Here is a 288,358-nt window from a genome sequence, read left to right as displayed (position 1 = left end):
GAGGCCAATATTTAAACTTACATCTGACATATGCAGCATCTCAGTGTTACCAAAATGGCGGTGGTCTCTATGTTTAGCATCTCCTTCCTCAAACAATTATCGCCAAATATGACTGTTCTCTGTTGAGCGAAACGCGAATTCTTCTTGAGGACTTACATCTGTCTTTTTATTTTGTAACAAAACCTATCCATAGCCTCAGAAATTACGTACAGCTGTGCATTTCATGTAGTCACTACCTCTGTACAATATATAAACTCTTAATATTTTTCATTACACCTACTGTGTATGTAACAATCTATAATGAACGTTGTATGTAAAAGTAGTCGAGCGGAATGTGAACAAGAGTTACAACTATGACTTTAAAAAGAAACTGATTCTAACATGCATTCGTATCAGTAGAAATCACAACGAGCAGGTTTACTTTGTTGCGAAACTGTGAAAGTCTTATATACTCATACTGGCCACTAGGCATGCTACTGTCGACTGCCTTAAACTTCGGACAGTCGACCAGATATCCATCTAGCTTTTATTTCGAATGAAAATAACACAGACAAAGCTCACATAGCATGATGGACTTATGATGAGCGGTATTGTTATAATATGCTAACCTCAACAAGTTTTCAGTGAAATAGAACTGTGTATTACCAACCTGCAACATCGATAGATATACATGTTCCTCACAGTTCTTTGTGACATATAGTGGTACAATTCGAAATTCTTTCTCATCTTCGTTGTCTTTCACAACCAGAATACTCGATTCCATACACATTGCATATCGCACATAAGCAGAGACATATTGTGCAGTTCAATTTACAGAATACAAACAAGCTAGAAATTATCACTTGAAACAATCATTGTCCTTTGTGCGAACGTTTGTTACTGCAGTTTTATCTTATATCAGTTTGAGCCGTTTTGTGCACACCCACACAGAAAACATTTTATTTTCATTATTTTCATTAAAATTAACGCACAGTTAAACTATTTCTTTTAACGTCCAACTAGACTCCCTTTCTTGAAAAGTCTCTAGTTTCAGTAACAGCCAGGCACTAACATTAGTTGGGTGCCACTCATCATCATTTCAAATGGCGTTAAATTAAATTCTTTGTATTTAGTTACTTTTTTTAGCTTCGCCTGATGTAGGTAAGAGTAAGTTTCAGTCCAGTGAAAATTTTATTTTAGTAGATTGCTTAAGTTGATGCAGAATGTTCACAGAGACTCAAAAACAGGCGTTCAAGAGATGTCTAGCATCTTTGAACCCAAACCGATTAGATATCACACCTCTGCATATTTGACTTTTAAATAGTCATTTAGTAGAAACCCATTCCCAATCATTGGTTGGATTTAATATGATATGGTTTGGAGACAGTTTGCTCAGTATTCCAAACAACAGATGAAATGCAGAGTACAAATAGAATTATTAAATTTGCTCTCAAAATGCTCTCCCACTATTTTTGTAAGACATTTCACTAATACAAATTTAGTGTGTGTGTAAGTCTCAATTTCGATGATATCCACATTGTACAGTCTGCGGCAACTTATCCAGCATTTAGAGAACTCAAGATGGAGTTTGTTCTTTTTCCAGTTGTTGAGATAGTCAAAAAACAATGCTCCAGTCAGATTTTTTTTCCTGGGTGATGACAACCTCTGCTCTCCCCCGTCTGCTTCAGGTTCTGCAACACTGAATGAGAAAAGCATCCATGTGTTGGAGCAAGTAATTAGTAGGTGAATGATGTAGGATTGTTGACAGTGTTATATATCAGACTTAACATTTTGCGGAGTTGTGTGTTTATGTCCAAAAGCATTGAACAATGGCCATGATGGAACAGCATTAGTAACATGCAACTCATAGTAGGTGCCTTGCTTTTGTAACCTAGCTTCTCGCTGACTGAGGACGTCCAGATACCTGTTCTGACAAGTCAGAACATGTTCCACCAAACAAAAGTGCTTAACCAGCAAGTTGAGAGTGTCTATGTCTGCAGATGCTCGTTCAAGGAATAATCATATTTCGAGTCGAATGTGCATCTGCTCTCTGAGACACGTCAGGACTTGCACATTCAAGGAATAGGTAACGCAATCTCAAAAGCATATGAAAGTAGTCTTCGTCTCATCCCCTCTAAGCAGCATAACAAACTAAATTCCGAAAAAGTTTACAACGACTGGCTTTATAGCAATAACAACTATTTTGCGGTTATGTGTATCATGAAATATGTGCGAACATATGATGACACTGACAATAAGTGAGCTGCAACTTCTCAGTTATCAGAGCCATACAGCCTGCCGCCTCCTCTTCACCACCGAACAAGTTCTAGTTGCTGTTGTGTGTGTGTGTGTGTGTGTGTGTATGTGAGTCTGAATTTTATGATACGCTTTTAATAATGCCGAGATGATACAATGTGGGGAAAGGACATACTGCGATTCAAGCAAAACTAGAACGTCCTGTATATGCTGCTGATGCTAGAATTGTGTCAGTTCTCACATCGTCTTCGACCTTCCATTTCCATGATGCTTATGTGTCCATCGCTTCCCAGATGCTATCGATCTTTTCCCTCTAGAATTCTCCATCACGTTGCCTTATGTGCTCATTCCATATCCGGATTCTTCATCAACTCGATCATAACTTCAAAGACGATACATGTTGTTTTTCTGTGCTTCACTATAATTTTGTTCAAATGGCTCTTAGCACTATGGGACTTAACATCTGTGGTCATCAGTCCCCTAGAACTTAGAACTACTTAAACCTAACTAACCTAACGACATCACACACATCCATGCCCGAGGCAGGATTCGAACCTGCGACCGTAGCTGTCACGCGGTTCTGGACTGAGCGCCTAGAACCGCACGGCCACCGCGGCCGGCTATAATTTTGTTAAATGATTTCATAGGTATCAAGCATTCGTCAAAATAATTCCGTCTCTGTTTGCCAGTTTTATGTGATGAGTTTTATGCATTGTTTGTCAGTAACATTATGTTTATCGTGAATATACTGTATAAATTAACGCTAGCAGTTTCACATGCGTGTTTTTCCCATTCACATATTACATGGCTTTCTTTTATGTTAGTTACATCGTGTTTTTACATGCAACAATGTTGTGTGTGTCACTAAAATACAGAAGGTAATGTGCAATGTCTCTAGGTCATTTGTTGAAAATTTAACAGACATTCGCTTGCAATTTAAAGTTCTATACACAATTTCGATAGAATATGAGCAGCGTTGATGACTTTGCAGCAATGTTTTTTATTCATTTTCGAGAATGCAGCTGTGTGTCTGCGTTCAACAGCTGCTTTACAGAGAGAATTTAAAATTGGATCATGTCATTTGATTCTTGTCTGTAGCATGGTGATATTTCTGACAATTTTGTGTAATCTCCAAATGGAAAGAAAATAGGGACGTACGTGGGTCAATTTGTTACAGTTTTGTTTGGTGTTTGTCTGTAACCGAATACAAAATAGCTACGTATCAGACAATTTGTTCCAACTTGACTGTAGCATGTCAATGCATGGGGGCAGAGTATCATGAAGTCTTCACTGTGGCACAGGATAAGTTAGCATCATTGGCAGAAGATGATAAATGTTCTGCACCACAAGATAAAAGCTGTTTTTAAGCTAGCGTGAAGTCGCTATAATGCTTGACTGACTCTGAAAATTAGTTGAAAATGGGTAGTTAAAAGCACAGCAACCGTTGTTTCTTACGTATTTGAATATTGCTATTATTGTGAATATGTTAGCTTTATCAGCAGAAGATGACGAATGGTTTGTAGTGCAAGGCGAGGTTTTTCATACCATAGCATGAAGCCACTGGAATTTTTGACGGACTCTGAAAATAGTTTGAAAGTGTGTAGTTGGAAATATGGAGTTGCTATTATATTTGTAGCTCGTCTCAATTTCAATTACACGTCGATGAAATGCTAATAGCATCCGAACTATCGGTTGCAAGAGCATTAAACTTTGGATCTGGGAGTATTTATTCAGCCTGAACATGAACCTACAATGATAATTATACAACATCATAGAACACAATTTTGTTAGTAGGCTACTGGTTTCTCAGCAGGGTAGTAGTCTCGCGATGTGTGTCTTATCATGAGTCACCAGAAGCTAACACAGAAACGGTCTGGCCGCTGGTCCTGAGTTAACTAGGCCGTTGCAGAGACGTATGCTAACTAATCGTAGGTTAGCCAAGGTCTTCACAGGAGCTTTCTCTCAACGTTCCAGCTGCGCTCTGGAGACGTGTGCATAATACCTTTGTCCGGTGTGTGTGTGTGTGTGTGTGTGTGTGTGTGTGTGTGTGTATGTGCTGCTGTGAAAAATGTGTAAGTTATTTTTATGAATATTTCAGGTCGTTCGGATATTTTGGGCATGGTGTAAAATTCATATCTGTTGGATACTTTTAAACATAGTGTTAGCTTACACCATTTAGGTGAATATTGTGTTCTGGTAAATAATACAAGTTAGCTGGGTAATATTGTACATGGCGACAAATTCAGATTGTTCGGATACTTTTGAACGTAGCAGCTTCATACTGACGGGCTGTTCCTTTTTAATGGCAACCAAAATACTGTGCTGTGATTGGCTGTTTCCTCTTACGGCCGATATTTTGAGTTCGCGCCATAGCGACATCTTGTAATAGAGGCAAGGCTTGTGACATCATGATTATGAAGTCGTAGAAAGGAGGCAATGATGTAACCAGGGATCAAGACTGGTCAAAGTTTTTCTAAAACAGAGCAAAGTTAGAACCTAGGTAAGTAACAGCTGCTCTTACGTTCTCAATAATCGACTGAGTTCTTACAGTGTGCCAAGCGAGCTCTTTAGAATCACAACACTATAGAGCTTTAATGTACAACTGCAGGTAAGTCGAAAGAACTTTACGCGACTATTGCACCATCCTTACGAGCCAGGACTGAGAGGGTTGATCAGCCCTAGACCCCCCAGTACTGCTTTTACTGTCTTTCGTTACTACCTACAACGATACATCATCCACTGGATCTCTGGCTGGGTTTTGCTCTCAGCTTCTTTCGGAACTATGTACTGATCGCTCACCGACGAAATTTTGGCCTTTTTTATGTTATCATTCGCATTCGGACTTAAGTACGGGATTCTCCACGATACCATCCACAAATACTTGTATCTGTATTAGAATTGCACAATATATTACGAATTTCGACCCAGTGAACTGCATAGAGCATATAGACATTATCTGTGGTAACCAGCATGGATTTCCAAAACACCAATCATGCGAAACCTATCACGTGCTCTTCACACATCCTACTGTGAAAACTGTGAATACTGGTACCGATAGGTATCAAGTTCTTCTGTACTTATGAAAATTTATCCTTTCTCGTTTCATGCCGGTTATGGCTGGGCTACGTATTTGTAAGCTTTTGAGTCCAAGTTTCAGTCTGGACTGGGGAGTTCTTGTTAAGGCAGCAGAGTGGACGAAGAGTTATCCACAGATCCGTAGCGTACAAGAAAGTGTGATAGGGTCATCACTGCACATATTATGTAATAATGAATTGACTGTTGATGATAGATTTATTCTCAGACTTTTTGTAGATGTTGAAGTTTTACCTGGTAAAAACTGTATTACCCATTTAGATGTTACTGAACTATCAAAACGCTTACGAAAGAAATCGCTAATTTAATATTTGTATTGTATAGATTTACATACCACATGAGATCAATATTAAGGTGAACTAAAATAGTTCATATGGCTCTAAGCACTATGGGACTTAACATCTGAGGTCATCAGTCCCCTAGACATAGGACTACTTAACCTACTTTCACCAGCTGCGACATAGTTGCACAAATCCATGCCCGAGGCACGATTCGAATCTGCGACCGTAGCACCAGCGCGGTTCCGGCATAAAGCGCCTAGAACCGCTCGGCCAAGGTGAACTAACACGACACTTCGACGTGTACGAAGAAGGGACTGCTAGTGGTGACAGGATTGTCTGAATGGGGGCACGGTGTACCAGCAGCACTGGAAAACCTAGATTCACAGACATGTAGTACAGTATTTATGGTGGATTCTACCAGCATACCTAGGTCCCTAAATATAGTTCCTATGGTGACTGTGTGAATAAAATTCGACAAAAATCAGTTTGCAAATGTATATATGAGAACATTTCCAAAACTATATTGCCTTGTAACTTGAGACTAAATTTTAGTATATAGAACAATAAAAGGGAGGTGTGTCGTATAGAAAAGGACTACCTTGTTGCGTGGCAGCTATTATCTACAGGTTGGAGAAACGCAGTGGCAAACCACTTCATCGCGATCTTCTTATGAATACATTATGGACAAACGTTAGTTGATACGATTTCCTTTCTTAACCCTGGGAATGGGTGGAAGTCAGTGGGCTGCCAATTCTAGTAAACATAATGGATATGAAAGCAACTAATATTTAGTTTTCCATTACCAAACCGCCTTTGTTGACTGGTGCATTGTAGTTAATCATTGCTGCAAACGACTGGTGTAATTCTGATAGGCCACGTACACGCAACATCCATCCCTGCCATCCCATGTGAAGCCACTAGTTATCGACACCACATACTACCCACTCACTGCCTGCTAATGAAGTACACTAACGTACCTGCGTAAAGTCCACCTGGCAATTTTTTTGTTTTCCTCGAAGTTATAACAAACACCCAGCAAATCGATCCTGCGGTGATTGTCAACAGAATGAGCATATTATTGATTTCTTTTTCATCTTAGTATGTGATTGAAAGAGGTTAATTATTACACAATAGGTTATTAAGTAATGCTGTAACGAGAAAAATAAGTCACTTTAGTAATGGCCCAAAACATTGGTAATAAAAACAAGTGCAATGTACTTGGATTGCATTTCTGCAGTTGGCGAACTTCATTAATTTAACTTTTACCGATTTGCAAGTAGCCCACGTAAGTGCCGTTTTTAGAACTAATAAATGAAATTAACGTATATCAACTTCTGAGAAGAATGGGATAAATAGATACAGTACCAGATACACAATCTGATGAAAAGCATCTTGACACCTATGGACGTTAATATGGGCTGTGTCCAACCTTCGTCTTTATCGTGGTTTGAAGTCTACTGGGACTCTTCCAGTAAGGTGTGTGAATGTCTGTGGAGGAATGGCAGTCCCTTATTCTGCAAAAGGTGAAAGCAGAGAAGGTACTTATTTTGGACGCTGGCGTCTGGACCGCAGTCTGCATTATAATTCCATAGATTGGAGTCAGGTCCCTATCCTGGGCAGGCCAGTCCATTTCAGGAATGTTAGTGTCCACAGACCATTGCCTCACAGAAGTTGCTTTATGATAGGGTGCATTGTAATAGTCATACAAGCAACCATCGTCTCCGAACTGTTTCGCTACAGTATGCGGTACACAGTACTGTAAAATGTGTTCATATACTTCCGCACTGAGCGTTTTCTTAAGCGCAATAAGGGACCACACCCTAACCGCAATAAACACACGTATACCGGAACACCACTTCCTCCATACTTCATTGTTGGCAGTGCACATGTTGGCAGCTAATATTATCCAGGCATTCGCTACACCAAAATGCTTCCACCGGATTAACACAGGGTGCAGAGTGATTCATCACTCCAAATCACTCGTGTCCAGTCATCAGTCGCCCAGTGGGTCGTCCTTCACTCCACGTCGAGCGTTGCTGAGAATTCACTACAGGAATACGTGGCTTGGGAACAGCTGCTTGATATTTGTACTCCACTATTTTCAACTATCTACCCACAGCCATTGTGCTAGAGGCACAGCTGATTGTCCTTTGGAACTAACGAGTGATTCTGTTTGCTGATTTCATGGGATGTTTTATAACCACGTTCCACAGTGCTCGACGATTCATGTTTGTCAGTACGTGAAGTCTGCTTGGTCTTGGTAAAACTGTGCCTTTTTCTTCGTGTTTCCACTTCACAACCACATCATCAATAGTTGACTTTGGCCGCTTTAGAAGGGTTGAAATGTGTGTGATTTATCTGATATTCATGGGATAGCCAATACCTAGTTCACGTTAGAAGTCACTGAGCTCTGCCGACCGACCCATTCTGCTTTTACTGATTCTCTAGTGACAACACGACACTCCCCATCTCCTTTTATACCCTGCGGGTTCGCCTCTCATGTCATCTAGTGGTCAATTCCGTATTACCTAAGGAGGTCCAGATACTTTTAATGAGACAGCATACGAGTATACAGCTATTAAAGTGTATTAATACTTAAACTAGCATCCCAAAGACGTTTAGCAAAGTTCGCTATTTAAATTGCTTTTTAGTGTGGCGTTAATAGTTCGTACCAGAACACATTTGTCTTCTCGCTCATAGTGTGCAGTCTTAACTACGTTATTCCCCCCGTCATCTGAATAACTAAAGCTGAAACAATGTATAATCTCTGAAGGTTACAGCCTTAACGCATCCTGAGAAATGGCTTTACTCAGGAAGAAAAGCTATATAATATACGTGTGACTTCCATAATATATGCCACAGAGCAGTAACCTTTTTATTTGTCGTTAAATTGAGAATAAGATGAAATAGCAGTAATTGTGTGCATCATTTAACTGCAACAACCAGGCAAGTTTTCACTGATGTGCGTCACAGTTCTCATGCGTTACTAAGTGGGAACCGATTAACAATAGGTAGCTGCGCATCAGCACGCTGTTAACTTCACAAAGGAATGCTTGTTATTCCATGACCTGAATAATCAAGTACGTGTTATGTTTATCTTGTCTATTGTTCGAAACATCTCCACACTATTTGTCATCTTCATTTTCAAGGTAGGAAGTCCTGTTGATATCTTGGTCAGTAGAACAAGAGGGTTAACACAGTAGAACAAAGACGGTGAAGAAACTCAGCTGTGTCCTATTCAAAGGCACTTACATAACAAGTTTGTTTGTGTGGCTGTCCTCCGCAACAAGCACATAAATATTTGTTTTGTAAATAAAGCTGCCTTTTCCTGGCGCTAGTTACTTTATTTATCCCATACGTGTTTCGCCTTCTCCTGTGGGATAATTTGCTGATCTGCGTTTCCTCACATCTGGTCTGGAGGTCGCACTACCACTTTTATCACTGCCATATAACCACATCTTTGTGTTCTCGCCTTCCACAGACTGCTCACCATGTTTATCACTCTTTTTTTGTGGTGGACTATTGTTCTTTTGTCACTCGATACAACTATTTCGTCGTTCACTGTTTTACACAACGTAAATAATAGAATAACTTTTGCAAAAAGTATTACTAAAATAATACTGTCCATTATAATAATAATAGAATCCAACATCCCTACACTCACTCATCAATGAACCCCTCCACAGAATAGGTATTCTGTGGAGGGGTTCATGGATGAGTGAGTGTAGAGATGTTGGGTTCTATTATTATTATATTGGACAGTATTATTTTATTAATACATTTTGCAAACGTTATTCTATTATTTGGCAACGGCCTTGCCGCAGTGTATACATCGGTTCCCGTGAGATAACCGAAGTTAAGCGCTGTCGGGCGTGGTCGGCACTTGGATGGGTGACCATCCAGGCCGCCATGCGCTGTTGCCATTTTTCGGGGTGCACTCAGCCTCTTGATGCCAATTGAGGAGCGGCTTCGGTCAAGAATACCATCATAACGACCGGGAGAGCGGTGTGCTGACCCCTTGCCCCTCCTACCCGAGAAAGAGATGGGGCCCCTCCACGCCCGCACCAACGTGGTGACCAAACCAAAAGTTCTACTGTCACCTCCGTAAACATGTTAGTTATCTAGTAAGTGGATCACAGGATGCTGGGCTGTGATGTTGTCCGTGCGTCTGGGTAAGGCTACGCATTAACACGGTCCATCAGGTGATAGATAGTGGACGAAACGCGAGTGAGGGTAGCGATTTGAAGAGCAGAGGGAAAAAAGTGCCATGCCTCGTGCCGTGGGAAAAAAAACCTCTGCGACAGTGGGATGGGTAGTAAGAGCAGTAGTGGCTTACTAGCTGCGATAGCTCATGCAAGGTTGGATTCGTTAGTATAGGTATCATGCATCATTACCGTGACAAGCGATGGCGATGTGTCCCAGTTGCTGCATCTGCTACATTCCTGGAACAATCAAGATCGTTATACAGTAGTGGGAGATCGGCCATAGATCATCTCACTGTGTGGGGGATGTGTGGAGCTTGTTTGCATGCAGTGTACGGTACGGCTTCCCTGTGTGGTGCCAGTTATTCGGCAGTGTATTTCAGCTGGATATCCAGTAAATGCGTCTGATTAACAGGGGCTCGCCTGTGCCGTTATGTTTGCGTATGCTTGGCCATAGATGTTATGTCCTTGCAAGTATGTCTTTTGGTCTTTTATGTTTCCATCTATGGTTGTGGTCGTAGTTCCCCAGATTCAGAATAAACGGGTTCTGCGAATGTTTGGAGTTTCTGTATAGTCTTGTGGTGAGTTTGTGGATTACCTCCGTGAGAGTCTCAAGTCGGTATTCCAGGTGAAGGTCCGCGATGCGTGTGTATCGTGGAGCATTGCTTATGATTTTTAGTACTTCGTTTTGTATGAGCTGCAGACGGCGCAGGCGTGTAGGCGCAGCGTATCCCCAGACGGGAGCTGCATACGTCATCAGGGGTCGGATAAGTGTCATGTACATGGACCTCGACACCCTTGTGTTCAGTGTGCTACGCCTGTTGAGCATAGGATAGAGCTGTTTGAGCCTCGCACTGGCTCGGTTGGTCATGTGTTGTATGTGGTCCCCCCAGAGTAATTTCCGGTCCAGCCAGACACCGAGGTATTTGACTTTCTCGCGGAAACGTATTGGGCGTGCATGTAGAGTTATTGGTCTGCAGGACCGGTGTTTGCGCAGTTGCTTCGGTCTTTTAGTTCAAATGGTTCAAATGGCTCTGAGCACTATGGGACTCAACTGCTGTGGTCATCAGTCCCCTAGAACTTAGAACTACTTAAACCTAACTAACCTAAGGACATCACACACATCCATGCCCGAGGCAGGATTCGAACCTGCGACCGTAGCAGTCGCACGGTTCCGGACTGCGCGCCTAGAACCGCGAGACCACCGCGGCCGGCAGGTCTTTTAGTGAACAGAACGGCTTCGCACTTGTCGACGTTTACTCTAACACGCCATTTCTCCAACCAAGGCTCGGCCACTCTGAGTGCAGTCTGTAGGCGTGACGTAATGTTAAATTCGTGGCCTGAAGACGGAGTGCTTTTTTTTTATTCTATTACGAAACAGTTGTATCGAATGACAAAAGAACAATAGTCCACCACAAAAAAGAGTGATAAACATGGTGAGCAGACTGTGGAAGGCGAGAACACAAAGATGTGGTTATATGGCAGTGATAAAAGTGGTAGTGCGACCTCCAGACCAGATGTGAGGAAGTACATAGCAGCAAATCATCCCACTGATGATGCCTTAGAACAGGGGAACGAGAAACGCGTATGGCAGAAATAAAGTAACCAGCAGCAGGAAAAAGCAGCTTTATTTACAAAACAAACACTTACGTAACGCGTCTTGGTAAAACCACGTAACGTCTAAATTCGGGTAGCTGGATGTTAGTCCTGCAGTAAGACCATGGTCTACGTATACCTTACTGCAGGTCATTAAAAATCCTTAGTTATCTCCTTTAGTTTGCTACCACGCATTAATCGAGAACTTGATACCATACGAAATGTGTTACACACAGTACTTACTCTCTCAGTTTTCCTGGTTTTTCTTTCGTGTTTTCGCTTCATTTGGCATGCAACGAATTTGAAGGGCATGACAGGGAAGGATGCATAATCTGCACTGCTCATTTCCTCAAAAACACGCGTTTGTAGAATTATGGTTTATCATATACATAAGAAAAATTCCGTTTTTGCAAGTGAATTTATTTGTATGTACGAAACCTGTTTTTTCGCGAGTATCGACGCATTAAAGGAATACGGAGTGGTTCTCTTTCCGCACCGGAATAAAAGACCATTATTCGTAATTTCGAATTACGTGGCGATTTGTTAAGTGCACCCGGGAGGCTCTGACGGCCAACTGCGCCACAAAAAATGGTTCAAATGGCTCTGAGAACTATGGGACTTAACATCTATGATCATCAGTCCCCTAGAACTTAGAACTACGTAAACCTAACTAACCTAAGGACATTACACACATCCATGCCCGAGGCAGGATTCGAACCTGCGACCGTAGCAGTCGCGCGGCTCCGGGCTGAGCGCCTAGAACCGCTAGACCACCGCGGCCGGCACTGCGCCACAAATTGTTTATGGATCTACTGTTGTAATGGCTGAGAATGCTGGACGTAATATGGGCTCTTCAAGCATTGGATGAGTTGTGTCACGACAACTGAACATTTCATAGTCCACTATTCGAAAAATGCATCAGTAGAGCAATGTCTAGTGCGGTTCCAGGCTGACGCAGAAGCAAATGGTTGTCAAACTGAACAACATTTGTAACCTGGAACATAAACATGGTTCACAATTAACAAATGTTGCCCTCTCACGTGAAAATTAAAATGTGTTTTCATTTCAATGGTTTATTTCGTTATTTCTCTTCCGCATGTCCTAGCAAATGTTTCCACAAAGTTTCGTTGCCCTACGATCACTCGGTTTTTATGGAGGCATTCTCAACTAGCTAAAGCTTAATTATGACCTCCCTTTATGGATCACTTGTATTCCTTCTAAGGTGGACATCGACTGCTCTATCTGTGCGGCAATGTTCGTTCCACTGGGTCAAAATACAATGCTGCTGAACCTAGCACAACATACACTACCGCCTACGAACTTGTCGCATGTACGTGTAAATAACAAGGTTGGTGATATGATAGGAACCGCTGCCTACATCTCGGTAGGGCCACTGACATGTCTTCGCTTCTTCTCGCCTTCAAAGCAGGATTCATGTTGAGATCACAAAAGTCTGCATACATACTTTATAGAGCTTTAAAAATTTCTATGTCTAGCTTTCCGTAAGCCTGTGCAGTAGTTCCAACTTTTATACATTCCGGAGGAACGTACAGTACGCGTGCGATGTACACTACGGGTAATTAAAATTGCTACACCACGAAAATGACGTGGTACAGACGCGAAATTTAACCGACGGGAAGAAGATGCTGTGATATGCAAATGATTAGCTTTTCAGAGCATTCGCACAAGGTTGGCGCCGGTGGCGACACTTATAACGTGCTGACATAAGGAAAGTTTCTAACCGATTTCGCATACACAAACAGCAGTTGACCGGCGTTGCCTGGTGAAACGTTGTTGTGATGCCTCGTATAAGGAGGAGAAATGCGTACCATCACGTTTCCGACTTTGGTAAAGGTCGCATTGTAGCCTATCGCGATTGCGGTTTACCGTATCGCGACATTGCTGCTCGCGTTGGTCGAGATCCAATGACTGTTAGCAGAATATGGAATCGGTGGGTTCAGGAGGGTAATACGGAACGCCGTGCTGGATCCCAACGGCCTCGTATCACTAGCAGTCGAGGTGACACGCGTCTTATCCGCATGGCTGTAACGGACCGTGCAGCCCCGTCTCGATCCCTGAGTCAACAGATGGGGACGTTTGCAAGACAACAACCATCTGCACGAACAGTTCGACGACGTTTGCAGCAGCATGGACTATCAGCACGGAGAGCATGGCTGCGGTTACCCTTGACGCACGAATGGCAAAACGTCATTTTTTCAGATGAATCCAGCTTCTGTGTACAGCATCATGATGGTCGCATCCGTGTTTGGCGACATCGCGGTGAACGCACATTGGAAGCGTGTATTCGTCACCGCCATACTGGCGTATCACCCGGCGTGATGGTATGGGGTGCCATTGGCTACACGTCTCGGTCACCCCTTGTTCCCATTGACGGCACTTTGAACAGTGGACGTTACATTTCAGATGTGTTACGACACGTGCCTCTACCCTTCATTCGATCCCTGCGAAACCCTACATTTCAGCAGGATAATACACGACCGCATGTTGCAGGTCCTGCACGGGCCTCTCTTGATACAGAAAATGTTCGACTGCTGCTCTGGCCAGCACATTCTACAGATCTCTCACCAACTGAAAACGCCTGGTCAATGGTGACCGAGCAACTGGCTCATCACAATACGCCAGTCACTACCCTTGATGAACTGTGGTATCGTGTTGAAGCTGCATGGGCAGCTGTACCTATAAACGCCATACAAGCTCTGTTTGACTCAATGCCCAGGCGTATCAAGGCCGTTATTATGGCCAGAGGTGATTGTTCTGGGTATTGATTTCTCAGAATCTATGCACCCAAATTGTGTGAAAATGTAATCACATGTCAGTTGTAGTACAATATATTTGTCCAATGAATACCTGTTTATCATCTGCATTTCTTCTTGGTTTAGCAATTTTAATAGCCAGTAGTGTACTGCTGTATTACAGAGTTGAACAATTTGATAAAACGTGTAACAACATAAAGACATTGATGTAGATGGAGAAAGTGCTGCGATTTTATACACTACGATCGAAGGAACTCCCACCCCTCTACCCACCACCGCCCCACCAACCTCCGCCATCAAAAACACACACGCAGCAAAACCATTCCCGTAAAGATAGGTTTCCAAACAAGGCGTTTGTGAGGTAATTGTGAGTGTGTGGTTACTGGGCGACACTGACTTCAGTAGTAAATATTCTCCTAGTTAGTAAAAATGTATTTATAACAAAAACTTCTCGATTGAGGCCTCATCTAAGGTGTCTGAAATTAAACCCATGCCCCATGGTTAGGAAATATGGATCAAGTACTATCCTTGGTCGAGCTGGCCGTGAATAGAGACTTCAGTCCACTCTTAATCTAAATTCAACAGCATTTTCAATACTAAGCTGAGAAGTTTTCTCCCCGCCCTCATATTTATGAGTGCCCTAAGACGTTGCTGCTACTCTTCTTGCAAAGCTATACTCTTCAAGACGTGAACCTGAGCAGCAGGACTGGGAGCATAATTATTCTGCTAGAACATCAAAAATATTTGAGTGTGTGCTGGAACATAATGCCTCTGAATATTTCATGTAAAAGCTCTAAAAGTTGCTAAGATAAAGCAAACGATATTAACGTTTTGCATCCTTATCCTTCATGTTTACATATTTGCTGCCCTCTGTCGCTAGAAGGCACTGAATTGAATATTGTAACACAGCGGTGTGTAACGTAACTATGTCGGTGTGTGAGAAACAGGATGCTATAATCGAGTTTGAATTCGAAATGTTCGTCCACACATGGAGCACCTTCTCCTTTAGTACGACAATGCCAAACCACACACGAGCGCTCCGACTCTACAACAATCCGTCGCCTCGGTTTCTGTGTCATCGATTACGCTCCATGCAGTACCTACTTGTTCTCATCCGATTTTCATTTGTTGCCAGAACTTCAAGAATACCTTAGAGAATTTCACTTTGATAGTGATGAAACGGTGCAAGCAGATGTGAGATCGTGACTCCGTTAACAAAGTCACTATGTTGAGAAGTAAGTATGTAGGCATGAAGAATAAAGATGTAGAACGTTAACAGCATTTGTTTCATTAGGAAAAGCTTTAAGAGAGTTTTCACGGGAGACGTTACTTCTCAGCACGCCCTGATAAAAGAGGTCTATTTTTCATCGATGGTTCAAACGTACAGCAAATAATTGCACCACTTCGGAGATAAGAAAGAGAATCATCGGCCCTTTATATGCAAGCGTGACGACGTTATTCAACTTGATGGAGAGACTAGTTATCCAAGCAGAAACAGAGGGCACAGGTTGCAACCTGTTGCAGTTCGGTGCCCACGTTGGAACAAATGATGCCCATCGCCAGGGCTACGAGATCATATTTATGTTTTTGAATGGCTATTTCGGGTAGAGAAACTAAAACAACCAGCTGTGCTTGCGATGCTTTAGCGAAGCTGTACCATTGTTCCTACAAATGAATGCGGTCTTTGGATTTTGAACCGATTGGAAGGTATGAGCGGAGCACGTACGTGCTTTATGCGACTTCCGAGACTTGAGACACAGGGTTGAGAGCTGCAAGATTTACGTAATGGGCGAAATTTTCTAAGATGACAAAACTCGTGGGATAGCGATGTGTACACACTGGGTGTCCCATTTATCTTGACCACCCTAAATAACTGTTTGTCCAGATGCAAATTACAAAACGTTTCAAGCAAATGTTCTTTAGCCCTCAGATGACATCTATTTGCATGATTGCCTTGGTTGTAGCCTTGTTTTTTACAACGATATGAGCAGCAGATGACTTTTTTCAATGGCACCCTGTATTTTTTGTATGGTAATTCAAATCCTCTCCTAAAGAACTATTCAAAACGTTTCACAGCGCTCAATGCAGGTACTCGGGGTAACAGAACACATCCACCTGCTGAGCTTGACAGACGACAAATGTATACATAAGTAGAATGCACACCCGTCATTCCGTCAACCATCGACAGTTGAAGAGTTGTGTGAGTAGAATGTACACCAACGAAGAGAAGGTAGAAATGCTACTCATCTATGGGGAATGTAAGTTAGCAGAACAGTAACTGCAATACTGTTTTCTTATGTATGGCTACATTTAATACAGTAGTTTAGTGCTTCTAGTAAATACTGTTGTGTAGAGTAGACATATAGTAAAGGCTGTCCTTCCTACAAACTGCATCGACATAACGTTTCTTTTATTGTTATTGTTGAAGGTTGCGAAATGCTACGCAGACAGCTAAACTGTACACAAAGTGATATCCTGACAAGAACCCACCTTCCCGATGGATGTTTTCTCGTCTTGTTGCGACGCTTCAGGAAACGGGAAGTTTCAACCAACTACTACGCAATCGTCGTAGCACGCGCACAGACGAAGCTGCCGAAGTTACTGTTCTCGCTTCCGTTGCTATGAATCCACATGTGAGCACACGACAGCTTGAACACGAGATTAGCATTCCTAAAACCAGTGTACATCGTATTCTTCTACGTCACCGGTTCCATCCTTACCATGTACACCTCCATCAAGAAATGCATGGGAATGATTTCCAGAAACGTGTATAGTTCTGTCAGTGGACACAGCAGCAAATCCTAGCCAGCTCGAACTTCTTCTCCAATGTTCTATTTACCGATGAATGTTCCTTCTCAAACAAAGGACAGATAAATACGAGGTTCTAGGCGCTACAGTCTGGAACCGCGCGACCGCTACGGTCGCAGGTTCGAATTCTGCCTCGGGCACGGAAGTGTTTGATGTCCTTAGGTTAGTTAGGTTTAATTAGATCTAAGTTCTAGGGGACTGATGACCTCGGAAGTTAAGTGCCATAGTGCTCAGAGTCATAAATACAAGGAACATGCATTATTAGTCCACGATGGCTTAGACAGTGTGAGCGTGGGGTTGATCTGAGATTCTGTTATTCTATGCAACGGATTAATCTGAGATGTACCCTTTACCCTGTGGCTCCTGCAAGATCCAATTTCCACCCATACACTACTACAGAAGTCATACAGACGTTCCTAACGTTCTAAAGAGAAATGCCTGAAAAACTTTCAGCAATAAATATCTTCTGGAGTCGTCCGCTGTAAGTAAATGGCACAAAAATTCACAAAATTTCTTACGTAACTAGTGGGATACTTGGGTACTGGAGTAGTGCTACTTAGTGTAAGAAAAACATGAAACTAACGAAAGTTATTATTTATTTTGCAAAAATTCTGAAATGCCTGAAAAACTTTCAGCAATAAATATCTTCTGGAGCCATCCGCTGTAAGTAAATGGCACAAAAATTCACAAAATTTCTTACGTAACTAGTGGGATACTTGGGTACTGGAGTAGTGCTACTTAGTGTAAGAAAAACATGAAACTAACGAAAGTTATTATTTATTTTGCAAAAATTCTGAGAAATCACAATGGCACTTTTAGTTATGAGTTGAACAAGTTATATAATGGTTCTTTTCGGAATGTGAAGTTACCTCTCAAGGATAGGATTCGCTAATGAAATTTCTATACAAAGTTTAAGATTGTTGTTGACTTGGCAGAATGGCTGAGAGGCATGCCTACACAACTTGAATAATTATCCTTTAGAATGTTGCTAGGCACGGTCGAGGCAGTCGCGTGTGAAATGCAGTGAAGTGTACTGTTGTGGAGGAAATATGGGGCTCGCAATAGCTGTACCGCACAATATCGTAAGCTGCAATGACTGCTGTCAGCGCCGCTCACTGCTGACAAATAAGATAACTCTCGTTCTATCTGGATTGCCCTTCGCCAATAAAACTCTCCCTACGCCTTGACGAAGTCAAGGATTCCTCTTTGCCCCTAATCTAACTATTGGCGTGGTACACCGGTCAGATAACCAGTCCACTGCGATGCCACTCAAAATTCGCTCGCAGGCGTTTAATTATAACTCTGCCCGTTCACACCGCACAATAAGTGTGTTAGCCAACACAGTGAACAACGCTTAATCGCAAGTACTCGATATAGAGAGTCACACTTCGATTCGCTCTCGACAGAAGAGCTCTCCCAGTGAAGTACTGAGGAGAGACTTGTTCCTCGCTCCAAAAGCGACAATGGAACGACACGTCTCCACGCCAGACGTGAAGGGGTATATCTTTCGGTCTCTTCCATTAGTCCTTCAGCTCAAGGCGTCAGAAATATCGTTTGCCAATCAGCATTGCACTTCTAAAACGGGAGAATGACGTTTCGTTTGAAGCGACCAATCCGGAAATCTGTAGTATCGGCGTTTGGCGTTTGCTATGTCCCTGTAAAAATCTCTGAAACTGCGTGCTACGTGTAAAGAATGCGTAGACTGGCCGCTCCCACACAATGTAGCGGAATTTGCTTTTAAGCCGAACACGGGGTCGTTCCTCCTTTCCCTCGGGCGAACGCTGTCCGCTCCACGGGCGGCCACCGACCGATGTAGATGGGTTGGGACTGGCCTCCTGGCGTGCGGTTGACTCTCTCGAACTAAAGGCTCCTGTGACCGTCGTGTCTGGAACGTGTGTGTGTACGTCAGCCTCGAGTATTTCAACCACGGTGCCCACTTGCGATTTATTAGTTATTTGCATATCGCTTACATGAATTCATACAACATTGACTTTATCTTATCGAGTTTGTGTTTGAATGAAGCGTCTTGATGTGCGGAATATGATTGTGAGGGCGGAATATGTAAGCAATGAAGGTCAGGAGACAACGACGTCTAACAACAGGTGGAACATCAGCGTCAATGCAGAGTTAACGTCTGGTGCGGGATGCTTGATACTACAATTATTGCCCCTTATTTCATCAATGGTAGTCTAAACGGCACAGCGTATGCCAACTTCCCCAGACGAATTTTTCCTCCTCTTCTGGATGAGGTGCCGCTAAGAGCCAGAATGCTTATGTGGTGTCAGCGCGATGGACGTGCAGCACAGAATGCCTTGTGTGCACGTCGTCTTCTGAACCGAAGGTATCCTGCCAGATGTATTGGTTGCGGAGGAACAGTTGCTTGGCGTGTTAGTTCTCCTCTATCGCGATATTCCAACAACTACAGAGGACATGCAGGAACGTATCGTGCTTGCTTGTAATTCTCTTCAGGAAGCAACACTGGCGGCGGTATGTAATTCTTTCATTCAACGAATGCACCAGTGTGTCGGTGTCCATGGTCAACACTTTAAGCACCTTTGAATGTTCTACTCCTGGGCAACGCTGCAGGAGAGCCAAAGCCAAATTTTTGTTATGTTTTTACTTGGTATTTCATTTGTTTTCTGACAACTCCAGCAAGTGGACGAGTTTTTGATCCCGGGCTCAAAGTCAATGTTATGTTATGTTATTAATAACGTTGTGTTTCAGTGAATGGTACACTGTGAAACATTTTTGAATAGTTCTTTAGGAGAGAAATTGAATTACCGAATAAAGAATACAGGGCGCCATTTAAAAAAGTCATACCGCTGTTCATATCGTTGTAAAAAACAAGGCTGCAACCAAGGCAATCATGCTGATTGATGTCTCCCTGACAGCTAAAGAACATTTGCTTGAAACATTTTGTAATTTGCTTCTGGACAAACAGTTATTTAGGGTGGTCAAGATAAACGGAATACCCTGTATACAGATGGCGGTAGTATCGCGTACAGAAGGTAAACAAGGGAAATGTATTGGAGGAGCTGTCATTTGTGCTCAGCTGGTTCAAGTGTAAAGGTTTCCGTCGTGATTATGGGACACGACGGGAATTAACAGACTTTGAACGCGGAATGGTAGTTAGACGCGTGGGACATTCTATTCTGAAAATCGTTAGGGAATCCAATATTCCCAGATCCACAGTTTCAAGACATGGCGAGAATACCACTGAAATTCTTAAGTACGATACGACTGGTCGAAATTATGATTGATACACGTGTTAAGAGAGGTGGCTGATAGTGAAAAGTGGCATTATGAGATTTCTAGAACACGTTATGTTAATTGGGTGGTGTTGCTAAATCAAAAAGGGATATGTAATATTACGTAAAGGATAGGATATCTGCCTAAGATGACTAATGTATGATATCTATTTCTCTATGTCACTAACAAAGCACTTTTTCCACACATTAAGTGGTTTTGGTCTACTGCCAACTAGAGCTGCACTCTACCAAAACTACGGTTTTGTCGTAAATAGTAGTATTACCAGTAGTATTGGTAGCACTGGTGGGGAAAGAAACATAAATGAATGTGTGTGAGAGAAACTGAAACCCTAAGACTTTTTTTGCTTTTTGTTTATCATGTACGTAATTAGAACCGCACATCATTCAGACTTTGTCCATTGCGTATTCTATATAATTACAAAATATAAATTGAATTTTTTAAGTATTAAAAATCTGTTGATCCCGTAACTTCAATTAATTTTGTTTCAAATACTATGTACATACACAAACATAAAAAACCTGTGTTACTATCGTTCTTTTTTGTACTCAACAGACTGTTCTTCATCATAGTCGAAGGCAAGAGTTTCTTGTTACAACTGATAAGTGCGAAAGTTGTTTATGAATAACGGAACTTTTTTGTATATGAGTTCTAAGTAATATTGAAGTGTCTTTTTTTTTAGGTAATTCAGTTTTCTAGCACTATATGATAAATCTGTATTTCTTTAATTTAGTTTCTGCTACAACAGGAGAAAGAAAACTGGCGTTCTACGGATCGGAGCGTGGAATGTCAGATCCCTTAATCGGGCAGGTAGGTTAGAAAATTTAAAAAGGGAAATGGATAGGTTAAAGTTAGACATAGTGGGAATTAGTGAAGTTCGGTGGCAGCAGGAACAAGACTTTTGGTCAGGTGATTACAGGGTTATAAATACAAAATCAAATAGGGGTAATGCAGGAGTAGGTTTAATAATGAATAAAAAAATAGGAGTACGGGTTAGCTACTACAAACAGCAAAGTGAATGCATTATTGTGGCCAAGATAGACACAAAGCCCATGCCTACTACAGTAGTAAAAGTTTATATGCCAACTAGCTCTGCAGATGATGAAGAAATTGATGAAATGTATGACGAGATAAAAGAAATTATTCAGGTAGTGAAGGGAGACGAAAATTTAATAGTCATGGGTGACTGGAATTCGTCAGTAGCAAAAGGGAGAGAAGGAAACATAGTAGGTGAATATGGATTGGGGGGAAGAAATGAAAGAGGAAGCCGCCTTGTACAATTTTGCACAGAGCATAACCTAATCATAGCTAACTCTTGGTTCAAGAATCATAAAAGAATGTTGTATACCTGGAAGAATCCTGGAGATACTAAAAGATATCAGATAGATTATATAATGGTAAGACAGAGATTTAGGAACCAGGTTTTAAATTGTAAGACATTTCCAGGGGCAGATGTGGATTCTGACCACAATCTATTGGTTATGATCTGCAGATTGAAACTGAAGAAACTGCAAAAAGGTGGGAATTTAAGGAGATGGGACCTGGATAAACTGAAAGTACCAGAGGTTGTAGAGAGTTTCAGGGAGATCATAAGGGAACAATTGACAGGAATGGGGGAAAGAAATACAGTAGAAGAATGGGTAGCTCTGAGGGATGAAGTAGTGAAGGCAGCAGAGGATCAAGTAGGTAAAAAGACGAGGGCTAATAGAAATCCTTGGGTAACAGAAGAAATATTGAATTTAATTGATGAAAGGAGAAAATATAAAAATGCAGTAAATGAAGCAGGCAAAAAGGAATACAAACGTATCAAAAATGATATCGACAGGAAGTGCAAAATGGCTAAGCAAGGATGGCTAGAGGACAAATGTAAGGATGTAGAGGCTTGTCTCACTAGGGGTAAGATAGATACTGCCTACAGGAAAATTAAAGAGACCTTTGGAGAAAAGAGAACCACTTGTATGAATATCAAGAGCTCAGATGGCAACCCAGTTCTAAGCAAAGAAGGGAAGGCAGAAAGGTGGGAGGAGTATATAGAGGGTTTATACAAGAGCGAAGTACTTGAGGACAATATTATGGAAATGGAAGAGGATGTAGATGAAGATGGAATGGGAGATAAGATACTGCGTGAAGAGTTTGACAGAGCACTGAAAGACCTGAGTCGAAACAAGGCCCCAGGAGTAGACAACATTCCATTAGAACTACTGATGGCGTGGGAGAGCCAGTCATGACAAAACTCTACCATCTGGTGAGCAAGATGTATGAGACAGGCGAAATACCCTCAGACTTCAAGAAGAATATAATAATTCCAATCCCAAAAAAAGCAGGTGTTGACAGATGTGAAAATTACCGAACTATCAGTTTAATAAGTCACAGCTGCAAAATACTAACGCGAATTCTTTACAGACGAATGGAAAAACTGGTAGAAGCGGACCTCGGGGAAGATCAATTAGGATCCGTAGAAATGTTGGAACACGTGAGGCAATACTAACCTTACGACTTATCTTAGAAGAAAGATTAAGAAAAGGCAAACCTACGTTTCTAGCATTTGTAGACTTAGAGAAAGCTTTTGACAATGTTAACTAGAATACTCTCTTTCAAATTCTGAAGGTGGCAGGGGTAAAATACAGGGAGCGAAAGACTATTTACAATTTGTACAGAAACCAGATGGCAGTTGTAAGAGTCGAGGGGCATGAAATGGAAGCAGTGGTTGGGAAAGGAGTGAGACAGGGTTGTAGCCTCTCCCCGATGTTATTCAATCTGTATATTGAGCAAGCAGTAAAGGAAACAAAAGAAAAATTCGGAGTAGGCATTAAAATTCATGGACAAGAAGTAAAAACTTTGAGGTTCGCCGATGACATTGTAATTCTGTCAGAGACAGCAAAAGACTTGGAAGAGCAGTTGAACGGAATGGACAGTGTCTTGAAAAGAGGATATAAGATGAACATCAACAAAAGCAAAACGAGGATAATGGAATGTAGTCAAATTAAATCGGGTGATGCTGAGGGAATTAGATTACGAAATGAGACACTTAAAGTAGTAAAGGAGTTTTGCTATTTAGGGAGTAAAATAACTGATGATGGTCGAAGTAGAGAGGATATAAAATGTAGACTGGCAATGGCAAGGAAATCGTTTCTGAAGAAGAGAAATTTGTTAACATCGAGTATAGATTTAAGTGTCAGGAAGTCGTTTCTGAAAGTATTTGTATGGAGTGTAGCCATGTGTGGAAGTGAAACATGGACGATAACTAGTGTGGACAAGAAGAGAATAGAAGCTTTCGAAATGTGGTGCTACAGAAGAATGCTGAAGATAAGGTGGGTAGATCACGTAACTAATGAGGAGGTATTGAATAGGATTGGGGAGAAGAGAAGTTTGTGGCACAACTTGACTAGAAGAAGGGATCGGTTGGTAGGACATGTTTTGAGGCATCAAGGGATCACAAATTTAGCACTGGAGGGCAGCGTGGAGGGTAAAAATCGTAGATGGGGACCAAGAAATGAAACACTAAGCAGATTCAGAAGGATGTAGGTTGCAGTAGATACTGGGAGATGAAGAAGCTTGCACAGGATAGAGTAGCATGGAGAGCTGCATCAAACCAGTCTCAGGACTGAAGACCACAACAACATACAACACACCTCTGTTTCCTGTTACAGATCAACAGTTTTCGAATAAAACCTGAACTGAATATAGACACTTTCAGTTTTGCTATATATACTGTTTACCTTTAAATAATATCAGGAGGATAACTATGTAGAACGAAAATGCTCCATGGGTTACATGGCCCTTTACACGGTATACCCTGACTCAGTTTTAGACGGTTACCGATTTCGGTTTCTAGCGGATTCGAGTAAGACAAAAATCGCATACGCAAACAAAGCGATCGAAATGAGGTAACGTCCGATAGGTGTGCAACACGCCTAACATACAGGTAACGCGGTTACAGTCTTAACTGACCAAAGCTACCAGGAAAACTATCGTAGTCTACGCTTGCTTGTGATAGGTTACTATAGTCTACGATAGTTTACAACCCTAGTGAGATGTGTTAATTTTTTGTGTTTAAGAATTACAATCATCTACAAATGTCTCTCACATGTGCAAAGTTCATGATGGATTAGAGAAGATCTTCAGCCCTATCATGAATCTAATTCATCAAATGATATGCAATGGTAACACAGTATCCCGCGGACCATATGACAACATGATTCAATATTCATTAATTTTTAAACAGCTATTAATAAATTATTAAGAAGTTCTTTGCACATTTTTATATTTTCAGTGTCCCTTCCGGGTGATATGATCATTAAAAAGGAGATTTCTACGTAAGCAGCAAATTTATTACACAGTTTCTTACTTTTGAGGACAAATGACACGAAAAGTTACTTGTTGTAATACACAATATCGTCTCACAATCTAATCTGATCTGTCTGAATATCAACTCAACAGTGGTATCTCCCTCGATAAGGAATAAGGTAAAATGATTAGATGGGAAAACAAGAATATGTGAGGGAGTTTGACCATTGCAGAGGGGAAATTACGATAGTTCTTCCAAAGAACTGGGAATAGTAATCATGCAGACTACGTCGCTTGGAGAAATCGCTACAGGACAGTTAAAAGAACCAAGTGGTCTTCTATCCGCATTTGTACGTACTTTAGAGGAAGTTCTGCACACAATACTGGATCACTGGAAACCAAAATTAATACTACTATCGCGAACAAAGACATTTATCATTGAACTCCACTCTAACGACGAATTAGCCACTCGCCACATGGTCTCAAGATCGCGCACAAAGCATCAAGGCTCTGTCTCCGGAAAAATTATTCACTCAGAAATATTCATTTCGCACACGAATTAAATAACATAACGAAAAATCACTAGATACAAAACTGTTCAGAATAAGAACTAAATGTGTTACTTAGCGTGGGTACCCAGTGGTTCCACGTATATGAAAACTGAACAACGGAAAAATTATGAGCACAAAGTACAAAGCGGCTCAGATATAATTGAATTTCACACGCAATAAGTAGAAAAATACGCAAAGAATATACAGGGGAATAAAAAGGCACTGATGCTCACAAGTTTATTGTTTTTCTAATTGAGACACATGGCGACGTAATCTAATTTCGTGTCCACTAGGAACACACATTCTTACCGACCAAGGGCTGGAACACGACTACACAAAGTCAATCTCTGTTCCTTTTTGAGATTGGAGACCATATTTTTTAGTAAAGAGAGGTGGCGCCAGCTCCACTAGATAATGAGAATGGGCAGAAAAGCTGCTACACTTACTCGCTGTTTTAGCAGACGACTCGAACGAGGCGAGAAGGCGTGTGATTTTCTTAAGTTGGTTCAGGGAGCCCTCTTTGCGAGACCAAAAGGCGAAATTGAGGAGGAGATTAGTGGTTAACGTTCCGTCGACTACGAGGCCATTAGAGACGTAGCTCAAGCTCGGATTATGGAAGGATGGGAAAGAAATCAGCATTGTCCTTTCAAAGGAACCATTGCGGTATTTGCCTGAGGCAATTTAGAGAAATCACTTAAAACCTAAATCAGGATGTTCGGACGCGGGTTTGTACCGTCGTCCTTCCGAATGCGAGTCCAATGTGCTAACCGCTGTGCCACCTCGTTCCATAGAAAAAGTTAAGTTCTAAAGGTTGTTGCTGCTACATGAGAGAATAAGCAAAGGAACGTCTTTAGTTTCTACAAAGCATTCAGACCACTCACCCATGCTTTCAAACTAACTCGGGGAAAGGAAACTATTATGGCTACACGAGAGAGACTTCGACATTCAGGAAAATAAGACAAAATACGTTCCTCGAGTCATCCCTCACGTATTAGTGTTATTTGATGTAGCAAGTTAAGAGCAACAATATCACGCCATCGCAAGACAAAAAATGAAATTACTTACAAAAGGAGTGCGAAACAAGTGCACATCTTTCAGCGTGGTATTGTTATGTACATTGAAGATAGAAGATTGATGTCTTAAAAATGAGATATAGAATGTACAAAAGATACATGTGTGTAACTGGGACTTCTCTGTGGGGGGATATTTCTAGGATATTTGTGGCAAGAAACGTACCTCAAGGAGAACCACAGAAATTTCTTCACTTATTTTTCCTATTTTTAATACTATAAAGTCAACCAGCAACGGGTAGAAATAGTTTACAGTTATTCCTAATATACTGACAGTAATACAAAGATAAGAGATACAAAAAAGTATCACTGTCATTTTTTTCATGAACATCGACAGAACCGTTAAACACGAATCAGATTTCTCGTTTGAAATTTCCCACCCAAGTACTAACACAATGAACAGGGAATTTCCCTTGCATATCACTCTTATTAATAAGAAAAATGGCTTTTTCACTTAATTTGAAAACTATTTCGTCATTTACACCGACTCTAGAGCCATAACTTCTAGATCATTTCCAAGAACTTTTTGTATGGATGAATTTCTCTGTCCTCTTCGAAATTTAATAAGATACAATCTCTTCCACTTACATGTTCTGGATCGGTCATTACAACAGAATCTGGTGTGGATTCTTCAAAGGGATCGACATTATCCATTATGTTGCCATTCTTCAAAGAGATGTCGGAATCAGCATACGTCTCCTTATTTTTCCTTCTTTTTTGTGAACTTGCCACAACTTTGTTCATATGCATCGCTTTCTGGCTCTCTTTCTTTAGGCCTACTCCTTTTTGTTTGAAGACTTTTCCTTTTCAGCAACGTGTTTACTGCTACAAGTGTCGCGGCCTGCGGTTGTGTTGCTGCCATAAGGAAGGTCGGCAACCTGCGGTACACAACTGAGTGGCTGGCGGCTGGGCAGTGGGCGACAATGTATCACTTTTAGGAATGAACCGCATCAATTTTTAAATGGAAGGTTTCATATTTAAGGATTATATGGATTGCTTAGTAACAAATGAGTCCATAATGAATAAATAGCTCAGCAGATAGGACACATTTTTCGGTGTATGTAACACAAATGTGGCATGTAGAAGTCAAGATTCAGTAAATGTGGAAATCGTTCTAGTACTGTGTGCAGAGCCCGCCCGGCTAGCCGTGCGTTCTAACGCTCGGCTTTCCGGGCGGGAAGGAGCGCCTGGTCCCCGGCACGAATCCGCCCGGCGGACTTGTGTCGAGGCCCAGCGAGCTGGTCAGCCCGTGGATGGTTTTTAGGCGGTTTTCCATCTGCCACGGAGAATGCGGGCTGGTTCACCTTATTCCGCCTCAGCTACACTACGTCGGCGATTGTTGCGCAAACAAGTTCTTCACGTACGCGTACACCACCATTACTTTACCACGCAAACATAGGGGATACACTCGTCTGGTGTGAGATGTTCCCTAAGGGGTCCACGGGGGACCGAACCCTGGGTTCCGTGGGGGCGTCGGAGGAGTAAAGTGGATTGCGGTAGTCGTAGTGGGGTTGTGGACCACTGCGGCTGCGGCGGGAACGGAGCCTCTCCGTCGTTTCTAGACCCCCGCTTAACATACAATACAATACTGTGTGCCCAGTTATTTTCATATTAAAATGCTGTATTTGAATCAAAATTATTTGAAGTTACGCGATCAACAGATTTTTATTACTTATAAAATTAAATTTTTATTTTGTAACGATATAGAATACGCAATGGAAAAACTCTGAAGGATATGCGGTTCTAATTCCGTACATAATAAAAAAAAAGCAAACAACAGGCTTCGGCTTTCAGTTTCTCTCACACTCATTCATTTGTGTTTCTTTCCATGCCAATGCTACCAATGGTACTGGTAATACTACTATTTACGACAAAACCGTAGTTTTGGTAGAGTGCAACTCTAGTTGCCACTAAACCAAAACCCATTTGGTGTGTGAAAGAGAGTGCTTTATTAGTGACTTATAGGGAGATATATAATACAATAGTCATCTGAGGCAGATATCCTATCCTTTACGTAAAATTCCATATCCCTTTTTGATTTAGAAACACCACCCGACGAACATAACCTGTTACAGAAATCTCATAATGCCACTTTTCACTATCAGGCACCTCTTTTAATACGTGTATCAATCATATTTTCGACCAGTCGTATCATACTCAAGGGCTTCATTCCAAAAAATGATACACTAATTTTATTTTTTCTAGCCTACATATATAACTAGCAAGAATTAAAGTAGTTTATACTCTCAAAACATTTTCAATTTTTTTTTCTGAGCAGTTACACTTTTTCTTTCAAAACTTGATACAACTAATTTTTGACAAGGAGATAAACTTATGTCATTCAATTTTGTGATAGAGAAACTGCAAATATGGCATTTCGGTGTACACACACTGTATATGTGGGGCGTTTCTTGAAATGTGAAATGGGTGTTTGCAGCCCTGTTCAGCAAAGCTTATAGTTTCTAGACTGGGAGTCGTCCGCAAGGAAACGCTTTGTATGAATTACAAATCGTCAACTGCGTAAGTTGCTGCCTTTGATGTACACACTGAGGTGACAAAAATCATAGGATACCAATTAATAGCCGGCCGGGGTGGCCGAGCGGTTCTAGGCGCTACATCTGGAACCGCGCGACCGCTACGGTCGCAGGTTCGAATCCTGCCTCGGGCATGGATGTGTGTGATGTCCTTAGGTTAGTTAGGTTTAAGTAGTTCTAAGTTCTAGGGGACTGATGACCTCAGAAGTTAAGTCCCATAGTGCTCAACGCCATTTGATCCATTTGAACCTATTAATATCGTGTCGGACCTCCTTTTGCACGGTGTACTGCAGCATCTCAACGTGGCATAGACTCGTTGGAAGTCCCCTGCACAAATATTGAGGCATGCTTCCTCTATAGCCAGCCATAACTGCGACAGTGTCGGTGAAAGATTTTGTGCACGAACTGAGCTCTCCATTATGTCCCATAAAAGTTAGATAGGTTTCATGTCAGGCTATCTGGGTGGGCAAATAATTCTTAGAATTGTCCAGAAGCTTCTTCAGACCAGTCAGTAACAATCGTAGCCCGGCGACATGGCGCATTGACATTCATAAAAACGTCATCGTTGTTTGGAGACATGAAGCCCACGAATGGCTGCAGATACTCTCCAAGTAAGCAAACATAACCATTTCCAGTCAATGATTGGTTCAATTGGACCAGAGGATCCAGTCCATTCCATGTAAACACAGCCCACACCATTACGAAGCCACCACGAGCTCACACAGTGAATTGTTGACAATTTTGGTACACGGCTTTGTGGGGTCTGCGCCACACTCTAACACTGGGGTCGGCTCTTACCAACTGAAATCTAGACATCCTGAGTAGCCCACAGTTTTTCAGTCGTCTAGGGTCCAACCTCTATAGTCACTACCCTAGGAGCGCTCTGCAGACGATGTCGTGCTGTTAACAAAGGCATTCGCATCGGACTTCTGCTGCCATAGCCCATTAACGCAAAATTTACACGTACATGCGTCAATTTCGTAGGCGGAAGTGTATGTTGTGCTAGGTTCAGCAGCACTGTATACTGAACCAGTGGAACGAACATTGCTGCACCTGCAGAGCAGTCGATGTCCACCTTTGAAGGATTACAACTGGTCCATAAAGGGTGATCATAATTAAGCTTTAGCTAGTTGAGAACGCCTCCATAAAAACCGAGTGATCGTAGGCCAACGAAACTTTGTGGAAACATTTGCAAGGACATGCGGAAGAGAAATAACGAATAAACCATTCAAATGAAAACAAATTTTAGTTTCCACGTTAGCGGGCAACATGTGTTAATGGCGAATTATGTTTATGTTGCAGGTTACAAATGTTGTTCAGTTTGACGACCATCTGCATCTATGTCAGCCTGGAACCGCAGGAGGCTACTGCAGTTTTCGAATAGTGGACCAAGAAATGTTTAGTTGTCATGATACAACTCGTCCAATGCTTGAAGAGCGGACATTTCTGGCGCAGTTGGCCGTCAGCGTCTCCCAGGTGCAAACACCAAATCGCCAGTTAATTCGAAATTACGAATAATGTTCTTGTATTCCGGTGCGGAAGGAGTACCTCTCCGTAATCCTTTAATGCATCGATACTCGCGAAAAAACAGGTTTCGTACATACAAACAAACCCACTTGCAAAAATGGAATTTTTCTTATTTATATGGTAAATCATAATTCTACAAAAGCGAGTTTTTGAGGAAATGGGCAGTGCAGCGTAATCCTCCTTCCCGGTCATGCCCTTCAGATTCGTTGAATGCCAAATGAAGCGAAAAAACGAAAGGTAAACCAGGAAAACTCAGAGAGTAAGTACTGTGTCTGACACATTTCGTCTGGTATCAACTTCTCGATTAAGGAATGGTAGCAAACTAAAGGACGTAACTAAGGATTTTTATAGAACTACGGTAAGATACACGTAGACCATGGTCTTATGAAGGAATAACATTCCAGCCTCCCACATTTAGACGTTATGTGGTTTCACCAAGACACTTTATGTAAGTGTCTTTGAATAGGACACAGATGATTTTCTTCACCGTCTTTGTTCTACTGTGTTAACGCTCCTGTTCTACTGACCAACATTGATACGGGACTTCCGACCTTGAAAAAGAAGAAGACAAATAGTGTTGAGACATTTTGAACAATAGACGAGATAAACAAAACACGTAATTGATTATTCAGGTCATGGAATAACAAGCATTCCATTGTGAAGTTAACAGCGTGCTGATGCGCAGCTACCTATTGTTAATTGGTTCCCACTTAGTAACGCATGAGAACTGTGACGCACATCAGTGCAAACTTGCCTGGTTGTTGCAGTTAACGGATGCACACAGTTGCTGGTATTTTATCTTATTCTCAGTTTAACGACAATTACAACTTTCGTAATTGTGAAAGTCACAAACATATTGCAGGACAGAGTGGCAGAGCGGTTTTGGGGGCTACAGTCTTGAACCGCACGACCGCTATGGTCTCAGATTCGAATCCTGCCTCGGGCATGGCTGTGTGTGATGTCCTTAGGTTATTTAAGTTTAAGTAGTTCTAAGTTCTAGGGGACTGATGACCTCAGAAGTTAAGTCCCATAGTGCTCAGAGCCATTTGAACCATTTGAACAAACATATTAAATACTTTTTCTTCCTGAGTAAGTCGGCCGCTTTGACCGAGCGGCTCTAGTTGCTTCAGTCCGTAACCGCGCTGCTGCTACGATCGCAGAATCGAATCCTGCCTCGAACATTAATGTATATGATGTCCTTAGCTTAGATCGATGCAAGTAGTTCTAAGTCTAGGGGACTGAAGACCTCAGATGTTAAGTCCCATAGTGGTTCAAATGGCTCCGAGCACTATGGGACTTAACATCTATGGTCATCAGTCCCCTAGAGCTTAGAACTACTTAAACCTAACTAACCTAAGGACATCACATACTGTAAGTAGGCTGTTTAGGTTTTTTTATTGGTAACGCCACCTCAGTATGAAAATCACCGGCTGTGCCGTGTGCAGTCTGTGGCTGCTTTGCATTGTTGTAATACTCAACCATTGTAGTGTTAGGCAGCTGGCTGTGAATAGCGCGTAGCGTTGCGCAGTTGGAGGTGAGCCGCCAGCAGTGGTGGATGTGGGGAGAGAGATGGCGGAGTTTTGTAATTTGTTATGAACTGCTATATATGATATTAAGGTAAATACATTGTTTGTTCTCTATTAATATCTTTCATTTGCTAACTATCCCTATCAGTAGTTAGTGCCTTCAGTAGTTTAAATCTTTTATTTAGCTGGCAGTAGTGGCGCTCGCTGTATTGCAGTAGCTTGAGCAGCGAAGATTTTTGGTGAGGTAAGTGATTTGTGAGACGTATAGTTTAATGTTAGTCAGGGCCATTCTCTTGTAGAGAATTTTGAAAGTCAGATTGCGTTGCGCTAACAAAATATTGTGTGTTGAAAGTCAGATTGCGTTGCGCTAAAAAATATTGTGTGTCAGGTTAAGCACAGTCGTGTAAAATTGTTAAAAAGGGGACGTTTCATATGGCTACCCTGCCAGGATTCGAACCTGGAATCTTCTGATTTTTTCTTGTAGTTTGTGTAATTAGTGTAGATTTTGTTTATTGCTAGCGCGTAATTATAGAGAGAATTTCCTTTGTAGTTGTAGTTTTTCATTGTTGTACAGTAAAACAGTTGTGGCATGCATGTAGATTTGCAGCAAGTATTTCGCAGCTGCGCTTGCAATTAACTAGATATTATTTTCAGTGCTATGTTAATGTGTTTTCTTATTTTTGCTCTTCAAATTGTGTTTTTCTGTGTTGTCGTGTGAAATACTGTGACAATAATGGCGTGTGAAAAACGTAACACTAGGCTCCAAAGCAAACTGAGAAATAATAGTGACGACGAGCGTAGCTTGCCAGCACCACTGTGTAATGAATTAACAGATGTTCAAAGTAATAATTTGGTAGCTGTGCATAGGGAAATGGAGCGGGCTGCAAACAATGGCGTAGACAGTGAAACAATCAGTGGGCAGGGAAGCATTATCGATCGGTCGGTCGGCAACAGCTCGCCTCAGGAATCCGAAATGACAGGACACGATCTCGCAAATACTGTAGATTCAGGTTTTGGATCCTCACCGTTTTCTCAAATAAGTCAAGACACATTTTCTGCTTGTCAAAATGTGAATGTTGCCGGTGCAAATTCACTGCCGAAAACCACTGAGGAACATGTTTCAGACACTAATGCATTGTTATTACAATTAATACAACAAATGGGACAAACACAGCAAAAGCTTCAAAAATTAGACACAATTGAGCAAAATCAGAAACAAATGGAACAAAATCTTCAAAAGTTAGACTCCACGGTTGAACAAACACGTGAAGATTTAACTACTGAGTTACATCACATTGAATCGAAATGTCAAAAAGTCTGTAATGACGTAAAAACACAAATTTGTGAGCATTTCCAACCTATTTTTTCGCGTCATGAAAATGCACTACAGAATCACGAAGCAGCCATAAAAGAACTGCAAACTACTGTTCATGAAAATCATGAGACCTTGCAAGCTAAATTTGACTCAGTTGCATCTACCGATTCGGTTATGCAACTTGCAAAAACTCAGGAAAACTTGAAGGACACAGTAGATTCGATTTCAACACAAATGGACACTCTGAAACTTGGTTCAGAAAAACACACTGAGGAAATGTGTACACTATCGGAGAAAGTAGGCGAACTTTCGGATCAGGTCACTAACTTATCTACAAAGGTAGATGATGATCTGAATGACACAAGACCTGTAGCCTTCACTGACACAGAAGAGTATGAACAAATTAGAAAATTCAAACAAAACCAAAATCAAATTAATACGCAACACCAAAGAGAAATCCGCGAAGTACAAGATCATTTGGCACAAGTAATACAAGAATTACATATTTCAGAGGACACTCGCGCTCCAATACAGGAAGAGGGACATAGAAATACGGAACAACCACAAAATAATAACACAGGACACTTCGGAAATTATAAAAGAAATTGGCAAGGCACACCGAATTTTGAGATGGAACCGCCGACACGACGTAACAATGACCGATATGCGACTCGCCGACATGATGACTTTGACTATAAGCTGTTCATTACTACACGTAAATTCAAAACGTTTAAAAATTCTGCCAACGACATTCATCCACAAGCGTGGCTCCATCAATTCTCTCATTGTTTTCCCCCCAACTGGTCATTAGAACACAGATTAGAATTTATGTGTGGCTATTTAGAGAATGAACCAGCTGTAAGAATGCGTTCGGTCATTCACGATTGTCATAGTGAAGGAGAATTTTACCATGCCTTCCTCTCAGCATATTGGTCTCAAGCCACACAAGACCGAGTAAAACATGGCATCATAATGATGAAACATTTCGAACAATCTGAATTCTCCAGTCTTGTGAAATATTTTGAAGACATGTTGCACAAGAATCAGTACCTGTCAAACCCATACAGCCCCTCAGAACTCATCCGCATTTGCTTAATCAAACTGCCTGAACATTTGCGACATATTATTTTGGCAGGACGTTGCAAAGACGACATTGAAGCATTTCAAGGACTCTTAAAAGAACTGGAAATTGACACTGACAATCGCGGAACGCACGAGCACAACAATTACAGATCACATCCGTTGCAATTCCGCGATGAAAGAAATAATAACTGGACGCGACAAGGCTATTCTCACAACACAAATCGTGACCGAAACAGACACCACCCGTATAACAACCGTTGGCAGAGTAGTAATAATTACAGGGAAAGATCACCTCTCCGCGGTAATGACTATCACAGAGACAATCAGAGAAACAGACAATATGGGAACCAAAACAATTATTATTACGAGGGACAGAATAACTTTAGACGCAACGGTCCAGCGCGCAGTTACGATTCAGGGAGAAATTCTCCACCACTTAACCGACAAGAAAGAAACCACAGAAACTACCAACATGACGACAGACGATGTGATCGTAACGACAGACCTGAATTGCATCAGAACTGGCGGGATTTAAACAGGGCAGGGGCGTCTCGTCACGGTGAATTTGTAGAAGTTAGGTCTCCAAACCCCAATAACGACGCGCGCCAACAAAGAGACAATAGGCAGTGACTCATACAGCTGGCAGCCACGAAACGCACGTGTGACACTAACGACGCAGCTGCCGTAGCAAGTAATTACGTAAAAATGGAAGACATTAGGGACATCTTACTCCAAGAACACGACGTAAAACATAACAACATTGCATATCCTGTGATTCACATTACAGTAAATGACGTAAAATTTACGGCAGTACTTGACTCTGGCAGTCCCATTTCAGTAATTAGTGAAACAGCTTTTAGAAAATGCAACATATCGAACGATTGCCCCACACTTCCGTTACGTAAGATTAAATTACAAGGTGCAGTCTTTGGAAAGAGTGTAGATGTACGCCAACAAACCTACTTAGAATTCTTTTGTCAAAGCCACAGCTTCTCTATGAACTTTCTTATTGTTCCATTATTGTCGACGGAAATTATACTGGGAGTAGACTTTTTGAATAAATACAAAGCAATCTTAAGCTTTCACGATGCTGAAATAAGTTTAGAAAAAGAAGGTAAGTCAGTAGCTTTGAATTTTGAAGATTGGCTCTCAAACCATGACGAAGAAATTAATCGGCTTTACCTCCTGTTAGACAACAGTTCGGAATTTTCGACGGAACTTGACACTAACAATCACTCTGCAAGTACTGACAGGGGTGATATCGACGGCGCATTTGATACTTATGAGTTAATTCAGAATAAAATTCAAACAATTGAGAATTGTAATGACACTGATAGGCAGGACCTTTTTGAGATTTTACAAGCACATTCCACAGTTTTTACTCATAAAACAGGAACCATCAAGGGATTTCAATACCAATTTCGTGTTCGTGAGCATACTAAATTTTGTGTTAGACCATACGTAATTCCAGCGCATTATAGGGACCGTGTTAGAACAGAAATACAATCTATGCTTGACGAGGGCATTATTGAGCCTGCAGTAAGCTCATACAACAATCCATTACATGTTGTTGAGAAGAAAAATGGATCAATCAGGCTTGTCTTAGATTCGAGACAAATCAATACGATCATTATTCCTGAAACAGACAGGCCGCAAACGTTGGAAGAACTTCTTCAAAATTTTAATGGTGTAAAAGTGTTGTCTTCCATTGATCTCAGATCCAGCTTTTATCAGATCGAACTTCATCCAGAATGTAGAAAATACACAGCTTTCCTTTGTTTCGGCGTTTGTTATCAGTTTCGGAAACTTCCTTTTGGTTTGAACATTTCTTCAGCAGCATTCATTCGCGGGCTAAATTCCATATTACCTGAGTTCTTAAAACGTCACATCACCTTATATGTGGACGATATTCTAATAGCAGAAGCTTCATGGGAACAACATAATCGCATCCTCAACAGTTTGTTACGTATTTTTGCAGAATCTGGAATTACAGTTAACTTGGAAAAGTCTGAATTCGGTAGGTCAAAGGTGAGGTTTTTGGGACATATTATTTCTTCTGAAGGCATTCAGCCGGATCCTGAAAAGTTAGAAGCAATCAGAGCCATTCCAGTTCCATCCACAAAAAGACAAGTCCGCAGTTTTCTAGGTCTCGTAAATTTTTACCGTCGTTTTCTGAATATGCAAATTCTTGTTACACCAAAACTTTGTTCTCTCACTGGAAAAAATACTATTTGGAACTGGGACGAACAAGCACAGTTGGAATTCAATTCTTTGAAAGAATCGCTACTTAACGCGCCAATTCTAGCTCATCCAGATCTGTCACAAGATTTCTGCCTCAGCACAGATTCTTCTAAAGTCGGTCTTGGTGCCCATTTATTTCAAGAAGCCACAGAAAATGACACTACTGTTCAGAAAACCATTGCTTTTGCTAGCCGAGTGCTAACAAAATCTGAAAAAAATTATTCCGTTACTGAATTAGAAGCTTTAGCTATCGTTTGGGCATTTAACAAATTCCGTTTCTTTCTTTCTGGTAAGCACGTAAAAGTATACAGTGATCATCGTGCATTACAATTTCTTATGTCTTCAAAATTAAATCATGACAGGTTAAAACGTTGGGCATTGTTTCTGCAAGAATTCCACTTCACAATAGTCTACATTCCCGGCAAAGAGAACATTGTTGCGGACGCACTGTCACGCGCACCGGCTGGGCTTGAGAAAAGTAACACAGAAGGCAACCTCGAGAAAAATTTCAGTATTCTTTACATTCAGAAAGTCGCCTTTGAAAACTTCATCACCACATCTTTAAAGGACATTGCTCATGAACAAGATAAAGATCCGATTTGGAAAGACATCAAAAGCAAATGGCATGAAAAGACACACACACAGATTCGGCATTATTATCTGGTTAGAAACAATATACTGTTCAAACGCTGCACTGTTGATGACAAGTTATGGGTACTTTGCATTCCTGACGATTTTGTTAATAAGCTCATTTGGTACATTCATTTCAGCTACGCACATTTTGGTCCACGAAAATGTTATCATATTCTTCGAACGACTTGTTATTTTAACAATATGGAAAAGAGAATTCGAAGAGTTTTGTCTATTTGTAAACTTTGTCAAAAGGCGAAACCATCTACTGTCTCACATCGTGCTCCGTTGTTTCCTATTATTCCTTCTAAATTAAAAGAATTTGCTGCAGTTGATCTATTGGGACCCCTTGTCAGAACATCGAATGGATTTTCGTACGTTCTAGTCGCTGTTGAACTTACTTCCAAATTTGTTTCTTTCACTCCGTTACGTAAAGCCACTGGACGATCTGTATCCAACGCCTTTGTTAAAAATTTCTTACGTGAAGTTGGCCACATTGCTAAAGTCATTTCAGATAACGGACCGCAATTCAGATCTGCTGTTTGGTCTCGCATGCTTCGCAACCATAAAATCAAACCTGTTTTTATTTCATTGTATTCACCACATTGTAACCCCGCCGAACGGATTATGAAAGAAATCAATAAGCTTTGCAGACTTTATTGTCACAGAAAGCATCAGCATTGGGACAGATATTTACACTTATTTCAAAACGTGCTGAATGAAATGCCTCATGACTCCACTGCTTTACCACCTACTCTTGTGCTGAAGAATGAAAAACCACCGAACAGAATCAGAGAGCTTGTACCTTTCCCGAACACACGTAAACTTCGACACAAAGACATAATTGATTTGGCTCTTAAAAATATAAAATCTGCAGCAGACAAAAGGAGAAAACTACACGGAAAAGCAAACGCAAAGAAATTGTATATTGGTCAGAAAGTTCTCATTAAAGCTCATTCATTGTCACATAAGAAGAAACACTTGAGTCACAAATTCTTTCTAGTTTACACTGGACCTTACAGAATCCGACGTATACCACATGATAATTGCGTTGAAGTTGAAACTCTGCGTACTAGGAAGAGTAAAGGTTTACACCACATTTCAAATGTAAAACCGTTTATTGAAAGATAATCTGCTTTTTTTAATGCAGCATTTTGGTTTACTTGCAAATACATTATGGATTCAAGGTGCTTTCTGAGAGATACCAGGTGACACAGTGGTTAGTTTATTTGACAGCTACACGACTATATCACGACGCTACTAATGTGTGACACAATTCACCTTGTTGCTTTTGCAGTGTATCTGTTTTATATCTGCACAGTTTTTCTGAATTCTTCTGGAAAGTAAAACATGTTTTAGTAGTAACTTTTGTGGTATAGCAACAATGAGGCAGCCTTTTCCGTAGCACAACAATACGTTACAGCACAGTACTTTCTTCATCACAACAATAAGCGTAATAACTAAGATATCTATACGCAAAGCATTTCACTTTTGTGTATCATCAGGTAAGTACATTGACTTCTGCAGAAGTTAGCTTTCGGAGGACGATAACTACAAGACTTCCACAGAGATTATCTTACGACATGACGCACAGTTTAGCGCTACAGGACACGTATTTCAGTGATTAATTTTGTACTTAAAACATTTATTTTTAAAGATTTTTGAATTACAAAGAAAGTTTTCCGAGATACATTTCATTCCATTGCTGTAATTTGTAACACCTGAGGGTATAATTACATTTATCCTCAGGGGGGTACACGCTTACTTTGTGTACCATGTGTGTGGCAACCACAAGGAACCCTAGCTAATATGGTATTTGCTTATACAACTTTACACATCGGTACCATATTTCTCCAACACAGTATTACACAGCTATCTGATCATGTAACTGAGAGATAAACATTTTTTTTACTACATTAGTGACAGATGTTTACGTAATTACACAGTTGAATAACTTCATACGTATGAACTTGTATTTTGTTGCACATTGTGAAATGTTCATATTTTTTCGGAACCATTGTGATACTATGAGAGCTTTGAATGATGTATTTGGTAAGGGAGCATGATTTTAAAGTACATTTGAGGTAGATGACACTTTTGACATGAGCAGAGAATTTTTTTTAGGTTTTGAAATTATTGGAGGAAGCTACGACGATTTTGAGGGTTGACTGAGGTATTATGATGTTATTTTTACGACGACGATATGTATTATGCTGTTGAGGTATGTTTATGATTAATAAGCTAATGTTATATGAAGAATTTGATTATGCTATGTATCTAATGATGAAGTATTGAAGAAGCGTCGACGAATTTATATATGTGTAATAAGGTAAGGAGTAATGAATAGTGATTAGGGCACTCTGATTTGTGGAAAAGGTTGTTGGAAACCAAGATCGTACTTTAAGAGTTATGAAATGTGTGTAAATGCGTGAATGTATCACAATGCCGACGAAAATTTTTTTGGACACTGTTATATCAATAAGATTTTGTTTCTACAGATTGGTAACGCAAATTCTCACCCTGTGAATTTTTTTAATATAAGGCTGCCATTGTAGTGAAAACTGCTGTCGTAAATATTTCCGTACGAAAGTTAAGTGACCACCTGCACGTAATGCGTCGCGGGCACACAGTTGAGTCAGACGCCTAAAAAAAAAAAAAAGGGGGCCATTATTGCGAGCCCCTTTTTCAGCGGCACAGGTAGAAAAAAAAAAAGGGAGGCCATTAACCTACCTTTGTAGAGAGCATCGCGAAAACGACAGGGTCGAACTTGAAAACGATGAGAAACATTTCACGGCTATTGTCGTGCTAATTGAGAGAAATGCCATATGGCTAGTGAATGACGTTTCACGCCTTGCTTTGCCCATTTTGTTTAATATCTAGTTTCTAGCTGCACTGCAGCATTGGTAAAAATAAAATTTTATAGATGTATTAATGTAAATATTTTCTGTCTACAGATCGAGTAAATAAAAAAAAAAACGAAGGAGCATAAAAAAAAATATTTCACTTCACAGGAATTGCATACGGAATTTTCTTTTCAACTACTGGGTAATTTTTTTTGGTAGAATAACTTTTTGTGGTGCACCACTTTAATTACTTAGACACTAAGATGTGAACAGACATTTCCCTTATCTGCATTGTTATCATTAGTGTACTATTTTTTCTGCTTGAGCTATGTCATGTTTAGGTATAAGTTGCTGCTGTTTGCCAGGCATAGTGTTATTGAATTTGATTTTGTATTACGCTGTTAAGCCAGTTTTACTAATGATTTCTTGTTATTGTTTGCTGCACATTGCCTTAGATTAGTTGTAATATTACAATTGCTTTGCTAATTTCTTAATACTGCTTGCTTCGCAAATTTGCGTTTTTTTTATTGCTGTTTATATTAATTGTTTTCTTGCTGCACATTGCCTTAGATTAGTTGTAATATTACAATTGCTTTGCTAAATTCTTAATGCAGCTTGCTTCGCAAATCTGCGTCTTTTGTCATTGCTGTTTATATTAATTGTTTTACGTGATGCTGCATTGCCTCGTCCCTTAGTTTAGCATCTGAGCTCAGTAGATATAAGTTAGCTTAAGAGGGGGTAGCCTATAAGATAATGAGTAGCGATTAATTGAAAAAAAAATGCATTGAGAAGCTATACGAGTAAAGTACAGAAAGCAGTATAGATAGGACTTTTGGAAATAATGAGGAACGAAGGGAGATCTCCGAGAAGCTTAAAGAAAATGGTTTGGCCAAAAAAGTATTTTGAAAGAGGATATGAACCAAAAAAGTATGGTTTAGGGACAACAGGTTTAGGCAGGATTTTCTTGGAAATAAATTATGAGGTAAGATAATGGAAAATAAATAATGAGGTAAGAAATATGTGCACATATAAATACAGAAAGCATGCTTGGATAGGATTTTTTTTGGTGGAAACAAATGTTGAAATAAGACGAAAGATCTATGGAATGAAGTTTTAGGTTGGACTGCAGTACCAAATGTTACACTGAAAACAAACCCTGCCCTTTCCTCTTGTGTTATTCTGCTATGTGTTTGTGTACTCTTGTATATTTGTGTTTTTCTTGTCTTTATGTGTTTAGCTGATATGAGTTACGTTGTAGAATTTTTCTAATACTATATTATTTACTTTGTAAAGATGTTTAGACATTTATTCTGTTTTGTTTTAATGCTCATGTGTGAAGTTGATGTTTCGAAAGCTATTCAGAACTTTTATGTATCTACTTATGTCATAATTCCTGTAACACTGTTGTATATGTTATTTTGATTCTTTTGTAAAGCCTGTACTACAAATGTTATCTGTATTGTTATGTTTTTTAATGATGTATTTTGTATCTTTGTAATTGTATTCTTATGTTATAAAATTGTAATTGACACCAGGTCTTCAAATTAAGTATATTTTGACTGCACACGTTTCTGTTGGTCATAGCATATGCACAATATGTGAGAAGTAGGGAGTGATAGTGTTTGCACGTGTTTTAATGATTCAGCAAGGGACTGGATAACAGCATTGCTGGTTCTAAGGACAATTCCAAAAACTTTGTGAGTGCACAAGTGGTGGTTATGGACTTGCTATATTGTCCGCAAGACACTTCGATGGTGATTGTGCACCTGCACAGTCACAACAGATGGCTGCTGGCCATCTCTACAAGGACTGCAGTGGGTCTGCACCTCTGGTGGCCCACCAGTACCGTAATCTCTACAAGGACTATAGTGGGTCTGCGTCTTTGCTGACTCACCAGTACCATTATTTCTACAAGGACTGCAGTGGGTCTGCGCCTCTGGTGGCCCACCAATACCGTAATCTCTACCAGGACTACAGTGGGTCTGCTCTGTGATGACCTACCAAACGATATTCTTCAAAACTTCGATTGACTCCGCTGTGGGTTTGCTCTGTTGTGGCCCATTACCTGTCAGCATGTCAAGAGTCAGCACTGTCTTTCTGTTGGAAGGACAACACTACTTCTTCAAGACTGTATGAAATTCCACTACTTCCGTGTGCATTTTCTTTTACTGCTCAGACTTTGAGAAAAACACTGCAATGTGATGAATGATCAAGACTATCTTTATGGATTGTGAGAAAATTTTAGCTTTTGACCAACATTGTATCAATAAGTGTGTGCATTTGATTTCTTAGTTATTGTAATTATGAAAAAATTTTTCAAATCTGTATTGGGCACTGCCCAACCCAATTTGTAAAATTTTTTGTGGGGAGCATGGGGGCTATGTAAGTAGGCTGTTTAGGTTTTTTTATTGGTAACGCCACCTCAGTATGAAAATCACCGGCTGTGCCGTGTGCAGTCTGTGGCTGCTTTGCATTGTTGTAATACTCAACCATTGTAGTGTTAGGCAGCTGGCTGTGAATAGCGCGTAGCGTTGCGCAGTTGGAGGTGAGCCGCCAGCAGTGGTGGATGTGGGGAGAGAGATGGCGGAGTTTTGTAATTTGTTATGAACTGCTATATATGATATTAAGGTAAATACATTGTTTGTTCTCTATTAATATCTTTCATTTGCTAACTATCCCTATCAGTAGTTAGTGCCTTCAGTAGTTTAAATCTTTTATTTAGCTGGCAGTAGTGGCGCTCGCTGTATTGCAGTAGCTTGAGCAGCGAAGATTTTTGGTGAGGTAAGTGATTTGTAAGACGTATAGTTTAATGTTAGTCAGGGCCATTCTCTTGTAGAGAATTTTGAAAGTCAGATTGCGTTGCGCTAACAAAATATTGTGTGTTGAAAGTCAGATTGCGTTGCGCTAAAAAATATTGTGTGTCAGGTTAAGCACAGTCGTGTAAAATTGTTAAAAAGGGGACGTTTCAATACATCCATTCCCGAGGTAGGTTTCGAACCAGCGACCGTAGCGGTCACGCGGTTCCAGACTGAAGCGCCTAGAACCGCACGGCCACACCGGCCGGCTAAGTCCCATACTGCTTAGAGCCAATTTAACCCTTTCTTCCTGATTATAGCCATTACTCGGGATGAGTTAAGGCTTTAACGCTCAGAGATTATAAATTGTTTCAGCTTTAGTTATTGACGGGAGGAATGACGTAGTTAACATCTCACACTATGAGCGAGAAGACAAGTGTGTTGTGGTACGAACTGTTAACACCACACTAAAAGCAGTTTAAGATAACTTTGCTAAACGTCTTTGGGATGCTAGTTTAAGTATTAATACACTTTAATAGCTGTATACTCGTATGCTGTCTCATCAAAAGTATCTGGACCTCCTTAGGTAATACGGAATTGACCATTAGATGCCATGAGAGGTGAACCCGCAGGGTATAAAAGGAGGTGGAGAGTGTCTTGTTGTCAGTAGAGAAGCAGTAAAAGCAGAATGGGTCGGTCGAAAGAGCTCAGTGACCTCTAACGTGAACTAGGTATTGGCTATCACATGAATATCAGATAAATCACACACATTTCAACCCTTCTAAAGCGGACAAAGTCAACTACTGATGATGTGGTTGTGAAGTGGAAACACGAAGAAAAAGCCACAGTTTTACCAAGACCAAGCAGACTTCACGTACTGACAAACATGAATCGTCGAGCACTGTGGAACGTGTTTATGAAATCAGCAAACAGAGTCACTCGTTATTTCCAAAGGACAATCAGCTGTGCCTCTAGCACAATGGCTGTGGGTAGATAGTTGAAAATAGTGGAGTACAAATGTCAAGCAGCTGTTCCTAAGCCACGTATTTCTGTAGTGAATTCTCAGCGACTATCGACGTGGAGTGAAGGACGACCCACTGGGCGACTGATGACTGGACACGAGTGATTTGGAGTGATAAATCACTCTGCACCCTGTGTTTATCCGGTGGAAGCATTTTGGTGTAGCGAATGCCTGGATAATATTAGCTGCCAACATGTGCACTGCCAACAATGAAGTATGGAGGAAGTGGTGTTCCGGTATACGTGTGTTTATTGCGGTTAGGGTGTGGTCCCTTATTGTGCTTAAGAAAACGCTCAGTGCGGAAGTATATGAACACATTTTACAGTACTGTGTACCGCATACTGTAGCGAAACAGTTCGGAGAGGATGGTTGCTTGTATGACTATTTCAATGCACCCTGTCATAAAGCGACTTCTGTGAGGCAGTGGTCTGTGGGCACCAACATTCCTGAAATGGACTGGCCTGCCCAGGATAGGGACTTGAGTCCAATCCATGGAATTATAATGCAGACTGCGGTCCAGACGCCAGCGTCCAAAATTAGTACCTTCTCTGCTTTCACCTTTTGCAGAATAAGGGACTGCCTTTCCTCCACAGACATTCACACACCTTACTGGAAGAGTCCCAGTAGACTTCAACCCACGATAAAGACGAAGGTTGGACACAGCCCATATTAACGTCCATAGGTGTCAGGATGCTTTTCATCAGATTGTGTATCTGGTACTGTATCTATTTATCCCATTCTTCTCAGAAGTTGATATACGTTAATTTCATTTATTAATTCTAAAAACGGCGCTTACGTGGGCTAATTGCAAATCTGTAAAAGTTAAATTAATGAAGTTCACCAACTGCAGAAATGCTATCCAAGTACATTATACTTGTTTTTATTACCAATGTTTTGGGCCATTATTAAAGTGACTTATTTTTCTCGTTACAGTATTACTTAATAACCTATTTTGAAACATATAACGTCTTTCAATCACATACTAAGATTAAAAAGAAATCAATAATATGCTCATTCTGTTGACAATAACCGCAGGATCGATTTGCTGGGTGTTTATTATTACTTCGAGGAAAACAGAAAATTGCCAGGTGGGCTTTACTCAAGTACGTTAATACACTTCATTAGCAGACAGTGAGTGAGTGGTATGTTGTGTCAAGAAGTGGTGGCGTCACATGGGATAGCAGGCATGGCTGTTGCGTGTACGTGGCCTAGCAAAATTACACCAGTCGTTTGCAGCAATGACTAACTACAATGCACCGGTGAACAAAGGTGATTTGGTAATGGAAAACTAAATATTAGTTGCTTTAATATCCATTATGTTTACTAGAATTGGCATCCCATATACTTCCTCCTATTCCCGCTGGTAAGGAATGAAATCGTATCGAATAACTTTAGTTCATAATGTATTCATAAGAAGATCGCGATGAGATTCTTTGACATGCTGGTAGAATCCAACTTAAATACTGTACTACTTGTCTGTAAATCCAGGTTTTCATGTGCTGCTGGTACACTGTGCCCCGAATCAGACAATCCTGTGACCACTCGCAGTCCTTTCTTCGTACACGTCGAAGTGTCCTGTTAGCCCACCTTAATATTGATCTCATGCAGTATGCAAATCTAGAGAGTACAAATGTTAAATTAGTGATTTCTTTCGAGAGCATTTTGATAGTTTAGTAGCATCTAAATGGGTGTAAATACAGTTTTTACCAGGTAAATCTTCAACATCTACGGAAATTCTGAGAATGCATCTCTCATCAAGAGTCAATTCATTACTACATAATGAGTGCAGTGATGACCCTATCACACTTTCTTGTACGCTACCGATCTGTGGACAACTCTACGTCCATTCTCCTACCTTAACAAGAATTCCCCAGTCCAGACTGAAACTTGGACTCAAAAGCTTACAAATGCGTATCCCAGCCATAACCGGCATGAAACGAGAAACGAGAAGTTTTCGTAAGTACAGAATAACTTAATACCTATCGGTACCAGTATTCACAGGTTTCACAATAGAATGTGTGAAGAGCTCGTGATAGGTTTCGCATGATTGGTGTTTTGGAAATGTATGCTGGTTACAACAGATAAGGTCTACATGCTCTATAGAGTTCACTGGGTCGAAATTCGTAATATATTCTGTAATTCTAATACAGCTACAAGTATGTGTGGAGTGTATACTGGAGAATCCCTTACTTAAGTCCGAATGCGAATAGATAACATATAAAAAGGCCAAAAATTCGTCGGTGAACCATCAATGCATAGTTCAGAAAAAAGCTGAGAGCATAACCCAGCCAGAAATCCTATGGGTTTGTATCATTATAGGTAGTAACGATAGGCAGTAAATGCAGTACTGGAGGGTCTAGAGCTGGTCAACCCTCTCAGTCCTGGCTCGTAAGGATGGTGCAACAGTCGCGTAAAGGTGTTTCGACCGACCTGAAGTGGTACTTTAAAGCTCTATAGGGTTGTGATTCTAGAGAGCTCCCTTGGCACACTGTAAATACTCAGGCGATTATTGAAGTCGTAAGAGCGGCTGTTACTTACCTAGGTTCTAACTTTACTGTTTTAGCAAAATGACTATGTGACCTCCAGCATACTTTGACCAATCTTGAAACCTGGTTACATCATGCGCGGTCAATTACCTTTAAAGCATGTCACACATGACGCCCCCAGCCTTGCCTCCTTTCTACGACTTTATAATCATCATGTCACAAGCCTTGCCTCTATTACATGATGCCGCAATGGCGCGAACTCAAAATATTCGCTGTAAAAGAAAATACCCAATGACTGCACAGTGCTTTGCTGGCCAATAAAAACAACACCAACGGCAATATGATATCTTCAAGGCCAGTCCTCTGGCATCGACTGCACACCGACCAGCGCAGCGCCGCGGATCGGTAACTGATCCGTTTGCCAACGGAAAGAGTGGGCAGCGCCACACCTCCATCAGGACAGACCTCAGCTCCTCCTATCAGCGCTGACTTAATCAGCCGCCAATCGCTGGTCGGCGCCAGTTCGATTGCACACTTCAAGAGCATCACTATTGAGCAATAGGAAGACGATATTAGCTTGCGTTCTGTGAGTAGTAATAGTGTGTGAAGCACTTGCATGTAGGACGCACAAGAAACCCCTCAAGGCACCTCGTATGAAGAAGTTATGTTTCTTTCCTTTTTAGAAATAATTTTTTCTAATAATTAGGAAGTGTTAGGCGGCCGGAGTGGTCGAGCGGTTCTAGGCGCTACAGTCTGGAACCGCGCGACCGCTACGGTCGCAGGTTCGAATCCTGCCTCGGGTATGGATGTGTGTGATGTCTTTAGGTTAGTTAGGTTTAAGAAGTTCTAGGGGACTGATGACCAAAGTAGTTAAGTCCCATAGTGCTCAGAGACATTTGAACCATTTTTTAGGAAGTGTTATGTACAGATCGTTTTGTGTCTGGCTTCAGCAACTTCTCTCCTTCCTTGTTTGTGTTGGTGCTAACTCCCACAGTGGCAGACACAACACCTGTAAAATTGTCCTACATTCTAATTTTAGTGGAAATTTCCTGCTTTTAGACGCATATTTTCCACGTGACGGGTTTCCTCGTAAGACACCTGAAACTGAACTCTAACTGCGGAGGAAATGGAACAATATCTGTCGAATGTCGTTTATTGGGAGAGTGAGTGACTTACAACGAATGAAAACAATAACAGTAGAAATAAAAGAAAATTCAAGTATTACGTAATGGAATCCATCAAATATTTGAGCTATAAATTAGTCAGCAAGGACAGTATAAATCTCTCTCTCTCTTACATCCTCTTTCCCTAACTATGACTTACATTACGATAGCGCCTGCGATCTTGATTTTTGTAATACTCCGATGGGGTTTCCTGAATGTTTTTAACACATGATAATGAAAGAAACTTGCAGATGTGAAACTATGCTTTATTGGTATATTATGTGATAATGATTTGAAAGTCTGTGAATAAATACTTCATGCTTAATATTTCAGGGAAACATCAATTATTTTATCCTTTTGTACGACATCTAATATACCTACGGAACACTTTTAGTAAATACAGCATGTAAGTGTTATCACTATAATCCGCTTCATGTACGCAATGAAACAAACCATATTATTGTATTTGGGATTCTGTAAAAAGTTGGGTGGTGACTTGATGTAGTATATTGGTGCATAAACCACACTGCGTAGCACAATTAATTCGAACCCAGTAACTGTCTCCTATTGTGACGCATAAGTTTGAAATTTGGCTCAAAGCTACCTACAACATTCCTCTGCAATGGTGCAAAACTGTGGCATCGAAGTGTGGCATTGTGCAATGTCACCCTCTGGCTCGACAACTCTTCAAACAGCAAAGTGTCTACACATACGAAAAAGAGGTCACTGCTCAGAAGTTTATGTGAACTATAATAAGGGTTAATGATGTCACACTGGCACCAAATTTCACCACAATTCTGCTCAACGCCACCATGGACGTTACACACGATGGGAACGTGGTTAAACCCTGTTTTATCCATATTTCACCCTTCCCTTGACGCCTCTGTGTTGGAGGTCAGAACTGCGACACCCAGCGATGAAATCTCGTGGTTTTTCTTTCGAGCGGCAGAGGAAAACATTTCAGGCAGATCGTCGCTCAGAATCGACAGGAAGTGGCCTTTGAGGGTGAATTAAAGAAACCACGCTTTTCCTTTAGGCGTTGATTCCCACACATTTCGCGTTTGAAAACGACAGTTGGCAGTGCGATGAGCAACAGGAAGACGTTCGCTATAATCTTTGACACTACTGACACCTGTCGTACGATTCAACCCTCCAGTAGGGCATCGTGGGTCAGCAGCCGCACTGAAGGTTATCGAACCCTTTTGAAGTGCCTTGTGACCACAATATTTGCTATGACGTACAGGGTGGAACTACTAGGGACCGTTTCTACCATTCGACGAAAATTGAACGCGACCTGAAGCAGCAAAGAATGCTTATTTCTTCTCAGTCCTCTTGTTTTATTCCCTCCTGTGGTTTGATGACACAGGGGTATGACATTGACACAGACATGAATAATACGGCGAAGGGACCCTCTAAGACCTGACAGTTCAGAAACACACTTGGTGCCACGTAGCCACCTTTCTAGAGCACGATATAAAGGCACCTATGCGGACAGAACCTGTTGCTGCTCTTGGGTCAGTAGGTCATCCAGAAATGTGTGTCGAGGAGGTTGCTTGTCTGCTGCCGCCTAGGACAAAGTCGCAGGTTTTCTCCTTCAAGTACATTTTGAAAGTGCTCAAGAAAGACGTTTACGCCGGCCGCGGTGGTCTAGCGGTTCTGGCGCTGCAGTCCGGAACCGCGGGACTGCTACGGTCGCAGGTTCGAATCCTGCCTCGGGCATGGGTGTGTGTGATGTCCTTAGGTTAGTTAGGTTTAAGTAGTTCTAAGTTCTAGGGGACTTATGACCTAAGATGTTGAGTCCCATAGTGCTCAGAGCCATTTGAACCATTTTGAAAGACGTTTGGGTATCACTGAGGTTGTTGTCGAACTGAGAGGTCTTCGAAGGATCCTTTGCCGTTTTATTCACGCATGAGTCAGTGTCTCACCCCTCTGTCATCGTGCCACAGGTGGGTGTGAAGCAGGTGGGATGAAAACGTTTAAGCATCCTATGCTACTTTGGATTGTGCTCAGATTTCGTCGAATGGTTTCTAACGGTCCCTTGTGTTTGCACACTATACACTATAGCAAAAACTGCAGTCGCACTACACTTCAAATGGATGTGATCATGTAGAAGGTTTGAAGTTTGTTCTGCGACATAAAAATTTTCGTTGACAGTTTCAAGGAACAGGAATTTTCGTTGACAGTTTTAAGGAACAGATTTAGAAAATGTTTTGGGAAAAAGCAAAGCAATTTTTTTAAAAAATGAAATGAACCTGTATAGTTTGAGAATTAATCATGCAAATAAGTGAATTATTACTGACTCTAGACTTTGTAATCAGTGTCAGAATTCATCAGTGAAAATTATTTCTCAATATAAACACATTTAGACATTGCTGTAGAGGAAACGACTGTTTTATAATTTTGGAAGTTTCGACTACACGAACTTAGTAATTAAGTACTGTCTCTGTTGCGGCAAATAATTGACGTTATGGAAACAAGGGATATAAGTTGTGTCTATACGTCGATCATTCATTCGAGAGAATTGTTGAAGTTCAGAACAGGTTCACGACTGCCCGCGTGCTCGTATGCATTCACAAAACTTCAATAAACACAACTAGCACTTACAAGCTTGCCGTAACGATAAAACTCCCGATTTAAGTGGTTCTTTTTACAGAGTGTCATATAGTACGCATATAACGCTTCCATTAACTAACCTGATCAGTAATAAACTTATGAGCATATTTTTCAAATAGTTTATTTTATCCTTAAGCCTAAGATCGCGTATGCCAATACAGATGATTTTTCAAAGATTTTGCAATTAATCCCCAAGCCATTGACTTGAGTTCACTATAACCGGTTTTGCCATTTCATTCTACCGATAGGCGTCCGCGGGGTATGTAGACTATATATTAATTACAAAATTCTGGAATTGTCTGTCCTTGTACTAAATCGTAGATCTGGTATTTCAGTACGCGAGGAGAAATAATGTAGCCTTAGACTCAGGTGAGGAAAGTGATTGGATAGCGGTATGCACAGATACAGATGACGGAAATATCGCATAAAATGTATAAAAGTGCATTGGTGGAGCTATCATTTGTACTCAGGTGATTCAGGTGAAACGTTTACGACGTTATTAAGGTCCAACGACAGGAATTAACAGACTTTGAACACGAATGGTAGTTGGATCAGTAATATATTAAGTCACAATGTGGCAGACCACAAGAGACATCGCACGTAGGAGGATGGTATTTGTCATATGGACATGGAAAACATAACTTCATGCAAATGCTTCATGCAAATACACTTGTTTTTTTTTCTTTATATTACCAGTGATGAAAAAATAGATTAATAATTAAGTTCGAGCTGGAGTCAAACCGTCGCGCTATACACTTTTGTCTTTTGAAGCAGAGTGTGCCCGCACAGGGTAGGCGCAGGTGTATACCGTGGACGCCACGGATAGGCGCATTAAAACCAGCAGTAGTCAACCAGCAGGTGGCCCTCCTGCTGGAAGTAGCAAGTTCAGCTCCGAGTGTCATCTAGGTTTGGGCGCAGTCCATAGCTCCGCAGACAGCGGAGGTGGCGGTAGCAGGAGGCTGGATGACTCACGTCAGGTCGATCACTGTCGTGGAGTACCTACCGGAGCTGACTGCTGGCGGTTACAGCTACTGCGTAGGCAGTATTTACGGTGGAATGATCCAGCCCTATTTTGACACGACATTATTCATCTCAAGTAGGCTATGGCTGCAGTAGGCGGTGCTGACTTGAATGCGTGACAGTCCAGTTAGCCACTGTTGCAGTCTGGCTACCGAACATTCATGTTACAGCAATATTATAGTCCTCATAGCAGCGTCGAGGCTTGCTTGATACGTAGTACCTTTTCTGGTGCCAGGGTGGAGTCTTTCTTCAAGTCACCTCGGCCTCTCGTTAATCTGTTTCTTAAGACAGCAGCGATAACTCTCCCTTAGCTAGGTCGTGGGTTTCTAACGCCAAGTGAAAAGGCAGTGGTGCAAAATCTCCAATATTTGCCTTGCTGCTCCTTCCTACAGCCCTTCTAGAATTACAAAAAAGGATCGTTTCAACACCGTAATGTCCTGATTGTAGCGACCATTTCCAGAACATCATAAACATGGCTGCAGCATAACTGTCCGACAGCTTCTATTCAGTTTTACACGACAGAGCTATTGTAGTGGACTCTGAAGAAAGCGCTTGTGACACGCTTTTCGTGTGTTCATTCATACATCTATGGACTGACAAGCAAAACACAAGAATACAGGAGAAAGGTGTACAATTCTAAGGTCGAAATTATACGCTCTTCACAAATTAGGACCTTCGCAACCTCTATGGGATGCAACCCAGGGCAAGATTCTTAGTCCAGAAGTGCAGTTCGTTTGACTGCACGGTCACGTGTCAAACTTATAAGATGAATACTACTTTGGTTCAATCCTAGACTGTTAAAAGTCGATCCTACAGGCACTTTGTGGGTGGATTTGTGAGAGTTCGCACATTCGTGTAGTTGGAATTACTCGTCCTGGGTTACAATTTACAAGAAGTCGGTCGTAGAGCTTTGATTTACACTAGCGTGTTTGGTACTCGATTCCATCTGGACTTTGCTGGATAACGATACATGACCCCCTCCTCCCCCCTCCCTCCTCCACACCGCCGATGAGTCCAGATGCCCAATGTAAATGAAAGTTACGCAATGAATTAAGCAAAACATTGTCCTCTCAAATGATGACATGGGTGTTGGTCTTGCACCGTCATTTAAATAAAAAACACTGGTCGGGGAATGTCTAAACTACGAAAAGACAGAATATGCCCTCGTTGTCGAATTACATTAACTTAAGAGTACTTAACAAAAAAAGAAAGTAAATTTACATATGAAGCAAAACAATAACAATTAACCATTGATAAATACGCGGAAATTATTTGGCAACATTACAGGTGCCATGTGGTGGGCAGCATGAAGCTGGGAGGATAAATAAGAAAGCTCGTCATTCCAAACAATTTTGTTGAAGACGGCTGTCAGTGCTGAGACAGAGTCAGTTGTACCTGCCATGTTATATGTTAGTATCACTCAACCATTTAAAAGACTGGTAGTTCTTTTTGGGCATCATATGGGCAACTTTACCGAGAAATATGTAGGCAACACTCCACTAGGACAACTGCCATGTTAAGTCCCATACTGCTCAGAACCATTTGAACCATTTTGAACAACTGGCAACGGAATTTAACATAAAAGAAAGACATTATCGCATTGCTACAAATGATCACGTGTCCCCATAAAAACCCTCAGAGAATTTCTGTAATTTATGTCCTACTTCTTGAATCCATCAATTACGGGACGACAGCGATCACCATTGAAAAGACGCATTCAGGGCCTGAGCTCGTGGTCTCCTGCCATCAGAAACTCGCTCTGAAAGCGAAGTCCGTTTTTGCCAGAGTCAGGCGCTAGTAAGTAAACATCAGTGTCCACCGCAGTCTGATAGGCAGAGAGCCCTTTCGGTGAAAAATACAGGCTGTTCTTGTCGAAGCCTCAAAACCGAACGCCTCTTAAAATTTCCTCTCTCTACGCTCCACAGTGTCTCCGGAAGAGGGATACCCCTTAAACTACTCTTCAGCCAATCATAACTTATTATTCGTTGTCAGCTCATGGTGGGTGGAGATCGAAACGTCTATTCCCGCTCTTAACTATATTTTGAGAAAAATCATTTCAGTGGGAACTTCCATGCACGAAACAGGCAGAGAGCTGTTTTAACAGCTGACCCGGTGTTAGGTCGTCGCGGCATTCTGGTATTCGTAAAGCCTCAACATTTTTTCGTCTATTAGAGACGGCGGACTGAAAAGGACCCTGAACCCAGCCGTTTGCGCACCCATTCGCAGTCCGGGGGGAACGTCTAGACATCAACGTGAGAAATCAGCTTCATCTCGTACGAGTTGCGTTTCCCACATCGGCTCTTCAATGCCATCCACTTTGTGAGTCCTTACAATAGCGGAGAAACGACCCTGTACCGAGGGTTACATCACAACCTCATCGCTACGTACAACCCCATAAACAATTCCCACGTTTGTCTCTAGCAATTTCTTTTGTAGCCACAGAGGTACAGGGCGTTGCTTGGTCTGGCTGGCGACGGCACGGCACCAGGCGGGCGCCCAGTGTTAGTTATGGGCCTCCCCACTCCACAGTTTTCGAGAGTGTAACGAATATACATATGGGGACAAAGAGGCTCCTGAAGTGACTCTGTGGGCACAGGTGTTCGTGACCCGCCATTCCACAGAGCGCGTGTGTGAGCGGTCTAACTTGCATACCCTAGACGTGAGGAGAGATTTCCCTTTGTGTAACCTTGCAATGGGGGTCCTCATTATCCGTAGGGCGGCCGAAGGGCGTCTCTAACAATAGCTCCGGTCTAGATGAGAGTTGTAAACTCATTCCCTTCCTCGACATATACACTGAGGTCACAAAACTCTTGGAAACCTTCTAATAAAGTGTCGGACCTCCTTTTGCCCAGCGAAGTGCAACAACTCGAAGTGGCATGTACTAACAAGTCCTTCGAAGTCCTCTGCACAAATATATGCTGCCCTTATAGCTGTCCATACGTGCGGTAGCGTTGCCAGAGCAGGATTTTTTGCACGACTGACCTCTCGATTATGTTCCATAAACGTTCGATTGGATTCATATCTGGCGATCTTTGTGATCAAATCAATCGCTCGAATCATCCAAAATGTTCTTCAAACCAATACGAGCAATTGTGGCCCTGTAACATGACGCTTTGTCATACATAGAAATTCCATCGTTGTCTAGGAACATGAAATCTGTGAATGACCGAAAATGGTCTTCAAGTAGCCGATAACAACCATTTCCAGTTAATTTTCGGTTCAGCTGGAACAGGGGACACAGACCTTTCCATGTAAACAGAGTCCACACCGTTGTGTAGCCACCACCAGCTTGCACTGTGCTTTGTTGACAACTTGGGTCCATGGCTTCATGGGGTCTGAACAACACTCAAACCCTACCATCATCTCTTACCGATTGAAAGCAGAGCTCATCTGAGAGGGCTACTGTTTTCCAGTCGTTTAGAATCCAACCGACGTAGTCACGAATCCAGAAGAGGCAATGGCACTCTCATCGGTCTTCTACTTCCATAGCCCATTGACGCCACATTTCATCGCACTGTGCTAACAGATACGTTCGTCATATGTCCCACATTGATTTCTGCTGTTAGTTCACGCAGTGTTGCTTATCTGTTAGCCCTACGCAAACGCTGCTGCTCTCGGTCGTTAAGTGGAGGCCTTCGGTCAGTGCGATGTCCGTGGTGAGGGTTAATGCCTGAAATTTCTATTCTCGTCGCATTATTCACACTTTGAGTCTCAGAATATTTAATTTCCAAACAATTTCCGAAATGGAACGTCCCATGCGTGTAACTCCAATTACCATTCCGCTTTCAAAGGCTATTAACTCCGGTCGTGCAGCCTTAATCACGTGGGAAACTCTTTCACATGACGCACCTGAGCAGAAATGACAACTCCGTCAATGAACTGCACTTTTATACCTTGTGTACGCGATACTGCCGTCATCTGTATATTTGCATGTCTCTATCCCATGACTTTTGTCACCTCAGTCTAAAAGTGATGTCACTGTTGGGAGAGTCAGCTACGTTACTGTGACGTGGAGATCAGGGAGGGATAGATGCACTACACTCGAACAACAGTGTGTGTTACGTTTCGAGTATCTTTTTCCTCCCTGTTTCCAGAATGGTGCAAATTGATATCATATAAAGCAAATATGAAAGGAGTCAAAAAAATGGTTCAAATGGCTCTGAGCACTATGGGACTTAACATCTGTGGTCATCAGTCCCCTAGAACTTAGAACTACTTAAACCTAACTAACCTAAGGACAGCACACACATCCATGCCCGAGGCAGGATTCGAACCTGCGACCGCAGCAGTCGCGCGGTTCCGAACTGAGCGCCTAGAACCGTGAGACCACCGCGGCCGGCTGAAAGGAGTCAGCCAGAGAACAGGCTGACGTCCTTCAACTTTACCAAAGAAACTCAGATATGTTCAAATGTAAGTATCCAATCAGCATTGTATACTAGAACTGAAATAATGCAATAAATCCATTAACACTGTCAGATGTGAAGTTTGGAAGTAAATACATTATAATAGATGGTATTAAAGCTTTATAAGCGTTTATTTCCTATTTCTCCACTTCGAAAGGTACTAACATGATATTTTTGTAGGTTATGAAATATGCTTACCATTTAATTTTCAAAGTACTTTTTCTTAAAGTGATTGCGGGAATACCTATCAGTTGGTTAAAATATATTAAGTTATGTGTACTCCTTGTCAAATTTAGTTGTCTGGACACGATAGTTCCCAACGTCATCGAAACACATACATAAAAAATGAACATCTTGACTGGTCTTGAGTAAATTTCTGAGGACGCCAATGCTTCTTCGTGTCGTTTGTATGGTTGCCTAAACAAGGTCAGGCGTGTAATTTCTTCACTTCAGTTAACTTTTGATTCTCAAATCTTCTGGACAAATTAAGGTGCAAAGACAAACGCATTTTCGCACCTTTACTACCGACAGAGATGCAGACGTCATATTCTTTTTAAATAAAATTATAGTATTTCTGCAAATGTGAATGAGAAAAATTCAGAGACGTAACTCTTTTTCGGGTTTTATAAGAATGAGTATCGGTATGTTATATAAGATGATTTTTGTGGTATTGTTGCGGCCGTCCGGAACTTTGCGGCACTCTCCTCGGTAATTAGAGCCGCCGTGAAAGTGATACCTAAATTTACGCCATTCTCGATGTGAAGGGGGCAGTGGAGTAAACTTCCGAGTGGCTCACCATTCAAGCGTCCACAAGAACGTAACAAACATTCGCATGTTCTGTTTTTCTACACCGTAATTTCTTGACAGACCTACAAAAGAGCTATAGCACTGAATTTTTCTAGTACAAATCTCCTATTCTGACATAATGGCACAAAAATACTATACTTCAATTTAAGAAACATAGATAATGCCTCTACAACGTGATTAATGATGTCAAAAACGGTTAGTTTTGGACACTATTCGTCTAAGTCAAAAGAACAGCATGACACCCCAACAAAGCAAAGTTTGTAAGCTATTCTTAAAACTACACTATTTACTATTTCGCCCGACAATGTAAATCTGCCATTTGGTAGAATCGCATACAACCATTCTTAAAAATGCGTGAGAACTCTGCAATGAACAGAAACGCCGTGCTGCAGATTCCACAAGAGGGCAAAATCCTCTTTTTGACTTCCTTTATAGATGCCTGTTGCTCTGGTAGAGTAAGAGACATACAGAAGCATATCGAATCAAAACAACTGATAACTTGTGGGAGAAATCAGTGATGAGAAGGTGCCCAGCTTCCATCGGTGCGGGGGGAGGAAGGGGGGGGGGGGTGGAGGAGGTGACAGTTGCCCCTCATCTTATTAGTTAGTGACATGTTCCATAGATTATTTGAACGATGCTATGTTTCTATCGAAATGATGTCGAAGGACTTAGTTTACACGATATGTGTGCGTGATTAGTATCAACACTACCGTAAAATTACTTTTTTATACTTCTGATGCAATTACACTTAAAAACTAAGTTTCTTTTTTTACAGGCTACCAGTTTTATATAAAAATTTGTCCATGGAATATAAGGAGCTCACAAGCAGAAATGAGCTAGGTCTGAAACTTGCTTTGCTCCTTGTCAGACATAGTACGTAGTTGGGCAAAGAATCAAAAAAATTGGTTGCGGCTTATTGAACTCCTTTCTCAGACACTGACAGCTTTACTAATGTGTAATAAAGGTCATTTTTTACTCTAGAGTTGGAGATATGGACATCACTATTTTTTAAAATTGTGATGGATTATTTATGAAGAATTTCGTTTGCGAATATATGTGTTATTATGGTACAGTTAAAATGCCTAGCTCCTTGAAGAGTTACCTACGTGACGACCGTAGGCAAACATCATATATTATTCTTATTGCTCACATTTGTTCAACCAATACTTTCTTTCTAAGTGATATCATAAGACATTATTGAGTGGAAATTTCCAGAATACGTTAGGAGGATGATCCGTTTATTTCCAAGACTAGCAATGACACGAAGAGCAAAGGTAGGTGAATTTAATTTTTTGAGCAACTCAGTAATATACTTCTAGCGGTTCAGGTTTTCAGCAGTATGTATACATAAAAATTTTGGACGTTAATCCCTAATCTTCTTTAATTCCATCTACATCTACATCTACATGATTACTCTGCAATTCACATTTAAGTGCTTGGCAGAGGTTTAATCGAATCACAATCATACTATCTCTCTATCATTCCACTCCCGAACAGCGCGCGGGAAAAACGAACACCTAAACCTTTCTGTTCGAGCTCTGATTTCTCTTATTTTATTTTTATGATCATTCCTACCTATGTAGGTTGGGCTCAACAAAATATTTTCGCATTCGGAAGAGAAAGTTGGTGACTGAAATTTCGTAAATAGGTCTCGCTGCGACGAAAAACGTCTTTGCTTTAATGACTTCCATCCCAACTCGCGTATCATATCTGCCACACTCTCTCCCCTATTACGTGATAATAGAAAACGAGCTGCCCTTTTTTGCACCCTTTCGATGTCCTCCGTCAACCCCACCTGGTAAGGATCCCACACCGCGCAGCAATATTCTAACAGAGGACGAACGAGTGTAGTGTAAGCTGTCTCTTTAGTGGACTTGTTGCATCTTCTAAGTGTCCTGCCAATGAAACGCAACCTTTGGCGCGCATTCCCCACAATATTATCTATGTGGTCTTCCCAACTGAAGTTGTTCGTAATTTTAACATCCAGGTACTTAGTTGAATTGACAGCCTTGAGAATTGTACTATTTATCGAGTAATCGAATTCCAACGGATTTCTTTTGGAACTCATGTGGATCACCTCACACTTTTCGTTATTTAGCGTCAACTGCCATCTGCCACACCGTACAGCAATCTTTTCTAAATCGCTTTGCAACTGATACTGGTCTTCGGATGACCTTACTAGACGGTACATTACAGCATCATCTGCGAACAACCTAAGAGAACTGCTCAGATTGTCACCCAGGTCATTTATATAGATCAGGAACAGCAGAGGTCCCAGGACGGTTCCCTGGGGAACACCTGATATCACTTCAGTTTTACTCGATGATTTGCCGTATATTACTACGAACTGCCACCTTCCTGACAGGAAATCATGAATTCAGTCGCACAACTGAGACGATACCCCATAGGGACGCAGCTTGATTAGAAGTCACCAAACCTCTGCACGAAGCCCCAATGTTCTCGATCACTTACCTAAACTTGACACAGCGTTTCATGATGCTTCAGACCCGGAATTCTACACTCATCTTTTTCTGTGCCATTGGGCTTGCATCCCTAACGTAACTGTACCTAGAAAAATGACTTTTTTTCTCTCTTAACTTTCTACCGATCTCTCCATAAAGTTGTTCCTATGAGTCTACTGCGCTCTACTTTGCTCAAAAACTGGTTGAGGCTCTTCTCCTATCTCTGGTAAGTCAAACTGACTGTTAATCGGAATTTGAAACATGGTTTCTGAGATTTCCTCTTGTTGATTATTAATTATTACCTCTCTTGAGTTGAAACTGTCTGTTTTCCCTTTCAACCAATCTAATTCCGCTTTGGCCATTTCTAAATCTGCTTGAAGGGCACAAATCTTTCCTCCCTGTTCCACGACTCGCTTGTGTCGACTACTAATCTGCAACTCCATTGGAGTGCCTCATCTGATACTTCACTGGCCTCCATATTATAATCGCCGCACTAGAACACCAACACACAGTTCTGACATTTTCTCTGATACTCACTAACCTATTGCAATATCCACATTTAATACATATAACACTACTTTTACAACCCGCCACGGTAGCCGAGAGCGGTAATGCGCTGCTTCCTGGACTCAGGTAGGCGCGCCGGCACCGGATCGAAACCGCCCAGCAACAACGAGGGCCCGTATACCCGCCAGCCTGGATGTGGTTTTTAGGCGGTTTTCCACATCTCGGTAGGTGAATACCCGGCTCTTCCCCACGTTCCGCCCCAGTTACACGACTTACAGACATTTGAAAACGTTCACACTATTTCATGGCTTATAGTAGACGCCGACAACTTGGGTACACTGTTTACGTCCTAGGGGATTTGGGGTGGCGGCAGGAAGGGCATCCGGCCACCCTCTGCAACTAACACTGCCACATCCGTAATAACCAGGCCGACCCCGCGTTGTAGCGGGACAAAGGCCCAAAGAAAGAAAGAAACGCTACATTACAGTAAACCGTAAATGCTAACACACACTTAAACTACAATAGAGCAATAACTAGTGAATACTTATCTCCCTTGGTCCCCGCCCTTGAATCAACCAACCAACCAACTTATCTCCCCATAAGATGCACAGCTAACTTCAGACGTAACAAGAAAATGTGAACACCACAGAGATATTCGCCGATTGTGTGTATTAGATGACAGAAGACACGAAAAGAATTAAATCTAAAGAAGCACGTTATTTTTAACAACAGAATTAAACAATCACTGTCCTAAAATTATGAGGACCATTGTAAGGTATCCAAACCAATAAACATCGTTCTTTACCGCTGCTGATGCAAACGCTTATGCTAGCTAACCAGGGAGGTATTGGTTCCCCTCCATGCCATTTCTCAGTAACAACCCGCCATCCTAGACTGTGTGCAGATAACTTCCTTGTTTTCCAATCTAATTTCTCTAACTCCCAGTCTTCCAGAAATACAGACAAAAATTTCGCATAAACACTCTTTACCTCTCCAATCTCATCTGTACGACCTAATAGGAGGAAAACAATTTGAATTATTTTGTACTGAAACTTGTGAGATCTGTAGAAATAAATATCATCTGCATTATTCTTTTTTATTTTATGAGTTCCTGATTTTTCACAGATTTTATGCCATCCTTCATTACGTCATATCATGAGCTAATCTTTCCATTTATACGTGCCTACTGTTGTGGACAAAAAAAAAAAAAAACATTTGAGACAGCCTCATCAACATTTGTTGTGTGGCATAGTAAGCGTAGATTCACTTCAGGAGGGGATGAGTGGTTACAACAACACACACAAAATATTAATTCATTTTACTATAACTCTTATTCTACTTCCACTTGAATGACAATATATACACTCCTGGAAATGGAAAAAAGAACACATTGACACCGGTGTGTCAGACCCACCATACTTGCTCCGGACACTGCGAGAGGGCTGTACAAGCAATGATCACACGCACGGCACAGCGGACACACCAGGAACCGCGGTGTTGGCCGTCGAATGGCGCTAGCTGCGCAGCATTTGTGCACCGCCGCCGTCAGTGTCAGCCCGTTTTCCGTGGCATACGGAGCTCCATCGCAGCCTTTAACACTGGTAGCATGCCGCGACAGCGTGGACGTGAACCGTATGTGCAGTTGACGGACTTTGAGCGAGGGCGTATAGTGGGCATGCGGGAGGTCGGGTGGACGTACCGCCGAATTGCTCAACACGTGGGGCGTGAGGTCTCCACAGTACATCGATGTTGTCGCCAGTGGTCGGCGGAAGGTGCGCGTGCCCGTCGACCTGGGACCGGACCGCAGCGACGCACGGATGCACGCCAAGACCGTAGGATCCTACGCAGTGCCGTAGGGGACCGCACCGCCACTTCCCAGCAAATTAGGGACACTGTTGCTCCTGGGGTATCGGCGAGGACCATTCGCAACCGTCTCCATGAAGCTGGGCTACGGTCCCGCACACCGTGAGGCCGTCTTCCGCTCACGCCCCAACATCGTGCAGCCCGCCTCCAGTGGTGTCGCGACAGGCGTGAATGGAGGGACGAATGGAGACGTGTCGTCTTCAGCGATGAGAGTCGCTTCTGCCTTGGTGCCAATGATGGCCGTATGCGTGTTTGAGCCGTGCAGGTGAGCGCCACAATCAGGACTGCATACGACCGAGGCACACAGGGCCAACACCCAGCATCATGGTGTGGCGAGCGATCTCCTACACTGGCCGTACACCACTGGTGATCGTCGAGGGGACACTGAATAGTGCACGGTACATCCAAACCGTCATCGAACCCATCGTTCTACCATTCCTAGACCGGCAAGGCAACTTGCTGTTCCAACAGGACAATGCACGTCCGCATGTATCCAGTGCCACCCAACGTGCTCTAGAAGGTGTAAGCCAACTACCCTGGCCAGCAAGATCTCCGGATCTGTCCCCCATTGAGCATGTTTGGGACTGGATGAAGCGTCGTCTCACGCGGTCTGCACGTCCAGCACGAACGCTGGTCCAACTGAGGCGCCAGGTGGAAATGGCATGGCAAGCCGTTCCACAGGACTACATCCAGCATCTCTACGATCGTCTCCATGGGAGAATAGCAGCCTGCATTGCTGCGAAAGGTGGATATACACTGTACTAGTGCCGACATTGTGCATGCTCTGTTGCCTGTGTCTATGTGCCTGTGGTTCTGTCAGTGTGATCATGTGATGTATCTGACCCCAGGAATGTGTCAATAAAGTTTCCCCTTCCTGGGACAATGGATTCACGGTGTTCTTATTTCAATTTCCAGGAGTGTATTTATAACTGGTGCACTGTACAAGAGTACTGTTTATGTTTGAGCGGTTATGAAGAATAGTCACATATCAATGTACATGCATTTAACTTTAAACTTTGGTACACAGTTCTAACTAACAATACTGGCGTTGCCGCATCTGAACTGTGTTGATTCTGTTCTCTCAACCGGTTAACATGGAACAGGCGGCGCTGCGCTCTGACGGAAGTACACATCCAGCAGCGACGACGTATGGATCCTCTTGAGGGTGTGCCTCCGCTGACGTCTTTCACTCGTGGCCACATTTGGCAGTGACTGTCTTTAAACCAACTATAACCTGGGATCCTAATATCGGACGACATCCCACCTACGACACGTAATATCCCGATTATTTGTTGCAGACATTAAAATCTTTATTTACTCCTACAATTTCCCTCCACCCTGTGTTTCTCTTCTCATTGACACGTTAATTATTTGTGGTTGCTTTAGCTGTTGTGTGACTAATACGTATGCCCCTTCTGTCGTACCTGTTTTTCATAATCAGCTGCTTCGCTTCGTATTCGCAACACCTGTCTCATCTCATAATTTATCTCTCTCCTTAACTTTTTAACGTCCTTCTGTAGTATCTCTCTTGAGATGGTTCAAGTTTTTCTTCTTCTCCGATTTATTCCATTGTTTCATATACAGCTGGTCTGCAGACGAAAATTTTCAGGAACTTCTTTCTCACTTTATTGTACTAATAAACATCATTTGTAGAAGAAAGGTTTATTTGCGTAGTCAGTCTCTTTGAGATAGCTTCCTCATTTCGGCCATCTTGTGACACCTTTCTTCGTGGATAGAAGAATTCCTGTACATTTTCTACTGTACCTTCCCCAATGTAGATATTTTTGTAGTCTTTATTCTCCTCATTACTACCCTTCGTTGTTTTCTTCTTCGTTTTTTTGTTTATACCTAATCTATAATCTGTTCTAAGAAAGCTACCCGTTCTTTCAGCAATTCTCTTAGGAGATCTTCATTATCAGTTGGAAAGACTGTGTCGCTTGTGAACATGTATTTGTTTCCCTGGCAAATTTATTCTCGTTCTACAATTTTCCTTCGCTTGTAAGTAACCTGTTTGTATGTTGGCAGCGCTACGGACAGTGTTAAATGTCCTCGGCAAGAGATACTGTGGTTGTATAGACTAGCGGTTAGCGCGTGGATGGGGAAGTGTATGGGCATGATTTTCTTAGTGGAGACTCTATGTTGGTGGGACACGCAATGTAAAGTGAGATGAAATTTCTTATAAGGAAATATGCAAGGAAATGTATGATCTTACGTATGGTTGATAATGTTTGGGTAGTGGAATTATTGACAACTATATAATTTTTGGAACTGGATGTCACAAGAATAAGGTAAAATTTTCTAAATAAATTGTTTGCTCTTCAACAAAATCTTTCTTTTGCTAACCATATGCCTCCTAGTAGTTAGAGTCTATATTATTTAGAATCTTTATATTTACCTGACTGTTACTACTTGCTGTAATTGCTGCACTTCGTGTTATGAAGATATTCCGTGAGGTAAGTGACTTATGAAAAAGAATGGGGTTTCCACCATCGAGATTCGTGATTGAAATGAGTTTCAGGTAGTTTCATATTTCTTTAATTTCATTTTTTTTTATTTGCATCATTGTTAGGATTTTTTTGCAATTCAGAGCCATTCTTTCGTGTTTATTACCGGAAGCCGTGTTGTCAATGTATAGCAGTCAGATTGCGAGTGGCTTGTATATTGTGGGCAATAAACGAATGGGTTAAGTTTGAGTTGTCTTTGTGAGGGAAAATTCTGTAGGTCAGTGTTTAATAAAAAATTAAAGAGCTAGTTTCACCTGTCGACCCTTAGCCGAGGATATTTCACTGTGATCTTTTGATTTCCTTGAAGTTTCAATAATTAATGCAAGATTAGAAATTAGTTATTGTTCACTACTAGCGCGTAATTTTATGTATGGAATTTCTTATTTTTGTTCTGTATTGTCATGAGTAAAGTAGTTGTGGCATGCGTGGGGTTTTGCACTAAGTATCTCGCAGTCGCTTTTGCAACTAATTAGGTATTTATTGTTTTCAATGCTATTTTAGTGCTTCTTCTTATTTTTGATCTTCAGATTGTTCTTCGAGTGTTATCGTGTAGAATGTGATAATCATGGCGTGTGAAAAGCGTAACACTAGGCTACAAAGCAAAATGAGAAATGACAGTGACGACGAGCGTAGCTTGTTGGCACCACCTAGTAACGAATTGAGAAATGTTCACGACAATAATTTGGTAACAGTGCGTAGGGACATGGACCAGACAGTAAATAACAGGATAGGAATTGATACAATCAGTGAACAGGGAACTATTGACGATCGATCGGTCGGTAACAGTTCGCCTCAGGATTGCGAAATAACAGAACAAAACCTTGCAAATACCGTACATTCAGGTTTTGCATCAATACGCCTTTCTGAATTAAGTCAAGACACACTCTCTGCTTTTCAAAATACGAATAGTGCCGGTGCAAATGCACTGACGAAAAACACAAAGGAACATGTTTCAGTCACTAATGCATTGTTATCGCAATTAATTTCAAAATTGGATCCAACAAACCAAAAGCTTCAAACATTAGACACAATGGAACAAAATCAGAAACAAACACAGCAACAACTTCAAACGTTTGACACAACTGACGAAATTAAACAAACAGTTAAACAAACACGTAAAGATTTAATCGCTGAGATACTCAAAATCGAATCGAAATATCAAAATATTTCTGAAGACGGAAAAAGCATTTTCAGCCTTTTTTTTTTTTTTTTTTTTTTGGACATGAAGACAAATTTCAGAACCATGAAGCAGCAATAAAAGAACAGCAGACCATTGTACACCAAAATCTCGACACCTTGCAGACTAAAATTGACTCTGTTGCATCTACCGATACGGTTGAGCGACTTGAAAAAGGTCAGGAAAACTTAAAGGACACAGTAGATCCGATTACCACACAAATTGCCGAACGTTTGGATCAGTGAAAAAAATTATCTACGAAGGTAGACGATGATTTGAATGATACAAGACCGGTAGCTTTTACTCACACAGGGGAGTACGCGAAAATTAGGAAATTTAATCAGAGTCAGAAACAAATTAACACGCAACACAAGAGAGAAATTCGGGATGTACAAGATCAGTTGGCACAGGTGATACAAGAATTATATTTTTCGGAGGATACTCGCTCTCCGACGCGGGAAGAGGGATTTAGAAACATGGGAAAGTCACACGGTAATAACACGTTGTATTTCGGAAATCTTGAAAGGAGTCGACAGGATGCACCGAGTCTTGAGATGGAACAGACGACACGACGTAACAATGACCGATTTGCGTCTCGCTGACACGATTACTTCGACTATAAGCTCTTCATCACAACGCCTGAATTTAAAACATTGAAGAATTCTAGTAATGACATACATCCACAAGCTTGGCTTCATCAATTTTGCCGGCCGAAGTGGCCGTGCGGTTCTAGGCGCTACAGTCTGGAGCCGAGCGACCGCTACGGTCGCAGGTTCGAATCCTGCCTCGGGCATGGATGTGTGTGATGTCCTTAGGTTAATTAGGTTTAAGTAGTTCTAAGTTCTAGGCGACTGATGACCTCAGAAGTTAAGTCGCATAGTGCTCAGAGCCATTTGAACCATTCATCAATTTTCTCATTGTTTTCCTCATGATTGGTCATTAGAGCATAGATTAGAATTTATGTGTGGCTATTTAGAAAATGAACCAAATGTAAGAATGCGATCGGTTATTCGTGATTGTCACAGAGAAGGAGATTTTTATCTTACCTTCCTTTCTGCATATTCGTCTCAGACTACACAAGATCGAGTAAAACACAGTATTATAATGATTAAGCTTTTCGAACAGTCTGAATTTTCCAACCCTGTAAAATATTTTGAAGATCTGTTATACAAGAATCAGTACCTGTCAAATCCTTACAGCTCCTCGGAACTTATTCGCATTTGCTTAATTAAATTTCCTGAGCACTTAAGACATATTATTTTGGCTGGACGTTGTAAAGATGATATCGAAAACGTTTGCAAGAATTGGAAATCGACATGATGCGAAAACAGGAATACAACAACAATTATGGGTCACATCCATCACAATTTCGTGACGACAGTAACAATAACCGTACACAAGTCTACCGTTATAACGCAAATCGTGACCAAAACAGATACCACCCGTATGACAACTGAAGTGTTGGCAGAAGAAATCCAACACCGTGTTGCTAGAGGAGGCCGAAATGCACGCGTTTAATTACACGCTGACTGGCGTGAGGTCTGGAACAGGACAATGTCTTGAGAATTGCAAATAAAGTACGTAGATGATGTAATACTTAACTTTAATCCATAATTGGTGTACATTGCTCTTGACGGTACAGGTTTTATAATAAGCTCAATATAACTGGTAATGGCGCCTTGCTAGGTCGTAGCAAATGACGTAGCTGAAAGCTATGCTAACTATCGTCTCGGCAAATGAGAGCGTAATTGTCAGTGAACCATTCCTATGAACGTCGGCTGTACAACTGAGGCGAGTGCAAGGACGTCTCTCTAGACCTGCCGTGTGGCGGCGCTCGGTCTGCGACCACTGATAGTGGCGACACGCGGGTCCGACGTATACTACCGGCCCGCGGCCGATTTAAAGGCTACCACCTAGCAAGTGTGGTGTCTGGCGGTGACACCACAACAACCATTGGCAGAACAACAACAGAATTTGAATCTTCCGCGGCTCGTGGTCGTGCGGTGGCGTTCTCGCTTCCCACGCCCGGGTTCCCGGGTTCGATTCCCGGCGGGGTCAGGGATTTTCTCTGCCTCGTGATGACTGGGTGTTGTGTGATGTCCTTAGGTTAGTTAGGTTTAAGTAGTTCTAAGTTCTAGGGGACTGATGACCATAGATGTTAAGTCCCATAGCGCTCATAGCCATTTGAACCATTTGAATTTGAATCCATTTTGACTATTTTTCGAAGGTGACTGTTTCAGGAAATATATAAAGGTTTTTTTTTTTTTAATTACCGCTACCAGTCACAAAGTTAGTCAACTACTGTATTACTTATTTATTTAGCGACATGTTTCGAGGCTTATACCTCATCTTCAGGCTAAATAGCATTACAAAAACAACTTTACAATAAGGTGGTACTGATGGTACATAGTCTTTTCGTAAATGCTATGGTCATCCTGTGGAAGAAGAGAAAACTTAGTAAGAGGCGATGTCACTTTGGAAGCTGGACTGATGTTTGCACGAAAATGTTTTGTACCGGTCGCTCACTTTGTTCTTCTGGCATGGCAGTCTCGTTGTGATGCGTTGCGGTGTTTTTATTTCAGTGGCTCTCTTGGTCACTGTTCACAAGTTGTCACTAACATAGCAGTAACTTGGAAACACGATCACAAACAGTTCTGTAGTGCAGTGGAGAAGATGGTCGAAATACAGCTGGTTTCCATGTTACTATAGATTTGTTGATCTATGTGGTGTCAGATGTTTACATGTCTTCTGCACGTCTAGTTATCCACAGCTGAAGTCGTTGAATTAATAGAATTGCTACAGCTTGTTCTTTCACACAATTATTTCATATTCAATGGGGAAATATACAAACGAAATGTAGGCCTATCAATGGGAAGTCCTCTAAGTGGAATCATTGCAGGAATTTTCATTAACCACCTTGAAAATATCCTTCTCAACAACAAAGACATAATAACCCAGAAAATAGTACACTACTGCAGATATGTTGATGACACATTCATTGTATACAATGGAACTCATAAAGAAATAGAACCTCTATTAAACAGATTCGATAATTTACACAGCAACATCCAGTTCACCATAGAACACGAGAAAGATAACAAAATTAATTTTCTAGACATGGCAATAAGTAACACAGACCAAACCTTGAATATCAATGTATACAGAAAGCCAACATACACAGAAACAGTCATTAATGAATCTTCTACACATCCCAACTCACATAAACAATCTGCATTCAGATCCTTCTTAAACAGAGCACAGAAATTGCCACTTAATGCTGCCGACTATGAGACAGAAATGAACACTATCAAATACATTGCGCATAATAATGGCTATCACGAACATGAAATAGACACACTATCACAACACACAACTAAAAATAACAACAAACAATGTCACACAGCTTCCTCACACAACATCCAAAAACCTAAGTACATAACGTTACCATGTTTATGTGTCATATATGACAAAATAGCCAAGCTGTTTAAAAGCAGACGTCAGGATCACCTTTGCCACCAACAACAACTTAAAAAAGAAACTGATACATGATATCCCATATCCCACAGAGAAACTTCACAAAGCAGGAATTTATAAAATTACATGCAGTTATTGCAATTGGCCAAATGGGAAGAAATTTTAAAACCCACTTTAAAGAACACATTGACTGTTTCAGATTTGGCAAATCGAATAAATCAACTATAGCGAAATATATAAATGAAACAGGTCACAGTGTTACAATAGACAACGATCTCAAAGTACTACATAATTTAGAAAAGAGCTGTAAAATGGAAGAAATGGAAATATTCATTCATGGCCACATGGGGAATAACGAGATCCTGAATGAAATGACAGACTTAAAAAATTCACATTTCTTTTCCAATTTCGCTACAGTAGGTCCTACTCCTAGAATAAAATATATACAGCATGACAGTCGTTTGACTGTAGCAATTGCTTATAAATACGTAAAATTAAAAGCTTATATCATGATGTGTTCAATAATATTGTAACAGGTGCTCAATTTTTAAGTTATTTCGTCAACCTACATCTGTAATACGATAGCAAGGCGTGCAGTTGACATTTAAACATCCGACACCACACACATCGACAAATCGATAGTCATATCGAAACAAACTGTATTTCGAGCGCCATCTTGTCCACTGCACTACAGAACTGTTTGTGATCCTGTTTCCAAGTTACTGTTGTATTAGTGACAATTTGTGAACAGCGATCAACAGAGCCACGGAAACACCGCAACGCATCACAAAGAGACTGCCACGCCAGAAGAACAAAGTGAGTGACAGTTACAAAACATTTTCGTGCAAACATCAGTACAGCTTCCAAAATGACATCGCCTCTTACTAAGTTTTCTCTTCTTCCACAGGATGACCACAGCATTTACGAAAAGACTATGTAACATCAGTATGACCTTATTGTAAAGTTGTTTTCGTAATGCCATTTAGACTGAAGATGATGTATAAGCCTCGAAACATGTCGCTAAATAAATAAGTAATACAATAGTTGACAAAATTTGTGACTGGTAGCGGTAGTTTAAAAAAACCTTTACAGAATAACAATAATTACAGGACAGATCACATTTCTGTGGTAACGACTATGACAGAGACAACTGTAGAAAAAGACAAATGGGGAACCAGAATAATTATTATCAAGGGAGACAAAATGACTTCAGACAAAACAGTCCACCTCGTAATTAGTATTCCGGGAGAAATTTTCCACCACTTAATCGACAAGAGAGAAACTACAGAAATCACCGACAAGAGGACAGACGCTATAGTCATGACAACAGATCTGATTTAATCAGAACTGGCGTGATTCAAATCGGGTAGGGCCCTCTTGACAAGTTGAAATTGTGGAAATTAGACCTCCAAATCACTGTAACGACGAGCGACAACATATAAATAATAGACAATGACTCGCGCCACAGGCAGCTACAAAACTTACTTAAGAGGCTGACGACGTTGCTACCATGACTATTAATTATGTGATTTTTTACTCCAGGAACATGACATGAAACTGAACAATACTGCATATCCTGTCATTCACAAACAACAAATGACATGAAGTTTTCGGCAGTATTGGACTCCAGCAGTCCTATTTCGGTAATTAGTGAAACAGCTTTCAGTAAATGCAACAAATCGAATGATTGTCTCACATTTCCTTTACGTAAAATTAAATTACAAGGTGCAATTTTTGGAAACTGTGTATACGTACGCGAACAAACTAACTTATAATTCTTTTGTCAAAGCCACAGCTTTATTATGAATTCTCTTATTGCTCCATTACTGTCGACAGAGATTATATTACGTGTAAATTTTTTAATGTGTATAAAACAATTCTAAACTTTCACATGCTGAAATAAGTGTAGAGAAAGAAGGTAAGTTAATAGCTTTGAAATTTGAAGATTGGCTTTCAAACCATGACGAGGAAATTAATCGGCTTTACCTTTTGTCAGATCACATTTGGGTTCTTTCGTCGGAATTTGACACTAATGATCACTTTGCAAGTACAGACAGGGAGGATATTGATGACATATTAGATGCTAATGTTTCAATTCAGAAAAAATTCAAACAATTGAGGACTGTAGTGACATTGATAGGCAGGACTTTTTGACATATTGCAATCACATTTCACAGTTTTTACTCACAAAACAGGAACAATTAAAGGATTTCAGTACAAATTTCGTTTTAGTGAGCATACAAAATTTTGCGTCAGACGATACGTAATTCCGGCACAATATATGGACCGTGTCAGAACAGAATTACAATCTATGCTTGACGATGGCATTATTTAACCAGCGGTAAGCTCATAAAATAATCCATTACATGTTGTTGAGAAGAAAAATGGATCGATCACGCTTGTCTTAGATTCCAGTCAAATAAATACCATAATCATTCCTGAAACAGACAGGCCGTGGGAAAAACGTCTTCAGAATTTCAATGGCGTGAAGGTGTTGTCTTCAACTGATTTCAGATTCAGCTTTTGGCAAATCGAACTTCATCCAGAATGTAAAAAACATATGGATTTTCTTTGTTTCCGCGTTTGTTATCAATTTCGGAAACTTTCTTTTGGTTAGAATATTTCTTCGGCAGCATTCATTCGTGGACTAAATTCCATATTACCACAGTTTTTAAAACGACACATCACCTCGTACGTGGTCGATATTTTAATAGCAGAAATCTCTTGGGAACAACATAATTATATCCTCAACAGTTTGTTACGTATTTTTGCTGAATCTGGAATTACAGATAACTTGGAAAAATCTGAAGTTGGTAGGACAAAAGTGAAGTTTGTGGGTCACATTATCTCTTCTGAGGGCATTCAGTTGGATTCTGAAAAGTTGGAAGCAATCAGAGCTATTCTTGTTCCATCCACAAAAAAAAAACAAGTTCGCAGTTTTCTAGGTCTCGTGAATTTCTACCGTCGTTTCCTGAATATGCAAGTTCTAGTAACTACAAAACTTTGTTCTCTCACTGGAAAAAAAAACATTCTTTGGAACTGGGAAGAATAGTGCAGTTGGAATTTGATTCTTTGAAACAAGTACTGTTTAACGCGCCAATCTTAGCTTATCCAGATCTGTCACAGGATTTCTGTCTTGGAATGGAATCTTTATAAAGTTGGTCTTGGTGCCCATTTACTTCAAGGAGCTATAGAAAATGACATTACTGCTCGGAAAACATCGCTTTTGATAGCTGCGTGCTAACAAAACCTGAGAAAAATTATTCCGTCACTGAACTAGAAGCTTTAGCTATCGTTTGGGCATTTGACAAATTTCGTTTCTTTCTGTTTGGCAAAAATGTAAAAGTTTATAGTGATCATCGAGCATTTGCAATTTCTCATGTCTTCAAAATAAAATCATGACAGGTTGAAACGTTGGGCATTATTTCTACAAGCTTCCACTTCACAATAGTCTACATTCCTGTCGCGGAAAACATTGTTGCGGACGCACTTCCACGTGCACCGTCCGGCCTTGTGAAAAGCAACACAGACGCTAACCTTGAGAAAAATTTCAACATTCTTTACACTCAAAAAGCAGCTTTTGAAAATTTCGTCACTGCGTCTTTAAAGGACATTGCTCATGAGCAAGACAAGGACACGATTTGGAAAGATATTAAAAGTAAATGGCATGAAGACACACACGCAGATTCGCCATTATTACCTGGTTAGAAATAACATACTCTTCAAACGTTCCACTGTTGATACCATGCTTACTGTATATTCCTGAAGATTTTGTTAATAAGCTCATCTAGTACATTCATTTCAGCTAAGCGCATTTTGGTCCGCGAAAACGTTATCATATACTTCGGACGACTTGTTATTTTAACTACATGTAAAAGAGAAATAGGAGAGTTCTGTCTGTTTGCAATATTTGTCAAAAAGCTAAACCGTCTACCGTCTCACATCGTCCTCCATTGTGTCCTATTATTCCTACTAGTTTAAAAGAATTAGCTGCAGTTGATATTCTGGGACCCCTTGTTAAACATTGAATGGATTTTTGTACGTTTTCGTCGCTGTTGAACGTACTTCAAAATTTGTTTCTTTCACATCGTTACGCAAAGCCACTGGACGTTCTGTATCCAACGGATTTGTTAAAAATTTCTTACGTGAAGTTGGACACGTTGACAAGGTCATTTCAGATAATGGACCACAATTTCAGATCTGCTATTTGGTCACGCATGCTTCGCAATCGTAAAATCAAACCTGTTTTTATTTCACTGTAGTGTTCACATTGTAGCCCGTCTGAACGCATTATGAAAGAAATTAATAAGCTTTGCAGACTGCATTGTCACAGGAAGCATCAGCACTGGGATACATACTTACACTCATTTCAAAATGTACTGAATGAAATGCCTCATGATTCCACTGCTCTACCACCTATTCTTCTACTGAAGAATGAGGAAACACCAAAAAGAATCAGAGAGCTTGTACCTTTTGCGAGTACACGTAAACTTCGACATAAAGACATAACTGATTTGGGTATTAAAACATATAAATTCTGCTGCAGACAAAAGGAGAAAACTTTACCGTAAGACAAATGCAAAGAAACTACACATTGGTCAAAAAGTTCTTATTGAAGCCTGTTGAGTGTCACATAAGAAGAAACATTTGAGTCAAATTTTTTTCCTAATTTACAATGGACCTTACAGGATCCGACGTATACCGCATGATAATTGTGTTGAAGCTGAAACTCTGCGTACTAAGGAAAGTAAAGATTACACCACATTTCTCATGTAAAAGTGTTTATTCAGAAATAATATGCTTTCTGACTTAGTCTTTGTTATAAAAATTTTCACTTCAAGTAATTATTACGCTTTGTCACATTTAAAACCTGTTAACATGCAGCGATGTTTTGAAGTTAACTATCCAGTCAAGAACCTATGGAAACATATTAAGACAGTAATTTCACGAGAACAGTTTTATAGGGAACAGGTAATATAGTCTTATTGTTAGTACATTTTCGCTTGTCAGTTGCACGATTACGTCATGACAATAATGCTCACATTCTTGGAACATATACTGTTAATGAGGTTTTACTGCAACATTTTGGTTTACTTGAAAAGTCATTTTTAATTAAAGAACTTTCTGAGAGGTCACAGATGACACAGTATTTGGTTTGTTTGACAGCAACACAATTATTTACGACGCTACTAACGAGTAACACAATTTTCGTTATTGCTTTTATGCTGTATCTGTTTTATATCTGCACTATTTTTCTACGTTCTTCTGGAAAGTAAAACATGTTTTGGTTATGACTTTTGTGGCATGGCTACAATGAGACAGTTATTTTCGTAACACAACAATACGTTACAGTACAGTACTTCCAAGGTCACGGTAATGAACGTAATAAATACATGTATATGCATAGCACTTTACTTTTGTATATGACAAGGTAAGTAAATTGATTTTTGTAGAACTTTCCTTATGAACTACAGTAACTACGACACTTGGCACATTTTTACCGTTAAGCGATGATAGAAATTTTCTTACAGCCAGAAGTACAATTTAGGGCTACATGACACGTATTTGAGTGATTACTTTTTGTACTTGAAACATTATTAGAAATATTTTCTTTTTAAATCTTATGGGACCTAACTGCTAAGGTCATCAGTCCCTAAGCTTACACACTACTTAACCTAAATTATCCTAAGGACAAACACACACACCCATGCCCGAGGAAGGACTCGAACCTCCGCCGGGACCAGCCGCACAGTCCATGACTGCAGCGCCTAAGACAGTTCGGCTAATCCCGCGCGGCAGAAATATTTTTGAACTACAATGATACACAGAAGGTTTTCTGTGATACATTTCATACCGCAGTTTTAATCTGTAAGATCTGAGGTATAATTACATTATCCCTCAAGAGGGTACGCCTACTTTGTGTACCATGCGTGTGGCAAGTACAAGGCGCCCTAGCTAATATGCTATTTGCTTATATGGCACATAGGTACCATATTTCTCTAACACAGAATTACACAGCTATCTGGTCATTTAACAGAGAGAAATGAACATTTTTACGTCTCTGACACATGTCTAGGCAATTACACAGTTGGATTACTTTGCATTTATGAAATTGTATTTTGTCTGAGTTTTGTGAACTGTTCACATATATTTTCGGAACCACTGTGATACTGCAAGAGCTTTGTGTAATGTATATTGTATGGGCTCATGATTTTTGAAGTACGTTTGAGGTAGATGACACTATTGAAACGAGGAGAGAGCATTTTTAGAGGTTATTTTAGAGATTAATCAAGGAAGCTACGACGATTTTGCAATGTGATTGATGTGTTATGATGATATTGTTATGACGGCGATGTGCATTATGACGACGAGATATGGTTATGGTCAATATGAAAAGTGAGTATACAGGGTGAGTCACCTAACATTACAGCTGGATATATTTCGTAAACCACATCAAATACTGACGAATCGATTCCACAGACCGAACGTGAGGAGAGGGGCTAGTGTAATTGGTTAATACAAACCATACCAAAAAGCATGGAAGTATGATTTTTAACACAAACCAACGTTTTTTTAAATGGAACCCCGTTAGTTTTGTTAGCACATCTGAACATATAAACAAATACGTAATCAGTGCCGTTTGTTGCATTGTAAAATGTTAATTACATCTGGAGATATTGTAACCTAAAGTTGACGCTTGAGGCCGGCCGCGGTGGTCTCGCGGTTCTAGGCGCTCAGTCCGGAACCGCGCGACTGCTACGGTCGCAGGTTCGAATCCTGCCTCGGGCATGGATGTGTGTGATGTCCTTAGGTTAGTTAGGTTTAAGTAGTTCTAAGTTCTAGGGGACTGATGACCACAGTGCTCAGAGCCATTTGAACCATTTTTTTGACGCTTGAGTACCACTCCTCCGTTGTTCGATCGTGTGTATCGGAGAGCACCGAATTACGTAGGGATCCAAAGGGAACGGTGATGGACCTTATGTACAGAAGAGACTGGAACAGCACATTACATCCACATGCTAACACATTTTATTGGTCTTTTTCACTGACGCACATGTACATTACCATGAGGGTTGAGGTACACGTACACACGTGGTTTCCGTTTTCAATTACGGAGTGGATTAGAGTGTGTCCCGACATGTCAGGCCAATAGATGTTCAATGTGGTGGCCATCATTTGCTGCACACAATTGCAGTCTCTGGCGTAATGAATGTCGTACACTCCGCAGTACATCTGGTGTAATGTCGCCGCAGGCTGCCACAATACGTTGTTTCATATCCTTTGGGGTTGTAGGCACATCAAGGTACACATTCTCCTTTAACGTACCCCACAGAAAGAAGTCCAGGGGTGTAAGATCAGGAGAACGGGCTGGCCAATTTATGCGTCCTCCACGTCCTATGAAACGCCCGTCGAACATCCTGTCAAGGGTCAGCCTAGTGTTAATTGCGGAATGTGCAGGTGCACCATCATGCTGATACCACATGTGTCGACGCGTTTCCAGTGGGACATTTTCGAGCAACGTTGGCAGATCATTCTGTAGAAACGCTATGTATGTTTCAGCTGTTTGGGCCCCTGCAATGAAGTGTTTGTTACAACACGCAACTGAACGTCGGAGGTTTCAAGCGTCAACTTTAGGTTACAATATCTCCGGATGTAATTAACATTTTACAATGCAACAAACGGCACTGATTACGTATTTGTTTATATGTTCAGATGTGCTAACAAAACTAACGTGGTTCCATTTAAAAAAACGTAGGTTTGTGTTAAAAAACATACTTCCGTGCATTTTTGTATGGTTTGTATTAAACAATTACACTAGCCCCTCTCCTCACGTTCTGTCTGTGGAATCGGTTAGTCAGCATTTGATGTGGTTTACGAAATATATCCAGCGGTAACGTTAGGTGACTCACCCTGCATATGTGAATGTGAGTACCAGAATACTGACGGAAATTTTTGGACAATGTTATTGGTGAGATTTCGTTTCTACACACTTACCCTGCCATTTTTCAAGCTGTGATATTTTTTTATTTGTGTGAAAGTGCCATTGTAGGTGAAATTGCTGTCGTATATATTTTGGTGAAGAGTATATGTAACCTTGACATAATGCTCTGCTGTGCTGGGCTGCTGTGCTAGCCTCCTTGAAATATACCAATTGTTGTGTTGCCTTTCAACTTTCCTGGTGCCACTTCAGCCACTTTGAAGATGGCCACACTCCTGCAAGTACTCGCATAGCTGTAGAAAAGAGAGGCCGTTGACCTCGTTATTGACACTTCTTTGCAGGACGCTCCACAAACACAACATACACTACTGCTTGTAAACATATGATTAAACTTTGGAGTTTGTGCTACTTACTTAAATGTATGTAGTATATAGTAGTTAGAATCTTTTTATTTAGCTGGCAGTTGTTGCTACTTGCTGTAGTTGTTGTAATTCGTGTTATGAAGATTTTCTGTGAGGTAAGTGACTTATGAAAAAGAATGGGGATTCCACCATCGGGATTCGTGACTGAAATTAGTTTAGGCAATTAACAGAGTTTGAAGTAGTTTCACATTTCTTTAATTTCATATTGTTTTGGATTTGTATTACTGTTAGGATTTCTTGCAATTCACGGCCATTCTTTTGTGTTAGTTATTGGAAGTCTTGTTGTTATTTAATTAAAGAGCTACTTTCAACATCCGTCACGAATTCTTCGGTATGGGGTGATAGTATACAACTACACCTAACAATGATCTCAAAATCTGCTCATCCTTCCACTTTTAATACGCCTACCTTGTTTCTGCACATATGGCAGATTACTTATCTATCGTCTTCTTCGTCCGTACCACTTTGTTGACATAACTGTGGACACATTATTCCACTTTACAATGTCGGAGACTTTCTCTTGATCCACAAATTCTATTAGAAGTATCATAAGCTGTCATTATGCTTCCATAGATTACTAAGTGCAAGCTCATCCTGTCTGATACATTTACCTTTTCTGAAAACAAACTAATCATCCCTCATCACCTTTTCAATTTTTTTCTAGTGCATTTGAGTCAACATTTTACAAGGATGATAATTCACATTTATTTCTGATTAATTTATGTAATTATTGTCTACGTTGGTCTTGGCTACAACGACGATAACTCTTTTCTGGAACTCTAATGGTAAATATTTGGAGTAAGTGGTGCTCCACAGTTTACGTACGCTCGCTGAAAATCGAACTGAACTATCATTAGCTGGTATGGAAAATTTTTATTGTTGCTACTAATTTCGATTGCCACAACTAATCAGTCACAGGAAATGTTTCAATCTCAGCGTTATTGTGAATATATTTATGATTCTCCGTCCTTTACATAATGTCAAAAACGTAAAATGAACCTCAACACCAAATATTAATATTGTTCAGAAGGTCTAGTATCTCAGTAATACATAGAACAAAAAAAAAAAAAAATGGTTCAAATGGCTCTGAGCACTATGCGACTTAACTACCTTGGTCATCAGTCCCCTAGAACTTAGAACTACTTAAACCTAACTAACCTAAGGACATCACGCATATCCATACCCGAGGCAGGATTCGAACCTGCGACCGGAGCGGTCTCTCGGCTCTAGACTGTAGCGCCTAGAACCGCACGGCCACTCCGGCCGGCTACATTAGAACAACACTTCGAACCATTAGTGACGTGCAAAGTGTGGAACAACATTGCTGTTAGATATCTGGACTAGGTGGTTTCAAAGAAACCCTCTGATGTCTGAATTCGACTTACATCAACAATCTGAGGAGCTTTGTGTGCCGACTGCTTCTTAGTTGTGTGCCCAACATCATTATGGCCTGAGAAAAGTAAATCATTTTATAAACATTACTTCTGAGCGTATAAGTAACCACATGCCAACTGGATGCAAATGTATATTTTATTGCCCAATAATCTGACAGTAAGAGCCTTGTTCTTGTTCAGGTGCACTCAAATTCACTTTGACAAACTGTGAGTAACTTTCACAGATTCCAGCACAAGTTACATGTTTTTGCTGGAATTCTGTATTCTTTGCACGTCTCACCGAATACCTCCTACCAGACGTTATGTTTTAACATTTGCAAAAATTGAAAACAGTATTTATATCAGTACTCCCAAAGTTTTTATTTCAGTACTCCATGAAAAATGCAAATTCTTCCTCTGTAGATACACGTTCTTTGTTATTATCTGTATGCAGCGTATTTACACAAAAATCGATCAATGCTGTCAACAGCTCAAGGAGACATTTTTTCGAGCACATGTAAGGTGGCTCTTTGCAATGAGCCACTGCTTCTCCGTTTGTCAAAATGGGTGTAGAATTCCTGTTGCTCATATTCTGGCTTCAGTGTTTTCTGGTACCAAATCAATCAGTTACGTCATGTAAGTAGTGAATACGAATTCCACGGATAAAAGTTTATAGGTTCTTCAGTTATATTTTATGAGTATTTTAGTGCAAGGGACGTGTTGTCTCCGGTGGCTTGTTATAGAGTAGTTGCATTTGATTTCATATTTTTAACTCATTTACCTTTATACCTGTACTGCACTGAAAATAAGTGTACAACACCTACATCTACACACATTTTCCATCAGCCGCCATACGGTGCATGACGGAGTCTACCTTATACCACTAACTGACATTACCATTCCCATTTCCACTCGAAAATGGATCGTGGTGGCAATGAAAGTCTATACGGGCACGGGATCTAATTTCTCTTATCTTCGCGGACCGTGCACAAAATGTACGTTGGTGGCAGTAGAATCATTCTACAGTCAGCTAAAAATGCCGATTCTCCAAATTTTCTCAATAGTGTTTCGCGAAAAGAACGTCGTCTTCCCTCTAGTGATTCCCATTTGAGTTCACTCCACATCTCCATAAAATCACATGCTGATCGAACCTGCCGGAAACAAATCTAGCAAGACGCCTCTGAATTGCTTCGACGTCTTTATTTAATCCTACCTTGTGCGGATCCCAAACATCCGAGCAGTAGTCAAGAATGGGTCGCACGAGAGTTCCATAAGCGGTCTCTTTTAGAAATGAACTGCACGTTCCTGTAATTCTCGAAATAAAACAAAGTCAATCATTCGCCTTCTCTACTACCGAACTTGCGTTCTCATTTCATCTCATATCGGCTTGTAACGTTACACTTCGATGTTTAACCGACGCGATCATATCAGGCAGCACACCACTGTACTCGAATATTAAGGGATTGTTTTTCCTCTACTCTTCTACATTAATTCAGTTTTTTCTATATTTAGAGTAAGCTGTCATTCATCACACATAACAGAAATTCGATCTAACACGTCCTTCATCATCCTACAGTCACTTAATGACAACACTTTTCGCTACGCTACAGCTTCATTGGCAAACAAGTACAGACTGCTGCTCAACCTATCTGTGAGGTCGCATATGCACACTATCCTGTGGCACTTCAGATAATACTCAGTTCTCTGATGAACACTTGTAGTCCAGGACAATGTAATGGATTCCATTAATTAAGCAGTCTTCGAGCCATTCACATATCTGGGAACCTTTTCCGAACGTTCGTATCTTCGTTATTAATCTGCTCTGCCGTGTCAAACACATTCCGAAAATCTAGGAGTATGGAATATGCTTGTTCCCTTTCATCCATGGTTTGCAGGGTGTCGTGCGAGATAAGGGCAAGCTGAGTTTCGCACGATCATTGCTTTCTAAATCCGTGCTGATTTGTGGATACAAACTCTTTGTCTCCAGGAAATTTACTTTATTCGAACTTAGAATATGCAGTTCTGCAGTAAACCAATGTTAAGGATATTGTTCTATAATTTTGCCGGAACATTGTTTTACCTTTGTTATGTATAGAAGTAACAAGTTCTTTTTTTACAGTCGCTTTGGACTTTCCGTTAGGTGAGAGACAAATGATAAATGAATACTAAGGAAGGGCCTATGCTAAAGAAAACCAACTTCTGATTCCAACCGGACTCTCTGAGCATATGATGACATGGCGTGTATCTTATTGATATATTTCATACCATTTTTCAATAGTCATATAACGAGAGCTTATATACCACAATGAAACTATTTGTGGATTATTATCACATGTAACGATGGAAATGATATGTTGAAACCGGCAACGTGAATATTTGTGGTAATTAGGTGATCTTGAATTAATAAACTGTTATACGATTTAGAAATGTCTCGTTGAACAGTTCAGTAGCAGTTACTTAGAAGCTGTTTGGAAGTGATTCGCGCCATGTAGAGCACGTTTAAGGAAACAGTCTGACCTCGATCTCGAAAGAAACGTTAAAGCATGCCTCGTGTAATAGAAAAAATTGTTCGTGAATTCTGCGTTGTTCAAGCGCACAATGACCGCTAATTCTGTTTGTTGATTACCGAGGTGTGAAACTTTCCAGACTGCTACCGCCGTTGGGGAAGACATTTAGAATCTGCTTACGCAGGCGTCGCTCTAAATTGGTCAAGTGCACAAACGAGGTCCACAGGAAATCTCATTAGGGCCGCACGTGAGCATTCGCTTCGTTCGTTAAGCGCCTGAAATGGGGAAATTGAGGCGTAATTACTACGTTTCGCTAAAGCTGAGGCGCCGCGGAATGTGCGGATGAGAAGCATGAAGTAGTGTTAACACTTGCAACTTTCCTCAGCAGTTCCTCATATTACGTAGCCTGCAACCATCTTCAATATTCGTGCATTTATTTACCTCATGTTTCATGTTTGTTAGTCCCCTCCCTCCTCGACAAATTCATAGACACACATCTCTAATACGGCTGCAATAAGTCCTTTAGATGTTGGTCTCTGTATGGGCATTTAGGAACATAGTTTCTGCATCACCAGTTGGCAAGGCGAAGTTTGGGTGTTTTTTTCTTTTAATTAATTATATATATATATATATATATATATATATATATATATATATATATATATATATATTGTGCGCAGTCGTGCTCATATGACCTGGAAGGCCGTGCAATTAGCTGTGGTATGGAAGGAGGGAATCAGGTGTGACATTTCCTTAGCTTCCAATGTACAGAATACAAATATTAATCTTTTATAATACTAATTTCAGTAAGAATGCATACAGCCTTTTTTAATGTACACTCCTGGAAATTGAAATAAGAACACCGTGAATTCATTGTCCCAGGAAGGGGAAACTTTATTGACACATTCCTGGGGTCAGATACATCACATGATCACACTGACAGAACCACAGGCACATAGACACAGGCAACAGAGCATGCACAATGTCGGCACTAGTACAGTGTATATCCACCTTTCGCAGCAATGCAGGCTGCTATTCTCCCATGGAGACGATCGTAGAGATGCTGAATGTAGTCATGTGGAACGGCTTGCCATGCCATTTCCACCTGGCGCCTCAGTTGGACCAGCGTTCGTGCTGGACGTGCAGACCGCGTGAGACGACGCTTCATCCAGTCCCAAACATGCTCAATGGGGGACAGATCCGGAGATCTTGCTGGCCAGGGTAGTTGACTTACACCTTCTAGAGCACGTTGGGTGGCACGGGATACATGTGGACGTGCATTGTCCTGTTGGAACAGCAAGTTCCCTTGCCGGTCTAGGAATAGTAGAACGATGGGTTCGATGACGGTTTGGATGTACCATGCACTATTCAGTGTCCCCTCGACGATCACCAGTGGTGTACGGCCAGTGTAGGAGATCGCTCCCCACACCATGATGCCGGGTGTTGGCCCTGTGTGCCTCGGTCGTATGCAGTCCTGATTGTGGCGCTCACCTGCACGGCTCAAACACGCATACGACCATCATTGGCACCAAGGCAGAAGCGACTCTCATCGCTGAAGACGACACGTCTCCATTCGTCCCTCCATTCACGCCTGTCGCGACACCACTGGAGGCGGGCTGCACGATGTTGGGGCGTGAGCGGAAGACGGCCTAACGGTGTGCGGGACCGTAGCCCAGCTTCATGGAGACGGTTGCGAATGGTCCTCGCCGATACCCCAGTAGCAACAGTGTCCCTAATTTGCTGGGAAGTGGCGGTGCGGTCCCCTACGGCACTGCGTAGGATCCTACGGTCTTGGCGTGCATCCGTGCGTCGCTGCGGTCCGGTCCCAGGTCGACGGGCACGTGCACCTTCCGCCGACCACTGGCGACAACATCGATGTACTGTGGAGACCTCACGCCCCACGTGTTTAGCAATTCGGCGGTACGTCCACCCGGCCTCCCGCATGCCCACTATACGCCCTCGCTCAAAGTCCGTCAACTGCACATACGGTTCACGTCCACGCTGTCGCGGCATGCTACCAGTGTTAAAGGCTGCGATGGAGCTCCGTATGCCACGGCAAACTGGCTGACACTGACGGCGGCGGTGCACAAATGCTGCGCAGCTAGCGCCATTCGACGGCCAACACCGCGGTTCCTGGTGTGTCCGCTGTGCCGTGCGTGTGATCATTGCTTGTACAGCCCTCTCGCAGTGTCCGGAGCAAGTATGGTGGGTCTGACACACCGGTGTCAATGTGTTCTTTTTTCCATTTCCAGGAGTGTAAAAATAAGCTGTTATGACGCACAAAAAAATTCAGGTACACCTAGATAAAAAGTTTACGTGTTAACAAGAATAATGTTATAAAGAAAACTACAACACATTATGTTCAACATGATCCACCAATCTAAATCGGCAGTGAAAAGACAGTGGCAGACGGCACAGTATAAGGAGTTTGGCGAGACGGTTACAAATAAAGTAGGTAGAGATTAGGTATCAGTCACAGTCTGAAAACTTCTTCCACTACCTTAACAAGTGGTGACATCTTACAAGCGTGAGAGGGAAGCAATAGACGTTCTTCCTGTATTCGCTAGGTAACACGGCAAAATTGGTGTTTCTGTCCATTGTTCCCTCCTGAAGAGTAATCAAAGCACTATACCCTAACAGCAGTTTTGAAAGCTTTAGGCCTGTTCACTGTATTGAATATTAGATAAAACAAGAAATTTCAATTCTCCAGCTGTTGCGAAATGCTCAAAATCCGACATGTGCCACACGTTAAAAAATTTCAAACTTCTATAAGCTATTTCATGACCTCTATGAGCGATTGCACGTTATGCCACACGAACGTGTAATCCTCTCTATTAGTTAGATTTTTACTGTCAGACCGTAAATACAAAGCTGACGGTCACAATATTCTTCACTGTATGTGAGGAAAATCGGAATACAAAGCAGCAATAGCTGGACCCTTTTTATATCTTCTGTTTTACAGTTCTCATACTGTTTGTCTTGTTATGACGTAACTCGACAGTGCTATAATACTGTCATCTGACGCCTGACCAGCAGAGATCACAGCCTCGTAAGTTCTCTTTCTTCGTGGTGTGTTAATAAGCTGTAAGGATCCGCCAAGCTGTTGACAATGTTGTGAAGTTGATCAATGCGTTAAATAAAGTTCCGACAAGCCTAGTCATGGGAAAGTCTTCACGTTTGACTCAAGAAGGATGAGACAGATGCTGTAGAGGTTATACGTTATTTGTTTCTCCTCAACAGTCATATACCCTTCTAGCGATTAATGCGATTATTCCAAAATGCTCCATTGCCTGGGCCGCCTTTCACCCACTGTTGGGTACCACTGCTCTGCACTGACTGCCGTAGAGTAACATTCTAACTGTTATATGAATGAGTGAATGCGGAATTCGCAGCTGTTATACATGTTATGAAAACTGAAGGTGGAGTGAGGAGAAATGAAAGGAAACGGAAGGGACTACTGATGTCAGCTGCATTGTGACTTTACGCAGAATTAGCGGTGACGAGAGAAAATTTGTGTCGGACCGGGGTTCAAACCCGGGAGCTCCTGCTTGCTAGGCAGTTGCGTTAACCAGTGCAGCACCTGGACACAGTGTTCATCGCAGTTGCGCGGACTATCTCGCTTCGCCTCTACGCCGACCAACATACACAACCTAGCGCCACCTATCTGCAGTCCCCTCCCATGTCCTCCACGCTTGCTACTTTGAGATTACAGCAGGAGGTCGGACATAACTGTGCAACCACACAGAAGGTGGTAGATTCATTGCCAATAGAGGCGAATCAGTTATATGAATGCATGGTATCTGTCCTTTCGGACATGTCCGAAAGAACAGACACCACGCATTCATATAACTGATAAGCCTCGATGGGCTATAGTAAAAGAAACAGCTGTAAGTGGTGTGGGTAGTAAGTAGTACTAGAGTCTACAGGGTGAAAAGTATTTAATCCCTCCAAAACCCAGGCGATCATTGTAGGCAACACCACCCCTTCCTTCCGCCTCCTTGATTTCTACATCACCATCTATGGCCGTCCTATCGCCCTCACTCCCACCCTTAAGTACCTCGGCGTCACCCTCGACCGTCGCCTCTCCTGGACTCCCCACCTCCGGACAATCCAAGCCAAGGCACGCTCCCGACTCAGTCTCCTCAAGCTCCTCTCCGGCTGTACGTGGGGTCTGGACGCCTCCACCATCCTCCACACCTATAAATCCCTCATCCGCCCTATCCTTTGTTATGCCCATCCGGCTTGGATCTCCGCCCCCCCTCCCTTTTATAAATCCCTCCAAATCCTTGAACGCCATGCTCTCCGCCTCGCCTATCGCATCCGTCTCCCCTCCCCCACGCGGATCCTGTATGATCTCATCCCCTTCCCCCACCTCCTCCTTTTCCTTGAAAGGATACGTATCCTGTACACCTCCCGTAAACTCGACCCTCCTCACCCGCTCGTCTCCCCGATCCTCTCACACCCCCGCCCGCTGCCGCGCCTGTATTCCCACGTCCCGCCCGGTCTCCATCTGTCCACCCTCCTTACCCTCTCCCAAGGTGGCTTCCGCCAGCTCCCCCTCCCTGATGATGCCCTCCTCCCCTCCATCTACCCCTCCTACCAACTTTGATCCTCCCGCCCTCCTCCTGTGCTTGCTCCTCTGGGCACCCTCCTCTCCCTCCCTCCTCCTTCTCTCCCCCCTCCTCCCCCGGGCCTCCCCTCCCCTGTCCCTCTCCTCCTGCCCCCGTCTCCTCCGCCATTGGCATCCTTTTCCCCCCTCTCCCCCACCTCACCCCTGTTCCCCTCTTGGCAGGTCCCCGGACTCACACACGCTAAGTGGACATTCGCGCGCCGGAGATCACCGCCATCAGTGTTTCGTGTGTGCCGTCGTGTTTAGTGTTCAGTGTTCCCCATCACACTCCCTCGTTCACCAGTGCCATCGTCATCTTCAGTGTTTGTGCGTCGTCTCATCAGTTAGCAGTGTGGTTTATCGACGAGTGTGAACGGCTCCGTGTTTGTCTCTCTGTGTCTCCTGTTTTATTGCCCACCATTTTGTAACTTATGTGTCTTCACCTGTTTACTGCTTGTATATTCTATGGCTGAAGAGCAGCGCAGTGTGCTGCTGACAGCCTGCCTGTTGTCCTGGCTTTAAAATAACAATAAAGTAATAAAAAAAAAGTATTTAAACCGACAAACTCTGGGAGGTTGTAGGGGACATCAAAACAAATATGTTTCCCTAGTGTCATTTTTTCCTATGAGGATTATTTAAACCGGTGGAGATCTTCTGTTGTTAGAGGGTGTATTATGCCCTTCAGTTGTAGGCAACTGCTGTCCACCAGTGTAGTAGTGCATTGTCTCTGTTTACTAATGGAGCGATACACCTGGAGTGAGTACACTGATATGGTTGGTGCGTACTACGTAGCGCACCACAACGGACGAGCTGCACAGCGGGTTTATCAACAACAATATCCTAATCGCCGTATCCCGCATCATACAACCTTTTCTGCTGTGTACCAACGTCTGCGTGAGACCGGTCATTTAGTAGATTACCTGGACAGAGACGCCGTCGCACGGTAAGAACGCTGAAATTTGAGGAAGCTGTCTTGCAGCATGTAGAGCGGGATCCTTCAATTAGCACTCGTGCAATTGCACGTAGCATGGGGACGAATCAGACGAATGTAAAAACAGTCCTTCGAGAGCAATTGTTACGTCCATTTCACTTACAGCGTGTCCACAACCTGGAACCAGTTCATTATCCACCCAGAGCACATTTTTCGCAGTGGTATCTGGAACAGTGTGAAATGCATCCTACATTTCCATCCTCTGTGTTGTTTACCTATGAAGTAATGTTCGGGCGTGATGGAGTCTTCAAAATGCACAACTCGCATGTTTGGTGTGAGGATAACCCACATGCCACAGTTACTAGCGCCCATCAAGTGCGGTTCTTCGTTAATATGTAGGTCGGTGTTGTTGGGGACTGTTAAAATAGGGCCGTATCTGCTACCTAGGCCATTAAATAGCAGGTACTATTACAATTTTTCTCCAGAGCATTGCCAGAATTGCTGGAAGACGTCCCGCTCCCTACAAGACAACATGACGAAGCGCCGGCACATTTCAGCCGTCGTGTGCGTCGATTCCTGGACCGACGGTTCCCAGAAACGCGGACTGGCAGAGGTAGTCTGTACCACGGCCTGCTCGATCTCCAGATATGTCCCCTGTGGACTTTTTTGTGTGAGGAGAGATGTGCAACCTTGTTTACGCAACTCCTGTCAGAAGACGATCAGGTTGCCCGGATAGTAGCAGCAGCAGGAACAATTCAGGATACTCCTGCGGTTTTTGCCCATGTCAGACAGAACATGATCCGACGGTGTAACCTTTGTTTACGTGTCAATGGAGGCATTTTTGAAAATCTACTGCAATTGAAATTGGGTTGTGTTGATGTGTTGTCACTTGGTCAAAATTAATTTGCCGCCAGAGAAATTTTCCTCTACCGGTTTAAATACTCCTCATAGAAAAAATTACATTAGGAAAAAAATATTTGTTTTGATGTCCCCTACAACCTCCCAGAGTTTGTCGGTTTAAATACTTTTCACCCTGTATACCGTTGGGTAGGGAAGATTTTGAGTTTTTAGTGAGACTACTTTTTACCAACAATGATTTGCGAGGTGTGGAGGACAAGCGGTGGTCTGTGAGGGTGAGGAGGGGGCTGTTCGGAAGGGTTGAGGGTTAGGAGGGGGGAGCTGTCCACTTCTTTCTAATATCCCCTTCTTTTCTGCTTTTTCGTTTTCACATATTCTTCTGTTAATTTATAATACGTAAAATGTGTATCTGTGTCTTGCGTTACAGCTGTAATTTTCATTTGTATGGTTTCATTCACACAATAAAATTTTAAGACACGTGTTCAGTGACATTTGCAATTTGATATTCACGACATAATGTCAGCTGGAATAGCGGGCAACTCAATCACATACATTGTTTGCTTTAGTCAACAGACGAACTGTTATTTTGTCTTCTCGTTACCAGTTTCGATACCAAGTACCATCGTCGGGCCATCCTACGATCAAAAAACCGTAATACATAATTAAAATAATTCTTTGAGGAAATTTACAAAATAGTTTTTCTCTGCGACAGCAAATACATGGTACAGTGTGCAACCTTAAAATATAGGCAGCTCCTTCCTTAACCTTACCGCTCATTTGTCATGCTTGTGTCCCGAGTAGGTGTGACACATACTCAAAGTAAAGGTTACTGCTGTGCTTTAAATAGATGAAAATTAATGCCAGAAGTGATGAAAGTGCCCTTATTTTCTTACAAAAAGCCACAGTGTAAAAGATACGTAAAAAACGAAAATTGTGTAAGATATAGATGTAAGCCCCCCTATGAACCATGGACCTTGTCGTTGGTGGGGAGGCTTGCGTGCCTCAACGATACAGATAGCCGTACTGTAGGTGCAACCACAGCGGATGGGTATCTGTTGAGAGGCCAGACAAACATGTGGTTCCTGAAGAGGGGCAGCAGCCTCTTCAGTAGTTGCAGGGGCAACAGTCTGGATGATTGACTGACCTGGCCTGGTAACACTAACCAAAATGGCCTTGCTGTTCTGGTACTGCGAACGGCAGAAAGCAAGGGGAAACTACAGCCGTAATTTCTCCCGAGGGCATGCAGCTTTACTGTATGATTGAATGATGATGGCGTCCTCTTGGGTAAAATATTCCGGAGGTAAAATAGTCCCCCATTCGGATCTCCGGGCGGGGACTACTCAAGAGGACGTCGTTATCAGGAGAAAGAAAACTGGTGTTCTACGGATCGGAGCGTGGAATGTCAGATCCCTTAATCGGGCAGGTAGGTTAGAAAATTTAAAAAGGGAACTGGATAGGTTAAAGTTAGATATAGTGGGAATTAGTGAAGTTCGGTGGCAGCAGGAACAAGACTTTTGGTCAGGTGAATACAGGGTTATAAATACAAAATCAAATCCGGGTAATGCAGGAGTAGGTTTAATAATGAATAAAAAAATAGGAGTACGGGTAAGCTACTGCAAACAGCATAGTGAACGCATTATTGTGGCCAAGATAGACACAAAGCCCAGGCCTACTAAAGTAGTACAAGTTTATATGCCAACTAGCTCTGCAGATGATGAAGAAATTGATGAAATGTATGATGAGATAAAAGAAATTATTCAGGTAGTGAAGGGAGGTGAAAATTTAATAGTCATGGGTGACTGGAATTCGAGACTAGGAAAAGGGAGAGAAGGAAACATAGTAGGTGAATATGGATTGTGGGAGAGAAATGAAAGAGGAAGCCGCCTGGTAGAATTTTGTGCAAAGCATAACTTAATCATAGCTAACACTTGGTTCAAGAAAAGAATGTTGTATACATGGAAGAACCTTGGAGATACTAAAAGGTATCAGATAGATTATATAATGGTAAGACAGAGATTTAGGAACCAGGTTTTAAATTGTAAGACATTTCCAGGGGCAGATGTGGACTCTGACGAAAAGGTGGGAATTTAAGGTGATGGGACCTGGATAAACTGAAAGAACAAAGTAAGAGCATATGGACTATCAGACCAATTATGTGATTGGATTGAGGAGTTCCTAGATATCTGAACGCAGCATGTCATTCTCAATGGAGAGAAGTCTTCCGAAGTAAGAGTGATTTCAAGTGTACCACAGGAGAGTGTCATGGGACCGTTGCTGTTCACAATATACATAAATGACTTGGTGGATGACATCGGAAGTTCACTGAGGCTTTTAGCAGATGATGCTGTGGTGTATCGACAGGTTGTAACAATGCAAAATTGTACTGAAATGCAGGAGGATCTGCAGCGAATTGACGCATGGTGCAGGGAATGGCAATTGAATCTCAATGTAGACAAGTGTAATGTGCTGCGAATACATAGAAAGATAGATCCCTTATCATTTAGCTACAAAATAGCAGGTCAGCAACTGGAAGCAGTTAATTCCATAAATTATCTGGGAGTACGCATTAGGAGTGATTTAAAATGGAATGATCATATAAAGTTGATCGTTGGTAAAGCAGATGACAGACTGAGATTCATTGGAAGAATCCTAAGGAAATGCAATCCGAAAACGAAGTAAGTAAGGAAGTAGGTTACAGTACGCTTGTTCGCCCACTGCTTGAATACTGCTCGGCGGTGTGGGATCCGTACCAGGTAGGGTTGATAGAAGAGATAGAGAAGATCCAACGGAGAGCAGCGCGCTTCGTTACGTGATCATTTAGTAATCGCGAAATCGTTACGGAGATGATAGATAATCTCCAGTGGAAGACTCTGCAGGAGAGACGCTCAGTAGCTCGGTACGGGCTTTTGTTAAAGTTTCGAGAACATACCTTCACCGAAGAGTCCAGCAGTATATTGCTCCCTCCTACGTATATCTCGCGAAGAGACCATGAGGATAAAATCGGAGATATTAGAGCCCACACAGAAGCATACAGACAATCCTTCTTTCCACGAACAATACGAGACTGGAATAGAAGGGAGAACCGATAGAGGTACTCAGGGTACCCTCCGCCATACACCGTCAGGTGGCTTGCGGAGTATGGATGTACATGTAGATGTAGATTTAGGTTGTACAGAGTTTCAGGGAGAGCATAAGGGAACAATTGACAAGAATGGGGGAAAGAAATACAGTAGAAGAGGAATGGGTAGCTTTGAGGGATGAAATAGTGAAGGCAGCGGAGGATCAAATAGGTAAAAAGACGAGGGCTGGTAGAAACCCTTGGGTAACAGAAGAAATATTGAATTTAATTGATGAAAGGAGAAAATACAAAAATGCAGTAAATGAAGCAGGCAAAAAGGAATACAAACGTATCAAAAATGAGATCGACAGGAAGTGCAAAATGGCTAAGCAGGGATGGCTAGAGGACAAATGTAAGAATGTAGAGGCTTATCTCACTAGGTGTATGATAGATACTGCCTACAGGAAAATTAAAGAGACCTTTGGAAAAAATAGATCCACTTGTATGAATATCAAGAGCTCAGATGGAAACCCAGTTCTAAGCAAAGAAGGGAAAGCAGAAAGGTGGAAGGAGTATATAGAGGGTCTATACAAGAGCGATGTACTTGAGGACAATATTATGGAAATGGAAGAGGATGTAGATGAAGATGAAATGGGAGATATGATACTGAGTAAAGAGTTTGATAGAGCACTGAAAGACCTGAATCGAAACAAGGCCCCCGGAGTAGACAACATTCCATTAGAACTACTGACAGCCTTGGGAGAGCCAGTCCTAACAAAACTCTACAATCTGGTGAGCAAGATGTCTGAGACAGGCGAAATACCCTCAGACTTCAAGAAGAATATAATAATTCCAATCCCAAAGAAAGCAGGTGTTGACAGATGTGAAAATTACCGAATTATCAGTTTAATAAGTCACAGCTGCAAAATACTAACGCGAATTCTTTACAGACGAATGGAAAAACTGATAGAAGCCAACCTCGGGGAAGATCAATTTGGATTCCGTAGAAATGTTGGAACACGTGAGGCAATACTGACCTTACGACTTATCTTAGAAGAAAGATTAAGGAAAGGCATACCTACGTTTCTAGCATTTTTAGACTTAGAGAAAGCTTTTGACAATGTTGACTGGAATACTCTCTTTCAAATTCTGAAGGTGGCAGGGGTAAAATACAGGGAGCGAACGGCTGTTTACAATTTGTACAGAAACCAAATGGCAGTTATAAGAGTCGAAGGGTATGAAAGGGAAACAGTGGTTGGGAAGGGAGTGAGACAGGGTTGTAGCCTATCCCCGATGTTATTCGATCTGTATATTGAGCAAGCAATAAAGGAAACAAAAGAAAAGTTCGGAGTAGGTATTAAAATCCATGGAGAAGAAATAAAAACTTTGAGGTTCGCCGATGACTGTAATTCTGTCAGAGACAGCAAAGGACTTGGAAGAGCAGTTGAACGGAATGGACAGTGTCTTGAAAGGAGGATATAAGATGAACATCAACAAAAGCAAAACGAGGATAATGGAATGTAGTCGAATTAAGTCGGGTGATACTGAGGGAATTAGATTAGGAAATGAGACACTTAAAGTAGTAAAGGAGTTTGCTATTTGGGGAGCAAAATAACTGATGATGGTCGAAGTAGAGTGGATATAAAATGTAGACTGGCAATGGCAAGGAAAGCGTTTCTGAAGAAGAGAAATTTGTCAACATCGAGTATAGATTTAAGTGTCAGGAAGTCGTTTCTGTAAATCATTGTATGGAGTGTAGCCATGTATGGAAGTGAAACATGGACGATAAATAGTTTAGACAAGAAGAGAATAGAAGCTTTCCAAATGTGGTGCTACAGAAGAATGCTGAAGATTAGATGGGTAGATCACATAACTAATGAGGAGGTATTGAATAGAATTGGGGAGAAGAGGAGCTTGTGGCACAACTTGACTAGAAGAAGGGATCGGTTGGTAGGACATGTTCTGAGGCATCAAGGAATCACCAATTTAGTATTGGAGGGCAGCGTGGAGGGTAAAAATCGTAGAGGGAGACCAAGAGATGAATACACTAAGCAGATTCAGAAGGATGTAAGCTGCAGTAGGTACTGGGAGATGAAGAAGCTTGCACAGGATAGAGTAGCATGGAGAGCTGCATCAAACCAGTCTCAGGACTGAAGACCACAACAACAACAACATAGATGTAAGAAGATAAACAATAAACCAAAGAAGGAAGCAGTGCCCACTGTAATAAAACACTAAAAGCATAATAATAAATCTTGGCTGCTGTGTTTTCATTTACTGTTTGTACACCACTCCGAAGCATCGATATGGCCATGAATCTTTTAATCAAGTGTTTGCTGTTCATAATAATACCATTATGTACTAAACAATTTATTTATGCTGAAAAAATATACAACCTCCAGAAGGAATTGTGGCGCAGCGCCGCTACGTATTACTCCGGAATCGTCAGTTGGCGATCTTAGACGGCACTTCCAGCTACATGTTTCTCGCAGCAGTGTCCATAGGTACGATGGAGCTCCCGACGGGGTCGCATCGCGCTTCTTTCACCGCAGAGTCGCAGTATCTAACCCACAGTCACGACAAGCTACATCGATGGGCTTTGGTATTAGGAGAAAACAACAAACAATCAAAATACTAATTCATACAGTTGTGTTGTGATGCGAATGTTATCCTCTGTGACATTTAAATCCTGTACTTGTTACCTAATTCTGTTGCTGCTGTATCGCTATACAAATGGTTCAAATGGCTCTGAACACTTTGGGACTTGACTTCTGAGGTCATCAGTCCCCTAAAACTTAGAACTACTTAAACCTAACCAACCTAAGCACATCACACACATCCATTCCCGAGGCAGGATTCGAATCTGCGACCGGAGCAGTGACGCGGTTCCGGACTGAAGCGCATAGAACCGAACGGCCACCGCGGCCGGCATCGCTATACATTGAGGAGACAACAGTAATTGGATAGTAATATACACATATACAGATGGCGGTAGTATCGCGTACACAAGGAATAAATGGTTAGTGCATTGGCGGGGCTGTCATTTGTACTTGGATGATTCATTTGAAAAGGATTCCAACGTGATTATGGCCGCACGACGGGAGTTAACAGACTTGGAATGCGAAATGGTAGTTGAAGCTAGATGCGTGGGACATTACATTTCGGATATCTTTAGAGAATTCAATATTCCGAGATCCACAGTGTCAAGAGTGTACCGAGAATGTCAAATTTCAGACATTTCCTCTCACCAAGGACAACGCAGTGGTCGACGGCCTTCACTTTACGACCGAGAGCAGCCGCATTTGCGAAGGGTTGTCAGTGCTGACAGACAAGCAACACAGCGTGAAATAACCGCATGAATCTATGTGGAACGTACGACAAACGTTTCCGTTAAGAAAGTGCGGCGACATTTGCCGTAAACGTGCTATGGTAGCAACGACCGCCGCAAATTCGTTTGTTGACAGTACACCGCCTACAGCGCCTCTCCTTGGCTTGTGGCCATATCGGTTGGACCCTAGACTACTATAATACCGTGGCTTGGTCAGATGAGTCCCGATTGCAGTTGGTAAGAGCTGATGGTAGGGTTCGAGAGTGGCACAAACCCCACGAAGACATGAACCCAAGTTGTCAACAAGGCACTGTGCGAGTTGGTGGTATCTCCGTAATGGTGTGGGCTCTGTTTACATGAAATGGACTGAGTCCTCTGATCCAACTAAGCCGATATGGCCGTCTTGCCCTTTTATACCTTGTGTACGCGATACTACCGCCATCTGTAAGTGTGCAGATCGCTATTGACTGGAATTGGTCACGTTACTGCGCTACGCCGGAAAAAGGAGGTCCCACACTATATTAGGAGGTATCCTACGAAATTTTTCGCCTCAATGTGATAACGCTCTGCATCAATAGATCCCTTGTGCATCTGCAACTTAAGATAGTCGAGTGCCTTTAAAACATCAAGGTACTTGGATCCATACCATCTTAAACTCAACCTTTACGTCTATAATTTAAAACATAGTTAACAATGTGGTACATTACACTAAATACGATACATCTGCTTATAGTAATATTGTACAGGTTACGTGCTTGAAGAGGAGGGGGGAGGTGGGGGTAGGGGGGGGGGGAGAATATGGAGAAGATGGTGGAAGACGAAAGTGAAGTGCAGAGTAAGAGGCGATGGGGACGCCAGCTTCATGGCTGCGCTCCAGGAAGGGGCTACATTTTCAGGATGCACACTATACCATGCGTTTGCTTTTATAGATAAAAAATATTCTATAAATCTTCCAAATATAATCATTTTGACAGTGTACTGTGATTTTTTGATCGTAGTGTGGCCTGATGATGACATCTGGTACTGAAATCAGTTGCCAGAAGCCAAAATAAAAGTGCGGCTACAGACAAGCAAATAACTTTTCTAGTATTCAAAATGTATAATACGACTCCTTTCTAGAATTCCAGATGATGTATGGAAAACAAATACACTATTTACTAAATAAGTGAATTAAATAGTTGGCACACTCCGAAGAACACAAGTAGGAAGCTAGACGTAAATTAATTCCCATGTCCACTGCTCTTTATAGAGCTTGAAAAATCAAATCACTCTGTAAATAAATTCCAAGAAATAGCTTTAATGTGTCACTAGGCAATATGCTTTTTTATACTCTCTCGAATAGAAATATTCAGATTTTACGATTATTAATGACACGCGATGAGTGACTACTTTTCTTGTTTGTATTTAAAATATGCTTGGTGGTTCAATCTTAACGTGCAGTAGGACAAATAGGGTGAACCAGATCACCTCCGACAAACTTGCAGAGGTATTAATATGGACGAAAAAAAGAAAAATGGACCTGTAAACAAGGGCTCTAAAGTGCGCTTTATGTATTTACTTTTCTGTAGGTGAGATATGCTCCTCATTAGCGAAGATGAACAGGTATTCATATCTCATAAGGTATAAAGTTTAAAACCCATGTTTACTGGACATTTTTTTCTTATTTCTGTCCATACTACGACCACTCAAAATATGGAAAGCAAATAGCTTGCAGTAGTAGAGATTTGTTTCACAGTATCTAAGACGAACAAGTGCTCATAGCTCTTAAGGTATGCACTTTAGAGCCCGTGTTTACTAGACTTTTTTTCTTCTTTTGGTCCTATTAGTCCTATGGGACATGACTTTCGAATCACCCTCTATACATCTATGACATTTAATACACTTTCCAAATAATGCAATGGTGGCAGCTTCGCAGAGTATTTGTAATATTCGCTCTTAATAACTGGAGGAACCATGAATAATGAAAAATATTGGTCCCAGTGGATGAAATGCGTAAACATTTATAAGTATGTGGCGTAGTAGTGAATTTACTCGTGTGGCGTCAACGAAAGCACGTGTGCAATGATTTTATCAGTGTTATCACAGAAGGAAGTGTGATTATTGTTTTACTTCCGGTTAGCGACGAGGTCGTTAGGGAAGGAGTCACGTTCAGACTGTATAGCTAACAAAATGGCCCCTGCCCTTATTAAAAGAATGACTATGGTATTTGCCTTAAGAGATTGAGGAAAAGGCACAGAATATATGTACTCGTAACTGGCCGCAATGGTATCTGAACCCCGTGTAGTGTTTTGCCACTACGCCACCTGCTCACTTATTGTCACGGCATGAAAACGTACATGAGTAAAACAACATGAGATAAACCCGTGACAGGCTATTCATGCTAATGATGTGGGCTGGGCAAATTCCCAGTGCGCAGGACATTTATAAGTTGGCATTTGTCCTCGAATTTGTCCAAATCAGTTTTAAATGCCCAAAATCTGGGCATTTTTAAAAAAGTACATCTTAAAACTTTTACTGCTAGAATGTGCGAGCTAATATCCCAAAGACGTCCGGGCTCACATGCGGTTCCTCTTCGTCTAAATGTCGTGGCTCAAACTCGTCTAGGGGTAGAACCGCACGTGTCGCATTACATGCCAAAAATTAGACACTTTGGTTAAATTGTCTGGCTGATGGCAACTTTACGAAATTGTATGACGTTAATATGACATATTACAACAGTAATAGTAATATTGGGAACTAAATTAACGACCCATAAATGATGTAGGCCACACAGTTCCGATTTAGTTAGAGTAACGTTTATTCGCAAAGCAAACTAATTTCTAAAGTGGTCGCATTTAGAGTTACTGTTACACTCGAGCTAATATCCATTTGACACAGTTCGATCATTCACAATCTCATCGCAAAATACAAGTTCACTACGCCACCTCGTTAACTATGGGAAAAGTTTGAGTTCACACCAGGCGCGTGGATGCTCACCGCTCAGAGACTAAGTCCCGCGATACCGCACAACGCGAAATTTTCTAGTCGTTTCACTTCCTAGCTGCCTAAAGACCGACCGTCCGCTTCCGCGTCTTCACCAGCACTGTCTCTCAGCCCGTCCCCGGCCACGTTTCCCGCGCGCCGAACATCTTCGCACAATTGACTGGCGCAGTTCTCTTTCCTGAAGCCGTCCATCTGATTGGCTACAGCTTATTCTACATTACTTTACATTTTAACATATTTAAATAATGAAAGATTGACCACTTTCAATTTCTAAATAAAGTAACAATAACATCCATTACATAATAAACGTTAAATTCTTTTACATAAAACCAATACAATTTCCTTTTTAGCTTTGAATGTCACGGTTAGTAGCGTTGCACCAATGTGCTTTCTGATAAATAAATAAAGAACAAAAGTATCTATAATGCACTAAACTTTGCAACAAACATTCTATTACCTAATGATTCAATAAGGTGGCATGCTGTCAGCGTTCAATGTGTTTTGAGTAGGGGAAATGATGATCTGCTGCTTAACTGAAAATACAGATAATTTAAATTTACTGTATCTTTTAAACAAGTAAAGTTGAGGAGTTGATATTTACACCATTTGTCATTTTAATGATGCGCTTCTATATGAAATGTCGATCGTTAAGATCGACCAAAGCGTGCAGATTTTAGTATTCACGTCTTTGTTACAAAACTTGTTAATTTCACTCTAACAGTAAATCGTAAACTACACTCCTGGAAATGGAAAAAAGAACACATTGACACCGGTGTGTCAGACCCACCATACTTGCTCCGGACACTGCGAGAGGGCTGTACAAGCAATGATCACACGCACGGCACAGCGGACACACCAGGAACCGCGGTGTTGGCCGTCGAATGGCGCTAGCTGCGCAGCATTTGTGCACCGCCGCCGTCAGTGTCAGCCAGTTTGCCGTGGCATACGGAGCTCCATCGCAGTCTTTAACACTGGTAGCATGCCGCGACAGCGTGGACGTGAACCGTATGTGCAGTTGACGGACTTTGAGCGAGGGCGTATAGTGGGCATGCGGGAGGCCGGGTGGACGTACCGCCGAATTGCTCAACACGTGGGGCGTGAGGTCTCCACAGTACATCGATGTTGTCGCCAGTGGTCGGCGGAACGTGCACGTGCCCGTCGACCTGGGACCGGACCGCAGCGACGCACGGATGCACGCCAAGACCGTAGGATCCTACGCAGTGCCGTAGGGGACCGCACCGCCACTTCCCAGCAAATTAGGGACACTGTTGCTCCTGGGGTATCGGCGAGCACCATTCGCAACCGTCTCCATGAAGCTGGGCTACGGTCCCGCACACCGTTAGGCCGTCTTCCGCTCACGCCCCAACATCGTGCAGCCCGCCTCCAGTGGTGTCGCGACAGGCGTGAATGGAGGGACGAATGGAGACGTGTCGTCTTCAGCGATGAGAGTCGCTTCTGCCTTGGTGCCAATGATGGTCGTATGCGGGTTTGGCGCCGTGCAGGTGAGCGCCACAATCAGGACTGCATACGACCGAGGCACACAGGGCCAACACCCGGCATCATGGTGTGGGGAGCGATCTCCTACACTGGCCGTACACCACTGGTGATCGTCGAGGGGACACTGAATAGTGCACGGTACATCCAAACCGTCATCGAACCCATCGTTCTACCATTCCTATACCGGCAAGGGAACTTGCTGTTCCAACAGGACAATGCACGTCCGCATGTATCCCGTGCCACCCAACGTGCTCTAGAAGGTGTAAGTCAACTACCCTGGCCAGCAAGATCTCCGGATCTGTCCCCCATTGAGCATGTTTGGGACTGGATGAAGCGTCGTCTCACGCGGTCTGCACGTCCAGCACGAACGCTGGTCCAACTGAGGCGCCAGGTTGAAATGACATGGCAAGCCGTTCCACAGGACTACATCCAGCATCTCTACGATCGTCTCCATGGGAGAATAGCAGCCTGCATTGCTGCGAAAGGTGGATATACACTGTACTAGTGCCGACATTGTGCATGCTCTGTTGCCTGTGTCTATGTGCCTGTGGTTCTGTCAGTGTGATCATGTGATGTATCTGACCCCAGGCATGTGTCAATAAAGTTTCCCCTTCCTGGGACAATGAATTCACGGTGTTCGTATTTCAATTTCCAGGAGTGTATTATAGATATGATCAATATTCTAGTTTTATTGGGATCACCATGAAAATTTATGGAGGATGGCAGATTAAAATTACTGTGGCTTGATTCCCTGCATTACTGCAGAATTATGTAGTTTTCATAAATGTTTCCCCTTATGGCCGATTTTAGGTCCGCCATATTTAACACTGCTACTTCTCCTTGGTCACAAAAGGCTTCTACTGGGTTTCCCTATGACGTAGGTACTCCTCTGTCTCACTTGCACACTACAGCGCTTAGGCCTCAATAGACAATAGACGCCTGTGATTTTCCCCATCTCGTGGTGAATCTGTGCCATTTGTGGCTCCTGGTCCTGGACGACAGGACTTTGACAAAGGGCAGATTATTATTACGCAAAACCTGTGAACGAGTATCTCGAAAACGGTGAAGCTGGTCGAATGTTCTAGTACTATCGTCGTGAGCATCTACGGAAAGAAGTAGAAGGACAGTGAAACTACCACTAGACGCCAAATAGATGGGCGTCCACGACTCTTCACAGACCGTGGGGTTCGGAGGCTTGTCTGCTGTATAAATTAGGACAGATGGTGATCTGTGGCATCTGTGTAGAAAAAACGCAGTGCTGCTGCACGGACAAGTGTTTCACAGCACTCCGTTCGTCATATATTGTTGGACATGGAGATTCGTAGCAGACCACTCCTACATGTTTACATGTTGACACAGCAACATCGTCATTTACGACTGCAGTGAGCTCGGGACCGTCGGGATTCGACCATAGACCAATGGAAACTAGTCGGGTGAATGACGTTTTTGCTACACTGCGTCGATGGTTGTCTCCTCAGATGCCGTCATCGAGATGAATTCCGACTCAAAAAGTGCAATGAGCCACGGCTGCAGGCTGGTGGGATCAGTATTATGTTATCAGAGACATTCTCCAGCGCTTGCATGGGCCTGTAGTAGTAATCGAAGACTCATTGACAACTGCGAACCACCTGCATCCCTTCATGCTTGATGTCTTCCTCGACGGCGATGCCATGTTTCAGCAGTATAATTGTCCACGTATAGGTTCCAGAACGGTGCTACGGTGGTTTGAGGAGAATTATAGTGAACTCACGCTGATGTAAATCATATGGAACCCATCTGGGTCGCTATCGGGCGCCATCACCTCGTACGCAAATCGGCGCCCCGTTATTTACGCGAGTTACAAGATCTGCGCTTAAACATCACAAGCCACATACATCCACAAACCTACCAACAAACTTTCGGACCAGTGACAGTCGGAATCAGAGATGTATTAATTTCCAAAGACTGACAAAGAAGCTATTAAGTAGGTGGTCATAATGTTTTGACTCGTTAATGTAATTTAAAAATTAAAGTTAGGGATGGGACGATACTCCCAACATTAAAAGTTAGTACTTTCTATTGCTTGTCTTAATGCTTGCCAAACGCCACTTTGGCCAGCAAAGTTGCCAGATACCATCGCTACTGAGAACGTACGGAGCATTAAAGACAAGTTTCTCCAACCAGCTCGGGATTTTGACGACCTAACAAGCCAATTGGACAGAATAGCCACAATACCTCTCAGGATGGCATCCAAAAACTCGATCAATCAATGCCAAGCCGAGTAATTGCTTGCATAAAGGTCACAGGAGGACCATCGCGTTATTGACTTGCTCTGTTTGTGACACTTTCTCTTGAGCAAACTGTCCAATCTTTCTGAAATTGTAATCTTTTGTTTGTCTGTACTTGTACGCCATATCTACCGGTTTTCGTCCCATTCCAATAATTCTTTCGTGGGACATCTTTTTTGTCTTAGAGTACATAAGGTATGCGTAATTGAGAAAGAGACCTTTGGTGTAGTGACGTTGTTGTATGTAATCCCAGTGGGTGAATGTGTATGCTGAGAGATGGTGTGGTGATTTTGCCAGTTTCACACGCGAAGTTAACAGCTTAGCAACAATTTCTTCATTTCTGGAAAGTTTCTTCCACAGTTCGTTGGGTTACTCCCAATCTGCATAAAGAGTGGTTATCCAATTTCTTCGCACAGAAGGGGAGAATGCTGCACAAATTTATCGCAGGATGAAACAGATGTATGGAGAACAGTGTCTTGCAGGGAGCACAATATTCCGGCGGTGTCAGCATTACGAGATGGGACGTGTGAACTCAAGAACATCCCACGCCCTGAGCAAGCATACCTTGTCATCGCCAGTGCCATAATTTCAGCTGTGGAGGAGCTTATACAGATGAATCGTCGGAAACGTGACACGGCATTTGAACTATAGATAAAAAAAGGAACTGTGCATCACATAATTCATGAGAAGCTTCGTTATGTCAAAGTTTGTGCACAGTGGTTACCCATACATCTTAGAGGGAATCAGAAGACGGAGAGTGAGTGTTTGCCTGACCCACCTGTTGAGATACGCGGAGCAAGGAATGGATTTCATTGTTCAGATTGCGGCATGTGACGAAACGTGGTGTCACCACTTCGACCCTGTCTCACAAACTGATGAGCAAGGAGTAGCGGCATCCTGGCTCCGCTTATCCAAAAGCCGGAAAAGTGATGCTCATTTTCTTTTTCAACTAAGGAGGACCGCTACCCATCACTACCTACCACTGGGTGCAACACTTCACGTTGGTCAGTACCGCATCGCGTTGCTGATACTAAAACAGGTAATCAAGAGCAAGCACAAGGGCAAGCTCTCGAATGGAATATGGTTTCTCAGGACAACGCTAGGCAACACGTGGCCAAATAGACCCTGAAGCTCCTTCAAAAATTTCGTTGGGAAATTCTGGAACATGCTACTTACATCCCCGATATCTCCCCCTGTGACTAACATATCCTCTGCACCTTAAAACAATCTCTGAAAGTTTAGGGGTTCACCAGTGACAAGGAAGTGCAGCTCTCATTGGAAAACTAGATCCGTCAGCAACCCAGGAGTTTCTACACTGAAGCAATCCATTCTCTTCCTACGCTCTGAGATCGCTGTATCAATATCAATGGGAGTTATGTATAGTTGTACAGTTCCACATGAGAAAGAATTATAATATCGTTACTAAAATTTCTTTACATATAAGTAGAGTCTCAATTTCATTTGCGCAGACCTTATTCTAGAGGAGCTTCATTTTATTGCATATAGTTTCAAATATCGTAATGTGCATACCGTGGTTGATAAACAAAAAACATAAACAATGGAAAATAAACCATTTGCAAAGAGCAAATGTTGAACTAACAATCGGAAGTTACAAATGCAACAGGCTAATAGTATCGTACTCAGCCGTGGTTTTGCGTGAGTCAGCGGGCTATTCATTTCATCTCGGTTCAGCTCTGCTGATCTCCACAAGCGCCTCCCAAATTCAGGAGGTCGTTACGTAACTCCCCTGTGTCCCATCGCGCTATAGAATGACCTGCCCGCATGTGTCCCGAAATACCGATAAAAAACTCGTGATCAACCCGCCGCGCACGATCCATAGCACAGTTTCCAGGAGGTCTGGTGCTACAACACGGTACACTGGCGTATGGAAGGAAGCTGCCATGTAATTGTTTCCCTTGTTCGGGTGACGTTATTGTCGGAATGACAGCAGGCATCGTTCCGTTACTAACGCCAGGGCGCCGCTTCACTGATTTAATGCAATTGTGACAAAGGATGGAGAACTAGTGTCTCCGCTATTGACAGTTACCAACGAAAACCGGGTAACAAAGCTTAATTGCTTTTCCACTGCGGGCTGGATAGGTCTCGCAAATACTGTATGTCAACTGCAAAGCTCTTAGCTTTATTGTGGCTGCAGGTGAAATCCAACGCGGGCGTGCTTTTATCGAGCTCGCTGCAAAATCATATCAGACTCTGTCGATATAAAACACAGATTTGGTGCGATAACCCATTAATGCATACAAGGACTGCAAAATGTCTTTTGAGCTATGCAACGGAGTTCATGAGGTTCAAAATGGTTCAAATGGCTCTGAGCACTATGGGACTCAACTGCTGTGGTCATAAGTCCCCTAGAACTTAGAACTACTTAAACCTAACTAACCTAAGGACAGCACACAACACCCAGCCATCACGAGGCAGAGAAAATCCCTGACCCCGCCGGGAATCGAACCCGGGAACCCGGGCGTGGGAAGCGAGAACGCTACCGCACGACCACGAGATTCGGGCGAGTTCATGAGGGACAGATGTCACATATACTGCTGGAATACGACATTCAAAACTATTTTCGATTACCTTCAGGTTACTACACAATCTATGACTTAGATTTGGTTATACCTGTGTCATATTAATATCTATGCCTCGCGATTCATGACCTGCAAACTTTTTCTCAGTTTCTGTATGACAAACCATTTTGCGTGAACGGCATTCGTGGACCCAGGTTATGCGAGAGAGAACCAAACAAATTATTGCTTTGATGTCCATTTTCAACTTTTCGCAGCGTAATGAATAGTCCATTAAATTTCGGGCATTCTCTTGTGACTTATTCTGAGGATGGTCGGACGATACGCGACCGAAATATCACTGCAAGACATTTCATTTGCGTGGCTGCATGCCCTAAATTCAATGGACTAAATTATCGCTTTATTTGAAAATAATATAATCTTTGTCAACAGTAACAATTTTTTTCCAACGGCAGGTTTTGCTAGTATATTGAAATATTGTATCAGTTATTACTTGCAAGGTACCTCATCAAAAGTATAAAACAAATCTTTGACTGATTGTCCATCAAACGGGGAATTTTAACGAATTTGAAAGTGAAATCGCTCATACAAAAATAAATTTTTCGTTAGGGACCGAATATGGGGAAAGTTGTCGATTTAAGTGATTTTGATCAAGGGCAAATTGTTATGGCCAAGTGGCTGGAAACGAGTATAATGAAAACGCCGAGGTTGGTTGAATATTCACGTGCTATCATCATTAATAGGAATCGAAAGTGAAGGAAAAATAATTAAACCAATAGCAAATTACATGTTGGAGGCCAATGCTTCATTAAAGAACATTTTAATAGCCTTATATCATTAATATCTCTTTTAATTAGTGGTAATATATTAAATCTCATGGGAAATTCATTCTTTAAACACACTATAGCTTCAGCTGTTTTAACATGGAGTCCACATTTCCTTCCTTACCTGGTGTACGATTCGTTTCCTCTCCTTAAGTTGATTTACGAAGAGGTAAAAGGTATTTCAAAACTTTCAGTATCCTTTCTAATCTATAATCCTTCAACAATAGCTTGTTTTGCCATTTTCAAATCTTCATCAGTCCATTCTAAACCATCCTGAAAGATAAAAATGGATAACATTGGGTCAGTGATGATCAGTGATCAAAGACGGTCAGTGACCAATGGTGCTCAGTGATTTGCGGTCGTTAATGATCAGTGGTGGTCAGTGAACAGTGATGGTCAGTGATCAGTGCTGATTAGTAATCGAAGACGGTCAGCAAGTAATAGTTCTCAGTGACCAGGGCTGTTAGTTTACAGGGTAACTGCTATTCGCTTATATGTTTAAAAATCCTAAATAAACCACTATGTGATGCAAAGTATAACTTATCTTGATGCTGCGCAATTAATGGTACGAGATGTTAGGTCTTATGTTGAGGCTGTGCAGTCAATAGTATGAGATAATTAATAGTCAACGGTACTAACAACCTTCTTGCTCCACATCTAAACAATAACTGAAAAGATAAGTGACACCACGCTTCTTAAATACAGAAAACCACCGTGCTCACCATCGCGAATAACAGTGTGGGCACATTATTTTCCGCTTCAGCAGCGTATCTTACATTCTTGATGTCACAACAAGTGACTCTATCGAATTTGATAGGATTTTATGTTATGAGTATTGATGTTTTGATGTGGTCTGCTATGATTAATACTTAATAGAACACTTCTCCTCTAAGGGCTAGCTAGAATGAAGATCGTGTGAGGGTAAAACTGAGTGCCAGATCATGCTACTTGGAAACGAGGAAGGGAAAGAAGATTATGATTATCACCGGAAAATGGTCTCCAACAAATCGCGACTAGATGTCAAACCAAATGAACTGGTAAGTGGATTAGCCTCCTTGCTGGCTTTGGTAGGAAGTCATTTACACTGTAATGAAATACTGTCTATCGAAGAGGAACTTCGAGAAGCATCGATTATCATCTGAAGTTGGAAGGAAAAATTACGTCAACCTGTACTTGAGAATATTAAGTCTTACCTATACTAGGTAAAATGATGGGGAAAACCTGTAACTGCTTGTGCAATGTTCCATTGTTTACTTTGCTAAATCTTACGCTATGGTGCTCCAGAAAAACCTAATGTTGTGTATAATTTAATGAGTTATATACAGACAATTTAGGGGGTGGAAATATTTAACTGCTTGCAAAGAGTATAGAACATATGCTGTTTTTTTTTTTTTTTTTTTTTTCCTTAGGCTAGAGAATTGGTAGCGCTCATATGCGGCCCATACTTTACGTATTTAGATGAATTTCATGCGGTGTAACTGCTGTCGTCTGCCAACCTATAATTTATTATTAAAGAGCATGTAAGCTCTCAGTATTTTAATAAGTAATACAGACAATATACGTGAGGCAATATTTAATTTGAAGCTTCATTGTGAGTGCAAATTATGACAAATCACAAATATAGTGCAATTTTATTTTACTCGAATAACAATTTGGATGCTGAAATATTCACACTACTGGCCATTAAAATTGCTCCACCAAGATGAAATGCAGATGATAAACGGGTATTCACTGGACAAATATATTATACTAGAACTGACATGTGATAAAATTTTCACGCGATTTGGGTGCATAGTTCCTGAGAAATCAGTACCCAGAACAACCACCTCTGGCCGTAATAACGGCCTTGATACGCCTGGGCATTGAGTCAAACAGAGCTTGGATGGCGTGTACAGGTACAGCTGCCCATGCAGCTTCAACACGATACCACAGTTCATCAAGAGTAGTGACTGGCGTATTGTGACGAGCCAGTTGCTAGGCCACCATTGACCAGACGTTTTCAATTGGTGAGAGACCTGGAGAATGTGCTGGCTAGGGGAGCAGTCGAACATTTTCTGTATCCAGAGAGGCCCGTACAGAACCTGCAACATGCGGTCGTGCATTATCCTGCAGAAGTGTAGGGTTTCGCAGGGATCAAATGAAGGGTAGAGCCACGGGTCGTAACACATCTGAAATGTAACGTCTACTGTTCAAAGTGCCGTCAATGCGAACAAGAGGTGACCGAGACGTGTAACCAGTGGCACCCCATACCATCACGCCGGGTGATACGCCAGTATGGCGATGACGAATACACGCTTCCAAAGTGCGTTCACCGCGACGACGCCGAACACGGATGCGACCATCATGATGCTGTAAACAGAACCTGAATTCATCCGAAAAATGACGTTTTGCCATTCGTGCATCCAAGTTCGTCGTTGAGTACACCATCGCAGGTGCTCCTGTCTGTGATACAGCGTCAAGGGTAACCGCAGCTGATAGTCCATGCTGCTGCAAACGTCGTCGAACTGTTCGTGCAGATGGTTGTTGTCTTGCAAACGTCCCCATCTGTTGACTCAGGGATCGAGACGTGGCTGCACGATCCGTTACAGCCATGCGGTTAAGATGCCTGTCATCTCTACTGCTAGTGATACGAGGCCGTTGGGATCCAGCATGGCGTTTCGTATTACCCTCCTGAACCCACCGATTCCATATTCTGCTAACAGTCATTGGATCTCGACCAACGCGAGCAGCAGTGTCGCAATACGATAAACCGCAATCGCGATAGGCTACAGTCCGACCTTTATCAAAGTCGGAAACGTGATGGTACGCATTTCTCCTCTTTACACGAGGCATCACAACAACGTTTCACCAAGCAAGGCAGGCCAGCTGGTATTTGTGTATGAGAAATCGGTTGGAAACTTTCCTCATGTCAGCACGTTGTAGGTGTCGTCACCGGCGCTAACCTTGTGTGAATGCTGTGAAAAGCTAATCATTTGCACACCACAGCATCTTCTTCCTGTCGGTTAAATTTCGCGTCTGTAGCACGTCATCTTCGTGGTGCAGCAATTTTAATGGCCAGTAGTGTAATTTGAATCTTTATTATGTTTGTAAGTGAGAGATAGCCACATATAATATAATAATTCATTAATGGCGTCGTTAAAGTTTCTTATTTCCGAGATATCGACTCTGTTATGGTCTTTACGTGTGTCACGTCTCTCTGTTAACATCCGTGGTCGTCTCCTGAGTGTTTATAAACAATGTATATTGTTCAGTAATTTACGTAATACACTGTAATAAAATAGCTTGTTCGTTCTTAAAATCGAACATCTTCCTTTCTTCCTCACTAAAAATGGTGTTGTGTTATGGTCATACATTTTTCAGATGTTTATGTAATTCATTTCAATTTTTAGTGAGCCATAGTTCTGAGTGAAGCAGTTTGTTCAATCATTTATAATATTTTTAGTTTTTTCAGTAATACACTATATTTTCTCATCACCAACTAAAATGGCGATGAAATAATCTAGGTGATAACAGTATACATTATCAGATTGAACAAAATTTATGTATTTAAATACTGTTGCAATGTAAACATTACATTCTCTTGCATGTTTGCCACATTTTATAATATATGTGGTGTCTGGTCTTCCACACAGACCAATGCGACATCCGTACTCAGTGGTCATATCAATTGCATGGAATACCCCAGCACATCTCCTGTCAGACCCAAACACTCAACTTATCCACAAACTACAAATCTAGTGTCCCTTGCCCATTATCCTCATCGCTATTAGAAGTCGAGCATCCGTACTGACTGAAGTGATCAGTTGGGTGTCCTCACCTTAATTATGTACGTTGTGTCTGTTATTCTGAACATGGCTGGAAGAACAGACACCACATATATAAGTAAAGTGAGGACGACCAGTTGATCTCTTCAGAGTGGGAATCGGTGAAATGACACGAGCAGTGACGATAATGGGTAAGGGGCACTACATTAGTACGCAGCTTGTGAATAAGTTGAGTACTTGGATCTGACGGGAGGTGTGCTAGGGTTTTCCATGTGTCTGGATGGTGCAGTGGCCGTCGCATCTGTCTGGTAAGTGGGAGACCTGGGTTTGAATTTTTGCCCAGAAACTTTCTCCATTGATTTAAATCAATGCCAATTCGCAGCTAATGTAATTAATACCTTTGTGTCCTGACATTTTATAAAATTGTGGCAGTTGACAGGCATCATAGATGAGATAATATAATTGATTTGACCAGTAGAACGTTTTGTACTTGATCTGAAGTAAGTCCCAGTCATTTGCAGTATCTGTTATCGATTATATTTTTCTAGTGATAAATAAATTATCTTCACGCTCCCCTCCAGTAACTCATAGTTTAGAGTTCACAATCATGTTTCATAGATGGACATGCACTGGGAAAAAGACTTCAAGTAATTATTGTGGTAATCAAAATAAACAACGTACTTTTACATTGCCAATGCGTTTTGCAGAAGTTTTCCAATATTGTGCAATTTGGCAAGTATCATAGATGTGAAAAATAATTAATTTAAGTCTATGTTTTTTATTAAATGAGGGATTGTACGAAGTTCAACACTTAATTTTTTACCTGAGCAGACACCAGTTGGTGACAGTAAACAATTCATGATACAGCGAACGAACACTTGACATTTTTAACAGTGCAGCTATTTGTTGGTGACATTAAGCACCTGGGATATAAAACAGCAGTCGATTTTATGTAGCGTTTTTCAGGGTTTGCGGAATAGTATTTTAAGTAAACATCATGTTCAACGACTATACATTACTAATTCGTTAACTGTATTTTTTAACAAACATTGGTTTTTAATTACTTATCAAGAGCGTGTTATATACTTATTTTAATATTTCGAAGCAAATTATGTATAACTTCAAATAAAAATTTATGGATGAGAGTGGTGACCCAGTCCATAAATGATTTTTTGGATTTCAGTAATAAAACAGTAGTTCATCATTCTTTACACAATTGAGATACGTTGGTGAATTTTTAGATAAATATTTTGGGAAACTTTTGAGAAAATCATAGATGGGGCTACTCTGTATAAGCTGTCCTAGTACTGTTTATTGATTTTTAGTTGATTATTCTTTGCTATAGTCTGGCTAGTTGGAAAATTTGGCATCAGTGAGTCATAAGCAGTTAGTTTTGTAGAGCGAACTTATTCCCAAGGTACCTGCGCTGTAAACTAAAGTTTTAACCGTGAACCTAGAAGGCATGCCCTACCTAGTCTTCCACACTGCTCTATAATTCATTACTTTCCAAAATATCCTAACAATAATGAAAAGGTTGTAATAAGTAAACACTTTTGTACGATACAGTTCATCTATTCCATTTTCGATTCAAGTATCATGTACCTCTTGTTCTGATCACACTCGCACTGCAATTACTGTCACTCATCTATCACCAGCTTATATAAGTTCACCATTGTCAATTCCTTACTGTGAGATCGCCTTTTCAGTATATAACAATTCCCCGATATTGAATAAATCCTGAGCCTCAAAATTCTCAGTTCGCTCACATGCATACACATCCGACTCGCTTGACGGCTCTAGTGTGACTTTCTATAATCTTTCCACAAAATACCTCACTTTTATACGCTATCGCTGAAAGTGTGGCCAATCAGGATCTTGGCAAACTATCTCCAGGCACCAATCACTCATTTTCAGAATTGTGAGGCATCCCCGTCAGTGATGTAGCTGCGCTGTAGCACAGAAGTGCTGGAGCAGATTAGATCATTCAAGTACAGGATCGATATCTGCACTTTCACCCTCCCCCCTCCCAACTAATTGTTTTCAAAATCTGTGTAAAACAAGGATTTTTGAAAAATGAAAAAAATCCCTTCAGTTACTAAAAAAAATTCCCCATTAATGATTGAAAATTACAATGGCGCCCTCATAGTTCAGCAACATTATCTTTCCTTTTTATTTTTTCTAAACTTGTACTTCACAAATTGTTACACATGGACGGCATAATAACTGGTACGTTGTTACGCTTAAAGCTGTTGTGAGCCATCAAGGGCACTCCAAGGTAGGAAAACAGATACACAATGCAGAGAGCAGGCAAAAGTGGTAGCGCTTAGGTTACTGGAGATAAATAGTAACACTAAAGCCTTGCAATTTGCAGACTCAAAATGGTTCAAATGGCTCTGAGCACTATGGGACTCAACTTATGAGGTCATCAGTCCCCTAGAACTTAGAACTACTTAAACCTAACTGACCTAAGGAGATCACACACATCCATGCCTGAGGCAGGATTCGAACCTGCGACCGTAGCGGTCGCGCGGTTCCAGACTGTAGTGCCTAGAACCGCTCGGCCACCCCGGACGGCTTTGCAGACTCTCTGGGCAGCTGTCCCAGGGGAGAAGTTTCGTTTCTGAGAACAAACTGGTAACTCCATCCACCACCTAGATGCTGTTGTAAGGCGTCACTGTAGAGGAGGGTCAGGAAAAGACACATCTTAGCAGAACCAGCAAACTAGATATTTGCTCCTGAGAACTGCAACGTCAGTGGGTTTACACAGGTTAGAGTGCTACTATAGCGGTCACCAACCACCGAAGGACGCACGGAGGGGCCAAGTGGGGTAAACACTGTTATTATTGGCTATAACAGGAGTAGCAATGACGTTTAGCTTTCATCTGAACGCTGTTGATACCAAAGTTGGAGTTGGTTAGTGTGAAATCCAGAAGCATCGCTACCTACATCTACATCTACATCTACATGACTACTCTGCAATTCACATTTAAGTGCTCTCTACCATTCCACTCCCGAACAGCGCGCTACCAAAGTTGGAGTTGGTTAGTGTGAAATCCAGAAGCATCGCTACCTACATCTACATCTACATCTACATGACTACTCTGCAATTCACATTTAAGTGCTCTCTACCATTCCACTCCCGAACAGCGCGCGGGAAAAACGAACACCTAAACATTTCTGTCCGTGCTGATTTCTCTTATTTTATTTTTATGATCATTCCTACCTATGTAGGTTGGGCTCAACAAAATATTTTCGCTTTCGGAAGAGAAAGTTGGTGACTGAAATTTCGTAAATAGATCTCGCCGCGACGAAAAACGTCTTTGCTGTAACTACTACGTGATAATACAAAACGAGCTGCCCTTTTTTGCACCCTTTCGATGTCCTCCATCAATCCCACCTGGTAAGGATCCCACACTACGCAGCAATATTCTAACAGAGGACGAACGAGTGTAGTGTAAGATGTCTCTTTAGTGGACTTGTTGCATCTTCTAAGTGTCCTGCCACTGAAACGCAACCTTTGGCTCGCCTTCCTTACAATATTATCTATGTGGTCTTTCCAACTGAAGTTGTTCGTAATTTTAACATCCAGGTACTTAGTTGAATTGACAGCCTTGAGAATTGTACTATTTATCGAGTAATCGAATTCCAACGGATTTCTTTTGGAACTCATGTGGATCACCTCACACTCTTCGTTATTTGGCGTCAACTGCCACCTGCCACACCATACAGCAATCTTCTCTAAATCGCTTTGCAACTGATACTGGTCTTCGGATGACCTTACTAGACGGTACATTACAGCATCATCTGCGAACAACCTAAGAGAACTGCTCAGATTGTCACCCAGGTCATTTATATAGATCAGGAACAGCAGAGGTCCCAGGACGGTTCCCTGGGGAGCACCTGATATCACTTCAGTTTTACTCGATGATTTGCCGTCAATTACTACGAACTGCGACCTTCCTGACAGGAAATCACAAATCCAGTCGCACAACTGAGACGATACCCCATAGGCCCGCAGCTTGATTAGAAGTCGCTTGTGAGGAACGGTGTCAAAAGCTTTCCGGAAATCTAGAAATACGGAATCGACTTGAGATCCTCTGTCGATAGCGGCCATTACTTCGTGCGAATAAAGAGCTAGCTGCGTTGCATAAGAACGATGTTTTCTGAAACCATGCTGATTACGTATCAATAGATCGTTCCCTTCGAGGTGATTCGTAATGTTTGTTTACAGTATATGCTCCAAAACCCTACTGCAAACCTACGTCAATGATATAGGTCTGTAGTTCGATGGATTACTCCTACTACCCTTGTTAAACACTGGTGCGACATGCGCAATTTTCCAGTCTGTAGGTACAGATCTATCGGTGAGCGAGCGGTTGTATATGAGTGCTAAGTAGGGAGCTATTGTATCAGCGTAATCTGAAAGGAACCTAACCGGTATAAAATCTGGACCTGAAGACTTGCCCGTATCAAGCGATTTGAGTTGCTTCGCAACCCCTAAGGTATCTACTTCTAAGAAACTCATGCTAGCAGCTGTTCGTGTTTCGAATTCTGGAATATTCCATTCATCTTCCCTGGTGAAGGAATTTCGGAAAACTGCGGTCAATAACTCCGAGTAGGAGTAGGGGAGGAATCTAAATGCTGTTGGCCAGGACCGCTCTGGAGGTGCAGAGCGACTCGCCAGTTTGGCCGAAGCTTGTTAAGCGCCGGTGGATTTCTGGGTAGATTGTAGAAAGGGAGAAATGGTGCGCCCATGTTTTTATATTCAGGGAGAGTTCTCAGTCAGATCACTGGGTCGCCGACTCCTGCTTTTTCTCATGTTTAGAAGTAGCCTTCGTGTATTAGTTAGTCTAATCGCAAATAAATATTGTTAATCAGACCCTTGAATTCCATGAGTCTCCTGATGTAAGCATCCAGTCGAGTTCCAGAATGCACATACTCGTAGGTGCCCTATGACGGTATTTGGGGCTGATCCAAGTCATCAGCCTGGCTTCACTGGGAATTTGTCTTCCTACATTTGCTCCTCAACGCTCGGAAATTGCAGACTGACCTCAATACCCTGCCTTCCCTCTATCCTGTGTCAGGACACGACAACATACCACAGCCATCAATCCCTATTGTTTGGGACATTTAAAAGATATATTCAGTTTCATAATGTATATATTTATTTAGACACGAAAAGATCGTATTGACAATTGCAATTACATGTCGTTTCAATTTAATGAAATATCAAAGCCAAGATGAAGGAAAAATAAGTAGCAACATATTTCTCAAAATTATCTACACTACAGAATAAAATTGAGGAGTGTAAATACATTTCGCCGGCCGCGGTGGCAGTGCGGTTCTAGGCGCTTCAGTCCGGAACCGCGGGACTGCTACGGTCGCAGGTTCGAATCCTGCCTCGGGCATGGATGTGTGTGATGTCCTTAGGTTAGTTAGGTTTAAGTAGTTCTAAGTTCTAGGGGACTGATGACCTAAGATGTTAAGTCCCATAGTGCTCAGGGCCATTTGAACCATTTTTTTTTTTTTTTTTTTTTTTTGTAATTACATTTCCTTTCAGTTCAATTCAAATGAAGGTCCATGCTGAAAGAAAATTACGTAGAAAACCGTTTTCACAATTCTTCACACCACAACATCAGACTGAAAATTACAGTTACATTAAGTTTTAGTCCGTTTCAACATTCATGAAATAAAAAGCTCCACACTAACAGAAAAATATACAAAAACACATTTCTCAAAATTCTTCATATTACATTTTGTTATTTCCTTGAATCAAATAATGCAATTCAGGTAAGTTTTAAGCAAAAATTGGTGTTTTGTATGACAAAAAATCTAGAAATCAAGAAACTTTACCAAATTAACCAAATCAGTTACAGAAAAGCTTTTGAAATTTAATGAATGTGGACAAGAAATAGAGTGGAAATGTCAGTTTGCTGCAAAAATAAAGACAAAATACCACAAATAAGCGAAAAATGATTTCGTGCATTCATGAACATGTCTTTACAATGCAAAATAAATGCACAGGGAGACATTACTTGGATATCGAACAAGATCCGAACACAGGCACACAGATAATAACTGCGATGGTCCGTAAACTCGCTCTCCTGGCACGCTACCCTGGTATAGCATTCCATTACATACGCAGTGTCTAAGTGAGCTGCCTGTAGCTGGCCAGCACCTGCTATTGTCAGCTGATGGGGTAGATGTCTGCGCTCACTGAGGAAGTCTCGCCAGCTGGTGAGTTCTCTCCCTGACGCCTCGTCGACTGCCGGTTGCATCTCGCAGCTCCGCTCTGCAGTTAAATGCAGCCCCTCGTCGCACCGGCTCTCGATATGTAACAACACATTATGCTTTGTGAGCCACAGTTCCTTCTCATAAAGTCGTTATGGCAGCTAGCACCTGCTGCACCACCTTAAGAGTGTCGAAAAAGTTGAGCTCACTCTTTCTACCCTTTAAATCAATACACTGTAATGTAAAAGTCAAACTACATCTACATCTACATCCATACTCCGCAAGCCACTTGACGGTGTGTGGCGGAGGGTACCTTGAGTACCTCTATCGGTTCTCCCTTCTGTTCGAGTCTCGTATTGTTCGTGGAAAGAAGGATTGTCGGTATGCTTCTGTGTGGGCTCTAATCTCTCTGATTTTATCCTCATGGTCTCTTCGCGAGATATACGTAGGAGGGAGCAATATACTGCTTGACTCTTCGGTGGAGGTATGTTCCCGAAACTTTAACAAAAGCCCGTACCGAGCTACTGAGCGTCTCTCCTGCAGAGTCCTCCACTGGAGTTTATCTATCATCTCCGTAACGCTCTCGCGATTACTAAATGATCCTGTAACGAAGCGCGCTGCTCTCCGTTGGATCTTCTCTCTCTCTGCTATCAACCCTATCTGGTACGGATCCCACACAGCTGAGCAGTATTCAAGCAGTGGGCGAACAAGCGTACTGTAACCTACTTCCTTTGTTTTCGGATTGCATTTCCTTAGAATTATTCCAATGAATCTCAGTCTGGCATCTGCTTTACCGACGATCAACTTTATATGATCATTCCATTTTAAATCACTCCTAATGCGTACTCCCAGACTAGGTGTCTGCATAACTGAATACGTTTAAACCAACCTTAATTAGAAAAAAAGACAGGTGTACACATATAACACTTCTTTATCATTGTTCAGTATCACAACCAATCTAAAAATGGTTCAAATGGCTCTGAGCACTATGGGACTCAACTGCTGAGGTCATTAGTCCCCTAGAACTTAGAACTAGTTAAACCTAACTAACCTAAGGACATCACAAACATCCATGCCCGAGGCAGGATTCGAACCTGCGACCGTAGCGGTCCTGCGGTTCCAGACTGCAGCGCCTTTAACCGCACGGCCACTTCGGCCGGCCAACCAATCTAAACACATATCAGTGCCCTTAAGGGTAGCATATCTAAGTCTAGCTGCACAGTACCGACACTCTTCATTCTCGATTGTCACGACTGTCACATGTATCACAATTAGGTCTTAATTTTTCAGGATTGCTATTTTTTCTATTTTCCTCTTCCTCCTCTTCTGGGGTTGACAAATCTCTTGTAAAACATTTCTTTACATTATCAGTATGTTCATTTCCATTGCGCTTACCACATGTGTATTTTTCAAGTTCAAATTTGTTATGGGGTACTTTTTATCTCATGATCATCCTTTTTGAGTAAACATGTGTACGTATTAACACTATATCCCTGATCTTATAGTTTATAGGAAGCACCAGTTTATCAAACTATCTTTTCCTTGCTTCAGCTCTTCTAATAAGCATCTGTTCGGCCCTCTGGATCGTTTCTTCCCATGTAACTAGTTTACCTGGGGCTTTTGTTATTACATTTCTAAGTGGGCTGGTTGGAACTTCATTAAATAGTTTTTCCACCGGAGCATATCCCATCGGGTCATGAGGGACATTGTGATAACTTCAAACGTACTAATCCATTGTCCGGGTTCCCGGGTTCGATTCCCGGCGGGGTCAGGGATTTTCTCTGCCTCGTGATGACTGTGTGTTGTGTGCTGTCCTTAGGTTAGTTAGGTTTAAGTAGTTCTAAGTTCTAGGGGACTGATGGCCATAGATGTTAAGTCCCATAGTGCTCAGAGCCATTCGAACCATTTTGAACTAATCCATTGTGCCCACTTGCTATGACTGTTGTGACGACATACTCTGCACAGTCTGTAGATTTATTTGATCACTTGTTCAGTGGGGTTTCGAAGCAGACCTATATCTTGATATATATGAAAGGTGAACATTAACAAGCTAACAAACTGCAGGGACGGTTTCCTGACTAGAAATGAAGGGAAAAAAAAATTAATGTGTCCGGAAACACATCGTTGCCACGCTAGATGGTGCTGACGAATGAGATTTCCTCTGACCACGTGCCGTGTGCTCCTTGGATGTTGCAGGCTGTGTGATTCACGTAGGGCACTGTAAGCAGGAAAATGGCTCGCTATTCATATGGGGAACAAGTCGAGATGGTGTTTGCGTGCGGCCAAGCTGATGGAAATGGTCGAGAGGCAGCGTGGCTTTACCAAAATAAGTACCCTCACATACTCCACAACATTTCAAGTCATTTTTGGGCGTTTGTTTGTCCATGGGTCCTTTCAGACAGTCGAGCGTTGTGTGATGTGGTTGGTGTCTGTGAGGGTACTTGTTTTGGTATAGCTGTGCTGTCTCTCGACTGTTTCCATCTTATTTGCCATAAACAAACACGATCTCAGCTTGTTTCCGACGTGAATACCAGACTATTCAGCTGCTTATACACTGAAGAGCCAAAGAAACCGATATAGGCACGTGTATCCGAATACAGAGATATGTAGAGAGGCAGAATACTGCGCTGCAGTCGGCAACGCCTATATAAGACATCAAGTGTCTGGCTCAGTTGTTCGATCGGTTACTGCTACTACAATGGCAGGTTATCAATATTTAGGTGAGTTCGAACGTGGTGCTATATTCGGTGCACGAGCGATGGGACACAGCATCGACGAGGTAGCGATGAAGTGGGGATTTTCCCGTACGACCATTTCAGGAGTGTACCATGAACATCAGGAATCCGCTAAAACATCAAATCTCCGACATCGCTGCGGCCGGAAAAAGATCCAGCAAGTAAGGGACCAAAGAAGACTGAAGTGAATCGTTCAACGTGACAGAAGTGCAACTCTTCCGCAAATTGCTGCAGATTTCAGTGCTGGACCATCAACATGTGTCGACGTGCGAACCATTCAACGAAACATCATCGATATGGGCTTTCAGAGCAGAAGGCCCACTCATGTACCCTTGATGACAGCACACCACAAAGCTTTACGCCTCGCCTGGGCCCGTCACAGCCGACATTGGACTGTTGATGACTGCAAACGTGTCGCTTGTTCGGACGAGTCTCATTTCAAATTCTATCGAGCGGATGGACGTGTACAGGTATGGAGACAGCCTCATGAATCCATGTACCTTGTATGTCAGAAGGGGGCTGTTCAAGCTGAAATGGTGTGGGGCGTGTGCAGTAGGATTGATATGGCAGCCCTGATATGTCTAGGAATTACTCTGACAGGAGACACGTACGTAAGCATCCTGCCTGATCACCGGCATCCATTGACGTCCATTGTGCATTCCGACGGGCTTGGGCAAATCAAGCAGGACAGTGCGACACGCCACATGTCCAGAACTGCTACAATGTGGCACCAGTAACGCTCTTCTGAGTTTAAACACTTCCGCCGGTCACCAAACTCCCCAGACATGGACATTATTGAGCATATGTGGGATGCCTTGCAACGTGCTGTTCAGAAGAGATTTATGCACAGCCCTGCAGGATTTATGGTGTCAGCTCCCTCCAGCACTACTTCAGACAATAGTCGAGTCCATTCCACGTTGTGTTGCGGCACTGCTCGCGAGAGCCTTACACGATATTTTATTAATGTTCACTCTTCATAATCGTTCCACAATATATTGTCTCAATATATCATTCCATGCCTTATTAATGAACTGACTTCCAGTGTTACTGATAATGTGCTTAGGCAAGCATACCTTGTTAAAGTATTCTTTGGCTACCTTCCCAGCCATCTTGTTACCAGTGGCTTTCCTCAGTTGGTATATTAGTACATAATGTGAGAATAAATCAGTTTCCACTAATATATAGCTTACGCCCCCACTTGATTCTGGAAGGGGTCCTAACAGGTCTACCACAATGGTTTCTTTTGGTTATTTTGGCAGTACAGCATGCATAAATCCTTTATGTTGTACCCTAGTAATCTCTGTTTTCTGACATATTTCACAATTCTTTAGTAATTTCCTTATATGCCTAGCCATATTCAAAAACCTACAGTCTCGTTGAAGCTTTTCTATACATTTCTTCGGACCAAAGTGCCCTCAACTAAAGTGGGTATACCGTAACAGAATTGCTATGTCTTCTTCCATGACACACATTCTCCATTCCTCGTTTGCATTGTTTCGATGGTACAACATACCATGGTACACAGGGTAATATGTTGTGATTCTATCTTCCTGGCATTGTTGTATTTTCTCATGATTAGCAGAATCTCTGTGTCTTCATTTTTCTCTCTCCTGATGTTCGTCATCATTCTTCGTACTGCCCCTTCATGCGTAACCTCTTTTACGAGACAAATACTATTTTCTCTCGGCTGAGGCTGTGTCAGTCTGATCTCTAGTCCTATAGGCAGACTTGATAGTGCATATGGCACCATTTGTTGCGTTCCTGCCATCTAGTGAATATCAAAATCAAATTCTTTCAGAACCAGCATCCACCTCATTAGTGTGTTGTGCCGAAGTCTACAAGTTAGTATCTACAATCTACATCTACTTCTAGATGGATACTCTGCAAATCACATTTAAATGCCTGGCAGAGGGTTCATCGAACCACCTTCACAATTCTCTATTATTCAAATCTCGTATAGCGCGAGCAAAGAACGAACACCTATATCTTTTCGTACGAGCTCTAATTTCCCTTATTTTATCATGATGATCGTTTCTCCCTATGTAGGTCGTCTTCAACAAAATATTTTCGCATTCGGAGGAGAATGGTTACAGGAATTTCGTGAGAAGATTCTACCTCAACGTAAATCGCCTTTGTTTTAATGATGTACATCCCAAATCCTGTGTCATTTCGGTTACTCTCTCCCCTCTCCCCTATTCCGTGGTAATACAAAGCGTGCTGCCCTTCTTCGGACATTTTCTATGTACTCCGCAGGCCTATCTGGTAAAGATCCCATACGCGCAGCAGTATTCTAAAAGAGGACGGACAAGTGTAGTGTAGGCAGTCTCCTTAGTAGATCTGTTACATTTCTAAGTGACCTGCCAATAAAACGCAGTCCTTGGTTAGCCTTCCCCACAACATTTTCTATGTGTTCTTTCCAGTTTGAATTGTTCGTTACTGTAATTCCTAGGTATTTGGTTGAATTTACGGCCTTTAGATTTGACTGATTTATTGTGTAACTGAAGTTCAACGGATTCCTTTTAGGATTCATGTGGATGAACTCACACTTTTCGTTATTTAGAGTCAATTGCCAATTTTCGCACCATACATACATCTTTTCTAAATCGTTTTGCAATTTGTTTTGATCTTCTGATGAATTTGCTAGTCGATAAACGACAACATACCTGCAAACAACCTAAGACGGCTGCTCAGATTGTCTCCCGAACCATTTGGATTGATATGGAACAGCAAAGGACCTATAACAGTACCTCGGGGAACGCCAGAAATCATTTCTTTTTTTACTCGATGAGTTTCCGTCAGTTACTACGAACTGTTCCCTCTCTGACAGGAAATCACGAATCCAGTCACATAACTGAGACGACATTCCATAAGCACGCAATTTCACTAAAAGCCTCTTGCGTGGTACAGTGTCAAAAGCCTTCCGGAAATCCAGAAATATGGAATCAATTTGAAATCCCGTGTCAAAAAGCACTCAAACTTCGTGCGAGTAAAGAGCTGGTTGTGTTTCACAAGAACAATGTTTTCTAAATATGTATTGGCTGTGAGTCAATATACTGTTTTCTTCGAAGTAATTCATAATTTTCGAACACTATATACGTTCCAAAATCCTGCTGCATATCGACGTTAATGATATGGGCCTATAATTTACTGGATTACTGCTATTACCTTTCTTGAATATCGGTGTGACCTGTGCAACTTTCCAGTCTTTAGGTACGGATCTTTAGTCGAGCGAACGGTTGTATATGATTGTTAAGTATGGAGCTATTGCATCAGCATACTCTGAAAGGGACCTAATTGGTATACAGTCCGACCAGAAGACTTGCTTTTATTCAGTGATTTAAGTTGCTTCACTACTCCGAAGATATCTACTTCAACGTTACTCATGTTGGCAGGTATTCGTGATTCGAATTCTGGAATATTTTCTTCGTCTTATTTTGTGAAGGCATTTCGGAAGGCTGTATTTAGTAAGTCTACTTTGGCAGCACTGTCTTCGATAGGATCTCCAGTGCTATCGCGCAGAGACGGCATTAATTGTGTCTTGCCGCTAGCATACTTCACATACGACCACAATGTCTTTGGATTTTCTGCCAGGTTTCGAGATAAAGTTTCGTTGTGGAAACTATTATAAACATCTCGCATTGAAGTCCGCGCTAAATTTCAAGCTTCCGTAAAAGATCACCAATCTTGAGTCTGTTTAAATTTGGCGTATTTGTTTCGTTGTTTGTGCAACAGTGTTCTGACCCGTTTTGTTTACCAAAGGGGATCAGCTCCGTCTTTTGTTAATTTATTTGGTATAAATCCCTCAGTTGCTGCCGATACAATTTCTTTGAATTCAAGCCGTATCTGGTCTACACTTTTATTGTAAATTTGGAAGGAGTGGAGATTGTCTCTCTGAAAGGAGTGAAATAAATTTTTATCGGCATTTTTGAATAGGTATATTTTCCCTTTTTTTACTTTGTAGTATTTGGAAGTTGCAACATACAGTCTCGCTACGACAACCCTGTGTTCACTAATCCCTCTATCCGTTTTGAGGCTCGTTAGTAATATAAAAGACAGGGCATTTGGTATGTTACAACAACTGATTTTCGGCCTGCCACGTAGTACCTAAACTTTACAAATTAGAACACTATTGTCCATCTCAATTATGAAGCACTTTCGCCCTTGGACACTTAATCCGACTATCAAAGGCAATTGTTTTTGTCACTTACTTCCCATCTTGTTCTTCCTTTTGATATAAATGAACCCAATGACCACAATCTAACGCATCAGGGTCTAGGTAGAATGTTTTTGTCATATCTGGATAAGCCAGTATTGGTGCATTACAGAGCTTTTGTTTTATCTTCTCAAAATCTGTTGCACATTCTACCATCCAAGACCACAGGTTATTTTTCTTCAATAATCTATGTAGTACGTCGCTATTTTAAGGTTTGTTCGCCGATGAACCGAAGATAGATTCCACAGACACCAAAGAAAGTTTTCAATTGCTTTCTGTTCCTCGGTATCAGGAAACCTCTTACGGCCTCCAGGCTTTTAACCTTCTGGCCACATAATATGCCCTGGTAAGGGTATCTTCTGTGTTACAGATTCCGAGTTTTGAAAATCTAGTCTTTCACCTGCAAGTGCACACTTTTCTATTATTACTTCTAATGTCTTTATGTGTTTCTCCCATGTTTCATTCGTTATCAATATACACTATGTGATCAAAAGTATGCGGAAATTCCCAAAAACCTACGTTTATCATATCAGGTGCATTGTGCTGCCACCTACTGCCAGGTACTCCATATCAGCTACCTCAGTAGTCATTAGACATCGTGAGAGAGCAGAATGGGTGCTTTCCGCGGAACTCACGGACTTCGAACGTGATCAGGTAATCGGGTGTCACTTGTGTCATACGTCTGTACACGAGATATCCACACTCCTAAACATCCCTAGGTCCATTGTTTCCGATGTGATAGTGAAGTGGAAACGTGTAGGAACAGGTACAGCACAAAAGCGTACAGACCGATCTCGTCTGTTGACTGACAGAGACCGCCGACTGTTGAAGAGGGTCGTAATGTGTAATAGGCAGACATCTATCCAGACCATCACACAGGAATTCCAAACTGCATCAGGACCCACTGCAAGTACTATGACAGTTAGGCGGTAGGTGAGAAAAATTGGATTTCATAGTCGAGCGGCTGCTCATAAGCCACACATCACGCCGGTAAATGCCAAACGACGCCTCACTTGTTGTAAGGAGAGTAAACATTGAACGATTGAACAGTGGAAAATCGTTGTGTGGAGTGACGAATTACGGTATACAATGTGGCGATTCGATGGCAGGGTGTGGGTATGGCGGATGCACGATGATCGTCATGTGCCAGCCTGTGTAGGGCCATCAGTAAAACTCGGAGGCGGTGGTGTTATGGTGTGGTCGTGTTTTTCTTGGAGGGGCTTGCATCCCTTGTTGTTTTTCGTGGCACTATCACAGCACAGGCCTACATTGATGTTTTAAGCACATTCTTGCTTCCCAGTGTTGAAGAGCGATTGCATGTTACAACACAATCGAGCACCTGTTCGTAATGCACGGCCTGTGGCGGAGTTGTTACACGACAATAACATCCCTGTAATGGACTGGCCTGTACAGAGTCCTGACGTGAATCCTATATGACATCTTTGATACGTTTGGAACGCCGACTTCGTGCCAGATCTCATTGACCGACATCGATACCTCTCCTCAGTGCAGCACTCCATGAAGAATGGGCTGCCATTCCCCAAGAAACGTTTCAGCACCGGATTGAAAGTATGCCTGCGGGAGAGGAAGCTGTCGTCGAGGCTAAGGGTGGGCCAACACCATACTGAATTTCAGCATTAACGATGGAAGACACCAGTTGCTTGTAAGTCATTTTCAGCCAGTTGTCCGGATTCTTTTGATCACATAGTGTATCATCCACATAAATGGTAGTTTTTTGTAACAGATTTTCACCCAGCGTATCGGTGTCAGATTTTATCAGAAGTCTTCCGCGGCTTCTTTTCTAACCTGTAGTGTCGGATACGGCGGCTTTATATATGGTTTATGACGTTTTATTTTCATAAGGTTTGGCGAGTCTTTTATTATTCCAAGTGTTTTTCTAGAAATGTCCCTGAATGTTTCAATTAATCAGGATAGATCGCCTGCTGCTACACTCCCTCTATTTGAAATCTTATTTATTTTGCTGTTAATGTCTTCCCATGTAAGCTCATTTGCTTCATCGCCACTCTACGGATGTACACTCCTGGAAATTGAAATAAGAACACCGTGAATTCATTGTCCCAGGAAGGGGAAACTTTATTGACACATTCCTGGGGTCAGATACATCACATGATCACACCGACAGAACCACAGGCACATAGACACAGGCAACAGAGCATGCACAATGTCGGCACTAGTACAGTGTATATCCACCTTTCGCAGCAATGCAGGCTGCTATTCTCCCATGGAGACGATCGTAGAGATGCTGGATGTAGTCCTGTGGAACGGCTTGCCATGCCATTTCCACCTGGCGCCTCAGTTGGACCAGCGTTCGTGCTGGACGTGCAGACCGCGTGAGACGACGCTTCATCCAGTCCCAAACATGCTCAATGGGGGACAGATCCGGAGATCTTGCTGGCCAGGGTAGTTGACTTACACCTTCTAGAGCACGTTGGGTGGCACGGGATACATGCGGACGTGCATTGTCCTGTTGGAACAGCAAGTTCCCTTGCCGGTCTAGGAATGGTAGAACGATGGGTTCGATGACGGTTTGGATGTACCGTGCACTATTCAGTGTCCCCTCGACGATCACCAGTGGTGTACGGCCAGTGTAGGAGATCGCTCCCCACACCATGATGCCGGGTGTTGGCCCTGTGTGCCTCGGTCGTATGCAGTCCTGATTGTGGCGCTCACCTGCACGGCGCCAAACACACATACGACCATCATTGGCACCAAGGCAGAAGCGACTCCCATCGCTGACGACGACACGTCTTCATTCGTCCCTCCATTCACGCCTGTCGCGACACCACTGGAGGCGGGCTGCACGATGTTGTGGCGTGAGCGGAAGACGGCCTAACGGTGTGCGGGACCGTAGCCCAGCTTCATGGAGACGGTTGCGAATGGTCCTCGCCGATACCCCAGTAGCAACAGTGTCCCTAATTTGCTGGGAAGTGGCGGTGCGGTCCCCTACGGCACTGCGTAGGATCCTACAGTCTTGGCATGCATCCGTGCGTCGCTGCGGTCCGGTACCAGGTCGACGGGCACGTGCACCTTCCGCCGACAACATCGATGTACTGTGGAGACCTCACGCCCCACATGTTGAGCAATTCGGCGGTACGTCCACCCGGCCTCCCGCATGCCCACTATACGCCCTTGCTCAAAGTCCGTCAACTGCACTTACGGTTCACGTCCACGCTGTCGCGGCATGCTACCAGTGTTAAAGACTGCGATGGAGCTCCGTATGCCACGGCAAACTGGCTGACACTGACGGCGGCGGTGCACAAATGCTGCGCAGCTAGCGCCATTCGACGGCCAACACCGCGGTTCCTGGTGTGTCCGCTGTGCCGTGCGTGTGATCATTGCTTGTACAGCCCTCTCGCAGTGTCCGGAGCAAGTATGGTGGGTCTGACACACCGGTGTCAATGTGTTCTTTTTTCCATTTCCAGGAGTGTATATCACTTCTATTACGCCAACTAAATTTTCCTCTTCGTCTTCCTCTTCACAAGCTGGCAGTCGGCATACGCGGAAAAAACCTTGTATTCTATCTATTGTTGTTTCGTCATTAAATTTTACTTTTCTCTCCTTTTCTCCGTCGTAAAACCCTATTGCATTTCCCTCCTAATTTACGTCTGCACTGTGCTCCGTCAACCAAAAGGAGCCAATAATGACTTCCTCTTGCAAATTACGCACGACCACAGCCTCCATTCGATATGATTCTCCTTCTATTTCCACCTGAAACATTATGTGGCAGTTAACTCTTTTCCCGTATTCAACTTCGGCTTCTTTTATTTTGAATCAACTCACTGGTAAACTCGGTATTTCATCAACTGATTTCAATAAGTCGATATACAAGCTGTCTACTATCACACATATTTGGCTTCCCGCGTCAACTAATGATTTAGTCACAGGTCAACAAATTTAAACCTCGATTATAGGTTTGGTTGCTGCCTTATCTTTCAATACAACGTTCTCTGCTAACAGATCTTCTTGTTGTCATTTAACTTTTCTACTTTTATTAAGTATATGAAACTATCGTTTTAAATAGTTGTTCGAGGCCCCTCCAAACATATTTAAAGTCGGGTCAATCCGTTAACTCCTATATGTTTCCCGCGCTTTTGTTCTCGGACGGTTCCGCGCCACTTTTGTGCTTCCATCTTTCGTATCTATTTTCGCGCGAGCTGTAGTCTCGTCCACCTGCTCCTCTCTCTTTGCACAGTCTACACTGACGGCAAAAAATCACAACACCAAGAAGTGTTGTACGACATAAACGGAAGTTGGTAGGCGTGTTTCTACATCTGAGAGATGATGCCCATTCAAATTTTGAGCCAGTCGTATAAGAGTGGCGCTAGTAGCGCCACCCGGTTTACTTTAAAGATACGCTGTAAAGTTCGTAAGCGTTTATCACCTTTGAGATTGGACGTGGTGAACTGATGTTAGTCAATTATATCTTTAAGGCGAAAAAGGCGGCATTATTAACACCTCACTGAGTTCGTACGAGGACGTTTAATAGGGCTACAAGAAGCTAGATGATTCTTCTGCGATGCTGCAGAAACACTTGGTAGGAATATAGCCGCTGTACATGATTGCTGGCAGCGGTGGTCACGAGAATGTACGGTCACAAGAAGACCGGGCTCCGGATGGCCAAGTGGTACAACTGAGAGAGGAGAGCAACGTGTTCGGCGTAAGGCTCTGGCGCATCGTACTGCATCTGCAACAGTAATCTGAGAAGCAGTTGGCGCCATAGTGTCACAACAAACTGTTGTTACAAATCGATTGAATCAAGGACAGCTCAGAGCCAGACGCCCTTCAGCGAGAATTCCACTGACTCCAAACCACCGCCGATTCCGAATTCAGTGGTGTCAAGTGAGAACTCATTGGAGAGCGTTGTTTTCCTCCTGTTAGCACGTACAGATGAGATTGGAGAGGTCAAGAGTGCTTATGAGAAATATTAGTCTGTATTTCTGGAGACTGAAAATTAGAGAAATTAGACTGGAAAACAAGGATGGCGGGTTGTTACTCAGCAATGGCATGGAGGGATACCAATACCTCCCTGGTTAACTAGCATAAGCGTCCGCATCAGCTGCAGTACGGAACGCTATTTTTTGGTTTGGATACCTTACAGTGCTTCTGATAATTTCAGGACAGTGTTTGTTTAATTCTGTTGTTAAAAATATCGAGCTTTTTTAGTTTTCATTCCTTTTGTGTCTTATGCGATCTAATACGCACGATTGGCGAATATCACTGTGGTGTTCACATTCTCATGTTTACATCTGCCCGCCATCTATGAATTAGCTGTGCATCTTATGGGGAGATAAGTTGGTTGGTTGGTTGATTCAGGGATAGGGACCAAGGGAGATAAGTATTCACTAGTTCTTGCTCTATTGTAGTTTAAGTGTGTGTTAGTGTTTTCGGTTTACTGTAAAAGTAGAGTTTCTTTCTTTGGGCCTTTGTCCCGCTCCAACGCGGGGTCGGCCTTGTTATTAAAGATGTGGCACTGTTAGTTGCAGAGGGTTGCTAGATGCCCTTCCTGCCGCCACTAACCCCCTAGGACGTAAGTAGTGTACACCAGCTGTCGGCGTCTAGTGTAAGCCATGAAATAGTGCGATCAGAATGAGATTCTCACTCTGCAGCGGAGTGTGCGCTGATATGAAACTTCCTGGCAGATTAAAACTGTGTGCCCGACCGAGACTCGAACTCGGGACCTTTGCCTTTCGCGGGAAAGTGCTCTACCAACTGAGCTACCGAAGCACGACTCACGCCCGGTACTCACAGCTTTACTTCTGCCACTATCTCGTCTCCTACCTTCCAAACTTTACAGAAGCTCTTCTGCGATCGTTTTCAAATGTCTGTGAGTCGTGTAGCTGAGGCGGAACGTGGGGAACAGCACGTTATTCACCTATCGGGATGAGGAAAACCGCCTAAAAACCACACCCAAGCTGGCAGGCGTACCGGCCCTCGTGGTTAATCCGACAAGCGGATTCGATCCAGGGCCAGCGTGCCTACCCGAGTCCAGGAAGCAGAGCACTAGCGCTCTCGGCTACCCTGGCGGGTTGTAAAAGTAGCGTCATGTGTATTAAATGTGGATGTTACAGTAGGTTAGTGAGTATCGGTGAAAAATGTCAGGACTGTGGGTTGGTGTTCCAGTGGGACGATTATAGTATGGAGGCCAGTAAAGTATCAGATGAGGTACTCCAATGGAGTTGCAGATTAGCAATGGCCACAAGCGAATCGTGGAACAGGGAGGAAAGATTTGTGTCCTTCAAACAGAATGAGAAATGGCCTAAGATGGATTACATAGGTTGAAAGTGAAAACAGGCAGTTTGAACTCAAGAAAGGTAATAAGTAATAATCAAAAAGAGGAAATCTCAAAAACCACGTTTCAAATTCCGGTTAACAGTCACTTTGACTGACGTGAAGTAGGAGAAGAGCCTGAACCAGTTTTTGAGCGAAGTAGAGCGCAGTAGAGTCATAGAAACAACTTTATGGACAGACCGGTAGAAAAGTCAAGCAGAAAAAAACTCCTTTTTGTAGGTAGCAGTCACGTTAGGGATGCAGGCCCAATGGTACAGAAAAAGCTGAGTGTATAATCCCATGTCACAAGCATCATGAAACGCTATGTCAAGTTTAGGCAAGTGATAGAGAACATTGGGGCTTAGTGCAGAGATTTTGGTGTAGGAAGGAATGAAAGAAGATAATGGATTAATGTCCATAATTTTTATGTGTACATATTGCTGAAAACCTGAACCGCCAAGAGCATATTACTGAGTTGCTCAAAAAATTAAATTCACCTACTAATGCTCTTCGTGTCACTGCTAGTCTTGGAAATAACGGATCATCCTCCTGACGTATTCTGGATATTTCCACTCGATAATGTCTTATGAAATCACTTAGAAAGAAAGTATTCATTGAACAACTGTAAACAATAAGAATAATATATGGTGTTTGCCTACGATCGTCACGTAGGTAACTCTTCAAGGAGCTAGGCACTTTAACTGTACCACAATAACACATAAATTCGCAAACGAAATTCTTCATAAATAACTCATCAGAATTTTGAAAAAGAGTGATGTCCATATCTCCAACTCTAGAGGAAAAAAATTACTTTTATTGCACATTACTAGAACTGTCAAGATCCTCAGAAAATATTATTTTTTAATACATTGTGGGATTGAACAGTGATCGAAGTGTTACTAATATTTACTATCAAAAACAGTCTTGGTCACAATTTATTTATTTCGGTGACCGGTTTCGACCACTACTGTGGTCATCTTCAGACCAAAGAGCAATTACCTCCTTCTGCTAGAGAATCACTACTCCAGCAGAAGCAGGTTCTTACTCATTGGTCTGAAGATGACCACAGTAGTGGTCGAAACCTGTCACCGTGATAAATAAATTGTGATCAAGACTGTTTTTGATAGTAAAATAAAAATCTCTGAAAAGAGTTCAATAAGCTGCAACCAAATTTTTTGATTATTTACCCAACAATATAAGATGTCACGCATGGAGCAAAGCAAGTTTCAGACCTAGCTCATTTCTGCTTGACAGCTGCTTATATCCCACTGACAAATTTTTGTTTAAAAACTGGCAGCCTGTGGAAAAAGAAACTTAGTTGTTAAGTGTCGTTGCATCTGTAGGATAAAATAGTAATTTATTCTGTAGTGTGCGCCGGCCGTGGTGGCCGTGCGGTTCTAGGCGCTCCAGTCCGGAGCCGCGCTGCTGCTACGGTCGCAGGTTCGAATCCTGCCTCGGGCATGGGTGTGTGTGATGTCCTTAGGTTAGTTAGGTTTAAGTAGTTCTAAGTTCTAGGGGACTGATAACCACAGCAGTTGAGTCCCATAGTGCTCAGAGCCATTTGAATTTTTATTCTGTAGTGTTGATACTAATCACGCACACATATCGTGTAAACTGAGTCCTTCCACATCATTTCGATAGAAACATCGTTCACATGATCTATGGAACATGTCACCAACTAATAAGAAGAGGAGAAACTGTCAACTCCTCCCCTCCCCCCCCCCCACCCACTAGTGGAACCTGGGTAGCTTCTCATCATTGATTTCTCCCACAAGTTAGTAGTTGTTTTGATTCGATATGCTGATGTATGTCCCTCCTGTATGTCTACCAGAGCAAAAGACATCTGCAAAGGAAGTGAAAAGGAGGATTGTGCCCTCTTGTGGAATCTGGAGCACGGCGTTTCTGTTCGTTGCAGAGTACTCACGCATTTTTAAGAATGGTTGTCTGCGATTCTATCAAATGGCAGATTTAGGTTATTCTGGCATCGTTACATTGTCGGGCGTTATAGTAACTAGTGTAGTTTTAAGAATAGCTTAGAAACTTTGCTTTGTTGGGGTGTCATGCTGTTCTTTTGACTTAGACGAATAGTGTCCAAAACTTACCATTTTTGACATCATTAATCACATTGTACAGGCATTATCTGTGTTCCTTAAATTGAAGTATAGTATTTTTGTGCCAGAATGTCAGAATAGCATATTTGTAGTAGAAAACTTCAATGACATAGCTCCTTTATAGGTCTGTCAAGAAATTACGGTGTAAAAAAAAAAAATAACAGAACATGGGAATGTTTGTTACGTTGTTGCGGACGTTTGAATGGTGAGACACTCGGAAGTTTACTCCAATGCCCCCTTCACATCGAGAATGGCGTAAACTTTGTGGGCGTGAGGTTGATCTGCTATTCTGTTATTGTCCGCAACGGATTAATCTGAGATGTACCCTTTACCCTGTGGCTCCTGCAAGATGCAATTTCCACCCCCACACTACTACAGAAGTCAGACAGACGCACCTAACAATCTAAAGAGAAATGCGTGAAAAACTTTCAGCAATAAATATCTTCTGGAGTCGTCCGCTGTAAGGAAATGACACAAAAATTCACAAAATTTCTTATGTAACTAGTGGGATACTTGGGTACTGGAATAGTGATAATTAGTGTAAGAAAAACATGAAACTAACGAAAATTATTATTTATTTTGCAAAAATTCTGAGAAATCACAATTGCACTTTTAGTTATGAAGTGAACAAGTTATATCCTGGTTCTTTTCAGAATATGAAGTTACCTCTCAAGGACAGGATTCGCTAATGAAATTTCTATACAAAGTTTAAGATTGTTATTGACTTGGCAGAATGGCTGAGAGGCGCCCCTACTCAACTTGAATAATTATCCTTTAGAATGTTGCTAGGTACGGTTGAGGCTGTCACGTGTGAAATGCAGTGAAGTGTACTGTTGTGGAGGAAATATGGGGCTCGCAATAGCTGTAGCGCACAATACCGTAAGCTGCAATGACTGCTGTCTGCGCCGCTCGGTGCTGACAAATAAGATAACTCTCGTTCTATCTGGATTGACGTTCGCCAATCAACTCTCCCTACGCCTTGATGAAGTCAAGGATTCCTATTCGACCCTAGTCTAACTATTGGCGTGGTACACCGGTCAGATAACCAGTCCACCGCGATGCCCCTCAAAAAGTCGCTCACAAGCGTTTAACTATAACTCTGTCCGTTCACACCGTACAATAACTGTGTCGGCCAACACAGTGAACAATGCTTAATCGCAAGGACTCAATATAGAGTCACACTTCGATTCGCTCTCGACAGAGGTGCTCTCCCAGTGAAGTATTGAGTAGAGACTTGTTCCTCGCTCCAAGAGCGACAACGGAACGGCGCCTCTCCATGCCAGACGTGAAGGGGTATATCTTTCTGTGTCTTCCTTTACTCTTTCAGCTCAAGGTGTCAGAAATATCGTCCGCCAATCAGCATTGCTCTTCTAAAACGGGAGAATGACGTTTCGTTTAAGGCGACCAATCTGGAAATTTGTAGTTGGCGTTTGGCGTTTGCTGTCTCCCTGTGAAAGTCTCTGAAACTGTGTGCTACGTGTAAAGAATGCGTAGGTTGGACGCTCCCACACAATGTAGCGGAATTTGCTTTTAAGCCGAACACGGGGTCGTTCCCCCTTTCACTCAGGCACATGCTGTCTGCTCCATGGGCGGCCGAGGTTGACTTGTCCTCTGAAGGGACCAGCATCCCGGTGTGTGGTCTGCCTCTCTCGAACTGAAAGCTCCTGTGACTGTCGTGTCTGCAATGTATGTGTCTACGCCAGCCTCGAGTATTTCAACCCTAGTGCGTACTTGTTATTTGCATGAATTCATGCATGAATTCATACAACATTGACTTTATCTTATCGAGTTCAGGTTCGAATGAAGCGTCTTGATGTGCGGAATATGATTGTGAGGGCGGAATATGTAAGCAATAAAGGTCAGGAGACCACGACGTTTTACAACTTAGGTATCGCTTTCTCAGCGGCTCTAATTACCGAGGAGAGTGTCGCAAACTTCCTGGCGGCGTTCTGTTAGAACGGCCGCAACAACACCACAAAAATCATCTTATATAACATATTGATACTCATTCTTATCAGACCCGAAAAAGAGTTAGGTCTCAGAATTTATCTCATTCAGATTTGCAGAAATACTATAATTTTATTGATACCGAATTTGACGCGTGCATCTCTGTCGGTAGTAAAAGCGTGAAAATGCGTTTGTCTTTGCCCCTTAATTTGTCCAGAAGAATTGAGAATCAAAGTTAACTGAAGCCAACAAATTAGACGCTTGCATTGGTATCCTCAGAAATCTACTCAAAACCAGGCAAGATCTTAAAATGTCCATTTTTTATGTAAGTGATTCGATGGCGATGGGAACATGCTGTGTCCAAACAACTAAATTTGACAAGGAGTACACATGACTTAATATATGTCAAATAACTGATAGGGATTCCCGCAATACCTTTAAGAAAAAGTACTTTGAAAATTGAATGGTAAGCATATTTCATAACCAACAAAAAGGTCATGTCAGTACCATTCAATGTGGAGAAACAGGAAATAAACGCTTATAAAACTTTGATACCATCTATAACAATGTATTTACTTCCAAACTTCACATCTAACAGTGTTAATGGATTTATTGCATTATTTCATGTATTCTAGCATATAATACTGATTGGCACATATTTCAGTTTCTTTGCTAAAACTGAAAGACGTCAGCTTGTTCTCTGGCTGACTCCTCTCATATCTGCTTTATATGATATCAATTTGCACCATTCTGGAAACAGAAATGAAAAAGATACTCGAAACGTAACACACACTGTTGTTCAGGTTTAGTATATCTATCGCTCCCTCATCTCCACGTCACAGTAACGTAGCTGAGTCTCCCAGCAGTGGCATCACTTGGTCAAACTCTTACACTGCGGTGACAAAAGTCATGGGATAGAGATATTCAAATACACGAATGGCTGTAGTATCGCGTACACAAGTTTCAAAAGTGCAGTTCATTGACGGAGTTGTCATTACTACTCTGGTGTGTCATGTGAAAAAGGTTCCCACGTGACTATGACTGCATGACGGGAGTTAATTGCCTTTGAAAGCAGAATGGTAGTTGGAGTTACACGCATGGGACGTTCCGTTTCGGAAACTGTTAGGAAATTCAATATTCCGAGACTCAAAAGTGTGAATAATGCGACGAGAATACAAATTTCAGGCATTAACCCTCACCACGGACATCGCACTGGCTGAAGGCCTCCACTTAACGACCGAGAGCAGCAGCGTTTACGTAGGGCTAACAGACAAGCAACACTGCGTGATATAACCGCAGAAATCAATGTGGGACATATGACGAACGTATCCGTTAGCACAGTGCAGTGAAATGTGGCGTCAATGGGCTATGGAAGTAGAAGACCGACGCGAGTGCCTTTGCCTCCCCTGGATTCGTGACTCTGTCGGTTGGATTCTAAACGACTGGAAAACACTAGCCAGCTCAGATGGGCTCTGCTTTCAATTGGTAAGAGCTGATGGTGGGGTTTGAGTGTTGAGCAGACCCCATGAAGCCATTGACTTACGTTGTCACCAAAGCACATTGCAAGCTGGTGGTGGCTACACAACGGTGTGGGCTCTGTTTATGTGGAAAGAACTGTGTCCCCTGTTCCAGCTGAACCGCAAATTGACTGGAAATGGTCATTGTCGGTTACCTGAAGACCATTTGCAGTCATACACAGACTTCATGTTAATAGACAACGATGGAATTTCTATGCATGACAAAGCGTCATGTCACCGGGCCATAATTGTTCTTATTGGTTTTAAGAACATGTTGGATTATTCGAGCGATTGATTTGGTCATACAGATCGCTAGACATGAATCCCATCGAACATTTAAAGAAACATATTCGAGAGGTCAGTTCGTGCACAAAATCCTGCACTGGCAGCGCTACCGCATTTGTGGATGGCTATAAGGGTAGTATATGTTTGTGCAGGGGAGTTCGAACGACTAGTTGTTAGATGCCACGTCGAGTTGTTGCATTACGCTGATCAAATGGAGGTCCGACACTTTAGTAGAAGGTATCCCAAGACTTTTGTCACCTCGGTGTATATGTCTAGCAAAGGAATGAGTTTCCAACTCTCATATAGACTGGAGCTATCGTTAGAGACGCCCTTCGGCCACCCTACGGATAATGAGGGCCTCTAATGCAAGGCCACACAAAGGGCAATCTCTCCTCACGTCTACGATACGCAAGTTAGACCGCTCACACACGCGCTCTGTGGAATCTACATCTACATCTACATCCATACTCCGCAAGCCACCTGACGGTGTGTGGCGGAGGGTACCCTGAGTACCTCTATCGGTTCTCCCTTCTATTCCAGTCTCGTACCGTTCGTGGAAAGAAGGATTGTCAGTATGCTTCTGTGTGGGCTCTAATCTCTCTGATTTTATCCTCATGGTCTCTTCGCGAGATATACGTAGGAGGGAGCAATATACTGCTTGAATCATCGGTGAAGGTATGTTCTCGAAACTTTAACAAAAGCCCGTACCGAGCTACTGAGCGTCTCTCCCGCAGAATCTTCCACTGGAGTTTATCTATCATCTCCGTAACGCTTTCGCGATTACTAAATGATCCTGTAACGAAGCGCGCTGCTCTCCGTTGGATCTTCTCTATCTCTTCTATCAACCCTATCTGGTACGGATCCCACACTGCTGAGCAGTATTCAAGCAGTGGGCGAACAAGCGTACTGTAACCTACTTCTTTTGTTTTCGGATTGCATTTCCTTAGGATTCTTCCAATGAATCTCAGTCTGGCATCTGCTTTACCGACGATCAACTTTATATGATCATTCCATTTTAAATCACTCCTAATGCGTACTCCCAGATAATTTATGGAATTAACTACTTCCAGTTGCTGACCTGCTATTTTGTAGCTAAATGATAAGGGATCTATCTTCCTATGTATTCGCAGCACATTACACTTGTCTACATTGAGATTCAATTGCCATTCCCTGCACCATGCGTCAATTCGCTGCAGATCCTCCTGCATTTCAGTACAATTTTGCATTGGTACAACCTCTCGATACACCACAGCATCATCTGCAAAAAGCCTCAGTGAACTTCCGATGTCATCCACAAGGTCATTCATGTATATTGTGAATAGCAACGGTCCTATGACACTACCCTGCGGCACACCTGAAATCACTCTTACTTCGGAAGACTTCTCTCCATTGAGAATGACATGCTGCGTTCAGATATCTAGGAACTCTTCAATCCAATCACACAATTGGTCTGATAGTCCATATGCTCTTACTTTGTTCATTAAACGACTGTGGGGAACTGTACCGAACGCCTTGCGGAAGTCAAGAAACACAGCATCTACCTGTGAACCCGTGTCAATGGCCCTCTGAGTCTCGTGAACGAATAGCGCGAGCTGGGTTTCGCACGACCGTCTTTTTCGGAACCCATGTTGATTCCTACAGAGTAGATTTCTAGTCTCCAGAAAAGTCATTATACTCGAACATAATACGTGTTCCAAAATTCTACAACTGATCGACGTTAGAGATATAGGTCTATAGTTCTGCACATCTGTTCGACGTCCCTTCTTGAAAACGGGGATGACCTGTGCCCTTTTCCAATCCTTTGGAACGCTACGCTCTTCTAGAGACCTACGGTACACGGCTGCAAGAAGGGGGGCAAGTTCCTTCGCGTACTCTGTGTAAAATCGAACTGGTATCGAAATGGCGGCGCTCGAGCGCCTGTGTCCAGAGAGTCACCTCAGGAGCCTTTTTGTCACCACATGTATATTCGTTACACTCGAAAACTGTGGAGTGGGGAGGCCCATAACTAAGACTCTGTGCCCCGCCTGGTGCCGTGCCGTCGCCAGCCAGACCAAGGGACGCCCTTTTCCTCTGTGTTTGCAAAAGAAATCGCTAGAGATAAACGTGGGAATTGTTTATGGGGTTGTACGTCGCGATGAGGCTCTGATGTAACCCTCGGTACAGGGTCGTTTCACTACTATTGTAAAGATTCACTAAGTTCGAAACGCAACTCGTACGTGTAGAAGCTGATTCCTCACGTTGATGTGTGGACGTTCGGCCCGGACTGCGAAGCTGTACGCAAACGGCTGGTTCAGGGTCCTTTTTAGTTCGCCGTCTCTAGTAGACGAAAATATGTTGAGGCTTTCCGAATACCAGAATGCCGCGACGACCTAACGCCGGGTCAGCTGTGAAAACAGCTCTCTGCCTGTTTCCCGCATGGAACTTTCCAGTGAAATGACTTTTCTCAAAATATAGTTAAGAATGGAAATAGAAGTTTTGATCTCCACCCACCATTGGCTGCCCACGAGTTAGCAGTTCTGATTTTCTGAAGGGTAGTTTCAGGGGTATTCCTCTTCCGGAGACACAGTGGAGCGTACAGAGAGGAAATTTTAAGAGGCGTTCGGTTTTGAGGCTTCGACAAGAACAGCCTGCTTTTTTTTTCACCGAAAGGGCTCTCTTCCTGTCAGACTGTGGTGGACACTGATGTTTACTTACTGGCGCCTGACTCTCACTAAAACGGACTTCGCCTTCAGAGCGAGTTTCTGGTGGCAGGAGACCACGACCTCAGGCCCTGAATGCGTCTTTTCAGTGGTGATCGCTGCTTTCCCGTGATTGATAGATTCAAGAATTAGGACATGCATGACAGAAATTCTCTGAGGGTTCTTATGGGGACACGTGATCATTTGTAGCAATGCGATAATGTCTCTCTTTTATGTTAACTTCCTTTGGCAGTTATCCTTGTTGACTGTTGCCCATATATTTCTCGGTAAAGTTGCCATAAGGTGCCCAACACGAACTATCAACCTTTTAAGTGGTTGAGTGATACTAACATATAACATGGCAGGTACAGCTGTGTCTGTCTCAGCACTGACGGCTGTCTTCAGCAAGATTGTTTCGAATAACTAGTTTACTTATTTATCCTCCCAGTTTCATGCTGCCCACCCAATGGCATATACCGAAGGTTAAATAACGAACTGCGAAGAGAAACAGAGCAGGCTAGGAAAAAATGGCTAAAAGAGGAATGTGATGAAATTGAAGAACTGGACAGGAAGGGAAGATACGACTTACTATACAACAGAGTAAAGACTATGACATGGGAACAAAACAGAGCAGGAAATGCTACTATGGAAATTTTGAGTAAAGACGAAGAGGTAGTGTACAAAGATCGTGACGATGTCCTCCAGAGATGGGAAGAATATATAAAAGAGCTATATGACACAAATAGCAAACCAGAAACTCTGGAACTTGAATCACACAACAGTGTAAGTGATGAAGAGAAAGGACCGACCATCATAATGGAAGAAGTAAAGTCTGCCATTGCTGCAATGAAAAATGGCAAAGCAGTAGGTACAGATACAATACCGGGGGAAATACTAAAATGCTTGAACCACAATGGAAAAAGAGAAATATTGAGGTTATTTAATAAAATATATGACAGCGGTGAATGGCCTGAGGACTTTTTGGCCCGCATCTCGTGGTCGTGCGGTAGCGTTCTCGCTTCCCACGCCCGGGTTCGATTCCCGGCGGGGTCAGGGATTTTCTCTGCCTCGTGATGGCTGGGTGTTGTGTGCTGTCCTTAGGTTAGTTAGGTTTAAGTAGTTCTAAGTTCTAGGGGACTTATGACCACAGCAGTTGAGTCCCATAGTGCTCAGAGCCATTTTTGAGGACTTTTTGACAACAGTAATGATTCCATTACCGAAAAAACAAGGAACCAAGAAATGCAGCGAGCACAGGACAATCAGCCTCATTTCACATGCAGCCAAAGTGATGTTAAGAATAATTAATAAAAGACTTGAAAAAGTAATAGAGGAGAATCTCGGCGAGGAGCAGTTTGGATTTAGACGGAATACGGGCACCAGAGATGCAATAGGGCTCCTACGAATCTTGGGAGAAAGGTTTATTGAAAAAGGAAGAGACCTATATATGTGCTTCATCGATTTAGAAAAGGCATTTGACAATATGGTTTGGGACAAGCTGGCGACTATTATGAGGGAAAAGAGAGTGGACTGGAAAACCAGAAGACTTATAAACTCATTATACCTTAATCAAAAAGTTTCAGTTAAAGTGAGAGGAGAGAGTACAAACTGGATCAGACTAGGGAAAGGAGTAAGACAAGGATGCTGTTTATCACCTACTCTTTTCAACCTGTACTTGGAAAATATGATTGACCAATGCTCATTAGATGACAAAGGAGTAGAAATTGGAGGAAGAAGAGTAGGATGCTTGAGATTTGCTGATGACATGGTCCTTCTAGCCACAGGGGAAAAAGAATTACAGGATTTGGTGGACACCATTGCAACTAACGGAAAAAAATATGGAATGAAAATTAACACAAATAAAACAAAAGTATTGGCAATAGGAGGAAATAAGGAAATAAAAGTGCTGAATGGAGAAACACTAGAACAGGTGCAAAATTTTAAGTAACTTGGAATTTTAGACGAACAGTTGGTAACAGATAGGTTTTTTAAATTAAAATACAGAACGTAGGTACGTTTGAACACTTTATTTCGGTTGTTCCAATGTGATACATGTACCTTTGTGAACTTATCATATCTGAGAACGCATGCTGTTACAGCGTGATTATCTGTAAAAACCACATTAATGCAATAAATGCTCTAAATGATGTCCGTCACCTCAATGCATTTGGCAATACGTGTAACGACATTCCTCTCAACAGCGTGTAGTTCGCCTTCCATAATGTTTGCACATGCACTGACAATGTGCTGACGCATGTTGTCAGGCGTTGTCGGTGAATCACGATAGCAAATATCCTTCAACTTTCCCCACAGAAAGAAATCCGGGGACGTCAGATCCGGTGAACGTGCGGGCTATGGTGCTTCGACGACCAATCCACCTGTCATGAAATATGCTATTGAATACCGCTTCAACTGCACGCGAGTTATGTGCCAGACATCCATCATGTTGGAAGTACATCGCCATTCTGTCATGCAGTGAAACATCTTGTAGTAACATCGGTAGAGCATTACGTAGGAAATCAGCATACATTGCACCATTTAGATTGCCATCGATAAAATGGGAGACAATTATCCTTCCTCCCATAATGCCGCACCATACATTAGCCCGCCAAGGTCGCTGATGTTCCACTTGTCACAGCCATCTTGGATTTTCCGTTGCCCAATAGTGCATTTCATGCCGGTTTACGTTACCGCTGTTGGTGAAAGACGCTTCGTCGCTAAATAGAACGCGTGCAAAAAATCTGTCAGCGTCCCGTAATTTCTCTTGTGCCCAGTGGCAGAACTGTACACGACGTTCAAAGTCGTCGCCATGCATTTCCTGGTGCATACAAATATGGTATGGGTACAATAGATGTCGATGTAGCATTCTCGACACCGACGTCTTTGAGATTCCCCATTCTCACGCAATTTGTCTGCTACTGATGTGCGGATTAGCCGCGACAGCAGTTAAAACACCTACTTGGGCATCATCACTTGTTGCAGGTCGTGGTTGACGTTTCACATGTGGCTGAACACTTCCTGTTTCCTTAAATAACGTAACTATCCGGCGAACGGTCCGGACACTTGGATGATGTCGTCCAGGATACCGAGCAGCATACATATCACACGCCCATTGGGCATTTTGATCACAATAGCCATGCATCAACACGATATCGACCTTTTCCGCAATTGGTAAACGGCCCATTTAACACGGGTAATGTATCACGAAGCAAATACCGTCCGCACTGGCGGAATGTTACGTGATACCACGTACTTATACGTTTGTGACTATTACAGCGCCATCTATCACAAAGAGAAAAGTGTGGTCCAACTAAAACATTCATGTTTCTTTACGTACTACACGAATATGTAATAAAAATGGGGGTTCCTATTTAAAAAAATGCTGTTGATATCCGTTTGACCTATTGCAGCGCCATCTAGCGGGCCAACCATAGCGCCATCTGGTTTCCCCCTTCAAGCTAGACGAGTTTCGTTCTTTGTAGTTTTTTCGTTTGATGCTTATTTCGTGAGATATTTGGTCCGGTCACTATCAATGGACCGCCCTGTATATACGGAGACGAACTGTGGGCCCTAGCGTAGGAAACAGTGACAGTTGCCGTGTTATTTGCAATGACCTGTGCACGCCGGCCGCGGTGGTCTCGCGGTTCTAGGCGCGCAGTCCGGAGCCGCGCGACTGCTACGGTCGCAGGTTCGAATCCTGCCTCGGGCATGGATGTGTGTGATGTCTTTAGGTTAGTTAGGTTTAACTAGTTCTAAGTTCTAGGGGAATGATGACCTAAGATGTTAAGTCCCATAGTGCTCAGAGCCCATTTTTTTTAACCTGTGCACCTGCACCAGCCAGCGTGACTCACTTGTACGGACTGAACGAAGCCTGTCGCTGTTTCGTGCTGGCCTCGTGCCTGGGAGTTGACATGGCGCTTCACTCGCCGAGGTGGTGACTACGTAACTTTGCCGCCGCTGACGACTGCTCAACGGGGTGACGCTGCGTCCTGGCAGTCGCTTCAGGCCGTGTACAGCCAAAGGGAGGCCACGTCGTTGGGATCATAAATTTAGTTCAAACTTTGTACACCTTTAGTTGGCTAATTAAACAACGTAATATGCAAGTAGGAAGGTGCACTACTCTGGTCATTCCGAGAAAATCGCAAGGGAAGTTAGACGCGTCCGTTATGTGGCTTATGTATCTGTGCGCAGGTGCCGGACTTTAAAGTTCATGGTGGTCAAGTGTTTAGCGTTCCAGCTTCGAAAGACGAGCGTCTATGAAGCGACGGTTTGACTCCCGCTCGAACATAATTATTAATCTATTTTTTCATCACTGGTCATATTATTTAATTTATATGACACTTGAGAGGTAATATAATGAAAAAAAAAACAAGTGTAGTTGTATGAAGCATTTGCATGAAATTTCAACTTATGTTTTCCATGTCCGTATGACAAATACTATCCTCCGATGTGTGATGTCGAGAGCATATCCGACGAGTATTTGTACGTGACTCTTGTGGTCTGGCACATTGTGCCGTTTTATTCACGCATGAGTCAGTGTCTCACCCCTCTGTCATCACGCCACCGGAGGGCGTGAAGCAGTTCGGATGAAAAAGCATTAGCATCCTTTGATGCTTTGGATTGTGCTCAGATTTTGTCGAATGGTTTCTAACGGTCCCTAGTGTCTGCACACTACACACCACAGCAAAAATTGAAGTTGCACTATACTTCAAAGGGACGTGATCACGTTGAATGGGGTTACTGACTCACGATGTCCTTAGAGAAGGGCTGAACAGTCCGAAGACTGTCCGCAATGTCAAGGGTTGTGAAGAACTTTATGAATGCGTGGTGTCTGTTCTTTCGGACACAATGCAGGCTTCGCAGCTGTTATACATTATATATAAATTGAGGGTGGAGAGGGGAAGAAAGGTAACGAAAGGGATGGATGCTGTCAGCTGCATCGGGACATTACGCGAAATTAGCACCGACGAGTGAAAATGTGTACCAGACTGGGATTCGAACCTGGGATCTCCTGCTTATTAGGGACACAGCGTTATCGCAACTGTGCAGATTATCTCGGCACACCTCGGCCGATTCACATTCCCATCAAGCGCCAGTATTGGGACAAGGCCGGTCCCATTCCAAAGTACCATTATCCATGATGGCGGCCTTGACGTCAGGGACATTATGAACTGTTTTGATAACACCGCCACCATTCCAAAGCATCGTTATTCGACAACAACAAGGTCGCACCCAGTGTATCCGGCACATGATGCCTCTCTAGTCTTTATTACCTCCATCAGAGTAATCTGTCATCAAGTCAGCTGATGGCGTTGTGGGGTGGTGGAAATGGCTGCAACCAATACGATCCCATAATTGAGTCACATGTTCGACTTCTACCAATAGGATTCAACTATCCTATGACCTCATTGTAGGAGATATATAGGTTAAGTTCCGGGACCTCAGTCATGGTCACTCAGTCAGCGGAAGACTAAGAAGAACAATCATGAAGCGCCAGTCGACCTCCAGTGCAGTCACTCAGAACAGGATCAAACGAAAAAGTAAGTATCATATTTCACATTATTCTATCTCGTTCATTATCCTTATTATTATTCAATGTTTTCACTTATTCGCTAATATCTAATCATTCATCTTCTTTTTTCAACAGAGTCAAGCGCCACCATGCTTAGCTCCGCAGACGCGTCCGAACCTGCATCATCATTAGCTTCGTCAACCATCTCATCCGGACCTACACCAGCGGCAGCCGACTCATCTGATCCAGTAGCGACCACGTGGGATCCTGTAGCCCACCTAGCTCACATGTTGGAGCAGGACAAGGAGTTGCTGCTCTCCGTCCCACTCAGCAACTTGTGTGATGAAGACGCTTGATCTGCTCACCACACAACGACTTCAACCACTGGTGGTGTTAAAGATCAACTAAATGGTGGTCAGTACTGGATGCCGTCATATAACTCATCACAATCGAACACTCCCGTGATAGTGCAACCGCCGAGTTTAGATACTGTAAATAAAAAGAATACGTCTAGTGCGGCTACGCTATTCACCACGACATATAGTTTAACCTCCAGTGGTTCCAAACGTGTGAACATTGCTACAGACGTCCATCATGTCTGGGGGATCCAAGCTATAATGGAGATTGAAAATATTTCCAAAAGTGTTAAAGTCCCGATTTCCGAGTTCGACTGGGCCGGGATCTGTCATGCAGGGCGCTACATCAATCAACAAATGACCACCGAATATGATCCAACTCATTCCCCACCAGATATTCGTCTTGCCGATGTCACACTTTCCATTACTACTGTATATGATGACTGTGCCTTATGCGTTAAATCAGGTGTCGACAGCGTCTATCTAAGACATCCGTCAGTTATCAAATTATTCAACCTAGACTCCTCTATACGGTTTGCTCTCGAGAGACTGAATCGTTGGGTCCCTAGCATAGAGGCAGCATATAGTGATGTTAAAAACTCTCTACGTGTTAATAATATACATATTGACGATTTTGAGCAGCATCTTCGTTCGCATATGGCCATTAAAACTACAGACCAATTGAAATGCGTGTGTCAAAAACCAGAGTACTCAGAGTCACCTATTGGACTGCGTGAGATACATGCAGAATTTATTGCCAACCAAAGAGAATTATTTGGTATATATTGTACAGGTTCTAAGAAGAAACGTACAGATTATGATGACACCCAAGAAATAGTACATCCAATGTATGATTTTTAAATAAATAATTTATATCTAATCTTATCTCCTGTTTCTCTTTTATTTCATACGACCAGTCCTATTATAATCAAATAGTTCCAATAATTTTTTAATTCTACTCAAATTATGATCATCTTACTCTTCATACTTGTGTTCCTCGTGTAGACAGTATAGCTCAATCGGTTAAGTGATCGAACTATACTGGCTACACACAAATATTATTATTATTATCCTCTCAGTTATATTTTCTATATATGTCAAGTACTTGTTTGTACATGGCTCATTTACTATCATGGCTGGCTGGGTGAAGCACCCTCGCCACAAGGACTTTGTTGTCAGTGATTGGTCATGTGAAGATTCAAGTGAAGAGCAGAAGAAGAGAAGAACAAGAAAAACGGAATTCTCCTTCCCGATAATATAAGAGCAATTATTGTAGGCCCATCCAACTGCGGTAAGACTAATGTCCTCATGACTCTGCTAACTCATGTGCAAGGTGTCCGATTTGAACATGTCTGTCTATTCTCAAAAACACTCTTTCAACCCAAGTATCAGCTATTGCATGAGATATTTCGAGGTGTAGATGGCGTTACATACACAACATTCAGTGAAAGCTCTGATATCCCCCCACCTGAAGAAACAAAACCAAACACAGTATTCATATTTGACGATGTTTCAGTAGAAAACCAAGACCAAATTCGAAAATATTTCTCTTTCGGTCGCCATATGGGTGCTGACGTATTTTATCTAAGTCAAACATATTCCAGAATCCCCAAACAACTTGTTAGGGATAACGCAAATCTCATTATAGCCTTCAAGCAAGACAATCTTAATTTAAGACACATTTACCAAGCACATGTGGGGACGGATATGTCGTTCAATGATTTCTTAAAGATATGTGCAGACTGTTGGAACCATTCACAGTATGGGTTTCTCGTTATTGATAAAACAAGAAAACTGTATGATGGTAGATACAGACGAAACTTTCAAGAATTTTTGCATATATAACAAGGTAATAGACGTTAGCACATCAGTCTACGCCATACCATGGACAAATTCGCGCGTATGTCCACCTCTCAACCTGAGATGATTGGTGTACACAGACAGAACATTCGCTTGCACTTGGATGCGAAAATTCAGGCTATGGCTCTTAAAGTTGCAAGTATGCGCAGGGAACTAGAGACCTATTACCAAACCCTTCTGAGAATGGTGAATGCGTTAAATGAGCTAGTTAATGAAGTCAGTAAGAAAGTAACCGACTTAACTGAAAAGGTCGATGATATTCAGGGAAAAACAGATGTAGACCTGATTGTTCTCGATAAGGGCGATCATGATCATACTAAGAAGCTGAAGAAAATGAATGCATATATAAAGCCCCACGTCGCAGAGATGTCTGATTAGTATACGTTGAGATGTCGACGACCAAACAGAAAGTCATTCAAGCGCGTAAAGCAGTCCGAGAGAAATTACGGCTGCTTAGGTTAGGGCATACTGATCGTCAACAAACACTAAGAGAGACCTTTAAGCCCGTTACTGAGTCTCTCCGACAGCTCTCACCAAAAACAAAAACGACCCAAAACGACAGTCTTGCCATTGATGAATTCATTATTAGTCACGCACCAGGTCAGATAGATAGAACATTCGGCGTTAGCCCGGGAAGACCGTACATGTTGGGCGCGCATCCCATAACTGTAACAGAAGACAAAATACAAATAGCTGATAGACAGTTTGACCGAACACCAGGCTTAATGAACCTTATTTTCCTAAGACCAACCAAAAAACCTATAAATTATTCAGTTAGTGATAAGGACACGTACCGTCAAATACTACACATGACAGGTGTACACAAGATCACCAAAAGCCTAACCAACAGGAAGTATAAAACCATTATAAAACCAATACGTGAAGACCAAAACAGCAACAACAGTGCCAGCAGCGGAGATGGTATTAACATTGGTCTTAAGGCAGTGAACAATCGAGTCCCTCAGTATATATATTATGACGACCCCAACGAACTAATAGATCGACTACGTCTGCTCATGGCTTCAGCTGCTGCAGGTAATACAGCTCATTCGAATGAAGTTATCTCCATAATCTCTGAGCTTCGAGAGAGAGGTATCATCGAATAAGTATGGAGACCGTAGTTCGAGAACTACACAAACCAGCACGCAAAACATACCCGCGCAGGCATGTCATGATTAAAGGGATGGATGACTTGTGGCAAGCTGATCTTGTAGATATGCGACAATATTCACATGAGAATAATGGCTTCAAATACATTTTAATTGTTATTGATACATACGCCAAATTTGCATGGGCAGTACCAGTCAAGACAAAAACCGGTCCAAATGTCGCTGATGCTTTTGAAAGCTTGCTACAGATAGGAACCAATCGATGCCCGGACAATCTCCAAACCGATCATGGTGATGAGTTCTACAATAGGTACTTCAAGACAGTGATGCAGCGGTATGGAATACATCACTACTCGACATTCACTCACCTGAAGGCAAGTATCGTAGAGCGCTTGAACAGAACAATAAAAGGCCGAATGTGGATGCGGTTTAACCTTCATGGCTCATACAAATGGACAGATATCCTCCCAGAAATAATTGCTCAATATAATAGAACCAAACATAGCACAATAAAAATGCGGCCAATTGATGTTCGTGATAACACACTCATGGATACGGTATACTTTCACATTAAGATACTGGATCCACGCAAACAAAAATTTAATGTAGGTGATTTGGTGCGTATCTCAAAACACAAGACAGCATTTGAGAAATCATACCTACCGAACTGGTCAACTGAGATATTTACAGTTTCAAATGTGCAGCGAACGAATCCTAGAACTTATTTATTGAAAGACAGTAAAGGTGAAGAAATTGCAGGCTCCTTCTACACTGAGGAGATGCAGAAGAGCTCACAACCAGATCTTTTTCTCGTGGAGAGAGTCATAAGACGACTTGGAAATAAGGCCCTAGTCAAATGGCTTGGTTTTCCTGCTACACAAAACAGTTGGATTGATGCCAGGGATTTGCTATATAATGAACATTCATCGCCCACAACCACCACAGTAGCCTGACATGCGCGATCGAAGGCACATTAGAGGAGGCGGTGGTGTTCTGGACAAACTACCTTTGGAATTACACATCCCGGGATATAACTACTGCGGACCTGGGACAAAGCTTCAGAAACGCTTGGCGCGAGGTGATAAGGGAGTGAATCTGCTTGACGAAGCGTGCATGGAACACGACATTGCATACGAAGCAAATAAAGATCTACCAAGTCGTCACATTGCAGATAGGATTTTAGCTGATAAAGCTAAGGCGATACGGAAAAGAAAATATATTGGTATAGGTCAACGCATCGCGGCATTCGCAGTTGATAAAACCATGCGCGGAAAAATCAAGTTAGGATTAGGAGTGATGAATTTCAAGCGAGTTATGAACGCTGCACGTCGCGCACTAAACATGAAGAACAAGAAGGGTTGTTTGAAGAACTGTATCCTGACAGCGATGTATGCAGCTAAAAACGCAATGAAGGACAAAGAATCACCAACGAGAAGATCCGTTAAAGCACCTCACATTCTACCAATACCCAAGACATCCGGCGGTTTTATTCCTTTTCTCATCCCAGCCCTCTCCGCGCTCTCAGCGGTAGGTTCGCTCGCCGGTGGGGCTGCAGCTATCGCTCGAACAGTCAAGAATGCGCAAAACTCGCAAACCCAGTTAGAAGAGGCGAGAAGACATAACCGCATGATGGAAGCAGCAGTCATTGGAAAAGGCCTATACTTGAAACCGTACAGGAAGGGTCTTGGTCTATTCATAAATAAAAAAAAGCCCAATAGCGGTCCTACCAGATCGACCACTCACAAATACAGACCTTCTTAAGTTTGTTAGACATAAATTCAAGATACCAAGATTCCGTGGTGTGTTTATGAGGGATACATTACCTAAGACTATGTGGAAAACTGGTGAATGCGGTATTGTGAATTTAGATGTTGTCGGAGGTCCTGGCACCCACTGGGTGGCGTACGTTTTGAAAGACGCTGGGGCAGTCTACTATTTCGACTCCTTTGGTGACCTGCAGCCACCCGAAGAATTGCAGCAATACTTCACTCACAGAAGACATGTACTATATAATTATCAACGGTATCAGGACTTTAATACATACCTCTGCGGGCATCTTTGCATCATCTTTCTCTTGACGTTCAGAAAGAAGAAGAATAAGAACAAGAACTGACGTATATAAGCAGGATGTTTAAACATTCATTCATCAGTTGACGTTCAGATGCAATGTCGTACACTTTGACGTTGAAAGGACGGTCATCTGTATTGCGTGCAAATTACTTCCCACCAATTGATTTGAGTGCAGGTCAATGGAGTGTTGCATTGATTGGACTGGAGACGTACAACAGCATCCCGAATATAACCAACACTAACAATAAACTGCATCTCGATATTAATGGTGAAAAAGATATTCTTGAAATAGAATCTGGTGCATACGATATTGACGATTTAAACGAACTCTTAAAACAGTCTGGAAAAGGTATTGAACTACGTGCAAACATCAATACACTTAAATCTGAAATAAGGACTCTAAATGCAACGATTGACTTTAACCAGAAACATTCAATAGGACCCTTGCTTGGATTCACAAAAGGGCAGATTTTGAAGAAAGATCCATCTAAATTTTACAAGTCCAATCAGTCTGTGGATATACTCCCAGTCAGCACAATACGTGTCGAGTGTAACATTGCTACGAATTCCTATCTCAACGATACTCTCATTCACACTATTTACGGATTCTTCCCCTCAGTTGCAGCGGGGTATAAGATTGTTGAGACACCTGCCAATGCAATATAACTTCCAGTGACTGCTCAGACATTGGGCTATTTGGAGCTGCGTATTGTGGATCAGAATAATAAACTTGTCGACTTTCGCGGTGAGGAAATCATTATACGATTACATCTAAAACAAGATGGGTGTGCGGTATAAAACAAGTGCACGCAATACACAGCGCGCCACTTCGCTACTGAACAGCAAACTGATAACACCTGCGAACTACGAATTTCTTAAATCAGTTGGTCTCAAACCCCGCAATGACGTCATCACTCAATATAATCAATCCAGTAGAGTATGATGACAGAATTATACGTCAAGAATACTTCTCTCATAAATCTTACGCTTCATCCACGTTTAACAAGAATGATGAAATCAGGATTGTCATACAGCACCAGGACACACTCACTCTTCCGTGCAACAGTTTCATATATCTCGAGGGGTCATTCAAGAAAACTGATGGCACCGATACAGTTGGGTCCAAGCTGACACGCAACGCATTGGCATTCCTCTTCCAAGAGATTCGCTATGAACTGAATGGTTCTGAGATTGATCGTACACGCAATGTTGGCCTAACATCGACCCTTAAAACATACGTCTCGGCATCACCAGCAGATCTGCACAGTTTAGAAAATGCTGGATGGTTCATAGACGATGCGGAGGGTAGAACACCCCAGGAGTACAAGCGATTTACTGCATGCATACCTCTAAAAATACTTATGGGATATTTTGAGGATATGAGACAGATTATTATGAACGCTAAACAGGAACTTATTCTCGTGCGGAGTGCGACAGACAATAACTCGTACATTCAAGGAGCTCAAGAAGAGAATAGGATCACAATCAACAAATTAATATGGAAAATGCCTCACGTCAGTGTATCCGACGAGGAACGTTTGAAGCTTTTGAAAGTGTTGAATTCAGGTACATTTCTGTCACTGACCTTCCGCTCATGGGAGATCTTCGAGTATCCAGTGTTACCGACTGCGAGCAGACAAACATGGGCTATTAAGACCTCCAGTCATATCGAGACACCCAGATTCATTATACTTGCGTTTCAGACTGATAGAAGAGCAAATACATCAAACGATTCCACCGTGTTCGATAACTGCAAGTTAACTAACGCCAAAGTCTACCTCAATTCAGAATTCTACCCATATGACAATCTACATCTGCAATGGAATGAAAATGTATACAGCCTCGCGTATGACATGTATGCAAGGTTTCGTCCTTCTTAATATGAAATTGCTAAGGAGAGGGAGGGGGGTGTCTACTGAGTCCTCGTAAGTTCAAAGAGCTTTCACCGATCATTGTAATAGACTGCTCTAAACAGAATGAGATAATTAAGTCTGGACCTATAGACGTTCGAATTGAATTTGAATCATCGACAAATTTCCCAGAACACACCGTTGCATATGCCTTAGTCCTACATGACAGAATAATCAATTACTCTCCGCTCACAGGTGTTGTGCAACGAGCTGTATAAATGAAAATGTGCTGTCCTGTGCATTGATCATTTGACGATGGCAACTCAGCCTGTGAAGATCATTGCAGATGTTCAAGGATTCCATGATGGAGAGCGAAGACAGTTCGTATTTAAACAAGTTGCTTTTGTGACCTACACACAAGACGCAGGAATAATTGAAACCTTCTCCGCAAATATTCGATCACCAAGACCGTTCACGCAAGTGAAATCTTGTAAAACACGGACCAGTGCATTGTGGTTAACTAATTTTTATCATGGAATTCACTGGGATGATCCCGGCATACCCTATAAAGATGTGGTGATCGCACTTAAATTATTCGATCACAAGGACACCATCGTTTACGTGAAGGGAAAGGACAAAACCTCCTGGATGCGTCAAATATTTAAATTTGCATCTATTCAAGACCTTGAATGGTACGGATGTCCATCCATCCATCGACTGAAGAACATTTACCAAAAAAGTGCTTTTGTATCTGCATATGAGAATGTAAAATTACTTTTCACTTTTATTAGAAATAAATAATAATTTATAAGATTGAGTGTTTTTTCTTTCTATGACATCCAACGTCCCTAGTATTGTAAGTTTATTCTTTTTATATTGTATATGAAGGGAACTCCACTGGAACTGTCCGAGAGAGACACATACCCCGGCCTTTGACGTGGAATGAGCCTAATGTCATAGTTAGGCGCGGATGCGTCAGATGCCGATCTCGCGGCCTCCGTCGAAAGCGACAGACACACGCAGCCGCTGCCGGCCTCGCGGCAGCTGTGGAAAGCGATGCGTCAGATTACGATCTCTAAAGTATCAGTTGACGTAGGGCTGTAAGAGATAGCGCTGCAGTGTGCTGTGTGTGTTCGTGACAACTAGCCCAAGTCCGGCACTTGTGATTAAAAGCAGGAAACCTTATAACTTTACGCATTGCGATGTGGCTGTATGTACGTATTCTGCATACACACATAAATAAATTTATAATATTTTTAATAAAAAGAATAATCATTATTAGGGTATCAAATAATAATAACATTTTTTTAGAATGAAATAACTGAGTTTATTATTGAATTCAGAATTTAACATTTTTCACATTATATATAAATATGAGTTTACAGATATAAGATTGGTTTTTAACCAAAAATATGAACTTCCACATCTTTTTAGATAATTTTTTTTAAAACAATTTTAGATAATTAAGAAATATATATAAGCATTCTCTTCAGATAAATTATATATATATATATATATATATATATATATATATATATATATATAATTTTAAAGCTAATGCAGAGGTACTACCCTATCTTACAATGTAAATAATATCCCTAATGAAGTTCCACCAGAAAAACAAAACACTTTTAATTAATACCAAACCTATTTGTTTCAAGTCAATGGCTCTAAACATTTTCGAAAAGAACAACAACAAATTGAATATATATATTTTTTCCAAGTAAATCGATTTAAAGATTTTCAACTACAAGAACAAGGTGAACATGTATATTTTTCTTTAAAGTGGATGTCTGGAAACATTTTCCACTAGAACAAGCAATTGAACATATAGAAAGAATTTAATTAGTGGAACTCATACACTTAAAAACTAGTTCTGACTGGATGGCTAGCGGTAGGTGAAACTTACAAACTAAAATCTAAGCTCTATAATGACTAGAAGTGATGCATATATTACGTGAGAAAATTTTTTTTTTGTTCATACAAAAGTTAATTGGCTAAATTTATAGCCTTTTCATATATTAATAATGGCCAGCAATATGTAGATATAAAGACTTTTTAAATAAGTTTTTTTTAATTTTATTTATTATGATTTTCTTTGAAAAAATAATGATTATATTTACATACACACACACTTAACACAAGTTCGCGCTCATTCGCACACTCAGACATGCATGGAAGCACGCAAACTGATACACGCAACTAAACACTCTCATCCACTATTTACACTATGATAAAAGAGCCATACTATTTCCACGCATAGCCCACATTCGTAACATTCACACGCTCATTCCCTCTCTATCACTCAACCAGAGTCCCCCACCCCTACTTTCGTTTCAAGTAAATAGTGTGAGTATGGGAGGGTTCCCACCCCATCCTCACAAATGACTCTTTTATCGTCATGAGGAGACAGCCCGACTTTAGACTGCAGCACAGTGTACACCTCGTGAACTCGTGATCGAATGCTAGTTTGTTGAACCATGTGTGGATGAGCGCCTTCAACGCTACGACCGTACAGGCACTGCAAATAGTCCTCGACCGTAAGCGCACGAGACGCGATCCGTCCAACGCCCTTTGCCCGCCTCAGAGTGCTCCCGTCTACTGTGCGATATGCATACATTTTCGATCTCAGTCCCACAAACTCTACAATTGGTAAACCATTCGACTCGTCTTTCATGAGACCGATAACCTTCTTGTTCTGTGGAACAATACCATAAGGATTATTGACCTCATAAGAAGAGGTGTCGAATTCTTTACCATTGCACCTAATTACTTCATATGGATCACAGTTCTTGATCCAGTAGATAAAGCTGTCTGTATCCATATAAAGTAATTTTGAATCTATGAAATGAGGTTTCGCAAACTCATAGTGGAATCGGTACATGTAGAATTTGGAGATATCGAGAATACACATCCCCAAATAGATGGGTTTCATAAACTCTACTGCAGTCTTCGACATCTCCACAGCAACAAAGTTTTCATTGAAGATGGTGGCACGCTTAAAATTTGGCCTGGCTATACATTTTCTCACGCCATAACGCCCTTCCCATGCGGTTCTAATAACAATATCGCGTTCATTTCTTACATTTTGCATAGTTTTCCCGAAAATGGAATTATTTATTAATTTATAAAAGTCTTTTTCAAAATCATTACTCGCGACCGCCCTCTTTTCGGTATTTAGTTCAATATACTCCTTCAACCAGGGGGATTGCTTGAAGGATATTGCCCGGGTGATTTTAATGAGCTCCATTCCTAATCTGAGACACTGCTGGAGGTTACGATAATGAATAATATACCTCTGCTTATCCCCAACAGTGGCCAGCAGTTTAGGGATGGTGCTTCCTCGTGGAATTTGTTGCTCTGGACATAACGGCAAGTCGCTTGTCTCTCCATGCAAATTATTAGGGTACGCGATGTCTGCCTCAAGCACATACCCTACATCAGAATCGGCCGCAAGACCCATTATCTGTCCACCTAAGCCCTTCAATTCGTCTTCAGGCACCCATTGGAACCCGGCAACCGGCAGCGGCTGCTTCATAGCATGCCCATATAAATTGTTAACATCTAAGTACAAAATGTAACTAGAATCAAGGGATGCGTTGTACTCGACACCCATCCGCGGGTTATTTGCCTTGGCGTGTCTGTGAACACATTGACAAAGTCCGCCGCGGATCCCTCGCTCAAAAAATAGAAGCATCGAAGCATCAGTCAAAAGTTCAATGTTGCAATCCGTTTTTTTGAGCATAGCGTCCCAGGACAACCCAGGTGCCGTGTAATAAAAGGCAGAGAGTCCAGAGAGTACGTGGTCATACATACACTCCGGAACTTTTCGAAAACATCTGCAAGCAAACGAACGTCCGTGTCCATGTATAACCTTGCATATTCTCCCAAATTGGGGATGTTGAATTCCTGCCAGACATTAACGGCATGCTCATAATCTGTGATAGATATGGTATCGCCTGTGAGAGTACTGGTAAAAGAAGTTATGTCGGGAAGCCTGGTTTCATTGAGTTTTGCCATACTATCAAGATACTCGTACGGGAAAACTCCTTTCCTCGTCGCAAGTTGAAACTTTTCCTCATCGGTAAATGCAGATCGAGTGATATGCATATCATTCCGAGGTAAAGTCTCAACCAGTTTCTGGAGCGAAGTCTGCATAAATCGTAGAGAGTCAAGGAAGCGGAGCGTAATTTTCGGCGTCATTCGTTTTGAAAAAGAAATGTACTTTTCAACACTTTCAGGCAGGATACTGACCTGATCATTCTTCATACCGAACTTAGCCAAGTGCTCAACGAGAAAATGAGCGTCATACCCGGTCATATTATGAAAAAAGACGGGTATGTGTGTACGTAACTGATACTTCAAGTTGCATGCTTTGTGGGCTGCACCGCGGAACTTACCCGTAAGATGACAATGGTCTCTACGAGGAGTCTCCGCTTTTCTATCTAAGGCCAGCTCGCAAATATGACAATTAACAGCCTTTTCATACAAGTCATCATTTTCCTTTGATTTGGTCATGGGAATATTGATGCTGTAGAGCTTGTGAACTTGCCAAGAAAGTTTTTCAAGCTCAGTGAGAAGCCAAACCGCCGGGTCGTCCCCTACATAAGACTGATAGCTATTAAGTTTACAATCATATGCGCATACAACTTGGAACGCAGCCGCATAAGGTACGTGTTTTTGTGTGAAGGTTGTGTGTGAGGCTAAGGGGTTCCCTTCACAACGAGTAATAGGAGCCAGCAAGCATTCAAAATCGGCGTACACAACAAAAGGACAACGCTGCTGGTGGTGAGCATTTTTAAATTTAATGAAGTTATTTTCCTCAGTGGGCATAACAACACGTACCGGGTCCTTGCATGCACAACCTAATAGATGTGTCGCTAATAACTCTTGAGATGAAAAATAATTCAAACACCTTATACAAATATGTTGTTTATGATCATTTTTACTTAACTGGGAGGAAATGAGTCGGGACATGTCTTTGATCCAGACGTAGTGATAATTATCATGTTCGGAGAAGAGCAGCATGTTGACATGCAACTCTCGCTCACCTGCAAATTTTGAGAAATGGAGGGGGCCTACTACTGTATGCTTGTTCTGCTCATCTGACTTGCTTTTCTTCTCCAGGCCATAAACGTGGACCGATATTGCGGTATTCTGAGCCTCAAACTTAGGTATGTCCTGGATTCTTAAAGGGAACTCTATTCCGTCAAAGTTATACTGTCTCTTAATATCTTTGACTTTGTAACTGCTAGGACGCTCGGGATGATGTTTGTAATTGTAATTTCTCTCGCAAGCCAGGACTGACCATGCAAAACACGCATTATCATAGTTATTTTGAACATTAATGCACGCCTGCTTTTTCTCAATATCTATAGGGAGTTTAATATAACTAGACCCTCCATTCATTGGATCATAGACATGTATATGGATGTCGAGGTGTGGTATACTGCTGAGCGCTTTAGCGGATCCACGTACTTCCATCTCGGAAAATCGGGCCATAATAGCGCTCAAGGTGGATTCTCGATACCACTCAGCAATCGATGTGCTCCGAGAAATAATGCCATTGTCACCCCATATATAATGCAGAGTAGCCGTCTCCGCGTCACCTTGATGTTTAGGGGGGTGACTCAGTTCACAGCATAATACCGCGCTGCATTTAATGGCGTTAAATTCCGGATCTTCTAAAAGTTTGAGGAGCTCGGTCTCCAAGACGGGGAGGCACGCCTCCAAAAACCTTACAGGATCGCGATACCTCCCGCCTGGATTCTCAATTCTGGTGAAAGAGATTCGCCCCTCAAACGCTCTAGCAACTGCTGAGTGTTCTAAGGGAGTCATTACGCCGTTATTCTGATCGAATTCATTATCGATAGGACGGGGGAGAGAACTACCGCTAGCCATAGGGAAATTACTATTATTACTATTGCTACAACTAGGAGTCCACCCAATAGATGAAGGGGCTGGTGATGGGTGATCGTAATCATCATCATTTGCGGGGAGAGGTATACGTCTCGGAACGCATACCTTGCGTGGGCGGCGGCGGTGAGCTGCTGCTTCTGGAGGAGGAGGGGGTGACAGCCGGTTTGAAGGGCCAGGCTGTGGCGACGGCGGACGGGCTGCGCTGCTGCCTCTACCTGCCGGTGGCGCGGGGGCTCGGTGTTGTTGTTTTTCGCAGCCAAACGGTTGCGACAGCGCTGGGGAAGGAGCTGGCGCGTGTTCTGCATCCGCCTCCCGCGAAGCCCTTATAGGGGCTACGCAAGACGCTGCGTGTCTTTGCGGTTCGGTGCGCCCGAGTCCCGCCCCCGCAACCACCGCTCTAGGAACACGGCCTACGCCGTGTGATACACCTGTAAGATAAATAAGAAAAAAAATTAATTTAGTGATTTATATTTAAAAGAGCGATAAATAATAACAATAAGAGTAGATAATGGTAGTTATGTGAAGGAATGTTAATGTTCAAAATTATTCAGCTTCTCCGCTCTGACTCCATGGTTTGAGCAACTCATTGCCAAAATCAAGTAGATCCTCAAACCACTCAGGCAGGTTGATCTCCTCCTCAAACCGGTCAGGCAGGTTGATCTCCTCCTCCTCCTCCTCTAAAGACTGAGTGTCCTGTGTGGCTGGCGCCGTTTGAACGCTACCGCCGCCTCCTTGAACGCTTTGGGTGGTAGAACTGAATGCTGAATTAGGCGCATCTACAAAGAAATGACAAGCTTATGAGGACTAAATGTATACAATCAGGAAACGGGTATATATTAGATGAAATTATTTAAGTTTAAGAAGTATGTTTGTATTATAAATGTACTTACATTCGAGCTGCGCTTGAGCCCTTTCCATCTCGATCTGCTTGTCTAGATCAGTCAAGATTTGATGGAAGAAATCTAGAAAGATGGAGAAGACTGAATATAATATCGCGTATGGAAAGGGAAGTATGCTTTCAGTTAAGTGATAGAGAAATAAGTGGACCAGCAAATTTAGAAAAAAAAAGAGGAAAGAAATGAAATATTTACAAAGAGCACTGCACAACAAATATAACAGACACACAACACGTGGAAGCTCTATCTTTATAGCGGACACGGTAAATTAATTATAACACATACAACATGTGGAAAGTCATTCTTTACAGAGAGATGTCCAAAACGGATATAAGACATAACACACACACACAAACACAGAATCCGTTAAAAGACTTAGTAAACTTTACAGAGAGAGATAGAAAACGGATATAACACGTTACATACAACACGTGGATGAACAATATTTATAGAGAGCAGTACAAAACAAATGTAACACGTAAAATAAAAGATTCAGACGCCCAAGTTAGAGGTAAAAAAAGGCGTGGATAAGCATTTTTTATAGAGAGAGAGAGAGATTCAAAAGGGGTAAAAAACGTAAGCCGGAACACACACACAGAACAAGTGGATGAGTGATCTTTATAGAGAGCATTATAAAAGATATGTAGCACTCATACACAGAGTTAAAGGGTGTAGATATCAGAATACTGAAAATGTACTTACCAGGGAATGGAACTTCGTCCACATGAGCACGTTTGCTGCTGCTACTGCTGCTGCTGCTGCTGCTGCCACTGGCGGATCGTGATCGCTTCATTTTTGCACGTTTAATTACGAAGACGTGACAAGTATTGGATGAATGAAGTATACGAGCAGTGTGAGACTGAGGTGGGCCGTGCACTGATTTATATAGGTCCTGCCTAGCGCGTGTATGTAGGCGCGGGTTTGTGACATAGAGAGAGATGGCGCTAACTCTCTCTCTCTCTCACACACCTCGCTACGGTAATAAAGACTAGAGACGCATCACGTGCCGGATACACTGGGTGCGATCTTGTTGTTGTCGAATAACGATGCTTTGGAATGGTGGCGGTGTTATCAAAACAGTTCATAATGTCTCTGACGTCAAGGCCGCCATCATGGATAATGGTACTTTGGAATGGGACCGGCCTAGTCCCAATACTAGCGCCAACTATCCGCAAGCCCTGTACATTTCCCCCATGTTCGCTGTCCGAAATTCCCACAGGCGGTTGAATGTTCAAAAAAATGGCTCTGAGCACTATGGGTCTTCACTTCTGAGGTCATCAGTCCCCTAGAACTTAGAACTACTTAAACCTAACTAACCTAAGGATATCACACACATCCATGCCCGAGGCAGGATTCGAACCTGAGACCGTAGCAGTCTCGCGGGTTCGGACTGTAGCGCCTAGAAGCGCTCGGCCACCGCGGCCGGCGAAAGAAACATATCGTAACTTCTTCATATGGGGTGCCTTGAGGGGTTTCTTGTGCCTCCTACGTGCAAGTACTTTACACACTATTACTACTCACATAACGCAGGCTAGTATCGTCTTCCTATTACTCAATAGCGATGCTCTTGAAGTCTGCAGTCGAACTGGGGCCGACCAGCGATTGGCGGCTGATTAAGTCAGCGTTGATAGGGGGAGCTGAGCTCTGTCCTGCTGGAGGTGTGGCTCTGCCCACTCTTTCCATTGGCAAACGGATCAGTGCCTTCTTGATGCCGTGTTGCGGCGCTGCGCTGGTCGGTGTGCAGTTGATGCCTCAGGACTGTACATCAGGCGACCTCTGTCAAATGCCTTGAAGAAATCATACTGCAGTCGGTGTTGGACAGTCGCGAAAACCTAGAAGGAACCATGAAACTTCAAAAGGCATTCTGAATTAGAAGGAATTACTATTGTAAATTAGTAAAACCATACGATTTGAGATTGCGATACTACAAGACAGTGATTGTATCGGAAACACCATATGCAACGAAGAAAATAACTGTTGGAGGGCATTGTAAATTTTCAGAAACTGAAATGCAGGAAAGGAAAATTCTGCGGACGACGTATGGTTCCACATAGCAAAATGTATTTTGGAAGAAGAGAAGAACATCTGACCTCTACACACAAATATTTATTAGCTTCTGTTCACCAACACCCTGCGTAAGAGACACTTCAAATTCGTGCCCATATTTATGGAAGTTCAGTGCCGCTACCTAGTCTTTGGACAGAAAATTTTTAGTGTTTAGTAAAAGCAAGGAGAAGTAGCATGGATACCGCCATAGAGCGTTGCGCCAACAGCGGCAGGTGGGTAGCGGCCCGCGTGTCGATATGTGGGTCGCAATAACAGACACGCCAATGGACTGCGATGCAAGGATAGCCGAGCCCAGCAGTAAACGGCACCGCATAGCTGTAACCGTTCTGCTAGCGGGGCGATGTCACCACGCTAAGGAGTGTCTCTCGTTATGAGCGACGTGAGTAGGTGCCAAGTTATAGGGCAACAAATGGGTACCGGAGGCTGAAACGTCCCCTTTTGAACATTTATACATAACTGTGCTTATACTGACACACAATATTTTTAGCGCAACGCAATCTGACTTTCAATAATCTCTACAAGAGAATGGCCCTGACTAACATTAACCTGTACTTTTCACAAATCACTTACCTCACAAAAATCTTGGTTACTCCCACTACTGCAATACAGCAAGCGCCACTACTGCCAGCTAAATAAAAGATTCAAACTATGGAAGGCACTAACTACTGATAGGGATAGTTAGCAAATGAAAGATATTAATAGAGAACAAACAATGTATTTACCTTGATATCATCATATATATATATAGCAGTTCATGACAAATTTCAAAACTCCGCCATCTCTCTCCCCACATCCACCACTGCTGGCGGCTCACCTCCAACTGCCCAACGCTACGCGCTGTTCACAGCCAGCTGCCTAGCACTACAATGGCGAGTATTACAACAATGCAAAGCAGCCACAGACTGCACACAGCACAGCCAGTGATTTTCATACAGAGGTGGCGTTACCAATAAAAAAACCTAAACAGCCTACTTACATAGCCCCCATGCTCCGCACAAAAAATTTTACAAATTGGTTTGGGCAGTGGGCAATACATATTTGTTAAAATTTTTCATAATCGTAATTACAATAACAAAGAAATCAAATGCACACACTTATTGATACAATGTTGGTCAAAAGCTAAAATTTTCTCACAGTCCATAAAGACAGTCCTAATCATTCATCACAGTAAAATATCAGTGTTTTTCTCAAAGTCTGAGCAGTAAAAGAAAATGCACACGGAAGTAGTGGATTTCCATGCAGTCTTGAAGAAGTAGTGTTGTCCTTCCAACAGAAAGACAGTGCTGACTCTTGACATGCAGACAGGTAATGGGCCACAACAGAGCAAACCCACAACAGAGTCAGTCGAAGTTTTGAAGAGTATTGGTGGGTAGGTCATCACAGAGCAGACCCACTGTAGTCCTGGTAGAGATTACGGTATTGGTGGGCCACCAGAGGTGCAGACCCACTGCAGTCCTTGTAGAAATAATGGTATTGATGGATCATCAGTAGACCCACTGCAGTCCTTGTAGAGATGGCCAGCAGCCATCCGTTGTGACTGTGCAGGTGCACAATCACCATTGAAGAGTCTTGCGGATAATATAGCAAGTCCATAAACCACCACTTGTGCACTCACAAAGTTTTTTTAATTGTCCTTAGAACCAGCAATGCTGTTATCCAGTCCCTTGCTGAATTATTAACACACGTGCAAACACTAACAGTCCCTACTTCTCACATATTGTCCATATACTATGACCAATAGAAACGTGTGCAGTGAAATGTAACTTACAAGTTACTTAATTTGATGACCTGGTAACAATTACAATTTGATAACATAAAAATACAATTACGAAGGTACAAAAATACATCAGTAAAGAACATAACAATACAAATAACATTTGCGGTAATAGGGGCTGTACAAAAGAATAGAAATAAACATATACATCAGTGTTACAGGAATTATGACATAAGTTCATACATAAAAGATCAGAATAACTTTTGAAACATCAACTTTACACATGAGCATTAAAACAAAACAGAATAAATAATGTCTAAGCATATTTATAAGTTAAATAACATATTATTAATACCAATTATATTTGAGGATAACAGTATTCCTCATCATAGTGAATGTAGCTTAGTATTAGAAGAGAAAAAAAATTCTATGAAACAGTACACAGAGACAGGAAGAAAACAAATACACATGGGTACACAAACACATAGTGGGATAACACAAAGAAAGGACAGGGTTTCTTTTACTGCAGTATTTTGCAAACAAAACTTTCTTTACTTCTCGGAGATCTCCCTTCGTTCCTCATTATTTCCAAAAAGTCCTATCCCTGCTTTCTCTACTATGTTCATAATTCTTTCAAAATAATTACGGATCATTGTACAATACTCATTTTGGCCCAAAACGTTTTCATATACCTTCAATGCATTTCTTTCCATTCATCACAACTTCTTATATAGTCTACCCCCTCTTAAGCTAACTTAAATCTACTGAGCTCAGATGCTAAACTAAGGGACGAGGCAATGCAGCAGCACATAAAACAATGATGACAAAAAAGTGCAGATTTGCAAAGGAAGCAGCATTTTAGAAATTAGCGAAGCAATTGCAATATTACGACTAATATAAGGCAATGTGCAGCAAACAAGAAAAATAAATCTGGCTTAGCAGAGTAACACAAATTAAAATTCAGTAGCACTATGCCTGGCAAACAGCATAACTTATACCTAAACATGACAAAGTTCAAGCAGAAAAAGTATTACACTAAAAATGGCCATGTCTAATACCTATGTCACATCTTAACACTAGAGTGATGCATCACGAGAACTTACACTAGCAGATAAGTTACCAAATCGTAAAGAAATTATTTATGCAATTCCTGTGAAGGGAAATGTCTATTTATGTGCCCTCGTTTTCTTGGAAGTAGATCATAAATTTCTTATTGACTCGATCTGTAGGCATAAAATAACTATATTAGTACATATATTAAATTTTATTTTAACCAATGCTGCAGTGCAGCTAGAAACTAGATATTAAACAAAATGAGTAAATATGTACAAAGGAAGGCATGAAACATCATTCATTAGCCATAGGGCATTTCATAAGGTAGTACAGAAAATCTCTCAACTCTCGGAGAAAGACGCTTGTCATAATCAGGTGTGCAGATGTAAAAATGTTTCCAAGTTATTATTAGCGTGTCGTATTTACGATGCTTTCTACAAAGGAATGTCAATAGCGAGGATAATGGCCTCCCCTTTTTTTTTTTTTCTACCACCTAATGGCTCTTTCTCAAGGCGGCTGGCACACCTGGCCGTTCACAACGAATTACGTCACGGTCACTTACCTTTCATACCGAAATATTGACGACAGCAGTTTTCGCTACAGTGACAGTCTCATATAAAAAAATTCACAGGTTGAGAATTTGGTTACAAATGTGTAGAAACAATATCTTATGAATATAACAGTGTCCAAAAAATTTTCGCTGGCATTGTGATACATTCACGCATTTACACATATTTCCTACCTCTTAAAGTACGATTCTTGGTTTCCAACATCCTTTTTTACAAGTCAGAGTCCCTAATTCATTACTCCTTACCTTATTACACATATACAAATTCGTCGACGCTTCTTCAATATTTCCTGATAATAAATACGTAGCATAATCAAATAACTCATATAGCATCAGCTTACTGATCATAAACATACCGCAACAGCATAATACACATAGTCGTCGTAATAATAACATCATAACACCTCAGTCAATTCTCAAAATCGTCGTAGCTTCCTCCAATAATTTCAAAACCTAAAAAAAAGTTCTCTGCTCATGTCAGTAGTGTCATTTACCTCAAACGTACTTTAAAAATCATGCTCCCTTACCAAATACATCATTCAAAGCTCTCATAGTATCACAATGGTTCCAGAAAAATATGAGCATTTCACAAAGTACAGACAAAATACAATTTCGTAAGTGTGAAGTTATCCAACGGTATAATTACGTAAACATCTGTCACTGAGGTAGTAAAAAAATGTTTGTTTCTTTGTTAAATAATCAGATAGCTGTGTAATTTATGTGTTAGAGAAATATGGTACCGATGTGTAAAGTTGTATAAGCAAATACCATATTAGCTAGGGCTCCTTGTGCTTGCCAAACACATGGTACACAAAGTAGGCGTGTACCCCCCTGAGGATTAATGTAATTATACCCTCAGGTGTTACAGATTACAGCAATGGAATGAAATATATCACGGAAAACCCTTGTATCATTGTACTTCAAATATCTTAAAAAAAATAAATGTTTTAAGTGCGAAATTGATCACTCAAATACGTGTACTGTAGCGCTAAACTGTGCGTCATGTTGTAAGATAACCTCTGTGAAAGTCTCGTAGTTATCGTCCTCCGAAAGTTAAGTTCTGCAGAAGTCAATGTACTTACCTCATGATAAACAAAAGTGAAATGCTTGTGTATAGATATCTTAGTTATTACACTTATTGTTGTGATGAAGAAAGTACTGTACTGTAACGTATTGTTGTGCCACGAAAAAGGCTGTCTCATTGTTGCTATACCACAAAAGTTACTACAAAAACATGTTTTTCTTTCCAGAAGAATTCAGAAAACTGTGCAGATATAAAACAGATACACCGCAAAAGCAACATTGTAAATTGTCACTCATTAGTAGCGTCGTGATAAAATCGTGTAGCTGTCACATAAACTAACCTCTGTGTCATCTGGTATCTCTCAGAAAACACTTTAATTTCAGAATGTATTTTCAAATAAACCAAAATGTTGCATTAAAATCTCATTAACAGTACTGGTAAATGTTCTAAGTATGTGAGCCTTATAGTCGTTACGTAATCGTGCAACAAACAAGCAAGAATGCACACACACAATAACACTGTATCGTCTGTTCACAATAACAATGCATTCGTAATTTCTGTTTAAATAAGTTCTCTTGGTTCTTGATTGGATATTTAACTTCAAACATTGTTGCATGTTAACAGATTCTAAATCTGACAAGCATACTAGTAACGTAAAGTGAAAAATTTTATGGCAAAGACTAAGTTAAAAAGCAGATCATCTCTCAATAAACGGTTTTACATGTGAAATGTGGCGTAAACCTTTACTCTTCCTAGTACGCAGAGTTTCAACTTCAACGCAATTATCATGTGGTATACGTCGGATTCTGTAGGGTCCATTGTAAACTAGAAAGAATTTGTGACTCAAGTGTTTCTTCTTATGTGACAATGAATGAGCTTTAATGAGAACTTTCTGACCAATATACAATTTCTTTGCATTTGCTTTACCGTGTAGTTTTCTCCTTTTGTCTGCTGCAGATTTTATATTTTTAATAGCCAAATCAATTATGTCTTTGTGTCGAAGTTTACGTGTATTCGGGAAAGGTACAAGCTTTCTGATTCTGTTCGGTGGTTCTTCATTCTTCAGTACAAGAGTAGGTGGTAAAGCAGTGGAATCGTGAGGCATTTCATTCAGCAAGTTTTGAAATAAGTGTAAATATCTGTCCCAATGCTGATGCTTTCTGTGACAATAAAGTCTGCAAAGCTTATTGATTTCTTTCATAATCCGTTCGGAGGGGTTACAATGTGGTGAGTACAATGAAATAAAAACAGGTTTGACTTTATGGTTGCGAAGCATGCGTGACCAAACAGCAGATCTGAATTGCGGTCCGTTATCTGAAATGACTTTACTAATGTGTCCAACTGCATGTAAGAAATTTTTAACGAAGGCGTTGGATACAGACCGTCCAGTGGCTTTACGTAACGGTGTGAAAGAAACAAATTTTGAAGTAAGTTCAACAGCGACTAGAATGTACGAAAATCCATTAGATGTTCTGACAAGCGGTCCCAAGAGATCAACAGCAGCAAATTCTTTTAATTTAGAAGGAATGATAGGAAACAACGGAGCACGATGGGAGATAGTAGATGGTTTCGCCTTTTGACAAAGTTTACAAATAGACAGGACTCTTCGAATTCTCTTTTCCATATTGTTAAAATAACAAATCGTTCGAAGAATATGATAACATTTTCGTGGACCAAAATGTGCGTAGCTGAAATGAATGTACCAAATGAGCTTATTAACAAAATCGTCAGGAATGCAAAGTACCCATAGCTTGTCATCAACAGTGCAGCGTTTGAACAGTATGTTGTTTCTAACCAGATAATAATGCCGAATCTGTGTGTGTGTCTTTTCATGCCATTTGCTTTTGATGTCTTTCCAAATCGGATCTTTATCTTGTTCATGAGCAATGTCCTTTAAAGATGTGGTGATGAAGTTTTCAAAGGCGACTTTCTGAATGTAAAGAATACTGAAATTTTTCTCGAGGTTACCTTCTGTGTTACTTTTCTCAAGCCCAGCTGGTGCGCGTGACAGTGCGTCCGCAACAATGTTCTCCTTGCCGGGAATGTAGACTATTGTGAAGTGGAATTCTTGCAGAAACACTGCCCAACGTTTTAATCTGTCATGATTTAATTTTGAAGACATAAGAAATTGTAATGCACGATGATCACTGTATACTTTAACGTGCTTACCAGAAAGAAAGAAACGGAATTTGTTAAATGCCCAAACGATAGCTAAAGCTTCTAATTCAGTAACGGAATAATTTTTTTCAGATTTCGTTAGCACTCGGCTAGCAAAAGCAATGGTTTTCTGAACAGTAGTGTCATTTTCTATGACTTCTTGAAATAAATGGGCACCAAGTCCGACTTTAGAAGAATCCGTGCTAAGGCAGAAATCTTGTGACAGATCTGGATGAGCTAGTATTGGCGCGTTAAGTAGCGATTCTTTCAAAGAATTGAATTCCAACTGTGCTTGTTCGTCCCAGTTCCAAATAGTATTTTTTCCAGTGAGAGAACAAAGTTTTGGTGTAACAAGAATTTGCATGTTCAGAAAACGACGATAAAAATTTACGAGACCTAGAAAACTACGGACTTGTCTTTTTGTGGATGGAACTGGAATGGCTCTGATTGCTTCTAACTTTTCAGGATCCGGCTGAATGCCTTCAGAAGAAATAATATGTCCCAAAAACCTCACCTTTGACCTACCGAATTCAGACTTTTCCAAGTTAACTGTAATTCCAGATTCTGCAAAAATACGTAACAAACTGTTGAGGATGCGATTATGTTGTTCCCATGAAGCTTCTGCTATTAGAATATCGTCCACATATAAGGTGATGTGACGTTTTAAGAACTCAGGTAATATGGAATTTAGCCCGCGAATGAATGCTGCTGAAGAAATGTTCAAACCAAAAGGAAGTTTCCGAAACATAACAAACGCCGAAACAAAGGAAAGCTGTGTATTTTCTACATTCTGGATGAAGTTCGATCAGATAAAAGCTGGATCTGAGATCAATGGAAGACACCACGTTTACACCATTAAAATTTTGAAGAAGTTCTTCCAACGTTTGCGGCCTGTCTGTTTCAGGAATAATGATAGTATTGATTTGTCTCGAATCTAAGACAAGCCTGATCGATCCATTTTTCTTCTCAACAACATGTAATGGATTGTTGTATGAGCTTACTGCAGGCTCAATAATACCCTCGTCAAGCATAGATTGTATTTCTGTTCTAACACGGTCCCTATTATGCGCCGGAATTACGTATGGTCTAACACAAAATTTAGTATGCTCACGAACACGAAATTGGTATTGAAATCCCTTGATTGTTCCTGTTTTGTGAGTAAAAACTGTGGAATGTGCTTGTAAAATCTCAAAAAGGTCCTGCCTATCAGTGTCATTACAATTCTCAATTGTTTGAATTTTATTCTGAATTAACTCATTAGTATCAAATGCGCCGTCGATATCACCCCTGTCAGTACTTGCAGAGTGATTGTTAGTGTCAAGTTCCGTCGAAAATTTCGAACTGTTGTCTAACAGGAGGTAAAGCCGATTAATTTCTTCGTCATGGTTTGAGAGCCAATCTTCAAATTTCAAAGCTACTGACTTACCTTCTTTTTCTAAACTTATTTCAGCATCGTGAAAGCTTAAGATTGCTTTGTATTCATTCAAAAAGTCTACTCCCAGTATAATTTCCGTCGACAATAATGGAACAATAAGAAAGTTCATAGAGAAGCTGTGGCTTTGACAAAAGAATTCTAAGTTGGTTTGTTGGCGTACATCTACACTTTTTCCAAAGATTGCACCTTGTAATCTAATCTTACGTAACGGAAGTGTGGGGCAATCGTTCGATTTGTTGCATTTGCTAAAGGCTGTTTCACTTATTACTGAAATGGGACTGCCAGAGTCAAGTACTGCCGTAAATTTTACGTCATTTACTGTAATGTGAATCACAGGATATGCAATGTTGTTATGTTTTACGTCGTGTTCTTGGAGTAAGATGTCCCTAATGTCTTCCATTTTTACGTAATTACTAGCTACGGCAGCTGCGTCGTTAGTTTCATACGTACGTTTTGTGGCGGCCGGCGGTATGAGTCATTGCCTATTGTCTCTTTGTTGGCGCGCGTCGTTATTGGGATTTGGAGACCTAACTTCTACAAATTCGCCTTGCCGAGAGGGCCCTGCCCTGTTTAAATCCCGCCAGTTCTGATGCAATTCAGGTCTGTCGTTACGATCACATCGTCTGTCGTCATGTTGGTAGTTCCTGTAGTTTCTTTCTTGTCGGTTAAGTGGTGGAGAATTTCTCCCTGAATCGTAACTGCGCGCTGGACCGTTGCGTCTAAAGTTATTCTGTCTCCCGTAATAATAATTATTTTGGTTCCCATATTGTCTGTTTCTCTGATTGTCTCTGTAATAGTCATTACAGCGGAGAGGTGATCTTTCCCTGTAATTATTACTACTCTGCCAACGGTTGTTATACGGGTGGTGTCTGTTTCGGTCACGATTTGTGTTGTGAGGATAGCCTTGTCGCGTCCAGTTATTATTTCTTTCATCGCGGAATTGCGACGGATGTGATCTGTACTTGTTGTGCTCCTGCGTTCCGCGATTGTCAGTGTCAATTTCCAGTTCTTGTAACAGTCCCTGAAAAGCTTCAATGTCGTCTTTGCAACGTCCTGCTAAAATAATATGTCGTAAATGTTCAGGTAATTTGATTAAGCAAATGCGGATGAGTTCTGAGGGGCTGTATGGGTTTGACAGGTACTGATTCTTGTGCAACATGTCTTCAAAATATTTCACAAGACTGTAACATTCAGATTGTTCGAAATGTTTCATCATTATGATGCCATGTTTTACTCGGTCTTGTGTGGCTTGAGACCAATATGCTCAGAGGAAGGCATGGTAAAATTCTCCTTCACTGTGGCGATCGTGAATGACCGATCGCATTCTTACAGCTGGTTCATTCTCCAAGTAGCCACAGATAAATTCTAATCTGTGCTGCAATGACCAGTTGGGAGGAAAGCAATGAGAGAATTGATGGAGCCATGCTTGTGGATGAATGTCGTTGCCAGAATTCTTAAATGTTTTGAATTTACGTGTAGTAATGAACAGCTTATAGTCAAAATCATCGTGTCGGCGAGTAGCATATCGGTCATTGTTACGTCGTGTTGGCTGTTCCATCTCAAAATCCAATGCGCCTTGCCAATTTCTTTCCTAATTTCCGAAATGGCCTGTGCTATTATTTTGTGGTTGTTCCGTATTTCTATGTCCCTCTTCCCGTACTGGAGCGCGAGAGTCCTCTGAAGTATGTAATTCTTGTATTACCTGCGTCAACTGATCTTGTACCACCCGGATTTCTCTTTTGTACTGTGTATTGATTTGATTTTGATTTTGTTTGAATTTTCTAATTTGTTCATACTCTTCTGTGTCAGTGAAGGCTACAGGTCTTGTGTCATTCAGATCATCATCTACCTTTGTAGATAAGTTAGTGACCTGATCCAAAAGTTCGGCTACTTTCTCCGATAGTGAACACATTTCCTCAGTGTGTTTTTCTGAACCAAGTTTCAGAGTGTCCATTTGTGTTGAAATCGAATCTACTGCGTCCTTCAAGTTTTCCTGAGTTTTTGCAAGTTGCGTAACCGAATCGGTAGATGCAACTGAGTCAAATTTAGCTTGCAAGGTCTCATGATTTTCATGAACAGTAGTTTGCAGTTCTTTTATGGCTGCTTCGTGATTCTGTAATGCATTTTCATGCCGCGAAAAAACAGGTTGAAAATGCTCACAAATTTGTGTTTTTACGTCATTACAGACTTTTTGACATTTCGATTCAATGTGATGTAACTCAGTAGTTAAATCCTCACGTGTTTGTTCAAGAGTTTGCTCCAATGAGTCTACCTTTTGAAGATTTTGTTCCATTGCGTCTAACTGTTGCTGTGTTTGTCTCTGGTGTTGTTCCATTGTGTCTAACTTTTTAAGATTTTGTTCCGCTGTGTCTAACTTTTTAAGATTTTGTTCTACTGTGTCTAACTTTTTAAGATTTTGTCCCATTTGTCTCTGATTTTGTTCCATTTGTTGCATTAATTGCAATAATAATGTATTAGTGTCTGGAATCTGTTTCTCTATGCTTTTTGGCAGTGCATTTTCACCGGCAACATTCACATTTTGACGAGCAGAAAATGTGTCTTCACTCATTTGAGAAAACGGTGATGACCCAGAACCTGAATCTACAGTATTTGCGAAATTGTGTCCTGTCATTTCGGATTCCTGAGGCGAGCTGTTGCCGACCGACCGATCGATAATGCTTCCCTGCTCACTAATTGTTTCACTGTCTACGCCATTGTTTGCCAGTTAATTCATTACTCGGTGGCGCTAACACACTGCTTTCGTTTTCACTGCCATTTCGCAGTTTACTTTGGAGCCTAGTATTACGTTTTTCACACGCCATTATTGTCACAGTATTTCACACGACAACACAGAAAAACACAATTTGAAGAGCAAAAATAAGAGAACACATTAACATAACACTGAAAATAATATCTAGTTAATTGCAGCTGCGAAATACTTGGTGCAAATCTACATGCATGCCACAACTGTTTTACTGTACAACAATGAAAAACTACAACTACAATGGAAATTCTCTCTATAATTACGCGCTGCCAATAAACAAAAGCTACACTAATTACACAAACTACAAGAAAAAATCAGAAGATTCCAGTGAGGTATCCTAGGCTAAGGGTCGACATATGAAACGTCCCCTTTTGAAAAATTTTACACGACTGTCCTTAAACTGACACACAGCATTTTTTTTAGCGCAACGCAATCTGACTTTCAATAATCTCTACAAGAGAATGGCCCTGACTAACATTAACCTGTACTTTTCACAAATCACTTACCTCACAAAAATCTTGGTTACTCCCACTACTGCAATACAGCAAGCGCCACTACTGCCAGCTAAATAAAAGATTCAAACTATGGAAGGCACTAACTACTGATAGGGATAGTTAGCAAATGAAAGATATTAATAGAGAACAAACAATGTATTTACCTTGATATCATCATATATATATATATATATATATATATATATATATATATATATATATATATAGAGCAGTTCATGACAAATTTCAAAACTCCGCCATCTCTCTCCCCACATCCACCACTGCTGGCGGCTCACCTCCAACTGCCCAACGCTACGCGCTGTTCACAGCCAGCTGCCTAGCACTACAATGGCGAGTATTACAACAATGCAAAGCATCCACAGACTGCACACAGCACAGCCAGTGATTTTCATACAGAGGTGGCGTTACCAATAAAAAAACCTAAACAGCCTACTTACAAGGCAAATAAATAAGTCTGGATTTGACGGCAGCTGACATTTCTCGCCCCCCGGAAACCAGTAGCACCACAACTACACCAGTGCTACACCGGATAGCGAGACGACTGGGCTCCACTTGCAGCAACCATGAGTTCGAGACGGGGCAACGTCTGCCGCCAGCAATAGGTCGCTCACGGTACTGGGTGCCGCAGCCCCGCAGACCTGCCGTCCGTGCCTGTCGCCACCAACGCTGAGTTCCTAGCGCGGGCGCCACAGCACAAGCCACCGTCCGACTCCTATCTGAGAGCAGTGGGTTTGAACCCCGTGCACACACCGCAGCCGGGGAGACGGCCTGGTGGAACGCCGTCGCAGCACAACACGTAGCGCCGCTGACGTCAACGGCCGTGGCTTCCAAAGGTCGCTGCCCTCATCAACGCATGTGCCGGTTCAGCAGCTACACGCAGAAGCAACAGCCCGTTCATCAGCGCCAACCATGAACAACGGGGAGAGGCGTGCCTGCCTCACTACGTCATATACTGAAGTCAATAAAAGCAATTTGTAACTGTTTCACTTGGACGCACCAGCCGGTCACGCCCACTATCTCACCCTCTAGAGTGCACAGGACGCTATAGAGTGGTGCCAAGGGAATCGATGTTGTCCCAATAAACAGCAGAGGGGATGCTGCTCCCCATTGCGTGACGTCTGAGCCACAGCCCGCAATATCTTCCTCTAGAGTGAGGCCATTTTGTCCTCGTGTGATGTCTATAATAGGGTTGAAGTTTAAGGGGCATGATAATACGATGGTTACATTTGTGAAACTACAGGAACCAATGGATTTTTAGCAATTTAGGAGTAATGCTAACGACGAATGGTTGGTGCCTGTGTGTTGTTCTCAGTGTAAGTTATTTTGGCATTCTGCCCCTTGTGCTAAATCAGTTGCGGTGAATTCTTTTGCTTCTAATGCTAATGATTAGGCAGAGGAAATAGGGTAATGATACGACTAGCTGCAGAGTGTTATATCTGTATTAATTTTTGTTATTTCCCCTTGTTTTTCTGAACCACAAAAAAGAGTAAAGGTGAGGTAATGGCAACATCCGAGACACAGGGAGTCACCAGCGATGAGGCTATAGAATCATTAGGGAATCAGTGAGCTCCGTTAAGGACAAATGGGATAACTTTATGTAATAATTTGTCAGAGAAATGTGATGAAGCAGAGCTATTAAAATCGCAAAATTTAGGAGTAGATCAATCTGTTCCCTAGCTTGTTTCTCCCTTCTGTGGTAGGGCGTCTGAAGATGTGTTGGCGTTCGTAGAGGATTTTCAGCCATCGCCTGACATAGGCGGTTGGTCGGATAAACAGTTATTACAGATTGCAAACTTGCATTTAGTGGAAAAGGCGAAGTTCTTCATGAGGTGGACGGAAGTATTCCACAAGACGGTAACTAATGATCAACTGAGGCAAGGGTTGGAACAGTGGTATAGGAAACAAAACAATGCACAGTTTCTCCGTGAGCAGTTGGGTACGGATTCGGGAAGGCTCGATGAGGCGGCAGAAGACTACGAAGATAGATTTAGGAAGGTTAATGGGCAAACTTCTGAGTTGTCACAGAATGAGGAGGTGAACGAAGTGCTATTGCAAGAGGTCGAACAACGGACACTTGATGCTTTTCTGAGGTTTATAGCACCGAACTTGTCAAGGAGGGTGCACATTGTGGCGCCTAAAGATCTCAATGCAGGTGTTAAATTGACGTTGCATGTACTTACTTCACTCCTATGCCGCGTCGTCCCACTCACTCAACTGTTACTGTCCTGTGAGTTTTATTGACAGGTTTAGTTTGATACACATCGTCAATACGTCACCACAGTTCACCGTAGTCTCCACGTTTTGATTTGTTTAAAAGTGAAATTGTGTAATGTCTAACTAACAATAGTCGATTATGGCTTCTAAAAAGAAGTCGCCTATATGGACAAACTTCGAGAACGATGAAAATAAATCGAAAAGTGTTGTGTGTAAATTGCGTGAAATAAAAATTTATCGTGATGGCGTTGGAAAGAAGGCAATTACATGAGGAATGATTGATTATTGAAAAATAAACACAGCGACGAATATAGTAAGTTGCATTTCGTACTCCCTAAGGGACAAGAAATTACGGATCATGATATGGATGTAAATAAAACTTCGATATCAAAAAAGCAACCGATTCTTGAAGAATGTGCTGAAATACGTAAACCATCTCTTAATTGCCGAAATGATAGCACTAGACAACAAGGTAGTAAATATAGCAGAAAAGGCTGGTTTTAGAAGACTGATTAATAGCTCTTTGCCGCGATATAAAGTACGAAGCCACCCTTACTTTTCAGTTGTGATGGGAACATCCGAATGAAAACAATCGATTCATTCAGTTGTTGGAAAACAATCGACTCATGCAGTTGTAGTTATATGTATCAGTTGAATTATTCATTCATTCTTTTGAGTGAAGCTAATCTGTGGGATCAACCGAATGAAAACAATAGATTCGGTCAGTTGGACTACTCATTCTTTGTTTCGAGTGAAACCAGCCAGTGGAAGCAACTGAATGAAAACAATCGTTCAGCTGATCGCTCTACTCATTCATTCTTTTTAATGAAACTAATGTGTGGAAGCATTCGAATGAAAACAATCCTGTCAGTCAGTTGTAGTTTTACCCATTAGTTGGATTATTATTCATTTACTTTTTTTGAGTGCAAGCAGTCAGCAGGAGCAGTCGAATGAAAAGATTATACGCAGTTGTAGCTTTGCATATTGAGTGAATTATTCATTCTTTCTTTTCAAGTGAAAACAATCAGCAGTTTCCCTGTTGGTTGAACCATGCACCCATTCTTTTAACTGAAATCTCTCTTTAGTGTTTTAGCTCACTGAGCTATCCATTCATTCTGCTATGTGAAACCAACCTGCAATACTTTAATTAGCTGAACTAAAGCAGTTCTACATTATACTAGCAGAGGGTAGTCCTAAGTGAAGACGAATCTCAGGGGTATGCCAAAGTTAACATAAGCGGTATGCATGTTCATTTAATTGTGAACTGAATGGAGTAAATTTTCTTTTCATCATTTAAAACTGATTCATGTACTGTTGTGGATTGAATTTTTCCAGGTGTCTTTAATGTGTAACTAATTAACCTGAGGTATCACTGTGGTAGGCTTGCCATCATTTAGATTGCCGACCCCAGACAATGACTTCGAGAGCCCCAGACATGTGGGTCAAATCGCATTATTACCCTGGACACAAGCAGTCTGTAGACGATAAGTTGGCTGATGATCATGATGCTCCGCGGAAAATGGAGACATGACAGGGGGAATGTTTCCTCGCTTGCGTTTGAGCGCTAACACCGCCAGCGGGCGCGTGCCTCCTACCGATCAGCGGGTATCAGTTACACATGAGAGTAACAAGGATTTGTGAAAGATTATTATTGTATACATGGAAGAATCCTGGCGATACTAAAAGGTATCAGATAGATTATATAATGGTAAGACAGAGATTTAGGAACCAGGTTTTAAATTGTAAGACATTTCCAGGGGCAGATGTGGACTCTGACCACAATCTGTTGGTTATGAACTGTAGATTAAAACTGAAGAAACTGCAAAAAGGTGGGAATTTAAGGAGATGGGACTTGGATAAACTGACTAAACCAGATGTTGTACAGTGTTTCAGGGAGAGCGTAAGGGAACAATTGACAGGAATGGGGGAAACAAATACAGTAGAAGAAGAATGGGTAGCTCTGAGGGATGAAGTAGTGAAGGCAGCAGAGGATCAAGTAGGTAAAAAGACGAGGGCTAGTAGAAATCCTTGGGTAACAGAAGAAATATTGAATTTAATTGATGAAAGTGGAAAATATAAAAATGCAGTAAATGAAGGAGGCAAAAAGGAATACAAACGTCTCAAAAATGAGATCGACAGGAAGTGCAAAATGGCTAAGCAGGGATGGCTAGAGGACAAATGTAAGGATGTAGAGGCTTATCTCACTAGGGGTAAGATAGATACTGCCTACAGGAAAATTAGAGAGACCTTTGGAGAAAAGAGAGCCACTTGTATGAATATCAAGAGCTCAGATGGAAACCCAGTTCTATGCAAAGAAGGGAAAGAAGAAAGGTGGAAGGAGTATATAGAGGGTCTATACAAGGGCGATGTACTTGAGGACAATATTATGGAAATGGAAGAGGATGTAGATGAAAATGAAATGGGAGATACGATACTGCGTGAAGAGTTTGACAGAGCACTGAAAGACCTGAGTCGAAACAAGGCCCCGGTAGTAGACAACATTCCATTAGAACTATTGACGGCCTTGGGAGAGCCAGTCCTAACAAAACTCTACAATCTGGTGAGCAAGATGTATGAGACAGGCGAAATACCCTCAGACTTCAAGAAGAATATAATAATTCCAATCCCAAAGAAAGCAGGTGTTGACAGATGTGAAAATTACCGAACTATCAGTTTAATAAGTCACAGCTTCAAAATACTAACGCGAATTCTTTACAGACGAATGGAAAAACTTGTAGAAGCCGACCTCGGGGAAGATCAGTTTGGATTCCGCACAAACGTTGGAACACGTGAGGCAATACTGACCCTACGACTTATCTTAGAAGAAAGATTAAGGAAAGGCAAACCTACATTTCTAGCATTTGTAGACTTAGAGAAAGCTTTTGACAATGTTGACTGGAATACTCTCTTTCAAATTTTAAAGGTGGCGGGGGTAAAATACAGGGAGCGAAAGGCTATTTGTACAGAAACCAGATGGCAGTTATAATAGTCGAGGGGCATGAAAGGGAAGCAGTGGTTGGGAAGGGAGTAAGACAGGGTTGTAGCCTCTCCCCGATGTTATTCAATCTGTATATTGAGCAAGCAGTAAAGGAAACAAAAGAAAAATTCGGGGTAGGTATTAAAATCCATGGAGAAGAAATAAAAACATTGAGGTTCGCCGATGACATTGTAATTCTGTCAGAGACGGCAAAGGACTTGGAAGAGCAGTTGAACGGAATGGACAGTGTCTTGAAAGGAGGATAAAAGATGAACATCAACAAAAGCAAAACGAGGATAATGGAATGTAGTTAAATTAAGTCGGGTGATGCTGAGGGAATTAGATTAGGAAATGAGACACTTAAAGTAGTAAAGGAGTTTTGCTATTTGGGGAGCAAAATAACTGATGATGGTCGAAGTAGAGAGGATATAAAATGTAGACTGGCAATGGCAAGGAAAGCGTTTTTGAAGAAGAGATGTTTGTTAACATCGAATAGAGGTTTAAGTGTCAGGAAGTCGTTTCTGAAAGTATTTGTATGGAGTGTAGCAATGTATGGAAGTGAAACATGGACGATAACTAGTTTGGACAAGAAGAGAATAGAAGCTTTCGAAATGTGGTGCTACAGAGGAATGCTGAAGATTAGGTGGGTAGATCACATAACTAATGAGGAGGTATTGAATAGGATTGGGGAGAAGAGAAGTTTCTGGCACAATTTGACTAGAAGAAGGGATCGGTTTGTAGGACATGTTCTGAGGCATCAAGGGATTACAAATTTAGCATTGGAGGGTAGCGTGGGGGGTAAAAATCGTAGAGGGAGACCAAGAGATGGATACACTAAGCAGATTCAGAAGGATGTAGGTTGCAGTAGGTACTGGGAGATGAAGGAGCTTGCACAGGATAGAGTAGCATGGGGAGCTACATCAAACCAGTCTCAGGACTGTAGACCACAACAACAATTGTAGAAATGTTGATATTCAGACGTGGTACAAATTTGCAGTAAGGAAAATGAATGTAAGTGAAATAAGTTTTATCCAGCTCAGTGAGTGAAAGGCAAATGACATTTAATGCATTCCGTTGTCTGGTGGGTGGGGCGGCGTCGCAGTGTAGGCGATCGGCCATTGTCGGCGTTTTCTCATTGTCTCAATAAAGACGTATGGAAAATACAGGGTGTTCCAAAACTGTCTTTACAAAATTGATTATATGTTTCTAAATGGGGATAGGTACAAAAGTGCGGTTTGCAGCATAATGTTCTTATACACCTAGGGTTCTAGTAGTCGCTTAACAGAATTCTTTGTGTTACGCTGACCACATTTTCTAAGGCCAAATTCGGGACACATTAGAAAATTTTTATATTACGAAAAAGTCTGAATTGAACATAATAAATGCAAACTATCAGTTTAATTTGTTACAAAAGTACATTAATTTATATTTTATTAGTGCCTTCCAAGATGGAGAGCGAACAGGCATACAGTATTTATCAGTACTGTAATTTTTTTCAGCATGTCTATAGTCGTCAACAGCCGTATGAAAACATTCAACTCAAGTTTCATCATAATTCACTCTAGTTACTAACATTGCTTTCGTAGTTTCTGCATCAAACTGTGTTTTGTCACTGTATAAAGTATCCGGATTTTACGGACCTTACATGAGCTTGATCCATAACGACAGTGCAATACAATATGACACCAATATAAGGACAGGGACATGCATAAATTAGTTAAAGTGAAACACATTTTGGAGACGAACCAAGCAGGTGGTTAATGGCATTGGATATCCCCACTGAACAAGAGAATGGCGAGATACAGCGTAGAAAGGGATAATGCAAGAACAATACATTGTTCCTTTTAACGTAAATATGGCCAGGACCGAGGGTAAGTGGCTGGACGGCTTTAACAGGGCTTGGCGGTGGCCCGGTAAGAAAAACAAAATTCACCTCTAATGAGATGGCGATTGGTTGAAGCCATAGTGGGCGAAGCAGATGCGACACGGCGGGGAGATCCAAATTATATAAAATCATTTTGAGCACTAAAATGTCTAGAAACCTCTCCCTTCTCGAGGCAGCAGCACAATTGTGTGAAAAATAGCGAGGGCATTGAGAGATTTGCTTCTGCGAAGTGTGGAGGATATGCTTCACATATCGTGGCGACAGATAGCAAAGAGGTAGCTAATTATTCCTCAGGGAATTTTTGCGGGCAAAGAAATTGTGCACGTCACTCCAAACCTTAGCAAGTGTGCAATAGCCATTATTTCGACTAGGGAAAAATTAACATTCTACAGAAAGCAGGATAATTGAGACTGAGTGAATTCAGTTAAGGACAGAGTAGGGAATTAGCGTTTCAAATCCAGCACGGAGACAACATCATTGCAGGTCCCGCTTGGTAAAGTACCATCACACATTAGGCCACAGTAAATGTTGAGTCCAGATTTTTCTCATATCAACTAGCATATGCTTTGACTATTGAATGTCAAAAGCTAGGATACTAACCTACCATCACATTGAGTACATGAGAATTTTTCATTGGTTTAAAAAGTAAAGTTATTCTCCACCAACTCCGTGCATTGACCAACTATGCCATCGTAGACGTAAGTTAGCTCATGAAGATTTTTAATCATTCTTTCCTGTTATAAAAATTTTCATTTGTAGAGATAACAAATTTAATAATTGCCGATTCCATATGTCCAAGAGTTAAATATTTTGTTATTGAGTGTTGGAAGTAACTGAACATTGTTTGTTGTGTATCACTTGACCCCTGAAAGCACACTGATAAATTATATGTAGAATGCAAAAGGGAATAGCTGTTTTGTCTTTCTAGAATAGATCCCAAACTTTTGCCTTTATTAATTTATGAATTCTAGTCATGTGACTGTAGCATTGCTAATTGCACCTAATATTAGCTGCCTTATAGGTTCAGGTTCATGTTTATATAGAATGTCTTTTTAACACCCTGGGCTTGAGAAGACAGTTCTGATGTTTTGTCCATTTACATGCACCTTACAACTGCTCCATACATTACTCATTTGGAAAAACACCCTTTCAGTGACAGCATAACGATACAGGTGAAATGAACATACAGTTCGAAATAAATCGTTTATAACTGTTATACCCAGGACAAATAGATGTCCTAAATTACTTTTGAAAAATTTTGGGACAGAGAAAAATCGTTACTGTAACGATAAAGGGCGGTACGGAGTGACGGAGGGGACGGATGGTCACCTTAAAAGCGTTCGCCGTCTTCAGCACGTAGGTTACCTGAGCGATATTCCAGTTCCATGTTCAGCCTAGGATGTCCACATTAAAGTGTGTTATTGCTGCTCTGATGTGAGGTCACAGTTCGTGCAAGTCCCACCCGAAGAAAACAATGTAATGGGTCTCCTGGGTACCAAATTTGGTCTGTACTAACTATTACACACACTGCTTCGACTGCTGGAGGGTGATTAGTTAATAACTTACATGGGAAAATAAGGGAAAAAGGCAGCTTTAGATGCGTGTGAACTTTATGCCACAAACCGGGGCTTTCTACCTATTTCCATTTCTAAACTATACATGATCAAAGTTGTAAAGACAATTTTGGAACATAATGCATGTGCATAGCAGAAAGGCTAAACGTGCTTGCCACTACGTTTTAATAAACTAAAACGAAGAAACAATCTATGGCTATTTCCTCGTTTGATGAATTTTAACTACAATTTATTTCCAGTCAATCGAATTTCCTCTGGCACGAAGAAAGGTCCAAGTTTACCTTGGACAGTTGTATAAAAATCCCTTCAGCACGCCCCTGTATGTCGTCAAAACTAAGGACAATCCGGGGAAATCCGGACGGATTGGAGCCCTAGTTGGGGGTGCAACGGTGAGCACAATGGTTGCCTTAAGGATATATGAAGAAGAAAGGAACCTTGTCATGTTTTAGCGACAATTTGCATTCCGTTTTATAGATAATGTGCCGGCCGATGTGGCCGTGCGGTTCTACGCGCTACAGTGTGGAACCGCGCGACCGCTACGGTCGCAGGTTCGAATTCTGCCACGGGCATGGATGTGTGTGATGTCCTTAGGTTAGTTAGGTTTAAGTAGTTCTAAGTCCTAGGGGACTGATGACCACAGATGTTGAGTCCCATACTGCTCAGAGCCCATAGATAATGTGTGATGATGTCCACAAACGCAAAATCATAGGAATATTCAGACATTTATTTGTGTGGAAGGTATATATTTTGTACAGAAAACCACATCACCAGCTACATACGTACGCCCCACTTTTCAGTTTCATAGATAATGGTTCAAATGGCTCTGAGCACTATGGGACTCAACTGCTGAGGTCATTAGTCCCCTAGAACTTAGAACTAGTTAAACCTAACTAACCTAAGGACATCACAAACATCCATGCCCGAGGCAGGATTCGAACCTGCGACCGTAGCGGTCTTGCGGTTCCAGACTGCAGCGCCTTTAACCGCACGGCCACTTCGGCCGGCTTCATAGATAATGTCATAGCTATTAAAAATTCGCAACCACAAATTTTCCAGACTATCTGAATGGCGTTAGGAATTGGTATGGGGCTAGGAGAGATTATTTAATATTTATCAGTCCGTGTTAAAACCATGATATATTATAAAGTTTTTCTATTTAAGTAATTTTTTTCTGCATTTTAGTCTTGTGTGTGTGAAATTTTTTAGTTGATTTCAAACATTTTGATAAGATTACAGCAGGACATGTGGTAAACTCCATGTGTAATTTAGTTTCTCTTTAAATGAGTCAACCAATATATTGCTGCCTCATTGGTGCATCTCGTGAGAAGACCGCGAATGTAAAAACTAGAGAGAATCGAGCTGACAGGGAGGCTTAGCAGCAATCGTTAGCGACTTGAACAAGAAAACAGGGAAATATCCATGGTACACCAAGTACCTACTCTCCGTCACACAGCAGGAAAGAAAGCGAGCTAATATTGCATTGTCATCCATTTCTGAGCTAAGCTGAAAGTTTCAAGTCTATAGCTTATCGGGAAGTTAGTTTAAAATTAGTTACAAAATTTGTACCGAACTGAGAGCGTTCGCAGTAAGTACCACCCGCCGCACACCAGACTCGAAAGCGAATTAATGTTGCATTTTCATCCAGTTCTGAGTTAAATCGAAAGTTTCAAGTCTTTAGCTTATCAGGAAACTAGTCCAAAATCAATTTCAAAATTTGTGCGGAAAAAAGCACACGAGAATCCGACCTCTTAAAAACGCGTTAAAAAGTCAATGTTCGTTTATATATATATATATATATATATATATATATATATATATATATATATATATATATATATATATAAATTTACAGTGCAGCACCAGATATCAGACTTTTAATGACAACTAAAAATTGATATTTAATGGCACAAATACGAAAATATGCCGAAAGCGACGGAGACTTGTTTCAGTCGGTTGTCTCACACTGAATGCAACCACTCAAATACGGTGAGTGAGTGAAAATATTCATATAGCTGACATGGCCGTTGAGACTAGTTTAATTTGGTTGTTTCTTTCGACTGAAGAACCGATGAAACGAGAAAGCAATCGACTGAACAGTCGATTGTTAGAAACTATCGATTGTCCCATAACTACTTTTCGGACAAAATAATTCCAGAAATATATCATAAGGTGGTTGAGACAGTTAAAAGATTACTTTCAAAGACTGATTATATTCCCATGAGATGTGACATGTGGACGTGCTTGCATAATGAAAACAGTTTTTTAAGTTTCACTGCGCATTTTATTGATCGTGAATTCAGTGTCAAATAATGGAGTATTGAACTTCAAGCATTTTGAGGAACATCACAGAGCGGAAAACATAGCGATGAGTTAACAGGAGGTTGCAAGTTTATGGGACATCCAGCTGGCAAAAATTCATGTCGTCATTCATGACAATGGACGAAACACAGTAAAAGCTGTTAGTAATGCAGAGTTGGCCTCAGTACGTTGTTTCATTCATCATCTTCAATTAATTTTAACGACTGTCTGAAGGCCCAATCAATTGTGACTCAAATCATAGCAAATTTAATCATTCTGCCAATGCACAGGAAAAACTGCATTCTGTCCAAAAGGATTGGGATCTCCCTCAGCATGAATTGTTGCAAGATGTCTGTATGGGGTGCAATTCCACCTCTTATACACTCCTGGAAATGGAAATAAGAACACCGTGAATTCATTGTCCCAGGAAGGGGAAACTTTATTGACACATTCCTGGGGTCAGATACATCACATGATCACACCGACAGAACCACAGGCACATAGACACAGGCAACAGAGCATGCACAATGTCGGCACTAGTACAGTGTATATCCACCTTTCGCAGCAATGCAGGCTGCTATTCTCCCATGGAGACGATCGTAGAGATGCTGGATGTAGTCCTGTGGAACGGCTTGCCATGTCATTTCCACCTGGCGCCTCAGTTGGACCAGCGTTCGTGCTGGACGTGCAGACCGCGTGAGACGACGCTTCATCCGGTCCCAAACATGCTCAATGGGGGACAGATCCGGAGATCTTGCTGGCCAGGGTAGTTGACTTACACCTTCTAGAGCACGTTGGGTGGCACGGGATACATGCGGACGTGCATTGTCCTGTTGGAACAGCAAGTTCCCTTGCCGGTCTAGGAATGGTAGAACGATGGGTTCGATGACGGTTTGGATGTACCGTGCACTATTCAGTGTCCCCTCGACGATCACCAGTGGTGTACGGCCAGTGTAGGAGATCGCTCCCCACACCATGATGCCGGGTGTTGGCCCTGTGTGCCTCGGTCGTATGCAGTCCTGATTGTGGCGCTCACCTGCACGGCGCCAAACACGCATACGACCATCATTGGCACCAAGGCAGAAGCGACTCTCATCGCTGAAGACGACACGTCTCCATTCGTCCCTCCATTCACGCCTGTCGCGACACCACTGGAGGCGGGCTGCACGATGTTGGGGCGTGAGCGGATGACGGCCTAACGGTGTGCGGGACCGTAACCCAGCTTCATGGAGACGGTTGTGAATGGTCCTCGCCGATACCCCAGGAGCAACAGTGTCCCTAATTTGCTGGGAAGTGGCGGTGCGGTCCCCTACGGCACTGCGTAGGATCCTACGGTCTTGGCGTGCATCCGTGCGTCGCTGCGGTCCGGTCCCAGGTCGACGGGCACGTGCACCTTCCGCCGACCACTGGCGACAACATCGATGTACTGTGGAGACCTCACGCCCCACGTGTTGAGCAATTCGGCGGTACGTCCACCCGGCCTCCCGCATGCCCACTATACGCCCTCGCTCAAAGTCCGTCAACTGCAAATACAGTTCACGTCCACGCTGTCGCGGCATGCTACCAGTGTTAAAGACTGCGATGGAGCTCCGTATGCCACGGCAAACTGGCTGACACTGACGGCGGCGGTGCACAAATGCTGCGCAGGTAGCGCCATTCGACGGCCAACACCGCGGTTCCTGGTGTGTCCGCTGTGCCGTGCGTGTGATCATTGCTTGTACAGCCCTCTCGCAGTGTCCGGAGCAAGTATGGTGGGTCTGACACACCGGTGTCAATGTGTTCTTTTTTCCATTTCCAGGAGTGTATGATTGGCAGGCTAATGGAACAAAAACGGGCCATTTCACTCAATCTCATGGACTGTGATACTGCCAGTCTCGTTGCTGCACAATGGAAGCTTTTAGAGTAACTTCTGAAATTATTACAACTATCAGAGATAATAACCAAAATTACAAGTTCCGGATGTGCTTGCATTTCTGAAATTATTCCGTTTGCTGTTACATTGATGTGATATTGCGAAAAAACGAGCACATCAGAGCTAACACCCAAATTCAGCCAGGTGAGGCTAGTCATACAACAAGAGTTACAAGAATGATTTGAAGACAGCACAACAAGTAAAAACTATTTGGTTGCTACCGCTTTAGATCCACGCTTTAAAACGTATATTTTCGCCAGTCAACTGCTAAGAGAAAGGCGGTATATTTTGTAGCATGAAGATGAACTGTGAAACAAGCAGTGACGATAGCGCGAATTCGTCCCCTAATCGGGCCAAGATAATGAGAAGCGAAGAAAAGAGTCTAATCCATACACTCATCTTTTATGGGTTGCAGATATGAACACAGCTCATACCGGGACAACGAAAGAAGAAAATACAACTGCAACTGAAATACGCCTTTACTTAAGTATTAAGAACATATCACGTCATGGCAACCTATAGAGGTGGTGACAAGCAAGAAAACATAAATCTCCGTGTTTGGTAAATCTTGCAGCAAAGTATTTGTCGACCTCAGGAATTAGTGTTTATTCAGAGCGCTTTTTCTTTGAAGCTCCGTATGTCTATGAGAAGAAAAGGAGTAAGCTACTGCCTAAAAAAGGCAGAAAAATTAGTCTTTCTGCACCGTAATCTTCTACTTTCAAGTTTTAATCACGAGAATTCAAGTGAATAAATATTTATTATTTTAAAAAATGTGCCCGCAAAATACAAAATATTATTTTAATTGATTCCCAGTTTTTTAAATTCTTATTTAATGGAAGCTGATTATGCACATATAAGAAATTTAATGATTAAGAAAAATATATTATTACTAGAAAACAAATCAGTATTTACATTTTACCAATTATCTGACTACAACAAAACGTTATGTAAGTATACGGTGTTCCGCCGAATAATACCCAGAAACAAGGTATTCGGGCGAATAGGATAAAAGAAGACGAATTGGCCGAATATCGAATAATACCAGAATATTCCTTGCAAGTCTAGATGGAAGTGACTCTGTTAAATATAACACAAACACAGCTGTATTTGCTGGCGGACGCCTAGAGATTATGCCCAAGCAGAACCTCACCTTCCCTAACATAACCTGGGAACTCAGCTTGGACCATTCGTTAAGTCAGATGATAGCCTCGCAGGAGGGACGAATCGCAGGGCAACAACTGCTGCAGCTTGCAAGTCAACATCGAAATGGCAGACGTCAAGTAATTATTATCTTAAATGTTGCAGTACCTAGCACCATAGTGACTGTAATTTTGCTTGGATTTTCTTTTACGTCTCTGAGACTACGAGACGTTCAGAGGCCTCATCCAGGGACTATCCGAGTTCCCGTGGGCTCGGTTCCCCGAGCAGGAGATGGAGAGTAGTTTTTTAAGTTCAGGACGAGTGCAGTAATTGTCTAGTAAATGGGGATAACTGATCTAATAGTAAGTGCATTCGTCCTTACAGTAATGGTTGGAGTTACCTTAGTGGAAGACTGGTCCAAATAAGACCGAAGGGCCGTGTCTTTTCCGTAGGGGAGGGTAGTGTACCGAGTCTTTGGACAGAAGATTGCGGGTCTTCAGTGAAAGTAAGGAGAACTAACATGGAAGCCACCGTAGAGTGTTGCGTTAATAGCCGTGGGTCGATAGCCGCCAGTGTGTCACATTAACGGACACGCCACTGGATTGCAAAGCAACGATAGCAGACCACAGCAGTAAATGGCACTGCACAGCGGTAACCGTATAGCAAGTCGGATGATGTCGCCACGCTAGGGCGAGTGTCTTGTAATGGACGAAGTGACTAGCTGTAGGGTTTAGTGAAGCAAATGGCTACCGGAGACACATAAACCAGTCTGGATTTTGAGGCAGGGAGCTCTTCTTGTCGCCGTAAACCAGCAGCACCACAACGACGCCAAGGCTACACCGTACAGCAAGGCGAATGGACCCCGCAAGCAGCAGCCATGGGTTCGAGACCAGCTGCCGCCAGCACTAAGTCCTTCACGGAACTTCCTTGTGGGAGGGCGCCACTGCGCCAGCCGCCATCCGACTGCCGTTCGCGGGCAGTGGGTTGAACGCCGCACACAGCAGACTCCACACGGCACAACCGCGGCCACGTGCGGAGCCTTTCCCCAAGTGCAATACCGCGCAAGCACAACACTTAGCGCCGCTGACGTCAACGGCCATGACCTCCAAGGATCACGTGCCTCAGCAGCTCAGGACGGCAGCTCAGAAGTTATGGTAGAAGCCGCCACCCGTTCATCAGCACCTGCCAGGGGCAACATGGAGAGGCGTGCCTGCCTCACTACGTCATGTATCAAAGTCAATAAAAATCATCTGTAACTGTCAACAGCGTTGCACTTGGACCCACCGGCCTGTCACCGCGACTCATTCATCCCCCACTGAACTCAGCACGTTATAGAAGGGACAACATTACACTCACCAAAATATTATCAACACTATTAGAAACAAATAGTGTAAGTAGGCTGTTCAGGTTTTTATGTTGGTAACTTCACGTAGCGCTCTGTATGAAAATCACTGGCTGTGCTTTGTGCAGTCTGTGGCTGGTTGGCATTGTTGGAATATTCGCTATTGTAGTGTTGGCCAGTTAGATGTGAACAGCGCGTAGCGTTGTGCGGTTGGAAGTGAGCCACCAGCAGTGGTGGATGTGGGGAGAGATGGTTCAAATGGCTCTGAGCACTATGGGACTTAACATCTTAGGTCATCAGTCCCCTAGAACTTAGAACTACTTAAACATAATTAACCTAAGGACATCACACACATCCATGCCCGAGGCAGGATTCGAACCTGCGACCGTAGCAGTGGGGAGAGAGATGGCAGAATTTTGAGAGCGGACGATCTGGACGTGTGTCCATCAGAAAGAGTAAATTTGTAATACCGGATATCATGAACTCATATATATATATATATATATATATATATATATATATATATATATATATATATATATATATATATATATGATGACTTTTGAACATTATTAAGGTAAATAAATTTTTTGTTCTCTATCAAAATGTTTCATTTGCTAACTATGCCTATCAGTAGTTAATGCCTTCAGTAGTTAGAATCTTTCATTTAGCTGGCAGTATTGGCACTCGCTCTATTGCAGACGTTCGAGTAACGAAGATTATTGTGAGGTAAGTAATTCATGAAATGTATAGGTTATTGTTAGTCAGAGCCATTCTTTTGTAGGAATTATTGAAAGTCAGATTGCGTTGCGCTAAAAATATTGTGTGTCAGTTTAGTGTTGAACAGAATAAGTAAAGAGCGAAATGTCTGAGTACGTTCAGTTTTGCTCAGCTGTTTGAAAATCAAATAACGTAAGGGGTTTATCAGCACAGTCATTCATAAATTTTTCTAAGGAGAGGTTTCAATAGGTCCAAATCAGTTAATTACAAAAGACTGGGGAAGATTTTTTATGAGATGCACACCCCAGAAGAAAACATAATACATCGTTGAGCCTTTGGAACAGCTGTAAAGAGGGACAGATTAACGTAGAAGCCTTATAAGGAGACTGGCAAAAATGATCAAAAGAATGGAAGAAAAAAGATAGGAAATTCTGTATATGAAGATAGTATCTGTTCCCAAAAGAACAGATGCCATTGATGACCGTGTAACTTCTCCAGAATGAAATGATAATTAAATCGACACCCTAACAGCAAACAGGTGTTGTCTCAAATGGTTCAAATGGCTCTGAGCACTATGCGACTTTACTTCTGAGGTCATCAGTCGCCTAGAACTTAGAACTAACTAAACCTAACTAACATAAGGACATCACACACATCCATGCCAGAGGCAGGATTCGAACCTGCGACCGTAGCTGTCGCTCGGCTCCAGACTGTAGCGCCTAGAACCGCACGGCCACTCCGGCCGGCAAACAGGCGTTGATATACATCACTGGGGACATGTTGAAAATGTGTACCCCGACCAGGACTCGAACCTCTGATCTCCCGCTTACATGGCAGACACTCTATCCATCTTTTTTTTTCTTATTTTAGCTGGGCGTCAGTAGTGGTCGCGAGGTTCCAGACTGAAGCTCCTAGAACCGCTCGGTCACAGGGGCCGGCATCCATCTGAGCCACCGAGGGCACAGCGGATAGTGCGCCTGCATGGACTTACCCTATGCACGCTGCCCGTGAGACCCACATTCCCATGTTCATACCACTACATTCGTAGTGTGCCTAATAGATGTTTGCCCATCACACTCATTACTCGTGGCAGATTAATCTACCAAGTCCCGTACGAGTTGGGGCATAGCGTGTGCGTTCGTACAAGAAGGTCAATGGCCAGGTAGCCTGCGATGTAAGCAGGAGCTCCGGAGTTCGAGTCCCGGTTTGGGCACACATTTTCAACAAGTCCCCAATGATGTATATCAACGCCTGTTTGCAGCTAGGGTGTCGATTTAATTATCATTTCATAGCAAATTCTCGAAGAGATTTTGATATGATAAGAAGCCAATTACCAAATTCAACCGTACTCCCTAAGTCAGCAAAATAAAGAAAGAGAAGCAATAATGGTAATAACAATAGAAACTATAGTTTTTTATTTTTAATTTTAGTATTTTTATTTCTGATTACAAGAGCATCAAACGGCAGTATCGACCTTAATGATTTTATAAAACTAGATAAAAACCAAATGTCGATCGAGAAGAATCAGATGAGGATACTGAGTCATCATTTCTATAACACTTCTTACTATCTCTTATTTTTGTAAGTTACACTAATAACGATCACTGTTTAATGGACCGTAAGTATTCCAGCTGAGAACGAAAGTAAGACAGGAGTAAAATTTTGAGATTGGAACTGAAACTCATTAGTTCCTCCACTGACTGTCTTCAGCCGTTGTCGGGGTGGCCGAGCGGTTCTAGGCCCTACAGTTTGGAACCGCGCGACCGCTACGGTCGCAGGTTCGAATCCTGCCTCGGGCATGGATGTTTGTGATGTTCTTAGGTTAGGTTTAAGTAGTTCTAAGTTCTAGGGGACTGATGACCTCAGAAATTAAGTCCCATAGTGCTCATAGCCATTTGAACCATTTCAGCCGTTGTGGAAGCCTGTTGCAATACATACTTCACTGTAGAGGACATTTTTATGAACGACAACGAAGCACTTTTTTAAAAGATGTATTTTTTTTTGTGGATTCTTCTCGGTATCTGTCTCAGAAAGGTGAACTATAATCGTAAAGAGACTGGACAACAGCTTTTCAAGATCGTTTTACCGCTGCTACATTACAGCTTTTCGGAATTCTCCAACTAATTTCAGTTAATCTTTCTTTTACAACCCCGCTGCGCGAGTGTTAGTACGAATGTATAACCGCTAACTGCGCAGTTCTGACGTAAATGTGACATCTGATTAACACGTCTCTAAATGATGGCTTATTTCAAAATTAAATTTACAGAAGAAGTGCGAAAAGTCTTGCGGCAACCGCATCACTCTTGGTTTTCAGCGTCAGTATCTGTTTGCTGCTAACACTCGGCGAGGTGTGCAGCGTTTGCTAGCGACGTAGGTGCGAAGGACCGGCGTCCAAAGTGCACGGTTACCCTGTTTGCGTTGCGTGCAGCTGACTTCCCGTCGAGGCGGCGAGAAAGCAAACCTCTTAGGCGACGCTTCGTGACACTGTGGCGAGAGCATACACTGCGAAGCGCCAGAAGGGATGCCGGCTGTTGCATCTGTGCTTTGAATACTCTACGCTTCTCTTGAATATCCGAGAACAGCCTAGAAAATACCGGCACCGTATGTAAGAGAGAACCAATAAATTAACTCCGCCCCCCCCCCACCCCCACCCAAAAAAGTGCTAAACTTAGATATACCGCTTTCTGGCTTTCATTTAAGCAACACGGTTAATTGTAAAAGCAATAGACTCATTTATCATAGCATAGGAAATAAATTAATGTCGCAGTATTTCCTTCGAAGGAACGTTAACGTTTTTTATTCTCTGTATTAGAACATTATCCCCCCTTCAGAAATTCAAAATAAGAAAACTTACAACGTAACAGTGACCACGCGCGCGCGCACCTGTGTATGTTTGTGTGTGTGTTTTGGATAGTTTTTATAATTTCCTGTTCAGAGTTCGTTAAGCAGCCAACAGCGAAAATTACTTCATCATGTGACGAAGATATAAACAGTAGGCTACACATAGCCACATACTGCGTGTGTACGAGAAATGTCCCGTCTAAAAACTGCACCACGATACTGCCGCTTGAGAGAGAACACTTGAGGACACAAGATGTCCGTGATGTACCGTTGTGGCGTCAGGGTTCCCTCACAGCTGTGACCTGAAGAAATACCCGATGGATGCCAACAGCATAGAGTCGGGAGTAACACCACCGTGCCTCTCTAAAACATGAAAGGAATGGGACATCTCAGCAGGTCACCGTCATAGTCGTTGATGATTTTCAACCAGGATAATGCTGAATTAGGATTCATTATTGAACAGAGTGAGATGCCATTTACCACCACTCCATGCTTCCCGGTCACGACACCATATTAGACGTTACCGTTTTTGATGCGGTGTTAATGGCAGCCTGTATATGAGACGGTAGCCTGCCGGCTGCTAACTCCGACCAACGGTGCGTGATGAGAGAGATTGTTGCCGCGAGTCCATTTCTTGTTCTCGGATGGTAGATGGAGATGTGAAGGGATTACGATGCGCTTGGTGCACAACACGGGGATCCTCTATTGTGATGTCAGATGTTTCGACTGGATCCTTGACATGTATGTCTGGCCCCTCACATTCCCATACAGTCCAACACTGGGCCACTGGTAAATCCGAAAGCATCACAAATATGTATATTCGACCAACTGCTCATGTGGAGATCTGTAATGAGGTCCTTTTCAAAGTCTGTTTGGTGCTTATAACGCTGTCTCACACGATACACGGCCTCCCGGTGTCCTTCTCAGAAGGCACTGACCATCTGACGCTGTTCACACCCCATGTATACCCTGTCAGAGCTGGTAACAATTCTAAACACAAAAAACACTAATGCACTCTGGTGGCCGTTCTACGAGTCACAGAGAATTGCGGTTCTAATCATTTACATGCCCACCAACAGTGTGTATGTGCATGAAGTTCCATTTATTTCTGACAACGTTTTATGGCTGTATGCATAGAATACATGTGTTTCCAGATGTATTACCATAGTAGCTGAATAACACATCATTGCCTAGGTATTTATTTACTCCAATTCCCTGCTACTCCAATTCCTTCTTCCCCTCTCTCTATTCATCTTCTCTTTTCCCCTCTCTCTGTCCAACTTCTGACCTCCTCCCCCTGACCATTACCTCCTTCACCTCTATGTGTCCACCTTCTCCTCCAATCTCTATCTGTCCAGAACCTCCTAACACCTCTCTCTGTCCATCTTGTCTCCCCCCTTTGTTTGTCTATTTCTTGATCGCTCCTCCCAATTGAAGGTTGGTGGTTTCCACCACCATAGTATTTATTTACCGATAGTAAGTATATGTGTACCAAGTTTGGTTGAAACTGATCCAGGTGTTTAGGGAGAGATGTTCAACATATGCATATGTGACATATATTGCACACATATATGTTTGATTCTCTGCTGTTTTACACCATATGACTCATTCCTTGGTGTTTAACACCATTCGACTCCAGAGAGGATATTAGATTTGTGTGTAATATTCAACCACAGAGTGCTCATTGTCGCAACTGGATTGACACAATGAACAGTACAAATAAGAGATAAATTGCACGCCGTAATTTGAAAAGCATTCTAGTTAACTAAATACAGGAAATAAATGTCAACAGGTGGTTTTCGACATTTTTACATCACCCTCACATTCACACCTCCACATCTAGTGGTACTGGGAAATCTTACTCCATAGTATTTTTATTCAAATGATGATTCATGTATCTAACAAATTTGTTGCCCCAGCTGCTCCTGAGTTATACTTCAATGTCACTCCCTTTCATTTCCACTCGTGTAGGACCTACGTGGTTCTTAACCCCACAGTACATCTCTCATATAAAAAGTAACCAGTAAACCGCTGTTTCTTTAAAGAATCAATTCCCCTGTGCGAAACAATTTCAAACTTCTGATTGCTTCACAAATGAGTTAAAGTGTTAAACATTTGACCTTCAGAATGTGGGCGAGAAGAAGTTTACAAAAGGTTTGAAATTAAGTTTAAAGTTTGTTGGAAGTAGCTAGGTGCTTTCATTAGCGAACACTGGACGAGTATGGGCCGGGTAATTCGCGCTTCGTTTTAAGTAAACCCAGTTTTTCACGTATCTCATTGTTTATGACGTCACATTTTTTGAACTACGTATCGTGCAATAATATAATTTTGCAGGTACACTCAGTGCTATATGCAGATATCGTCGGCAAAATATATAATAGGGTTAGTAGGGAGAGGGACTAGATTAAAAGGTCATAACTGAAGCGGCAGGTTTTCACGCATTTCACTGTTTAAGACGTCGTATGTCCTGAACTATGTGTCGTACAATGATAAAATATTGCAGGCACATTTAGTGGTATATGTGGTATGTGCGAACAGGGAAAATGTAGCAAGAGATAAACTTTTTTCCTCCCATTATTTTGTGGGTTGTTCAGCGAGAAAGTTTCGTAAAGGGTTGAAATAACATGTAGAGTTTCTTGCAAGTGGCTAAGTTCTCTTAATCTCAAATTTCTTACCCCGAAAGTGCTTCTTTCCAGATAGCATGTAATATGTGTACCACGTTAGGCTCACATCAGTCCACTAGTGTAGGAAGATATGTTGAACATACATACATACGAAAATACATTTTTATAGTGCACTAGCCTTTTACCTGCTGCTTCACTCATGTACCTGTATAGCACATGTATTGCACACATCTCCTCCTCACCAACCTTCTCTGTCCATCTCCTTCTCCTCCATTTTCCATTGCATTTCCTCATCCCCCTCCCTCTTGGTCCACATCCCAGTCCCACTTACATCTGTCCACCTCGTTCTCTCTTTGTCTGTTCATATCATCCTCCCTCCCTTCACTATTCATCTCCATCTCCCCTCTCTTCTGTTCAGATGTAGCCATCCACACATATACCCCTTGGAACACATAAAAATACCACCTGCATAACACATTTGTTGTGTGGTGGCAGCCTAGATATCAACAGTTACCAGCCCTTTTTACCCTCGCCCCCACCCCTATGGTAGCTAGTTGTTTATACTTGCACAGATCTCTATCCTAGATAATAAGTAGTGTGTGCCAAATTTTGTTGAAAAAGATACAGTAGGTTAAGAAGAGCCATGGAAAACACACACACACATATAACATTTTCATATGAGCACTAGCCTTTTACACACAGCATTATCTAGACACACAAGTCACATATATGCATAGTGCACCAAAACCCCTCTCTCTGTGCCCATCTTCTCCTCCTCCCTCTCTCTGTCCACCTCCTCCTCCCTTTCTCTGAACATCTCCTCCTTCTCCTTTCTCTGTACATCTCCTTCTCTCTCCTGTCTCAGTCCATCCCCTCCTCTCCCTTCCATCGCCTGATCTCCTTTTGCCATTCTCTATGACGATGTCCTCATACCCCTCTATGTTTATTCATCTCCTCCTCCCACTCTCTCTGTAAATATTCTCCTTTCCTCTGTCTGTCCATCCCCTCCTTCCCCTTCCCTCTGTCCATCTCCATATCCCCTGTCACTGGTTCATCACACCCACTCTCTCTCTATCTGTCTTTACTCCTACTTCTATTGCCCATATTCTCCTTCCCTCTCTCTATACATTTCCTCCTCCCTCCTCTCTATTCACTCATTCTGCCCCTTTCTCTTTCCATCTTCTCCTCCTCTCTCTGTCTACCCCTTATTTCTCCTCTCTCTATACATCTTCTCCTACCGGTCTCTATGCCCATCTCCTACTTCCTCCTCTCTCTGTATCCATCTCCTCCCGTCTCTCTCTCTCTCTCTCTCTCTCTCTCTCTCTCTCTCCCTCTGTCTCCATCTCATTTGCCCGTCCCTATTTTCTCAACCTCTCTCTTTCTCTGTCCACCTCATGCTCTCCCCCATCACTATCTATCTCCTTTTCCCATCCCTCTGATTACCCATGCCCACCTGCTTGTATAGCCCTTGGAACACATTCCAACACTCCCCATGGGAGGCAGGTGGTTCTTATCCCCATAGTACTTCTGTCTACATCTTTCTAGACAATAAGAGCATGTGTACCAAATATTTTGAAATCGATCCAGTGGGATGGGAGGAGATATGTAACACATACAAAAACACACAAATACACACACATATACAGTTATATACTGTATAAGTGTATATATATATATATATATATATATATATATATATATATATATATATATATAAGTTAGTTTCTTCCATTACACTGTTACTAGTTGACCCATGTCAATAATTAGCACTCTATCCTGATCATCTCCAATAGGTAATACAGTAATGGAGAAATAAGTAGGTGCAGTTACTTATTAATGGAAGTTATTATATTCTGAATAGTAGTAACTAATAGTAGTGTCACTGAAAAAAATCGCTAATATTATATACAGTATGGTTAATTGTAAAGCATGTAAATTTTTTTAAATTCGCTTATTTTATAAAACTTCTTGAAAATAATGTTATCAGTTATAATGCGATCATCGTTTACAGTTTGGCTGCATGTGTCTTTAGCACAAACATAAATATCACTGAATCTGCGAACTCTTGAAAAAGCCATGTATAACAGTCCATGCCTAGGAACAGATTTTGTTAAATACAGTTCTGCACTTTGAAGTGTCTGACCTTGTGCTTTATTAATGGTCATAGAGAAGGCTACTTTTATTGGAAATTTTTTCTCAGCGTTTGGAAAGACATAATTGTGTCCAAAGGTGTAAGGTTAATACGGGACATGAGCACATTTTTATCGGAATCAATGAATTTAGCACTGATGATGTGCTAGCCTACATGAGTTACCAATAACGTTTCACCATTATTTAATCCCTTATTAGCGTTAAGATTTCTGATAAACCAATAACAGCATTTTTCTTTAAAATCAATTTAAAGAGTTCGAGAATCCTACGGGATATAGCTGAACACTGTTTATTTCTTCAAGTAGAGTAGAATCAGAAATTAGGTTCAAAAATGGTTCAAATGGCTCTGAGCACTATGGGACTTAACATCTGAGGTCACCAGTCCCCTAGAACTTAGAACAGCTTAAACCTAACTAACCTAAGGACATCACACACATACATGCCCGAGGCAGGATTCGAACCTGCGACCGAAGCGATCACACTGTTCGAGACTGAAGCGCCTAGAACCGCTCGGCCACTCCGGCCGGCTAGAAATTAGGTAAAACTTTGCCTCTCTAGGTAACAAATTCTAAATGACACATTAATTACTTGCTGTACATCAGGATTTCTTTGACATAAAATCGCCTTTGAATAGAATTGAGAAACATTTTGTTCATTGACTTCTGTGGCACTGAAAATGTTGGTAATAAAACTATCGTAATTTGCACAATAAAGTCTAGCAATTTTCATCGTTTGATTGGGGTACTTTCATTTCTTTTCTAATTCATCGTTACTCAATTTAAGTAATCATTCATTGAAAACGAGATAACTATTTGCCCCATACTTTGAGTCAAGTTATGAATTTTAACATAAGACTGTACTGATGACCGTTTAACTGTAGTTTCGTCTAAGTCTGTTCTATTGGCATGCCTCACGACGCATAATACATGACGAAAATCTCCACCAAATAGAATTATTTTGCCTCCGCAAGGGAGATTATTATTCACGATGTCCCTTAAAAGTCGACCGACAACGGTGAGCGCGTCTTTAGCTAGTAAACAGTACATACCTATGATGATGAACGATGACCTAATTAGGTTTATTCCTGCAGTACACAACACTTGCATAAAGAAAGTAAACAGCTTCAACCGCTGTTGTGCATAATAGCAAAATTAGATTGTCAATAGATGATGCCTTCAAAAATTTTTACATCGACGTGTATGACGGAAATGGCGTGACAGACTACGCTTGGGCAAAGGATGCAACAACTGCAACAGATGTTCTGCATATTAGTTAAACACAGAGGCAATAGATGGCTCCTTCTTTGTTTTTATAAAAACATTTCCAAGATAAAGTTTTCTTAAAGAAAATAATAACTTTAATTATTTGTGTATTTTTCGTGATTAGCAGACTAATGAACGAAATGTTGCAAATGATGTCTCACTCATTAATTTTGTTTAAATAGTGTTGGAGATATGGCATACTGACAGAAAAAACACCGTCGAGAAATAATAAAAATGATTGTTAGATAAGAAACAACCTTTCCGAGCGGAAGTTTCGTAATGTTTTACTTACTATTTTTTTGGGATCTCATTGACACATGTTGTGGCCCTAGAATTGAAGGGATTAGCGGAAAAAAGTGGTAGCGCGTTTTTTGTTTTACTGCGTGTTATATGTTTGGCTAAATTCAAAGACAAGATTATAAATACAAAAGGTGCAGTTTATATAGTAGAGTTTATATAGTAGAGAGTAGAGAGTATTTATTATTGTTGGTCCCAGAATGTGGTGCATTCAAAAACACAGAAGACAGCTTGATAAAAATAATCCTAACTAAATTGAGGTTTAGAGGTTTCTTCGATCGACCTTATCACTCGTACCTTGTGTCCACCAGGATTTTCGATTTTCGGCGTTTCTGAGAGCACTCCACCTGAAATTTTCGCTTTCACTGAGTGTTTTGTTAAAATCGTATGTACAGGGATGGAGTGATGCATAGGGAGGACCCAAAAGAACTGGACATCCAAGCGAGTAGTTGAAAAATCTTGCCAGTGAAAACAATTCTCATTCGTTTTTGGCGTCACCAGTTTCCGTGCGGAATGCAACATACGTAATGCAGCTATTAAACTGATGGAGAATTCTTCTTTTGCTTCAGTTGCGAGTAGCCGTTTTTGGAACTACTGCTTGCGATTGTCAATTTCAAATTTGTATAATCCCATGACCACACAGCTGTAAAGCATTTGAAGTATCCGAAGGCAACAACAGAAGTTTTAGAAAAATGGTTCAAATGGCTCTGAGCACTCTGGGACTTAACATCTGAGGTCATCAGTCCCCTAGAACTTAGAACTACTTAAACCTAACTACTTAGACCTAACTGTCGGGCACACAGTTTTAATCTGCCAGGAAGTTTCATATCAGCGCACACTCCGCTGCAGAGTGAAAATCTCATTCTGGAAACATCCCTCAGGCTGTGACTAAGCCATGTCTCCACAGTATCCTTTCTTTCAGGAGTGCTAGTTCTGCAAGGTTCGCAGGAGAGCTTCTGTAAGGTTTGGAAGGTAGGAGACGAGATACTGGCAGAAGTAAAGCTGTGAGGACCGGCCGAGAGTCGTGCTTCGGTAGCTTAGTTGGTAGAGCACTTGCCCGCGAAAGGCAAAGGTCCCGAGTTCGAGCACACAGTTTTAATCTGCCTGGAAGTTTCGTCTCCTTCAGACTGTTTGCATCTTCATGTTTTCGCGGCGTAAAGACCGTTCCATAAAATTTCGGGCGTGCAGCCGCATAAATTCAGTTTCTTCTTCCAATATTTCGGCTGAATACCGTCCACCCACCTTCAGAGTGAGCCGCGGTGACTAACGCTCCAGCAATTACTTCACAGGAAAAGCGGAAGAAGACACGAAAAGTTTTAAATCCATGGTTTTCCTGCCATACGTGGGAAACCTTTCGTCGAAAATAGGACTGATCCTCAGGAAACACAAAGTGAAAGTGATTTTTCGCCGTCCACCGAAGACTGCAGCACTCCTGGGTTCCGTAGAAGATGATTTGGTGCTTCGGAAGCCTGGGGTTTATAAGATCCCCTGTGAGTGCCGCCGTTCATTCATATGACAGATGACACGTACAGTCCAGGAGAGATGCACAGAGCACCGCTGGTACACCCGTCTCTTCCAACCTAATAAATCTGCGGTGGCAGAGCACTGTATTGACACTAGGCACTCGATAGTGTACGATAATGTTGAAATTTTATCCTCGACTTCATCTGTCTGGGACTCAGTAGTGAAGGAAGCAATCGAAATTCGGTTGGCGACGAATTTAATTAATCGGGATAGCGGCTTCAGCTTGGACAAATCATGGCATCCGGCAATTTCTGTAATTAAATCACACAGACGTTGCGACGGTACAGCTCTCCGTGACACATCGATATCACCGTGTGGATCGATTGCGCAGCCATAGATGTAATTTACATGCATATGTTACACAGCTTTGCAGCCTATCAACGTCTCTGGCGCCTTGTGTATCTTTGCCCGCATACGCAGTGGTTCGGTCCTCGACTTTAAAAGGACGGAGCAATTGCTGGAGCGTTAGTCACCTCGGCTAACTCTGAAGATAGCTGGACAGTTGTTGTTGTTGTTGTGGTCTTCAGTCCTGAGACTGGTTTGATGCAGCTCTCAATGTTACTCTATCCTCCGCAAGCTTCTTCATCTCCCAGTACCTACTGCAACCTACATCCTTCTGAATCTGCTTCATCTCTTGGTCTCCCTCTACGATTTTTACCCTCCACGCTGTCCTCCAATACTAAATTGGTGATCCCTTGATGCCTCAGAACATGTCCTGCCAACCGATCCCTTCTTCTGGTCAAGTTGTGCCACAAACTCCTCTTCTCCCCAATCCTATTCAGTACTTCCTCATTAGTTATGTGATCTACCCATCTTATCTTCAGCATTCTTCTGTAGCACCACATTTCGAAAGCTTCTATTCTCTTCTTGTCCAAACTATTTACCGTCCAAGTTTCACTTCCATACATGGCTACACTCCATACAAATACTTTCAGAAATGACTTCCTGACACTTAAATCTATACTCGATGTTAACAAGTTTCTCTTCTTCAGAAACGCTTTCCTTGCCATTGCCAGTCTACATTTTATATCCTCTCTACTTCGACCATCATCAGTTATTTTGCTCCCCAAATAGCAAAACTCCTTTACTACTTTAAGTGTCTCATTTCCTAATCTAATACCCTCAACATCACCCGACTTAATTCGACTACATTCCATTATCCTCGTTTTGTTTTTGTTGATGTTCATCTTATATCCTCCCTTCAAGACACCATCCATTCCGTTCAACTGCTCTTCCAAGTCCTTTGCTGTCTCTGACAGAATTACAATGTCATCGGCGAACCTCAATGTTTTTATTTCTCTCCATGGATTTTAATACCTACTCCAAATTTTTCTTTTGTTTCCTTTACTGCTTGCTCAATATACAGATTGAATAACATCGGGGAGAGGCTACAACCCTGTCTTACTCCCTTCCCAACCACTGCTTCCCTTTCATGTCCCTCGACTCTTATAAATGCCATCTGGTTTCTGTACAAATTGTAAATAGCCTTTCGCTCCCTGTATTTTACCCCTGCCACCTTTAGAATTTGAAAGAGAGTATTCCAGTCAACATTGTCAGAAGCTTTCTTTAAGTCTACAAATGCTAGAAACGTAGGTTTGCCTTTCCTTAATCTTTCTTCTAAGATAAGTCGTAAGGTCAGTATTGCCTCACGTGTTCCAGTATTTCTACGGAATCCAAACTGATCTTCCCCGAGGTCGGCTTCTACTAGTTTTTCCATTCGTCTGTAAAGAATTCGTGTTAGTATTTTGCAGCTGTGGCTTATTAAACTGCTTGTTCGGTAATTTTCAAATGGTTCAAATGGCTCTGAGCACTATGGGAGTTAACAGCTATGGTCATCAGTCCCCTAGAACTTAGAACAACTTAAACCTAACTAACCTAAGGACATCACACAACACCCAGCCATCACGAGGCAGAGAAAATCCCTGACCCCGCCGGGAATCGAACCCGGGAACCCGTGCGTGGGAAGCGAGAACGCTACCGCACGACCACGAGATGCGGGCCGGTAATTTTCACATCTGTCAACACCTGCTTTCTTTGGGATTGGAATTATTATATTCTTCTTGAAGTCTGAGGGTATTTCGCCTGTTTCATACATCTTGGTCACCAGATGGTAGAGTTTTGTCATGACTGGCTCTCCCAAGGCCGTCAGTAGTTCCAATGGAATGTTGTCTACTCCGGGGGCCTTGTTTCGACTCAGACCTTTCAGTGCTCTGTCAAACTCTTCACGCAGTATCGTATCTCCCATTCCATCTTCATCTACATCCTCTTCCATTTCCATAATATTGTCCTCAAGTGCATCGCCCTTGTATAGACCCTCTATATACTCCTTCCACCTTTCTGCTTTCCCTTCTTTGCTTAGAACTGGGTTTCCACCTGAGCTCTTGATGTTCATACAAGTGGTTCTCTTATCTCCTAAGGTCTCTTTAATTTTCCTGTAGGCAGTATCTATCTTACCCCTAGTGAGATAAGCCTCTACATCCTTACATTTGTCCTCTAGCCATCCCTGCTTAGCCATTTTGCACTTCCTGTCGATCTCATTTTTGAGACGTTTGTATTCCTTTTTGCCTGCTTCATTTACTGCATTTTTATATTTTCTCCTTTCATCAATTAAATTCAATATTTCTTCTGTTACCCAAGGATTTCTACTAGCCCTCGTCTTTTTACCTACTTGATCCTCTGCTGCCTTCACTACTTCATCCCTCAAAGCTACCCATTCTGCTTCTACTGTATTTCTTTCCCCCATTCCAGTCAATTGTTCCCTTATGCTCTCCCTGAAACTCTGTACAACCTCTGGTTCTTTCAGTTTATCCAGGTCCCATCTCCTTAAATTCCCACCTTTTTGCAGTTTCTTCAGTTTTAATCTACAGGTCATAACCAATAGATTGTGGTCAGAATCCACATCTGCCCCTGGAAATGTCTTACAATTTAAAACCTGGTTCCTAAATCTCTGTCTTACCATTATATAATCTATCTGATACCTTTTAGTATCTCCAGGGTTCTTCCATGTATACAACCTTCTTTCATGATCCTTAAACCAAGTGTTAGCTATGATTAAGTTGTGCTCTGTGCAAAATCCTATCAGGCGGCTTCCTCTTTCATTTCTTAGCCCCAATCCATATTCACTTACTACGTTTCCTTCTCTCCCTTTTCCTACACTCGAATTCCAGTCGCCCATGACTATTAAATTTTCGTCTCCCTTCACTATCTGAATAATTTCTTTTATTTCGTCATACATTTCTTCAATTTCTTCGTCATCTGCGGAGCTAGTTGGCATATAAACTTGTACTACTGTAGTAGGTGTGGGCTTCGTATATATCTTGACCACAATAATGCGTTCACTATGCTGTTTGTAGTAGCTTACCCGCATTCCTATTTTTCTATTCATTATTAAACCTACTCCTGCATTAGCCCTATTTGACTTTGTGTTTATAATCCTGTAGTCACCTGATCAGAAGTCTTGTTCCTCCTGCCACCGAACTTCACTAATTCTCACTATATCTAACTTTAACCTATCCATTTCCCTTTTTAAATTTTCTAACCTACCTGCCCGATTAAGGGATCTGACATTCCACGCTCCGATCCGTAGAACGCCAGTTTTCTTTCTCCTGATAACGACACCCTCTTGAGTAGTCCCCGCCCGGAGATCCGAATGGGGGACTATTTTACCTCCGGAATATTTTACCCAAGAGTACGCCATCATCATTGAATCATACAGTAAAGCTGCATGCCCTCGGGAAAAATTACGGCCGTAGTTTCCCCTTGCTTTCAGCCGTTCACAGTACCAGCACAGCAAGGCCGTTTTGGTTATTGTTACAAGGCCAGATCAGTCAATCATCCAGACTGTTGCCCCTGCAACTACTGAAAAGGCTGCTGCCCCTCTTCAGGAACCACACGTTTGTCTGGCCTCTCAACAGATACCCCTCCGTTGTGGTTGTACCTACGGTACGGCTATCTGTATCGCTGAGGCACGCAAGCATCCCCACCAACGGCAAGGTCCATGGTTCATGGGGGGGGAGCTGGACAGTATTCAGCCGAAATACTAGAAGGAGAAACTGAATTTATGCCCGAAATTTTATAGAAAACCTTCAGACTATTTGTCTACCGTTCCACTCTTTAAAAGCACGTGAGAAAAATTAACAAAAAAAAAAAAATGGCTCTGAGCACTATGGGACTTAACATCTCAGGTCATCAGTCCCCTAGAACTTAGAACTACTTAAACCTAACTAACCTAAGGACATCACACACATCCATGCCCGAGGCAGGATTCGAACCTGCGACCGTAGCGGTCGCGCGGTTCCAGACTGAAGCGCGTAGAACCGCACGGCCACCAACGGCCGGCGAGAAAAATTAACACTCATATATTTCTGTACGAGCTATGATTTCTCTTATTATATTATGGTGATCATTCTTCCCTATGTAGGATCTCGACAGTAAAATATTTTCGCTTTCAGAGTAGAAAGTTGCTGAATGAAATTTCGTAAAAAGATCTCGCTGCAACAAAAAGCGCTTTTGTTTTAGTGATTCCCACCCCAACACGCCTATCATATGCATGACACTCTCTCATCTATTTCACGACAGCACGAAATGAGCCGCCCTTCTTTGGACTTTTACTACCTGGTAATGATCCCATACCGTACAGGAATACTGTATCAAAGAACGGACAAGCGTAGTGTAAGCTGTCTCTTTAGTAGATCAGTTACATCTTTTAAGTATTCTGCCAGTAAAATGCAGTGTTTTGTTTGCCTTGCCACAAAATTAGCTATGTAATCGTTCCAGTTCAAGTTGTTCGTAATTGTGATTCCTAGATATTTAGTTGAATTGGCATCCTTCAGATTTGTGTGATTTGTAGCGGAACCGCTGGCACAATGCCACGGACGACACAGACTTGCATGATGTCGAGACACACTCAGCGGCGACATTGTACGGTGTTCAGCGATAAGCATTGCTTCTCTTTGTAAATGTTAGATCGGTGCCTACGTGTCAGTAGACGATCTCTTGAACGGTCACAGGAAGCGGTCTTCGAAACTCATACTTCTCCAACGCCTATATTCAGGATGCGGGGTGTTATTGATTACGACAACAGGATTGATTTGATAATCGTTGAAGCGAGGCTGAATGTTCGCTAGTATGTGGCAAGAATGGTAAATGGAAATGAGCGTTTGGCGTCATTGGCCGGGAGGCCCCTTATGGGACAGGTCCAGCCGCCTTGGTGTAAGTCTTATTACATTCGACGCCACATTGGGAGACCTGCGCGCCGGATGGGGATGAAATGATGATGAAGACAACACCCAGTCCCTGAGCGGAGAAAATCCCCTACCCTGCTGGGAATCGAACCCGGGCACCTTAGGCCGGCAGTCCGTCACGCTGACCATTCACCTATCGGGGCGGACGCAAGAATGGTAAAACCTATTGTCATGTCCTTCACGAAGAGGGTAGCAAACAGCATATTCCAACATGTTAACGCAAGGCCCCACATTGCAGTTTACACCATAAACGTCTTTAGTAAGGTACGGATCCTGGATATCCTGCCTGATTCCTCAATTTGTATTGCATCTCGAAAACGTGATGGGAAGAGATATGCTTCCATACGAACTTCCAGACATCAGTCTTCATGACCTGACACGAGATCTGGTTCAGGTACTGCAAGAAATTCCTTAAGACAGAAATCAGAGGTTGTGTGCATCCATGCTACAATGTGTACACGAGTATACTTGTGTAATGGAAGTTTAACCACATCATACCCGTTATGTAACGAACATCTTCACAAAGTTTGCTAAATATTCGACTAGTGGTTCATTGCGTAACACTTTCGATTTCCGTCGGTGTAGCAGCAATAATGATGACTGTCCTCCATGCTAGCATGTTTTTTACTTTACTTTTCAACAAAAATCTTTTCGGGTGGCTTTCTTGTCTGCTACGTATTGAATCAGTACAGTAGGCTCATCCGAGGATCTGGCTATCTATTTACTTTGAGTATGTACAAAGATCCATACTACTTTTCTGACTCATGGATGAATAAAATGAACGAGAGTTTCTCACGGACTATGCCACAGCGCGATTGCTTGCATGCTAACAGTACAGAAATATATCTAAGATAATTTTCCTCCGTGCATGTTCTCGGTAGAAAATAGACATTAGAGAAAGGCAGCTTGGCAACACTGTAATCACTTATACGACAGGTATCTTCACTCTACACTGAAGAGATGTGCTCCCTAGTTAATGCACTGGGTAGAGTTTTGCGTCAGAATGCTAGGGTTTGAGAGTTCGATTCTAAGTTTGTGTTACTTTTTTCTGATTTTGATCTTCCCAATAAAGAGACAGAATCGGGTAGAATATTGTACCTTGGAACACTTGTCAGACTTTCGTCTCTGTCCTGCCCCGTAATGGAAGTTTAATATATTTTCATACTCTGTTTTTAAATGATGGCAGCCACCTCTTATGTGCTGCAATCTTTTTCTGAAATTAAAAAAAATACTCCGAAAAATTTAGGTTTTTTCAAATGTTAAAAGGTACGATATGATCATGAACTGAGGAACAAATACTGTTTCAGAATAAAATTCGGTCGTCAGTGGTACAGTTATATTTATTTAGCTTAGCGGTGTCAACAGCTTTATCTATCATCTTCAGAAGCTTAACACTGGTTTAGCAGATGTCAATATCTTATTCACAGAAGCAAAATGCCATGACACGTCCAAAAATTTAGATATTGTAAGTGACAATTATAAAATTTAATTGATAATTTACTGTAAATGAATCTCATTTGTGTGCATAGTCAAGTTGTTGGACTTCTTCTATGAAGAAGACACTAACATTTGCTAAACCAAAATTAAGATTCTGAGGATGACGAATTAATGTGTTGAAAGGGGAAAAGTGAAAGGAAAGTAAATGTGCAGCTGACGACTGAATTTTATTAAGAAATGTATACTGCAGTTGCTGAGGAAATAATAGCTATGAATTAAATCAAATATTGTATTCAAATTTGAAAGCGTTGTAATCGAGAAAATCTTGTCAGTACGGCATTTAGTGGTCATTCTGTTACATTATTGCTCTAATGAACACCAGTAATCATTAAGAGAAAAGAAATTAAGCAGATGTATTATCGAAAACCCGTCACACATTACATTCGTTTTGAAACTGAAGCTATTGGAAACAAACAAAAATTTCCATTCTCAAAATAGGTAAAATTGTTAAGACATTAAGTAATCTCTGTTAATTCCCAAAGATCACATGTTTCATGGCAAAATACCTTCTTCTGTTTCAAGTTACAAGATGGTGCACGACCATTGCACTATGACTTAACTTTTCACACCTTATGTAAATAGCTTTAAAATATATAGAATTTTAAATGCCAAAGAAATCTGTCTGAAGAAATAACAGTATATTCCAAACAACTTTAATATATACTATAGCACTTAAATGTTTCGAAGTCGAAATATTTGCAAATTCGGAACGAAACACGGCCTCATGTCTAATAACAACAAAGACTAGAAAATGGCGGATACTGGTAATAGCGGTCTCTAATGAGGATACCTTCATGTGAATCTAAAATCAGACACTAGACCGAAGTACCGACCAAAAATTTCATGTGTTCTAGGTACACTATCCTCTAGGTACCCGCCCGGTTGGCCGTGCGGTCTAACGTACGGCTTTCCCGGCGGGAAGGAGTGCCGGTCCTCGAAACGAATCCGCCCGGAGAATTTGTGTCGAGGTCCGGTGAGCCGGCCAGTCTGTGAATGGTTTTTAGGCGGTTTTCCATCTGCCTCGGCAAATGCGGGCTGGTTCCCCTTATTCCGCCTCAGCTACACTGTCGGCGATTGCTGCGCAAACAAGTTCTCCACGTACGCGTACACCACTATTACACTACCACGCAAACATAGGGGTTACACTCGTCTGGTGTGAGACGTTCCCTGGGGGGTCCACCGGTGGCCGAACCGCCCAATAGCTCTGGGTTCGGTGTGGGGCGGCGGAGGGGTGAAGTGGACTGCGGTAGTCGTCGTGGTGTTGCGGACCACTGCGGCTGCGGCGGGGACGGAGCCTCTCCGTCGTTTGTAGGTCCCCGGTTAACATAACATAGCATAACGTCCTCTAGGTATATAACTCTCTCCTACACTATTTCTTAAGCGATATATAACATTAATTGCAGTTTTTTAACGTTGAACATACCAATTATTGGTCAGACTTGCGAGAAATATTCATGTATTCATGAAGAGTAATAATTATCACAATTAATTAGCTGCCATCGGGCAGAAATCATTACAAAACTTATCGATGTGAAGATGCATATCACACTCACAAGGGAACCTCCCCATCGCACCCCCCTCAGATTTAGTTATAAGTTGGCACAGTAGATAGGCCTTGAAAAACTGAACACAGATCGATCGAGAAAAACAGGAAGAAGTTGTGTGGAACTATGAAAAAATAAGCAACATATACAAACTGAGTAGTCCATGCGGAAGATATGTGCTATCTAGGAGAGTCTGAGCTCAGGAGCGCAGTGGTCCCGTGGTTAGCGCGACCAGCTACCGAACGAGAAGTCTTTGGTTCCGTGACAAACTCTTATGTTTTCATCACTTTTTTGGGAGTGATTATCACATCCACAAGAAAACCTAAATCGGGCAAGGTAGTAGAAGAATCTTTTTACCCATTCGCCAAGTGTACTAGTTAGGTGGGTCGACAATATATTCCTGTCATGTGACGCACATGCTGTCACCCGTGTCGTGTAGAGTATATCAGACGTGTTTTCCTGTGGAGGAATCGGTTGACCTAATGACCTTGCGATCAAATGTTTTCGGTTCCCATTGGAGAGGCACGTCCTTTCGTCAATTAATCGCACGGTTTTGCGGTGCGGTCGCAAAACACAGACACTAATCTTATTACAGTGAACGGAGACGTCAATGAACGAACGGACAGAACATAACTTTGCGAATATAAAGAAAATAAAATTTTCAGTAGAGGGAAGATTTGAACTAAAGACCTCCCGTTCCGCAGCTGCTCACGCTAACCACGGGACCACGGCGCACCTGGATTCACCGTCTCCTTAATATTGGCTATCTTACGCATGGACTACTCAGTTTGTATATTTTGTTTATTTTTTCATAGTTCCACACAACTTCTTCCTGTTTTGTCGATTGATCTGTGTTCAGTTTTTTAAGGCCTATCCACTGTGCCAAATTATAACTAAATCTGAGGGGGGTGCGATGGGGAGGTTCCCTTGTCAGTAAGAGCTGCCAGTTGACTAGAAGCCGAAAGACACAATTAGTAGTTACCCGATGATGATAATAAAAATAGTAACAGAGTTTAATAATTACCGGTGAAGTGTGGCGTTAGACTTATGTGTGACGTACTGACGTAAAGAAATGTAATGAACATGGAAGTGGTAAGCACGATAGCTGGTACTAATCGATTGAACTAGTGGCAGAAAGTTATAGTGGAAATTGAGTTCGAAAGTAGTGGCTGAAATAATGCGAAACGCTTCACTGAGGAGATTTGTCTGTGTGATTTTCGAAGTTACAGGGGGAACTACCTCGGCTAAAAGAAGTAGGATAAACCAAGAAGGAAAGTGGTGGAGTTGGCATCTTTTTTTGAGGGGGAAAGGGGGTGGAGGAAAAGGTAACAAAGCTCACAATGGACAGGAATATATGGAGAGGTGCAGTGTGTGAAAGACAACAGAATTAATATCGGAAAGACTAGCTGTAATTGCTGTATAACGGTTAAGAAACATGCAGACTACAAAGTAATAGAAAATTACATCTAGACCTGCAAAGGAACTCTCGAACTCAAGTATCCTAACGCAAGACTCCAACCAATGTGCTAACTGCACAATACAGGTAAAAACTGTGGTGTCACCGCCAGACACCACACTTGCTAGGTGGTAGCTTAAATCGGCCGCGGTCCATTAGTACATGTCGGACCCGCGTGTCGCCACTGTCAGGATCGTAGACCGAGCGCCACCACACGGCAGGTCTAGAGAGACGGACTAGCACTTGCCCCAGTTGTACGACGACGTTGCTAGCGACTACACTGACGAAGCCTTTCTCTCATTTGCCGAGAGACAGTTAGAATAGCCTTCAGCTAAGTCCATGGCTACGACCTAGCAAGGCGCCATTAACCATTTGTAACGTTGCATGTACCTCAAGATAGAGTCTCACTTGTATCATCCAGAATGCTGTATACCAAAGGACAATATAAAAGTTAAGTGTTCTAGTAGCTACGTTCTTTTCTTTATCACATTCATTACGAATCCTGTTCCAGACTTAACGCCAGACGGCGTGAGTTGACGCGTGCCCTTTCGGCTACTTCACTGTGGACTGGCTGCCTTAACAGTCCACTACAAAAACTACTGAACGAAGTTACTTGTCTATCATGTGATTACAGTGTTGCCAAATAGCGCTTCTGTGAAGTCCATTTTCTACCGAAAATATGCAAGGGATGGAGTTCTCTTGCAGACATTTTTGAACTGTTAGTATGCAAGGAGTTGCGCTGTGGCGTCCGAGTGCGTCAATTTTGGTTCATCTTGTGCATGCATTTCTGCTCGTAGAAACAGAAATGAAACGTAATGTTAGGTACACAGGTTAAGGTCACCGGCGAAGATACTGTGTGATGTTAGGTACAGGTTTCCTTGTGCGTCTTCGGAACTCACCTATTGTACATGGCTTTTGGTTAGCGGTATGACTCATCATGTATCGGTACAGATAACAATGAGACAATTTGGAATAACGCTCGATTTATAAGTACAATCTAAGTGTACGTTCCAACCTGAGAATCGTTCCTAGACGTTTTCTTATTCACATTACAGATTTACTAGGATCCGGCCGCGGTGGTCTTGCGGTTCTAGGCGCTGCAGTCCGGAACCGTGGGACTGCTACGGTCGCAGGTTCGAATCCTGCCTCGGGCATGGGTGTGTGTGATAGCCTTCGGTTAGTTAGGTTTAAGTAGTTCTAAGTTCTAGGGGACGCGCTGCATGAGGGCGTGCTGAAAAGTAATGCTTCCAATTTGTTTTATTCTGTTTCCAGTGTCGGTTGAGGTATTACATGACGCACATATTACGCGGTCGACTTTCCCGCTTCTCTGACGCAAGTTGCAACCCTCGGCCGATAGAGGGCTTCGAAATGTGTAACCCATAGTGCTCAGAGCCATTTGAACCATTTTTTTCCTACGAGAATTTTTGTGTGCACTGCAATGTGTCTGTCTTACAGGTGGTTTTAGCGTGATTTTTCCTTCGCAGCAATGCAACTGACAAATTTATAAGGTACTATCTTCCACAACAGTTAAACAGCAGAAATGCGCTATCTCTAAATAAATCATTGTGAGATGGCACGTCAAGTAAATAGGAATAGTGGAAGCATTAATGGCTTCCTTGCTGAGAGATTAGCACTCCTTAGCATTCATCTCTATTTTGGTTTCATGAAAAGGATGCTGCGTATACGATTCGTGATTTCTGTAAATTATTTCGGTTGATTACTGGAGTCTTTTATCTCTATGCCATAAGATCGTTGATCCCAATACAACTGCGGAGCTGGCTGCAAACAGATAAAACAGCTAGCGCTTTGAATGATATTCGTGTTAGGAATTGCCTACAAAAGTGAGGTCTGGCAACGGATCTACATCGATGTCGCTCGGTACTCCAACGGAAGGTAGGGCACCGCGTGATGGAGGTCGTAAGGCAATAGCTTGAAAACCACGGCCATCTGTTGGCAAGCAGCACAGAATAATTCACAGAGTAAGCACTAAACAAACATTAGGATCACAGAGTTCACGTTATTACTTATTGATAATGACTACTGAGGAAACAAAATAACATCCTGCGATGACAGACAAGCATCGGCCTTTCCTGCACAGTCCAGAACATTTTCACGCGCTGCATGAGGGCGTGCTGAAAAGTAATGCTTCCAATTTGTTTTATTCTGTTTCCAGTGTCGGTTGAGGTATTACATGACGCACATATTACGCGGTCGACTTTCCCGCTTCTCTGACGCAAGTTGCAACCCTCGGCTGATAGAGGGCTTCGAAATGTGTAACCCAATTATGTCGGTGCGTGAGAAACGGCGTGCTGTAATCGAGTTTCTGGGCGCAGAAAATTTGTCTCCAATTGAAATTCATGTAAGAATGAAATCTTTATACGGAGATGATTGTATCGACATCAGTAACAAGCAACGTTGGGTTGTTCGTGCTCGTAATGAAGGAAACGGTGGTGCTAATCTCAACATGTGTGACAGTTTGGAGTGGACAACCACGTACGGCAACCGACGAGACTCATCGGAATCGGGTTGATGAACTCATCGGAGAAAATCGTCACATAAAACAGACACAGCCCTCAGGTAAGTGTGTCTTATAACAAGAGTGTATGTAGGCCATCATTACGGAACTGTGGTACAGCAAACTGCTTGCATGGTGGATGCCTCAAGTACTCACTTCTGACGTGAAACAAAGGAGTTGGGCAGTTGTCAGCAACTTCTTTAGTGTTCTGAGCATGAGGGTGATGGGTCCTTAACAACACTGTGACGTGATGAAAGCTCAGTTCACCATTTTGACCCCGAAAACAAGAGAGCATGAATGGAGTTACGCAACAAAGAATCACCGACGCTAGAAAAGTTGAAGACTACGCCATCAGTAGACAAAGTCATATTCACACTGTTCTGGGATGTTCGCGGTGTGGTGCAGTTTGAATTCATGCCCACAGGCACCACCATGAACCTTGCAAGGTACTACTAGACCCTAAGAAAACCTAAAACGTGAATCCTACGATTTAGTTCACAGATTGAGCATCCTCTCCTTCAGCCACACACGATAGTTGCGCCATCTGCAACAATCCGACGCCTTAGGTTTCCTGTCATTCATCATTCTCCATACAGTCCCGACTTGGCCTCATCCCATTTTCATCTGTTTCCAAAACTTAAAGGACATCTTCGAGGACTTCAGTTTGATAGTGTTCAATCGGTGCAAGCAAAGGTGAGGTTGTGGCTCCATCAACAATCTCAAATATTCTACAGTTACGATATCGACGAACTGGTCTCTCGTTGCGAGAAGTGTGCTCGTCGTCAGGGTGAGTAGGTTGAGAAATAAATATGTGAGCATGAAGAATAAGGATGTATAATGTTCATTAAGTTAGATTTAATAAAAAATCTTAAAGAGATTTCACATAAAAAATTCGGAGGCATTACTTTTCAGCACTCCCTAGTGTGTCAAACGTATTACATCTAATAAAGCGAAAACAATTTTATCGCAAGAAAAAAATAGACTTTTAGTGATGTTGTTCACTGGCTCTATTAATGTCGTCTATTTTGGTAAGGAATAACATTCGAAATGGAAACCGATGAAGGGATGGTCAGAATTAGTATTCTGTCCGAGTCATTAAAGATGAGCTCTTGATCAACTGAACGAAAATGGTGGAAGATATCGACTGTAGAATCGTTGAAGAAATTGTGAATTCGAGTCTAGCGCCTTAAGCATTACTCTGCCTCACTCAGAGCTACGGAAAAATCCGTTAAAACCAAATGTCCATTATAGTCCCTTCTCTAATGAGTCATACAACATAAACAAACACAGCCGATAAGAGAAGAGTAAAATGGGGAACAATGTTCTTCTTAAAGTTATAAATATGTAGTTCTACATCACATACTCATGTTTAGGTCCTAGAACACTTTATTGTTATTTAAATATCGGTAATTTTGTATCGTCAGATTGTGTGCTTGAACCAAACGAATGGCTAAAGACATTTAAGAAATATTTGCAAATAGGTGGAAACTTATTGCACTGACTAATACACTCAGTGGACAAAATGTTTGCCTCATTTGTCGTAATAAAGTGTAAAACCTCACAATCCATAATAGCGGTGGTGATCCGCCACAGTAATGGTATGAATTGTAGAAGCTGCTGCTGGGAGAAGACATTATTGTGCTAACACCCAGTTGGAAAATCATGAAGATGTCGGCCAGAGTCCGCAGCTCGTGGTCGTGCGGTAGCGTTCTCGCTTCCCGCGCCCGGGTTCCCGGTTTCGATCCCCGGCGGGGTCAGGGATTTTCTCTGCCTCGTGATGACTGGGTGTTGTGTGATGTCCTTAGGTTATTTAGGTTTAAGTAGTTCTAAGCTCTAGGGGACTGATGACCATAGATGTTAAGTCCACTAGTGCTCACAGCCATTTGAACCATTTTGTCGGCCAGAATGCGACGATACCAATACTGACTTTTGGCACATGTTTCTAGATTATCACAAAGATGTTTAGTGGAGTTCGAATACGGGTACTTTGTGAAACACACCAACTGTGCGATATCTCTTACACCTATCAACCATAAGTTGAGCTCAGTGGATGCAAGAGTTGTCATCTCGGAGGATGGCGCTCCTGGTTAAAACGGTGACAGGGTAGCAGAAGATGGTGACAACCTTTAGGTGTACTATAGACCACAAGATTTGTCAACCTAGAAAATGCGTTCGACAATGTAAAACGGTGCAAGGTATTCCCAATTCTCAAGGGAATAACTATGAACTGTAGGGAAAGACGTATAATATGTGTTCAAGGACAGAGAGGGGAAAATAAGAATGGTAGACCAAGAACAAAGCGCTCGGAATAAAAAAAAAAGGTGTGAGACAGGGTTGGAGTTTTTGCCCCTGCTGTTCAGTCTATAGGCTACATCGAAGAAGCAATGAAGAAAGTAAAACAATTGTTCAGGAGTGGGATAAAAATTCAGGGTGAAAGGATATCGATGATATGATTCGCTGATGAGATTGGTAACCTTAGCGAAAGTGAGAAAGAATCTCAGAACCTGTTGAATGGAAAATGAAGTCTAATGAGCGCACACTATGGATTGAGAGTAAATCGAAGACAAATGGTTCAAATGGCTCTGAACACTATGGGACTTAACTTCTGAGATCATCAGTCCCCTAGAACGTAGAACTACTTAAACCTAACTAACCTAAGTACATCACACACATCCATGCCCGAGGCAGGATTCGAACCTGCGACCGTAGTGGAAATCGAAAACAGTCGAAAGTAATAAGGAGCGGTAGAAATGAGATCAGCCACAAACTGAACATCAAATTTTGCTGTCACGAGCTGGAGTAAGTGAAGGACCTCAGCTGCCTTGGAAGCAAAATAAGACAGGATGGACAAAGCAAGGAAGACATAAAAAGCAGACCAGCACAGGCAAAGAGGGTTTTCCAAGCCAAAAAACATCTATTAGTATTTACAATTGGCCTCAATTTCAGAAAGAAATTTCAGATATGTCCGTTTGAAGGACAGCATTCTAAGAAAGTTAATCACGTACTGTGGGAAAACTGGAAATGAAGAAAATCGAAGCGTTTCAGATGTGGCGCTATTGATGGCTGCTGAAAACTGGCTGGGCTGATACCATAGGAAATAAGCAATTCTGCACAGAGTCTACGAGACGAAGAACTGGTGGGATACATTAACAAGAAGAAGGGACAGAATGATATGATTTATGATAAGACATCAAGGAATAAGTTCCACGGTACTAGACACAGTTGTAGAGGGCAAGAACTCTAGGAGAAGACAGAGAATGAAATATATCCAACAAATAATTGAAGACAGTGGGTGCAAGTATTACTCTGAGACTTACAGGTTCGCACAGAAGAGAAATACGTGGCGGGACGCATCAAATGAATCGGAAGACAGATGACCCAAAAAAAAGTCATAGTGTTAAGGAAGTGGATGATTTTACAGGTGGATCATGTGCACTATCACACATTGCTCAAAGAGATTTACCATTTTCTACCACTCTTTCATCTCAGTCTACCGCCCCGTGTTACATACACTTACGCTTGTCTATACCACCTCTGTAGATATTCTGAATGCTCTTCTACATTTCCCATTCACTTATCCAACTCTCCATATATTTACATTCACCTGAGGATGGCATTAACTGCAATATGTTAGATAACGAGTTCTTTGTTCAATGAGCTTGCCTCTGTACCCAATGAATTAAGTTGCTAATGAGTAATAATGTCAAGATATTCCACAGTTTCAGTACCTGAGGACATTGAAAAAATGGTCAGCTAAGTTTGCAAAACACCGACACAGACGAGTTAGTCATTATTTTGAAACGAAGCAACAAGCCCGAAAAGTGTAGACAACTACACTTCAAGAATTAAACATACTTACAACCACTTTTCAGAAAATATAACATTTTTTAATGTTTACATACACTCCTGGAAATTGAAATAAGAACACCGTGAATTCATTGTCCCAGGAAGGGGAAACTTTATTGACACATTCCTGGGGTCAGATACATCACATGATCACACTGACAGAACCACAGGCACATAGACACAGGCAACAGAGCATGCACAATGTCGGCACTAGTACAGTGTATATCCACCTTTCGCAGCAATGCAGGCTGCTATTCTCCCATGGAGACGATCGTAGAGATGCTGGATGTAGTCCTGTGGAACGGCTTGCCATGCCATTTCCACCTGGCGCCTCAGTTGGACCAGCGTTCGTGCCGGACGTGCAGACCGCGTGAGACGACGCTTCATCCAGTCCCAAACATGCTCAATGGGGGACAGATCCGGAGATCTTGCTGGCCAGGGTAGTTGACTTACACCTTCTAGAGCACGTTGGGTGGCACGGGATACATGCGGACGTGCATTGTCCTGTTGGAACAGCAAGTTCCCTTGCCGGTCTAGGAATGGTAGAACGATGGGTTCGATGACGGTTTGGATGTACCGTGCACTATTCAGTGTCCCCTCGACGATCACCAGTGGTGTACGACCAGTGTAGGAGATCGCTCCCCACACCATGATGCCGGGTGTTGGCCCTGTGTGCCTCGGTCGTATGCAGTCCTGATTGTGGCGCTCACCTGCACGGCGTCAAACACGCATACGACCATCATTGGCACCAAGGCAGAAGCGACTCTCATCGCTGAAGACGACACGTCTCCATTCGTCCCTCCATTCACGCCTGTCGCGACACCACTGGAGGCGGGCTGCACGATGTTGGGGCGTGAGCGGAAGACGGCCTAACGGTGTGCGGGACCGTAGCCCAGCTTCATGGAGACGGTTGCGAATGGTCCTCGCCGATACCCCAGGAGCAACAGTGTCCCTAATTTGCTGGGAAGTGGCGGTGCGGTCCCCTACGGCACTGCGTAGGATCCTACGGTCTTGGCGTGCATCCGTGCGTCGCTGCGGTCCGGTCCCAGGTCGACGGGCACGTGCACCTTCCGCCGACCACTGGCGACAACATCGATGTACTGTGGAGACCTCACGCCCCACGTGTTGAGCAATTCGGCGGTACGTCCACCCGGCCTCCCGCATGCCCACTATACGCCCTCGCTCAAAGTCCGTCAACTGCACATACGGTTCACGTCCACGCTGTCGCGGCATGCTACCAGTGTTAAAGACTGCGATGGAGCTCCGTATGCCACGGCAAACTGGCTGACACTGACGGCGGCGGTGCACAAATGCTGCGCAGCTAGCGCCATTCGACGGCCAACACCGCGGTTCCTGGTGTGTCCGCTGTGCCGTGCGTGTGATCATTGCTTGTACAGCCCTCTCGCAGTGTCCGGAGCAAGTATGGTGGGTCTGACACACCGGTGTCAATGTGTTCTTTTTTCCATTTCCAGGAGTGTATATCCGAATAGGCTAGAAAATACAATAACTGAGCTGATTTGTATTAATGGGCTGCAGTCTTTAAAAGGATACTATGACGTCTCAGCCGCGCGGAGTGGCCGTGCTGTTTGAGGTTTGAGGCCTCCCTCAGGTATGGGTATGTGTTTTGTTTTTAGCGTGAGTCACTTTAACTTAGATTAAGTTATGCGTAAGTCTAGGGACTGATGACCTCACCAGTTTGGTCCCACAGGAATTCAAACATTTTATGATGTCTCAAAGAAAATTATCGCTTATCTCTATGATTTTTGTTATAGGGTGTTTCGCATGATTTTCTTTTTGGTCAAATTTCGAATAACCGATTTGCAATCAAACTGCGCCTCATTTGTTACTGTATGCTTGACTATTCATTTCTACAAAACAGAACATTCCTATATGCTTGGCTATCCATTTCTACAAAACAGGACATTCCCAGGTCGAATATCTTTTCATGGAGTAGTTTGGATTACTTTCTGCACGGCCTATTAATTGCTTACATGCTAAATATAGAGATGGCAATGAGGGAGGAAACAAATCGGACTGTGGTTATTGTCTACTTGAGAAGAAGGTTATTAGACGCAAAGCCCAAGCTTGAAATGGAAACATATTGGCAAGAAACTGTGCCTTTTCCTTTTCAGAAGAACCAGTCCTGCGTTTTCCTTAAATGAGTAAAGGAAACAACGGAAATCCTGAATACGGATGACAGTAAGGAGAATTCAATCTATGTCCTCCCGAATGATGATTCAGTGTGTTAACCACAACTCTACCTCGCTCGGTAAAGTGGAAAGGAATTTTTTAAATTGGTGCATCCTTTTACTTGGTGGGTCTGCTGGATCTTAAATAAAACAGTAATCTCTTTTTCCTTAATGAATGCACTGTGACGAAGTATGAGCTCCAGTGGCAGTTGACGGTTATATCTGGCACACTAACCACACAAATTTTCCGTCCAGAAACGCACATACGTGAAATAGCTGCGTTAACTTCATTAACGATTCTCAAACACAAGGAAAAACTCCTGCAGAACACCGTGGAGGCATCAATGGTTCCAAAGGCATTTAATATGTTGAAAACAGATGTCTAAGCACATTCAGTTCAAATGAATAAACAGTACTGACAGCGCAAGTGAAGGACGAGAAGACATGGTTAAATGTAAATATAGCTTCATACATGTACACAACTTAGGCGGGAATATAAATAATTTGAGTAATGTATCTATAGATATTCCAGACCAGTATGCCCTTATATGACCTTGAAAAGTGCAAGTGTTAGTGCAGGTTGCTTACACACAGGTCAGTGGCAATGACCTTGAACAAATGATGTCATGACGATGGAGATGGTGGGAAATTAAAAGGCCAAGGTGACAGATGGCTTAGAAATTTAAAATTCCAGGAAGCTGGATGGTTAAATTTAAAAACTGGTGGAAATTTAAAAATCTAAGATAGCAGAGCCAGCCCAGTTGTGGTTTGTAATCCATCCCCTTCCTACTTCAGGCTGTCTGAGCAAATCATTAAAATGAGGCAGTAAATTACACAAAAATGGCGCCAAGATCAAAGATATGCTTTATTGCCGTAACTTCGAAAGTCAAAAATATTTGATTAAACACATACACATATAGATACGTCGGTATTTACTCTGTGTAATATGAAAATGATGTCTGCCGTCAGTTGCCTAAAATGGTGTTTGGTTTGAAGATATACGTTATTTCCGTAACCTTCACCAGAAAATCAACGATATTTACATAAAATGGTGTAACATATTTGCCTCTGACTTCCGTGTGTACACCACACCCAACCAAATGGTTCAAATGGCTCGGAGCACTATGGGACTCAACTGCTGTGGTCATAAGTCCCCTAGAACTTAGAACTACTTAAACCTAACTAACCTAAGGACAGCACACAACACCCAGCCATCACGAGGCAGAGAAAATCCCTGACCCCGCCGGGAATCGAACCCGGGAACCCGGGCGTGGGAAGCGAGAACGCTACCGCACGACCACGAGATGCGGGCACACCCAACCACCTACACACACACACACACACACACACACACACACGTTTCTACATCTACCTCTATATCTATACCCCACAAGCCGCATTAAATGTATGGTGGAGGGTACCTTATGTGCCACTGCTACTTCCCCCTTTCCTGTTCCAGTCGCGAATGGTTCACAAGAAGAACGACTGCCGGTAAACCTCCGTGTCGACTCGAATCTCTCTAAGTTTATGTTCACGGTGTTTCCGCGAGATATACGTAGTAGAAAGCAATATGTTTGTTAACTCTTCTAGGAACGTATGCTCTCGGAACTTTAATAATAATCCTCACTGTGATACAGAACGCCTCTCTTGCAGCGTCTGCCTCTGGAGTTAGTTGATTATCTCTGTGACGCTTTCCTGCTTAGTAAATGAACATGTAAAGAAACGCATTGTTCTTCTTTGGATATTCTCTATTTCCTCCATCAGTCCGATGTGATATGGATCCCACACTGACAAGCATTGTTCAATTACTGGTCGAACAAGTGTTTTGTAAGCTACCTCCTTTGTTGATGGCCCACATTTCCTGAGGATTCTTCCAATCTCAGTCTGGCATCTGCCTTACTCGTAATTAATTTTATGTGTAACTCTATGTCAAATCGCTCAATATGCATACTCCTATATTTTTAATGAAAGTAACTGCCTGCAATGATTGTTCTGCAATTGTATAATCACACAGTAAAGGGTGTCTCTGTCTATTTATTCGTTATATGTTACATTTGTTTGTGTTGAGGGTCAATTTCCACTCCCTGCACCAAGGGTCGATCTTCTCTACGTCGTCTTGCAGTTCACATAGAATTTACTAGCGTCGCTACTGCTCTGCACACAACAGCATCATCCGCGAAAAGCTTCATGGAACTTCCAATGTTCTCTGCTAGGTCATTTATATTGTTGTGAAAGTAATGGTACTATAACATGCCCCTGGTCACCCTCAGAGTTAATTTTACGTCTGAAGACTTGTCTCCGTTCACACTGTTGGTCTGATACTCAATAAGCTCGTATTTGTTCACTAGGTGGTAGGGCGGAACCATGTCGAACGCCTTCCGAAAGTCAAGGAAACTGTCATCTACCTGGGAGCTTGTATCTACTGATTTCTGGTTTATTGACATCAGTGCAGCCACTTGCAGCGAGAGAAAGAGAGAGAGAGTGGCCACTGAGGGAGATACCTCCTCACGTCTAGTGTGTCTGATGACACGAAGCCCAGCTGGCTGCGCAAAGAGAGACCATGAGTGTCAACTCGCTGATGTTACAGGGTGTTTCAAAAATGACCGGTATATTTGAAACGGCAATAAAAACTAAACGAGCAGCGATAGAAATACACCGTTTGTTGCAATATGCTTGGGACAACAGTACATTTTCAGGCAGACAAACTTTCGAAATTACAGTAGTTACAATTTTCAACAACAGATGGCGCTGCGGTCTGGGAAACTCTATAGTACGATATTTTCCAAATATCCACCATGCGTAGCAATAATATGGCGTAGTCTCTGAATGAAATTACCCGAAACCTTTGACAACGTGTCTGGCGGAATGGCTTCACATGCAGATGAGATGTACTGCTTCAGCTGTTCAATTGTTTCTGGATTCTGGCGGTACACCTGGTCTTTCAAGTGTCCCCACAGAAAGACGTCACAGGGGTTCATGTCTGGCGAATAGGGAAGCCAATCCACGCCGCCTCCTGTATGTTTCGGATAGCCCAAAGCAATCACACGATCATCGAAATATTCATTCAGGAAATTAAAGACGTCGGCCGTGCGATGTGGCCGGGCACCATCTTGCATAAACCATGAGGTGTTCGCAGTGTCGTCTAAGGCAGTTTGTACCGCCACAGATTCACGAAGAATGTCCAGATAGCGTGATGCAGTAATCGTTTCGGATCTGAAAAATGGGCCAATGATTCCTTTGGAAGAAATGGCGGCCCAGACCAGTACTCTTTGAGGATGCAGGGACGATGGGACTGCAACATGGGGCTTTTCGGTTCCCCATATGCGCCAGTTCTGTTTATTGACGAAGCCGTCCAGGTAAAAATAAGCTTCGTCAGTAAACCAAATGCTGCCCACATGCATATCGCCGTCATCAATCCTGTGCACTATATCGTTAGCGAATGTCTCTCGTGCAGCAATGGTAGCGGCGCTGAGGGGATGCCGCGTTTGAATTTTGTATGGATAGTGGTGTAAACTCTGGCGCATGAGACGATACGTGGACGTTGGCGTCATTTGGACCGCAGCTGCAACACGGCGAACGGAAACCCGAGGCCGCTGTTGGATCACCTGCTGCACTAGCTGCGCGCTGCCCTCTGTGGTTGCCGTACGCGGTCGCCCTACCTTTCCAGCACGTTCATCCGTCACGTTCCCAGTCCGTTGAAATTTTTCAAACAGATCCTTTATTGTATCGCTTTTCGGTCCTTTGGTTACATTAAACTTCCGTTGAAAACTTCGTCTTGTTGCAACAACACTGTGTTATAGGCGGAGGAATTCCAACACCAGAAAAATCCTCTGTTCTAAGGAATAAACCATGTTGTCTACAGCACACTTGCACGTTGTGAACAGCACACGCTTACAGCAGAAAGACGACGTACAGAATGGCGCACCCACAGACTGCGTTGTCTTCTATATCTTTTACATCACTTGCAGCGCCATCTGTTGTTGAAAACTGTAACTACTGTAATTTCGAAAGTTTGTCCGCCTGAAAATGTGCTGTTGTCCCAAGCATATTGCAACAAACGGTGTATTTCTATCGCTGCTCGTTTAGTTTTTATTGCCGTTTCAAATATACCGGTCATTTTTGAAACACCCTGTATGTTGAATGAAGCACAAACAGTATATTACAGAGTGGATGGGAAGGAAAAACTCAAAGAACAAATACTTTAAACACAAAATTTATTTTAAAAAATTTTAATAGAATATTTTTACATACAACGTATTTATATTTGTCGTTTTTAAATACTATATGTTGTAAACATCAAAGTTTAGTGTCCAGCATAGTGGTGGCAGGAAGCGACTTGGCTGGCGACACACTAGTTACACACTCTTCACTGAGCACTATATCTGAAACAGAATAACTAGTGGCAAGGCATGAGTACATTAACATGCACTTATTAAAAGGATACAGATCACAAAATACTCATCTTCTGTCTTGTGAGAATGCGTGGAGCTGATGAACCCAATCTAACCTAACACATTAATTGCTAGCGAACTAAGTGAAGTTCAAAGAGTTCAAGTTCAGTCCCTCAGTAAGTAAACACTTTGACTGTCTCTTAATGAATGTTTGACAGCGCAAACCGTCCAAGGACTAGACTGGTCGGTATTGCAGATAACTAGTAGGAAACTGTTGAGAACTGCGGCGTCGGCTGCTGTCGACTGCTGGACGATAACTCAGTGCTAAATGGAGCTGGTGCTGGCCAATTGTCGGCGTGCAGTCGCGTAAATCGTGTGCTTGGCGTATGAATGGCATCCTGTGGAGTATTTGGCGCATGCATCAAATATTTCCGGGTTCATAGGTCTCTATAGTGGCAGACGTAACTATTGGCGGGTGCAGGCACTATCTGACTGTCTTGGAGCGGAAGTACAAAGTAGTTCGTAGTATGAGTGCCATCTAGAGTCAACTGCCCATACAATGTGTGAGTCTCCATGCTGTTACTGCCGTGGGCGTGGCTCCTTCTGTTGATAACTCTTCGTACCACGCCTGGCAGTGTCACAGGATAATTCAATGTTTTTACTCATGCACTATCTGAGCAATTATGATGGATCCCTAAATTTCCATCGAAAAGTACACATGAAGGTAGTGAGAACATGAGTTTAATCGGAAAGGAATATGATAAGTCATATCAGTTATAGAGGTGGCAGTGACTTGAAATTACAAGCTGTAATTTATATTTTACAGATATTTACATATTTGGCATTTTTACATCCGTAACACAAAAATTGAAAGCAACAGTAATTTCGATTTTTGCCTAAATGTTGTAAATGCGTTTTATTATGAAAGTCAGAACGTTAGAAGTCCAAATCAAGTTGCACATGAGACTGATTTTAGTGAGTAGAACGTAAAACAATTAGACCATAATAAACTTGGTTACTGAAAAGAAACACAGTATTTTAAAGGTAATTAAACAGATTTGTTCATATCATTACTGTAAAGGTATAAGTATGTAATGCATGCAAAGCACCAATTCAAAGGGACTGTTCAAAACAACGTAAGTTTGATAACACATACTCAATGGTTAGTCAACAGTTTGTCAAAGAAAGGTTTGGCTTCCACTTTTAAGTTTAGAAACATGGCTTTGATTTCCTTCCTCTTCTTCTGCGACAGTGGTGTTCCCATAAATTCAACACTAGCATTTTAAAAGTCATTCAGGGTTTAGTCTGTCTGCAAATTATTGATCGATGTCCATGGATTCACTTCAGAGCACCCTCTTTTCACGTCTGCTACACCAAACATCTGTTTTGATATCGATACCATTGTCGCTTCACTTATTTGTAGGTGTCTGGTGTTGAGAAAGCCTTTAGAAACACTTTTACAGTCGAAAATCTCATTTTGTAGTGTGATATAGAATGGATTTTTGATACATGCACTGCCTATAATTTCCATTAGGTGTCTTAGTATCAGAGAATTACAACCTCTTTTGTCCTTTTCAGTCATACGAAAATCTCTGTGTCATGACAGGTAGATATGATCAGAAATCAAAAATTTCGTTACAATTTCCTTTTATCTTTCTTTTGCAACTGCAGTTAAAAGTAATGCCAAAACAAACTGGTTTTTATTTTGACGAGTATAGCTGTCACACGATAACAAAAGCTTGTTTTTGTTAGTGTTTTCATCTTCTAAATGTATAGCCAATTTCATACATGCTACTTGTCCGCTATAATACATTTGAGAATGCATCAGGGTAGGTATGTACATCTGTTGCTGTAAGTCAAATGAGAGTACGCTGGTGTCTGAAGTAGGATGTTTTGGTTTAGCACTATCACTCGACTTGCAGCGTTGAACAGCTTTCGCCTGGCGTTGATAAAGTACTACTAACGGTATTTCCAACCATTGTGTCCCTACTGGCTCGTAAATCAATGTTTTTAGTGTCACAAACAGAGCATGTATCTGACCTTCGCTAGGCAAAAGAAAGATTGAATTCCCTGATGAATATCTCATGAAGTCACTGGCGATAAATAGGAGGAGTTTCATTGAATTCAGCTTCTTACTTTTCTTTGAACCCGTGACACATTTTTGTGACATCTAGGTCGGATGAAAGGTCCAGTTCTTTTTAGTTGGCTGCTACCCCGTTTGTCACACACATCCATACTCCATGACTTGATTTTTGCCAAGGGATTTCTAGTCTTCTCTTAGTGCAAAGGTCTGACAAAATGTGTTAAGACATACTTGTACTTCATAAGTAGCAGATGTTGGTAACATATATCTAGACGTTTTCTGTCTTCGGCAGTCTATCCCTGTTTCATATTTCCCATGTCATCTCCTTCTGATTAAAGTAGTACGAATGAGACCTTATGAATATGCTTACTGATATGTGTAGGTCTGCAGGTCATAAAATTTTCGAAACAATGTAATTCTATGCTTTAGTCCACGGGTGGGCAACCGGCGGGCCTGCGATTGATTTCAATCCGGCCCGTGGACGATATCCGCGGGAGAGGACAAAGCGCTGACATTGTACTCCGGCCGGGACGCATTTTCGGGTATTCCTGCCAACGCTCGGCTAGGCCCTGATCAGGTTTGCAGCACGTGATGCAGACCAGTGAAAGTCTTGCTTAAAAACTTGGCCAGACAGCACGCAGCCTGGTGACACGTCTCAGGCCGTTGTGGATGGCCGGTGTTTCCTAGCCAAGGGACGCCACACTAGAGATGGGCAAAACTGTTCTTTTCAGAGATTGGATCAGAACTGTTCACTCCCTGAAATGAATTAGCTGTTTTTCATGACTCACCACTCATTTACAAAAGAAAATAAATGAAAGGCACATTGCCCTTTAAACTTGGTTTATTCCAGTACTATACCTGTATTTTGATCTTATTTGATCCTATTTTGAAGTAACATAGATAATGAGTAAGAATTTTGTATTGTTTATTGAAATTTCCACGATATGACAAAGTTTTTGATTATTGATTTATTTTGCACTAGCGTGGTTTTTTGGGTGATCGGAAAATGTTGTAACTTGAGATTTACATTAACAATATATTTGGCTATAATGTATTAAAATTTCATTAACATACAAATACATCGCAAGCCATATATTTTTCCTTTCGAAGACGCCTAAAATCGCAAAATCCGTACCAGAATAAGAAAAAAAAATATAAATTTGACTGTAAAACGAAAGTGCTGCATATAGCCTTACGCAGAATAAAACAAGGAAAATATTGGTGTATCACATTTTGCGATACGTTTATCGGTTCGCTCGTAATTAAAGCGTAAATTCGAGTGTCCATAATAAAAATCCTATAGTAAGAGTAGTCATCAGGAACCTAATCTAATCAGTTTAAACAAATAAAAATAAAATAAAAACAATTGATGTATACATAACATAATAATGTAATATACATAGCGGTATTACTATGAAGAACAATATCCAGTGGGGACAAACTCCGATGCAGAGGCGCTGAGTCGAGCAGGTCGAGCCGCGAGCTGTATTACTGCGTGAGCTGAGACCGCAGAGACCAGAGTGACACCAGAGTCGCTTTGCTCGACGCTCTGGCTAGAGTCGAGACGGTGGGGTGAGCGTTGAGCGGGCGAGTTCCGAGGGTGGGGGGAGCTCACCCGCTCCGAGACAAATCGTCCGCTCCCTTGCGAGCAGGTTTTTGCAAGTAGTTCCTATGTTATCCGCTAGGTGGCTCTCTGTCCTGTTGCTGGCATCAACTGCCCAGAGGGCAGGACGTGCGACTGAAACGATCGCCGACAGAGTGCGATGCGAAGTTAAGCTGCGCCAGACACTGCACAGTGCACACGGCAGACGACGCACAGAGACGGCCCAGCATATGTGAAACACAAAATCCAATGGGGCATTGCACAATGCAGGCAGCCAAGGTAGAAGCAGGGCAGAGGCCGGCGCTGGCTGTGTTGTGTGGCGTGCACTGTGCTCTGACCAGCAGAGGCGCTGCTGATATGCTCCGTCTCTCTCTCTCTCTCTCTCTCTCTCTCTCTCTCTCTCTCTCTCTCTCTCTCTCTGCCTGGGAAACGTTTGGAGCTACCGTTCTTTTTTTCTGAATCACTGATTGTTCACTCCTTTGAAAGATTGAACTCTATGAATTAGTTCAAGAGCGGATCCCCCATCTCTAATCTCTACGATCGTCTCCATGGGAGAATAGCAGCCTGCATTGCTGCGAAAGGTGGATATACACTGTACTAGTGCCGACATTGTGCATGCTCTGTTGCCTGTGTCTATGTGCCTGTGGTTCTGTCAGTGTGATCATGTGATGTATCTGACCCCAGGAATGTGTCAATAAAGTTTCCCCTTCCTGGGACAATGAATTCACGGTGTTCTTATTTCAATTTCCAGGAGTGTAGAATATTATTATTCACAGACCATGTAACCTAAGGCCGGTATTACACTATCAAATTTCTTTGTCAAAGATTTGATCAAAGATGTGATCCAATATTCCGTCCAATATATTTGACAAAGATCTTTGACGTAGCGCTACAAGGGGTATTACACTGTCATCAAATTTTTCGTCAAAGTTCAAGATGGCTGACAACAACTTGTTATTAACCGCAGCAGTTCTATGTACTCTAATTGCATTGTGTGCACATGCGGAAAAGAAGTGGGGGGGGAAATGGGACCATACATACGAGGTTGACAGTCTTAAAAGTCCTGGGATTACAACTTGATAATAAATTCAGTTGGCAGGAGCACACCACAGAACTGCAGAAACGCCTTAACAAATCTGTATTTGCAATTCGAGTGTTAGCAGACATAGGCAACATAAAAATGAAAAAGCTTGCATACTTTCATTCCACAATGTCATATGGGATAATATTTTGGGGTAAATCTTGAAGTCAAACAAAAATTTTCAAGGTCCAACAGCGTGTAATACGTATTATTTGTGGAGTAAATTCACGGACCTCCTGCAGAAACCTCTTCAAAGAACTGGGTATACTAACTACTGCCTCTCAGTATATTTACTTCTTAATAAAATTCGTCGTAAATAATATATCTCTTTTTCCAACAAACAACTCAGTTCATACATACAATACCAGGAACAAAAATGATCTGCACAAGGACTTAAAAGCACTTACTTCAGTTCAAAAAGGGGTCCACTACTCAGGAACACTCATCTTCAATAATTTGCCAGGAAACATAAAAAATTTAGTTAGAAATAAAGATCAGTTTAAAAGGAGCCTGAAAGACTTAGTACTGGCCAACTCCTGCTACTCCATTGGCGAAATTTTTAATAGAAACAAATGATGTTTTTATTCATACTATTTGTATTGTTATTTCAGCTTTAAAAAAATCAACACGTTCCACATCCACGAGGATCTCCTCAGCACGGATCTATGGAACGAAAAACTAATCTAATCTGGGTGAAGCCGTGGGTTTTACGACTACACGATAAAAGCATTCAACAAAACTTGTTACGTGAGCTTACAGTGGAAGACGTCAAGTCGTACATCAATTACTTAAGAATGGATGAGCATACATTTCTGTATGTGCTCAATGAAGTGTATCCTCATATCACAAAGCACAATTTTCACTTAAGAACTGCTACATCTTCAGAATACAGGCTCACTATAACACTCCGATTCCTTGCTACAGGAGAGGGTTATGTTAGGTTAGGTTAGGTCAGGTTAGGTCTCCAATCTTCTTAATCTATTTTTGTATTCAGGGTGCCTCACGTTGTAAAGTGCCTCATCAGCTTCAGACATCTCTATTAATTCTGTAGTTGTCGGCACACACCAAATGTATTTACCGGCAATGGTTACTACAGACGACAGAACGCTGCAGCGATGCTAGCGCTCCGCGTGGTAACATATCGCATTGCAGTGAACAGAAGACAAGCGATTTCTTTGATCAAATATACGGCCTCGGCCTAGATTTGATCAAATATTGGACGACATTTGTCAAAGATCCCTATTACACTATCAAATATCTTTGACAAAGATATTGGACAAAGATATTGGACAAAGAAATTTGATAGTGTAATACCGGCCTAATGTCTGTATATATTGCCTAGTTTGTAAGCACCATGACGTGTCCTGAATTACAAGCACATGGCTGTATGAAAGGTAATTTAGCGGACCAATAGAAATCACAATTACTCAAATGGAACGAGAAGAAATCTTAATACTCCCCCTGACATGCTCTTCACAGTGGGCGACAGAGTACAGACGTGGGTCTAAATAACGTGGTACAACAATTATGAACAGTAAAGAAACGGCATAACAATATTATTAACTGGCCGCCAGTAGCGGTGTAGAAACATTGCCGCTTAGGGCAGTCACCTGTTGATGTGCACGATGTGTCCCTCCTGGGCCCTGCGCCGTTGCAATCCGCGCAGGAACTCCCTGGTGCACACTAGAGATGGGCAAAACTGTTCTTTTCAGAGATTGGATCAGAACTGTTCACTCCCTGAAATGAATTAGCTGTTTTTCATGACTCACCACTCATTTACAAAAGAAAATAAATGAAAGGCACATTGCCCTTTAAACTTGGTTTATTCCAGTACTATACCTGTATTTTGATCTTATTTGATCCTATTTTGAAGTAACATAGATAATGAGTAAGAATTTTGTATTGTTTATTGAAATTTCCACGATATGACAAAGTTTTTGATTATTGATTTATTTTGCACTAGCGTGGTTTTTTGGGTGATCGGAAAATGTTGTAACTTGAGATTTACATTAACAATATATTTGGCTATAATGTATTAAAATTTCATTAACATACAAATACATCGCAAGCCATATATTTTTCCTTTCGAAGACGCCTAAAATCGCAAAATCCGTACCAGAATAAGAAAAAAAAATATAAATTTGACTGTAAAACGAAAGTGCTGCATATAGCCTTACGCAGAATAAAACAAGGAAAATATTGGTGTATCACATTTTGCGATACGTTTATCGGTTCGCTCGTAATTAAAGCGTAAATTCGAGTGTCCATAATAAAAATCCTATAGTAAGAGTAGTCATCAGGAACCTAATCTAATCAGTTTAAACAAATAAAAATAAAATAAAAACAATTGATGTATACATAACATAATAATGTAATATACATAGCGGTATTACTATGAAGAACAATATCCAGTGGGGACAAACTCCGATGCAGAGGCGCTGAGTCGAGCAGGTCGAGCCGCGAGCTGTATTACTGCGTGAGCTGAGACCGCAGAGACCAGAGTGACACCAGAGTCGCTTTGCTCGACGCTCTGGCTAGAGTCGAGACGGTGGGGTGAGCGTTGAGCGGGCGAGTTCCGAGGGTGGGGGGAGCTCACCCGCTCCGAGACAAATCGTCCGCTCCCTTGCGAGCAGGTTTTTGCAAGTAGTTCCTATGTTATCCGCTAGGTGGCTCTCTGTCCTGTTGCTGGCATCAACTGCCCAGAGGGCAGGACGTGCGACTGAAACGATCGCCGACAGAGTGCGATGCGAAGTTAAGCTGCGCCAGACACTGCACAGTGCACACGGCAGACGACGCACAGAGACGGCCCGGCATATGTGAAACACAAAATCCAATGGGGCATTGCACAATGCAGGCAGCCAAGGTAGAAGCAGGGCAGAGGCCGGCGCTGGCTGTGTTGTGTGGCGTGCACTGTGCTCTGACCAGCAGAGGCGCTGCTGATATGCTCCGTCTCTCTCTCTCTCTCTCTCTCTCTCTCTCTCTCTCTCTCTCTCTCTCTGCCTGGGAAACGTTTGGAGCTACCGTTCTTTTTTTCTGAATCACTGATTGTTCACTCCTTTGAAAGATTGAACTCTATGAATTAGTTCAAGAGCGGATCCCCCATCTCTACGCCACACAGGAAAGAGCTGGCCTCAGCGACTGGCTGTTGCTGCGTCAGTTGTTACTGTGGAAGCCACATATACCTCATTAGCACCTTGCGTGTGTACCGCGGTACTGAGCTACCTGCCAACGCTGCTGCAGCTGTGCACAGCAGTCAAATGCGAACGTTATTTACGGCCCATGTGTGTGCTACACGTTGATAGAGGGCAAAAGCTTGTAGTAGGCAATAATGCCACTAAAATTACCGACTGCCCACGAAACGTGCTGTCTTCAACAACACGCAGCAGATGCCGCTGAACAAACTAGTACTCTGTTGTCAATTCGCGCGTGAAGATCTGTTTTTGTTTCTGTTGTTTCTTAATTTCGTGCAAGTGTCTGTGTGCGTCGAGTTTATTTACAAAATGTCTGGCGTTAAGAACAGGAATGTAGTTGCTGAATGTTGTCAATTCCAGGAGAAGTGGACTGAGGATTACTTCTTCACGATGTGCAACAGTAAACATGTTTGCTTGTTGAGTAGTAAACCATTATCTGTTGTGAAAGAATATAACATGAAAAGACACTTTTCTGCGAAACACACTGCCCAGTAACAGCTTAAAGGCCAACTGCGGAAAGACAAACTTAAGTTATTAATTTCCAGTTGGACGAGCAACAGTAAATGTTTGTCAAACCGAGGACACAGTGTGAAAATTTCATTAAAGCTACTACTTTAGTGAGCAGGAACATATTCAAGTCATTAAATCCTCTTTTTGAAGGCGAATTCGTGAATGAGTGCCTCTTGGACATTGCAGCTGTACTATGTCCTGATTAAAAAACGAAGTATTTGAACAGATACATATGTCACGCCGAACAGTGGTTCGACGAACTGAGATGATGGCTGGTGACATTAAAAAAGTTTGTGTGATGGCGCTGACACAGTCGAAACATTTCCCAGTCCTCTGGACGAGAGCACTGATTTGTCAGACACAGCTCAATTAGCGATTTTTGTTCGTGGTGTAGATGTGAACTTCAAAATAACGGAAGAATGATTAGCATTACAGTCATTAAAAAGAACCACTACTGGTAAAGATGTTTTTCACAAAGTAGAAAAAATCATCGAAACCTGCAACTTACAGTGGAGTCAACTCGCTTCTGATGGAGCACCTGTGATTATCGGTTCACGAAAAGGTTTTGTTGGCATATTAAATGAAAAGTCTTCTAAATTAAATTTTGACAAAGAAAGTTAAGCAATTCTTCACTACACTATTCACCAACAAAATTTGTGTGCGAAGTCAGTTAAAATGAAACACGTCATGGACGTGGATACGACGAGCATCAATTTCATTAAGTCCCACACACTAAATCACCGCCAGTTCAAGCAATATTTGGACGACCTGTGTTCCAAACATGAAGATTTTGCTTACCATTGCGAAGTGAGATGGCTGAGTGAGGGAAAAATGCTAAAACGTTTTTATGATATTCGACGAGAAATAGCACATTGTATGGCTATCAAAGGGGAACCTTTGGCTGAAATAAATGATTCCCAACGGATTTGTGATTTAGCATTTCTGGTGACATCACAGTTCATCTAAATTACTTAAATTACAAACTCCAGAAACAAGGGCGGCCAATTCTCCAATTATACAACCATCTGAAAGCTTTTCAGACAAATGTGCGTTTGTGGGAAATGCAGATGAGAGCTGGGAATTGTTACCAAATTCCTACAGTGTCAACTCATGAAAACGTTGATTATGTTGCTTATGCTGATGGACTGAAATCATTATTAGTGCAATTTACCACAAGGTTTTCTGATTGCAGGAATGCAGACAGCATGTTTGCTATGTTTGCTAACCCAATAACGTGTGATGTAGAAAAGTCCCCAGAATATCTTCAAATGGAACTTATTGAACTTCAGGAAGATTTGCTTTTAAAATCTAAATTAGAAAAAGTAAACCTGGTCGAATTTTATAAAACTTATTTGATCGAAGAGAAATATCCGTAACCGAGATCATTTGCAAGAAGGAAAATTTGTCTTCTTGGAAGTAATTATAAGTGTGAACAACTTTTTTCTCTTTTGAAAACAAATAAATGCAACACACGTACAAGGTTAGCAGACGAAAACCTGGGAAATACATTAAGACTCAGTATCAGTGACATAAATCCAGATATCAACAATCTTGTGTTAAAAATTAAAACCCAGAGCTCACATTTTAAATCAATAAACTACTGTAAATATATTTATTAACTGTAACTTTTCAGCTTTCCTAATGACTAATGGCAAAATTTGTGTGTTCAGCGTACTGGATTTAGACGAAGTCGACATGTTGCAGATGGGCTTCAGTGGAATCACATGATTTTGAAAAGTTTTATTTTGGTGTATGAGTTATTGTGATAAATTGTAAGAAACCAAGACGCCTAGTTAAATTACGGCGGTAAGATAAATATGAACATCGAAGGGTGAGGTATCGTCTGTTGTCACAGTCACGACGGCAAAATTCTACCTTATTCTCTGGGAAAGCTGCTGTCAAGGCAGGTGAGTTTCCTTTTGGATGTATGGCCGAGTTTTTGTATTTCACTATGTATAATAATACTCATGTTCTCTTGAAAGATTAGGGGTAAGTCTAAATATATTATCTGCAAACCTGCATGTCACAGAAGTCTTAGAAATTATGCATTACAGGCGCTGATGTCACGTCACAAGCGTACTGTCTTCTTATTGACTGTACAGTAGGTAAAACCTCTGTTGTCATTGGTGTAACCAGGTTCAGCCTTTTTGTGTTGTATATACAACATACAAATTGTGCATACCAATAGCAATTATACAAATTTCGCACCGAAGTCTGGAGGCCCACACGTTCAATACTATTGTCAATACGTCAATATATTGACCGTCTGAGGGCGAGTGCTACCTCACTGCTAATATTAGAAATATCGAGGAACTGTACTGATGCCATCCAAAATATTCTCAGTATTACCAACATATACTGACTGTGTGAGAACAATTATTATCAGTTTGACAAATCGCCATTCTGTTCACAATTGTACTGTTCTTCTCATACAAACATTAGCAACTAATTCTTGTCTGTTTAGGATTTCTTAGAACACTATAGCTGTTGAAACTATGAGTAATTTATAATGAATTAGCTACAACCAGTTACTTTTATAGGAATTTATTTCACCATGATGACATTTCACGATGCCTGGCATCCCATCTTCACATAATTTCGTTTATTTACATGTCAGGAGCATAGTTTCTTTACTAACGGAGTTACAGAATTTTCCAATGGAAGTTTTAAACCAGCTATTGCAAAAAGTCTTAGATAAAGACACACTGTTTACGACGCGCAAATAAATTAAAACGTGATGATTGGGTGAATATAAACTTACATTCAGCAATGCTATTTTTGAGTCAATTTGTTGGCACGGCTTGTTGAGAAAGGATTGTCATTCATTACAGTCCGTTACCCCGTAAACATTAACATCACAGACCAATTTGTTTTGACTTTATGTGTTAGGAGCACTGCTGTCATGTCATGAGATAATGCGGCCGGCGAGCTCAAATATGTATGTGAATTCGGCCCGCGGGTCACCAAAGATTGTCCATGCCTGCTCTAGACGAAGGGTTCTCCATGAAAACTGACACTTGCAAGTCGTCAAAAAAATACAAATACAACCTCTGTAATACACTTACACTATACCAGTAATAATACTTAATATTATATACCACAGAATGAATAACTTGCACTTTTTAAAAGCTGAAAATACTAAAATACTAGCAGTAACAACAGTTAATCCGTGTATGTAAACGAACGCAGAAACGCTACACAGTAATGGCAACAAGATAACAAATGGGTCACAATAGCGTAAGACAACAACGGTTCAGATTTCGGGTCCACTCGTACATTTCTCGTATTTAAATCCATTGTTTCAATTCTTTTTCTGCACACTCTTCTTCCATGTAGATTCATTTCTAGGTCGTTTTCTCCTAGTGTTGAGTGTCTGCTGCTCGAGATCCGCCATTGTTGCTAGCGTTTATCACAATTAGAACCAGAGTTTTGGCAACTAATCTGGGCACATGCCACGTTATGACAGGCACGTTAGATTTCTTGCCACTGGAGTGCTAGTAGTTGACAATTTGAAAGTTCTGAATACGATAGCAGGTGGAGAGTGGCACATACAATCCACTTTCACTATTAAATCAATTTGGACTAGTGGTGACATTTTCAGTGTTATGGTTTTGCACACTTCATTTCTCTCTATTAGACTGCAGAAGAGAAACTTCACCTGAATACCATTTAACTTCATTGTAACCATCTGTTGTCTTTTGTTCACAAATGTTCATGATAAAGAAATGCACATCGCAACATTATGGTTATGGCGGACATTGAACAGTCAAGCCTCTAGTTCACATTGCAGCTGGGATGTGCTGTGTCCTAGTAAACACCGGTAAAATGACAATGATCTCTGTGTTTAATATCGCATTTCTCAAATGATTCCTGGCAAATATTACAGATATCTGCTGTGCGAAACGCTAATTCTTCTTCAGGTTTAATTTAGAGAACATTTTAAACTGGGAATATTGCTACTGATATTTGTAGTTTATGTAGTACACAATATTTAATGGCTTATGCGAATACACCCGATCGGAATACCAATCAGAGGCACTGTTCTGACTGCAACTAGCGACAGGTTCCAACACGAATTCCATAACAGCATAAATTACAATGGTAGCTTCAGTTTGTTATTGAACTTTGTAAATTTTACAGAGTCTTCCTTGCCATTAGGTAATGTACTGTTGACTGATTTAAACTATGCACAGTTAACTAAATGTGCATCTAATTTTTCCTGGGAATGTAAACAGCACAGATAGCGTTCACATATTACAACTAGATAGTGCTACTTTGTGTTAGCTTGAACGAGTTCTTTTATGCAATAAAATGGTATGTATATTTTTCATTATCAAACAGAATAAATCTATGTCTCACAGTGATATTTTCTGGTACGTAGCGGTGCAACTCACCATCATTTGTCATCTCTCCTGTCTTTCACAGTCATCCATTCATAATCGGAAGATTAGAAGCCATCGATGTTGACAGATATCTTGGTTCTGTTCTTCGAAAACGTGAGGTGTTTCAGCCCTGCTACGAATGGTATGTTGGCAAAGTTTAATTTATTTGCATATAGAATACATAAAGTAAGGTAAAGATGTGAGATTGTTAGTAATCCTTAATTCATTAGTAAAATGTGTATTTTCTGTTTTTGCGTGAGAAAAATCACTGAATGCTGTTGACAGTTAAAATGATACCACGTCGATGCCTCGCTTGAGCTGAAGCTCTACTTGTAAAACCCTCACCTCGTAGCTGAATAGTTCCGAGTGGTTTCCAGCCTTCCTGCTGGGTCAGCTAGTATTTATTATCTCATGTGCGAATTCCTGCTGAATAAGCGACTTGGCATTCTCATTTCTAGTGAAATACTCAGTTCTCTTTAAGTGTGTTTTGGCAGTTAAATTCTCCTCTTCCTCTCCTATATTTCTACCAACAGAAACAGATAAGCGCACTCTTCACCTCGGTTCCGCAATTTTGCGCTCTAATCGCACTCATCTCCTGCTTGCAGACCAACTATACCGTGAGTTAAATTTTATGTTACGGTGAAGCGGATCAAAACATCGCCATTTATTTCTATCACATATAAACCGCGCGGAACCCATACGAATGAGGCATCCAAACATTATACTTAGAATTCCAGAGGATAGACTTACTCAAAGGCCAGATTCAAAAAGCCGGGTTTACACAAGCGAATGTGCATAAGCGAGCTTACTGTTCAGGGTCAATCGGCACTTTTTGCACCATATAAGCGTCTTGTCTAAATCACTCTGTAATTTGTACTGATCTTCTGATGACCTTACTAGATGTTAAACAGCAACTTTTTACTGTTTATCGTTTACTGTTGAACCATTTAACTGCTTAACTATTTTATCATTTAACCGCTTTCCGCAAACCATTTACCCTTAGACCTCTTCTTCATAGTACTCATAACTTTGCATGAATATAATGCCAATTCTGTTGCACAAGAACGAAATTTCTGAAACCATGCTGATAACGTGTCGTTTTCTTCGATATTTTTAGACATTTTATAGCATTGTCTACTATGTACAGCAGAGGGGACGGATAATTCTGTTGTATCAATATGACAGTACACCAATCATAAAGCAGAATCTGTGAGACAATGGTTTGTGGGCAGTTACATTCCTGAAATGGACTGGACTGCCTCCAGTCCCAACCAGAACCCATGGAACACCTACGACATGATTTAGAACGCCGACAGGCTTCAGAGTCCATCATCACTTTTTTTTATTTAGCCATTGAGAAAGAATGGGATGACACTACTGCACAGACATTCAGACACCTCAACGAATGTCTTCAAAGCCTTCCTAACAGAGGTCAGGTCATCATAAAGGCAAAGAGCAGACACATCCCATATTCCAGAATGGAATGGGTTAGTGGTTATTTATAATAATGAGAGGGAACGAAAATGCAGTTGAAAAGCGCATGCTGGATGCTGGAAAAGTCTCACTGTCAGTGTGTAATTAATATACACTCCTGGAAATTGAAATAAGAACACCGTGAATTCATTGTCCCAGGAAGGGGACACTTTATTGACACATTCCTCAGGTCAGATACATCACATGATCACACTGACAGAACCACAGGCACATAGACACAGGCAACAGAGCATGCACAATGTCGGCACTAGTACAGTGTATATCCACCTTTCGCAGCAATGCAGGCTGCTATTCTCCCATGGAGACGATCGTAGAGATGCTGGATGTAGTCCTGTGGAACGGCTTGCCATGCCATTTCCACCTGGCGCCTCAGTTGGACCAGCGTTCGTGCTGGACGTGCAGACCGCGTGAGACGACGCTTCATCCAGTCCCAAACATGCTCAATGGGGGACAGATCCGGAGATCTTGCTGGCCAGGGTAGTTGACTTACACCTTCTAGAGCACGTTGGGTGGCACGGGATACATGCGGACGTGCATTGTCCTGTTGGAACAGCAAGTTCCCTTGCCGGTCTAGGAATGATAGAACGATGGGTTCGATGACGGTTTGGATGTACCGTGCACTATTCAGTGTCCCCTCGACGATCACCAGTGGTGTACGGCCAGTGTAGGAGATCGCTCCCCACACCATGATGCCGGGTGTTGGCCGTGTGTGCCTCGGTCGTATGCAGTCCTGATTGTGGCGCTCACCTGCACGGCGCCAAACACGCATACGACCATCATTGGCACCAAGGCAGAAGCGACTCTCATCGCTGAAGACGACACGTCTCCATTTGTCCCTCCATTCACGCCTGTCGCGACACCACTGGAGGCGGGCTGCACGATGTTGGGGCGTGAGCGGAAGACGGCCTAACGGTGTGCGGGACCGTAGCCCAGCTTCATGGAGACGGTTGCGAATGGTCCTCGCCGATACCCCAGGAGCAACAGTGTCCCTAATTTGCTGGGAAGTGGCGGTGCGGTCCCCTACGGCACTGCGTAGGATCCTACGGTCTTGGCGTGCATCCGTGCGTCGCTGCGGTCCGGTCCCAGGTCGACGGGCACGTGCACCTTCCGCCGACCACTGGCGACAACATCGATGTACTGTGGAGACCTCACGCCCCACGTGTTGAGCAATTCGGCGGTACGTCCACCCGGCCTCCCGCATGCCCACTATACGCCCTCGCTCAAAGTCCGTCAACTGCACATACGGTTCACGTCCACGCTGTCGCGGCATGCTACCAGTGTTAAAGACTGCTATGGAGCTCCGTATGCCACGGCAAACTGGCTGACACTGACGGCGACGGTGCACAAATGCTGCGCAGCTAGCGCCATTCGACGGCCAACACCGCGGTTCCTGGTGTGTCCGCTGTGCCGTGCGTGTGATCATTGCTTGTACAGCCCTCTCGCAGTGTCCGGAGCAAGTATGGTGGGTCTGACTCACCGGTGTCAATGTGTTCTTTTTTCCATTTCCAGGAGTGTAGTTTGTGTGGAAGTGGTGTAGTGATACAACAACTGGACATCAAAATGGAGGCAGACAGATGGACACTAACCGAAAAAAGCAGCCTATACTGTCGCAAGTCAGCACCTAGCATTATGCTAGCAACCATTATGTAACTTCCTGAAACTATCTGAAGATGAACCTGAAAAGGTTCGAAAACCGGTTCATGGAATAAAACATAATTATTCAAAAAAGTGACTGGTTGCAGTTTTGTATAACTTATTTACATTCAATATACAGTCACGGTTCTAAAATATCCGTAATGGATAAGCATAAACTGGCAAATTGACTGTTCACTTGCTCTGATGTAAACCAGGCTGAATGTTTAGAGGAGTTAGCTTTGTGAATATCTATTATCTTTTATCCTTTGTTGTAAGGGTTGTATGTAAATAACTGATTGACAAGAGATTTGCATTTAAGTACACTTTTATTACAGCATCACAAAGCCGAGTTCAACATAAGACGGGGTCTGAGTAACAACCCAAAAGACCTCCCTTGATCAGATATGAGTAACAGAATGAAATTCCATAGTGATATTAGTCGTATGATCACACAAGAACAAGTGCACAGTCAACATTTTACAATAGCGCTACAGGCACAGTGGCACAAAGTCCTGGGAAGGCGAGGGTCAGGGGAAGTATGAGGCTCTAACAAAGATTGCTGGCTGCTCTATGTGGAAAGTCGTCCATGGTAGCTGCAGGAGCAATGCTGTCGTGTGGTGCTGCGTAGGACCGATGGAAAGCTCCGATGGATAGACCATAAGTCACCATCAGCCCTTGTCCCAGAACTGAGTGAAGATCTGATTGCTGGAGGTTGAGCTACCAGTAGGTGGACGAATATTCGCCAGTGCTTGATCGCCACGTGAACCACAGGTGAAAGCTAGTTTCTTCGATTGTGACATTGCTGTTGCTGTAGCACACACTGCCTACGAGCGATGATGGTGCCTTTGGTGGCGCCTTTTAGCGATCGGTGAGTAAACAATTTATTGAAGTACAGGTTCGAAACGTGATGTACTAGTAAGGCATACAAACAGTCTCTGAAGGAGAAGCGCCTGCGGCTCTGCAGCAGGTGACCTGCAGGTCACAGGCATTCTAGCAGAAACAGGAGTGGCCAACAAGCAGCTAGACACTATACCTATAATAGTCGAAAGAACCTGCGACGTGTCTTTCAGGCTGTGGTCAGGAGGGCCAACAAAAGAAGGAGAACGCACTGCTGGTGGGTATCCACAGGAAGGAACGCCTCACGCAGGTCGATGCCGAGGACATCTAAAGATGAGAGGAGCTCTTGGTACCTGCGTACTGTCCTCCAGAACATGGACATTGAGGTTGCGGAGCAACATCCGCAGAGGTGGAGTGCAGCCTGGATCCAGCTCTGAATAGGGAGGTGTAAAGCAAGCTTGAAATGAAAAGCAAGAATGCAAGAGAGCTATGGCGCCAGAGGCACAGTCTTATATGGCTGGTTTTGGCAGTCCCAGAAGGAGCAACCACAGGACCACAGAGAACTAGCCGGTGTCCTTCAGACATGAACCCAGTGACCAACTGGAGCTAGTCAGTGAGGCGCATGTACACTGCCAGAAACAGATGAGGAAAGCCGCAAGAGGAGCCAGTCGAGGGACGACGACGATGGGCCAGCTAGGCTTTAGTGGGTACGGATGGCACTGGGAGTCCACTGCGACCGCCATTGAGACAGGGCTCGACGAATGTGGCCGGGAAAAACACCACGACAGTGTCAATGGATAGCGTGCGTCGGCAGAATACAGGTGGAACTGGGATACCGACCTCGACCAGTGTGGTCGCCGGAATCACAATGGTGCGACAGCCACAAAGCCTATTTCGCAGTGGTCACTGGAAAAGAAACATACGAAAACAGTGGATAAAGAGGACATGATACCCCTGGAGGAGGAAGGTTGGGATGGGTGGTTCTGGGAAAAAGAACAGCTGAAAACGAGCGAAAACGTCAAAGACGGCAAAGAAGTGATGTGAGCGACTCAGCAAGCATGACTGCCTGGAGAGTGGACAATTCACCGACTGTAGGAGTACTGAAATGGAAAATACCAGTTCATAAAAAAAAATATGGGGGAAAGCGAAAAACTTGACGAAAGTGAAATTGACACGAGGTCACGAGATACGAAAAAAATCACTAAACGTACCCTCAAGAAGCGAAAAGATGACATGCGTTGGAGCTCAAGGGGGATCTACGCCGCAGGAACGAAATGCAACAAAAATAACGTGCACAAGAGCATGATAAAGATCTACACCGAAAGAAGGAAAAGAATAAGAAATGACAACGCACCCAGGGAATCAAGAAAATCATGTTGTCGCAAGTTGCCCAGAAGAATAGACGCAACGTGTTGTGCCACACTCGTGAGGACAGCTGACCTTGGCTGCAACTTCATGATGATGATGATGATGTTTGGTTCGTGGGGCGCTCAACTACGCGGTTATCAGTGCCCGTACAATTTCCCAACCTTTGCTCAGTCCAATCTCGGCGCTTTCAGGAATGATGATGAAATGATAAGGACAACACAAACACACAACTTCTTGAAGCGGCCGGCCGGAATGGCCGAGCGGTTGTAAGCGCTTCAGTCTGGAACCGCGTGACGGCTACGGTCGCAGGTTCGAATCCTGCCTCGAGCATGGACGTGTGTGATATCCTTAGGTTAGTTAGGTTTAAGTAGTTCTAAGTTCTAGGGGACTGATGACCTCAAATGTTGAGTCCCATAGTTCTCAGAGCCATTTGAACCAACCTCTTGAAGCGGTTGTGGCAGCATCCGGTTGGGCCACGAGGTAGTGACAAAGCAGGATATAGTGGGAGCGTCGGATTGCTGTGACGCAAGATAATTATACTGGAAAATGATGCTTTCACGTCGCCAACTTTTGTGTCCTTTGTTGTAAAGGTAGCACACAAATAGCTGATTGATCAGTGACGGTTGTACTACCGGTACAGCGGCACAGAGTCCTAAGGAGGTCAGGGTTGGAGGGAGCGAGAGGCCTGAATAGAGACTGTTAGCCACTCGATGTGGAGTATCATCACGCTGGAGTAGCATGGTGCGGTGCGATGTAGGGTCAGTAAAAGCTCTGACAGATGGGCTAGTGATAGGTCCAGAGCTGAGTGATGAGCTGCTTGCTGGTAGTTGAACTGCCACTGAAGTACACAGCAGGCACAGTAATATCTGCAGGCGCCTCAAAGGCACGAGACCCGCAGATGGTAGCTAATTCCGTCAATTGTAGCGCCGCCGTTGCTACTGTACATGCTGCCAATGAGTGATGACGGTGCTCTTATGACGCATGTTAACAGTCAGTGTGTAAACAGATTGTTTATCGGCAGTAGAGGTTCAAAACATGTGATATACTAGCGAACATGTAAACAGTTTCCGAAGGAGGAGCGCCTTTCGACCTGGAGCAGATTACTGGAGGGTCCTGGGCGTTGTGTCGGAAGAAAGAATGCTCGACGAACGGCAAGATACTAAATAATATTGCTTGAAGTTTACAATGGCTCAATAGCTGTTGCGCCTGAGATATTCCATCTGTTGAAACAGAAACCCACAAAATGTGTAGAAACAATTCACGTAACTGCAGCGCCTGCACATGGGACAGTTCGTAGGGTCTTGAGATAACATTGAGCCCCGCACTGTACTGCAGTGTCTTGTGAGACGCGCCCGAATTATTACGCGTCTTTTAAAAATGGAAAAAATAAAAAAAATTACCGTAAAATCTTGCCACTTGGGTCGTGTGTCTTGTGAATTTGTGAAACCTCGAAATATGATGCTTTCTTCAGCAGGATAGTACTTTCTAACTATTGCTTAGTAATTGCATTTTTGCCTGCTGGTTCTGTGTGGTACGTGTTATAAAAGTAGGAAGACTCGGTGCAGGAGATTTGCCATGCTTGCTGCACCATCCGAGGTGTTATCATATTTCCCAGTTTCCCTGTAAGCTTACCCATTTAATAGTATGCAGGATGATGGTGGTCACCCCGTAAACTAATCATCATTATCCAACTCATTATCCATCCATCAATGGACTTTGGCGTTACCCAGCAACGTGCGTGTGTGTGTGTGTGTGTGTGTGTGTGTGTGTGTGTGATTGGGGGGAGGGTGTCAGGGGCAGACATCTCACACTAGTTCCCGAAAACAGGTTGACTGCCGCATTTTAATATTATGCTGACTGCATGCAGAGGTATGTACGTGCAAGAAATTTTACGCAAGTATCTTTGACTTTCAAGTGGAGGTGACAGGAATAAGGCATATCTTTGAACTTGGCACATTTTCAAGCGAAGGATACGTAAAAATTTACTGCATACATTCGAAATTGACACCATTGTTACACAATTTACTTAATCATTTCAATATTACGCAGATTAAATACAGAGGTGTCTATGCGTGTACGCAATTCAGAGGCAAATACTTTACACAAATATCATTACTCTTCAAACGAAAGTTACGGAAATAGCGCGTATCTTCGAAGATAATATCATTTTTATTTCATTTGAATAACTGTGACTGGCTGGAGGGAAGGAGGGAGAGGTAAAGGGCTACACGCCGTAACTGGGCTAGTTCAAACTATCCTGTATTTTATTTTACGTTTCCAACCACCATCATCGTGCATTTTTAAATTACCTGCCAACAACCACCTCCGATTTCTGAACTTCCATGCACCTGTCATGTTGAATTTTTGAATTCCCTGCCATCCTCTATTTTTATGACGTTCGAGGTTACTGCCCTGTCCCTGCGTGTAGGGAACCCACACTAACATTTCCACTTTTAAAGGTCATTTAAGTGGAAAATGACGTGGAATTCCTAGAACTGCTATTCTCCGTAACAGGTAGAATGGCCACCAGAGCACACTAGTGTTGTCCGTGTTTAGCGTTGTTTCCAGTCCTGGCATGGCATTTATTTGCGTAAACAGTGTCAGACATCAGTAATCATTGTGAAAGTCACGGAGATGGTGCATACTCGTGTGAGATACTATTATCAACAACTGACAGGGTTTGAGGGGACCCTCGTTGTGGGTCTCCATTTGACCTGTTGTTAGAATCGTGCAATGTCCAGATTTGTAGGGCGATGACAGTGACCATATGTTGGACTGCGTGGAAATGTAACATCTGCCAGAACGCCTCGGAATTGGACAGTGTTAGGTTTGTGACGTATCAATATCACTTAAATATTCCTTGAAATTTCTACTCTCGTTGGTCGGGATCCCTCGACTACCATGTGATATATATTTTAAGTGATACAATACATTAAGCATCTCTTCAAAATGCGTTATTTTTAGTATGGTTTGTAGTCAACAACTTGTCTGTTGGCGTCTGTCTCCGGCTCTTGGGCCAACGTTGTTTGACGATTTTCTAACGATTCGCCAGCACAAATGGCTGGCATTGTCAAAGCTTCAGCCTCCACCTAGGTTGGCGGAATGGAGTCGAGCTCGCGGCCGCAGATTATATGCAACTGGAGCGATAACGTCCAACGGCTTTTCCAGGGTCATTTCCACTGCGATTCTCCCCTTGTTACCTGCAACGGTCGTTTGCTGAAGCACAGGAATCCAGGATCCGTTCACCTTGAGCCTTCCCTATTTTTTGTTGAAGCTGTCACCATACTTGTAGACTTCTGTAGGTTCCCTGTATAAATGGGTGGTAGGATGGCAGTGTACTTTCCGGACAAGGTAAACATCGGGCGAAAAAAAAGAAAGAAAGAGGGAGAAAAAAGAAAACCGACCGCGACACACCACGAAGGTTCAAATGGTTCAAATGGCTCTGAGCACTATGCGACTCAACTTCTGAGGTCATCAGTCGCCTAGAACTTAGAACTAATTAAACCTAACTAACCTAAGGACATCACACACATCCATGCCCGAGGCAGGATTCGAACCTGCGACCGGAGCGGTCACGCGGTTCCAGACTGAAGCGCCTAGACCGCACGGCCACACCGGCCGGCCCACACCACGAAGGAATTATCCGAATGGGACGGCAATCGGTGAATGTGATGTACATTTATGGACAAACAAATGATTAAAATTTCAGACAAATTGAATGATTTATTCAACAGCTTCATAAACTGAGCAAGCCAATAACGCGTCGGGTCACCTCTGGGCATTATACAAGTACACTATGTGATCAAAAGTATCCGGACACCTGGCTGAAAATGACTTACAAGTTCGTGGCACCCTCCATCAATAATGCTGGAATTCAATATGGTGTTGGCTCACCCTTAGCCTTGATGACAGCTTCCACTCAAGCAGGCATACGTTCAGTCAGGAGCTGGAAGGTTTCTTGGGGAATGGTAGCCTATTTTTCACGGAGTGCTGCACTGAGGAGAGGTATCGAAGTCGGTTGGTGCGGCCTCGCTCGAAGTCGGCGTTCCAAAACATCCCAAGAGTGTTCTATAGAATTCAGGTCAGGACTTCGTGCAGGCCAGTCCATTACAGGGATGCTATTGTCGTGCAACCACTCTCCCACAGGCCGTGTATTATGCTCGGTCGTGTTGAAAGATGCACTCGCGGTCCCCGAATTACTCTTCAACACTGGGAACATCAGTGTAGGCCTGTGCTGTGATAGTGCCAAGCAAAACAACAAGGGGTGCAAGCCCCCTCCATGAAAAACACGGCCACACCATAACACCACCACCTCCGAATTTTACTGTTGGCGCTACACACGCTGGCAGATGACGTTCACCGGGCATTCGTCATACCCACATTCTGCCATCGGATCGTCACATTGTGTACCGTGATTCGTCACTCCACACAACTTTTTTCCACTGTTCAATCGTCCAGTGTTTACGCTCCTTACACCAAGCGAGGCGCCGCTGGACCATTAAATTTAAGTTTTCTCACTTGCCTACTAACTGTCATAGTAATTGCAATGGATCCTGATGTAGTTTTGAATTCCTGTGTGGTGATCTGAATAGATGTCTGCCTGTTACACATTACGACCATCTTCAACTGTCGGCGGTCTCTGTCAGTCAACAGACGAGGTCGGCCTGTACACTTTTGTGCTGTACGTGTCGCTTCACGTTTCCACTTCACCATCACATCGGAGACAGTGGAACTAGGGATGTTTAGGAGCGTGTAAATCTCGTGTACAGACTTATGACGCATGTGATACCCGATCACCTGACCGCGCTCGAAGTACGTGAGTTCCGCGGAGCGCCGCAATCTGCTCTCTCACGATGTCTAATGACTACAAAGGTCGCTAATATGGAGTACCTACCAGTAGGTGGCAGCACAATCCACCTAATATGAAAAACGTATGTTTTTCTAGGTCTCCGGATACTTTTTATAACATTGTGTAGTTATTCGGCTTAGAATTGATTGATAGAGTTGTGGGATGCCCTGCTGAGGGATATCGTGCCATGTTCTGTTCGACTGACACCTTAGAACGCCAAAATCCCGAGCTGGTTGGAGGGCCCTGCCCATAGTTCTCCAAATGTTCTCAGTTGGCAAGTCATCACTAAAGACAATTTTACTCCAGTCAGCGAGAATCCACGCCGAGGCAATATGTCGAGCGGACTTAGACCATTATGTGTTAAAGTTTTCTTATATGTATCTTAATGTCATTCTGAAATTTGTCTACTGGAAAATAATACGAGCTTACATGTTGATCATGTGATCATGTCGTCTCTTCCAGTTGCGACATCCAATATTAGAATATAAGTGTTATATTTTAGTTTTCTGTGTACATGCTCTGGAAGACTCTTCTTTTAATGGAATATTCGGTAATGGTAGGATTCAATACCACACATCAGTACGCTGCTTAAACAAAGACAATCAAGAGCGCTGATGTGTCATAACAATTATGCACCGTATGCCTATATCTTTACTTATTTAAAGTGGAAATTGATTATACAAACAGAAATACTGACAGTTGTTTTGTGTACTGTCTCGTGGTGTAATTCTATGCCACTCTTCTGGATGACTGAAATCTATTCGTCAGCCACGTTACAGGCGTCCGGATACTTCCTATAGAACCACTAGCGGGAATCATGCTTTATTATGCGCTCGCAACTATGAGGCGAACATAACCTTTTCAGATGTATTCCTCTAACGCTATAACAGATAATATTACACCTCGAAGTGTGTCGCAGCTCGACAACGCCAAGCTAACGTCAATAATCTGTCATGAAACACCCATGATTACCCGTTATGATCAATCTAAAATATAATTATTTATCATTTACATACCACGTTTTCTGAAATGTTTCGACGGGTTTTTCGATGTGTGTTACGCAAAAAATTGCGTCGGGTTACGTGATTTGCTGATCAGCCTAAATTTATACCAGGTTGCGTTAATACATGTGATACATAATTATCTTAAACGTATATTCTCTAAACGAATTACCCAGCAGAGGAAATCACGACATGCAAGGTTAACGGACATTTTCCAAACGATCTGTCTCATTTACCAACTTACAAGAAAAAACGAAAAAGAGGATTTTGTAATATCCTATCTGCAGATTTGCCCTTTCAGCAGCATCAGACGCAGAACTTGACTCCGATATTACACGATTTGTGCTTCGTCCTCAGTGACAGTGTCGTAGACGAGGCGGTGTCATAGCCCTAATGGCATATGAGAACCAGGAGAGAGGAGGATCATGGTAAAATCTTAACGTCGAACACTTTACACCTGAATATTTTACTGCATCGAGTACATGTTAGAATGAATTTGTTACTAAAAATGCATATTGTTTTACACATAATAGCGACGTTTTTTTTAAATTAATAATAAGACTGTATGGGTACATCCAGCAGCTCAGAGATGTTCTCAGTGACATACATGAGCCGAGTAACAAAATATTTTTTTAATTACCTTCATAGAGCTCAGTGACTGACTCGGAGTGTACGCAGGCGTCTCTAGCTTAGTGCGTGGGTTCCTCTATCAAGCGTTGGTCTTAAGAGGAGGTGTGAGTTATCTGGTGAAGGCAGATTTACACTTTACGTCAGCAGAAAGTAATTCTGGACTGCTAACTAGAAGAACACACAGACTGATTTTCGTGGAAGCTATGTTGTAGCTCTTCCATAGAAGCCTACTTTACAGCCAGTCCACGGTTTACATATGTATTCGTCCACGAGACTCAGAGGGCCATTGACACGGGTTCACAGATAGATGCTGTGTTTCTTGACTTCCGCAAGGCGTTCCATACAGTTTTCCACAGTCGTTTAATGAACAAAGTAAGAGCATATGGACTATCAGACCAATTGTGTGATTGGATTGAAGAGTTCCTAGATAACAGAACGCAGCATGTCGTTCTCAATGGAGAGAAGTCTTCCGAAGTAAGAGTGATTTCAGGTGTGCCGCAGGGTAGTGTCATAGGACCATTGCTATTCACAATATACATAAATGACCTTGTGGATGACATCGGAAGTTCACTGAGGCTTTTTGCGGATGATGCTGTGGTATATCGAGAGGTTGTAACAATGGAAAATTGTAGTGAAATGCAGGAGGCTCTGCAACGAATTGACGCATGGTGCAGGGAATGGCAATTGAATCTCAATGTAGACAAGTGTAATGTGCTGCGAATACATAGAAAGGTAGATCCCTTATCATTTAGCTACAAAATAGCAGGTCAGCAACTGGAAGCAGTTAATTCCATAAATTATCAGGGAGTACGCATTAGGAGTGATTTAAAATGGAATGATCATATAAAGTTGATCGTCGGTAAAGCAGATGCCAGACTGAAATTCATTGGAAGAATCCTAAGGAAATGCAATCCGAAAACAAAGGAAGTAGGTTACAGTACGCTTGTTCGCTCACTGCTTGAATACTGCTCAGCAGTGTGGGATCCGTACGAGATAGGGTTGATAGAAGAGATAGAGAAGGTCCAACGGAGAGCAGCGCGCTTCGTTACAGGATCATTTAGTAATCGCGAAAGCGTTACGGAGATGATAGATAAACTCCAGTGGAAGACTCTGCGGGAGAGACGCTCAGTAGCTCGGTACGGGCTTTTGTTAAAGTTTCGAGAACATACCTTCACCGATGAGTCAAGCAGTATATTGCTCCCTCCTACGTATATCTCGCGAAGAGACCATGAGGATAAAATCAGAGAGATTAGAGCCCACACAGAAGCATACCGACAATCCTTCTTTCCACGAACAATACGAGACTGGAATAGAAGGGAGAACCGATAGAGGTACTCAGGGTACCCTCCGCCACACACCGTCAGGTGGCTTGCGGAGTATGGATGTAGATGTAGATGTAGATATACACTGATCAGCCAGAACGTTATGACCATCTACCTCATAGCCTGTAAGTCCACCTTTGGCAGGGATAACAGCAGCGACGCGTCGTGGCATGGAACCAATGAGGCCTTGGTAGGTCGCTGGAGGGAGCTGGCACCACATCTGCACAAACAAGTCACCTAATTTCCGCAAATTGCGGGGAGGGGGCGATGAGCTCTGATGCCACGTTCAATCACATCCCAGTGTGTTGGATCAGGTTCAGATCTGGTGAATTGGGTGGGGCGGGGGGGGGGGGGGGGCAGCACATCAATTGGAACTCGCCACTGTGTTCCTCGAACCACTCCATCACACTCCTGGCTTTCTAAAATGGCGCATTATCTTGTAGAAAAATTCCACTGCCGTCGAGGAACATGATCGTCATGAAGAGGTTTACGTGGCTTGCAACCAGTCTACGATCCTCCTTGTCCGTCATGGTGCCTTGCACGAGCTCCACTGGACCCATGGTCGCCCACATCAAAGTTCCCCAGAGCATAACGGATCCGCCGCCAGCTTATCTCTGTCTCACAGTACAAGTATCAAGGAGCCGTTCCCATGTAAGACGATGGATTCGCGCCCTCCCATCGGCATGATGAAGAAGGTATCAGGATTCATCGGACCATGCAACGCTCTGCCACTCCCCAACGTCCAGTGCCGATGGTCACGTGCCCATTTCAGTCGTAATTGCCGATGTCGTTGTGTTAACATTGGCACGTGCACGGGTCGTCGCCTGCAAAGGCCCATCGTTAGAATGTTCGGTGTAATGTGTGTTCCGACACACTTGTACTCTGCTCAGCATTAATGTCTGATGTTAGTTCCACCACAGTTTTGTCGCCTGTCCTGTTTTACCAGTCTGCCCAGTCTAGACATCCGACATCTGTAATGAGGGGTAGCCGCCCAACCCCACGACGTCTGGACGTGGTTTTTTTCACCTTGGTGTCGCTATATGTTGAAGACACTCATCACAGCACTCCTCGAACACCCAACAAGTCGTGCAATTTCGAAAATGATCGTGCCGAGCCTCTGGCCATTACAATCTGCCCTCCGTCAAATTCAGATAAATCGCGCGCCTTCCCAGTTCTACATACAGACAGCATCCTCACTGATACCACATGCACTGCGCGTGTCTCTGACTAGCAGTCATTCCTCGTCAGGTGACGCTGCTATCGCCTGGACGGTTTCATATCGATAGTAGGTCGGTGGTCATAACGTTCTGGCTTATCGGTGTATGTCCAGACTGACCCGTGAAACAGACAGACGCTTCTTAATTCTGCACACATATCGCAGATTCTTGTGTCATTTACTGTTGGTCCGAAATCTAGGTCCTTGTATGCTTGTAAGTTGGTCCCATGATCATGACGTCTCTCGCTAAATTTTTAGATCACACATACGCCGAAACCAGCGGCAGAGGACACCTCGTGTCACTTGCAAACAATAGAACAATACTGTTTTACTGCACAGATGTGAATCCAGTTCAATGTTTACACATGCATATGGTCAAATAAATATCAGACAAGCGCTTGCACATTGATTCATCATGTTTTTGAACGCTTGTCCGAAGTTGCTTACTGCTGATGAGAGCGTGACGAGATCATGACGTCTTGCGTAATTTTTTTCAAGTACACACGTACTCCACACGATATCTTGTGTCACTCCCACAAACGGAGCTGGGAAGGAAAACGTTTATCTGCATGGGCTCTCATTTTTCTCTCATCTTACATGAAATGTAAGTTGACTGTGAATGTCAGTTCTCAGTATCATCTTCGTGAAATGAGCACTGTACAATTTGAGTTCACGTATTATTAGTGAGTTGATCTAACCTACTGTTAACAAGTACAGCATTAGGCTATTGGGATTTTGGTAAAGTCTTCTGCTAAGTTAGTAAGGAATATGTTACAGCATTTCCGCAAGCAACAAATAATTCACTGCTTCGAAATGTGGCCAGCGGCCTTGTAAACTACATGGGTTGACTATAATTTTTTTTAAATCCCGATCTTTGTTTTCCTCCTTAGTTGGAAGCAGTGTATGGACCTGTCTTGTAATACATCGATCGTAGTTTACCACTGCATCATGATGACCAGCTTGACACAAGTTATTGCATATTTGTCTCAGAACGATTTTTTTTTTCATTGTACAGTCGACTTAATAAATTCCTGCTGCGTGGGAAATGGGAAAACTGTGCTAAAGTTTGTAGTATGTCATTACTGCTATTATTGCCAGTACTTAGAGAGATATATAATAAGAAAAATGTTGTTAGAACTTTTTATGCCTGCCTGCGTTCAGTGTCCGGTGGGTGTTGTAGAGGACACACTACCAGGCTTATCAAGCAGCGGGTTCCTGCGATCGCAGACGTCACCACCAATGTGAGGGCTCTCCTGAGATCCTGTTTCATTACTGCAGAGCGTTCTCTCTGTTCTGGACATTACGATCAAGGGTGCAGGATAAGCACTTCTTGACCATTACCCAATAGCGACACACACACAGGGTGATGATCCCGCCTTTTACCAGTTTTGCGTAGGACGTTCTCCGGTTTTTACTGTCAACCGATGTCCACATATTGAGGCTGCGGGGGTTCTCCCCCGTGACTAGACATTCCATTTACGCAATGAGCGCTATTGCGAAAGTGTTGGGCGGCGTGGGCAGCATTCCCAGCGCCGGAGTCAGCATACGCGGTCCCCACGGTCGTCTGTTGCAGCGGCGGTATCGGCAGCGCCGACAGATACGTGCAGCACCTCGTCAGAAATTTTTTCGGAGGCATATCGGCAGACATCTCGTGAACACTGCAGTTCTCTATGGCCGAATTTTATCACGTAGTGACAGAGATGTTGTGACCTCTGTGAGTCGATGACTTGGTAAGTAAAAATAGTCTGTTTTTCTGGCTGCACTGTGGCCTTTACTCAGTCTGATTTTGGTAGTAAGTATGTGTATACATACTACGTATCTACTTACGAGTCTTATATTGACATCGTACACTAATATTGTAAGAGTGTATTTCGTCTTATAATATTTTTGTTCTGCCTGGAATCGCCGGCAGATCCCACCCATCGTCAGTGTACTTGCAGGATTGTATGCGTTGCTAAAGGAGGGGGGAGGGTGGGTGGTAAATCAGTAACCATGTTTGAATGAAACTCCAGGTGAACGTTCCTGATGTGATGCACGCAGAAGAACTGGTAGCTCTCCTGCTCGAAGCTTTTACTTGTTACTTGTCTTCTAGCAATGTCACATATTCTCTAATAATAATGAAATATTTTATATCGTGTTACATGGCTTTTTATTCTGCCTGGGAGCTTTGGTCGACAAGTGACTGACGTCGCCAACCCATAAGTGCTAGTTTTGAAAGCTTCATTATGATTGGTCCAGAGAGAGAAAGAATGGAGGTGAGTGCTTGGCGCTTATCTGCATTACGCTCCACACATTATCCATTCCACCGACCTGTTTGAACCTGTTTCCCTTTATTACCGTGAGTTGGATGGCCCTCACTGAGTGGATGCTTTCATGCCGGTGTCTTTTCTGTCAGCATCCAGGACGGCCACATCAGAGGCTACTACATCTAAAATACTCCAAGTTTCTCGATGGTTGCTCTGTTGGAGCGGTGTGTTCATGGCCATACCCCACGCATTGGGCTTGGAAGCGTGGGCTACCCTTGAGATGACCTACTTTTGGCTGGACGTGGTTGGAGATACTGGGCATCTGTCTCTAGGTGCGTATTTTAGAGCTCTGTGCTAATGCTTATACAAACAGTGTCTTCGGTTGGAAATCGATGAACCCCAGAATTTTGATATGACGTCATTATTTCCAATAGCACTCTCGTTTTAACACACGATCTATGATGTCACAGAATTAAATTTTTAGTGGTGGCTTAACAAGGATTTATCTATCGCAGTGTGGTATTTCTTATACAAACAGTATGTTTAGTTGGAAATCAGTAAAACTGCAGTGCTTACAGAATTTGCTATGACGTCAATAATATGTCGTTACGTCATTATTTCTACCAATATGGAGAATATGTTTGTTCCTAACACATACACTACGATGTCACACACACTCTAGTAATGAAGTGGTGGCTTAGCAATGTTAAATGATTCTGATACATTTGGGCACATGCTGCCACATTGTGATTGGCTGAGAGCATCATGATGTTGACGCGATGTACTGCGACCTCGATGTGACATCGCCGTGATGTGATGCGACTTTGTAATGTGACTCAATGTTAATGTGACGCCGAGAGCAGCGGGATACAAGTCCCATAATTGAATAAAATACGTTAAAATGCGAAAAATTGTAAAAAAAATGTAGGAATTGTGGAAAAATGAGAGTACTTACATGTCACCCTGGGTATGGTCTCTGTTGGTACCTCGAATGACGAAAATCATGTACAAACAGACATTGAGTGACATGACTTATCGTAATTAAACTAACATTATTTTTTATTAACAAATAGACACACCCTGATCCTCTCCCTATGCTGCACAGCTTCGGAACCTGAATCATATTGCTCCAGGGGGGTGAGAGGAGGGTTGGGGAAGAGAGGGAAGGGCGAGTCGGGGAAGGGGATGGCGGTTTCTCTGGACGATCTTCATCAATTGCCGGTGTTTCCCTGGGGAGAGGGGAGAAGGTCATGCAGATACACTGCACATACAAAACAATGCCATTACAGAGTTAATCAGTGATTAGGTCAGATAGCTTTCATTCAGTTCTGAAGTACATTTTAGTGAACAGTGTGATATATCCGTATGTGCAATATGTTTTCGTATTTTAAGATTCTGTATTCAGCAGCTCAGTTCCAAATAATGTGTAACCTGATATTGGAAGACCATATCAGTGACTTTGAGATAAGATCGTTACCTCGACTCGTTCTCTCCCTACATAACTACTACTTATCAGTTACAGCATTATCCTATCACCGGAAGTGATTCTTCGCCTAGTGTTTACCTGGTCCGGAACAGACACTGCCATTCTACTACCAGTATGGCAACTTCTCCACACCAAGTAATTCTGTGCCAACGAATTTTGTTATCGCTATCACGCAGCACCCACATCGCCACGTAGATTTCTCCACCTGTTCCAGCTTGCAATGTCGCTTACGTTCGGTGATCCTGGTGTTGACTGATCGTCCACTCGCTGCTACATTGACTTCTCCAGATGTACATTTTACGCGTTATATTCCTGAGAATGTAGGTGGGTCCCTTTTGTCCTTTACCGATCTGAGAAGCTCTTTGATCAGCCTTATAAATAGTCTTTAGACCATATTTGCACAATATATGGCCGATCCTGTCTGATAGCTTGCGAATGTATGGCAGGAACGCCGTACGTGACATTTCTTCTTCAGATTTGTAAATATGACGCTTCTTACGCAATTGCTTCTCAGAACACTTTCCAGGTGTTGCACCTCGCGTCCTTGTCCGGGGTGCTATGGCTCACATATTCGTCTCTCGTGTATTACGAGTATGTTAATGAGTCCTCTTTTCTTGCTCGGGTAATGGTCTAACAGTTTTTACTGGTATCGACCCGTGTATGTCGGTTTTCGATACTCTCTGTGTCCCAGGTCCTCACATTTCCTTGTAATCAGTGTGAGGTGTGCATGTCATCTTGGCTACTACAGAATTGTTAACTTCTTACATATTGATCCGAGATCTTTCGTTGTATTCTTACACCTTCTCTACCTGAGGGCGCTAACAGAAAGAGATTATTATTAGTCGAGGTGTGTTGGGAATCAGATGTGAAACTGAATGGTCACGAAATTTTTATCTGAAATTGAGCTGCTGAATATGGAATATACATTTTCTAGAAATGACTGAATAAGATGACAATGAGAGTATTTCTGGATTCTGAAAAGAGTTTTGTGAAAAATTGTGATTCAAGTTATATGTGCAGATTTGAAAGCTTGCGCGCAGTTAGAACTCTGTTGTAAAATTTAATGTCGTACCGAGATCTTGTTGAAGCATTTGTCTCAGGGATTTCTCACAGCTAGAGAACTTAGTTCTCCTCCTCCATATATACATTTTATGAAAAAAATAGAGACAATTTTGTGTAGGTTAATCTTTTGTCTAAAGTAAATTTTTAAATAATCAATCAGTTAGAACTGTTTGTAGAACCTGTCGTTTTTGTATAAAGTCAATACTTTGTACGATCTCGAAAGTGAAGCTTTAAAGTAATTCTTTGCTATAGAACTGAATTCGAAAAGGCATTGTGGAATATTAGCACCCAAAATTATCCCCATAATGTTTCCGCATTGCACGTGGGGCTACACAGGCTTTTGAATATCATTTTTAGTATAACTTTTTAATGTAGCTTTGCTGTAGCGCTATTTGGTGTGCTCTACTTTAAAGAGAACTTTTACTCTACCGAGCTAAGTAAAAGAATAGTTAGGGCCATAGTCATGCAGTTATACTATACATACAAAACAATGTCATTACACAGGTAATCAGTGACTGGGCCAGATAGCTTTCATTCAGTTTGGAAGTTACTTTCTTGTTATACAAAATATATTTTAGTGAACAGTGTGATATATCCGTATGTGAAATACACTCCTGGAAATGGAAAAAAGAACACATTGACACCGGTGTGTCAGACCCACCATACTTGCTCCGGACACTGCGAGAGGGCTGTACAAGCAATGATCACACGCACGGCACAGCGGACACACCAGGAACCGCGGTGTTGGCCGTCGAATGGCGCTAGCTGCGCAGCATTTGTGCACCGCCGCCGTCAGTGTCAGCCAGTTTGCCGTGGCATACGGAGCTCCATCGCAGTCTTTAACACTGGTAGCATGCCGCGACAGCGTGGACGTGAACCGTATGTGCAGTTGACGGACTTTGAGCGAGGGCGTATAGTGGGCATGCGGGAGGCCGGGTGGACGTACCGCCGAATTGCTCAACACGTGGGGCGTGAGGTCTCCACAGTACATCGATGTTGTCGCCAGTGGTCGGCGGAAGGTGCACGTGCCCGTCGACCTGGGACCGGACCGCAGCGACGCACGGATGCACGCCAAGACCGTAGGATCCTACGCAGTGCCGTAGGGAACCGCACCGCCACTTCCCAGCAAATTAGGGACACTGTTGCTCCTGGGGTATCGGCGAGGACCATTCGCAACCGTCTCCATGAAGCTGGGCTACGGTCCCGCAACCCGTTAGGCCGTCTTCCGCTCACGCCCCAACATCGTGCAGCCCGCCTCCAGTGGTGTCGCGACAGGCGTGAATGGAGGGACGAATGGAGACGTGTCGTCTTCAGCGATGAGAGTCGCTTCTGCCTTGGTGCCAATGATGGTCGTATGCGTGTTTGGCGCCGTGCAGGTGAGCGCCACAATCAGGACTGCATACGACCGAGGCACACAGGGCCAACACCCGGCATCATGGTGTGGGGAGCGATCTCCTACACTGGCCGTACACCACTGGTGATCGTCGAAGGGACACTGAATAGTGCACGGTACATCCAAACCGTCATCGAACCCATCGTTCTACCATTCCTAGACCGGCAAGGGAACTTGCTGTTCCAACAGGACAATGCACGTCCGCATGTATCCCGTGCCACCCAACGTGCTCTAGAAGGTGTAAGTCAACTACCCTGGCCAGCAAGATCTCCGGATCTGTCCCCCATTGAGCATGTTTGGGACTGGATGAAGCGTCGTCTCACGCGGTCTGCACGTCCAGCACGAACGCTGGTCCAACTGAGGCGCCAGGTGGAAATGGCATAGCAAGCCGTTCCACAGGACTACATCCAGCATCTCTACGATCGTCTCCATGGGAGAATAGCAGCCTGCATTGCTGCGAAAGGTGGATATACACTGTACTAGTGCCGACATTGTGCATGCTCTGTTGCCTGTGTCTATGTGCCTGTGGTTCTGTCAGTGTGATCATGTGATGTATCTGACCCCAGGAATGTGTCAATAAAGTTTCCCCTTCCTGGGACAGTGAATTCACGGTGTTCTTATTTCAATTTCCAGGAGTGTATGTTTTCGTATTTTGAGATTCTGTATTCAGCAGCTCAATTCCAAATAAATATTTCGATACCATTCAGTTTCACGTCTGATTCCCAACAAACATCGACTAATAATAATCTCTCTCTGTGAGCACCATCGGGTAGAGACGGTGTAACAGCACAATCAAAGATCGTGGATCAACATGATCTGCTCTCAGATATGTGCATGTCGATATATGAAAGTAAGAAGTGAACAGTTCTGTAATAGCCAAGATGGCATACTCTTCCTCCACAGGAAATTTTATGTTGGCATGGGGACTGTTGAGATGTCTTAGGAAGTCACCTAGCTGTTCTTCACCATGGATCCACACGACGAAGGTTTCTTCGACGTACCTATGCCACATGCCGGCCGCTGTGGCAGAGTGGTTCTAGGCGTTTTAGTCTGGAACCGCGATGCTGCTACGGTCGCAGGTTCGAATCCTGCCTCGGGTATGGATGTGTGTGGTGTCCTTAGGTTAGTTAGGTTTAAGTGTAGGGGACTGATGACCTCAGTTATTAAGTCCCATAGTGCTTAGAGCCATTTGAACCATTTGAACTTATGCCACACCTCTACGCCTGTCTTTCGTAATGCTCAATGAATAAATTGTGCAACTACTGGACTAAGTGGATTATCCGTGGCGGCGCTTCCCAACTGTCAATAGAAATAGCCATTCCTTCTGAAGTAGCTCATGGTAGTCCAACTCGTCTACGGAGGCCATTCTATAGTCTACAGAGTAAAATACTGGATTGATTCTCGTATGGACCAGGGCTCAAACCTCAGTCCGGTCATACTGTTTTACATTTTCCACTGATATCTCAGGCATGTGCGAAGATTAAGCCTTCAATAACATAATGCCTGATTCCTAAGCTCACTCCTGTCAAGTGAGTACAGCAGAGGAATAATCTCCACTACCTTGTTTTCAGACCCAAATAAAATACAAGGGTACACCATGAAGATAATTAGTGCAAATATTAGTCGAGATTTTTTGTATACCTTCCATCAGCGTGTACTGCCTTTTTGTGATTTTAAGTTGTGCTGTGAATGACAACGCCTCTTATTATACGCTGAGGTGACGAAAGTCATGGGATACCACCACCTACATTTTTCCGGCGTAGTGCAGCAACCCGACGTAGCACGGACTCAACAAGTCGTTGGAAGTCCTCTGCAAAAATATTGAGCCATGCTGCCTCTATAGCCGTCCATAAATGGTCGATGGGATTCACGTCGGGCGATCTGAATGGATAAACCATCCACTACAATTGTCCAGAAGATTCTTGAAACCAATCGCGAACAATTGTGAATGGTGTATTGTCATCCATAAAAATTCGATCATTGTTTCGGAACGTGGCGTCCATGAATGGCTATAAAGACTCTACAAGTGGCCGAACATACAGAGGATCCAGTCTATTCCATGTAAACACAGCCCACACAGTTGTGGAGCCACCACCAGCTTGCACAGTGCCTCGGTGACAACTTCCATGGTTTTGTGGGGTATGTTCCACACTCGAACCATACCATCAGCTCTTATCAAATGAAATCCGGACTCATTTGACAAGGCCACGGTTTTCCAGCTGCCTAGGTTCCAACCGATACGGTCACAAACCCAGGAAAGGGCTGCAGGCGATGTCGTGCTGTTAGCAAAGGCACTCGTGTCGATCGTCTGCTGCCATTTCCCATTAGCGCCAAATTTCGCCACTATGTCGTAACAGATACTTCCGTCATACGTCCCACAATGATTTCTGCGGTTATTTCACGCAGTGCCGGTTGTATGTTAGCACTGATAACTCTACGCAAACGCCGCTGCTCTCGGTCGTAAAGTGAAGGCCGTCGGCCACTGCGTTGTTGTGTCAGAGGTAATGTCTAAAATGTGGTATCAACGGCACACTCTTGACACTATGGATCGCAGAATACTGAATTCCCTAACGTTCTCCAAAATGGAATGTCCCATGCGTCGAGCTCTACTACCATTCCACATTCAAAGTCTGTTAGTTTCCGTCATGCGGCCATAATCACGTCGGAAACCTTGTCACATGAATCTGTTGAGCACGAATGACAGCTCCGCCATTGCATTGCTCCTTTGTGCCTTGTGTACGCGAAACTACCGCCACCTGTAGATGTGTACATCGCTATCCCACGACTTTTGTCAACTCAGTGTAACTTGAATATAAAATTGCATTTTGTTTTCCTATCGACCTCACCGAAGATAAGTTATTTTAGCTGCGCACTAATAGTTGAAATTTATTACTGGCTACACTTAACTCAAATGGTTCAAATGGCACTAAGGGCTATGGGACCTAACACATGAGGTCATCAGTCCCCTAGACTTAGAACTACTTACACCTAACTAGCCTAAGGACATCACACACATCCATTCCCGAGGCAGGATTCGAACTTGCGACCGTAGCAGCAGCGCGGTTTCGGACTGAAGCGCCTAGAACCGATCGGCCACAACGGCCGGCTACACCTAACTCGTTTTACTTTTTCTTCTTTTCGTTTCTATTATCAAACCGCTTCGTAGTGTGTTAGCTGACATTATGTTTATTCCGGCAGCCCTGGAGCAACGCTTTATATGCGGAAAATGGTAGCAAAAATGGTTCAAATGGCTCTGAGCACTATGGGACTCAACTGCTGAGGTCATTAGTCCCCTAGAACTTAGAACTAGTTAAACCTAACTAACCTAAGGACATCACAAACATCCATGCCCGAGGCAGGATTCGAACCTGCGACCGTAGCGGTCTTGCGGTTCCAGACTGCAGCGCCTTTAACCGCACGGCTACTTCGGCCGGCGAAAATGGTAGCAGCTCTTACCACAAATGTGGTGTTGTTTTATAGAGTATTGAACGCTTTGTCGCTAAAGGTTAATCCTCTGGAACCGCTTGAGCCCCTGGACGTATTCCCGACCATCGCAGCACTCTGAGGGATGTGGAGCAGAGTTACGTACGCTAATGTGGCCGTTGTTTGTGGCCCTCATTAACGTCTGTACGGCAGCCCGCTTCCTGCTGATTGGCGCGGTGTGCGCCGCCAGCGGAAATAAAGCCTGCTGCACACTCACCGAGGACTGTCGTACCCCGCTCATTTCCTACCAGTCGCCAGACGAATTCTCCGTTACGTCTTTCGACACTCCGTGTACACCGCCGACTTTAAACTAAGGTGACAGATGTTGTAGGATTGCGACGAGCACATACACAGATGATAGTAGTATCCAGTACGAAAAGTATAAAAGGGCAGTGCATTGGCGGAGCTGTCATTTGTACTCAGGTGATTCATGTAATAAGGTTTCCGACCTAATTATGGCCACACAAGGTGAATTAACCGACTTTGAACGCGGAGTGATAGTTGGATCTTGACGCATGGGACGTTTCATTTCGGAACCTATTAGGGGATTCAGTATTCCAAGATCCACTGAGTCAAGAGTGTGCCGAGAATAGCAAATTTCAAGCATTACCTCTCACCACGGATAACGCAGGGGCCGACGGCCTTCACTTATCGACCGATAGCAATGGCTTCTGCGTAGCGTTGTCGGTGCTAACAGACAAGCGGCACTGCGTGAAATAACCGCAGAAATCAATATCTACGTACGACGAACGTATCCATTAGATCAGTGTGGCGAAATTTGGCGTTAATGGGAAATGACAGCAGACGACCAACACGAGTGCCTTTGTTAACAGCGCGACATTGCCTGCAGCACCTCTCCTGGGCTTGTGACCGTATCGGTTGGACCCTAGACGACTGGAAAATAGTGGTCTGGTCAGATTATTTCCGATTTCAGTTGCTAAGAGCTGATGATAGGGTTTGAGTGTGGTGCAGACCCCACCAAGTCATGGACTCAAGTTGTCAACATTGTACTGTGCAAGCCGGTGGTGTCTCCATAATGGAGTGGGCGTGTTTGCGCAGAATGGACTGGGCCCTCTGGTCCAACTGATTCGATCCATGACCTTTTGCAGCCATTCGTGGGCCTCATGTTCCAAACAACGATGCAATTTTTAAGGATGACAATGCGCCATGTCAGCAGGCCACTATTGTTCACGATTTGTCTGTACAGCATTTTGGACAACTCGAGCGAATGAATCCCATCGAACATGTATGCGACATCATCGAGAGATCAGTTCGTGTACAAAATCTAGCACCAACAACACTTTCCCAGTTATGAAAGGCTATAGAGGAAGCATGGCCCAATTTTTCTGCAGGGGACTTGCAACGACTTGTTGAGTCGATGCAATATCGAGTTGCTGCACTATGCCGGGCAGAAGGAGATCCGACACGGTATTAGGAAGTATCCCGTGACATTTGTCACCTCAGAGTATTTCTTGTTACCGAGCGAGGTGGCGCAGTGGTTAGCATACGGGACTCGCATTCGGGAGGACGACGGTTCACAGCCGCATCCGGACGTCCAGCGTTATGTTTTCTGTGATTTCCCTAAATTGCTCCTGGCAAAAGGCGGGGCGGTTCCTTTGAAAGGGCACGACCGATTTTCTTCCCCATCCTTCACATAATTCGAGCTTGTGCTCCGTCTCGAATGACCTCGTCGTTGATGGGACGTTAAACTCTATCTTCCTTCCATCCTTCCTAGTATTTCTTGTTGAGCTTCTTTCCTTATATTTTTATCCCAACTTATTTTTTCGTATGGACATTCAGACAATTAGTATCAAGTACTTATTAACAGGCATTTAACTATTTAACTGAGACGTACTTAGTTCTCTTTTGTGCAGAGTAGAAGCTCTGCTGATTATATATCAGTCTTTGCGAGCTTGACATAGTAGTTTCTTATAGGTTACTGGAAGTAGTTACGACGGTACTGGGCACTATGCACCTTAGTTCGAATAGTTAGCTCGAGCCCTCAAGTGCTATGGCACGAAAAAATATATATTTGCAACACTAAATACTCAGCTTAACTGAGCGGCCCAGAGATGTGTCTGGTCTCAATGTCCAGCTACGTTTTTCGTCATGGGGTGCCAATTCACAATATAAAAAATAATGCAGGCAGGTATTGCGGCGAAATTTAAAAATATTGAATCACTCACTTTGATATATAATTGGCAAAAGTAGTTTATTTCTATTTTTCCATGGATAGTGTTCAATATATTGACTAAACACTTAAATGCAGCCTGAGGAGCTTTTACGTAAGTGCGGCAATTAATAATGATGCTACAACACTTCAATATAAAATTCATATGTTGCAATCACGGCACTCGACAGTCTGTTCACAGTTCACAAAATACACTCTTGTCTGCTGTCCTAAACCACTATATTGCGCTCAACTTGATGGTTTTCGAACGTCGCTACATACATACTTGGCTCCGATCGTGGCTACCAACCCAATACTACCCCCAGATGGGCGGCACGACCGGCTCTTAGCGTCGCTCAAACTCAACTCCCCAAAGATGGCCGCTCTGTACCCCTCGAAACGACTGCCTAACTCAAAACAACGTTTGACAAAAAAATTACGAATATTCTAAAACTAAACACAAAAACACATATGATAGGAGGGTCACTCCAAAAGAAATGCACACTATTTTTGTAAAAATACAGTTTTCATTCTGCATGTGTGAAAGTTTTACTGTGTGTAGATACATCCTTCCCGCTTGTTTTCAAACTTAGTTCAACCTGTTCCCGTGAGTGGCGCCGTCACAGCATGTCTTCAAGATGGCTGCTACACTTGACGTTCGTCAGAAGCAACATGCTGTCATAGAATTCCTGTGCTGTGAAAACAAGACCGTGGGAAACATCCACAAGGGATTGAAAAAGGTGTATGGAGATGCTGCTGTCGATCGCAGTACAGTTAGTCGGTGGGCAATCAGGTTACATGATGAAAGCGGGCACGGCAGTATTGAGGATTGTCCTGGCAGCGGCAGGCCTCGTACTGCACACACTCCATACAATGTGCAGAGACTTAACGAATTGGTGACTGCTGACAGACGCATCTCAGTGAACTAATTGTCACGCTACGTTGGGATAGGGGAAGGAAGTGTTTGCAGAGTACTGAAACTGTTGGCGTTAAAAAAGGTTTGTGCCAGGTGGCTTCCCAGGATGTTGACAGTGGCTCACAAAGAAACAAGAAAAACGGTATGCAGCGAACTTTTGGAACAGTACGAGAATGGTGGAGATTCATTTCTCGGAAGCATTGTGACAGGTGATGAAACATGGCTCCATCATTTTTCACCAGAGACAAAGAGGCAGTCAATGGTGTGGCATCATGCAAATTCACCCAAGATAAAAAATTCAAAACCGCACCTTTTGCTGGAAAAGTTATGGCTATGGTGTTCCGAAGGACTCTTGCTTGTGGACATTATGCCAAGTGGAACCACCATAAATTCTGATGTATATGTAACGACACTGAAGAAACTTCAAGCTCGACTGAATCGTGTTCGACCACATCGGCAGAAGCAGGATGTTTTGCTGGTGCACGACAATGCACGGCCACATGTCAGTCAAGAAACAATGGAAGCGATCACAAAACTTGGATGGACAACACTGAAACACCCGTCTTACAGTCCTGACCTGGCTCCAAGTGACTATCATCTCTTTGGGAAACTGAAAGACTCTCAAGGAACAAGGTTTGAAGATGATGACCCCCTTGTGCACGCTGCCAAACAGTGGCTACAACAGGTTGGTCCAGAATTTCACCGTGCGGGTATACAGGCGCTGGTTCCAAGATGGTGTAAGGCAGTTGAGAAGGATGGAAATTGTGTGGAGAAACGAAAATATTGTTCCTAAAGGATGTATCTACACACTGTAAAACTTTCAAACATGTAGAATAAAAGATGTACTTAAAAAACAATAGTGTGCATTTCTTTTGGAGTGACCCTCGAACATTGAAAATTATGGAAATTTTCCTGGAAATAACAATTTAATGTCCAATTTTTTGTATCTGCAACCGTTTTTTCACAAATAATGTTCTTGTGGCGTGATTTTGCTTTTCCCAGATTTTTCGTACCATAAATAAACAAATAAAATACATACTTAATTACTCGCCTACTTCTTTAAGCTTTAGAATACTGCCGCTAGTTTCGTCTCTTTAAATTTATTTATAAAAAAACAAAACAGTTTCTCTCAGTCGAATCCCATTTTCTCACATCTCATTAAAAAATGGTACATATTCTGCTAAATCGGCTATGATTGCTCGATGCAGATCTACCAGACGCATCCGTAAACACTTTGGTCATATTAATCGGCAAAAGCATTGCCGATATATTAGCTTTTGAGCTTTCATAAATTTACAGTTTTTAAGACAACAGTAACTTTTAATCTATTATATATTTTTGTGGCGCTTCTAGATAATTTAGCTTTACATATTTTTCTGTCCATGAGTGGCAGCTCGCACGTCCGTGTCACTCTTAGTTCGATTTTTATCAATTTTTCTCTGGCGTATAAATTCCTCCAAGCACTCCAACATGGCAAAACGCGCAGCGATCGAGTCACGTACTCAACCGCGCACGCACTGCCTCTACGTGAGTTTAAGGGAGTAGTGATCGTGAGACTCATATGTTTCATTCAGACATTGTACGGAAACGTGCCTAAATATAAGGACGTGACAGAGTGGCAAAAAGCATCAATCGTGTTTGGCTGTGCCGATAGCCATATGATGTGTGAAATTGTTGGATTTGTTGTTGCTTGACGGCGGACTTTTCAACGAGTCTACAAGTGTGGTGTAACACACGTGGTCAAGAAATACGACGTCAGTGTTGTGGTCAGAAAAAGATCCTAACTGAAAGTTGCGTCGGGAACTGCATACAATAAACATTTGGAGTCGGCCAGCTCGCCAAGAGGCCATTGCTGACACAGGCACCTAAAGACAACAACAAAATTCTACGACTTGGAAGAATGTTGATTCATTTTCTGAACAATCTCCCACCCTATTACATGTCAATTGGCCTGGAGAATTACCTGACTGGAACCACATAGAAAATCTGTGGGACTGTGGAACATGTTGGAACACCGACATCGGCGTCCTTGCAAGTTGGTAGATTGCTCGATCAAATCCTCAGCGACTGGCTTAACCTAGATGCGACCTACCTGCAAAATCTTTCGAACTCACTTCCCAACCGAATCCTGGCGGCTATCAAGTCCAGCGGCGGAATTACTCTGTTTTAGATGGTACTTGTAATACTTTCTCTTGGGGTGACTAATTTTTTATCAGCTGAGCTTATACTACATGACTGTATTTCTACATGAATAAAGACATAAACTTGGGGTAGTTATTAACCCTGACATCAAAACTAAAAAATTACCTTGGAAGCAGTTGTAATTTGTCGGCTTATGTGGCTGGTGGTAGGGGTCTCCATGGTTCTCGCTCTCTCGTTCGTTGCACAGCGCGCATCGTGTCGAGATGGCGATAACCCAGTTACAAAAAGCGTTTTGCGTCACCGTTTTAGCAGATACAATTCAGCTACAATTGTGCAGCATGGTTTTCGTCGAGAGTACGGCACTGATCCTTTTGCAGCTCAAAGTGTTCAACGATGTCACCCGCAATTCCAAGACACTGCTAGCTTATGTAGCCCAGAAGACAACTCACTGCGCCAGCCGGGAGTTAGCCATAGCTCATATGTCTGTCTGATGTGTTTTGCGTCTTGTTTGTGTTTCAGACCTCATATGATTCAGGTGCAACACGTCATTCTTGCTGACGGCAAATGACAACGTGTAGAATACTGTGAATTCATTCGGGAGTTGGAGATAGAAGATAACAATTTCCGTAAACGAGTAGTGTTGAGTAATGAGGCTTAATTCCATTGAAATGTAAAAGTTAACCGCCAAAACGTAGGAATACAGGGAACACAGGAGCCACATGCCACAGTTGAGCACAAGAGACACTCTCCAAAACTTGATGAGTCTTGCGCCGTTACCCGGAAAAATGTTTATGGTCCGTTGTTTTTTGCGGAAAGATGGTTCCTAGAATCACGGCCGATTCTGAGAATGGTTTTACACTCCGTTCCTTTTTGCTGGAAAATACGGTAACAGGAATCAAGCACCTGTATATGTTGGAGATCTGGCTTCTCCACAATTACCAGAACATGCCGAAAATATTTTTTGACAGGACGGAGCAAAACCACACTGGCAACTGCCGACTGCATGTAGATGGAGCTTAGGGAACTTACATTGCTGGCCTGGAAGTCCGCCTGATTTCTCGGTATGCACACTGAAGAGCCAAAGAAACTGATACACCTGCGTTATAGCGTGTAGGGCCACCGTGAGCACGCAGAAGTGTCACAAAACGACGTGACATGGCTAATGTCTGAACTAGTGATGGAGGGAATTGAAACCATGAATCCTGCAGGGCTCTACATAAATCCGTAAGAGTATGAGGCTGTGGAGATCTCTTCTGAACAGCACGTTGCAAGGCATCCCAGATATGCAAATAACGTTCTTGTCTGGGGAGTCTGGTGGCCAGCGGAAATGTTTAAAATCAGAAGAGTGTTCCTAGAGCCACACTGTGGCAATTGTGGTCGTGTGGGGTGTCGCATTGTCCTGCTGGATATGCCCAACTCCGTCGGAATGCACAATGGACATGAATGGATGCAGGTGATCAGACATGATACTTACGTACGTGTCACCTGCCAGAGTCTTACGTGTATGTATCAGGGGTCCCATATCACTCCAGTTCCCCACGCCCCACACCATTACAGAGCCTCCACCAGCTTGAACAGTCCCCTGCTGACATACAGGGTCCATGGAGTCGTGAGGTTGTCTCCATACCCGCACACGTCCATCCGCCCATACAGTTTGAAACGAGGCTCGCCCTACCTGACAGTATGTTTCAAGTCATCAACAGTCCAATGTCGGTGTTGACGGGTCCAGGCGAGGCGCAAAGCTTTGTATCGTGCAGTCATTAAGCAAACACGAGCGAGCCTTCGGCTCCGAAAGCCCATATAGATTATGTTTCATTGAATGGTTCGCACACTGACACTTGTTGATGGCCAAGCATTGAAACGTGCAGCAATTTGCGGAAGTGTTACACTTCTGTCACATTGGACGAATCTCTTCAGTCATCGTTGGTCCCGTTCTTGCAGGACCCTTTTATGGCCGCATGTTTTGCCGGATTCCTGATATTCACGGTACACCAATGAAATAGTCGTACGCGAAACTCCCCACATCATCGCTAACTCGTAGATGCTGAGCCCCATCGCTCGTGTACCGACTATAATACCACGTTCAAACTCACTTAAATCTTGATAACTGATCTAACAACTACGCCAGACACCTGTTTTCTTATATAGACGTTACAGACCGCAACGCCGTATTCTGCCTGTTTACATAACTCTGTCATGCCCACATCAGTTTCTTTGGCGCTTCAGTGTATATATACTATGTGATCAAAAGTATCCGGACACCTGGCTCAAAATGACTTACAAGTTCGTGGCTCCCTCCATCGGTAATGCTGGAATTCAATATGGTGCTGGCCCACTCTTAGCCTTGATGACAGCTTCCTCTCTCGCAGGCATACATTCAATCAGGTGCTGGAAGGTTTCGTGGGGAATGGCAGCCCATTCTTCACGGAGTGCTGCACTGACGAGAGATTTCGATGTTGGCCGGTGTGGCCTGGCACGAAGTTAGCCTTCCAAAGCATCCCAGAGGTGTTCTATAGGATTCAGGTCAGGACTCTGCGCAGGCCAGTCCATTACATGAATGTTATTGTCGGTAACAACTCACTCACAGGCCGTGCATTATGAACAGGTGCTCGATCGTGTTGAAAGATGCAATCGCCATCCCCGAATTGCTCTTCAACAGTGGGAAGCAAGAAGATGCTTAAAACATCAATGTAGGCCTGTGCTGTGACAGTGCCACGGAAAACAACAATGGGTGCAAGACCGCTCTATCAAAACCACAACGACATCATAGCACCACCGCCTCCGAATTTTACTGTTGGCACTACACACACTGGCAGATGACGTTCACCGGGCATTCGCCATACTCACACTCTGCCATCTGATCGCCACATTGTGTACCGTGATTCGTCACTCCACATAACGTTTTTCCACTGTTCAATCGTCGAATGTTTACGCTCCTTGTACCAAGCGAGGCGTCATTTGGCATTTACTGGCGTGATGTGTGGCTTATGAGTAGCCTCTCGAGCGTGAAATCCGAGTTTTCTCACTTAGAATTCCTGTGTGATGGTCTGGATGGATGTCTGCGTATTATACATTACGATCCTCTTCAACTGTCGGCAGTCTTCGTCAGTCAACAGACGAGATCGGCCTCTACGCTTCTGTCGGGTACGTGTCCCTACACGTTTCCACTCCACTATCACATCGGGAACAGTCGACCTAGGGATGTCTAGGAGCGTGGAAATCTCGCGTACAGATGTATGACACAAGTGACACCCAATCACCTGACCACGTTCGACGTCCATTGAGTTCCGCGGTGCGCCCCATTCTGCTCTCTCACGATATATAGTGACTACTGAGGTCGCTGATATGGAGTACCTGGCAGTAGGTTGCAGCACAATGCATCTAATATGAAAACCGTATGTTTTTTGGGTTCTCCGGATACCTTTGATCACATAGTGTAGTTCTGTTGCCACAGACATTTGAGAAAGAGTTTTAAGAGAATCAAGACCGGTTGTTAAGATTCTAAGTGGGAGAAAGGAAGTGACAAACAGCAAGCGGTGCTCAGTGAAGGTACACGTCCTTCCTGTTTCCTAAGAGGGACCTGGCAATTCTCGTTCGCTCGTCTTATTTGGAATTTTCCCCTGTGATAGATGTTTACGTTTTTCGCATCTGAATGCAGTTCATTGGAGTAGCGTTCACCGTGCACCACACACTGTCTTCTTGACGTTTATACTCTTACAAGAGGAAGTCTTTGACCTATGATGGAATTTGTCTTGCAATTTTAGGCGATAATAGGACACGTGTACGAAATCATTAAAGTATTTTCCCTTTCTGGTCACCCAGATTTAGGCTGTCTGTGATTTCCCTAAACCGTTGCAGGCAAATGCCAAGATGGTTCCATTAAAAAGAGTATGGTCGAGTACCCTCGCTGTCGTTTCCAGGACCGAGACTGTGCTTTCCGTATTAAAATATTTTATGACATCAAAACTCTTTCCTATAGTTATTATGTTGGGATTTAAATGTACACTGCTGTCCAAAATTAAAGCAACAAACGGAAATTTTGCAAGGTTGCTTTTAATTTGCCACAGAATAGTATAAACAGACGATAGTAAAGTAGAAACCATGTGAAGAATACAGATCGTAATCAACTGCAACATGCATAACGGTAGACAAAAATGTTCTCCGTTTTTTTCCAACTTAACGGATTTGCACGCACACTCTGACAACTGGACAATGTATTCAGTATGGGGTGTGACCACCTCTGGCACCAATACAGGCCTGGCAACGACTGGACATGCTGTGAATTATGTCATCAATCTCATGTTGAGGAAATAACGTCCATTCTTGCTGCAGAGCTGCTCGGAAGCCTTGGAGAGTGGTTGGTGGATGCTGGCGTGATGCAACCCGTCTCCCTAATTCATTCTAGACATGTTCTATGGGATTCAAATCGGGAAAGCGAGCAGCCCACGTCATACGTGTAATATCTTCCGTTTCGAAAAGGACACCCGTTCTCTATGGGCCCACAGCAACTCGCAACAACGGCGCATGAAATTCCAAGATCTCCTCACGGTACCTAACAGCAGTTAAACCTTGCTGATTCGCCCATATAATTTCATAAATAGTTGTTCGGGTGGTCAACATAATCCCTGCCCACATCAATAGGGAACCACCCAGATATTGGTCTCTTTCCACAACGTTTGGGTCCCGAAATCGTGTTACACGTGCCCTCCAGATCCAGATCTGTTGAGAATCACTCTCCAGATCAAACCGGGACTCATCTGTGGAAAGAACGTTGTCCCACTGTTCGACAGTCCAGGTGACGGCTCCACTGCAGACGTTATCTTGTCTGAAGGCACGCCAGAGGTAAACAGACAGCAGGTCTTCAACAATACAGGCCACTCTGCTCAAGCCGTCTGTACACCGTTTGCCTCGATACAACACGACGAAGAGATGCTGCGAGGTCAGATGCCAACTGCAGTACAGTACTAAGGCGGTACCGTCGTGCCCTTACGGTCCACTCTTTTTGATGTCACATGTGGTCGGCTCAGTCCTGGTCTCCGGGATACAGTTTCGGTCTCTGTAAACTGTCGCCTCATCAGAGAAAAAACAGAACGATTCTCGTTAAGCCATCGGGTCACATTAGTTTGCGACTCTCCTGCTTCCATTCTTCCTATGGCCTTCACAACAGAGAGTCTGTGGGCACCTTCTCTGTGCCATACTGCACCGTCTGCGATGTAGGTCTACCCTGCAAACACTACCCCGCCTGATAGGTGCAATGACGTAATTGCTGGCGTGATTGTCCGTAAATCGGAATGCCGTCTTCCGTAGATTTGTTGAGAGTTTGTATGATTATTTCGTGAATTAGACATAGGGAACAGAAATAGCAGACTGTTGCTTTCATTCTGGACACCTGTGTATTTGAGGATAACTGGTTTATGCTACAAACTGCATGAGAAACCAAACTAATATACATGCTCCTAAATTATGTCATATGACGATTAAATGTCTACACTGAAATGGAAAATAATACACTTTACGGTATTGTTCAATGGGAACATGGTATTTTAATACGAGGGCTATTCGGAAAGTAAGGTCTGGTAATCGGTGAAATGGAAACGACAGTGAACATCCGATGACGTTTTGCACAGATGTGTTGGGTAGTGTCTCTAATATGCCTGTAGATCGCGTCACGTCGCTCTTTGCAGTTCTGAGCACACAGTGAGCACATAAGGATGCCTAGAACAATAGTGTCTCGCTCCAAGTATGTGTGCCTGCTCAGACCTTTCGCCTGATTTCATGCACCCCCACATAACGTACCTGTCATGCATTTCCTTCTACGTGACAGTTCTCAGTCGCACACTGCAGGGGCAATGAGGACGCCCCAGCAGCGTTTTCGATAGTAAGTGTTTGATCACCCACCATACAGCCCGGACTTGGCTCCCTCTGTCATTCGTATCTGCTCACATGAACCGTTGCCTGTTGATGTTGTGGTCTTCAGTCCTGGGACTGGTTTGATGCAGCTCTCCATGCTACTCTATCCTGTGCAAGCTTCTTCATCTCCCAATACGTACTGCAGCTTACATCCTTCTGAACCTGTTTAGTGTATTCATCTCTTGGTCTCCCTCTACGATTTTTACCCTCCACACTGCCCTCCAATACTAAATTGGTGATCCCTTGATGCCTCAGAACATGTCCTACCAACCGATCCCTTCTTCTTGTCACGTTGTGCCACAAACTCCTCTTCTCCCCAATCCTATTTAATACTTCCTCATTAGTTACGTGATCTACCCATCTAATCTTCAGCATTCTTCTGTAGCACCACATTTCAAAGGCTTCTATTCTCTTCTTGACCAAACTATTTATCGTCCATGTTTGACTTCCATACATGGCTACACTCCATACAAATACTTTCAGAAACGACTTCCTGACACTTAAATCTATACTCGATGTTAACAAATTTCTCTTCTTCAGAAACACTTTCCTTGCCATTGCCAGTCTACATTTTATATCCTCTCTACTTCGACCATCATCAGTTACTTTGGTCCACAAATAGCAAAACTCATTTACTACTTTAAGTGTCTCAATTCCTAATCTAATCCCCTCAGCATCGCCCGACTTAATTCGACTACATTCCATTATCCTCGTTTTGCTTTTGTTGATGTTCATCTTATATCCTCCCTTCAAGACACCATCCATTCCGTTCAACTGCTCTTCCAAGTCCTTTGCTGTCTCCGACAGAATTACGATGTCATCTGCGAACCTTAAAGTTTTTATTTCTTCTCCATGGATTTTAATACCTACTCCGAATTTTTCTTTTGTTTCGTTTACTACTTGCTCAATATACAGTTTGAATAACATCGGGGAGAGGCTACAACCCTGTCTCACTCCCTTCCCAACCACTGCTTCCCTTTCATGTCCCTCAACTCTTATAACTGCCATCTGGTTTCTGTACAAATTGTAAATAGCCTTTCGCTCCCTGTATTACACCCCTGCCACCTTTAGAATTTGAAAGAGGTTATTCCAGTCAACATTGTCAAAAGCTTGCTCCAAGTCTACAAATACTATAAACGTAGGTTTGCCTTTTCTTAATCTAGCTTCTAAGATAAGTCGTAGGGTCAGTATTGCCTCACGTGTTCCCATATTTCTACGGAATCCAAACTGATCTACCCCGAGGTTGGCTTCTACCAGTTTTTCCATTCGTCTGTACAGAATTCGCGTTAGTATTTTGCAGCTGTGACTTATTAAACTGATAGTTCGGTAATTTTCACATCTGTCAACACCTGCTTTCTTTGGGATTGGAATTATTATATTCTTCTTGAAGTCTGAGGGTATTTCGCCTGTCTCATACATTTTGCTCACCAGATGGTAGAGTTTTGTCAGGACTGGCTCTCCCAAGGCCGTCAGTAGTTCCAATGGAATGTTGTCTACTCCTGGGGCCTTGTTTCGACTCTGGTCTTTCAGAGCTCTGTCAAACACTTCACGCAGTATCGTATCTCCCATTTCATCTTCATCTACATCCTCTTCCATTTCCATAATATTGTCCTCAAGTGCATTGCCTCTATATACTCCTTCCACCTTTCTGCTTTCCCTTCTTTGCTTAGAACTGGGTTTCCATCTGAGCTCTTGATGTTCATACAAGTGGTTCTCTTATCTCCAAAGGTCTTTTTAATTTTCCTGTAGGCAGTATCTATCTTATCCCTAGTGAGATAAGCCTCTACATCCTTACATTTGTCCTCTAGCCATCCCTGCTTAGCCATTTTGCACTTCCTGTCAATCTCATTTTTGAGACGTTTGTATTCCTTTTTGCCTGCTTCATTTACTGCATTTTTATATTTTCTCCTTTCATCAATTAAATTCAATATTTCTTCTGTTACCCAAGGATTTCTACCAGCTCTCGTCTTTTTACCTACTTGATCCTCTGCTGCCTTCACTACTTCATCCCTCAAAGCTACCCATTCTGCTTCTACTGTATTTCTTTCCCCCATTCCTGTCAATTGTTCCCTTATGCTCTCCCTGAAACTCTGTACAACCTCTGGTTCTTTCAGTTTATCCAGTTCCCATCTCCTTAAATTCCCACCTTTTTGCAGTTTCTTCAGTTTTAATCTACAGGTCATAACCAATAGATTGTGGTCAGAGTCCACATCTGCCCCTGGAAATGTCTTACAATTTAAAACCTGGTTCCTAAATCTCTGTCTTACCATTATATAATCTATCTGATACCTTTTAGTATCTCCAGGGTTCTTCCATGTATACAACCTTCTATCATGATTCTTAAACCAAGTGTTAGCTATGGTTAAGTTATGCTCTGTGCAAAAATCTACCAGGCGGCTTCCTCTTTCATTTCTTAGCCCCAAACCATATTCACCTACTACGTTTCCTTCTCTCCCTTTTCCTACTGACGAATTCCAGTCACCCATGACTATTAAAGTTTCGTCTCCCTTCACTACCTGAATAATTTCTTTTATTTCATCATACATTTCTTCAATTTCTTCGTCATCTGCAGAGCTAGTTGGCATATAAACTTGTACTACTGTAGTAGTTGTGGGCTTCGTATCTATCTTGGCCACAATAATGCGTTCACTAAGCTGTTTGTAGTAGCTTACCCGCGTTCCTATTTTCCTATTCATTATTAAACCTACTCCTGCATTACCCCTATTTGACTTTGTGTTTATAACCCTGTAGTCACCTGACCAGAAGTCTTTGTTCCTCCCGCCACCGAACTTCACTAATTCCCACAATATCTAACTTTAACCTATCCATTTCCCTTTTCATATTTTCTAACCTACCTGCCCGATTAAGGGACCTGACATTCCACGCTCCGATCCGTAGAACGCTAGTTTTCTTTCTCCTGATAACGACATCCTCTTGAGTAGTCCCCGCCCGGAGATCCGAATGGGGGACTATTTTACCTCCGGAATATTTTACCCAAGAGGACACCATAATCATTTAATCATACAGTAAAGCTGCATGCCCTCGGGAAAAATTACGGCCGTAGTTTCCCCTTGCTTTCAGCCGTTCGCAGTACCAGCACAGCAAGGCCGTTTTGGTTATTGTTACAAGGCCAGATCAGTCAATCATCCAGACTGTTGCCCTTGCAACTACTGAAAAGGCTTCTGCCCCTCTTCAGGAACCACACGTTTGTCTGGCCTCTCAACAGATACCCCTTCGTTGTAGTTGTACCTACGGTACGGCTATCTGTATCGCTGAGGCACGCAAGCCTCTCCACCAACGGCAAGGTCCATGGTTCATGGGGGGGAGGTAAGCCATTACAAATATGAAATGTTGGTACACTAATAACCGTGTAACCGCCAGAATGTTGAAGCAAGCACGCACAGGACCATGCATTGTGTTGTCCAGGAGCCGGGCGTCAGTTTATGGGCTGGAGTTCTATGCTTGTCGGTCAATATAGGGACTGTTAATGCTGTTTGAGAATGACGCTGGAGTTGTCGTCGGATGCCGTCCCTATCTATTCATCTGGAGACAGATCTGGTGATCGAGCAGGCCAAGGCAACATATCGGCACTCTGTACAGCATGTTGCGTTACAACAGCAGTATGTGAACGAGCGTTATCCTGTTGGAAAGCACCCCCAGGAATACTGTTCATGAATGGCAGCAAAACGGGGCGAATCACCAGACTGGCGTACAAATTTGTAGTCAGGGTGCGTGGGATAACCCCAGATGTACTGTTAGTGTGTCTAGCATGCAGACAGGTTTGTTGCTGACTCTCAACTGGCCTCCTAACTAACACACGGCTATCACTGGCTCCGAGGCAGAACCAGTTTCATCAGAAAACACAACAGACTGCCACCCTGTCCTCCAATGAGCTCTCAAGTGACACCACTGACATTGCGAATGGCGGTGGTTTAGGGTCATTGGATTGCATTCTACAGGGCACCTGGCTGGGAGCTATCCTTGAAGTAACCCACTTGTAACAGTTCGTTGTGTCACTGTGGTGCCAACTGTTGCTCACATTGCTGTTTCAGACGCAATACGATGCTCCAGAGCCATATGCCGGACACGATGGTCTATCCTCAAGCAGTGTCACGTGTCCATTGTCTACCCTCTCGGTAGTGTCACGTGGCCGTCGAGAGCCCGATCTTCTTGCGACTGAACATTCTCGGGACTTCTGCTGCCAGCAATCATGTACAGTAGCTACATTCGTGCCATACCTTTCTGTAATATTGCAGAAGAAACATGCAGCTTCTCGTAGTCCTGTTCTACGACCTCGTTCAAACTCAGTGAGGTGTTGATAATGGTGTCTTTGTCACCTCAAAACCATTCTTGACCAATATCAACTCACCACGTCCAATGTCAAAGGTAACTAACGCTTATGACCGCTACTGTGTGTGTTTGAAGCAAACCTAATTTGCATCCTCCTAGTGGTGCTACTAGCTCCGCTCTTGTGCGACTGGGGCGAAATTTGAATAGACGTCATCTTTCAGATGTAGAAAGACGCTTGCCCACTTTCGTTTGTGTCGCGCACCTCCTTCTTGGTGTTGTGAATTTTTTCCGTCAGCATACAAACCGCAATATCCTTCAAGTGTTTTATAGTGAGAAACTTCCTGGCAGATTAAAACTGAGTGCCGGACAGAGACTCGAATTCGGGACCTTTGACTTTCGCGGGCAAGTGCTCTACCAACTAAGCTACCCAAGCACGACTCACGCCCCGACCTCACAGCTTTACTTCTGCCAGTACCTCGTCTCCTACCTTCCAAATCTTACAGAAGCTCTCCTGCACCTGCCCGCGAAAGGCAAAGGTCCCGAGTTCGAGTCTCGGTCCGGCACACAGTTTTAATCTCCCAGGAAGTTTCATATCAGCGCACACTCTGCTGCAGAGTGAAAATCTCATTCTGTTTTACAGTAGATTATATTCCATACACTGCAAGCTCTTTGGTTCTTAGCTTCTGTATTCGTACGCCTGTTAGTAAGCTTTTAAGCTTTTCGATTGACTGTAGGCGATCTTCCAGTAAAACCTATTCATTGCTCACGTATTCACACAGAAAATTTCTGTTTTGATTAATTCCGTTACATTCATGATCATGTGGAAGATATGATCTCATTATCCTGATTTCATCTAATTTTGGGTATGATGCTAACTGTCAGGTGAACATGTCACGATATTTAGCAAATCTATAAATCGGAAATTTGTCTTGCAGTATTACTCTTGGTGCAACACAGCAATTCACTTCACGAAAGATTTACATTTTTCCATGTTGGTGGCAGAAGCGAAAAGCGACCTGGATTTAATTTAATTTCTTTATCATCATCAGCTGTCTTTCCTTCACAGATGTTTATGATCAAGAAATACCCATGGTAAGTGCTCAGATAGCGGAATACAGAGGGTACTGTAGCAGTGTGTGACGGGTGTAAGTGTAGATATCAGTATTGGTGACTGAGGACGGTGTACTGAACAACATTATATCAGTATTTACATAATTTGCGGGCTAATAATTATAGCTATTGCAAGTAATACGTTTTTAGGTTGGGTAGTACATCCAAGTACATGTACCACAAGGAAGTCACTAATTTTCATTTTCCCCACGGCAGCCGATCAGATATTCAAGTGTGAACGCGTGAATGCATAATGGGAAGTCTGTACTGCCAGGCGTCGTTCACGCTGTATGGCCGTACAGGAAACATCTGCTCCTAAGGTTTGTGACGTTTTGGTGGGAAGACTGTTCGACACAGAGAAGAAAAACCAATACACACTGATGTGTGTACACAATAAGGCACCTCATATAAAAATATCTACACTTATTCCCATTACACCCTTTGTAGTGAATCCTGCAGTTCACATTGCAGTTGGGATGTGTTGCACCTCAGTACATAGTAGTGAAATAACAATGGTCTCCGTGTTTAGTAGCGCCTTCCTCGAATGGTTCCCGGCAAACGTGGCAGACCTCTACTGAGTGAAACGCTTCGAGGCTTATTACCATCTTCTTACTGCAGTAAATATCTTTCAAACTCTCAGCGATTGTATACATCTGCCCAGTGAACAATTCCATGCAATCTCTGACTCTGGACAGTTAAACTCGGAATATTCCTCGTCATCGGTGCAGTTTAGGCGGTAAGCTATACTGAATGGTTTTTAAAAATGTACCTGATCGAAATACCAGCCACGGCCAGAGCAACGACAGCAATTAGCAACTGTTGCTTAATTTAGTAAACTTTATAAACTCGTTCCTGCCATTAGGAGATATACTTTTGATTGGTTTAAAATGTACGCACTCAATTAAATGTGGGTCTAATATTACCTGGAAATCAAAATAGCACAGGCAGCTTTCTCGTACTACAATTTAATGGTGATGATCGGTAATGTTGCTTCATACAAGCCTTGACAGCAGTAGAGACGACATATGTCTATATTATCAACATGCAGCAATAATAGATTTTCATGTTTCACACAATCGTATTTTGTGATATACAGTGGTACAACTCGGAATTCTTTGTCATCTCTCTTATCTAATGCGACCCACCATTCATAATCAGAATACTGGACGCCGTAGATATTTACAGAGACGTCATTATTCTGTTTTTCGAAAATGTCAACATGCTTCAGCCCTGCAGCTAACGATATGTTGACAAAGTTTAATTTGTTTGCATATAGAGTGATTCACATAATTATTCGGACACTCAATAATAATTAGCCTTTGCGATAGACTGGCCCTATGCTTCAAAGAAAATGTGTACACGCAAACTAGTTGTTGGTATCCCTGTTCGACAGAGTCAACACCACGGTAAACTGTTTATGTTTAGGAAACAGGGGAGAACCAGTGTCCCTGGGACATGCTAACGCCGTGCGTCAACAACGTTATTCGGACACAGTCAGTTGTCCTGCAGAGGCCACGTGTAGAGAAGCCACGGACAGTGTGAACGTAAACATTCAGCGAGTTAGTGTGCTGTGTACAGATGAAGTAATGATGGGCCGCAGAGGAAGAGAGTGCACATTCGAACAGCGACAACTAGTAATTTTTCACCATGGTGAAGCCAAAAATTGTAAAATAGCTGAAATGTTACAAATGAAGAAAATTACAGTTTCAGATATAATCAGAAGATCCTGGGAGGAAGATAAGATTGACAATCTATCGCATAAATTACCGAACTATCAGTTTAATAAGCCACAGCTGAAAAATACTAACACGAATTCTTTACAGACGAATGGAAAAACTGGTAGAAGCGGACCTCGGGGAAGATCAGTTTCGATTCCGTAGAAATGTTGGAACACGTGAGGCAATACTAACCTTACGACTTATCTTAGAAGAAAGATTGAGAAAAGGCAAATCTACGTTTCTAGCATTTGTAGACTTAGAGAAAGCTTTTGACAACGTTAACTGGAATACTCTCTTTCAAATTCTGAAGGTGGCAGGTGTAAAATACAGGGAGCGAAAGGCTATTTACAATTTGTACAGAAACCAGATGGCAGTTATAAGAGTCGAGGGGCATGAAAGGGAAGCAGTGGTTGGGAAAGGAGTGAGACAGGGTTGTAGCCTCTCCCCGATGTTATTCAATCTGTATATTGAGCAAGCAGTAAAGGAAACAAAAGAAAAATTCGGAGTAGGTATTAAAATTCATGGAGAAGAAGTAAAAACTTTGAGGTTCGCCGATGACATTGTAATTCTGTCAGAGACAGCAAAGGACTTGGAAGAGCAGTTGAACGGAATGGACAGTGTCTTGAAAGGAGGATATAAGATGAACATCAACAAAAGCAAAACGAGGATAATGGAATGTAGTCAAATTAAATCGGGTGATGCTGAGGGAATTAGATTAGGAAATGAGACACTTAAAGTAGTAAATGAGTTTTGCTATTTGTGGACCAAAGTAACTGATGATGGTCGAAGTAGAGAGGATATAAAATGTAGACTGGCAATGGCAAGGAAATCGTTTCTGAAGAAGAGAAATTTGTTAACATCAAATATAGATTTAAGTGTTAGGAAGTCGTTTCTGAAAGTATTTGTATGGAGTGTAGTCATGTATGGAAGTGAAACATGGACGATAACCAGTTTGGACAAGAAGAGAATAGAAGCTTTCGAAATGTGGTGCTACAGAAGAATGCTGAAGATAAGGTGGGTAGATCACGTAACTAATGAGGAGGTGTTGAATAGGATTGGGGAGAAGAGAAGTTTGTGGCACAACTTGACTAGAAGAAGGGATCGGTTGGTAGGACATGTTTTGAGGCATCAAGGGATCACAAATTTAGCATTGGAGGGCAGCGTGGAGGGTAAAAATCGTAGAGGGAGACCAAGAGATCAATACACTAAGCAGATTCAGAAGGATGTAGGTTGCAGTAGGTACTGGGAGATGAAGAAGCTTGCACAGGATAGAGTAGCATGGAGAGCTGCATCAAACCAGTCTCAGGACTGAAGACCACAACAACAACAACGGAACGTTCAAGAATATTTTCTATGCGAGAGGATCGTTATATCATCAGAACAACGAAAAGATACCCCAAGTTAAGTGCTCCAAAACTCACTACTGAGATAGCTAAAGACATCAGAAAGGAAGTTCTGCCCGAAACAATACGGAGGGTGCTCAGCAGAGGTAACTTTCACGACCGTATTGCAAACGGAGGCCCTTCGTAAGTAAAAATAAATCAAATAAAGAGAATAAGAGCATGTTACAGAAGACAATATGTGGTGGAATGACGTTATATTTACTGACGAGAGTAAATTTAACATATTTCAATCTGATGGAAGGATAATTGTTTGGCGGCGACCTAATACTCAACTTCAAGAGAAAAAGTCTCAAAACAACTGTGAAGTATGGCAGCGGGCAAATGAAGGTGTGGTGGTGCATGTCGGCGAATCGAGCTGGTGAATTGGTTTTTATTGAGGGTAAAATGGACCAATTCCAGAACCTCAGAATACTAGGGACAACGTGCAAAAGAGTGCTGAAAACATGAGGACTGTGGAACATTTTAAGTTTTATCAAGATAACGACCCGAAACATCTGGCCTGGAATGTGAAGTTGTTATTGTTTAACTGTGGAAAGGTGCTTCATCCGGCCCCTCGGTCGCCAAACTTGAATGTGATTAAGAATCTTTCGGACATACTTGATTGAGAAATAAGGAAAACACCAACCACATCTAGAGAACAACTGAAGAGTAGACTGCAAGAACAGCGACAGGAAATATCTTCAGAGTACACCCGGAAAATTTTAGAGAGCGTTCCAAGTCGCCTAAGAGAAGTAATTGAGACGAAATGAATTCCTACCCGTTGTTGAACTTTTGAATCATCAGTAGAAAGAAAGGCGTTCGAATAATTTTGTGCAATATGGGTTCTGTTTTGATTGTGTTTGCTAATTCTTATGTTTGTAATTGCAATGTTCATTATAAGTACAATTCCTTACAGAAATTTGTACGAGTGGAAATACAATACATCACGTCTGTTCGAATAATTATGTGAGTCATTGTAGAATATATTTAGACATACGTTCTCCATGGTTACTTGCAGGATGCAATCTTGCTAAAATTGACCAATCAATACATTAATTGTCCTTTGATTCAATATTCATTGTTGCGGTTTTATCTGCTATTACTTTGGGCAGTTTTGTGTAAACCCCTGCATAAAATCCCTTATTTTAATTTACATTAACATGCAGTTGAAGTGTTTCCTATATATTTAGACATACGTTCTTCATGGTTACTTGCAGGATGCAATCTTGCTAAAATTGACCACTCAGTACATTAATTTTCCTTTGATTCAATCTTGATTATTGTGATTTTATCTGCTATTACTTTGGGCAGTTTTGTGTAAACCCCTGCATAAAATCCATTATTTTAATTTACATTAACATGCAGTTGAAGTGTTTCCTTCAATACCCAGCCAGAATCTCTCTCAAAAGTTTCAAGTGTCCTTAAAATCTTACAAATAACATCAGTGGAATATCAGTCATCACTAATTTCGGATTATTTTAAACTCGCATTCCTTGTATTGAGATACGTCTGTTTTCCGTCACCTAACTTGAACAAGACAAATTTCCAGAGCCGTTCAAAACTGATTTTAAGGGGTTGGTTGATTAAATGAATTCTGTTCTCGAAAACGTGAATACAGGCATCCACATAATGTACAGGCTCCTTATATCCACCTATCAAATCTACCTATCACACCAGTACACATTCAGCTTCTAAATGCAGATCTGACTGCAAGCCATTCTAGATCATCTAATGGAATGCATTTTGCTACCGGTTCACACATTACTGCTAATACAATAAAGTCTCCAAGACAGCAAAGATCTCTCTACTAATGTCTAGTTCAATGACTGTTGTAGATTCTCTGTTGATTGCACATTATCCACTGTTTGATCAGGAGGAGGATACTAGATGACATATTCTCTGCTGTCGAATCCTGCCTCGGGCATAGATGTGTATGATGTCCTTAGGTTAGTTAGGTTTAAGTAGTTCTAAGTTCTAGGGGACTGATGACCACAGATGTTAAGTCCCATAGTGCTCAGAGCCATTTTTTATTCTCTGCTGTAGATTTGTAGATTCTGTAACACCGAGTGAAAATGCTTTTGAGTTACACTCGTAGATCTTTTGAAGGACTAAATAACTAAGAGGATAAGCAAAGGACTTAGTAAATGAAAGATCTTCGATCTTTTTTTATTTTTGCAGAGAGTGGCCACGCGTGTCGAATTTCCGGAAACGACTGCTTTTTCTCCACCTGCTAGCAGAAACTACAACACTGAATGAAAAAAAAATGCATGAGTAACCAGTAACACTGAATGACAACAAAATGCAGGAATAATCAAAATGGTTCAAATGGCTCTGAGCACTATGGGACTCAACTGCTGAGGTCATTAGTCCCCTAGAACTTAGCACTAGTTAAACCTAACTAACACCGTAGCGGTCTTGCGGTTCCAGACTGCAGCGCCTTTAACCGCACGGCCACTTCGGCCGGCCAGGAATAATCATTAAGTTCAAGATGTAGTATTGTTAATAATATAATATGTATTAAATGTTTTTAGTTTCACACAACCTCACGATTTTGACAGATACGATTATGCTACATCAATGTCTTCCACGAAATGGAGCCTAGATTTTATACTCAAACATTCATGCTCAGTCAGCAGTGAAAGATCCTGCACATTCATCGAAATTTCTCATCCTGTGTGAAATTTCTACTCATCTATTTTCCACAGGGCAACGGCCATGCCGCAGTGGATACACCGGTTCCCGTCAGAACACCGAAGTTAAGCGCTGTCGGGCGTGGCCGGCACTTCGGCACTTGGATGGGTGACCATCCGGGCCGCCATGCACTGTTGCCATTTGTCGGGGTGCACTCTGCCTCGTGATGCCAACTGAGGAGCTACTCGACCGAAAAGTAGCGGCTCCGGTCAAAGAAAACCATCATAACGAGCGGGAGTGCGGTGAGCTCACCACACGCCCCTCCTATCTGCATCCTCAGCTGAGGATAACACGGCGGTCGGATGGTCCCGATGGGCCAATTGTGGCCTGAAGACGGAGTGCTTTTTATTTTCCACAGGTTTCCAGTTTCCAGTTCACCTTTTCCTCCATTTTTCTCCAGCAACAGGGAACAGATAAGTGTATTCTACACTCCTGGAAATTGAAATAAGAACACCGTGAATTCATTGTCCCAGGAAGGGGAAACTTTATTGACACATTCCTGGGGTCAGATACATCACATGATCACACTGACAGAACCACAGGCACATAGACACAGGCAACAGAGCATGCACAATGTCGGCACTAGTACAGTGTATATCCACCTTTCGCAGCAATGCAGGCTGCTATTCTCCCATGGAGGCGATCGTAGAGATGCTGGATGTAGTCCTGTGGAACGGCTTGCCATGCCATTTCCACCTGGCGCCTCAGTTGGACCAGCGTTCGTGCCGGACGTGCAGACCGCGTGAGACGACGCTTCATCCAGTCCCAAACATGCTCAATGGGGGACAGATCCGGAGATCTTGCTGGCCAGGGTAGTTGACTTACACCTTCTAGAGCACGTTGGGTGGCACGGGATACATGCGGACGTGCATTGTCCTGTTGGAACAGCAAGTTCCCTTGCCGGTCTAGGAATGGTAGAACGATGGGTTCGATGACGGTTTGGATGTACCGTGCACTATTCAGTGTCCCCTCGACGATCACCAGTGGTGTACGGCCGGTGTAGGAGATCGCTCCCCACACCATGATGCCGGGTGTTGGCCCTGTGTGCCTCGGTCGTATGCAGTCCTGATTGTGGCGCTCACCTGCACGGCGCCAAACACGCATACGACCATCATTGGCACCAAGGCAGAAGCGACTCTCATCGCTGAAGACGACACGTCTCCATTCGTCCCTCCATTCACGCCTGTCGCGACACCACTGGAGGCGGGCTGCACGATGTTGGGGCGTGAGCGGAAGACGGCCTAACGGTGTGCGGGACCGTAGCCCAGCTTCATGGAGACGGTTGCGAATGGTCCTCGCCGATACCCCAGGAGCAACAGTGTCCCTAATTTGCTGGGAAGTGGCGGTGCGGTCCCCTACGGCACTGCGTAGGATCCTACGGTCTTGGCGTGCATCCGTGCGTCGCTGCGGTCCGGTCCCAGGTCGACGGGCACGTGCACCTTCCGCCGACCACTGGCGACAACATCGATGTACTGTGGAGACCTCACGCCCCACGTGTTGTGCAATTCGGCGGTACGTCCACCCGGCCTCCCGCATGCCCACTATACGCCCTCGCTCAAAGTCCGTCAACTGCACATACGGTTCACGTCCACGCTGTCGCGGCATGCTACCAGTGTTAAAGACTGCGATGGAGCTCCGTATGCCACGGCAAACTGGCTGACACTGACGGCGGCGGTGCACAAATGCTGCGCAGCTAGCGCCATTCGACGGCCAACACCGCGGTTCCTGGTGTGTCCGCTGTGCCGTGCGTGTGATCATTGCTTGTACAGCCCTCTCGCAGTGTCCGGAGCAAGTATGGTGGGTCTGACACACCGGTGTCAATGTGTTCTTTTTTCCATTTCCGGGAGTGTATATGTCTGTGCCAGAGTTGTGCAGTATAAAACATTTTTCAACAGGAAAGCCTTTTCCTGTTCTTTAAGAAGGGGGAGCGAATCTCTTTAAGATGCTCGAGTGAACGTCTGCTAATACAGTGTCGTATAGCATTCACCTCGCTGGAAGGGCAATCACTTATGTCCCATTCGTTGTCAGTCTTTAAAGGAATTTCACGTCCCTAGCTGTGCGGAAAGGTATCGTTTGTCATCTTTGCTACTTCTGTCGTTGTTGTCATTAGTTGCATGAGTGATGAAAGAGTGTACTGTTTCTAATAGAAGAATATAGATGTCATAGGTTCTTCTGGGATTCACATCACAAATGCTGAAGGAACAGAAATAGAAGACTGTCAAAGGACCCATAGGTTCGAACTGGAGACGTGAGATAGGCGAGACACTTACATCAGGTGGGAGTGAGCACAATTTTTGTATTAAAAACGAGAAGCACATTAACTTTCCTTGAAAGTAGAATCGTGCAAATATGTATCTGTTATGCTGATTAAAAATATACGAAATATCTAATCACACTCACATTTTCAACGAGGTGACAAAAGTCATCGGTAGAGACTCACAGATACACAGATGATGGTATTATCACGCACACAAGGTATAAAATGGTAGTGCATTGGCGGAGCTGTCATTTGTTCTCAAGTGATTCATGTGAAAAGGTTTCCGACTTGATTATGGCCGCACGATGGGGATTAACAGACTCTGAACGCAGAGTGATGGTTGGAGCTAGACGCATGGGACGCTGCATTTCGGAAATCGTTAGCGAATTCAGTATTCCGAGATCCACAGTGTCAAGAGTGTGGCGAGAATACTAAATTTCAGGCATTACCTCTGACCACGGATAACTCAGTGGCTGACGGCCCTCACTTAAAGACCGACAGCAGCGGCACTTGCGTAGAGTTGTCAGTGCTAACAGAGAAGCAACACTGCCTGAAATAACCGCAGAAATCAATATGCGTCATACGACGAACGTATCCGTTCGAACAGCGAGGCACAATTTGGCGTTAACGGGCTATGCCAGAAGACGACCGAATCGAGTGCCTTTGCTAAAAGTACGACATCGATTGTAGCGCCTTTCACGAGCTCGTGAGCATATCGGTTGGACCCTAGACTACTGCAAAACCTAGTGAAACGTCCCCTTTTGAAAAATTATACAAGACTGTGCTTAACCTGACACAATATTTTTTAGCGCAACGCAATCTGACTTTCAAAAATCCCTACAAAAGAATGGCCCTGACTAACATTAACCTATACGTTTCACAAGTCACTTACCTCACAAAAATCTTCGTTACTCGAATTACTGCAATACAGCGAGCGCCACTACTGCCAGCTAAATAAAAGATTCAAACTACTGAAGGCACTAACTACTGATAGGCATAGTTAGCAAATGAAAGATTTTAATAGAGAACAAGCAATGTATTTACCTTAATAGTCATAATATATATAGCAGTTCATGACATCCAGTCTTACAAATTTCAAAACTCCGCCATTTCTCTCCCCACATCCACCACTGCTGGCGGCTCACCTCCAACTGTGCAACGCTACGCGCTGTTAACATCCAGCTGCCCAACACTACAATGGCAGACAACAATGCAAACTAGCCACAGACTGCACACAGCACAGCCAGTGATTTTCATACAGAGCGCTACGTAACGTTGCCAGTAAGAAAACATAAACAGCCTACTTACATAGCCCCCATGCTCCCCACAAAAAATTTTACAAATTGTTTTGGGCAGTGGCCAATAATTATTTGATAAAATGTTTCATAATTACAATAACAAAGATATCAAATGCACACACTTATTGATACGATGTTGGTCAACAGCTAAAATTTTCTCACAGTCCATAAAGACAGTCCTGATCATTCATCACAGTAAAATTGCAGTGTTTTTCTCAAAGGCTGAGCAGTAAAAGAAAATGCACACAGAAGTAGTGGATTTCCATGCAGTATTGTAGAAGTAGTGTTGTCCTTCCAACGGAAGGACAGTGCTGACTCTCGACATGCAGACAGGTAATGGTCCACAACAGAGCAAACACACAACAGAGTCAGTCGAAGTTTTGAAGAATATTGGTAGGTAGGTCGTCACAGAGCAGACCCACTGTAGTCCTGGTAGAGATTACATTATTGGTGGGCCATCAAAGATGCAGACCCACTATAGTCCTTGTAGAGATAATGGTATTGGTGGGCCATCAAAGATGCACACCCACTGTAGTCCTTGTAGAGACAGCTAGCAACCATCTGTTGTTACTGTGCAGGTGCACAATCACCATCTAAGAGTCTTGCGGAGAATATAGCATGTCCATAAACCGCCACTTGTCCACTCACAAAAAATTGTTTGAAATGTCCTTAGAACCAGCAATGCTGTTAACCAGTCCCTTGCTGAATTATTAACACATGTGCAAACACTAAGAGTCCCAACGTCTCACAATCTGTGCATATATTATGACCAACAGAGACGTGTGCAGTAAAATGATACTTAATTTGAAGAACTGGTGTCTATACAATTATAAATTTACAACATAATAATACAATTACAAAGGTACAAAACGCATCATTAAAGAACATAACAATACAGATAACATTTGTAGTAAAACAGGCTTTACAAAAGAATAGAAATAAACATGCACATCAATGTTACAAGAATTATGACATAAGTACATATATAAAAGATCAGAATAACTTTTGAAACATCAACTTCACACATGAGCATTAAAACAGAACAGAATGAATAATGTCTAAACATCTTTACAAAGAAAATAACGTATTATCAGAAAAATTCAACAACATAACTCCTATTAGCTAAACACATAAAGACAGGAAAAACACAAATATACAAGAGTACACAAACACATAGCAGAATAACACAGGGGGAAAGGACAGGGTTTGGTTTCAGTGTGACATTTGGCACTGCAGTCCAACCCAAAACTTGGTTCTGTAGATCTTTCCTCTTATTTCAACATTTGTTTCCACCAATATAAAAAAAATCCTATCCAAGCATGCTTTCTGTATTTATATGTTCACATATGTCTTACCTCATTATTTATTTTCCATTATCTTACCTCATAATTTATTTCCAAGAAAATCCTACCTAAACCTGTTGTCCCTAAACCCTACTTTTTTGTTCATATCCTCTTTCAAAATACTTTTTTGGCCAAACCATTTTCTTATAGCTTCTCAATGCATTTCTTCCAATTCATCACAACTCGTTCTCTTATATCGCCTACCCCATCTTAAGCTAACTTAAATCTACTGAGCTCAGATGCTAAACTAAGGAACGAGGCAATGCAGCAGCACAAAACAATTAACACAAACAGCAATGATAAAAAAATACAAATGGCAAAGCAAGCAGCATAAATTAGCAAAGCAAATGCAATATTACAACTGATATAAGGCAATGCGCAGCAAACAAGAAAAATAAATCCGTAGTAAAACTGGCTTAACAGGGTAATACAAAGTGAAATTTAGTAGCACTATGCCTGGCAAATAGCAGCAGTAAATGCTGTAACTTATACCTTAGCATGACAAAGCTCAAGCAGAAAAAATAGTACACTAAAGACAACAATGCAGATAAAGGAAACGTATAATCACATCTTAATGTCTATGTAATTAAAGTGGTGCACCACAATTATTTCTACAAAAGAAATTACCAAGTACTTGAAAAGAAAATTATATATGCAGTACCTGTGAAGGTAAATGTCTTTTTGTGCTCCCTCATTTTTTTGGGAAGTGTATTACAAAATTAGTATTTACTGGATCTGTAGACAGAAAATATTTATATTAGTACATCTATAAAATTCTATTTTAACCAATGCTGCAGTGCAGCTAGAAACTAGATATTAAAGAAAATGAGCAAATATGTACAAAGGAAGGCATGAAACATCATTCATTAGCCATATGGCATTTCATAAGGTAGTACAGAATATCTTTCAACTAGAAAGACAGTAGTCATAATCAGGTGTATAGTCATAAAGTATTTCTCGTCATTTCATTAGACATTTCAGTAAATATAATAAATTAAGAGCGCCACAGTGTTATCATATGTTTTCAAGTTTGAGCGTGTCATATTTGTGATGCTTTCGACAAAGAAATGTCAATAGCGAGGATAATGGCCTCTTGTTTTTTGCACCTAATGGCTTTCTTTTGTCAGACGACTACCTCTCAGCTGGGTGTCCAAAACGCATTACGTCAAGGTCACTTACCTTTCTTACTGAAATATTTACAACAGCAGTTTCCGCTACAGTGGCAGTCTCATATAAAAAAAATTCACAGGTTGAGAATTTGTGTTACAAATGTGTAGAAACAAAATCCTATTGATATAACAGTGTCCAAGAAATTTTCGTCGGCATTGTAATACACTCACGCATATACATACATTTCATAACTCTTAAAGTACGATTCTTGGTTTCCAACAACCTTTTCCAGAAATCAGAGTCCCTAACCACTACTCATTATTCCTTACCTTATTATACATATACATATCGTCGACACATAATCAAATTCCTCATATAGCATCATCTTATTGATCATGAACATACCTCAACAGCATAATACACATCGTCGTCGTAAAAATAACATCATAACACCTCAGTCAAATCTCAAAAACGTCGTAGCTTTCTGCAATAATGTCCAAAAACTAAAAAAAATTCTCTGCTCATTTCAATAGTGTCATCTACCTCAAACGTACTTTAAAAATCATGATCCCATACCAAATACATCATTCAAAGCTCTCATAGTATCACAGTGGTTCCGAAAAAATATGAACAGTTCACAAAGTACAGACAAAATACAATTTCATGAGTGTGAAATTATCCAACTGTGTAATTGCGTAAACATGTGTCACTGACAAAAAAAAATTTGTTTCTCTGTTAAATAATCAGATAGCTGTGTAATTCTGTGTTGGAGAAATATGGTACCGATGTGTAAAGTTGTATAAGCAAATACCATATTAGCTATGGATCCTTGTGCTTGCCACACACATGGTACACAAAGTAAGCGTGTACCCCCCTGAGGATTAATATAATTATACCCTCAGGTGTTACAGATTACAGCAATGGAATGAAATGTATCATGGAAAACTTTCTTTGTAATTCAAAAATCTTTAAAAATAAATGTTTTAAGTATAAAATTAATCACTCAAATACGTGTACTGTAGCGCTAAACTGTGCTCTTGTTGCAACATAATCTCTGTGGAAGTGTCGTAGTTATCGTCCTCCGAAAGCTAAGTTCTGCAGAAGTCAATGTACTTACCTCATGATAAACAAAAGTGAAATGCTTTGCGTATAGATATCGTAGATATTATGCTTATTGGCGTGATGAAGAAAGTACTGCACAGTAACGTATTGTTGTGCCACGAAAAAGGCTGTCTCATTGTTGCTATACCACAAAAGTTACTACTAAAACATGTTTTACTTTCCAGAATAATGCAGAAAAACTGTGCAGATATAAAACAGAAACACCGCAAAAGCAACATTGTAAATTGTCACTCATTAGTAGCGTCGTGATAAAACCGTGTAGTTGTCACATAAAGTAACCACTGTGTCGTCTGGTATCTCACAGAAAGTACTTTAAATCCAGAATGTATTTTCAAGTAAACCAAAATGTTGCATTAAAATCTCATTAGCAGTACCAATATATGTATGTAAGCCTTATAGTCGTTACGTAATCGTGCAACTAACAAGCAAGAATGTACACACACAATAGCACTGTGACTTCTGTTCACTATAACAATGCATTCGTAATTTCTGTTTCAATAAGTTCTCTTGGTTCTTGACTGGATATTTAACTTCAAACATTGTTGCATGTTAACAGATTCTAAGTCTGACAAGCATACTAGTAATGTAAAGTGAAAAGTTATATGGCAAAGACAATGTTAAAAAGCAGATTATCTTTCAATAAACGGTTTTACATGTGAAATGTGGTGCAATCCTTTACTCTTCCTAGTACGCAGAGTTTCAACTTCAACGCAATTATCATGTGGTATACGTCAGATTCTGTAAGGTCCATTGTAAACCAGAAAGAATTTGTGACTCAAGTGTTTCTTCTTATGTGATAATGAATGAGCTTTAATGAGAACTTTCTGACCAATGTATAATTTCTTTGCATTTGCTTTATCGTGTAGTTTTCTCCTTTTGTCTGCTGCAGATTTTATATTTTTAAGAGCCAAATCAATTATGTCCTTGTGTCGAATTTTACGTGTATTCGGGAAAGGTACAAGCTCTCTGATTCTGTTTGGTGGTTCTTCATTGTTCAGTAGAGTAGGTGGTAAAGCAGTGGAATCATGAGGCATTTCATTCAGCACATTTTTAAATAAGTGTAAATATCTGTCCCAATGCTGATGCTTTCTGTGACAATAAAGTCTGCAAAGCTTATTGATTTCTTTCATAATCCTTTCAGACGGGTTACAATGTGGTGAGTACAATGAAATAAAAACAGGTTTGATTTTATGATTCCGAAGCATGCGTGACCAAACAGCAGATCTGAATTGCGGTCCGTTATCTGAAATGACTTTCAATGTATGCTAGCTGTAATTACACAGCTGTTGTATGACTCTTATGTTATAGATTTTTTGATGACGGGTTACCCAGAACCACGCTATTTGCCTTCTTATTAACAGTATAACAGATTTTATCAACTTGCCTATATGACAGGTCGTATGTACATTTCGTATCTCATTTCCTTGACATTATCTTCTTTATACCTAAGGTCCTTGAAGTGCTACACCAGAAACTATCTAGATATAGCAGCTAGTGAAAGACAAAATCACTGATGTAAATGACTCTAATTGCTAATATACAGAGTGTAAATGCTAGTGTTCTGATTTTAAATTTCCTTCTCAGTTGTAATGAGAAGCATCAACCAACGTATATTCAAAGTTTTGGGATCATGCTATAGAACACTAGAGCTGCAATTCATTGTTATGTGCACCATATCCATATATTTCAAGCTTACGCAGAAATTCAGATACCTAAGGTCCCTTTCCATATTCAGACACCTAAGGTCCCTTCCCTATTCCGTTTTGCTTAAATATACAAAAACAGTGTGCAAAAGAATCCATCAAAGTTTTGCATTGTGGTTCTAGCTACATAGTGTACTGACTATTTGCGTCGAAAACAATAACGCAGATTTTATAAGCTGTATTTGTGTTCTTTTCTGTTACCTCTAGTGCAAACCATGGCGACAGGCGACTGGTGGTGATTTGTCTGCTCGTTGGTGCCAGTGTAAAATAGGCTGAATTTTTAGAGGAATTAGCTTTGCAAAACATCGATTCTGCTTGAAGTCTGTTACTGCTGACAAAAGTCAAATAAAAGACTCAGTTGTAGGTGCGTATGAAAATACTCCATCAGTTGAGAGACGTCCGCAAAAAGAGCACTGTGCAGATGCGGAAACAGTTCATATAATTATTGCATGGGATTTTGCATATCGAAGAGCTTGCATTGAGTCTTGGGAACACACTGTATACGATTCTGCAATAGAACTGAAGCTGTAAGGCAAACCAGTATGACGTCTGCAGAGTTCCTCATGCAGGCAAGCGTACAAAGCTGGAGGACCCATCTTAGTGCACAAGGCAATGCCAACTGCTGATGTATTAGTAGAGTTGCGGTGTCCTAAAATCCACGATGTCTTGGCTCATCATGTGCATAATAAATAGTGAAAAAATACTACAAATTTATTTTTTCCGCAAAATTGTGGCAACGAGTTGTAGAGTACGCTTATCCATCCCCTGTTTGCAGAGATTGACATTCTGAGTTTCTCAGAGCTTGGATCACGTTCGTTGCAAGGAGAGAAAAACCTTGAAACAACAGAAGTGTAGAAAACTTGCTGACTAATACTTGTATTGTATGTTAACCGGGGACCGAGAAACGACGGAGAGGCTCCGTCCCCGCAGCAGCCGCAGTGGTCCACAACCCCACGACGACTATCGCAGTCCACGTCACCCCTCCGCTGCCCCACACCGAACCCAGGGTTATTGTGCGGCTCGGCCCCCGGTGGACCCCCCAGGGAACGTCTCACACCAGACGAGTGTAACTCCTATGTTTTGCGTGGTAGAGTAATGGTAGTGTACGCGTACGTGGAGAACTTGTCTGCGCAGCAATCGCCGACATAGTGTAACTGAGGCGGAATAAGGGGAACCAGCCCGCATTCGCCGAGGCAAATGGAAAACCGCCTAAAAACCATCCATAGACTGGCCGGTTCACAGGACCTCGACACAATCCGTCAGGCGGATTCGTGCCGGGGACCAGGCGCTCCTTCCCGCCCGGAAAGCCGTCCGTTAGACCGCACGGCCAACCGGGCGGGCTGACTAATGCTTATTAAACGCATTTTTACCTGCTGACTCAGTATGGTGGCATGTTATACGAGGGGCGTTCAATAAGTAATGCAGCCCTTTTTTTCTCGGCCAATTACGGCTGAGAAACGCGGAATTTGTTGTGGGACATCGTGGAATATTCCTGCTCAGCCTCTATAATTTCATTAAGTTCCAGTAGGTAGGGGCGCTATACATCGCCTTGAACTTGGTGTCAGTAAGGGAGGTGCGTTCCCAGCAGAGAGTTATCATTGAGTTTCTTTTGACGGAGCACCAGAACATCGCAGATATTTATAGCCGCTTCCAGAACGTCTACGGAGACACGTCAGTGAATAAATGCACAGTGAGTCCTTGGGAGAGGCGTTTTTCATCATCACAATAAGGCCACCGATATCTGACCTATCTCCTGAGTGCCGGCCGACCGCATACAACTGTGACTCCTGCAATGTTAGAACGTGCGGACATTCTCATTCGAGGTGACCGACGGATCACAATCAAACGTCTTGCTGCAAAGCTGGACGTCTCTGTTGGTAGTGGTGACACGCTCGTACGGCACATGGGGTAATCAAAGCTGTGTTAACGCTCGGTTCCTCGCCACCTAAGAGAAGACCATAAAGAGCAACGAAGGACAATCGGTGCGAAGTTGCTTGCGCATTAGAGGCTCATTGTGACAAATTTTCGTCGAATTTCGTCCAGGCAATGAAACATGGGTTCACAACTTCGAACTGGAAGCAAAACGGCAATCCATGGAGTAGAGCGCCACACCACCTCTCCTCCGAAGGAAAAGTTCAAAGCCGCGACCTCAGCTGGTAATGTATTGGGGATGGTTTTCTGGGACTGTGAAGGCGTTATTCTATTTGATAACCTCCTGTATGGTGCAACGATTAATTCTGAAGTGTATTGTGCTACCCTCAGGGAACTGAAGAAATGACTTCAGCGTATTTGTCGCCTCACAAATGCAAACAAACTTCTCCTTCATGACAACACAAGGCCTCACGCAAGTCTGCCCACCCAGAGCGGCTCACAAAACTTCATTGGACCGGAATGAGATTTTCACTCTGCAGCGGAGTGTGCGCTGATATGAAACTTCCTGGCAGATTAAAACTGTGTGCCGTGCCGGGACTCGGTCCGCAGGAGAGCTTCTGTAAAGTTTGGAAGGTAGGAGACGAGGTACTGGCTTTGAGGACGGGGCGTGAGTCCTGCTTGGGTAGCTCAGTTGGTAGAGCACTTGCCCGCGAAAGGCAAAGGTCCCGCGTTCATTGGACCGTTCTGGCACACCCACCGTACAGTCCTGATCTGTCACCTTCCTACTTCCATCTGTTTGGCCCCATGAAGCAGTGCGTGGAGGAAGGAGAGGTTATTGATGCAGCAAGACGTTGGTTCCGACGTCGACCAGTAGAATGATATCATGCGGGCATACAGGCTCTCCCGATACGGTGGCGAACGACCATCCCATTGAACGGAAATTATGTTGATAAACAGGCTTTTGTAGCCAAAAGAGTTGGGAATAATATGGTGTATTGAAATCCTGAATAAAATCAACCTGCTTTCGGAAAAAAAGTATTGCATTACTTATGAGCACCCTCCTCAGAGCAGGCGCATTCGGTGCA

Source organism: Schistocerca nitens, chromosome 3 (genome assembly GCF_023898315.1).
Source record: "Schistocerca nitens isolate TAMUIC-IGC-003100 chromosome 3, iqSchNite1.1, whole genome shotgun sequence".
NCBI lineage: Eukaryota > Metazoa > Arthropoda > Insecta > Orthoptera > Acrididae > Schistocerca > Schistocerca nitens.
This window is presented reverse-complemented; position numbering follows the sequence as displayed.